Below are 231,706 nucleotides of genomic sequence, written 5' to 3'. Positions count from 1 at the left end.
GTTCTGTTTTACACATAAGTTAACTACTGACTGTTTTTTCATGTAACACACAAATATCAACTTTAAATTTCAGTGTACAAATAAGCTATCAAATATTTGTGTGTTACATGAAAAAACAGGCAGTAGTTAACTTATGTGTAAAACAGAACACTTATTTGCAGCCCTTCCATTGTAACATGGTTTTGTCCAGGAGACTGAAATGAGAATCCTCTTCATTTGAGATCCTTAATGAATCAGGCCCCAGGTTATTACTGGTGGAGAAAGTTATCTAACTGTGAAACTGCATAGGAAGGAAGATGCCATGTTGCTATTGCGCACTGTGGAGGGTATTCAATTGACTGCAAGTTTTTTCGGGTTTTTTCGGAGCGTTAACAAAAAAAAAAAATCACATAGATTTTTAAGTGCTATAGCGACCGTTTTTTGTTAACGCAGCGTTGAAACTTGTGCAATTCAATTCAAAGGGGGGTATTCAATTGTTAGCGAGTTCCGCTAAATACTTGCGCTCTAAAAATATTACCGGTAATATGCGCGTAAATACCGTTAATACGGTAATTTACTCGCTGGATTTGCGAGCTGAAATCCAGCGAGATATTACCGTATTAACGGTAATATTTTTAGAGCGCGAGTATTTAGCGGAACTCGCTAACAATTGAATACCCCCCAAAGGGGCATATTCAATTGTCACAAAGTTCGAGCGCTCAAAAAATATTACCGTTAATACGGTAATCTCTCGCTGGATTTCAGCTCGCAGCTCAGGGAGCTGAAATCCAGCGAGTAAATTACTGTAATATCGGTAATCGTGCGCGGTCCACGGTATTTTCGGCAATCCCACGGACAATTGAATATGCCCCAAAAAGAGGGAACGCTGCCCCGCACGTTAGTCATTGGTGCTTGCGAGTTTTTAGGGGAGTTTTAACACTGTCATGTTTAAGACCAAAAAAAGGATTGACATACATTAGATTGCATCACACAAACTATTTGATAATATCTACATTACAGTATTTTCTTTAGCATATTTTTTATTTCACTATTTTTACTATAGAATCATCTATACCATGTCAAAACACAATAGTACATACATATTTGTATCAAAAACATACATAAATATATTTAGTGAATTTTATTTTCATTTTCTTTTCTTTTTTCATTATTTTTTCACAAGAAAATATTTTTTTTTATTGTTATGCATTACTGATAAACATAGTTTATCCTTTTTTTTTTCATTATTACACAATTTCAAATAGTTTTCATAGGTTTTGTTTTTTTAGCACACCCCAAAGAGTTGCAAGATAAAACAGCATATTGGCCTGTTTAACATGCCGTGTTAAAAAATAATTGAATAGCTTTTAACGCGGCGACCTCTCAACCACCCTATTCTTTCAATAGACCTTCTACTGGAGTGCGAGAGGACCGTTTCATGAAAAAAACCGCTGCGTTAAAAAGGTAATTGAATTGCGGGTAAAGTTTACCTGCTCGAAAATTACAAAAAACAGCGTTAAAATTGATTAACGCGGTGTTAAAAAATATCTCGCCGTCAATTGAATTCCCCCCTGTATTTGTTATTTGTGTAATGTGCATTTTTGAAACTTGTTCCATTTCTGTACGTTTCTTGCTGTTGAAAACACTTTTAAAAACACATGGAGCATGTTTGCATTTGACATAGTATGCATGCAGCATATTTATTTAGTAGGATACATTACTGAATCATGCATGTAACCTTTCCGATTGTCATACACGTTGCAATTCTGCTGGCCAGTTTGGTCACCATAGACCTAAGTCACTGCTAATCAGTGGCAGAACCAGGAGGGGGCGATTAGCAGGTGCTTGCTGCCAGCGGCTGCACACTATGTGCAGGTCTGTTCGATAGACAGGCAGGGAGAGTGTTCTACCTTATTTTTATTTATTGTAGGACACCCTATTTTTGTGAAGGATGACAGAGACGGGATCTGGTAGTGATATTGATGAAGTGGAGTTGGAGGAGGGATTAATAGAACCAACAGTACAGCCAATTGTCAAACTCGGTTCAGGGGTTATGAAAAGATCTGCTAGCTCTGGAACTCAGAGGCAGTGTGAGGAGCTATTGTCTGAGGAATATTGTATTTGTAAGTACTGTGACTCCCTAGTTGAAGAGAAGTGCATCCAGCGATGCCAGTCCAATAGTAACCTGGACATGGGTGGGCATCCTCTGGAGGATTATCACTCCCTAGTGGGTAAGGTCTTAAACCAAACTGAGTGCTGGGTGTGCTCTCATGTACCTCAGGGACAGAATAAAATAGGATTAGTGCCGTTCCCACTAAACATCTCTGAGGTCCTCGAATTACGGACAGGAAGGTCCATAGACGGGAGGTACAATATCACTAGGTCCCCTAGTCTAAAGCTTCGCCAATACACCGTAGATCGGTCCTTGCTGTGTCTGAATATCTGAAAGGTAAATAAACTGGCGAATTGGGAAGCTGACCTTCCTGATCAGACAATGGTTCGCCACACCAGTGTTGAGGGGAGACTCAAGGTCACCAGTAAGCAGGTATAGTGATGGACATCATAGACTAGGAGGTGTCAACAGACATAAGCAAGTATCCATTGGGAAAGTCCCTATAGGTTATTGTAAAAATGTTATCCATGCTGACACTTGTCTTGAACAAATGGAGACACTAGGCATGGGTAGTTTTGTCAAAACTTTGTGTGATATCAATAATCGTACTGTACCTTATGTCCTCCCAGATGATGTGTACTATGTTTGTGGGAGAAAGGCTTATTCCTGGTTAACTCAGAGTTCCAGGGGTTTGTGCTTTTTAGGTAAACTGGTTCCCGAGGTCATGACCATTACACATGATGAAATGATTGCTAACCATAGGACTACATCCCCACCATACATACACACACAGTATGAACATCGTTGCAAAAAGAAACATGATTCCTGGTGAAGAACCCATAGCTACAAAATTGATAAGTGAAACTACTGGTTTCTAGGTTATGGTTGCATTGGATCCCACCAGGATCGCTCGGGGAACTTTAAATCTTAGGTAAATAAAGGACTTAGCTAAATTGATAGACAATATCACCGAGATATATGATGACACTTTCAGGTATACGGGTAGAGAGCTACAGGCTTATAAAAAGGAGTTGGTGCAACATAGACTGATATTGAATTATCTCACATCTATTACTGGTGGATATTGTGTGACTTTTTCCACCCAGTTCGGTGTCAAATGTTGCACGTACATAACCAATAATACTGATGACCCCAAGGAAGTCATAGACCGGAAAATGAATGTAATTCTGCAACTAAAATGGGAATTTCGTAGGAACCATAATGCTTCATTATATGAGATTGGAGATAAGGTGACAGGATGGTTCTCATGGTTGAATCCTGTAAAATGGTTCTCTGGTCTAGGAAAGTGGGTACAGGAAATGGTTGCTATCATAGGTAAGCTCATTATCCTTATACTTGGTGTCTAGGAAAGTGCGTACAGGAAATGGTTGCTATCATAGGTTAGCTCCTTATCCTTATACTTGGTGTCATATTAGTAATTGGCTTATGTGTCAGATGTGTTTCTACTGTATGGAAGTGTGGAAAGCGGTCTACTGAGGTAAACACTGAAAATGAGACTGTAATGGTGGTGAGAGATACAGGTATCATGGTCTGTGAAGAACTGCATTACAATCAGGACATCGAGAACATGATTAGGTGATAATTTCCTTACACTATCAAAGGATGGAGCTGTCGAAGTCAGATAATTGGATATGGTCATTGCAATTTAATATCTAACAATCCGATTGTCTTTGTCTGAAGTTATACGACAAGTAGGCTACGGCGTGGAGGAGCGTAACTAACCGCAACACATGGCAAACACTTATACACGCATTTACACGAACATATACACTTGTAATTAGCTCACATTAAAATTAGTTGCATAGTTATTTATACTGAAATGTAGCAGAGTTTATGGTGAAATATTCTAATGATATATACACATTAGTGAGATCTGAGGTTCAGGTCACAGAAAACATATCATGTCTGGTATCATTCTAATCCCCTATTTATTCGCAGACGTCCGGTTCAATCGCCAAATGGATCGCATCTTGCGTATGCTAGTTATGGATTATAGGGAATATATGATTAGAATGATATTGTCTGTGTAATGCAAATAGACCAGTTGGAACTTGTTCTTGGCGAGAAGATTAAGTATGCATCTTCTGGAGAGCTGACCCCACCCCTGGATGTCATTGTTTGAACTGGCCAATGACCTGCATTGCACTGGACGCTCCAGGAGCCTGAACCTATGGAAGCGAGCCACATTATCTGTATTGTTTTCACTGTATCACTGACTGTATATAAGTAGGGGCTCTGGGACCAGTGTTCAGTCTACTTGACCACAGCCTTCAGACCTGAATGACTGTACACTGGATCCAGAGCGCCTGCTATAAGTAACGGCTGTACTTATTTTTTATTCTGACTTGTTATTCTGCTACTTTTGGCTATTAAATCACATTGTGCTTTGGAACCACATCACTGCAAGTGGACAATCGTTATTGGATAGCAACTAGACGTACTTAACACTCCACAGTTATCCCATTTTGTCTCCTAAACATACAGTTTAATAATACAGTAAGGCTGGGTACGCACTACAGAACATTTCTCACAATGCGATATAGTTAATGATTTTATCAACGACTGAAAAAAAAAAGTCTGAACAGCATGCCAATTCACGTGTACACACTAAACACGTTTAACAAGATTTACCTTCAGATCTGCGCTCTTCATCTGTCATGACCATCGGCTGAAGAGATCCTGACTCTGCACACACCATAGAGATCTATGGACACTGCTGGTTGTGAGTGCATACACACTGCAGAATTGGAACGAAATCGTTCCATCATTGAATGTCATTTTTAGTTCAGTTTAAAAATGAAATCAAACGATATGATGTACCTTGGAACGATAATCTTTCATCGTTGGATCGTGGACACTAATGCAATATCGGGCCAAACAGTCGTTTATCGCGTGATTGGCCCGATAATTGTCTGCAAACCCTGTAGTGTGTTCCCAGTCTAACATAGATTACAAGTACAATACCTGAGATGGGGCAGGCATCAATGGCAGCAGAATACCATACACTTGTATAAAAAAGTCCTCCCTGACTTTATTCATCATTCTAGAATACAGTTAATATATCACACGGAACCAGAGGAGACTGAACAGATTGGAGACAAATACAGAGATCTTCCTCCTCTAACATTCCAGTTATGATGAAGAATGTTGATTGCAGAATAAATAAGAGCAGACACTCTTCTAATAAATAAACACTTTTAATATATAGTAGGAAATGAGTAAGTTGTCCCTGTGCGGAGAACACAGGAATAAAACAACCATATGTCGTCTAAGGAGCTCAGTCACAGAGGAGGATGGAGGAATATTTTTTACTCTTTGCTCTGTGGGTAGAACATAACCCATAATTCATGTCTGTAAGATAAATTGTACATTCATATTAATGATCCAATAACAAGTTCACTGCACTCAAGCCCATTAATGCTTATTCAAAATGTTGTTGTAGAAAATGAAGTCAAACCCAGCATACAGAAAAAAAAGGACCTAATTTTATAAAATAAGGGAACTGGGAACCAGGTCATCATTTGGGAGTGCTCTCTCATGTGGCTAGAGAGGCTACATGCACCATTATACCCAGGGCCCTCTTAAGAACATCTTGGGCCCCCGGGCACAGCAGTGCACCGGGGCCCCTCTATATTAAAAAAAAAATAAAAAAAAATTATTATATATATGGGCCCTGCAGCCTAGGGGGCCCGTCGGAGGCAGCAAAAAAAAAAAAAAAAAAAAAACCTGAAAAAAAAGAAGAAAATACCTTGCGGTCAGCTGGCGATTCGGCTCCCTCCATGGTCTCCTCCTTCGTCGCGCTCCGCAATGGATGTTGGGCGGGCGTGATGATGTCACGCCCACCATGCACTGCGAGCGCCGCACGGAGGAGGAGACCATGGAGGGAGCCGGATCGCCAGCTGACCGCAAGGTAAGTATTTTTTTTTTTTTTCAGGTTTGTTTTTTTTGCTGCCCCGACGGGCCCCCCTGGGCTGCAGGGACCCGGGCACCTGCCCATTGTGCCCAATGGGAAAGACGGCCCATTGGGACCAATAGAGCACCTACAAAAATACTGTAATATAAACACACTGCACACTGACACCGTGAAAAAAAGACTATTCAAAAATTGCATTATTGCTCACCTAAATCCTGGAGGGAGCCTCGTCTTTCTTCCAGCTTGAAATCTGTATGGGAAAAAATAAACCTTTTGGATGACACATGCTCCTTCCAGAGCCATGGCGCTACTGACAGGCCGGGCAGCCTGTCCAAGTCTAATCAGTGTAATGTAGCTTCACTCTAATTGGTCAGCTTGGGAAAGCTGCTGTATATTGGTTAGTATTGGTTACAGAATGCTATAACCGGCAGGAAGGCTAAGCCCTCCCTGCCTTAAATACTGAAGGGAGCCAATATTGGTTAGTATTGGTTACACCCCATGTAGGGTATACTCACAATGTTTACATTATTATATAGTAATTTGTTGAATGTATCAATCAGGAGCAGGTCAGCAACTGGTAACAGAATGCTATAACCGGCAGGAAGGCTAAGCCCTCCCTGCCTTAAATACTGAAGGGAGCCAATATTGGTTAGTATTGGTTACACCCCATGTAGGGTATACTCACAATGTTTACATTATTATATAGTAATTTGTTGAATGTATCAATCATCAGCACAGACCTTGCACACATCCTTCAGCCACAGTAGATACAGCTCCTAACAGGACTCAATAATAGAGCAAAATTTTCTGTATATGGAAAGTTATATTTGACCACTAGAGGTCCCGTTAACCCAATGTATCTGAAGTTAGCAAAGTGGACAAATCATTGAACAGTACAATGTATTTCTTGTGGAAAAGAAAAAGAGGACCTGTCAGGTTTTGATAAGTAGAGGAACAATCTGTGTATATCAAGCCATACCTGTTTTGTTTTTTGTTTTTAGATGCCTTATTTCAATTTTTTACATTTGGTAACATTGGTCCCACTTCCAGCGTTTGCTTTACTGTTCATTTTAACATTGCCTGCAGCAATCAGAAGCTTTAAATATGTGTTCAATTAATTTCTATACATCTCTTCTGAACATTTCTTTCATTGCCTCACAGATCCAGTCAACAGCTTCTGAGGAACCTAAACAATCTTCTGGACTGCTTCTCAGGGGACTGTAGAATCTTTTGAAATGTTCGGGACAGTTGTAAGCTGTATTTTAAATTAATACCTGAGCCTTTGTTTCAGAACAACAAAGGGTTGGGGTTTAATGTCCTTGCGGCAGGGTGCACCATAACCCTGGTCCTTTGGGGTTAACCCCAAGAATCCTGCCCTTTCTAACGTGGATACATTCTTTGAAACTTTATGGGTGCATTACAATAATCATGACAAAATTACTACTGTCAAGTCCCATGTTCACTGTCCCAGGAGTATAGCACTGAAAATAAGAGCTGGCAAATGACTGCACCTGGAGTGATTCAGCTATTTGGCTATTAAGGTCTATCTGGTGCATATGTCTATTATATAGGATCGCCTAAAGGAACAAAAGTCCTCTGCACAAGGATTTCCTGTTGCCACCCCACACACTAGCCTGGAAGCAACAAAACACATGCAGATCGGCATGTACTGACTGTCAGCCAAAGAGAAGGCCAAGCGACTGGCTGCTGGCTTATGCCTTTATTGTGGTGATAAAGGCCAATTTGTTTCCCCTTGTTATGGCCACCAGTGCGTCATAAACTTGTAGAACTAGCGGAAGAGGTCTTCACCTATAGCAGCCGCCTTTCCCATAGAGACTGGTTATGCTCACAGGTACTCAGATGCCCCCAGGTCTTATACTCTGTGTAGTACAAGTTTATGGTCACACAGCAGCACTCAGGAGTGGGAGGTAATACACAGAGTAGGGACAGGGCAGAGGTCTGCGGTCTAGAACAGAGATGGTAATGTCTGACTGGCCTAACAGAGCACAGGCAGAAACGTCAGATACAAGCAGGGTCAGGGCCACTGGCAATGATGCAAATCCGGGTAACAGGCAGAAGGCCAGGGCAACAAGCAGGTATCAGGATCCAGGAAACAGGCAGAGGTCATACACAAAAGTCAATCCAAAGGTTTTCACCAAACACAGCACAGGAGCAGGTCAACAAACTGGTAACAGAACGCTATAACCGGCAGGGAGGCTAAGCCCTCGCTGCCTTAAATACTGAAGGGAGCCAATCAGGGCTTAACTCTGAAACTATCCCCAGAACCTGCCTTATTAATTAGCCTGCAGGCTGTTTCTTTTATTCTGAGCGGGCATCCTGCTGTCAGAGTTGCCGGGATGCGGCACTGATTCAGAAAGCATCCCGTCTCCTTGGCAACGGTTGGGACGAGGGGAACCGGAAATGACGTCCCGGCTGTTGCCATGGCAGCTGGGATGCTGGAGGAGAAAGTGAGCCGCGGCTCTCCGCAGCTCGTGACACCCCTTGACCTAAAAAGCCAGGAAACTCCAAGTTCTAGTGTTAGGCTGCCGGTCTGATAATAGACTTGCAGAACTTGCAGAAGAGGTCTTCGCCTATAGCAGCCGCCTTTCCCATAGAGCTTCATGCGCTTTACAGGTACTCAGATGCCCCAGGACTTAACTCTAGACAAGTTTATTAACAACAACACAGCGGCAGGGACGAAGGAGGCTGTACAGGTGGTAAAGGATGGTTAGACGTAAGCAGAGGTCAGGGTCAAATAACACGCCAAAAGGTCAGGGTCACCAGCACAAAAGCAGAGTCAAGAAACAGCAAAGGGTCACAACAGGAGGTCCAATAGCAAAGGGGCAGAGTATCCACAGGAACAGTGGAACAAACAGGAACATGACAGGAGCAGGTCAGCAACAGACAGTATCCACACTATAACCGGCAGGGAGGCCAAGCCCTTAAATACTCAAGACAGCTGATCAGGGACAGACAATTTCATGACATAGTAAGACCCCCAGTTGTGGCTTAATAAATGTAATTATTCCTAATTAGCCCGCAGGCTTAACAGAAGTCCCAGCACACACGCCCAGTTGCCCTGTATTGCTGGGGCGCGATAATCTGACAGATAGGCGGTCGAGCTGAAAACCGGAAGTGACGTCCTGGTCGTCATCGAGATGGCCGAGACGCCAGGGACAGAGGGGAGCGAGGAGCGGCGGTGCCCGCAGCCCATAACCCCTATCTAATTTTATATATAAATATCCTCCTACTCCTTGTGAATATTACATATGATGTTCATATTATGTCTGTCTGGGCTTATGTAGACATCGGTAAGCAGGAAATTTCCTAGACTTTGGCCTTGTTCAGAGATTTAAGTTACCGAATATTAAGTTAGACATTGGGAAAATCATTTGTGAATTAGATGGTTCACCCATCTCAAGGGGAATCATTAATTGTAAGACTGGAACTTAGATGAGAAAATCTCATTCTTTCTCATACGGTCACCCTCATATCCCATTGTATTAGGCTACCCCTGACTGTCTAATCACACCCCTATGATTGACTAGGCTTCTGGGAAAATAACCCATTGGAGTGGATATTGTCAGAAATGTTGCTTGCTCCGTGTTATCCCTGGAGCTCGGCTACCTAAGGGTAAGCAATACCCTCTTTCTCTTCCCGAGTCCAGGACAATGGAAGATTATGTTAAAGAAAACCTAAAGAAAGGATTTATCAGACCCTCTATATCTCCAGTGAGTGCAGGCTTCTTTTTCGTCTTCAAAAAGGATGGTGAACTATGTCGGTGTATGGACTATCCAGTCCATAATAAGTTAATTATTAAAAGGTTGTATTCATTACCCTTATCTCTGAACTGTTTTACCAATTTGCCAAGATTGACCTAGGTGGAATGTACAATTTCATTAGGATCCAAGATACGAATGTGTCAAAAACCACTTTCAGCAACAACAGCAGCCATTACAAGTATCTGGTTATGCCCTTTGGGCTCTGTAGTGCTCAGCAGTCTATCAAGACTTCTTGAACGAAGCCCTCAGGGACTTCCTGGGGCAGTTTGGGGTGGTCTACTTAGATGATATTCTCATTTTTTCTTCCTTTCTCCTAGAACATCGCATATATGTTAGGATGGTACTGCAGACCCTAAGGGACAATTTACAATATGCCAAGCTGGAAAAATGTGTGTCTGAGGTTTATAATATTTCCTTCCTAGGATATATAATCTACAAGGATGGCTTGTTGATGGACCCTGCAAAAAATCAAGCAATTCCTGACCGGGAGCTCTCTACCAAATCTTAATCTGCCTTTCATTGTAGAAGTAGATTCTTCAGATGTTGGGGTGGGAGCAGTTCTCTCTCAAAACTATTGTTGCGACAATAAATTGCATCCATGGGCTTTCTTCTCCAGAAAATTCTCCCAATCATTAAGTTGGCCTTCGAAGAGTGGAGATCTTAGTTAGCAGGGGCTTGCCATCCTATCACAGTCTATAGAGACATTCAAGTATCTACAAGACTACTAGTCCAGATTTGTATGGTGGCACACCAAGTAAAAGAATGTTAGGGACATTGAGCATGATTCATTAAGGAAAGTTAAGGAAAAGTAAGTAAGGCAAAACCATGTTGCATTGGAGGGGAGGTAAATTTAAAATGTGATGCCAGATTTATAATTGGGGTAGGGCTCGTCTTAGATCAACTTTAAATTTCAGTGTACAAATAAGCTATCAAGTATGTGTGCCACATGAAAAAACAGCCAGTATTTTCCTTACGTGCAAAATAATAAATTAATTTGCACCTCTTGCATTGCAACATGGTTTTGTCCAGAAAACCTGAGTAAGAAAACTTACTCAATTTTTTGCTTAACTTTCCTTAATGAATCAAATAACAGAGCCAGAGGTTAGGGCAATCAGAGTTCAAGCAGGGTCATAAACTAGCCTAGAATCACAATGGGTCACTCAACGCTATAACCGGCAGGAAGGCCAAGTCCTCCCTGCCTTGTATACATAGTGAATCCAATCAAAAGCAGGAGGCACAGTTGATAAATTCAGCCTCAGAGGGCTGTTAATTAATTAAACTATTTGCGCACACAGCCGGCTGTCCCTCATGCCAGAACACGGCATTACATTGAAAGAGCATTCCTGCAGTTGCATTTGGTGATGGCTGGGACAAGGTGGTCATGATGTCCTGGTCATCATGGCGACGGCCGGGACACAGCCCACAAGTAAAAAGTAAGCGGCGGCGGCTTGAGGCACCGCTGCGGTTCGTAACATTAATGCTGCATGTATACCCAATAAAGGTACTCAAGGATTTACTCATACAGCCAAGTGTTAATTGTTCATTTATTCTTAAGACTATCCTTGACAAGAGTCACACTGTAGCTGAAATGTTTGAATCATTACTGTACGAGTAAATCCTTGAGTGCCTCCTTTATTGGATATGTGCGTGTGTGTAATATATATATATATATATATAATTATTTTGACGGTAAATTATATCCATATTCAATAAAACAAAAATTTAAAAAAAACTCACTTTTTTTTTCCTAAACTTGAGGGTTGTGGATGATAAACAATGAACGTAGATGTTATTTTCCACCATTTTTACGGACTGATGGTCAAAATCTTGCAATGTATACTAGGCTTGCTAGTGGGAAAATATCCCCAAACCTCTAGCACTCGATTAGTTAAATCCATTTTATGGTTGCTCTATTTTTACATCAGAGAAGAGGGCATTTACAGAAGAACATTGATTGTAGACACCAAGACTCTTACAACTCAAATATTTACGAGTCAGTGGAAACAAATTGGTAATCTTTCCACATTAACATTATTTACATTCTCCATACGTTCCCCATGACCTATTTCACCTTGGACACAATACTTTGCTCTCAATTGAACTACTTATGTTCCAATTGCAGTAAACAATTAACTAATCTATGCTACAAAAATTTTAAAACATTTGCAATTTAAAAAAACCCCACAAGAAACACTTGTTATATTGGAAAACAGTACCCTGTAAATGATAATTACTAGGTGTATAAGAATATGCTCATTTGGGTTAATCTGTTAGCCACCAATATCCAGTTTTACAGGAAAACTACTTCCTTAATCCGGTGGTGGAATAATGTACTATACACCAACATTTAAACCACTGACAATGGAAGTGAATAACATTATCTCATTACAATCAATAACACCTGTCAAGTGGTGGGATATATTAGGCAGCAATGAAGTCAGTTCTTGATGTTTGTGTGTCGGAAGCAAGAAAAATGGGCAAGTGTAAACATCTGAGCTACTTTGACAAGGGCCAAATTGTGATGGCTACACGATTGGGTCAGAACATCTCAAAAATAGGTCTTGTGAGGTGTTCCCGGCATACAGTGGTTAGTACATAGCAAAAGTGGTCCAAGGAACTACAAGCGGTGAACCGGGGTCATGGGTGCCCAAAGCAGCTCATTGATGCACGTGGGGAGCAAAGGCTAGCCCCTCTGGGTTGATGCCACATAAGAACTACTGTAGCACAAATTGCTGAAAAAGCTAATGCTGGCACTGATAGAAAGGTGTCAACACAGCTTGCTCTATATGGGTTCCATTGCTGCAGACAAGTCAGAGCCACGGAGACCCCACTTCGCAACTTACAGGAGTTAAAGGATCTGCTGGCAGATACCACAGGACACCTTCAAAGGTCTTGTGGGGTCCATGCCTCGACAGCTCAGAGTTGTTTTGGTAGCACGAGGGGGACCAACACAATATTAGGCAGCTGGTTTTAATGTTGTGGCTGATTGGTGTATATTAACAGTTAATACAGTGCCTACATATTACACAGCATTTTACAAAGAATACTTAATCATTCACATCTGTCCCTGTTCCAGTGGAACTTACAGTCGATATTCCCTACTAAAAGGACAGACACCACACACTAGGGGGGGGATTTTGTTAGAAGCTCCCCTTATCCTTACTGTGGATTACCCTCCCTTGGGACCCCCACCGTCTGCACTACATGGGTGCCTGGAAAATAAATAATCCAGACCCCACAAAGCATTGTTGCTGACCCTCTTAAACAAAAATATACAGGTGTGGGGCTCACTCCACAATGGGGTTAAAAGTACAGATGCCAATATAGGAACTTGCAAACTTAGGACTTTTAACATTGGTTTAAGAGCTGGAATAGGGCAATCAAAAAATTACCCAATATCTCACATTAAATATTGTGCTAGATAGAGATTTGTACTAACATCTGTAAGTTAAGCCACAAGCAGATTCCTGTGTTGACACTACCTTGTCAACCAGTCGTCACATTACTTTGGCCAGCAACCTTCAGAGTCCCTGCACCAATCATTATCGTGTGGATACCATTGCATCAGCAGTCAAAAAAAAAAAAAAAAAAAAAAAAGGGGGTGGGGGAATTTGGAGGTGAAATAGTGCTCTCTGTAGCCATATCCAAAAACTGCCCTCTCTTTGCAAAGTTTTCCACCAAAAAGTTTAAATTGTCCTCTAATTTTAACAAATTAGATGTATACCAAGTGCTATATTTAGGTATAGAAGTACTAATTTAGGGTATATTTGTGCACAAGGTTATAGGACAGTATATAACTTTAAAAAAACAAAAACAAAAAAAAAAACAAAACTGTAGCTTAAAAAGGCCCCATCCACTCTAGTAAAAGCTAAAACAAAAAGAAACTAAACCAGTCCCAGCTGAAAAGATTACTACAAGACTACTATAATCAAATCTGTATATATCTTATAGTTAAAACAGATTTAATGTGGCAATGTGTGATTACTTAGTCTCACTTTCTATCCTTCCATGGTTAGGATTTTTTCTGAAATAAAAATATTTTTTTAACAAGTTACAGAACATGTAAATGTTGGATGGGCATTTTGTTTTGGGCCCTTTATGCTTTTAGAGTGTAAGCTTCAAGAAGCAGTACTGCTTCAAGTCAATTGGTTCTATAAACTACAATACAAGGTCTGCAGAATAGTACAGAGTATGAACATACGAGTACATCATGAACCACCAAGATTGTTGTATATTCTAGATTTTATTACATCCGCTGACAGGAAGACACATTTACTATGCACAAAAAAAACAAAAACAAGACACCAAGACATATTATACACAAAAATAGACATGGAAATTAATATTTACAGAAGGAGACAAACAATTGGTAAAGAGAAACAAAAGAGTATTTGTATTGAGGACCAGGATTACAGCAGTTTATAAAACACACAAACAAGGAAATAGACTTTATACACTTGAGAAAGACTTTAGAATTTCAGTGCAACAAGTTTAAAAAGATACAGCATTGGCAGTTATTGGAAAACTGAATGGTAACATGAAAGGTCAGACATGTCTTATCCCAAAAACATATTCAACAAGAAAATGCTCCCATGGAAGTTTTAGTATTGTATCTAGCAAAATGTTTCTTTATTCATTCTTTTTCTCCTTTTGCTTGATAAGTTTATTTATTTCACGCTTTCCCATTCCAACAAATTTGGTGAGAATTCCATGTTTGTTGAGGCCAGGAATGAACAGCACAAAACTCACTGAAATGAAACAAAGTTCTAGTTAACACAAGGATAATATCATATTACAACAGCAATACCCACGCAATGCATCCAAGGAAGTGAAGGGATGTTCCACGCCTAGAACCATGTGTGCAGTGGTATAGCTTTGGATGGTACGAGTAAGGGGGTTCTCAAACTTGTCACCAGGCACCTATAGATCACACAGTAACAATTATGTTTATGGAGAGGTGTACTGGTTTCTGCTATGGCTCATATGCTAGCTTCCACATGGTAAAAGAACCTTGGTATCCCACCAAAGGGGAAATCCATAACAATTTCTTCAATCATTGTATTTAAGGGCTATGGGAGTCTGTTTAGATCGATTTTGTAATGCTCGCCTTACCCATTACCTCTCCTTTCGCTGGGAAGGGATGTATCCTGCCAATTTATCTCTGGAGGAGTTCTGGGTTGGATCCCCTAGGTCAGGGGTAGGCAACCTGCGGCTCGCCAGGTGTTGTGAAACTACAAGTCCCAACATGCTTTGCCAGTAGATAACCAGCAGATAGGTGGCAAGGCATGCTGGGACTTGTAGTTTCAAACACCTGGAGAGCTGCAGGTTGCCTACCCCCTGACCTAGGTTTAAGAAGTCTCTGATCTCTAAAGCCATTTACGTCCCTGGGAGTCCCCCTATACATACTAGGACCGAGGACAACCTGGGCTTTAGTTAGATCAGCATCATGCAATGATTACTTCTAAATTGTACAGTGATTTTATATATTTTCAATTTGTCCTTTCCCATGCCAGTCACTTGTGGGTTTCAAGGTCTGTTACCCAGTTATATTTTTGCTGAAGGTTTGCTATAATTCCAATCTCCTATTTGCTTACATCTTTAAATTGCTGGATTAAGCTCTCAAAATCCCTTAAAGTGGGTGCAGATTTACGAAAGGTTTTTGATTAATAATCCTTGTTTTTGTCACAACATTCCAAACCTTATTCTCCTGGTTTTCTTTATAACTGATTAGGGGACATAACACCTCCACTTTAAGAGCCTTGGCTAATGCCCCTTTAAAGCCAACCGAGTCCACCCCCAACCTCCATTTAAAGGGCACACTTACCAATTAGGTATGTCAGGAAGAGGTTATGAACCTGCTGCCCAATCCAAGCAACAACAGCCAGAGCAGAAATCATAGACATGAAATACTAGGTAGAGAAAAACAAAGTTTGGTTCATATGCCTTGTATACATATCAAATCATACTCAAAACTGGTTATATAGAGAGCTTGCAAGGAAAAAAAAGAAGAAAGTAAAGCACATACTGTATGAACAGTATCAGAACGTGTTAGCAGGTTTCTAATATTATGAAAAGTATTCTACAACAGAGCACATGGACACAAGAGTAAAGAATCCTTCTTAGCCAGCAGTCCTACCATCTTGGGCTTTTCCTCTTTCAGGACAAAGAGGCGTTTCCACCAGCCAACAATCCTTCGCCGGCTTTTCACAAGGTTGCTGCAAATCTCATGCAGTCTCTGTTGCTGTTCTGTGGTCCTAGAGTAACAGAAAAATTACATTAGGGGCTGGGAAGCTCCAACAATATATGAAACATCACACCTGGAAGAGGGTATGCCAGGACTGTCTAAATTTACCCCCCCATAAAAAAAAAAAAAAAAAAAGAGTGTTGAGATCAATCTTACAGTTTTGCATATTTGGGGCCAATTCAATTCTGCGCACTATTACCGTTCGTACAGTAAGAGCACAGTATTACTGTTAGTACCGCAATTTTAAAACTGATCTTTGCTTGCACCTCTTGGGGCACGAGTAAAAATCCAGATTAAAATGACCATTGAAGTTTGATCCTAGGACTCTGAGCGCCCATGTATTTCAGCCTCGGGAATGGAGCACTTGCACTGCCTATTGAGCTCTGGACAATATTTTGGTGTAAGTGCTAATTTCCCATTACTTGAGCACTAGAGCATTTTAAAACCCTCCCCTGCAAGACAGAAGTACCATGTTTCAATTGGCAGGGTGCAGAGGCGCTCTAAATGTAAAACGCACAGATCACCCCCCCCTGTCCTCTTACTCCACTTTCGAGCCCATCTTTAAGGCGACAAGATTAACCACTTCCTTAACAGTGGTACAAAGTAGAAATTAGTAGAAAATAAATTGTGTGTACAAATCTGTACAGTTTAGAAGACAGCTTCTAAATGTGCATCAAAATTTGAATTTTAGAGAAACATCTTAAAATTAACGGATTGTAATGGTTAATTAAAAAAGAAAGTGTTTGTAATGCCAATACATTGGTTTTAGTGTTCGATTACTACAAGAACTTACATTATTCAAAGCATATGGATACAAAATACTCTGCTCACAGGAACCACGTTTGTTAGAACTGCAATGCTGCAGTAAATCGGATCAGCCACAGATTCCTAAGTAACACTACAAAGTGGATAGATAAAGTAGTAAAGGATACTTGTGTGGCTTTACAGCGTATTCATTTTTGGTAAACTATTTCCCAATCATTAGAGTTCACCTAAATCAGCAAGATAATAATGCTAATTTATATAGCAAGAAATTCAGTGACATTCTTTAGCAAGGTCATCCCTACTCATAAGGCACATTAATTCCATATTTTTCTTTGCAATTGCCCAATTTAAACTGTTCTTATAGTCATACTCTAGAGTCTACGATCTGCTAGAATGCCATTGTGTTTTGTATGCCCCATATCTTCTCCCAAAGCCCTGCTGAAAAATCCAATTTATCATAATCTACTCACAATATAAAAGCTTTCGGAAACAGTCTAGTTTCAGAAAGATCGGAGGTCATGGCATGTATCAGTCAGGTAGCCAGTGCACAAAAATAAAATTACTGCTTTAAAAAAAAATAAAAAAAATCCTACTAGTTGGCAACAGAATTCTACATTATTTTCTCTAGCCCAAGATCAATAGAAATTTCCATGACATAGAAAGTTACAAACCATTGGTTGGAGCCAAAAATTCTGGGAGCGAGAGTAGGAACAAGGTAATCAGCCAGACAGAAACACATAACGAAACAGGATACACCAGAAAGAACTGATGGGTCCAAGTAGTAGATCATCCTGCAAGAGAAGTATATTTTAGTAAATCAGCAATCACCCCATTAATCAATTTATTTACTTCAAGATAAACTCTTGTCATCCAGAAGATAGTGTTGTAGCTTTGACTGACAAAAAACAATATTCAATTTACTATATTGCTACATTATTCATGCAATAACTATTGACTAGCTTTCTGTTCCATAGAACTACGGGGTGGAAAAAAGGACAAGACAATAGCTTGCTGCAGTAAGGGTGTGGTGTGTTGATGACAGCATTTTCCCTATGGACATAGTCTGTCAATAAACCTAGTGAAGTATATTGCATGGCACCTATCGAAGATTGGAAGGGTAAGCAGAGGACAATTTTTCAGCAAAGTAGCTGACAAATTACATACAACATTCAAGATCATACAATATAACCAGATCTCCACCATTCTTCTCCAGATCTCGGATCAAACCATCTACAGATCTAGTCAGATCAAACCACCAGTTCACTCACTGTGCGACAGACACAATTATCTATATAAAACTTAACATGTAAAACAGAAGCAAGATTAACAAATCTGGTCATCATACATTTACTTACAGAAATATAAAAGAAACTGCTCCCATTATAGCGGCTGGAAACCATGGCTTCTCCCAGCGAAGAACACGGTCGGTAAGCAGGACCACTTCACCCCATCCTTGGAAGTGTTCCTCAAGGCTAGCAGTCTCCGCAGCCTGCAATGTAAGACTTTTATTGTCAACTTGGCAAGACATTACCAAACCCACCAGATGCTTTGTATTAACAGGCTGCTCATCAACTGGATTGCAATTACAGTATTTACACACATAAATGGCTGTCAGACAGCTGTCGTACTACATTTTTTTAAAAAATGCTTTCATCCAGAGACCAAGAAACAGTTTTCTGGAGAGCCACATAGGTCATATTAACACAACTGTAGAATTCTGGGCACATGTGGTCATCGTCACAATCCCTCAGAATATTCTACTAACTGCAGATTACCAAATCTACATTTATCAGGTAGCAATACTCCAATACTCCTCAATTAGGTTTCCTGTAGTTCAGTACTTTCTGTAAGTCCTATATGGCATGTTAGGAAGCAGCTCACACATGAAACATTTTTGGCCCAAATCATCCCTGTAAATAGTAATAACATCCAATAAAAACTACTACATGTTTCTCTGTAGGCACAAAAAATATATTACCCAGGCCTATGCAGATCTGCCTTATAGGAAGGACGGGGACATGCAAAGGTACTCAAGGGGTAAAAATACATAGCCTGTATAAATTATAAAAAGATTATATTGCAACATTTTTGCAGTAAATACCAAAATTAATGAATAAATGCAAAGTACAGTCTTCTTAGATGAGCAATTTGTCAACAAAGCACCACAAAAATAACCAGATTTTAAATCAGTCAGTTCATTATCAGGAAAATTGGTAAATGTGATTGGAAGGAAATCACCTCCGCAGGCTTGTGTGTGCAGTCCAGTCATCTTCCAACAGGCCACACTAATGCTGGAGGCAATATGGCCACTTGGCACCAGTGACAGTGTCCACTATGTGCCCAGAGTGGCCAGTAATCCTGTTAAACAACACTGAATAAGTCTCAGAACAGTTTTGTGTGAGGCCAGTATTACACTCACTTCTGGGAAGTTCTCTAATTGGGCGTCCACATAAATAAGTGATCAAAGAATGAGAAAGGGAGCAGTGCTGTATACTAGCAATACACCATATGTAGAACCGCTAATGACCTTAAAACGTAGTTTTCCGCTCAGCTGGAAATTAACAATTGGTTATTTTAATACACACAAACCCAGCCTAAAGAGCTGCAGGTTAAAGGTAGCTGAGCAATAATTTCTTTGGCGCAACATCCCTACACAAAACTGCCTCAATGAAAGCAATCGTCCATCTTTTCAACAACATTTGGGGACCTTAGATGGTGGGGTCATGAGTTCGATTCCCGACCATGGCCTTATCCGTGTGGAGTTTGTATGTTCTCCGTGTGCTTGCAGGGGTTTCCTCCCACATTCCAAAAACATACTGGTAGGTTAACTGGCTGCTTACAAATTGACCCTTGTCTGCCTGTGTGTGTGTTACGGAATTTAGACTGTAAACTCCAGTGGGACTGATGTGAATGACAAATATTCTCTGTACAGCGCTGCAGAATTGGTGGTGCTATATAAATAAATGGTGGTGACGATTTCAGCCCAATGGCAATGCTTTTCATTTTCCTATATATAGTCTCCTATATAGTATTTTCGTGTTATTATGCTATGAGGTACTTCCATTGCAAGTTTCCTGGATGCAGATCCCATATTTTATCAGAGTTTAACAAATTAAGGCTGGAATTTTGCTAAGGCAACTAATACATGTGTCCCAGGGGCCAAAACATGTCCTCCTTACCCACACTTGAAGTAAGGGGTTTATGACAGCCTACACCTTAGTGCATCAATTGGGAACCATTGAACCGTTTACACGATTATCCTCCTATGCACAAAGTTCTGTAACTCTGTGCCAATACAGCAACCAAAGCAACATCTCGAAAGTTTCTCTGAACTCCAGTAATAACCGGGTTTCTGTATAGAAGTGTGGCTCCTGATGCTGTAATGCACTGTTATAGAAGGCTGTGCATGAGAGGGATGAATACCAAGAGTCGGTACCAAATGGTCCTCGACTGCTGCTGTAGTGGCTGGAGGGGCAGTGTGTTGGTGTTCATACTGTTCGGATAGATGACTGCATATGGCTAGAATAGCGTTAGGACACAAGCCTGTTACTTTAGATGTATGGACACAGACTAATACAGTACATATGACTGGTATAATTATGTGTGGGGGTACATGGTGTATACCTGATGATTTGCATAGACTTATTTCTAACTTACTCACATTTCACCTCACAAAACTGCTGGTACAAAAAAAACGGACGATTAGAAAAATAAATAAAGGAAAGTTAAGAGCATAAACAAAACTTTGTACTTTGTCCCAGCTTTAACAGAGCATTGGAAACGCTTATTAACTTCTCAGAGCTTCTATAAGCCTAGTGTAGTACATACCTAATGAGAGTTCCCTGAACACTTAAAATTAACAGCACAGATTTTTCCAGGCTTCATTAATCATCATTGGGCTGTCACAGTTCTCGAAATTCAGAAAACTGGACATTAAACATTGCAGCTCTGATGAGATGCAAAACTCCCATTCAACAACATTATGCTAAAAATCTAGCGTGACAACTAGTACCACCCAAAAATTATGTGTCACTCATCCTAGTTAAGAACCACTGCTGTAAAGCATTCCAATATACTGACCTACAAACATTAACAGTACAGCCCAGGTGAAGGCCAAATTGCAATGTATTTATCATCACCACATATAGTATCTTGATAAAAGATGGGGGAACTATGCCCATCTTTCTCCGTCTAGTACTTAGGCATATTTTGTGTGTGTCCCGAAGATCCTGTGATTCTAATTTCATGAAACCATTCAGAGCCTTGAAAGCTAAAATAGTTCCTACAGTCTGGTGACGTCACAGAAAATTTCTCAGGAGCACAGTGAATATACTCCTGCCAGTATTTTGAATATTCATGATTATCTAAAACCACAAAAAAACATGGCTGCCTTTATGCAGACTTGTAAAAAAGGTGAATGTGGCTATGCACATAGTTTAAGTTGTGATGCTGCAATTTTGGGATTAAATGCACTGATCTGATGATCGGCACATAGCACCTTATAGAGGTGTTACACTGAGCATGATGGACCAGTGGGGTTTGGTGCACATACAGTTGTGTTTTGCTTCCAGTCATGTTCCTGTAAACGGGAACTGGAGCTCTTTGTTGCAGCAGGGTTCCCCCATCCCTGGTGGTCCAGTGAAGGGGGCTTGGCAGGACAATAAATCCAGGAGATGCTTTGCCTCCAGGGAATACCAGAAGGTAAAGTGCCACACTAGAGTCCAAAAGGCTTAAACAGCGACAGCAGGGAGATCACTACTCCAGGGTCTCGCTACCATTACACCGCTGAAGATTTCTGGTTGGAGGAGGGGGTGGTAAACTCTAGAGAAGGACTCCTGGAAGATACTGTGGACAGAGGTCTTAAAAATAAATCTTCCATACTGAACGTGGAAAATAGGGCTGTTCCCCTATATGTGTAGGCATCAATTGGACAGGGGTGAAAGAACACCACCTCCACTGTGTAATGTTAAAAGTGTGAACCATGATGGGGCAGATTCGGCAAGATAAGTGAATCTTGCTAGGCTTAAAGGGACAGGAGGCTGGATTACCCACTAATCCTAACCAGTGTAAAACAAACTGGGGCAACAAGGACCATAATGTAAATTATCCAGATCATCAATACTTTTTAGTGGTGTGTAGCTGCTCTTTTCAAAGCTATATTTGACTAACAAACATTAATCTTCTATAAGATACTGTTGTTTCTGCAAAATGCCTATAACCAGCTGAATTCCTGTGACCTACATAATACTCTCCCCACAAATATGTAACATCTACAATCTGTGAAGGCAGCAGTGCGAGGGAGTTTCATCACACCGAGGACAGGGTGGTTTAGAAGTATCTACAGAATCCCATCTCATTTAAACTGCTGGACCCAGTGAGCTTAACGGTCACTGCAGTCAACTAACATTGATGTTGCCATCTCTATTCCTCCTTTGGTGACCTCCACTGGCATCTTGGTGATAGCAGTTTCCACTGAACATGAGGAACAAATGTCCTGGCTCTATTTCAGCAGCGAGCATGAACCTGGAAAAAAAACAAAAACACACCCGACTGTGTGCACTTACACCAAACTGACAGATAACCACAAAACTGCCTGTGCAGCACAAAGCAAAAGCCTTCTCTACATCCAGCAGAGGAAGGACACTCAGTTATGATACATCATTAAGGACAGGTATGGTTGCCAGCAGCTTATGGTTTTAAGATTTATACAGCAACTAACTCATGTTTCGGCCATTCTGCTCTCTCTTCTAATTCCAACTGTACCACACCATCGGTATCTGCACAAAAATGCCTGTTGCCAATGACTGCTTTATTATCATTGAAGGCGAAATATGTTGCTGCCTAACAATAGCCACCCACACTTTCTGCACCAGCAAATGCAACGGTTACCCTGCCACCATATGTATCATGATATCCCCAAACCTCTTAGACTGAACAGGGCCATCTTCACCTCCTGCTTCATGTCATTGTGATTTGTATCATGTCATGATACACACACCATTCTCATTAGGTGCCTGTACTGCAAAGGCTGCAGCATCTCTCTGTGCACTTAAATCCATTTATTCTTATTTAAGAATGTATCTATATTAAAGTAGATTTTTGCAATGTACTGTGTTGACTAATATATCAGCGTTGGTCATGCTGGTAAGAGAGTCTGGTGGTGGCAGCGACTAACCTCCTACAACTGGAGGGACCACGGTGGTGCACAATTGACACTGTTACAGTCAGCAAGATTCTGGTGGCCAAGTAACACCAGTAGGGGTCGTTAGTAACAGTAGGTTACCGACAGCAAGAGAAACCCCCAAGAGAAATCTGTAAAATACCTTCCCCCGGACAGGGTAGCAGAGTAAGACCATCATGTCTCAGCAAGTTTAGAAGAAACAATTTTACAGATGTGTTTTGTTATGTGTTGCCTTCGCATAATGGTTTAACGTGTGTACACGGGTGTATGTAAGAGGTCTACCCAAATGCAAACATGTATGAATAAAGTGTTCCAGGACAACTTACAGCCATGTTTCGCTGAACAGTACTGCGAGGGAGTTTCATCACACCAAGGACAGGGTGGTTTAGACAAATGGAAGGACTACTAGCTAAAATTATAAACTGCTGCCAATTGTGCAAAGTCATCAACCCCCCACTTCCCAGTTTCAGCTTGTCTTACAAGACCTTTAATTCACAACAGGACTGTACAAAACCGTTACCTCCCTTGTTCTGTAAAGCCTTGTGAACAATCAGATAATATCAGACACACCCTGACTTGCGGCCTGTCACAAAGCAGGCAAGTCATCCTCACAACAACAGATCTGTAGTCATTGGTGCTGCAGGACCAGATTTAAATGCTCACAAACATACAGTGCCTGTGAGCTAAACAATGTAAATACATCATGGAGGGCTTAGTCAGCTACATTACATGCTGCTTTTGTTACTGTATGTTTTATTAAAAAAGGGTTTTAGAAGCCGAATGTTTTGCAAAAAAACACATTGGAAATATACAATAATCGACCTTTAATATACATTAAATTCAGTTTTGAAGATCTGAGGTCTAACTTGTGGATGATCTCCAACTTGCATAGGACTACAAGTTCCAGCATGGCCTGACAGCATGTAGACTGTAGGGCAACCTGGGACTTGTGGTGCCACAAAAGCTAGACTGGAAACACCAAGCCTGCTAAATAACGTTGTGGCCATATGCCAGGCACTAAACCTAAACATGACGCAACTGAAATTACATAACAAAAAGAGAAATCGATGGTTACTCCACCTTGTACAATAACCTCCAGCTTACAAAGAGTGGATACAAGAGCAGGGCAGCACCGAGTACATGTCACTGTGCACCGAGGTCAGTAAGACCAATCACACAGACGAGGCCCAGTTGTGAAATGATGATGTAGAATCTCACAACGACAGCGCGGCCCCCTTAGCGCTCAGATCCATGCAGACTGTACTCACCAGCTGATTAGTGCTCTTGTTGTCCCCCTCCGCCATTGTCTGTGTCACAGCAGCCGCACAGCTCAGTCCGTCCCGACCCGAGTACACACTGGAACTACCTGACAGCTCCGTCCGAGCCGGATATAAATAGCGGCTCCCGGCATCCACCGCGGCACACTGGCTGCCTAGGAACGCAGACGCATGCGTGCTGTGATTGGGCGAGTCAAGCATAAACGGCGCCATGATAGCCAATCACCGCGTTCTGTCCAGTAGCTGGACAGTTAGTATTTGAATTACAAAGACTGCAGCTCAGCACTGTATAATAATAACAGATACTGTTATCCTCTGTGATGGGAAGAATACGGTTTACTACATTATTGTAATGTACATATTGGTCATTGTTCAAATTAATACGGTGCAACAATGAAATTCATTATGTAACGGGTTAATTATTATGTAAACACGCTTTAAAAACACTGCATAAATTATATGCAACGTAATATCTTGCAATGCCGTCACTTCTTTTCCATGAATCTTCCTTTAGTCCCAGTTTTCAAACATTTGACCCTGGAAATGTACTAATTTTCAATCTTGACCAGCACACAATTTTCACCATCTATAACTCACTATCCTGACTTTGTAGGTTATATGTTGAACGGGAATATTTAAACTGTAAATGATCAAATTGAGTTGTTCCTCTCTTTTTGATGCATTAGTGTGGATGATGTCTGTGGTATTGGAGGGTACCACCCGCACAGTGTGACAGAGTTCAAATTCATGGCCAAGTCATCACTGGCCGTGACTCAACGTCAGCCGCACACTATTACCGTTACTACGGTAATTTCAACGCTGATTTTCGCTCGCAGCTGTGAGTTCTAAAGAACAACAATGGGAATTGAATCTACCCCATTGTGTTTAGTCATTCCCGCTGTTCTTCCACGAAGCGGAAACGGTCGCTTGATGTTTCCGGACAGGGGCGTCTTGTTGCTAGGCAACAGGCATGCAGCGTCCCCGTCCGGCTTCCTGCTTTCGGGCGCAAGCGCACCTCGTCCCATTGCTAGGGAACGGGACGCTCTGTTCTTCCCGCTCCTGCAGGTCCGTCCTATCAGCTGCAACCAGTCTCTATATTAACCTCACTCTGGCACCTTTAGGGTGCGAGAGTATCTGGTCTCCATTTTGGTCTTCCCGTTTCCTCCAGCGTTCCTAGTTACCTATCCTATTGGTATTGACCCGGCTTCCCTGACCATTCTCCTGGTTCCTGCGTTCTGGTTATTGACCCCAGCTTGCTGACCACTGTCTGGATTCTCGTGACCCCTCACCTCGTACTGGTTGACGTCGCTTCTGGATCTCCCCGTTGTACTGCCTGTCTCCACTGGTTTGACCCAGACCGTCTTGACCCTTCCTCACCATGTGGGTAACTGTCTAGGTGGACCGCGACCTACGTACCCCTTGCAGCTAAGCTCAAACCTTGCGGGGGTCCTTGGTGAAAACCAGAGACCCCCGCAAGGAGGTTTGGGCTTACCTGCAAGGGGTACGTAGGTCGCGGTCCACCTAGACAGTTACCAGTATGGTGAAGAAGGGTCCGCACCTTCAAGTTCAGTGACGCAAATACCAGTTGGTGTTCTCAGTGCATTCAGCGGCTTCTCAGCCTGACAGTATACTTTGACCATATCTGACGGCAACGGCGAACCTTCTGCTTGTGACCTCCTTCTCCACCTGGCTCAACGTGTAGAACAGAAGGCTAACCAGGCCCAACTTCTCCAGTGCATCCAGGGAGTAGTATCCAGACTAGATTCCCTTCAGGGGTCCTTAAACCCAGCACAGCCACCTCCTACAGCGGCCTCTTCTGTCACTGTTAGCGCAAGTGCTACCACCAACAGAAACCTGCGCATTCCTACTATGGAGAATTATGACGGTAGCTCCAAAGGTTGTCGAGGATTTTTGAACCAGTGTTTGATCCAGTTCAAACTCACCCCGGAGAACTTCTCTTCTGCGAGAGCTAAGGTGGCCTACATCAATTCCCTCCTTTCCAGACAGGGGTTTGGCCTGGGCTTCTACCCTATGGGAGAGGGATGATGTTTCTCTTTACAACTCCGCAGTCTTTATTGAGAATTTTCGTTGAGTATTTTATGAACCTGCACGTGTATCTTCTGCTGCCTCTAGCCTTCTGGCGTTACGACAGTGGTCCCTTTTCTGCCGGACAGTACGCTGTTCAATTTCGGACCTTGGCATCAGAGCTAAAATGGAATAAATGAGGCTTTGGTGGCTACCTTTTGGCAATGACTTTCTGATCAGATCAAGGATGTATTAGCATCTCGGGATCTTCCTTCCAATCTGGACGATCTCGTTTCACTTAGTATCAAGGTGGACATTCGCCAGCAGGAACACTCCTTGGAGAGGGATCAAAGTCGCCGTCTATCCTCTCGTTTGGCTCCCCATTTTCAGTCTCCCATTTCTTTTGCGGAGGAGCCCATGCAGATCGGATGCTTTCCTCTTTCCCGGGATGAACGAGAGCGCCGCACTAAAACCCACCTTTGTCTTTATTATGGAGAGGCCAATCATTTACAATCTGCCTGTACCAAGAGACCGGGAAATGCCACCTCCTAGGCGGGAAGAGGGAGGCGTCCTAGGATCCAGTTGTCACACTCCATGCTCCCACAGCAATGCCAACTTCTTGATGCCAGTTACCCTGAAGACTTCTGCCGAATCCCTGGTATGTACCGCCTTTGTGGATTCTGGATCCACGGGGAACTTCATTTCTGCTAACCTCGTGTCAAAACTCCATATTCAATTTCATTCCTTGCCGCAACCTTTGGTTCTGACTGCAGTGGATGGCAATAGCGTCAGCAACGGTTCTATCTCCTGTATCACCAGTCCAGTGGCAGGTAGGAGCTCTTCATCACGAGTGGATTAAGTTCCTGATTATTCCGCAATCCGTTAATTCCATCATACTAGGTTTACCCTGGCTGAGGACACACTCTCCTCAATTTGATTGGCACCGTGCCCAAGTTACTTCTTGGGGGTCCGTCTGTTTCCAGAGATGACTTTCTAAAATTTCTCGTCCCGTGAGACAATTGTCCTGCTGTTCATTGTCCTCGCAAGTGATGTTTCCTGAACCTTACTTGGATTTCCTCGATGTCTTCAGTATATCTGCTTCTGAGAAACTTCCTCCACACTGTCTGTGGGACTGTCCCATTGAGCTTGTTGTTGGCAAAACCATTCCTAAGGGTAGGGTATACCCCTTATCTTTACCAGAGACTAACGCCATGTCCCAATACATTTCTGATAACCTACAGCAAGGTTTTATTCGTAAATCTTCATCTCCTGCCGGGGCTGTTTTTTTCTTCATCAAAAAAAGGACGGTTCCTTGAGACCCTGTATTGACTACCATCGCCTGAATGCCATAACCATAAAAAAAGAAAATGGCTATCCTCTTCCCCTCATTCCAGAATTGTTTGACCGCATCCGCGGTGCTCGAGTCTTCGCAAAGGGGACGAGGGGAAAACGGCATTTAACACCCGGGATGGGCACTACAAGTACCTTGTAATGCCTTTAGGGCTCTACAATGCCCCCACAGTGTTACGAAAGTTTGTTAAGGAGATTTTCAGAGACCTTCTCTACCAATCAATCATTGTCTATCTTGACGACATTCTGGTGTTTTCTCCCGATTTATCTTCTCACCGCAACCATGTTAAAATTGTCCTCTCCCGCCTCCGGGCACAATTTCTATTTTGGAAATTGGAGAAATGTCTTCTCGAATGTTCACAGGTCCCTTTCCTTGGCTACCTCATTTCTGGAACAGGTCTTCAAATGAATCCGGTAAAGATAGAATCCATTCTCAACTGGCCACAAGCTTGCGGGCTTAAAGTTACCCAGCGCTTCATTGGGTTTTCTAACGATTATCGTCAGTTCATCAAAGGATTTTCCTCCCTCATCACTCCTATTACTGCATTGACCCGTAAAAGGAGCCTGCTGTAAGATTTGGCCTCAGGAGGCCGTATCGGCCATTAAATCTCTTAAGGAAGCCTTTATTTCTGCACCCGTACTTGGGCAACCTGACCAGGAGAGACCTTTCTATCTGGAGGTAGACGCCTCTTCTGTTGGGATCGTAGCTGTTTTATCTCAAAAGATCTCTTCTTCCGGAGTCCTGGAACCCTGTGGTTTTCTCTCAAAGAAATTCTCTTCATGTGAGTAGAACTATGGGATTGGTGATAAGCAAATAAGAACACATTAGAAGAGTGGCGTTATCTCCTGCAGGAGGCTCAATGCCTTAATTCCCGCCAGGCCCGTTGGTCCCTGTTCTTTTCTCGGTTCCAGCTACTTCTTACCTACCGCCCTGGTTCCAAGAATACCCGAGCCGATGCCTTATCCAGAGCCTTCAACAATTCTGACTCCTTGGGTCCTCCTGTTACCAAACCTATCCTCAGTCCTCTTCAGGTAGTGGCTTTAACCAACTCTTCAGTGAAATATCCCCCACCAGGCCGCTCTTTCGTGAGTCCACATCACCATCCCAAACTGTTATGTTGGGCTCACGACTCTAGATTCGCTGGCCATTCGGGGTACAAGAAAACCATTGCTCTTCTATCCAGATACTACTGGTGGCCCTCTCTTGGCTCAGTTGTCCGCAAATATGTTCAGGTCTACAGAATTTGTGCTCGTCACAAGGTTCCTAGACGCTGTCCCTCGGGTCTTCTGCTTCCTCTTCACGTTCCAGAGTCCAGAGCAAATTCTAGCAAAGTAAATATGTTTTCTTGCACAATTTTATCTGTCTGCTGGTATCATCAGTCTAATGCAAAAAGTAACAACAATTCAGAGTTGGTATAATGTACTATTGGGCTGCAATTCTAGTTCATGCATATAAAAAAGGGCTATAATTAAAGTGTTAATAAAGGTAAATGTCTTTTCCTACACACTGTGTGCAATATTTTTTATCAGATATGAGTAAACAATATAGCAGCCTATTGTACTCACTGTTTCTTTACAGTGTATTAGGTATCACATCCAAAGGCTTTGCAATCACACATTCTATATAGAGATCTTGTCCATTTTATGCATCTCAACATTTATTCTTAAAACGAAACAACTCAATGTACTCACAACATGAGCCGTGTAAAACCCCCAACACATGTTTCCGAGAATTTCTTTAATCATACACAGGTGAGTAAATCTATTTGGCTGAGTAAGTATTTTTCTCACGTGTTCTCAGACAGAAAGGCACAAAACATGAGCTTTTGAGGACTGGAGTAAGGAAAGACTGGTATAGAACATAAAAATAATTCAAGAGAGGACAGAGGTGGAAAATCATCTGTAGCAGAAATGCAGAAAGAGAGAAACATCCAAGGAGACAGCACTTTAGAGGCACTGCCAACTGTCAGAGTTGCGGAGGATGCAGCTACAACAGGAACAGGGATGGGGGTGGGGGGGTCACTAGCTGTCACACATCCTGCAACAGCGTTTTTCAGCTATTTTGTACAGGTACCATGGTTACTGTATACATCTGCCTGAGATACTGGGATAATGTCAATCGTACCATTCATAATCTACATTACCTCATTATCATAAGAAGCTTACACAAGAGACATGGGGGTAATTGTATCATGCTGCGAGTTTCCGGCAGGTTTGAAAATTGGAGATGTTGTCTATAGCATCCAATCAGATTCTTACTTTCATTTTGTAGAATGTATTAAATAAATGATAACTAGAATCTGATTGGGTGATATTGACAACGTTTCCATTATTCAAACCCACCGGAAACTCGCAGCATGATACATCCCATAGATTGTAAGCTTGCGAGCAGGGTTCTCTTACCTCTCTCTCTGTATATATTACCCAGTATTGTTTTATTAATGTTTTTTCCTAATTGTAAAGCGCTAAGGAATTTGCTGGCGCTATATAAGTAAATGTTGATGATGATGATGATTTACCCCCATGTCTCTTGTGTAAGCTTCTTATGATAATGAGGTAATGTAGATTATGAATGCTACGATTGACATTATCCCAGTATCTCAGGCAGGCTGCCAGTACCCAATGGTTTTCCAGAAAGGTCATCCCCAAATATTTGGGCTGACATCAACATTAATAATCCACCAATTATGCAAGTGTATCCACCATCTCAACTTCTGGCATGTCGACTTTTAGGATTTCTATATTATTGTCATTTAAAAACTGTCCCTGAGACTGACATTCTACAAGAATAGCCTTTTAAAAGAAGGTTGACCAAGAAGGCATAACTGTTGATACCTTTTAGCCTTAAAAGTGCTAAAAGTACTATTAGTATACTGGATAAGGTACAAGGTAATATAACTAGACAAAAGTGTAATACTCAGTACTAATAATGCCTCTTTAGGACGTGGGTCAAAAGAAACTGATGATTTCTGAAGGATATGCAAGTGTAGGCAAGCATCCCTGAGGTACACATTTGCCATCCAACCTCCTGTTCTTTTACAGAATGGGTCTGAGTGACTAATGAATAATACTTTTCTCATACACAGAGGATGCCTGAGAATAAGAACAGGAGCACAAAAGACTGAATATTTTAATGCTGTGGGAGCTAACAGAGCTAGGGTCAGACAAGCCAGGAGTAGGGGGACAGTAAACAAAGAAAACCAGGAGATAGGCAAGAAGGTAAAAACCAGTTTTAGCAATCGACAATAAACAGCAAGGTACCAGTGGTAAAGAGGCAGGTAAAGTAGTCAGCACTTGATTATCCACAAGGTAAGACTGCCAGTAGCAACATAAACAGGCTGAAGACATCCAAGCAATGGATGTAAAGGAAAGGTATCTGTGTATAGCCTTAGAGCATAAACCCAAGTATAAATCTTCTGTCCGTTGTGCATCTTGTTTGCTGCCGAGTTTGAATTAATTTGTCAGATCTTCAGATGCAGCAGCTTAAGTCCACACACATGGTCGGAGCAGTGGCTTGGTCAACATGCATGCACACTAGTGCCACTTCTACCCCTTAGGAGCAGCCTCCAGCCACTGTGTTATGAACTTGCCCTTAGAATTGCTCTTATCCAAGATGGCTGGGACTGTCTCATGAAGATTCCATATTGGATCTCATTTCCTGATGGGCCTAGAAAAGGCACTTCCTGTTTTGAAGCCTTTGCTTGAGTATTGTGTTTGTATCTGAACTTGATGTTTCCACAGAACCTTGCTCCCTCTTGTGATTTGGAATACAATTGCTTGATATTTCTACCAGACCTTTATCTGTCTTGAGACTGTGGATTTCACTTGTTGGATACTTGGAGATTTATATATATATACCAAAATAAATCCTGTTTACTACAGAACTACCTGGCTATTGGGTTCCGTTTGTGATACCAGAAGTGTGACACACTGGTTAAAACTTGTTTGTGAGGAAAGCAAAGACAAAATGTATTGATGAGAATTGGAGTATGAATATTTTTGGGAAGTTACCAATACTTATGGATAATTATAATCAGACCCATAGCCATCCCCTATTAAACCAAGAGCTTAAGATGGCCGCTCAATTCTGAAATTCACAATATATTTTACTTAAAAAACCTAAATAACTTTGATCATAAGAGGAGGAATAGGAGAGGAATCACCCAGAATACCATTTGGAATAAAATGTTTCAGTACTAATATATGAAACACGGGATTATCTTATAGGGAAAATATGTATTTCAAACCTTACGAGATTTATTTGTCAATTAAAGAAAAATGCTTTTCCTTTCCTTTACCCTGTATAGAAATTACAGTGAGAAAAGATCGGACACCATTGTGCTTGCTGTTGAACAATGCATAAAATATGTGGTGTCTTTCTCTATGTTCATAATGGACATAGGCAAAATATCTAAATAAAAGTTCTTCAAGCGGGTGGACATAGAGGACATGCACAATATTGGAAGAGTTACTTGTTCCATTTGGACCCATTTTCATTTGGATATTTAACCCAAATGTAAATGCAGTCCAAAATGAATAGTGTGTGATCTGCCTTAAACACAGGAACCCTCAAGCCTCCTTGCGATTTAGAGCTTTTTCTAATGGATCTCTAAAGGATCAAGCAAGTCTTGGTGGTTTGTTCCTCCTGCTGAAGCTGTTAAAAGTCTTTTGGAAAATCTCAAGTATTCCACGTTTCTGTGGTCACTATAGATAAGAATTGAAGGTGCCACCTGTCCAAATGTCTCCATATTTCAAAGGATTCTGTGGTTCTCTGACATTGTAATTCCTTTCTTCACTTCATTTATTCATTTATTAGTTTATGGAAAAATGCAAATTCCTTATACAAATATCATAATAAAGTTTAACACAAAGTAATCCAATAAACACAACAAATCATACATCATCTAGATGTAGATTTTGTTTTAGAGGTTGTATCATAAAAAAGTGGCCATCTTTCTCATTTGCATTTGTCCTGCATTGACTTATTAAATATGGTTGCATTCATTGGGCCAGATTCATTAAGTTACTTTGGCAAGAAATTGAGTAAGTTTTCTTACTTAAGTTCGCTGGACAAAACCATGTTGCAATGCTAGGGGTGCAAATTAGTTTATTATTTTGCACATAAGGAAAATACTGGCTGTTTTTTATGTACCACACAAATACTTGATAGCTTGTTTGTACACTGAAATTTAAAGATGGCATTTGTGTGCTACATGAAAAAACAGCCAGTATTTAACTTATGTACAAAATAATAAACTAATTTGCTACCCTTGCATTGCAACATGGTTTTGTCCAGCAAACTTAAGTAAGAAAACTTACTCAATTTCTTGCCTAAGTTCCGTAATGAATCAGGCCCATTCTATCTATCTTGTAGGTATAATAACAGTTCAGTAATACTTTAATAAGAGGACAGCAGGATCAGTAACGGCAAGATTGAGTGCTGGTTTGCTTTGCTGCATTAAAAATACCACTCTACCAAGCCTAGGGTATAGGTTTGGCCACAGGCTTGTTACTGAAATAGAAAACATATTTCCAGAAAGGTTTTAATATTTAGTTCTAATTCCCATTGCTTTATGTGAACTATCTTTAGAAATTATTTCTTACTCGTATAGAAATTTGTACCTAATCCCTGCGGACACAAATACATGTTTTAGTTACTTCAAATATGATATGCAAATATCATAGATGGATACTGAACAATAGGGTTTGTCTTAATAATTTAGGATATAGTAGTGAGTATTCCAAAACCACATTTTAAGAGCTGCTTGTTCCATTTTTGCCCATTTTTGATTTGGATAAATAACCCATACATAAATCTGGTCTAAGATTACTGATATGTGAGATGCCTTAAACCGCTAGGCCTCCTTGCAGTTTAGACCATCTCGTAACATACCAGGCGATTTTTTTGGGGCTTGTTTCTCCAAATTCAGCTATTAAAAATCTTTGGGCCACACAAAAGGTTTGGTTAGGAACAGGGCCGGATTTACTATTAGGCAACCTAGGCAATTGCCTAGGGCCCACCGGTCCCCAGAGGGCCCTCCCAGGGCCGGTGGTGAGACCACCCTTTAAAAATGGGCCGCTACTTATGGGCCAGTGCTATATGCTTTCCCCCCAGGCTAAAGTCTGCCAGCCAGCCCCTGAATAGGGGTATATGTTATGCTAAAAAACTATAGTGCTATGGATTTTTTCAGAGAGGGGGCCCCAAACCAGTATCTTGCCTAGGGCCCCATGAGGTCTAAATCCGGCTCTGGTTAGGAATAGGATGGAGGTTTGATCTAAATAAGTTTAACGCTTGGAGGAGATTCATGGTCCTCAAACACATTATGCATCTTAAAAGTAAAAGTAATATTGTATTAGGCCCAGTTATTTAGTGTTTGCTGTGTGTTATTAATTAATGGAGTGTAATTTAAAGATATTACATTAGTAAAGGAACGTTGTAAGTGGATCCATAAATATTTAGGTCTTATTTCCAGTACAACAGAAATGTAGTAGTATTCAGTTTACAGTATGATATTGTGGAATATTTTGGAGGAGGATGAGTAAGGTTCTATTGAAGAGAATGGATGTGAAAGGGAAGGAATCACATCATCTGCAAATAAACAAGTTTTATTGTCAGAGTCTCCGATAATTATTCCCTGGATCAAAATGTTTTCCCTAATGGTTTGGGCTAAAAGCTCCATTGGTAAATATACTAATAAAGGGAAGAAGGAACATACATGTAAATTGCCATTAATAATGCTAAAAGGTTTACAAATTGACCATGGCTGAAAGGAACGAATATACATTCTAAATATGTTTAAAAGGGGTCAAGAAGGCCACATTTCCATAAGGTGAATTTCATATACAACCAATTTATACAAGTCTTTTTCCACATCAAGACCGATAAGCATAGCAGTGACCTTGTTGTATTGGATATATGAAAATATGTTAACTATACCAATATAGACCTTGTATTATCCGAGACATGCTTACACTTTATATGAACCTGATTGATATGGATTCTTAATGACTTTGGGAAGAAGGAAATTTAATCTATTAGCAAAAAGGAATGTATACATGTGCAAATATGTGTTAGACACAGCGAACACAAGTTGGTTTCTTTGCCCAGGTTCGGTACTGTTACAATTGTTGCCTCTGATATTTCTTTTGAAAATAAAGGTGTAGATGTAGGGTGGGTATTAAAGAGATTTATTGGTTGTTCTAGTATGTGTGTAGGACTTATAATAAAGAGTTATGAGGGGGCTTTGTTAAGATTATCAATAATCAGAAAAAATATTTCCTCTCTAGTCCATGAAGAGTTTAGAAAAACTTGTATTCTTCACAAAGGGTTTGGAGATACATAGAAGAAAATCACTTAACTGAAAATCGGTGGATGCTGTACTTAATTGTTTATTAAGTTTTAATAATGAATGTATTTTAGGTTGTAATTTCTCTATTTTTCTCATTCTTTTTTTTAAGGTAAAGGGTTATCTGTAGGAAGTGACCCAGTAATACCACGTTATCAGCACACCAAATAATAGTTAACTTTACATAAGGCAGGCACTTGATCTATATTATTCCTGTTACAAAAATCCAGGATGAGTTTATTTTATTTGTTTCTGCGGTCTGTAGTACATAATCCTGAAGTGTCTAATTGTAGGGAGAAAGAGTTCAGAGGAAGGTTATTTAGTTAAAACTGGGTCGTGGTCATACGTAGTGATGTCATGCATAGTCAATGTTAAGACTTTTTGTATAAAAACATTTATCAGTGAATATGTAATCTATGTAATCTATTAATAGTAAATAGGTAATCTATTATAAGGAGTGAAAAGTTTGTATAGTCTCAATTAGTTGTATGGTGTATTCTGTATATGCCATGTAAATCAAATTCTTTTATCAGCATAGATGAAGATCTTACTTGGTGGTTAATTTGGTTAGCTTAACTTTGGGATCTGTCTACAGAAGGATTAAGTACCATATTACAATTACAGAGAATTATTAGGTTATTCTTGTCAGGCGCCGGGACGGCGCCTGTGCTTCCCCCAGCGTGTCTGGTTGCTAGGCAACCAGACGCTTCATTTCCGGTTACGGCCACCCAGGGAATGCCAGCATGTCCCGTTGCTAGGCAACGGGACACGATGCGCCGATGATCTGGCGCTATTATGACAGTGCTGCTTCTCATTGGCCCAGAGTATCAGGTCTTCCTGCCTCCAGCGTTTCCTGTGTATTACCAGTTTCCTGCTTTGTTCCTGACCTTCCTTGTTTTGCCTGTGACCTTTCTGACCCGGACCGTTTGACCACCTCTCTTTGGATCTCCCCTTGTACTGCACTTCCTGAACGATACCGGCCCGGCTTGTCTCACCATCCTTCTGGATATCCTTGTGTACTTATTTCTACCAGAACGTTACCGACCCGGCCTGTCTGACACCTCTTGTATCTCGCTATTCGACTCGTGGGAGGACCGCGACCTGCGTGTCCCTGCAGCGGAGCCCATACCTCCTTGCGGGGGTTCCTGGTGAATACCAGGGGCACGTTAGACTCTGCACCTTCCTCTGAGTGGCGCCAACAATAGCAGGTACGCAATATAGTTGTGACAATTATCTTGTTCAACTATGTTGCATTACCTTTTTAAGAAACCAAATTTGGTGGGAGTCAGGGAGATATATTGTATATTTGACTTTTTTAATTGACAACATATGTACAAATACCTCCACTGAGATATAACAACATCACAGCCATGATATTCTAAAGTAACAACCACATTTTCTTGTCAGGCCATTGACCATAACATTTTAGAAAAGTGTTTATTGGAGACATTTGGTGAGTTGGAAGCATTGAAGAGAGTTCATTGGATTGCTGCTAGGTGAGCTTTTTGTTTGTGTAGACAATTCAGCAGTAGGGACTGTTATTAGGTTAATTTAGACCCTTGGCATCAATGGTCATAAGATTTAACAACATGGATAACATAATGCAGAAAAAAAAGACGTCATAAGCAAGGTGTAAGGTAGATAAAAGGATTGATACCTCCATAGTGCATATATTTTGATGGAAAATATATTTATAGTGTTAGTAGAATATATGTAGCATAGGTTTGTAAGGGCAACTATATACAAGTCCTGTGAGGGCCTACGGGAACTATTGTTGAATAAAAGGAAACTAAAGAAGAGTGGCTGGGTGACCAGGTAGGGCTCGAACCCACTTCAACAGCATTTAGACTTATGAATAAAAATGAACTTGTGAATAAGGGTCATATTGATACAACTAACAGTGAGTAGTTACACTCAGGCAAAAAGAAAAAAAAAATCCAGACAAACAGCGATTCCACTCCATTCCAGGAATCCTGAAAATCTCTTATCGGAAAAAAAAACAACGACATAAAATACATAGAATATAACATCATACAGTAATATTAATCCATGGGCTGAACAGTACTAAACTAAACTTAACTCAGCCCAGCTAACATCTTCCACCTATATCAACCAATATGATCTATCTCTAGTTTAAATAATAGCGGTATTCATGATTTTCATTTTCTTACTAATAATTTAAAGTAGTATGTACTAACTATCTTCAACAGAAACAATATTATTATATATGCTACATGTTCTAAATAACAATCTAATATATCTTTGCAGCGTTATATAGATCTATTGTATTAAGTAGACATGTGGGCAGTCATACCATATTTTTTTATAATAAACACACATGTAACTAATCTTTATACATTAGTGTCCATCTTGCATTGTATTTTAAACATAAATGAACGTATAAATTTAAACTACCAAGAATGAATCTGAATTGTAGCATTGTTACGCTAAACAAAAATATTAAAGCAGGAATTGCTGTTAACATAGGATGTGGGACACACAAATCATAAATGAGGTCTAAATTTCTGCCACAAGCCCACTGAGAACCCCAGAGGATTTAGTTACCCACAAATAAAGTGCTTATGTATAGATCACTACTATGCCTAGGTAAACATATCAAAATAACACAGTGATAATTAAAATAAAGACTTAAATATTAAATGCTTAGAAAAAAAGTATATACATAAATAAAGTTTAAAAAAATAGCATAACTTGAGTATGATCCTATATATTGCAGCCCAGCCGTATATCAAGGAATAAAATGCTCCTGGGCAGGAATTTTCAAAGTTCAATAAAGGCAAAATTACCAAAGCAGGAGTATTCCTTTCAGACACATTGCGTTAATACCCACCCCACATATTCTAAAAAAAAAAACTCCACCCCCCAAAATAAAATTGATCCCCCAATACACTTACCAATCTTCTAAAATTGATGGACAAAACCATATATACAGAAGGGAGGGATGGAGAAGATATGAGAGATGAGGGGAACAGGTGCACAAACTGTATTTCTATAGGGGGTGGGGGTTCCAAATGCTTGACCTTGGAACAAAGCAAAATAAAATGTTTCCAAAGTCACCAAACTCACTTTATTAAATATCCCAGTCACATGGCAGTATATTCATAAATTATTCCACATGAAATAAAACACTAACAAACATAGCAGAAAAAGCTGGTGAAGTGATCACCTGAACCGACTTAGCCACATTAAAATAATTTGCTTTTAAAATATCAGAGGACAATAATTTATTTTACCATAGCAATTATATAATCATGTTTTTTCTGGTATAACATATTATGCAAATTTACCAGGCTGTGGTTTTGCAGACTAAAAAGGAAGGGAGTGAGTCTGTGAGGAATAATTCCATCCTTCAATGTTTTAATTAAACTAAAGTTATTAACCTAAATTTAACATGACTCAAAGGCTGCTGTTTTGCATGGTGGGATCTGTTAACACTACAAATGCGCAGCCGCTGTGCTATTTACATCATGTGATCTGCCTGTGCACTTGTTGATTACATGATTAGGGGTAGAATTGATTGTCGGAACATCGCAGACACAATTTTTTTATCGTTACTATGGTAAAAAGTAACGCTCATTTTTGCTCGCACCTCTATGGGGCACGAGTAAAAATAAGAGTTACTTATGTAAAAAAAAATATACGCGTGAGGTGCGTCACTGCAATTCCGGTTTGAGAATTGAAAGCTCCCCTAAGAGTCAGGCGAGGGTTTCTCAGTAATCGGAAATCCCTCCTTAGTGTGCATCTTTGGAAGTAGAAGAAGAGAGGGGGGAGGACGGGAGACAGGAGGGGATTGGCAGGCTGGAAAATGAATGGCATTTATAGGTGTCTGGTCCTGGACGTCACAGCCTTCCCTAATATTCCAGATCTGGACCAGACTCAGCATGAGTTAGGGCCTCAGCAAAATATTAAAAAACACACAGTTTCCGACAGGCCAATCAAGGCCTCTGGAATCTAGACAGGAACATAGATAGATTTGCGAAAAAAATTGTGTTTCTGATGGTTCAGAAAATACCTTTAGTGTATTGAATGCTTTTTTTCTCAGTATTATCAGGCATATCCTGAGGCCTGGAGTTTGGAAAGGAGGATGCAACTCGTGCATCAAACCTGAGTGATATGGAAAGAGATGCAATTCTATAGAGCAAACTTGCATTTCTCACGACAGTTGCATCTCTCTGTTTTTGTTTAGTGTTATTAGTTCATAAATTCCTATAAACTATAAGAAAATGGTAAAGCTTAAGAGGACATGCTTATGTCAAAGAGGGGAGAATAGCTAAGCAAATATTTTAATGATCGTTTGATAACAAATCTCATTCATTAACCACTAACAAATGTAATTTCCATTGTAGCACCCATTTTCCTAGCACTCTGAAAGGAGTGGTGAATGTTGTCTCTTTTCGCTTCCGTGCCCCCACCTGAGTCTTTTACTTTATTGTGGGATGCAGACAGTAACTGGATCTACCATCAGTTGACTCAGGAAGTCCTTTATCTCTGACCACACTAACCCTCTGAGTAACAATGGACCACAATTTATGGTTATGAGCAATCAAATGGGTGTTTATTTTGGGGGAAATAAATGGGTAAGGCAGATTTAAAGAGGGGGAGATTCTGGACGGGGTAAGTGGAACAATGGGGAATATAATAATCAATGGCAACAGTACGGTGAACAGTAATGGAAAAAGAAACAGGACAGCCGCCACATGTGCATTCAATGGTGCCCAAACTCTCCACACTGCACTCACTCACACACAATATGAATAAATATAATTCCACAATAACTTGAAGCAATAATCACAGTCCTAACACTATTAAATAGTTTAGAATATTAACTATTTATTGTTGGTGCACTTGTGGAAATGTTGGTAACCTGGGCTACTTAACTTGTGTATCTTTAGGTGTAACTTGTATTAGATCTCTGGTTATTTCAATGTCTCTATATCGTTGACAGATGACTCAGTCTATGATATATGTACAGATTTTGAGTAGGAGATTTAGCTTCTAAACTTAAAGGTATAGTGTTTTTTCTTAATGCAGCAGTAATAGTGTCACTAATCTGTCTCTCTGGGTGGAGATGAAGGTCTCAGCAGCTCTTTCGTCATGGACTACCTGCACGCCTGATCTTGCTAACTGTCCCTCTCTTCTCACACGCAACTTACTAATAGCTGAAGACTCCCTCACAGCACATAGGCTCGTTTTTCTTTGCAATCTGCTTCAGGCGGATAGGTAGCTGATTCTCTGCAGGGATATGTCTACAAAATGTTCCTGTGCCACACTAAACCCAGCAGCTTTTGTGATAGCTCTGGTGTCTCTGTGTCTGTATGCACACACTTTATTTCCAGCACTCTGCCTTCCCCTGCTGCTGCCAGATACGTTTCCACCTTCCAGCAACTCTCACAGTTTTCTCTCTTGTCTATCCTCCCAGCCATGAGTCATTGCAGGGGTTCTGCTTCACTCTTTGTTTCCATGGCAACATGCTGTCCTGCCTGCACAGCACAGTGTAACCTTGCTACACCAGTTTACCCCAAAACACCATTCCCTTCTTGCTCTAAAAGAACTCCATGTGTTAGACATATGTATCACTATATACTGTTATACTCTACTATACCCATGCATACCATAGCAGATCCTACACATGACACTTACAATCATATACACAGTACATATTAATTGAATTCCAGCCACTTGCACGCAGATTCTACTGTGCATAAATACAGTATGAACAAAGATCCATATATGCTTAGATACATATAACACTTTATAATGACAATGTTAGTTATATCAATAAAGAATACATGCAGCTGTATCTTCATTTAAGATTTATATATATTTTTGTGAACAAAACAATTTTCAAGAGCAATCTTATGCATAATATAAACATGTAAAATAGATATTTAATACATCATAAAGTTGTTGTTTTTTTTTTTAATTCTTTGCCTGTGTTAAATATGTGTATAAAGTACCTTGTCACACACCCAGGGCCGGATTAAGGGAATGGAGGCCCCTGGGCTAAGGGGCCCTCCATTCCCCGCGAGGCCCCCAATGTGAGCCGTCCCCCGCCCCCCCACCCCCCGCGAGGACCCCCCCAAGCACTTACCTGTCAGTGCAGTCCTCCGTCCCGGCGCGCTGTAAGCTCCTTACTGAGGAGATCTCGCGAGAGTTCATGAACTCTCGCGAGATAACCTCAGTAAGCAGACTACAGCGCGCCGGGATGGAGGACTGCACTGACAGTACTCAGCAGCATCGATCGGGCCGGGGGCGCCCCCGCCCCCGACCGATCAATAATGCTGCTGAGGAGTTTGAAGGGCCCCCTGGATGCCCGAGGCCCCTGGGCTATAGCCCAGTTAGACCTCGGGTTAATCCGGCCCTGCACACACCAGGCTTTCAGGTCCTGTCCCTTACCCCTCCACTGTCTTTCCAAGCTGTCCCTACAGTCCTGAGGCTCTGCTGGTTTCAGATCTCTCTGCAAGACACTGCCCACTCCACATCATGATATGGACATTCCCATCTTGAATTCAGTCACATGATTCCTGCCAGCCAATCAGGGAAAAGCAGCCTCCACTTCAGGTTTCCAAAACCAGTTCCTGGGAGCTGCCATCTTGGATATGGTCACCTGATCCATCTCAACAACTCAGAGTGCTGCTTCTGCCCAGCTGACCATAGTCTTCAATATGGAATCATCAACTACTGTAAAAGGACTTCCTGGAGCCCTTAACTGTTGCCTGTGCAATGTTGCTATTTCAAACGCCAACCTGGATCTCAGCAGTCTGCAATCCTTTCTGTCGTTCCAGTTCAGACAGTGCAGTCTGCATCCCGGCTCCAGCCCGGTTCCAACATTTCGGTTCCATTACGGGTTCAGCAATTCAGTTCCTGTCTGGTCTTCTATTCTAGTTAATCACCACCTGTTCCTGTCCTTTCACTTACATCCAAAGGAACATAATCAGGCCACCCAGTTTTGTGTACGTAGTCACCAGCGTAACTCCAGAGACACAACCCAGCCTGGGTATGGACAGATCCTCAGGCGGGAAATACCTTAAAAGTGTGTGTGTGTGTGTGTGTGTGTGTGTGTGTGTGTGTGTGTATATGCATCCCAGATTCCATTACAATTCATAATATAACTCTCATTACCAACATCATCTCTTATTATTACTCACAGTACTACAACTACCATCCCTATATGTGTCTCACAATACAAATTCCCCAAATGTTATCTCTTGACATAAACCAAATGCTCTCACAAATGTCAGACTCTTCTGCTATATGTATCATCACAAACATCATATACTATCTCAGTGTTCTATATGTATATACGCAGTCTCCATATATCACACCACAAATCCCATTTACAGCTTAATAGCAGCATGGTTACACAGTGGTAAGCAGTGCTGGGGTCATGCGGTTAATTCTTACCAAGGACCTATCTCTGTGGCGTTTATATGTTTTCTCTAGATTTACATGGGTTTCCTCTGGGTGCTTTGATTTCTACTTACAGTCCAAAAACATAGTGGTAGACTTCTATCAAAATGGACCTTTGTGTATGTGTGGGAGTGTGTGTGGTAGGGAACTTAGATTGTAAGCTTCAACAGTGCAGGGAATGTTGTGAATTACTACGTATTATCTGTGCAGCCCTGTGTAATATGATTGGCGTTATATAAATAAATGATAAATTATACCATTCCCATTGTAGCCTATAGCACAAAATTGAATGGCGGTTAGATGAAGCGGCACATTAGCTCAGCTCTTTGCCCAAGCTTCCACTTTTCCTGAATACTGTTGGCAAATATCACAGTAGCGCTGAGGATCTACTTCACACCAAAAACAAGGCTGTTTTAGGAACGAATGACCTATCATCTCTGTTCAGCTGCTGGAGCCATTGAGCTCAACTATCATTGCAGTTTCAACATCTGTTCCACTGCCCACTGAACACAATTGTGTTTGCTGTTGCCACCTGTTTAACTGCTGGACCCTCTGCATCCAACTGTCAGCATCCTCATCCACGTCATGTCAGAGATGTAGAGAATGCATACTGTATTAACCCCCGCATCCTCCAACCCCCGCCGCCTCTTCGCCACCTTCAACACCCTCCTGTCCCCCCTCCCCCTCCTCTACCCTCCTCCCTTACCGCCGCTGACTTTGCCTCCTTCTTCTCCTCTAAAATCAAGGCCATCCGACTTGAATTCTCCTCCTCCCCTCCCCCGCCTGCCCCCCCTACTCTTCCTCCCTCTCCCCCCAGCCACCAATCCCTCTTCTCCTTCCGCCCCACTATGGGCGAAGAAGTCCACTCTCTCATTTCATCCTCCACCCCGTCTACCTGTCCCCTTGACCCCACCCCCTCCCACCTCCTTCGCTCCCTCTCCCCCACCACCTGCTCCCACCTCGCCCATCTCTTTAATCTGTCCCTCTCCACCGGTATCTTCCCCTCCTCCTTCAAACACGCTCTTGTTTCCCCCATTCTCAAGAAACCTAATCTTGACCCCACCTCTCTCTCCAACTATCGCCCCATCTCTCTTATCCCCTTTGCCTCCAAAATACTTGAGAGACTCGTCTGCAGCCGCCTCTCCACCTTCCTCTCTGAGCACTCCCTCCTTGACCCTCTCCAATCTGGCTTCCGCCCTCTCCACTCCACCGAAACTGCCCTGGCCACAGTCTCCAATGATCTCCTCTCTGCTAAGGCCAGGGGTCACTTCTCCCTTCTCATTCTCTTGGATCTCTCAGCGGCCTTTGACACCGTTGACCACCCACTCCTGCTCCACACCCTTCAATCCTTTGGCCTCTCTGGCTCCGTCCTGTCCTGGTTCCCCTCTAACCTTGCTGACCGTTCCTTCTCTGTCACCACCTCTGGATCTCTCTCCCCCCCCTCCTCCCTTCCAGTAGGGGTCCCCCAAGGCTCTGTTCTCGGACCCCTACTGTTCTCTCTTTACACCTCTTCCCTGGGCAAACTCATCAGCTCCTTTGGTCTCAAGTACCACCTTTATGCGGATGACACCCAACTCTACCTTTCCTCTCCTGATCTCTCTCCCTCCCTCCTCTCCAGGGTGTCCGCCTGCCTCTCTGCCATCTCCTCCTGGATGGCCTCTAAATTTCTCAAACGTAATCTTGCGAAAACCGAACTAATTGTCTTTCCTCCGGCTCATTCCCCCTGCCCTTCCGACCTCTCTATCACTGTACTCAACTCCTCTCTTTCCCCTGTTCCTCAACTTCGCTGCCTCGGTGTCATCCTCGACTCCTCTCTCTACTTTGCCCCTCACATTCTCTCACTTGCAAAATCTTGCCGCTTTCAGCTGCGCAACATCGCGCGCATTCGGCCCTTCCTCTCCCAAGATGCCACTAAAGCTCTTGTCCACTCTCTTATCATCTCCCGCTTAGACTACTGCAACCTCCTCCTTACTGGCATCCCCCGCTCTCATCTCGCCCCCCATCGCTCCGTTCTCAATGCTGCCGCTCGGCTTATTTTCCTTTCTCGCCTCTCCTCCTCTGTCTCCCCCCTCTACCAATCCCTTCACTGGCTCCCCTTCCCCTACAGAGTCGTGTTCAAGCTCCTTCAAGGCCCTCTCCAACTCCACTGCTCCCTACATCTCCAGCCTCATCTCCATCCATGCTCCATCCCGCCCTCTGCGTTCGGCCAATGACCGTCGCCTCTCTTCCCCCCTGGTCACCTCCTCCCACGCTCGCATCCAAGACTTCTCCCGTGCTGCCCTCCTCCACTGGAACCAGCTCCCCCGCTCCATCAGAACTTCACCCAACTTGTCCAGCTTCAAATGGGCCTTAAAAACCCACCTCTTCCTTATAGCCTTCCAGTCCCCCACTTAACTGCCCTCCTTCCTGTCTCCCACCTACCTCCCTCCTCGTCGCTCTCCTCTCTCCTCTCCCCCCCCCGTCTTTGCCTCCGCTCTCCCCCTTTCCTCCTCCTACCCTTGCGTCTCTGTCCGTCCTTCCCTCCCCTTAGATTGTACGCTCCTTCAAGCAGGGCCTCCTCTCCTCCACCACCTTAACTCTGCTCTCCAGCTCCTTGTCTCTTCTGTGAGGCCCTTCTACCCCTCTAGCTACCCCGCTGGGGCTCTCGCCTGTCATCTAGCTGTACTTTGAGCTTCCGAGTTACTGTACTTTTTGTTAACTGTTCCGTGATGTCTCACCCTGTACTGTATTTCTGTCTGTCCCTGTACGGCGCTACGGATACCTAGTGGCGCCCTATAAATAAATAATAATAATAATAACCCCAGCCAGGAGGTGGTAAAGTAGCCTTCACCTCCTCCATTTCCCTGCACAATTTGAATCGCCCTAGCTAAAACATTCATCCACATCTCTCCATTATGCACCTACACAATTTACACTGTCTTTTTATCCTATTCATTTTCACCACACTCCTATTTGTCCCTGTGTTACTATTATTTCCCCTTCCCAACTTCCCTCCTCAAACTTTTTTGTTTCCTGCACTCACCAGTCACCGACCTACGTAATCAAAAACAAATATCACACACAGAAATCATTCTCTCATGTCCTCTTTCTCACCCTGCTCCTTCTCATCACTGTTGGTGATATCTCACTTAACCTGTGCCCCATAAAATCCAAACTATCTGCTCACGCTCCTTGTGCCACCCCAAAACTGTTTATCCATCCCGCACTTCCAATTCCACCAACATAATCCACATATCTCCACTACTCTCTCTTCCCTTCTCCTGTGCATTTTAGAATTCCAGATTTGTATGTTACAAACTTGCATCCGTTCATGATCTATTTATTTCGAAATCCCTCAACCCCCTTGCCTCTGACACTATATCCCCTACAGTTCTCTTCGATAGGATACTATCCTTCAGCCACACTCCCAGACCTCGAAACAGAAAAGGTGGTGGAGTAGACGGGTGCTGTATGCCATTACGATGCTGATTACCCCAACAACTAATATGTAGACAAAATAATTCCGATTACTATGATTCCGATATAAATAAAATATAGACTTACTATTACAAAGACACAGAAGATTTCCAACCTGGCTGTAATTAAATCCGAATACAGAAAACCCCATCAGTTCACAATGACGTAAAGGTAATTATTAGTTGTTGGGGTAATCAGCATCGTAATAGCGATTACCACCCGAGTGGACAGTCTACTTTATCAAAGTTGCACCTTCCAAGTTTTATCTTCTGAACTTTTCCTCTCATTCCATTTAAGTCCACACTATCCATCTATTTTGCCCTCTCCACCTTGTTGTTGTCATTTATCACCCCCCAAGGTTCAGTTTCCCATGTCCTTGAAAACTTTGCGGCCTGGTTTGCTTATTTCCTATCCTTTGACCTGCCTAATCTCATATTAGATGATTTCAACATTATCCATTGATTATTCCACCATTTTTCCTGCCACTAAACATCTTTCACTTACGTCCTCTTCTGGTCTCTCCCAGTAGACCTCATGTCCCACCCAATGTGATGAACCACTCCCTTGACCTTGTCTTCTCCTGCTACTGCTCCATCTCTAGTTTCTCCAACTTAGCCTTCCCACTCTCCACAATCTTCTTTCCTTCAACCTCACCTTTCCTTATGCACCCAAATCCACACGTACACAGTGACACCTAAGTACTCTTAGCCCAGTCCATTTCTCATTTTCATGGTAGTTAGTATTTGTTTCTAGAGAGCAAGCCCTGTTTGGAATACATATTGAATGGACGTACTGCCCTACTTAACACAATGGTGACCTGCTGTAAGAGGCAACATCTGGTATGTGTAATAAAAGGGTGCTTGTTGTGTCACAACATCACAGAAGTCATTAAAATGTCACAAATTCCAAACATTTAAATGCACTGTTAAAAAAAATATTAACTTATTGTCACATACCTTCTTCCACTTCTTCCAAATGCTGGTCCATTGTTGGCAAATTTCTATGTGTAGTACTGTATACAAACCTCTAAACTATTGACAGTCAATTTTAAATCCATCACACTCTCATAGACACTGACCAAAGTGCAACTTTATGCTACTCCCATGTTTGAATATTTTTTGTACTTCTTTATCCTCTATCAGGGACAGACTGCTTGGAGAAAAACTTTGGTGTGGACCGAGCCATAGAGAGTCAGTCTATTTGTTGAGGCATGCACAACACTCTAACCTCTCAGTGCCAGCACTGAGCTATCACCTCAAACATCTGCCTAACTATAGAAACCAGTTTCATGACAGTTGCATTTAAATTAGGTACAATAATCAGTATGTGAATCCTGCAATGTGAGTTTGTACCAGAAGGAAGAATTTTCTGGAATGGTTATTGAAATTGTAAGCGGTCTGTAAATTCAAACAACCTTGCAAGATATGGGAACAAATGTTAAATAACATCTCTCGTTTGTGATGACAGGGAAGGTATTCACCCTGACAAGTAAAGTTCTTCTTACCAATGGGGCTCCTAGGTGTCTGTTCTTGTGTGAAAAATGTTCGAAATCCCCTGTAGAAATATCCCAATATTAAGCCACTGTGTTAAAGCAGTTATTTAGGAAATCATAAATTACTGTATATTGTGTTTGAATCATTATCTTAGATAATGCAACACTCCATGTTATAAGTTTACCTTGCTGCTAAACAAATAATATGTAATATCTCTGCAATGTAAGATCCCCTGTGGGCATGGACAGAGCTCTATCCTCTTTGAAAGCCAGGCAATAAATATGTTGGGCATGCTCATAAAGTATTTGCCCTGATTGGTGGACTCAGTGTAGTGTACCCCCTCTACAGATTGGTCACCCTGCTCAAGCATCATCTAGAGTTGGCACAGTATTTTAAGCATTTCTTTGAATTTATGGTAGGTAGAGACTGATTTTGGCTATATATAAATAACACATGTCGCTTCATTGTGTATTTACCATTTTTTACTTTGGGACAGCACGGTCTAGGGGTCACAGCTTCTGTTGGGCTGTTTTAGGATTGTGCTGGTGATTGAATCCAATGACCAAAGTCTCTGTGGCGCTTGTTAATTTGTTCATCTGCCTAAATCAGGACATTGGACTGGGTCCTTGCTGGCTGTTAGAGGAGTGAACAGTGTGACTTCATGACAGTAACAGTTCTCCAAGAGAGCAGGACATGACCCAAGTGAATGGTGATTACAACCACATTTTGGGTACTGTTATTGAGTAGCCTAAGTGGGCGTAGTCTTAGTGTTATTTGTGCTCACGATCCTATCCCTGTTGAACCTTTCCAGCTGTTTCCCTAGGTGAATCTGAACTTATAATGGCTCACTGGGTGTCCTTAGTTAGCATATGAGACTGCCCATGGTCAAACCAGCTAATCTGAGTGGCAAAAGAGCTAACCTGACCATTATATCCTGACAATTAGGCATTTGTATTTACGCAATTTTATAAAAAATTAATGAACTAAAAATGTTTTGTATTGCTGACCTGATTAAATGCTTCTATGAAGATATTTGGGTTACTGTGTCCACTGATTAGTTGCAGTTATTCCCAATATATCTGTGCAATCGCAACAGTTGAGTTGATTTTCATTAGGGAGCAGGAAGGCCAAGTTGGATGAGCTAGAGATGGCGCAGACAGAGAGCACACAAGGTCCAAGAGTATCTTTTGTGATGGGTGAGATATAGCAGCAAAGGAGGAAATAAGTGTGAGAGTGTCAGTGCGCGGGAGGTTGTTGAAGGTCATATTTAGATCCCCATTAATGAGAGTGGATAGATCAGTGTATAGGAAGTGAGTGTGCCAGGTGACACAATTCCCAAGGAATTAGGAAACTGGTAGGCAATAAATGACAGCTATGTGGGAGTGGAATGGACAGAACAGACAGTTGGTATGGACTTCAAAGGAGCAGGATGGGTTCTGTGGAACAGACATGGAAAGTGTCCAATGAATCTCAACCATCACACAAAAACAGCAGACAAGCAATGGAGAGCAGTTTCCATTCTCCCTTCAACTCATGGGCGTTGCTTTTCGCTCTACCTCAGTAACGCACTTATGATGCCTGAGTATGTGTAGGGCCCACCATCAGGTTTTGACCTCTAGGTCCTCATACTACATTTTAGTCACTGCAAAGGGGAATTGCTGCTGGAAGCAGTCATTAACATCTAGCAGATCTCTTTCATGGGTGCATCTATCATGAGGCATGCTCAGCAGCTAAGTTCAGGTGGCATTATGAGCCAAATTAATGGACTGGCAGATGCAGAAACTTACAGTAAAGGTCAAGGAGCAACAGTGAGACGCAGCATGTAAAAGTCCCCGGAAGAGTTGGCCCTATCACATCTCTTCAAAGTGACACATTCACAATGATTCGACCAAAACAGATGACCTAGTGTGTGGCATCAGCTTATAAAATAGACTATTTGAAGCATGGTGCATGCACCATTAGGTCACTGACCATCACTGCAGTAAATGGTCTTCATGAAATCATGCTAGGAAAACTTGCTTCCTTAAGTTTAGAACATAGAAGGGAAGGCACCATATACTCTCTTTATATATGCAGTTCTGAGCAGGGTTTTTTTAAGATGCCTTTTACGGTTAACACATCAATGGATGAGGAGGTGGTATTTTCTATCTTTCTAATCCAGGTACCGATTATGTATATGTTCAGTGTGGTGAATAAACAAAACACAGGAAATTGGGTTAGTTTATGAGCCAGCTGCACTAGGAATGTGTTTTTGATGTGGTGACGACTAACAGACAATATTTAGTCTTGACATCATCACATATATTAATTTTTTTTTCAGAATGAAATAGAAATAAAAAATTCTGTTTTATAGCCTCTCAAGACAGGAGATAAAAGTGTAAGTCACTTTTAAAAAGTGTTTTTCTGGAGGGATTGACTGAATCCTGCGCTTTCAGTTCTTTCCAAAAAGCCAGAACTTTCTAATAGCTAGAATTAAGGGGCATATATGTAGTGGGAGTAATGGACTGGTTCGGAATCAACAGTCAGGAGCAAAATCAAGCGGAGCCATGGGCCACAAGCAAGCGTGGGACTAAGAGCGATTACCATGTTGTAGCGAGATATACCTTTTCTTTCGGTCACAAGGCAAGAGAGCTATCCGTAACTACAGACTTCTGTTCTGCCTCCTCAGACTCGCCTGCAACACCCATGTATTGTTATGTACAGTGATACAACCAACAGGAAGTAGTTATGACAAACAGAGCTTTACCAGTGACCAGGTACTATGGAGGCACTTTCTTGGTTGGAGTCCCAAATTGCTCTCCCGTTCTATTACCTGAGGTTGCAGTGGTTCAGCTCACACATCACCCTGCTTTTGTTAAACACACACTGCAGCAAAAAAAACGCTGACATGTAGTACTTGTACCTTCCAGGTCGCAGCACTTTATTATGTTAATGCAATCCCGGCCAGTGGGAACCATAATTCTCGGCCAGTCCTTACCCCAACGACTGTCAACCAAACTCCAACTCAAGGTTGTGAGGATTAACTGGATATTGATTCAGTTGGAGGGATTCATCGCCTGAGGAGTAGTTACAGCTTGCCACCCCTTCGACCCCGAGATTGGCTCCTGTAAGTTTGACAGTGGTCTTGCGATAAACAAAGAGAACAGGGAACATTCAACCTCATTAGCTGTTGAGGGATGTCTTATCTCTAGTTTAAACCATTAGGTGTAATCTCTGTTCTCCAGTGCTGAGTCACTGCCCGCCACCTGGATTAATTTATCAGGGGGACCACATGTACAAAATATGAACCCATGTACACATTATCAAACATAAACCCTATTCAAATCTCTGCACTGCTCTACTTTTTTTGGATAGACCATTCAAGTAAATATTTTATTTACTAGGATCCATACTTAGACCTTCTAGGGAGATGATACATCAGATAAATTTGATCCTTGTCTACTCAAATTAACATTGATCTAATATAATTGATTTTTAGAGAAGAAGCTCTTACTTACTCGCTTCTGATGTTCTTGAAAATTGTCTGAATATATTGATATTAATGCATCAAAATAAGCCACCACCAACTGGTCCAAGAAATCCCTATTATAAAGTGCTGGTGTGTTGCATGGGTGTTAAATGGCATTAGTAGATATTAATAGTGCCCATATGAGGTCTGTAAAGCAGTATTCCATTCATCTCTTGCTCATGTGTACAAAGTTATATGCACCCTGAAGATCTAGTTTTGGAAAGATCTTTGCAGATAGCAGTCTTTGCTAATAATGGATATTCTCTCCCAGTAATCTGCAGGTAGTTACTTTATTACATGTCCTGTAGTCAATACAAGGACATAATGTACTATTTTTTTTTCTCTCCAGAAAAAAATTAGGTTGCTCCAGTCAGTAAGTTTTAAGGTCCGGTAAACCCCTTAGCTATATTGTACTTTAAGTATTTCTTGATTAGAGAGATAATAAATAAGACTTGAAAGGCATTGCAGGCCCTTGCAGAAGTTCAAATGGACAATGATGACGTCGAGGGTGGCAGTTTAGCATTCTTACCACAGACTTCTCAAATTCCACGATACCAAGGAGGCAATCTATCCATTTCTGCAATTGGGAGACTCTATATTCCTAGGGGCACCAGATGGTAACTTAATAATGCCACCTTAACTGTCATCTTAAGAAAAAGTAGAAAGCCCTCATCTTTAATCAATGGAGGGATTGAGCGTCATAACCAAGGCATGTTAGGGATAAGAGGGAACTGTGGGGAACAAATCAGATGAAAAACTGATTGGTTCATAATGACTGGACTTATTGACAACTGCTGTGCTTCACTCTCACTAGTAACAGGTAGGCTGTCTAGAGGTGAATCAGCCAGTTTCCATTATCAAATGATAATTTGGACCTGGAAAGAATGTGGTTGTCTCTTGCAAACTTTAAAATTGCCTCCAGCACCATAAGTTGTTCTGGAGAAGTTTTAAGTGGTAGGATAACATCACACAAAAAGCATGGTGCAGATTCAATTTCTGACCCAGAAATTATTTTGTCAATATATACATACAAAATTTGGAGTTTCAAAAATTTGAGCAAGCTCATCTTTCATGTGTTCGGATTTGCATTTCAAAATACACGTAAGCAATGATCTAGGGCATTCAGCAATGTACATGACCACTGAACCAAGATTGCTTCAGCCCTCATACTATTTGGATAATCGAAATAAGGAATTTTTACAGTTAATTGCATTTCCTTGAACACTTCCATGGCAGCAGATACTAATGGGTTAACCCACCCCTCCTCTTCATTGAAGACAGTAAAGATGGCAGACATGGAGGGTATATAAAAATACTCCTCCTTCCTTCAGGTGTCTTCTGGCTTTCCCTAAGCTGTAAATATATCTCAAAACATAGTATAATAGCACAACTTAGGGATGGGTTCAAGGAAAATAACTCCTCCTCAATTCCCACAGATACCAAGCGTGGTACCCAAGCAATTACTTCACTGGGTGGGCCTCTTACTGAACTAAAATGCAAATTAAAGCAGGAAAACATTTTTAATTTTCTCTCATTTTATATTGCCAAGTACTCTTCTACCATACCTCACATTTGTTAAGGTCTGAATATCAATACAGTAATATTTATAGAAAGGTGTGTACAGCCATGGCCAAAAGATTTGAGAATGACACAAATATTATTTTTCACAAAGTCTGCTGCCTCAATTTTTATGATGGCAATTTGCATATACTCCAGAATGTCATGAAGAGTGAGTTATCAGATGAATTCTTTTCAAAGCCCGTCTTTGCCATGACAATGAACTTTATCCCAAAAACATTTCCACTGCATTTCAGCCCTGTCGCAAAAGGACTAGCTGACATCAGGTCAGTGATTCTCTCGTTAACACAGGCGAGAGTGTTGACGAGGATAAGGCTTAGAGATTACGGTCATGCTGATTGAGTTAGAACAGCAGACTGAAAGCTCTAAAAACAAAAAACAAAAAGGTGGTGCTTGAAATCATAGTTATACTTCCTCTGTTGACCAAGGTTACCTACAAGAAAACACATGCAGTCATCATTGCTTTGCACAAAGAGTTTGACAGGCAAGGATACTACTGCTAGTAAGATTGCACCTAAATCAACCATTAGCTTCAAGGAGAGAGGTTCAATAGTTGTGAATGCTTCAGGGCGCCCAAGATGGCCTGGTGATGCTAGCGAAGAAGCCACTTCTCTCCAGGAAAAACATCAGGGACAGACTGATATTTTGCAAAAGGTACAGGAATTGGACTGCTGTGGACTGGGGTAAAGTCATTTTCTCTGATGAATCCCCTTTCAGATTGCTTGGGGCATCTGGAAAAACATTTGTCCGGAGAAGGAAAGGTGAGCGCTACCAACAGTCCTGTGTCATGCCAACAGCAAAGCATCCTGAGACCATTCATATGTGGGGTGCTTCTCAGCCAAGAGAGTGGGCTCACTCACAATTTTGCCTAGAGAACACAGCCATGAATAAAGAATGGTACCAAAGCATCCTCCACAAGCAATTTCTCCCAACCATCCAAGAACAATTTGGCGATGAACAATGCCTTTTCCAGCATGATGGAACACCTTGTCATAAGGCAAAAGTGATAACTAAATGGCTCGGGGATCAAAACATATAAATTTTGGGTCCATGACCAGGAAACTCCCTAGACCTTCATTCCATTGAGAACTTGTGGTCAATCCTCAAGAGGTAGGTGGACAAACAAAAACCCACAAATTCTGATAAACTCCAAGCATTGATTAGGCAAGATTGGGCGGCCATAAGTCAAGCATGTGGCCCAGAAGTTCATTGACAGCATGCCAGGGCGAATTGCAGGGGTCTTCAAAAAGAAGGGTCAACACTGCAAATATTGACTCTTTGAACAAACTTAATGTAATTGTCAATAAAAGTCTTTGACACTTATGAAATGCTTGTAATTTTACTTCAGTATATCATAGCAACATCTGACAAAAAGGTCTAAAAACACTGAAGCAACAAACTGTGAAAACCAATACTTGTGTCATTCTCAAAACCTTTGGCCATGACTGTACAGAGGACCACTGAAACTCTACATAATTCCTCTTTAGTGGTAGATTCTATCTTTGCCCAGAATACTAGCATTGCTATAGTATAATGTGCGTTAATAGCCTCTGGAATTTTGATTGTATTAATTACACAAGTCTCCTGAATACAAGATTTAACCTATCAAGCTATGGTGGCCCTTGAGTGTAAAAGGAAGGGGCAGTGCAACACTGTCAAAATAAAATGTTTCTTCTTCCTATGCTCTAGTTCTAGATAAATAAATGTGTATTGATTTAATTCCAGACCGTGAAACTTCTCTACCTTTGGGCACTTGATATTGGGACAAAGGAAAGGAAAACCATCTCTTAAATTTACATTAAACTCTGACAAAGCCTTGTGAAGAAAGGCAAGATTTGCTCCAAAAAACTACCATATCCTGAAAGATATTATGAAAAGCTTCTCCAGCCCAAAGTGATTAGAATGCTGATACTCTAAGTGCTGATGTGATGGCTCAAATGGAAGTTCTGCAAGCCCAGGCAAGACTAGATTCAGGTCTCATGGTGGCAAACGTTGATGGAAGATAGGTATTATCTTCTTTGCGGTCTGTATAAAATACACTACAAATGCTGTTGTAGCTAATTTGTTGCGCAGTAATGTTTATAGGGCAGAAATCTTTGTCTAAACTATCCTTTAAGAACTCCAAGATAGGACTTATAGATGGATTAGTTATAATTATATTTGTTAGAACACACCATTTACTGAAAGTATCTTAAGCAATGTAATACACCTTGGAAATAGACTGTTTGCAAACCTTTATAGGAAATCCCTCTGAGAACCCGCAATGTTTCAGGAGTGTCTGTTCAGTTCAGAAGCCAGGGTGCCAGTTTCCATGCTTCTTCGTTCTGATGGCATAATTGACCTATATAGGTTTTTACATATTGGGATGTTCCATGATTGTTCTATGGCTAATAGAACCACCTGTGTAAACCATGATCTGCATGGTCATAAAGGAAGAATCGAAAATACTTTTACTTTGTCCTTTCTTTTCAAGACTCTAAGATGGCAATTCAGTCTGTGGTATGCTTTTCCTCCAGTAGACATGCTTCTTAGAGTCCAATGCCTGCTTTCCTGTTCACAGATCGTGAAAAAAAAGGCTTTACTTTGGCATCCCTTGTTGTTGCCATGAGATCTATCTACAGAAGCTCTGATCTGTTCTCTATTCAGTGCCCATTTTCCTGCATGTAATGTATGATGGCTATTAAAATCTGCCTTGATATTGCTGAGGGGCAACTATGTGACTTGGGGATAGACTTGCCAAGGTGCTCTCTGCTCATTGTAATAAAGGATTGTACATGGATTGTGATAGGACTCCATGTGCCACCTTGGTGATTGATATATGCCTGGGAAAAACGCCTGGAGGTTCCTGCTTGAAAACATCTTCCATAACTTTTCCCAGATCTATATTGTAGTCCATGTGTGGGCTAATTCTGATCAGATGTCCTGAATAAGATATTATGCTGGGTCTGTCATGTAATAACAAGAGTGACCCACCAGCTGACAATTTTGAAATAAGGGTCTCAAGCTTCTCACCAAAAGTTACACCCCTTCAGATGGTCGTGTTACCAACCTTCCCTTGCGGTGAGTGTCTGCCATCTAGGTACAGAGCCATAAAGCTGCTACAGTTGATGCTATTGCCCTAGCTGAAAATCTAATAGAATCTACCAATGCTTCAATCTAATCATACGATCTCTGAAAGAATTTGTATCTTCTAATGGAATAGCAGTCCTGGACAGTCTAGGAAATGATCATCTATTTAATAAGTTGTATCTGAGGTTGCAGCTGTTATCCACTGTGAATACAATCGTTGCATACATTTCCGGAGCATCCCTCAGGGAGGTTTTTTATCACAATCTGTGAAGACCATCACCTGTTTTTTGCAGGTTTATCAGTTTCACAAACATCCTTTATTTAGAAGTAACAGTGGAATGAAAGAATCTAGTAAAAACAGATACTCACAGCAGGATCAAACTTCCAAATGAGGGTATTACAGCTAAACACCTCAAAGGATCTCACTGGCCACCTGACTGCAGGCTGCGGCACACAACTAGAGGTTAACAAAGGATGCTTCTCCCTAGGGAACCTCATCTCTACAAGAGGCCACAACTCCGGCTTTCACCTGTATCGAAAGGCAAGTCCATATAGCTAGAACAAGACAACTAACTGCCTCTTTTATGAAATACAGGAAAGAAGACACCTGAAGTAAGGGATTGGCCTTACATACCCTCCAGATAAGTCTTCTTTCTCCTCCTGACTCAAGTGGAAGTGTGAATTAACCGCTTGGTATCCGCTGTCATGGAGAAGGACATGTGAATTTAATCAATGAAATAATTGACATTCCTGCATTTACGGCTACCTTGTTCAGGTAAGGTGGATTCCTAAGTCATACCATCATATGTGAACAGAAGTATACAACACACCAACCTAGTTCCACTCCAAAAGAGGTAATGTGACCTGAACCCCCTGTAACGGTTTGTCTCCGCTGACCCTTGAATGTTATAAAAATGGGTTTCCAGAGTTATAGGAAGGGAGGGGGGGTTTATCCACAAAACAGAAGCTGCTGGGTTTAGAAGACTCAGTGCTTCCTTTGATTGGCTACACATTAGGAACAAGTGAAGCTCACTGAGTAATTAGAAACCAGTGAAAATAGTCTCTTTAAGAACAGCAGTTCAAAGGGAAACGGTCTCAGTGACAGGTAAGCAGCTCAACAGTGAAGTGTTGGAACCAGTCTGGTAAGTTCACAACTTGTTAGTGTGCATACTGTGCAGCAGCTGAACGACAAAATAAATTGCAACTATTCTCCCAAATCCAGTGTACGCCAATGAAATAAAACACAACATTTTATATAATATTCTGAACTCCACCCAATAGTACATTTTATGTAGCTTGCATAGATTTATACCCATCTCAGATTGTGTTGCTGAAAGAAAAACAAACCATCACAATTTAATAGGAAGTATGTAATTTTATTTAAACAAGAATTTGATTTTTCATAGACCTCTGTATTTGAAAGAAGAAATGTAATATTACAGGCGAGTTAACTGCATTAAATGTTAACATTTCATAGTAAATTAATGTAATGCAGTCTTTCCTCACTATATCTACATCTCACATAAGGATCATTGTTAACTAGAGTAAAACGGGTCAAAAAGTGTCATTCCTTCACATTAATTCTGACATACAAAGTTTTACCATCACCATAACTGTATAGCAATGTCTGTTGGTACACAACACAAACATGCATTACTCAGCATTTAAATACTCTTAGCCAGCCAATCAGAGTAACAAGACTGCCATTCTTACAAACTGAAATTATACTAATTGCAAACATTACAATTGTTTTACATTAAATTTGTTAATACTTCAGAGTTGGGTGGTAGCAATAATAAAAAATACTATGGATTCCACAACAAGTTTAATGTTCCTGTTGTCAGAGAGCCGGAACGGACTTCGCCACCATGTGCTGCAGGCCTCACTGGGAGGGAGATTAAATGATAAGCACATGAAAGGCTTACCTTCTGAAATATTGCTGGTATAACAACAATTAAACTGTTTTTCCACTGGCAGTTGCTGGTTGAAGAAAGATTTTACCTAAACAGACAGAATTGTGTGCTCTTCGTAGTATCCAATACCACACTGTAGATTAATTGGCTTGATCAATCTTAATAAGGAGTGGCATTACAATTTACAATAATGGGCCACTCTTCCACACCAGATTTCCAAATCATAAATACATATAGGTGTACAGTTACTTGTGAAAAATGTAATTCTTATGTGGATAAAATTAGAGGTTTTGAAAAATAAAGTAGAACGAAAATAATAAAAAATGGTGTCAGCAACAGAAATGTCAGTCTTAAAAGCATCTAACTTCCTAAATCAACAAGATGTCTGGGGAGAAAAACTCAACAAAAACAAAAACTATATTACATTCTACCGAAGGATAATGGAGATATTTCCTTTAAGAAAGGCCTGCAAAGCATTGTCTTTTTTCAGTCCTACAAAACTTACCAAGGGAAAAAAAAGCAAAATAAAAACTAGAAGATTCAGGATTTCTTTCGGATATACTGCTGTTTAAGAAAACCTGAGCTAGTTTTCTCTGTGCGGGTACATGTATCAATTCATATACGCAGAGAATAAAAATGAAGATCTGTACATGAATTGGAGCGGTTTAACTAAATGAGTGCCACTCCAGAAAGTTCTAAATCCCATTAACAATGTCTGGTAAGTAATCTTACTTCACGCTTCCCAGAAAATAGGATAAAACTCTAGATATGGAGGCATTAAAACCACAGGCGTTAAATAAAAATCTTACATCTTCAAAACGCAAATTAAACACCACTGCAGTCTACCTCCACCAGAACATCACTTTATTATATTAACGGTCAGCAACAGTAACAAGCTTAACTAGTTAGAGGAAGGGGGGGGGGGGGTAAAGAAAGGAAGGCCTACATGAGTTGTTTGGAAAACACCTCCAAAAAAAACAAAACTATAGAAATGAGCTGATGAGATGTGTAGGACATATGGTTTATCATTATAATGAGAACCATTTCCAGGTTCTAAATGCACAGTGCCGATTCTTTAGGAACCTGAACACAGGTACTATACAATATACTAAACTGGTGTGACTTTCTTGCATTGGGTAACAATTGTGAATAATTTTTGAAAGCTCCAAGTTTTTGAGTGTATCTTGATATATGCCCAACAAACCAACATACTGTTAGATTGTCTACAGTGTGAAAAGTACAAAGTGTTGAAATTAAACAAGTATTCCTAAACTACAAGAATTTAGGGGAAGAAAAGAATGGAGAACAAGGCTTTTTCTTCTTCTCAGAAGTCCACCAAACTTCACAATTCTGTTCTTTGGCTGCTTTTTATTCAGTTAGTTTTCAAAGGCCATGCTTCATCTCCTAGCCTCTTCTGTGCTAAACTGGTCAACTCAACCAGCAGTGTTGCCAAGCAAGCAACAAGAGTAACCCAAGAAACTGACAGCATCTTCTTCACTGCAAATCCTTGATGGCCCCAGTTTTCCCCCCTATACGAACAGGGAATAGCATTTCCTCAATTGTTGACAGGGTCACATGGAAGAGAGTTCTAGGTCACCATGCGGTCTGGAGGATACCAATTTCTTTCTGCAGCCATTTATCAGATGTACTGTCAGATCTTCAGTAGCAGAAAGACAATCACGTTAGCCAGACGGTGAGCATTATACTCTGTGCCCTGGGGATTGCTGACCATTGGTGTTTAACATTTCTCTGGGTGCAGCGTTCCTGTGGGATTCCCTTACCCACTGCACCAGGATTTCCTAGATTACCTCATATTAAGCCCCAGTATACATCGCCACCGGCCTTGGCGCGGCTGTGGATGCCTGAGACTTGATTGATTCTGGTGGATTTCTGACTGTGCTGAACCAGGCTGGTCTGCCATATTCTTGCTCACACCCAAGCTGTCCAACCTTCATACAGCTGAGCCAGGTTATCTAGATTCGTTGCCTCCTTAATCACAAAGTCAACCTAATACAAATGAACAAAACGGTTATGTAACTAAGTCCTAAATAGACAAGATAATTCCATAAAAAGGTTAACAGGCTTCTGGGAAAAACGTAGGTGTGTATGTTATGAATTTATATTCCCTAGAAAGCACTGCACAATATTGTGCAGCTCTACAAATAAACAATAATAAATAAGAATTATGGTGGGTCTCATCATGGAAATCATTAACAATTTATTGCTCGAACAAAATTACCTGCTCAGCAACAGACATCCTTCTGTTGGGATCCACGTCTCTTCCCTCCAGCTTGGCTTTCACTCGTTTCCACACACTGACTGCATAAGAATTGCGCTCTTGCACAGCTAAGACGGAAGAAAAGCAATCATGTGAAAGTTTTTCCTACTCAAAAATGCCATTTGATAATAAAAGGTCTGCCCTTAACTACAAGAATAGCAATAGTAAGCACTTGCACATATGCCTCGAAGGCCCAGCCAATTTGTAAGATCTCTGCTGTACCATGAAAAGATTAATCCATCTACAAATATGTGTAAGAGTGTGTGCATACACAGACACAATATCAGGGTGGATTTATTATAGAGGAAACCTGTTCACCTCCAAAAAGGATATGCACCTAGCAAGGGGCATTTTTGTTGTTTGGTTACTCATTTTTCAGCAGGATCAGCCTCTGTTTACCCAGCCCATATTTTAGCGACACTAAAAGCATATGGTAGGAGCCGGGAAAGGGGAAGCGTGGCGATAGAATTACAGGTGCTTGAAATGCCCTACTTCCCCTCTAGATCAGACTCACAGCTTGAAATAATGAGAAATAGACAACCATCTTCACAAGCACCAATTTCTGTTTATCAGCGTAGTGTAATATATCAGCCAGTGTAGAATACAGAATTTTCCTTTACATACTATATGTAGCATTTGCTGTTTTATACATAAAAAGCTAATATTTTGTTGAATTGCAAAGTTGGAATCTCCTTTAAAACTTCTTAACTTGCCCTTAAACTGGATGGCCTGTATTTTAATGAACACAAGAACAACCGACAAAATGTCTGCCTCTTGTGTTTAAGTGCACAAAATCTTAAGAGAAAGTTCTTCAGCAATTATTGGTTGACATGGAATATACTTGCAAAGTACAATAAACCCAATCAAACTAAGACCATCATTTCCCCATCTGCTGATTTTTCAGGCCCTTTAACCCATTGAGTATTTAGATCCACAGAGAGATATCTGATTTCTAACATTTCAATATATAAGCAATTATTTAGGACAAGGTCCATATGTGATAATTGGCCTGCTCTCCTTTTTATAGTCATGGGGAAGGTTAGTTAACCTCTTTAAAATGATACAAACATCTCCTGGACACTCCTATAGGAGATAAAACACCCACCAGGGTTTGTTACGGTGCCCACAAAAGTGTAGTGAGAAGGGAATCCTATGTCCTAAAAGTAGACATAGATTGAATACTTCTTCCCTGAAGCTCGACAAGGAATGCTTGACCCTTACTGATCGCCAACAATATTACATCTCTCAGTCTGTCAATGCGACCTGGTGGCAATCACAATCTTTTTATAATTCTGTGGTGTTTATGGAAGTCATAGTGGAGGCTACACCTCACAATGTCTATGATAACAATGTAACGGGCTTTACAAAGAGGGTCCTGTGTAATACTCTGTCAACAGTAACTTTCCAAGGGGGTGGGAGAGTCTTCCCTGAAATGGAAGCAGCCAGAACCTCCATCCTTGTGATTCAGACTTATAAAACAAGCCCCGCCTCTGCATGACGATACATATATTAATGGAGACACTTTCCGAAAGTCAATAAAGTTTGGGATATAAGGATGGAAGACCCCTGTACCTTTCCTACTTATGGGATTTAGAGAACTGTAAGCCCCCCTTCCTTGCTGTTGCTTGATCTTTAGGCCCCATACCCACATATATGTATACCACTTTCTAATCTCTATTAAGATGTTGCTCACTCCAGATCACAGAAGCTGGTCCTTGAGCTGTACTTTACATTTTAAGGTGCGTTACACTAACGTTTCTTGATTTGGCTCTATATTTGACAATATACCAGATGTTTAGATTTTTTAACTGCATATGCACAGTGACTATGTTGAGACAGTGACAGTGAAATGTGGAGCAGAATTTCAGTTGATTTAATGAATGGATTCCAAGGCAGCACATGCAAAATGTGCAGAGAGTGCATACTGGCTTTTGGTGCAGTTTCCTGCATTCATAAAGCAATTCTGATGAGCTTTTCATGCATTTCTAATGTTCAGAGCATTCACTGAACTGAATTGAGTCCTGTGATTGTATATAGAGGCATGTGTAACAAACAGGGGCATATCAAATTTGGTAAAGGCGCCCACATACCACCCGATGTTGAGTAACTCACATACACAAGGGGCTTTGACAGCTTAAGGGCTCACAGCAGCTGTCCCTCTGCACCTTACATTCTGGCAACCAACTACTATAAACATTGTAACTGTAATATCAATAATTATCCCTGTGATACACAATTTGTTACAAATAAAAGAAACCATTTCCTTTGCAGAAAAATGACGTGCTTATAAAAACTTTAGCTGCAGAATCACAATTCCTAGGTTGCTATCTTAATCTACTACTTTCTCTTTTCAGTGTACCCAACAAATGAAAATACATTAGCGTTACACATAGAAACACAAGATTGTTTACCTTTGCCAGTTTTTGGATCCCGCACTGCCTTTTTAGGACTAGAAACAGCGCTCCTGCCAAGCCCTGGAACAGTGCTGGGTGGCGTATCTGCTGAGGGTGCCAAGTTTTTCTGAACTGGCTTCTTTGCATTCTGTGACATACCCTCTGGCTGGGTCTTCTGTACCGTGTTGCTACGCACAGCTTTTTGTTTTACACAAAAGTGAAAAAAAAGAAACAAAGTTAAAAACAAAAACAGGTTTAACTGTATATATAAAGTACTATTGAGATTACTCAGTCCGTGAGACATTTGGTTGGTTGCAAAGCTAGTAGTTGAAGTAGATAATGCAGTTATGACATGAATGTGCATCAACTAATATGCACTTTCTTGCGTAGAGAATTCACTTTATACAGCTGATATAACAAACAGGGCATTGCAATGGACTTTAATACAGACGGGTAAAAAGCTATTTCTTGGCCATACAAATTCACAACTACATTCCAACCATACTGCTCTTTACTGATCCTCTAATAAGGTATAACAAACATAAAATATTCAAAGTATATATATACACACACACACACTTTATTTTTATTTTTTATGGTTAGTTCCATTTAAATTCACATACAAGACCCTTAAAGCAAAACTGAACAATAGCAGAATTATAAATAAAATAAGTATTTATATAAATGTATATTTTATTATAGAGACGTGAAAGTGAAGAGAAAGGTAGTTTATGTTAAAATGCTGTTCATGACAAAGCCTTTCTTCAGAAGACGTTGACACCTTAATTCATTAATCCCACTACTAGTACACCTCACACATGCTTATTATCCACTCATGCCCCCTTTTACATGTGATATGTCTAGGGGAATGCTCAATAGGGAGTAGAAGAAGAAAATACAGAGTACTGCAAAAACACCACATTTTTAATAACCATCACTTTCATCATGCTATAGCACAGGCAGAATATAACAAACATCCCCACTAGAGGCACAACAGATATCACTTGCAAGCAAAAGACAAAAACTACAAGCACCACAAGAAGAAACAAAATTACAGTAACAACAGATGACAAACAAAACAGATTAAACAATTGATGTTATTTTCACTTTATGAATCTTTTAAATAAGCAACAATCTGTCACAAAATGTCAACGTTTTGTATTTGATAAAGAAGAGGTGCTATGCCTGCCAAAATAAAGTGTCCAGTGCTTCTCACTAAGTAAAAAACCCATGTGTGCCTGTGAAGAAAGCTACATATGTCTTACAGCGTGCAAGTTCCAGGAAAAGGAGACTGTTCAAAGTAAACCCATGTGAACTAGTGCTCTCAGCGACCCTCATACAAGGCAGCTCTGTGTTTTTTTATGTGGAAATCATAATCCTGCTAAAAATCAAACTTGCTTTAATGCACAATAGGTAATCATGTCCATACAGTGGGGGGTTTGAGCTTTAATATAAAGCTAATTTGAACAGTTTTCTATACTGGCTTTTCACTGGATCCTGGAAGGTTAGGTTGGGCAAATACTACTACTTTACTACATAGTGCCCACATCTAGTGTTTAGTTTTACATTTTAACTGCTTTATGGCATATTCAGTTCAGAGCCCTCTTGTTGGTTTACCAACAGAAGATGAGAAAACCATCAGGAAAATGGAACAGCAGACATATGTACTGGTCTCTGTGATTGGACGTGAAGGATATCCACATGGACAGACACTGTTACGAGGAGACCACAATTGATAGACATTCTCTCGCTGTAACCTGCAGATTTCATTGCCGTCCAAATGGCAACATACATAGCAATGCATAGAGAGCAAGAGACTATTTTTTTCGTTTTGCATTTGAAACAGAAATAATGTGGAAAAGCCCATAAACAGTGATGCGTAATATAAGGGTTTCCATAATAAAATGAAGCACACATAGGTGACCTCATAAAAATAAAGATATATTATTGTGAGTTAATTAGGTTAGATCATTGTGGGAAATCATCCGTGTGAGGCCTTGTGCTATATTTACATATGGGGAAATTACTTTCTAGGTTATAATTCTTTTGGCTATTACATAAAACATACAACAAAATATTTTCCCCTAACACACAAAACAACAGGCATAAAACAAAATTACTACATACAAATAATGTGATGGGTTGCCAGGAAATTAGACCTAAATAAGGAAAGAAGACTAAGGCTCTAACAACGGTGAAAGCAATAAAAAAAAAAAAGTCAACAATTAGTAGGGATTATTTGGACAAAAAAAGCAATGCGAATAGAAATTACCTGCAGCAAAGCTGGGCAGATACGTTGACGACGTAGTTGGACTAGTGCATTCATTTGTCGCATCTGTTACCAAAGGTGATGCAAAACCCACCAGGTTGTTATAAATACTGAAGAGAGAGTGAAAGAAAGACAGGTGATGATGGGCGCTATATCAGATTTTTTTTTTTGGGGGGGGGGGGGGGGGGGAATTCAATTCATTACCGCCAGTACAGTAGTTTTAACACAGATTTTTCACAGAGCTGCGAGCAAAAATCAGCGTTGAAAATACCATACTAACGGTAATAATGCACATCTATTACCCTAATAACTTTAATAATGTACTGCATGGAATTCCCCCCTTGGAATTTCATGCAGTTGGTAGGACCAGTCCTTACCTCTGGCTTTGCTTCTTTAGCTCTTTTAGAGTCGGAGTGATTTCCTGCAGCATTTCTATGTGTTCTTGACTGCGCACCTGGCCCAGAGCCTGAACCAGTGTAAACAGAACGGTCTGGATGTTATCCTGCCATGACTTGTACTCACACAAAAACTGTCTAACACTGGTTTCATATGGTACATCTTCACCATCCGCTAAGGCTGCTTCTTCATCCTTGAAGTGAAATGGTTTCAAGTTTAGATTAAATAGAAATTAGATGTTTATAAATGGTAAAGGCATGTGACTTAAGTAAACTGGAACTTTACAGAACATATCTGTAAGTCATATTTCCAAATATATAGATTTGTAATGCTTATTATATAGTGTCACAGAGAACGCCCAGCAAGCTGCCATTACATGTACATTTCTGAACAAGTGGTCAATATATGCATATTTACAACAGTGCTATGAATAATGATAAAGAATAACTCCACTCAAAATGTAACTTACCTACAGCATGTCCAGGAATATACCTCCCAACACAGGCCTTGTTTGGAATTGGGACAAGGGGGTGTGGTCACTTAACACCAGCATCCTCAAGAACCATCCTCTAAAAACTCCCTTGAATTGCAAAGCTCACCAGAGGCAGGTGTGGTCGGCGCACACTTATCATGTTGATGTCTAATATTGTGGGGCTTTGAATCCAACTTCCCGAAAGTCAGGACAAACAAATGCTGAATATCAGGGAAGTGGGAGAGTCCCCTCAAATCTGAACAATTGGGAAGTATGCAGGCATTGTATTGGCAGCAGCTTTAGACTGCTATAGCTGCCATGAATAGAAAGTCAGGACATGCTGCAGATAGTCTTCACTGATATCTGGTTACTATAGACTAGCACTGCAGCAGAGAGGAGCTGGATGAGTATTTTCCACTTTTCAAATATAATATTACAACTTTTAGAGTAAGAACTATTTCAATTTAAATCACCTTTACCATGGTGCACACTAGCATAACATTAGGAGTTAAGAATTTATAGATTTTCATTGATGGAAAAGCTCACCTTTGCCATGGCTTTTAGTAAGTGTTTGACATCACCCAGCTGCCTGTTGTGACCAGTGAGCACAGTCTTGATGCTGTCCACCAGGTTCTGTATTGTTTCACACACAGCTTCAATCTGCTGCTCTTCCTCACTCTGAAGATTTCTCTGGTTAGACACATCGTGACTCAGCTGCTTGTGGGCTGAAACCAACCACTCTGGACTTCCTATAGCATGCTCACTGCTTGGGCCCTGTAAGAAAAGGGTCTTGTTAACTGACAAAGTCCAGAGACCTTTTGAACTATTTAACAAAGCAAATCTGTTTCCATTTAAAAAAATAAAATAAAATCTGTTTCAAATAACAGCCTCTAGAAGCAAAGATCATTATATTAAATATAAAGAATTTGTCTTGCATAAGAAAATTCAGCAACTGTCATACGTATAAGTCAACTATAATACTGACCACACGTTTCAGAAGCTGCAGCTCAAGCTCAGACACTGAACTGTTGAACTGGGAAGCAAATGAGCACATCTGCTGACAACGTTTAATGAGCTCGAATAAACTGCTGTCCAGGCTTAGGGTCTCTGCTGTCCGCGTACGTAAGCTTTCAAAGTGTATGATAGTGCTGCACAGGAAAGTGACCTGAAAATCCCCAAAGCAGGAACAAGATTATCAATGATCAATGATATATATGCAACAGTATCTTCAACAGAATTAATGAGGACTGCTCTGTATACCTGGCTTGTTCTTTGGCTTTCTGTTAACACAAAATTTCTTCTTTCTGTAATAGTTGCGTCAAAATCTTGAAGTACAGGTGCCAGTGCAGGATTTGCCCCTCCTGCCCATTTTAAGCGCTGCTCAATGCTAGCTTCTAAAGAGGCTAGTTTTTCCTATGTGGAGATCAATAAACACATGTAAAAAAAAAAATGTACAAAAATGAGTGATAAAATGTTATACTGTAATTAGGACATTTAATGTGACCCAAAACCCCTCCCCTTAGTCCAATATATACACACTGCTCTTACGAAAGGGAAATATCTTTCTGATCTCTGACTCTGAATAAGATGACGACGTTGCACTGATTTTCCCATGTAAGGTGGAACAGGATGTTTTGCAGAGGTGCAAAATTGGGACGATACAATTTTTGAATTCCACAGTAGTCTAAATTCACATTATATTTTGCACATTTTCATTTCACTGGATTTAAAGTCTTAATAGAGCTCAGACAGCAATGGCAATTAATTCTGCCCTGTGGTGTTGATTGGGGTAGAACTGGGAATTCCAGGTGGAACAAAATTTTTCAAGGGGAATTATTCACGAAACTCTTGGGGCAAAATGCAGCCAGAAAAAATGTGTTAAATTCCCCAGTCATCCGAGGAAAGCAGCAAATATTCAGAGGAAAGGTTTTGAAAAATTCACTCAGCTGTACTCCTAATGTCAAGGGCAGGGCAAATTAGATAAAACATCTATTATTGTGCAAGTGGAAAGGTGGTAACTCTACAGGAGTTATAGTTCCCAGCCAAAAAAAACAAAACATGTTCAGATGCTTAGATGAGCTTTAGCATTCAACACGCAACTGTGTCTATATGCTGCAAGAGGCATAATCTTTAAAAAAGCAGCATATTGTGTTTTCGTAACTGAAATACTTTACATTCAATGCTAAATGCCAATAAAACAAAACAAAACTGCATTTTAAACACCAGATTACTGCAAGCAAATACACAATGTAATACAATATCTAAAGTAAGAGCACCTGGACAGCTGCAACAGAGGTGTCAATTTGCCCAAGAGTATGGAGTTTCTTCTTCATGCTGGTTAAGATAGCAGAGCGTGGAGGAGAGGTGATGGGCGGAGTCTGTGGACGACTAATCAGTAAATCCTCATGTTGCCACTGAAATAAAAACACAAGACAGCTTTTTTTTTTAAACATGTATTTCAGAGAATCTTTAATGGCAAATTTTCAATGTTTCATTACCTATTCATTTCGTAAGAAGCACTTCACGTCTGGTGCAAGATCGTTACAAGAATTCCCATATTACATGACTAAGTAAAGCTTTGCATAATGTGTGCAGATTGCATCCATGTACTCACATACTGCAACTAGAGCTGTTCTAAGTATTAAGGTCTACACCAATGTTCACATTTTGCCAATACAACACTTACTCAGAATACTTAACCCTCACTCCAGGTAAGTTTTAGAATGATTTTTAGGGCATGGATAGGGTGTCTTTTCACATCATATCTGAACGGATTTATTAACATTGTTAAATCTTTTTTTAACTAAGCCAATTGGTGTCACAGAAATCAATCTGGACAAACAAGATGCAGGACACATTAAAAATAGAACGGAACTAGCTTAACCATGCTCACTGCAAAGCAAGGTCTGCTTAACTATAACAACAGACAAGAGTGGTAATAAATCTATGACCAGAAAATCCATTCAGGGGGGATCCTTATCAGTTGTTTCAAGTGATGTTAAATACTTTCGTCTCAAAAAAGTATTATAGGAGTGATATTTATTTGATAACCAAAAAAAAGAATTATATTTGATAGCTTTTCAGAGCACAGAGGCCCCTTCATCAGGCACATTTACAAATGAATGACTGAGGAAAAGGCACAACATTTAAGAGATGTTACATCAAGAAATTTGTACAGGCGGGGGTAAGCTAAAGTAATAAAACAAAGGTTTTCGTTATGGATGGAGGAGTAAAAGTCCTAGGAGTTCACACTTTGCTGTGGGTTGTGTGAAGTGTGTCCATGTAGTGGGTCATAAATCCAGGCGTTAGATTGAGCCCTTTTTGTTCTTATCAGTTTGAATTCCCATATTTTTCTCTCCCTGTTATTTTTAAAAAGACCTTTAGTATTAAGACTTTTAAATCTGTCATACTGTGTCCTGGTCTAGAGAAGTGTTTACCCATGGGGGTGTCCAGATACTTTCTTATTGTGTGTCTGTGTAGATTCATCCTGGATTACAGTTTCTGCTTGGTCTCTCCAGGGCACCTTGTAAACTGTATCATGTACACCACATTGGAGGATGTACGTGAGAATGTGTCAGTGGTTTTATAGTCCCGTTGTGTGTTGGGTATGTGGACTGTGCTTGTTGGTAGGACACGGTTGCAGGTTTTGCATTTTTTGTATTTGCAAGGAAAGGTGCCAGCCTCTGATGGTGATGAGAGGGCACTTCTAACGAGGAGATTTCTTAAGTTTGGAGGCTGTTTGTATGAAAGGAGAGGTAAATCTGGGAATATTTCCTTCAGTCTATTGTCTTTCTGAAATATGGGTTGAAGGTCAGCAGCAATTTTCCCCATGATGTTCATGTGGGGATCGTAAGTGACCACTAGGGGCACCCTGCTGTTAACCTCCTTCTGTTTGTAATCCAGGAGGCTACTTCTTGGGATCCTTGTGGCTTTGTTCATCTATATCTATTTGATGGTATCCTTGTTGTAGGAATATACTCCCAAGTGATAGCAGCTGTTGTTTTCTATCTTCACTGTCTGAACAAATCCAAATGTATGTCAGAGCTTGGCTGTAAATGATGTTGGACTTCTTTGTGTGTCCTGGGTGAAAGCTGTTCCATCTCAGATATGCTGGGCGGCCTGTAGGTTTATGATAAACTGATGTTAGTATATTATTGTTTTTATTGTATAGAGTCATGTCCAGGAAATGTATCTGAGATCATGAGTAGTTAAGAGTGAGTCTAATGGTTGGGTGAAATTTGTTGAAGTTTTTATGGAAAGTCAGCAGCTCATCTTCAGAGCCAGTCCAGATTAGTAGCAAATCATTAATATAACAGAAGTATGCTAGAGGTGTCATTGTGCAAGTTGATAAGAATTCCTCCTCTAGTTTAGCCATGAAAAGATTAGCATACTGAGGTGACATCTTACTACCCAATGGCTCTTCCCATACACTGCAGGTATATGTCTTTCACAAAAGAAAAGTAATTATGATTAAGTACGAACGTGACCAGCAGCAGTGTTGGCTCTGTGGCTAGACTGGTTATTTGAAGGTAGTACTGGCATGCGGCTATGCCATCCTTGTGGGGATATTTTAGTACAGAGATTCCACATCCATAGTTGACAATATTAAGCCTTCTGGTAGTGAACCCAGGGCTGATAGTTTGCAGAAAATGTCTGGTATCCTGGATATAGCTGGGCATTCGTCTCACTAAGGGTTTTAGAACATTCTCTATCCAGTCAGAAATATTTTCCGCTAAGGTCCCAATACCAAAAAATATTGGTCTCCCTGGATTGCCTTCTTTATGTATTTTAGGCAACATGTAGAAGGTACCCATTTTGGGATTGTCCGGTATAAGGTCCAATAGAGAGGATGATCCAGGGTTAAAACCATTTATGATCTTTATAAATTCTTCTGTGCATTGTTTGGTGGGGACTTCCATAATCAGAGTGTAGTAATTGTTTTACCCGAGAGCTGTCTGTATGCTTCCTGAATGTAATCTGATGCGTTCATAATTACTACAGCTCCTCATTCATCTGCTGATTTAATGATGATAACGTTGTTAGATTTTAAAGCATTCCTTTCCTCCACATTGAGATTGTCTGTCACTTTGTGGTGTCTGTCCAAAATATCACATTTTACTTTTTTACTGAAACAGTCTATATAGTGATCCATAGTTCGGTTGTGTCCCGGCTGTGGTGTCCAGTTTGTCCTTTTTCTTTCTAGGATTTTCTTGCTGCATATCAGTTTGTGATGGGATATCTGTTTTGTCATAAAAGAATTCCTTTAGCCGCACTCTTCTGAAGAAATTCCTCCACATCACTGCAAAACTGAGCCATGTTGATTGGTTTTGTGGGATAGAAAAGTCCTCTGGATAAAACACTCTTTTCCACTGTGCTTGGCTCATACTGTGAGAGGTTCAAAATAGATTCCGATGTATCCAAATTGTTATGTGAATTTTGCATTTTGTCTGGCACATTGAGACCAGCTTTCATCCTTAAGTCTGTTGTTTCTTTTCCTTATTGGCGATTAGGTGATGTTGTAATTTATAAAAGAAATCACTTCGTACTTTACTGGTTGCATGACACAGGTCCCTGTATTGTGGTATTTAGGGAATTAATCTCATCTTGGATGGTTTTCCTCTTGTTACAGAAAAGTAAAATAACGTGATTTCGCAGTCACTCAGATGTAGCAAAGTTTTTGTGAGAAGTGAGTATTGTAGGTGTGTCGAGTTGGATTCCTGATCATTAGGTCTTTGGGAATTAGATTCTCTTTTTTTGCATCTGGATAGGAAGAAGATGTTGCTGTTCAGTTGTGCCAGTTTCTTCAGTAGGTTTTTAGGATCCATCGGTGTTCTGTACATTGTCAAAATGTGTAGCAAAAATGTTTCATTATTATTATTATAGTACTGTGTTAGCCAGAAAAATCTATGTGATGTTAAATACTTTCATTTCAAAAAAGACAAAAAGTATTATAGGAGTGATACCTTTATTGGCTAACCAAAAAATAGGATTACATTTGCTAGCTTTCAGAGCACAGAGGCCCCTTCATCAGACAAGTTTACAAATGAATGACTGAGAAAAAGGCACAACATTTAAGAGCTGTTACATCAAGTGAGAGACATTCCATGGGAATAGACAGACAGCATGCCATTGTGAACAACTATAAAGTCAGGAGAATATCACAAGCAATTACAGGTAAGGACTCACATGTAACAGATACTGGCTACAGAGACAATGCTATCACACATGAAAAGGCAGGGTAGGTCCCTCATGTGACATTGTTACTGATATACAGACAATCTCAAATGTAACAGAGTGACAATCTAACAGTAATGAAAATGCTGGTCTTGCATGAAGTTGATATGTGGCGGTCAGTGAAAGTGAGCACTGTAGCTGATAGACTAAAGCCTGCACTGCTGAATGTCACAGAGATATACCAGTAGCAACCAGAGCTGATGCAATTACTATTTTAGACAGACTGTTTCTATAAGATACCAATGAAGGAGACCCTCCTGATAAAAGCAATCACCAGCGCCCAGGAGATCAGAGTCTCAGCCCATGTACCCTTGGTTATGTAACTGCCCTTGCCCAGAAGACCACAGGAATGCAGCATTAGAACTCTGTGCACTGTACCAAGAGGCCTAAGTTTGTGAGCACCAATACTTCCCATACCCGTGGAGTTAAGACCCAAGTACCAAGTGTGTATATAACGCTGGGTTCATGGAAGTATTTCTTATAGAGGGTATCTCCAGTTGGGGAACCCCAAAAAGATAGCAAAGATCTAGCAGTCCCCAAGCCCACAACATACTGTGTCTGAGGACACTTGTAAAACTGAACTAAATTTGCAAACAAGCTCTATTCTTACAGTTTCCTTCACCCTGTTGGTAGACCATAATCCCATAATGATGTCCCCCAGGTGGCTGAACGAGAATTCAACTTTTTTTTTTTTTACGGGGACAATTGTTTTCAGTATTCTGCTCTACTTACATGCAAACAATACAACCTCATAAATGTCATCATCAGTTATTTATATAGCACCACTAATTCCGCAGAACTGTACAGAGAACTCACTGACATCAGTCCCTGCCCCATTGGAGCTTACAGTCTAAATTCCCTAACATACACACACACATACACATACACACACACATACACGACAGACAGACAGACAGACTAGGGTCAATTTTGATAGCAGCCAATTAACCTACTAGTAGGTTTTTGGAGTGTGGGAGGAAACCCACGCAAACACAGGGAGAACATACAAACTCCACACAAATAAAGCCATGGTCGGGAATTGAACTCATGACCCCAGCGCTGTGAGGTGGAAGTGCTAACCACTAGGCCACTGTGCTGCCAAAATATAACATCCCTTGCCATTATTATTACCTGTTGTCAAACAAAAAAAAATATAAAAATTCAGTAGAGCTCTCAACAGCGTAATTTTAAAAAAGTAATCATTATTTATTTTCCTGCCACAAATACACATTTGCAGAGAATTTGAATACAAACATGTTGTGAAACCAGGCTGTGCAAATTTTGGACTTGAGCAATTGTAGCACAGAGACACTTGCGATCCACTGCCCCTTTCTGTGTACTCTAAACTGTCCTCATCTCGCTGACTTAATATTTATTGCCATTTGTTCTTCCTATGCGTTTGGTTAACATAGGTTATTGTATGCCGTGCGTATTTATGTTGTTATATAAGTTAGACAAGTTATTCTTAAATGTCGGCAGGTGGAGTGTTTTATCAGGGATGAGAGAGAACAAGATGTCCAGGTTAAACAAATATACATACATATGCAGATATAATAATCTCAAACTTTTCATGTTTATTCAAGGGTACTAGTATACAATGACCTTGTTGGCTAGACTCCTAGGCACCTTCTCCACAGGGAGCCAACGGTCCCCAACCATCATGGGGGAGGACACTATAGGTTAAGTCTTATCATTTTCCCACCTATCACAATCTGGCTACCTCCCTTAACCCCCCCCCCCCCCACCACTAACTCCACCACCGTGGGCTTATTGAAGGGGACAAACTGTGTTAGGGAGTACTGACAGGTGTTCCTGGATTGGTGACTAGGAACAGAGCTTCGATTACATGTGTATGCTGTACCTGCAAAGACATCTGTCAGGTGATTGTACATTTGCATGTCTGTATATTGCCATCTATGGAATAAACTGCGTTTTGTTTGCAGCAATTTCAAAGAACCCAGTAGGTCGTGGGGTTCTCACACATGCTAGATATATTGTGCATTATAAAGATTATTCTAAATTCACCTTTGTGTAAGCATGAAATGAACCATTGTTTGGGTAGGTATAAACATTCATGAGTATTGGTAAACAGCCAATATACTGGCAGGGGCATGCTCATTGTGATCCTGAGGAAGTTTGTCATGCTTCTGTAAGGGACAACAGAGGGCATAGTTCTATAGCTGGATTTCCCTAGAATGGTATGTAGGGTAATAATTACATAGTAAGGCTGATCTTTTGGATTTTACAAACACTTTAATAATAATCTGACTTCCCTTCTTCTGCAATGAACTGCTAGCAAGTGCTTGAACATGAGCACAAAGGCTTTTTGCTTTTCAAATAAACATTTTGCCTGATACTCATTTACACATAGGTTTATATTTACCTGAAACATCGCAATGTGTAGCTGCACACGCTGCATGCTGGTTTTGCAAGAAGCAATATTCGTTTCAAGACGACGAACTAAGTCTTGTTTCTTCCAAGCGGTGTCATAAGAACTGGCTAGGACAGTGGCTCTATTCATCGCATGCTGTGAGAATCTGGAGACCTGGATGTTGTGTTCCACTGCTTTTTTACAGAGATCATCCACAGACACTTTACTTTCTGCCCCAAAGTCCTTGGCTTCTACTTGGGCGATAACATCAACACCCAGTGCACTGATGTAGCTGCAAAGGGTCAGACCAAGAGCCTGTGTCGGAAGACCAATTAAGAGCTGTCTCACAAAGTCAGCAGTAAATGACTTGATTGGTTTGGCCATCTGGTCTTCACTCAAAGATGAGTTCCTGTACATTGTTTTAACATTGACAAGCACAGGTCCATTAACAGGAGTCTGATCCTCAACTGGGCATTTCCCTGTAGAAAAATAAACATTTCATAAATTAATGGCTTTCCAGTATCAAACCTGTATGTTAAATTCAGGTAGTACAGGAAATGGGGGGGTATATAACTGATGGGAGCAACAGTCAGAACTGTTAGCTGGTACTGTTCAAGAGAAAACCTGTGTGCTATATTATTCCTAGCTGTCATTCTCTTAAAAAAAGAATAACTCCATCCAAATGGTATCAGATAGCCATAGTCTCATCGTGAGCACCTGTATCGCTCACCCTCACCACAGCTAAATCCTCCAGGTGCTTGAGGACAGTTGCTTAATAGAGTGTAGAAAATGTCAAACATTGGTGGTTTCGGTGCAAACTACAGCTGAATGGACAGGTGCTGCGACAATCCCATAAGGTACTGCCGGCCGCGATAGTACAGCTTCAACAATGTTTGCATTTCTCCCCACTTGCTTTAGGACTCACCGGGGAGCTCAGCAGTAAGGACACATACAAGTGCTCACACAGGCAGAGCATAAAAATCAAAACAGAAATGAAGGCAAAAGTAATTATGCAAACCATAAGATCAGAATAAACAACACACAGGTTACCTCTATGATTTTACAGTCTTCCTGAAAGCAAATGTATGCACTTACCAGACAAAGTTTGAGAGAATATGCTACAAAGTCGGAAGAATTCACGGATAGTTTGTAGTCTTTTCAGGAAGAAAATCTCATCCAAAACACGCCTAAGTTCTTCATCTTCAAAGAAGTTGACTTGTGTACTGCGTGCTTCACGGATGATATCCACTTTCCTCCAAGCAGGAGGAATTTCCAGTTGTTTTAACTATAACAATGAATACAACAAATGACCATTATATTTTTATACCAAACACAGTTCTGCAGGACATCAATAAATATTCCTGTACCTTTTCAAGTAATACTCCGAAAGCGGTCTCAACTTGAGCAAACATCCCATCAAAAGCAACCAAAAGCATTTGACCAGCTGACATTTTTGGAGTTTCTTCGACAGAGCCGTTTCTTGGCTGAATTAACTCTCCATATTGAGAATTAAGTGACCTGCAAAAATAAAAGCACAATAGGCTACAATTTAGAAAAAGAATAAATTACGTTTATACTACGTCTAGCTTCGGTAACCTTTAATTTATTGGAAATTGATTAAGTTTAATGAAAACTTCCAAACACTGAAACTTTCTAGACAGAGCAGAAAAACTAAAAGCTTTAGAGAAGTAGAGAGAGTAAGTTAAGTGCAGAGAAGTGAGAGGCAAACAGAAACTGACACAAAGTGCAAAAATTGCACACCTCAGAGAGCCACTGTTAAGTCAGCCTGCTACAACCCTGTTAGTTAAGTGGATATTAATAGTGGGAGCTTGAATGTTAAAGACTGTAGTTGATTTAACCATTTATATTCTTTTGGGCTGAAAAACTAGTAACAATACCTGATACATTGACAAGAGGGGAACATATTGCTACAAGGGGAGGGTGTGGGATCTATGGTGATCACACACAGTCTGTCTTCATCCACCAGTGCTCAACAGATGTATTCAGCAGCCAGAACACAGCCTTACTGTTGTCACCCCTTGTCTGTACAGGGGAAGAGCATGTTGACTGCCTACCACATAGACGCTAAGTTTGACCCACAGGTCTGCGTTGTCTTTTGAGCTCTGGCTGCCGAACTGTAAGCAAAATTATAGTCAAGTACTTTGCTGTATTGTAATTGGTTCTTCACTTTACTATATTGATTTAACAGTGGCCAAAAGTCATGGCAGAAATGTTGTGTACACAAGAAGACGCCAAAAACCTGTAGTACGCATTATTGCCCCGGTATAACCTCTTGTCATTAGACCTGTTGAACGATACATGGAACAGTTTAAATTGATCAAGTGGACAAAGGCCTCTGCAAATAACTAACACAAGTAATAAATGTCACTTCTTGGCACATTAAAGCAAACATTTTGTTTACCCAAAATGAGATCTTCATTTAACCCATTCAATCTACAGGACAGTAGATTGTAAGCTTTTCAGAAAACTCACTGCCGTAAAGCTACGCTGTCAAACCAAGATATATTTTAAAGGAACACGAAAAAAAACAATTAAAATAGTGATTACAATTTCTTTTTCTTCCTTTAAATAGGCATTATGGTAAAGGAGAACATGTATAATACCTTGCAATGTCAATGTAGTGAGCATTTGCCTCATCTTCCAGTCCCATGGCAGCATTTCTTAGATAAGTCTGCAGTGAATCCACAATGGTCTGCAACGGAGTCCCATCCGTAGTTTGTTCTATCAGGTTATCCAGTTCTTGTAGCATGCTGTCTAAAGTCTGTTCACCCTTCATTAAGCATCTGAGAGCTTCCGGAAAAATGATCTGACAGAAGTTTGAGTTCAATTCCTTTGGAACAAAATATGCAAAGTATTAATGTGTGATATTCATAGAACAATACAATCACACTATGAATTCTTCTTTGGTCAAAATAAATTTATGTAACACTTTAATCCACAAAAGTGGGCACTACTGGGGGTTACAAAACATGGCTGTCCTCTATGGTTTCAGCTATTCTACAATGGTGGGGTTATGTTGTGGCCATTTTCAGGGCGGAACCTATAATCATGACCATTTAAACCATCAACAAACAGTGATGTCACAAAAAAATGCCACCAATCCGAATACTTTCGTGATAGCTATTCTTTAGAAGCAAATAACAAGTAGGATTCTCATTAATAGAAGTTCACTGAGCATGTTAATGCATGCTTTCCTTAATCTTGCAGACCATGTTATTGCAAAAGAGGGACCGATCTTTTCAGTTCTGCATGCTGAACAGAAGTGTCACAGGCTAAAACCCAGATGAGCACTTGCCGAATCGTTTGTAAAGACTTGATATTTGCCACAATGCTCATTGCTGTAGTAAATGCTACTCAATTTGGAATGAAACGGGAGTACAGTTTGTTAAGACTTGATGAGATTTACCTGCAAAGAGGTGTAAACTGCATTAGCCAGATGTACAGCTTCAGATGTTTCCATGGGGTTGGGTATATCTAGATCTTGAGGGATAAGTTTGCATTGCTTCAGTAATTGCACCAGACACGTGACATTGCCACTCATGCTGCAAAGCTCCTCTAAGAACCATGCTCCATCCCGGGATGTGAGATCCACAAGCTGTTCTCCAGCACTAGAGGCAGCACCTTCCATCATTAGATTGCGTCTGCAAAATGTGTGTAAGGAAAAAACTATGTTAAATGGCTACAATAGTGCCGTATATCTCAATAACAAGCAGCTTCATCAAGATCCATACCTTGTAAGAGTGCAAAGGGCAGAGATCACCACACTAGCCAGGCTCAGTGAACCCTCCTCTGCATTTTCATGTAGAAAGACTTTGATGCAACGCTCAATTTCTTTCAGCTGGTCCTCACACACTGGTAGTGATACAGCCTCCTGTTTCAGCCTTTCTACTTGCCTCAAAAGCTTGGCGTTTGTATCTGCATAATTCCGTTGCAGTGCCAACTCTGTGGCAGAAACAAATTGAGACTGAGGAGGCTGAGGTGCATACTGCATTTCATACCTGTAACAAAACAATAAAGCCACCACTATGACCCATTCTACAATTTCCATTACAGCAAACATGTACAAGGTATACTAAAAACAGTTTCACTGACGGCAATTGTTTACGTCACAATAAAACTCAATTTCACCCTGCCCCCATGGTTATGTGTATGCAAATGCTACACAAGATGCATCACCATTTATGTTTCAGGCACTCAGACCAGGTACTAAATGTTTGAAAAAAACAAAAACAAAAAACCCTCTGAAATTAGCCTGTATTCAATATTCTGAAATATTTACTTACTTCCGATATAGTTCTTGACAGTGTTCCATCGTCATGTTGCATATAAGCTCTTCCATCCAAGTCTTCCACTGTTCCATTCTGTGCTTCTGAAACACTGATTTTGGGTACAAAAGTGCAACAGTGGCATAGTTGTGAAGGTGCTCAAGGCAGCCGCGTAGCACAGACCGTCGCTGTTGTAGCAGTGTGCTCATCTCTGCCTCGTACTGTTCACACTGTGTGATGAGGTGTGCCTGCCCGGCGTTCTGCAGGAAGGCTGTTGCAGGTACATAGCTGGGAGGACCTATAGAAACAGACACAGGTTTCTAATGTAATAACAAATAAATATATTGCTTTTTGTGAGAGTCTATATTAGTAAAAATACCTACACAATCAGGTCTGGATAGTATATGTAGGTGTAAAAGTTTGTCCAAATACACACTCCTAAAAAGCGGTCAAAAATTTGGCCTATAAGAATAGTTCTCAAGCCCCATCTACTTGCCTCCACTTTCACCACTAAAATGGGATTTTTATGCATTTAAATCCTTTTTTCTGAATCCATTGAGGTACATTGAGAATACAGGGTATCGAGGCTCAAATTAGGACACCGACACATTAAAAAAACAAAACAAAAAAAGCAAAAATAAAACTTCTCCCTCCTCTATATCCCTATTCTGTATGAAACCCAGTTATTTTACTAACCAAGCCCTACAGGACAGGACCGGAAAGAAAGAAACGAAGACAAGAGAAACAATAACCCATTTGAAAAAATGTAACAAGAAAACTAGAGCGCTCAGTGTGCCCTAATAGATTCTGAGAAAACAGGATATAAAAGAAGATTTTACTCACCGTAAAATCGATTCACAAAACAGAACTATTTACAGTGCAAGGGAGGGTGTGCAGTGTCCCACAATGGAGTAAAAGAAATTGATTTTACGGCGAGTACAAATCTTCTTTTCTCTTTCCTACCATTGAGGGACACTGCGAGACATTGGGGACATACCAAAGCTGCCTCTAAGGGAGGGAATGCTCTTGAAAGGCTGCACGCAATACCTTGCGCCCAAAGCTCGCATCAGAGGATACAAAGCCCTGCAACCTGTAGAATTTAGAGAATCTATGGACCGATGACCATGGCTGCTCCGCTAAAGCCCCATGACGCGCCGCCCAAGAAGCACCAACAGCTCTGGTAGAGAGTCTTCAATGATACCGGGACAGGCAGAGATGCTCCAGCATAAGCCAGTCTACTAGTGGAAGTGATCCAGCAGGCAAGTTACTGCTTGGAAGCTGGCCAACCCCGCTTTGAGCATCGTAAAGAACAAAAAGATCCTTGGTCTTACAGACAAAGATCGTATGGTCAACAGAACACTGAAGAGCGCAAACCACATAGAGCAACACTAACGCGTCATTTGAAGAGGATGATAAAGAATCGGAAGAGAAAAGCCGGAGGACGGAAAGTCGGGACCACAATCTCTTGATTTAAGTGGAACCTGGACACAACCTTCGGAACAAAGGAGGGTTTGGTGCGAAGAACTGCTCTATCTTGTTGGAAAATCAGGAAAGGTAAAGTGCAGCAGTGCGCTGCTAATTCCGATACTCTACGAACTGACGAGATAGCTAAAAGGAATACTGTCTTCTAAGTGAGATGGCGCAAATTCACAGAATCTAGAGATTCAAACGGCATATGGATGAGCGCATTGAGCACTAGGTTGAGATCCCACGGCTCTACTGGATAAACGAAGAGGGGATGCACAGGACCCCCTGCAGGAAGGTCTGAACATCCCCGACAGCTGCCAGCTTCCACTGAAAATAAATGGAGAGCGCAGAGACCTGAACCTTAAGGGACCCCAGACGGAGCCCCTTATCTAGGCCGGCCTGCAGGAAAGCCAGCAACCTTGGAAGGCTAAATTTGGATGTATGGGAACCCTGGGCCTCACACCAAAGGATGTATGTCCTCCAGACTTGATATATGGCTGGCTTTGATCAGAGTATCAATAACCTCTCGTGAAAAACCCTTGGCCCTGATAATTAAGGTTTCAATAGGCACGCCGTCAAAGTTAGTCGATCTAAATCGTAGCAGAGAAGAGGACCTTGAACGAAAAGATACGGTCGCATCAGCAGACGGAAGGGGGGATCCGCTGCCAGTCTCAGAATTCTGAGAACCATGCTATTAGTGGCCAATGAGGGGCTACCAGAATAACTGGAACCCACACTCTCTAACCTTTTTTAGTACCCGCGAGAACATGGGTATCGGTGGAAACAGGTACACTAGCCATAAGTGCCATGGAACGGTCACGGCATCCGTGAAATGTGCTTGAGGGTCTCGAGACTTTGAGCAGTACAGGGGGACTTGATGGTTTAGTCCGGATGCCATGAGATCGATCTCCGGCATGCCCCAGCGTTCTCTAGGAGGGCAAAGACCCGCTTGTTGAGAGCCCATTTGCCTGGGTGAACCCTCTGTCTGCTGAGGAAGACGGCCTCCCAATTTTCCACGCCTGGAATGTAAGCGGCCGATAACTGGGGTACCTGGCGCTCCGCCCATACCATGATCCTGGCTGTCCCCGGCATGGCCCCTGTACTGCGAGTTCCCCCTTGGTGATTTAGATATGACGGCCGTGGCATTGTCTGACTGAATCTGAAGAGGCTTCCCTGCCAGAAACCTCTGTGCTTGCATCAACGCTCTGAGTTCTAGGGCGTTGATCGGGAGAGTGGCCTCTTGGGGGGACCAGAGGCCCTGAAATCTCAGGAACCCTGTTACCCCTTCCCAGCCAAGCAGACTTGCGTCTGTTGTAACCAAGGTCCATGGACCGGTCTGAAGGGTCTGACACTTGTCCAGATTTTGTCTGGATAAACACCAAGCCAGGGGAAAACTAGTAGGATTCCACAGACGAATGACCTGCCTGTCTAAATGCTCCTGAGATCCCGACCACTTTCGAAGAATCTCCTGTTGAAGAGGGCGAGAGTGGAATTGTGCAAAGGGCACGGCCTTGAACACTGAAACCATCGTCCCCAAGAGTTTTCATGCAGCCGAGGAGAGAAACCTCTTTCCGCACAAGAAGGGTCCTGGTTCTGCGCAAGAGAGCGTTGACCTTGTTTTCTGGTACATAAACTCTCTGGGTTACTGTGTCGAACATGAGACCCAGGAAGCGCATTCTCTGTGTCGGAATGAGAGATGATTTGGGTAAATTCAGAATCCACCCATGAGCTTCCAGAAACTGCATAGTGGTCTGGATGTGCCGAGATAAGAGCAATGCCGACGGTGTTTTCAGAAGGAGATCGTCTAGATAGGGGTCTATTGTGACTCCCTTCTGCCCCGCTATGATCTTGGTGAACACTCAGTGAGCGGTAGCTAGCCCGAAAGGTAGGGCCCTGAACTGAAAGTGGGAATTTTGTTTACCGCAAATGTAGAAGTCATGGTGCCCCCTCCATATAGGAACGTGCAGGTAGGCACCCTTAGGTCTATGGAGGCCAGAAACTCTCCCTGCTCCATTCTGGCGATGACAGTCTGAGGGGACTCCATTCTGAACTTTTGAGTTTTTACCTGTTTGTTCAGAGACTGCAGATTTAAAATTGGACGTAATGATCCGTCCTGTTTTGATACTAGGAAGAGACTGGAGTAAAACCCATGACCTCTTTCCAGTGTTGGAAAGGGAACAATAACACCGGCTGCCAGCAAATTCTGGATTGCTTCCTGAAGTGTCTTGCGCCTGAGAGGACAAGAGGGGGTTGCTGTGGTGAAGAACTTTTGTAGTGGGAACTGAACTAAGTCTATGACATAGCCCCGAGACACAATTCCTAGTGTCCAAACGTCTGTGGTGGATGCCCGCCACTGGCGCTGGAAACGAAGTAGGCATGCCCCCACCACAGATTCCCATGTGGAAAGACTGCCACAGTGCAGGCTTTTCACCCGATCTCGAGGCTCCTCGCCTAACAGCACCCCTGCCTCTGCTATACCCTCCCCTGGGGGCAGAGGATTGGCCTCTCGACGGGGTGCCCCGGCCTCGGGCAAAGGAATGAATATGTCATTGACGTGGTCTACTGGAACCCATGGGAAGAGAGTTGCTCTTTCTTCCAGTGGCCACCTGAATGACCCTCTCTAGCTCTGATCCGAAGAGAGTAACCCCATCAAAGGGCAAACCCTCTAGAGCTCACTTTGAATCAGCGTCCGCTGTCCAAGAGCGTAACCATAAGGTACGACGACTTGCAATAAAGAGAGCCGAGAATATAGAATTGATGGACACAGCATTCATGGCTGCCTGGCCTACATAATCAGACGTCTCCTGAATATGCTCAGCCAAGGAGAGAAGTTCTGCACATGGGACGTTATCCTGAATGCCTCTCACTAACTGCTCAGCACATAGCTGAATAGTCTTGTTGGCCCAGGCCACCACCATAGGCTCTTGCCTATACTTGAATTAGTTTTAGGTTCTTTATGTTTTTATTTTATTTCCTATTTAGGTGCAGCACAGGACTCGATCTGAAGACCCAGAGGAATGAATAGGACTGCAGCTCTGCTCATTCTGGGTCCCGGCACAGGTATGAGGCAGCCTAGTCTCCCTTCCCTGGCACCTCTGTTGGCAGTCTCCCCTAGAAACGAGCTAAAGGGCCATATTTTTGTAGATCTGCCACCTCCAGTACAGGAGGCAGATAATTATTTTATCGGCCATTTAGAAGGCTGCAGCCCCATTGCTTTAAGGTGGACGGGAGCAAAGCTGTATCAGCCTCTCCTTCCCGCCCGCCCGCTCTACATGCCAAAAGTTTTTTCCTGTCCCTAGACACTAGCAGCGGAGGAACGGAAAAAACTATTGTGCTCATTATGAGGTGATACCGTTGATTTATAGAGTACACACAGCCTGGGCAATCACTCTCTCACGTGGAGACTCTCAAAACAGATAGCCATATATGTCGACGGTAATTCACGCTGACTGCCAGACAAAGCCATTCATGGAGGCAGCCGTTTTTAGGGAGATCATTGGAAAGGACAGCCTCTCTACTTCCTGGCGCAGAAGCGGCCATCTTTCATTGTTAGAACACGGAGATCATCGTGCTGCATTCTACTCGTCTGCCCTGCCTCTCCTCTACTGGTATCTTTGCATTCTAAAGCTGGGTACACACTACACGGTTTTCATCCAATAATCGGCTCAATCAGCTGACATACGACCGCTCGTTCAAAAGTCGGGTCAGTGTGTGCAGTGACACGATGGTCGAAAGTCTGCCCAAATGGACGATTATCGCCTCATTTGGTTGGTCGTACCGTTTAATATTTTCGTTCCAATCTCGTTTCCGTTGTGTAGTGTGTATAAACTTCCGACCGGATGCACAACAGTGAGTACGAAATTACAGTCATTGCTCACGACAACATGGCTGTAAAAAGTCGCTAAAGGGACGTCCGCAGTCCGTGGACCGAGCTATCGGAACATCGATCGCATGTAAAATCGATCAGCATAAAAAGTTGGTGGAAAATTCTGTAGTGTGTACCTAGCTTTATTGTAATATTTAGAAACGATTGTAATACCTTCTAGGCTGTTTACACAATCAGGACTATTGTTTCAGTGCCATGAGACTGGTGTATTTGCAAAGATTTACCTGATATTGAGATCTGGTAGAATCTTTTTATTTTGTAGTCAGACTCTAGCTCTCAGACCTATCTAAACTTATAGAAACAATATTTTTCATTTTATATTGTATTTAATCTGTACACTTTTTAAATATGTCTGAGAAGGGGATGCCCAAGAATAAGGGACCCTCTGGTATGACTGTGCTGCATTATACTTGTGCCAAATGTAATGCCAAATTATCTGTTGGACAACCTAACTAGGATGCACGCTGCGCGGCTTGCGAAGCCGACATTCAGGAACAACGCACCCCAGCTCAAGGTGCAGCAGCTATGGAAGAACCACTATGGGCTAAGTCACAAACAGCAGCCATGGCGGAGTTCTCCCGGGTGATACGGTCCGCAGAGGTACGTGAGATTTTCTATTTCCCACAATTCTACACAACCACTAGTGGTCGCAGGCACATCTTCTCAGTCCGAATCAGTTCAGGAAGAGGAGTGTCTGCTTTCAGTATCCCACAGGGCCAAGAGAATAATTTCTAATGCCTTTCAGGAACGCGATCATAACTCAGACCATTCCTCAGAAGAGGGTGTATTAAACACTGATCTGCAGGAAGATGACTCACTTTCTTCTGTAGATTCTGGCCCTGCCCATAATTTGATAATCTCATATTGGGTATCGGACATACTTTAGGTTTTGCAGATCCAGATCCCACGGCCCCCTCGGGGTTCTTTGTTTAAAAAAACCAAGGCGCAGGTGGCAGCTTTCCCAACATCTCCTCAGATGATGGAGATGGTAGTGGACGCCTGGCTGAGGCCAAATAAGTTTTTTCACTCCACTGTAATTGTGACAGCCAAACTGTTTAGAATCATTGCATAGGACCAGCTGTTATGCCACCATCTAAAGTTCTTTTCACATATCTTCATGCAACAGAACAGGAGAGGATTGAGTAGTGTGTGCTCTCCCTCCTTCATCTGCAGGCTCCATCTTTAAAAGTGAGGGGAGGTGTTAGGACCCATGTGATTGGGCATGTAAGGGGAAGTCTGATTAGCATATGACTAGGTTTGAGTAGCCTCTGTGTAGGTCAAACAGGCATGTGGGAACATGCAAGCAGTTCTCAGTACCATGTTTGGAGGTATGAGTGGTATTGGGGATCTGATGACTTGTGTGGGTATGGCTGCATGTAGGTGCATTTTGTGGCAAGTGAAAGGATATGTGGTGAAATTTTGGATGACATGAGGGTCATTATGGAATGAGTGGTATGTGTGTGTGTGCCGAGCTCATTGTTTTGGCTGTTTTTCATTCTTGAAGTATATCAGGATGCCCATTACTGACCTAGAGGGAACAGGAGCTGCTGCAATATGACTAGTCTTTTCAATAAGAATCCTAAAGCCAGTCAAGGAGTAGGTACCATGCTGTGCAGAATAAATCCCTGCCCCCTCTCCTACCTCACTAGGAAACATCCAAGGCTCTTGAGATAGACAGCAGATGAACTCTCTACCCCCTCCTGGCACAAGAAGGGGAAAGACACTTACTAGGTCGCTGCAGCACATGCTGGTGCAATGACAGAGCAAGGTCACCAGACACTACCTATGGCGGTAGAGGCGGGAATCCCTACAGAGATGTCCAAGTTGGTAGCTGGTGTGGAAGTGGGAGGAGGTACAGAGATTGGTGCCTGTCTGCAGACAGCCCGATAGCAGAAAATTCAATAAATAAATAATAATAAAGAAAAGCACACTGTGGGCACTCTAAAAAGCAAATTGAGTTGCCTACAGCATATAGAGGTGGGAGGCACAAAAACATTGATAATTATTTTTTTAAGTGCCAGTGTCTAATTTGAAGACTCTATACCCCATAGACTATGTTTCCCCCAATTGGATGAATAATAAATATAGATGAGAAATAGTGTTACAGATGAAGTAATATTGTGAGGCTAAAGACGGCAAACAAGCTAGAGAGCCCAGCTAAATTATATCATGCTTTTATGCTAACGCAGCATTTTCTGTAACCTACCAAAATATAGTCTCAAGCTGCATATTTAGAACTCTAAGGGGCCTATTTATCAAAGATCTCTCCCCTCTAATTTAGAGGTAAATCCCCGAAAACAGCAGTTTTCGGGAACTTACCACTAAATTACTATGTATTATTGCAGCATCGCAGCAGATATCTCAGATATCTGCTGCTTTGCTTCTCTCATCGGTTTACTGAGCACTCCCCATAACAGTGTATGGGAAGTGCTCAGTTACGCTATGTATCAATGACTGATACTTAGTTTTCAATCATGGTAATGTACGCCATCTGAAGCTGGCGCACATTACCATAATTGAAAAGTTTCACTGAAAACAGCGCTGCTCTGACGAGCAGGGCTGCACAGCGCATGTGTGGAGGGATCATGTGATCCCTCCACACTTGCCTCAGGTTCCGTCAGACAGGGATCTTTGTGCGCATGCCCGAGTTTACTGGTCGGCGCATGCGCACAGGGATTGAAAGAGGGGCGAGCAGCACCGCAGAGGGAGGAGAAGAGAAGACTTCAGTGACAGGTAAGTGTTAATCTTCACAAGAGCAGCCGTTTTTCGGAACGGCTGTTCCTGTGTTGATTTTTTAATACATATGAGAAACTTTTCAATCAGAATCTATGCGATGAGGATTGAAAAGTTTCATTCATATTATGCGGTCATTGGTAAATAGACCCCTTAAGGAGACAAATTAATTTTAAAGTTATTACAAATATTAATGCATTATAAAAAGGACCAGTAAACATTCCACTTCACCTACACAATATACCCCTGCCCCCACTTCCCTTAATTATAAATGATTTAAAGTGAGAAGCTATGATGGAGTAACATCGTTAAACTATAAAGGCGGGCAGCAGGGAATAAGACAGCTATATTGCAAGATCTCGCAGACAGGGATCCTTCAGTGTATGATGACAGTCACATACCAAACACACTGCTCTTCACTTGCAGATTTCATTAAACACAATAAGACCATGTATGACGAGACCTTTAATATAGACAGCATTGTGACCTGGTATCCCTTCTGCCCCCCATGCCCTGCGGGACATGTTTTAACTCAACGTCTGGCGCAGTGGCGAGTGAAGGGTTAAAAATGAATGAAAGTTTTTATAGTGGGGATGTTTCAGCAGATCCCCATTATCCCTGGTGGTCCACTGTTGATCTTGCCACCGTGGGTAAAGAAACATGCACTATCTTTAGTGGGTGTTGTGTGCAACATCTCTTTTAAGAGCTGCCTTTAAATTGAATACACAACATGTGCTCTTTATGTAGAGTGAAAAGTAGTTTCTACATCTACTATAAATTCAAATACACCAATCCTAGTGGGTGATCTAATCAGGGTGGCCGATCTGGGAGTAGGGGTAGATTGCATTGAACAACCAATCAGGACTAGATTTGTCCGGGCCAATGGTCAAGGACTTTCTGCTCATGTGCAGTTCAATTATCCCCTGGATTTTCATGAGAACAAATTACTCTGCTTGCAAACAGGAGAGCGCCCAAAACAGCAATATTACATACCAATATTGGGATTTACATACAATTTGCAGTAAATTGTGATTCCATAATAACTGCATAGTTAATAACTGGAACAGTATCCCATATTAGTCTTTTCTAAAACAGGAAACCTCCCCACTGGTCACTTAGTCAAAAGAATGTGGTGGTCAAGCTAACACCATCCTCTACCTGGGCTCAGATCATATGGTTAATTAACGGATTATAACGTGTCACAAAATAACACAATCATACTGCAGGCATACGGCCACAGAAATGTCAGTACAGTAATACACTTTTTGCATTTATAATAATACAAAATGTGCATTGCGCCGATAACAGGAATACATTTACAGACTCTAGTGCCACAACGTACACTGTGAGGCAGCCATTTTGTGGACTGCCCAATATTCAGTCTATCCATTCCTTCGAAACTAGGCAACAAATACTTTAAGTGTTAGAGAGCGCAAAAAAACCAAAAACATACTTTTGTTGCCAGCATAGAGGTTAAACTAAAATGCAGATTAGGTGTATTTATGCATGCATTTTTTCACATGGTAAAAAACTAAATTGTGAAATACCCAAGTCCATTTGGCTGCTTATCTCTTGAAGAAGACCTGCCAATTTAGTTGCCTCCAAGTTTTTAAAGACCGCCTGATACTGTGTGATCCACTGTTCAAATTCATTCAGCTTCACTTGGATAGCTTCCTGGACTGCTCTTTGCTGTGTTTGTAACTGGGTGTGTTCAGAGTACCTATAAAACAATGAGCAATGTAATAACTGCATTCAAGGGATACAAAAAAAGATTTCCCTAACTCAATAACAGCAATCACATAGTCTTACAGATCACTAGCATCAAGAAGGCAAAGAATGAATCACCTAAAGTTAATAGCATATATTTTATTCCTCTACTAGCAGATCTGGTAGAATCACACCAGCAATTACTATTTCTGTTGTTCTTAAGCACAATGACCCAAAGAGCATTAACATTTACCCTAAAAAAAACAAAGCCTTCTTGTTGAATAATATGTTTTTCAGGAAGTGTATCCTGCAGACTTTGGGGTCCTCACCACCCAAGATTATTGTGTTCCCAAAGTTCTTGCCGAACGGGTAGAATGGGCAACAATACGCTTCGGCACAGGATGCTTAGTAAGGACATAAGCCTCCCCAATTGCTAGCGTAAGCCACCTAGCAATTGATTGCTTAGACGCAGGCCATCCGCGCCTAGCGAAATCAATAACACAAATAGAGAATCTGTCTTATGTATCTTTGCAGTTCTCTTAACATATATGCGCAACGCCCTAACGACATCTAAACATTTACTTCCTTTTGTTCCTGTAACCTGAGGATCCTCTCTGAATACCGGAACTACTATTTCCTGATTAATATGGAAACCTGACACCACCTTAGGGAGGAAGGATGGAATAGTCCTTAAAACTGCCCTATCCTCATGAAAGACCAAATAAGGTTCTTTATAAGATAAGGCCCCCAGCTCGGAGAACCCTCTGGCTCTCCACAGACTGGATGCAAAAGCCATGCCATTAAATTCAGCCGGTCTAGACCCTGATGTAAGAACGGTCCCTGGGCCAGCAGATCTCTTCGAAGTGGCAACCGAACCCCTTTACCTACTGCTACCAGAAGAATCTCTGGGAACCATACCCTTTGTGGCCAGGCTGGAGCTACCAGAATGACTGGTCAGTCTCCCTGCCTGACCCCTCGGAGGACCCTGGGAATCATTGATATGGGGGAGAACAGGTATCCTAACCTGAAGTCCCAAGGCATTGTTAGGACGTCCACTGCCACAGCCAGTGGGTCCCTTGTTCTTGCGCAAAACTCTGGGACTTTCCTGTTGACTCTTGACGCCATCAGGTCTTGATCCGGAAGTCCCCATTTGTCCACTAGCAACTGGAATACTTGCGGATGCAGAGCCCACTTCCCTGGTAGAACTTTGTGCCGACTTAGATAGTCTGCTTTAACGTTCTGTTTCCCTGGGATAAACACCGCTGACAGAGCAGGCACGTTTCTTTCTGCCCAGGCAAAAATCTGAAACATGACCCTCATCGCTCTTGCACTCCTGGTGCCCCCTTGTCTGTTTATGTATGACACTGCCGTGGCATTGTCGGACTGGATGCGAACCGACCTTCCCTGTAACACACCCTGAGCCCTCTGCAGTGCTTTCAGGATGGCCATAAGTTCCAGCACATTTATGGGAAGAACCGACTGTCTCTCTGACCACAGACCCTGCATCCTTAGGTGAAGGACCACTGCCCCCCAACCACTCAGACTGGCGTCTGTGGATACTAAGATCCAGGGCCACGGGGCAAAGCATCTGCCCTTTATTAGGTTGTCCTTTAACAACCACCAGCTGAGGGATTTTCTCGTCTCTAGAGATAACCTCATCCACTGGCGATCCAAACAGAGGAAGGACCCCGACCACTGGCGATCCAAACAGAGGAAGGACCCCGACCACTTCCTTAGAATGTCCCATTGAAGACATCTGGAGTGGATCCTTCCGTATGGCAGCGTCTCGAAAGATGCCACCATCTTTCCTAGCAGCTTCATACACATGAGTACCGACAGCCTCCTGTGTGACAGAACCCTGTCTGTCCACTCCATCAAGGACCTTATCTTGTCCTCTGGAAGAAAAGCTCTGCTGTCTGCAGTGTCCATTATTAGTCCCAAAAATGTCATTCTCTGACAGGGGATCATTTGTGAGTTTGTTACATTCAGGAGCCAACCGTGCTGTTCCAGCACCCTCACCATAAGGCGAAGATGTTGTTCCAACAACTGAACCGTTGACGCCTTGATTGGAAGATCGTCCAAATAAGGTACAACCTGCACCCCTTTGGAGTGAAGGAGTGCTGCCATAATCTTTGTGAATACTCTTGGGGCTGTGGCAAGCCCGAACGGAAGAGCTCTGAACTGATAGTGAGCTGAGCCTACCGTGAATCTGAGAAGCGGCTGATGCCCCTCCCAGATCAACACATGAAGATATGCATCCTTGATGTCTATTGATGCCATGAACTGGCCTGCCTCCAGGCCATCTATGACAGATTTTAGGGATTCCATCCTGAAAGAATCTACTCTCAGATGCAGATTTAGCTGCTTGAGGTTCAGCACTGGTCTGAATGAACCGTCCGGTTTATGTACCAAGAATAGGTTTGAGTAAAACCCTTCCCTTCTTTGGTACTCCGGAACCTGTACAATAACCTTCTTTAAAAGAAGCAAATCGACAGAAGAGAGCATTGCCTGTCTTTTTTGAGGAAAGCGTGGTAAACTGGTTACAAATAAAATCATGTAACCTCTTTTCATGATCCCCTGAACCCACCTGTCCGCCGAGGACTCTGTCCACTGCTGGGCAAACCCCAGCAGCCGTCCTCCCACCCCACCCTCTGTTATCAGAGGAGGGTGGTAGTCATGCTGTCGGTCTATCCGGCAGCTTGGCGGAAGAGGACCTTGCTACCGTGGAGGACAAGGATGACCTTCCTCTAAGCGACTGTCTCCTACCTCCAGCAGCCCTTGACCTGACTGTCTGGCCTCTGCCAGAGGTGCCACCGCGAAAAGGCTGTCTAAAAGAACTAAACCTTGGAACTCTGGGTCTAGGAGCATTCACAGGCAAGGACGTACTCCTACCCCCCGAGGCCTGTGAGATCCATGAGTCCAACTCTGGACCAAATAGCATCCCACTAGTATACGGAATGGATTCTAATGATCTTTTTGACTCCACATTAACCATAATGTTCTTCTTGCTGCTACTGCTGTAGCAGAAATAGAAGATGATATGGAGGCTAAATTCTGGGCCTCATACATACATACATATATATACATATATATATATATATATATATATATATATATATATATATACACACACACACACACACACATACATACATACATACATACATACATACTGCCGCCTCCTTAAGGTGCATGGCCAGGGGGAGCAGTTCCGAATCCTGTAACGCGGACTCTAGCTGCCCAGCCCAGGTTTCCATAGCCCTTGTTACCCAGGCAGAAGATAATGCCGGTCTGAAGTTTGTACCAGCAGCCGTAAAAAGACCAATTTCAAAAGAGTTTCCAACTTATGATTGGTTGAATCCTGTAGGGCTGCCGTTCCTGGTACGGATAGCGTGGTCTGGCGAACCAGTCTCGCCACAGGCGCATCTACTCTCGCCACCTGTTCCCATCTGGTGATGTCCTCCTCTTGTAAAGGATATAATGAACCAAATTTTCTAGGCACAGTGAACCTCTTGTGCGGATGCTTCCAAGAGGCCTCTGCAATATCTCTCAGCTCTGCTGAGGGAGGGACCACCTGTTTAGAAGCCTTCTTAAAGAGAGACCGGTCCAAGGACCTCGTCTCCTCTATTTCAATAAACCCCAAGGTCTGACGTACTGCTTTTACCAGATCGTCCATACCCTGGTGCCTGGAGCTTCCTTCTGATTCTATTAATGAAAGATCAGAATCCTCCACCAAGGATCCCTCTGAATCAGACAGAGACAAGAGCGTATTAGCTGATCTATGTCTTTTATAACTACGAATAGGTCTAGGATTTTCCAGCAATTGGTTTAGTCGGTCAAGACCTCTAGCCACTGCCGACCATCCCGCCTCCCCGCTGTGGGGTGACTCTTGCAGTCCCGAGAAAGGAAATTGTACAACCTCTGGAGGTAATGAACTACTCATTTCCCCTCTTAACTTCACTGGGGGTTTTAGCTCAGAGGTAGATGGAAGTCTCATAGCCACCACTGGAATCTTTTTTATTTCTGCTGGTTTAGATAACAGGTTCACAAGAGTATTAACCCGCCTGTGAAAAGGTTGCCATCCACTCTGGATGCTCTGTCCCCTGTTTTTTAATGGGGCTGTCTTTAGGCTGCAATATTACAGGTGTCACAGCACAACCAGCACAAAGCCCCTGATCCAGACGTTCACTAGTTAATTTAACATTACACTTTGAACAGATCATATGTTTGACACGTGTTGCTTTACTTTTATCAGCCATTATTGGGAGAAAAAACAAAGCCACAAACAACCAGACAAGCACAAACACTCAATAGTTATCAGAAATACTAACGAATGTCTTAACACATTACAGCATTTCTGAATCAACACAGGAGAGCCAAATTTTGTTGTTTTATACAGGCTCTACTTAATATATATGCCCATGACAATTATACTTCTCTATCCATGCAATATAGAGAAAATAAATGATACTTAGCAGGGAGATGTTTGCCAGCAGCTGTGCTGTGTCCTTCCTTCCTTTGTAATTTGTAGAAATCTTCCACCTGCTCACTCAGCCGGGGAGGGGGGAGGTTTTTTTTCTAACTTCCCCCTCCCTGGCTCTCTGTTTCTCCTGTGCAGACTGACAGCAATTTCCACACACTTCCTGTAAGTGGAATCGCTCCTCTGTTCCCCTCTGCAAAGCGCTGAATAGCGTGACCATTAGCTCAAGTTACCCCCCCTTTTTCCTTGAGGAGGGGACTTGGTATATTCCATGGCCCCGGGGACGGCAAGAGCACCGGCGCTTACTGCCTGTGGCAGCGCCTAACTCTGCTAGCAGTGTGAGAGCGCATCTCACACTGCGAGAAGTCTCATTGTTTCCAACCTGTCAGCGGGTGCCGCGGCTCCCCCGCTGTACAGTCCTTCTCTGCTCAAGAGTGCGCCCTGTCTTACAGAGCCACTCGTGCACTATGTCAACAGCTAAAAACAAAAAAGCCTAAACCCAGTGAACTCAGTTCATTGTGCAGCTCTCCAAACTTCAGCCCATACTCCTAAGGCGCCTACTTCAAACTGAGTTCTGTGGGGAAGGGGCGGGGGGATATGCCTGTCAGCAGCAAAATATTAACTATTTGGGTGCCAGACTTCCTACCCTACTCTACCCCATGGTTAGAAGTGTCCCCCACATGGATGAAAGAGAAAACAAAAATATAAAGAGAAAGGAAGCATATAGTAGATGGAGGCACCAGAATATGATATTAAATGCCAGTCTACAATAATTGGCACAGAACCACTAACCTGTGCTGCAGTGTATGAGCAGGATGATCTGGGGCTTCAGCTCCCTCCAAGTAGGTCATCTCCTCCCTAAGTCTGGTCTGCAACTTCTCCACCTCAGTCAATTCTTCATGTAAATTTAGATATTCCTCCAAACCACTGTCAAGTTTAGGAAGGACACTCAGCATCTCATCTTTATTCTTAAACCAGTTCACCTACAACGAATAAATCGGTCCATTAGTTTCCATTAACCTTATAAACAGACAGCATAAGTACTAGCAAAGTTAATACAAAACAGGCAGTGCCAAGTTTGGGATGGAAATAACCAAGGAATAGTGGTGGCTGCAGAGGTTCTAGATGGTCCAAAGCTTACCCATGGTCCATGCCCACTTACTAAAGAACAACAAGGCTGTTTGATGTAGACAATATATTTTGCATTACAAATAAGATCACAGAATACATATGACTACATGGTTACCTTTATTTCTGCTACTCTGGAGGAAAAGAGGCTCTGTGTGATCTCTCTCTCCATCTCTCGTTTGCTTTGCTTGTTTTCTGCCTGTTGGCCTCCTCCACCGTAGACTGCACCAGCAAATCCAGCCTCCCCACCAGCGGTCCAGTCCACAAGTGGGTCATAAACAAAAGCCTCAAGTAATGTCAGCAGTGTTTCCCTGCCTCTTCTCATTATGTGAAGAACCTGCAACACACCACCATGTACTATAAGAAACTAGTATCCTTTTACTTAATGAAAGAGAATACGAATATGAACACAACCAATGTTGTTTTCTGAATCATAAAAAAAGAAAAAGAAGAGTTAACATTCTAGTATATTAAACGGGTTTCAGTACAATACAAATCTGCTTTTATTGGTTAATAATGACAGAACTGCACATGACAATGAAACATTATTTAATTACTATGGATAGCACCTTTAGAACTGGTCTTGGAAGAAATTTGTAAAAACGTGCAAGTTAAATAGGTCGATTTACCTGTTCACAAGACAGACGAAAAACTCCCTCAACCCCTGTGACTCCCAAAGCACTCTCAATGTTCTGGGTCATTCGGAAAGGAACTTTTTCAGGAACACGTAGACTCTTGCCTATAAAGAAAAAGTGATCCACAAATAGAAAAATGTACTCCTTGTAGTTTTAGCAAGTTCAGGCTAGTTGTAAGCAAACAAATGCAATTTTTTAAATTGATAACCAAGCATGGACAAAAGGAAAGCAACATGGATCTCACCTTTTTCAAAGCAAACATTGTAATCAATGTGAACCACCTCTCCACTTGTCATGTCAATTAGCACATTATCCAAGTGCCTGTCACCAAGACCTATGATGTAGCCAACCATTGACATTACAGCAGTTGATCTGGCATAGGACTAAAAAGAAATAGGAACAGATACAAAGTGAATTGAGGATTATTATTATTAATGGAAGGAAGAAACATTTTCTGTTTACCAGCAGGAAAGCTTTGAAATTCTTTAAAGACAGCACTACTTTATCACTACATTATGGATTTAGCACTAAATGGTATACTTCCAACTCAAAACAATTTGACTGTAGTGAAACAACTTAACTAAGTTACTGGTTATCATGAAGCATTTTCACAAGAATCACCTGGGGCACGGTTTAGTTAGTGTCTGATTCATAGCTGTACATAAGTGTATTCACATAACATTAATATACACCTTAGTGCAAAAATTACACACTGCATAGCTTACATCTATATTTAGAGATGCACGTCTTGTCATTGTCGGCCCCCTGTACTTGAAAAGGCAGATCAAGGGCATAAACATGTAAATTTCGCACAGTAAGGCTGTGCAGATGCAAATGAAAGCCCCCTCCTCCTGCCCCCGAACATCTTACTTTGAATTACACTGAACTACATCAGATACAAGACATCCTCATTTCGCGCAAGTGCAAAATTTACAATACCGTATCTTTGCTAAGGACGCATTGATATGTTAGATAAGGTTGCACATATCTTAAGTTGTGGAAATTCAAGTGTGCTGATGCATCTATGCTCATACAAAAACAGGGCATATATTCTAACCAACTCTGAATCAGGCCTTTAAAGTTTATGGATGCGATTCCATTACACTTCATCTGAACATGAAATTTGGCAGTTTCTAATAATGTTAATAGAAGCATAACTTAATCAGTGCAGAATGATTTATGTTCAGGACACACAAAAAACCCCCCCAAAAAAACTGGGGAAATATACTAAGAATGCGCAGAATCCTGGATTTGCTTATACTTGACTTTACAGTTTCCATGGGACCTATTTAAAAGAAGAACCCCACTCACCTGTGTAACTCTCCACCATTCATCAGGAGTGGCACATGAGCACCACAACTCTTTGGCAAGCAGGTTTGGGGGAGTGGATTCCATTAATTCTTCAAGCACAGATTTCATTACATTAAGAGGCCAGTCTCGTCGGGACACATCCAAACTTAGACCGACTGCCTTCAATGCAGGACTGATTTTACTATAATAGAGCTCGCTGGGCCGTGGAACCATTGCTGGGTTCTGCGTAGTTTGATAAGAATCTTGTGCCTAGGGAGACGACAACTCTTTAAGAACATACATGGGACATTTAGAACAAACTGCCACTCACTAATAGTACAGTTTTCCACCAGTATTCTGATGTGCCAAAATACATTCTTCTCTATGGTGCAGAATTACTGTATACCTTCTGTGCTTGCAAAGATGCTTCCCTTTGTTGCCATCGCTTATAAAGACCGAACAGAGGAGTGGCTCCATCCACCCACTGTATGAGCCCAGAACGTGTGCCAAGGGGTGTGACAGAATAGTGCCTAGCCCGAAAGCGTGGGGACTCTTGACCATTGATAGTTGCAAACATGGTGTTTACAATTGACAGAAACTGCATAATTCGTTCATCAAGATGCAAGTCTTCTAAACCTGTTTAAAAAAAATAATAAATAATTATGGTTTCAATAATAATTAGACCTGAAAACCATTAAATCATACAGTGCTAGATTTTGGATTGTGCAGGAGAAAAATGGGAGACATACCTTTGAAGAGATAGGGATAGTTTTTGCCATCAGACCCCAGGAAAATGAATTTCTTAGGCTTCGTTTTTGTAGGCAGGATGGTGATATTGCTGCCTACACTATGAATTGTGATGGTGTCTCTGGCCGACACTTCACCTGGAAGGGCTATTTCAGTGTTAGACATGGAAGTCAGATAAGGGCTGATTTCTTCAAGGCGTAACAAGTAGCTTGCCCGCTTCTGTGCTCTCTGCTGCAAACTTAGCATGATCTAAAAAAAACACCATTAACCAAAAGATCAGTTTACAAATTTAGGAGATTGCACACTACATTGTGGAGAGTCGAGATTACTGTGAAAATAAAGTCTGCATTGTTAACAACTATGTATTTTGAGAGCTCTCCAAAGTATTTAATGATCCCTAAAGTTGTACTATAGATGAATGCAAAAAAACTCTTCTCTTGTCTACAGGGCCTAAAGCCTCTAAAACACCTATATCAATTATATATTAATGAAGAGTCTAAATACATATTACAGTGGAACAGGGAAACCTCGTTTTGAGTCATATAGTAGTTCACTGAACACCGGGAAAAATTAATGCTCACACACAGCCATGACAACTAAATTGGAGTCATCTTCTGAAATTTTATTATCCAAAATCTGTGGCACAATTAAGTATTTTCTAAATACCTGCTTGAACGGCATCCAGCTATTTCCAGGATTAGCAGGATTGGATGGATTTCTAAGTTTTTCCAAAGCATTTTCAATTGCCTCTCCATAGTTGTCCTGGAACCACTTTTCATGGGGTGTTTCTGCAGGTACTGAAGTTATACCACATACATGCTCCAAAGCAAAGACTATGGGCTTCATCAGTGCTGTGTGCTTTTCACGCATAATAGCAATCTTCTCTTCTCTAGGTAGAAAAATAGGGAACCATATATAAACACAATTATATGCACATAATATATATGCATATATATATATATATATATATATATATATATATATATATATATATATATATATATATATATATATATATATATATATTCCTTTAACCAAAAGGAAATATAAGAACTGAACTTGTTTAACGATTACCGTTCATAACAGTAGAGCTCAAATTGCACGTGTTATTTTTGCTTTAAGTTATCTTTAGCACACATCAGACTTTCTAGGTCATAGGACTGGGAAATATCAGAGGTAGTATGTTTATGGCAGGAGGATATCGGATCACATGTAGGGTAGTTAATTGAAAGGGTGGTAGGTGTCCTGCTAGTTACTGATATACAAGTCAATTGAAGGTACATGGTCACTGTCAATCACTCTCAAATCTTGAATGATTTCTCTGGGCATAGTCATGTATATAAATTTTTTATATAAGAGGCTGCTTATTTATGGCTATTATCAATTCCCAAAAGGACTCAACCAGTGTCTAGCTATGAGTTTTATTGTCTGAAAAAGCTAGTGTAGAGTGATGCATGTGTACTGAAAGGGATGCCTGGTCATCCAAGAACCCCAAGGAACAATTCCATGTGTTTAGGGTAACTGGAGAACCAGTAACAAAACCATTTCAGTACCTTTGTATTTGTGTGCATTTCTGTAGTAAGTAGAGTGCTCATATTAAGAGCTTACACTTTAGCTAGTCTATGGGTGGTATAATATGACATAGGAGAAACATTCAGGGTTTTAGGCACTATTTTTGGAAGCTCAACAAGGTCTTCAGCAATTACTCCTATGTGCCCCTCCAATGCGGTTTTCCTTCATAAATTCATTGCATCAGTATGGAGCAACTCACTGTCATTTATGCCCCCAAAACATTAGTAGAGAGGCTACATAACACAAGACTGAGATTTGCGTTTAAGAAAAAGCACAGTAAATTGGTTTGAGTATTATTAGGAGTAATAACTGATGCTATGAATACTCCTGAGCACATACTTGCGTAGAGTGTTGTTGTTTTGCACTCTCTTCACTTCATCTTCCAGCTGCTGTATGCGCCTGAGAACATACATGTGTTGCTGAAGCAGAACTCCCAGCCATAACTCATCCCACAGCACAGTGACTCTCCGCAACTCTGCTACCAACATCTGAACCTGTACAAGACAACCATCAGAGAAAGCAGAACAATATTCCTCTAAACTTATTTATAAACAATAGAAAACAGAAATAATTGCCACTAAGGCAGTTTCAGAGCAGTATGTATATATAAATAAATTTACAAACCTGTAGCACCATGGTGGGATTCGCTGAAGATAACTTCTCAACAATTTTGCTGTAACAGTCCTGCATCATGGCTTGGTCCTCATTCAATGCATTCTTCATTTCATCTCTATTGCTTTCTTGAGAAGCTGGTGGACTTCCATCATCACATTCCCCACCCATCAGCTCATCGTCCTGCATATTTCCCAGTAAAGTGGGAATCTCTGAGGAGAGCTTGGTTCCTGTGTTAAGGAACACAACATGACAAATTAAATTGTATTAGAAGCACGACACAAAAAATATTACCATTTGTGTACATTAACTGCCAGTTGGCTAGCTGCAGGATACACATGCTGCACACTGAAGTTTATCACCTGACCAGTCACTCGATTTCTACTCCAATTATAAACTACAGTCTCTTACATACCTTGGACTAGATAGTTTCAATGAGTGTACTTACCTGAAGACTGGGATTCATTACTGAGAGAGATACTTCCCACTATTGCGGGATAGAGGATGAGGTGAGGTGAATCATGTGCTACTCGGCACAGTAAATTGCAGATGCTCTGACGAACATAAACTTCAGGGTGATTGAGACGTGAAAAAAGTTGAGGAATTATGCCTACAAAGAAAGAATAGACAAAAACAATAAAATACAAAAGTTTGCAAACAAAAAAAAAAATAATTAAGGGCAATATACATTTTACACTAATATAACAAGTTAACTGAACAAACTGGAAAATAAATTCTCTGGTAAGATGTGTAATACTAAAAACAAAGGGTTGGAACAAAGATGGAAAATAGCAATAGAAGCTTAAAGCAGTTTCATGGCTTAGTCTGGAAAAATGTACATGATGAAAGACACAGAGCCCCAAAGTGGTGTGCAGTTAGCTTGCTACTTTCTGCTCAATATAATGGGATTATAAAACACAATTAATGCTAATATACAATATCTATAAATTCATGAAAATAATATATGTATAACAAAGTTCTGAGATCACTGTTCACATACTTCTACATTACTACAGGTACTGGAAGCGACCTTTATAAACTTGGTCACTTATAAATTACAGAAAGGGGTACATTATCCTACATATATCCCTAAATAAAGAGTCAGTTGTAATTTGCATGTGTGGACAAGGTGGTTGATTGCTGGCATTAAGTGTAGTACAACAATCAAAGGATTTTTATGAGTCTCACAAGTGGACTAACAAATATTTATGCTCATACCCAGTAAGATAAATCCATGATAGAGGCGTCATGTGCACCAATTACAACATTTATACATGGATACTGGATATCAAATGGGAGCGAGTAAAGAAGGTTTTGGTTTAGTCTCAGACTGTGATTCACAACTAATGAACGTGGTCTTGAATATCAAATATATGCTTATATTTCCCAGCAGCCCTACTAGTTATTTAAATTTGGCTTAATTGTCAGGTCAAGGCAGAACAACATTGTATTGGAAAGCCAAGCCTCCTGGTTCGTTTGAACAATTTTAACCGTTTGTATAAATGTAACACCTTGTGGGTTCTCCTACTTTACACAAAAAGTATGTTTTTAAGTTTACCTCTCCATGGAGAAGTGGGAGTAGTCTCCAGTCCTTGCTCTAAATACTGTCTGAGTTCTCCAGCGTGCTTAACCAACAGTCTGAGCAATCGTAGTGTTGCCATAACAATAACATCATCAGTGCTCTGCTTAGAAGTGTTATTTAAATGTACCCGTGGATCATCTTCATCAAAAGAAACCTATACAGGAATATGAGAATAGAAAACTTAATTTGGGATGCTGGGCTCTTTAAAACATTTTAGATTTATCAGTGCCAGGTAAAAACAGGAAAAAACACAGCTGTAACATAGCACATCTGTAGCAGTATTAATAACTCACCTGTCCAGCATTTAGCTTTAAGAAGGTGAAGTATGCACTGCAGGACAATTTGTACAGACTAAAGATCCGATCCACCACTTTCCTCCACAATTTGATGAGACCCTCTGAGGCTGTTTCATCCATGTCTGCAAGCCAAGGGCAACTGGCTAAGAGCTGCCTCCAAATCACATCTACTGTATCGTTATCATCGTTGCCCTCATTCTCTGTGATCTGAAGGGACATGTCTTCATCCTGAATAAAAAAAATATTAAATGCAGACAGGATTAAAATAGGATTTTTATACTCACGATAAATCCATTTCTCCGATTCCATCTGGGGGACACTGCTACCACGGGGTTGTGTGAGGGGAGGAGGAGTTTGGCACTTAACTAGTTAACTCTGTTAATGTATGCTGCTGACAAACCCCTCCCCTCTGCAACCCCCGTGTAGCCTTCAGTTTAAGTATTAAGCCCCAAGGAAAGGGAGTCAACCAACCAAAGACCAAACAGCAGAAGAGTAGAAGGGAGGGAACGCAGTGTCCCCAAGATGGAATCGGAGAAATGGATTTATCGTGAATATAAAAATCCTCTTTTCTCTTTCATCCTATCTGGGGGACACTGATGCCAAGGGGACTTTCTAAAGCAGCCCCTTAAGGGAGGGACCGCTCTGATAGCCCGGCACATAGAGCTCGACGCAAAGACATTGAATTGGTAAAAATTAGAAAAAAGGCATGGACCGAGCACCAGGTGGCCGCTCTGCATAACTGGTCCGCTGAGGCCCCATTTTGCACAGCCCAAGACGCCCCCACAGAACGGGTAGAATGGCCAACAGTACGATCTGGCACAGGTCGGTTAGCATTGATATAAGCCATCTAGCAATAGATTTCTTGGAGGCCTGCCAAACACGTTTTGAGAAGTCAAATAAAATAAACAAAGAATCTGTGCGACGAATCTTTGATGTCCTATGGACATAAATTCGGAGAGCTCTGACTACATCCAGAAATTCCATAGATCCTGTTCCAGACACTTGTGGATCGTCCGTGAACACCGAAATCACTATTTCTTGGTTTACATGAAAACCGGAAACTACTTTTGGCAGGAAAGAAGGAACTGTTCTGAGAACTGCCCTATCGTCGTGAAAAACCAGATAAGGTTCTCGACATGATAGCGCCCCCAGCTCGGAAACTCTACGAACTGAGGCAATTGCAAGTAGAAAAACCCACTTTCCATGTTAAGAACCGTAACTCCGCAGTCTGCAACGGTTCGAAGGGAGGTTCTTGAAGCATATTAAAGACCAGATTAAGATCCCAGGGTGCCGTGGGCGTAACATATGGAGGCTGGATATGCAGGACTCCCTGTAGTAAGGTCCTGACATCCGGTATGTCTGCCAGGCAACGGTGAGAAAACACTGAAAGTCGAAATCTGCACTTTTAAGGATCATAGGCGAAGACCTCCATCAGCCATCCTGGAGAAAAGCAAGAAACCTAGAAAGGCGGAACAAATCCGAGTGGCAGGTCCGGTTCTCACACCACCTAATGTATGTAAGCCAGATACAGTGATCGATCCGAGCAGAGACTGGTTATCTAGCTTTAAGGAGGGTATCCACTACTCGTAAAGAGAATCCTCTGGATTTCCAATGGTTTGCTTCATCAACTATGTCGTTAAATTCAGCAGTGGTAAGTCCTGATGTAGGAATGGTCCCTGAAGTAGAAGGTCTTCTCAAAGAGGTAACCGAAGACCTGGACAAACCGCCATCAACAGTATTTCTGGATACCAGACCCTCTGAGGCCAAGCTGGAGCCACCAGTATGACCGGCAGTCCGCCCTGCTTGACTCTCCGAAGGACACAGGGAATCATAGAAATGGGAGGGAATAGGAATCCTAACCTGAAGTCCCAGGGCATTGTCATTACATCTACTGCCACTTCCAAGGGATCTCTTGCCCTGTTGTGACGAGACGCCATTAGGCCTTCGGGGTCCCCCATCGGACGACAAGAGACTGAAAAACCTCCAGATGAAGAGACCATTTCCCCGGCAGAATTGCATACCGGCTTATATAGTCTGCTTGCCAGTTCTGGATGCGTGGAATAAAGACTGCGGAAATGGCGGGGACGTAGTTTTCGGCCCAGGTGAAAATCTGAGGCGTCACCTCCATTGCTCTTGCACTCCTGGTGCCTCACTGTCTGTTGACGTACGACACTGCCATGGTGTTTTCGGACCGGATGGCCCTGAAGGATGGACTGTGCACCCTGTAAGGCGTTTAACGTGGTTTTTAGTTCCAGTATGTTGATGGGGAGAGGGGTCTCCTGAGCGGACCAGAGCCCCTGAAGTCTCAGACGAAGAGCCACAGCCCCACACCCCTGAAGGCTGGCATCTATGGATACGAATATCCAAGAATATGGGGCAAAGAACCTGCCGACTAGCAAGTTGTCCAAGGCTATTCACCATCTGAGGGATTGTCCCGCTTCCGGTGACAAGCGACTTAATTTACGTTCTAACTTCTGATGGCATCCTGACCATTTTTTTTAGGAGGTCCTATTGGAAGCAACAAGAGTGGATTCGAACATAAGGGAGAGTCTCGAAAGTCAACACGATCTTTCCTAGTAGGCGCATGAATAAGAGGACCAACGGTCTGCGGCAGGACAAAACTCGAATCGTCAAGTTCCGCAGGGATCGTATTTTGTCCTCTAGAAGGAATACCTTCTGATTGTTGGTATCCGTTATTAGTCCCAGAAAAGTCATTCTCTGGCAAGGGGTTAACTGGGATTTGGGGCGATTTATAAGCCTCCCATGCCTCTTCAGGATCCTGATGGTAAGCTGAAGATGTTGCCCGAGCAGGTGAGCCAAAGCAGCCATGACTAGTAAATCGTCCAGGTAGGGCACTAATTGCACACCTCTGGAATGAAGATAAGCCGCCATCAGCGCCATAATTTTTGTAAACACCCTTGGTGCAGTTGCAAGGCCGAATGGGAGAGCCGTGAACTGGAAGTGAGAAGATCCTTCCATGAATCTGAGAAGAGCCTGATGTGCCTTCCAGATAGGAACGTGGAGGTACGCATCCGATGTCCATCAGCGCCATGAACTGCTTTGCCTTTAGTCCGTTGATAACGGACCTCAGGGATTCCATTAAAAATCTGACCACCTGCAGGTGAAGGTTCAACTGTTTTAGGTTTAAGATGGGATGGAAGGAGCAATCCGGCATTTGGACCAAAAAGAGGTTGGAGCAGAAACCCTGTCTCTTGGTCTTCCGAAACTTCTCGGATAACTCCTGCAGAAAGAAGAGAGGCAACACAGGGAAGCATTGTCTGTTTTCTTTGTGGGTGGCGGGATAAGCTGGTTGCAAAAAAACGACGAGGGGCTGGACCCATTAAGGCTGTTATGTAACCTCTTGTCATGATCCCACGAATCCAACTGTCCTCGGGGAATCTGTCCACTGATCTCTGAACAGAAGCAGACATCTCCCCACACCCGCTACCGCTAAAAGGGGGGGGAAGTCACGCTGTCTGTGTATCTGGGAGCTTAGAAGAGGGACGATTTGTGGAGGAGGAGGAAGACCTACCTCGGTGCGAGTGTCCTCTGGTGCCAGATGGTCTGGCCCTTGCCAGATGGGCCCCCTCAAAAAGGCTGTCTAAATGAGCCAAACCTGGGTGTCTTAGGCTTTGGGACATTGACTGGTAAGAAGGTACTTTTGCCTCCTGTGGCCTGGGAAATTATGCTGTCCCATACCGGGCCAAATAACACTTCACTGAAATAAGGGAGGGACTCCAAGGACTTCTTAGATTCAGTGTCCACATCCCATGACCTCAGCCATAGGGCTACTGCTGTTGCTGAAACAGAGGAAATGGAAGCTTCATTCTGGGCTGCTTCTTACATGTACCCTGAAGCCTCCTTGAGGTGAAGGGCCAGGGGAAGCAAGTCAGAATCTTGCAAAGCTGTAGCCAACTGGTCAGCCCATATTTCCATAGCTCTGGCAACCCAGGCTGATGAAAACATGGGTCTGAATGAAGTACCTGCTGCCATGTAGATGGACTTTAAGAAAGCCTCTATCTTACGGTCAGTGGAGTCCTGCAGGGATGCAGTCCCTGGAACAGGGAGTGTGGTGTGGTGAGCAAAACATGCCACTGGCATATCCACCCTTGAGACCTGTTCCAAATGGATTCGATCATCTTCCTGTAGCGGGTATAAAGCCAGGTACCTTCGTGGAATAACAAACCTACAGTCAGGTTGTTTCTAGGATGCTTCTGTGATCTCTTTCAACTCCGCAGATGGAGGAAAACGGATCGCCCGTCTTCTGACCTTTTTAAATAGACTACAATCTGAAGATCTAGTCTCCTCTATGTCTAGAAGTCCCAGCGCCTGACGCAATGCTACCACCAGGTCATCAATCCCTTGATATCGGAGACTCCTCTGGGTCCGTAACCTGTGCAGAATCGAAATCTTCTAAAACCTCACCCTCCTCTTCTGAGGATCTCTCCGAATCAGAGAGGGACAGAAGGGGGTTAGAGGATCTGCGTCTCATTTTCTTGGGTAAATGTCTTGGGGCCTGCAAAAAACGGTTTAACAGATCTAGGCCCCTGACCAATGATGTAGACCAAGACGATTCTCCCGTAAGGGGGCCTTGAGATGGTACTGCGAATGGAGCTCCCGCTTGTCCTGAGACAACGCACTCATTAGCCCCCGTGGTCTGCCCTGAACGAAGGGGGCCATCGTTCCAGAGGTTGAAGGGAGTACCGCAGCAACCGCTGAAATTTCTGTGGGTTTAGAAAGCAGTTGTACCAATGTAGTAACCCCCTGCATCAGAGCAGCCACCCACGCTGGTATTTCCGTTATAGTTAGGGTGTTAGTCTGTACCTGCGCTACCATGGGAGCCCCACTGCAGTCAATACAAAGCGACCCCGGGTCATGCTGTTCAATGGGTAATTTAACTTTACACTTGAAGCAAGTATAATAATTAGCACGAGGTGCTTTACCCTTGTCAGACATTTTAAGGTAACAGAGTACAGCAATAAAATGTAATACAGGAAATCACACAAGAAATAGACAGAAGATACTAACTAATCTATGACAGGAGTCAAAAGATAGTATCCCTGTTAAGGCTATCTGTGAAAGCAAGAGTATTTATGCAAGTAATATTCTATCTACTAATATATTTGCATGAATACGTTTTCTAATACACCTCTATCTATATTATAGTGAGCATAGAAAATGATTTTGGTACTAAACTGTCTGGAGCAGGAGAAGTCTGTCAGCAGCTCTGCTTATCACTCAGAAGGAGCTGATGTCTTTTCCCGAGCAGATCTTGGCGCCTTGGGAGAATCCAATTTTCCTCTGCAGGCGGGGGAGCTCTATTATTCTAGCTCTCCCCTTCTCCCCGTCCTGCACTTGCTCCATTTAATAGGGCAACGATTGTAAGGGCGATTTACTGCTTCTCTATAAGCAGTAATTGCCACTCAATGCATCTCCTGACCCCTGCAGATGAATACAAAGTCCCCCCCTCCTCCTTTTCTGAGGAGGGGACTTGGAATAGTCCAACATGTCAGCCTCAGACGGCGAGGGTTACCTGCGCTCTCTGCCTTCCTGGCAGCACCGGTAACCTAGTAACGATGAGTGTGATAGCGGCTTATATAAGACGCCTGTCACACAAAAATAAAAATTCTCTCTGCTGTCAGTGAGAGCCGTCCGGCTCTTATCTGACAGCTGCTTCTTTAACGAACTTCTGTAAGAAGTACAGAGCACACCACTGCATAAAAATAAAATAAAACAAAAACATAACATATCAAGTAAAGAAACTTTACTGCCTAGCTAAGTGAGCCCAACTCCCTTGGGCACTCAACTAAAACTGGCTACAAGGGGGTTGCAGAGGGGAGGGGTTTGTCTGCAGCATACATTAACAGAGTTAACTAGTTAAGTGTCAAACTCCTCATCCCCTCACACAACCCCATGGTAGCAGTGTCCCCCAGATAGGATAAAATAGAGAAAAGAGCAATAATTTCAAACTGTATGGCACCTTGTAATTTCTTTTGTCAACTGAACTTCCAATGACACACTAATGAGGTAGCAGCTTGTAGCAGCAATTGGTTTGGTTGATCAGACAAGTATTTATGGTCAAACAGTTTTAAGTCTTGCAATGGAATTTACCTTAGACTGAAAGACTGAGCGGTGAGAGCTCAGTAATGACTGGGCCAAAGATGGATACCAGGCCAGTTTTACCAGATCCATGAGCCCCCCTTCCCTACAGGTGTGCAGGACACCTGACTCTCAGCCTCGCATAAGGCATTAGCATCTGATAAACCCGTAGGTAATTTCAAGCTACATTTTGAACACTTACAAGATATACCAGACACCGCTGTTCCAGATATAACTCTGAAACTGCTCCCTTTATCACACATAACAGATAAAGTAGAGGCAGGAGGTGGCAACAAAACTATCTCCGCAACCCACTTCTGTAGTATCATGCTGTCATAAGGCAATTAATATGTTAAATCATGTATATAAAAATAAATTGAAATCCTTCACTGCCAGAAGCAGCCCTGATGAAAAGCAACTCCTAAAACACAGAGTTCCCTCCTGGAAGGGGAAGGAGTTTCAGATATGGTGAGGAAAATTGAAAGCGACAAACTTCTGCCTGGAACCTCTATACCCATTGGTCAGTGTCCCCGAAAAGATGCAAAGGAAACATTGATGTCAATCCACTGATGTAGATTTAAAAAATAAAAAAAATAAAATAGGCAACAGTGTATTAACTATAACAAAAAGGGAATGGTCATACAGCAATAGCAAGAAAAAATATCAATATAAATGTAGTATATATTTGTTCATCCAAACAAGGTTTTTAAAATAGGAGTTTAATACTTTTTAACACACCTGGATACCAGCTGGCCGACACATAGCTTGTCCCAGAATACCATAGATTTTTTCTTTATCTTCATCAGAAACATTATCTGGGAGTAGGCTTTGCACCTCTAGTTTCTCTTGCTGTAACAATTTCACACCTTCCCCTTGGCTGTACATGTAAAAGAGGAAAAAAAAAAAAAGATAAAACAAAACAGGATTTTTGGACTTGTATTAAATTCTTTTCTCTAAATCCAGTAGAGTGCGGCGACAGGAGCTTGGGAACTTTAAATTTACAGCCATAACTTAAGCTCCTCCACCTCTATTCCCTCATTGGCTGCCCTAGACCCCAGTATTTTTCTAAAAGAGCACCAAAACACATAACAATAAGGGAGAGAACATTATATAACAAGAATAATGATACGAAAAAGAGTAACCAAAGGGAATGTAGACACAGAAGTCGCAATGCGCAGTGCCGAACGTTCTAAATGGGCATGTTTGCATGCAAAAGTATTGAATTTGTAGAACTTCGCGAACATGTGCACCGAAGACCAGGTGGCCGCTGGCACAGTTGCTCAGCCATGGCCCCATGCTGCGCCACCAAAAAGGCACTGGCCTCGCATTTTCAGGGACAGGGTGACCTGCTCCACTTTAAGCAATACACCTGGCAATGGTCTGCTTAGATGCTGACCCGCTTCCTAGGGAGGCTTATCCCGGCCTAAAACCAAAATGTCTTAATTCAGAACGAACATGACCACCACATTAAGCTGAAAGGAAGATTTACATGCATTACTCCCTGCAAAAAAGTCTGCACTTCTGAAAGAAAACCAAAATGGCTAAGACTTAACATTCAAAGGTCTGAGTTTTAAACCCCCTTCCAGACCGTCCTCAAGGAACAGCAGTAACAGGCTCAATCGTAAAAAAAGAGATAGGAAACCCCTTAAATTCAAACCAGGGGATGTACATCTTTCAAACTCTGTGGTAATTCCTGGCTGAAATAGCCTTGCAAGCCCTGAGCATGGTCTGGACCACACAGGCAGAAAAATCTTTAGCTCTAAGAACCATGGCTTCAACAGCCATACTTTTAAAGTGAGCCGAAGTAAACTCTGGTGCAATAAGGGGCCCTGACTTGGATCTGGTGTGGCCTGGCCCTAGAAGTCGGCGCCACGCTGAGCTCTCCTCCATGCATAGAATATCTGTGTGTACCAAGACCTTCTGGGCCAGTCTGATGCTACCAGAATCATCCGAAAGCCCTCTTTTAGAGCACCCATTGAAGCATCACTACCGGAGGGAACAGTCAAAGCAGTTGGGAAGAAAAAAACATGGCAACTCACCAGAAATGTCTGCCGATACCTTGTTGTGAAACAGAATCACGCCATCTTGTGGTTTAACTGAGATACCATCATCTTGTTGTCTCCACCTATCAACAATCTGCTTGAAAACCTCTGGATGAATGGACCATTCCCGGGGATGAAGGGTCTCTATCTGCTGAGAACATCTGTTACCCAGTTTTCTACACCTGGAATAAAAAGTGCTGCACTGGCTGGAACGTTTTGCTGCGACCATTACATAATCCTACTAGTTTCTCTTGTTGCCCTCCCGGTGATTTAAGGTAAGCCACTGTCGCAGCACTGTCTGCTTGAATCTTAACAAGAACTGCCACACTGCGGCTAGAGCGCTGTCACCCTAAGTTTCAGCACATTTATTGTAAGAACTTGAACTGATACTGAAGCACACTATCCCCCCCCTCCTCCCTCCCCTTCCGCAAAGACTGGCATCCATTTTCACCAGTGTCCAGTCCCAAATGGCAACCACGATTGAGGTTGTCGCTTCTCAGCCACAAGTGGATTGATGAACACACCTTTGTAAAACATCTGTCTGGTCACAAAATGGTGAGAGTGGCGAATGGAACTGTGCACCTCAAAAGGTAGAAACCATTTTTCCAGGACCTTTATGCAGAGGTGAACAGACACCTGTTTGCAAACCAACAGGAAGTTCACCAGTCCCAGTAGAGAGAGGATCTTGTCCTCTGATACGAATACAGTATGCAGTGGAGCGTTGAACAGAAACACCAGCAAAATCATAGGCTGGGAATGGTTGGATTTCCTATAATTGGTGATCCAACTGTCAGCTTCTAAAACCCGAGATATCGCCTGAACATGAGTTTGAAGAAAGCTCAAGGAGTTTGCCTTGATCAGCAGGTAAGTGATGACAGTCACCCCTCTGGATCTGAAAAGGGCTACCATCACTGCCACGAACTTTGTGAACACTGTCAGCCCTGTCACCATGCCGAAGAGTAGGACCCAAAACTAATAGTGATGGAACGGAATGTGAAACTGAGAAGGCACTGACGGACACCAAGAACTCATCCTGTTCCATGTTGTTGATGACCAACTTCAAGGCCTCCATCTTGAACCTGTCTACTCGCAACTGAAAGTTTAAGGATTTCAGGGTCAGGATAGGTTGAAAGGAACCAATCCTTTCTACCATTGTAAAACAGGAATAACTACTACAGTAATAAGGTCTGAATGGCTTCCCTTATAGCAAAATATTTTATCCTTTTTCTGGGAAGGCCAGTGGTGAAAAAACACCTGGGCGAGGATTTCAGAAGATCTATGATATGCATCCCTGACTTACCACAAGTCTCACCTAGGTGTCTGTTTGGGAATTGAACCACTGGTGCCGGAAGAGAAGCAGACTGCCTTCAACCATAGGAGAACCCAGTGGACACCCTGTCCGTCATGCTGACTGCTAATCAGAGGTCTTGGGAGCTGAACATCTACCCACCCAAGCAAATCTACCTCTCTGCATTCCTCTCTAGGGAGCGGAGAACTGACCCATTGCCTTAATGTAGGTACAAAAAAAAGAAAAGAAATCTAGGGTCCATAGGCAAAGGAACATTAACAGGGGCAAAGATGATGTCGCCAGGGCAATGATCTTTTTCCAGTTCAGGATGGGACTCCACAGAGTATGGCAGAAACGACAGGGTTCTCTTGGACTTCATGTCCGCCTCCCAAGTCTGGAGCTAGAGTGCACAACATGCCAAGACTGAAATACAAGATGAGCCCCATATCAATGGCGTCTTTCCCTAGATACTCCCCCACAGTTAGCAAATCCACTTTTGATATGACAGAATCCAGACCCACTGCCAATTGCTCTGTCCACCTCCCCACTGCCTTACTGACTGAAGTTGAAGCTAATATGTGTCTAAGCGAGGCACCTGCTGCCATGTAAATAGTTATAAAAGGGGGCCTCAATTTTCCTATCCATGCTGTCAGACATGGTAGCAGAGTTCGATATCAGAATGGTGATGGTTTGGATCTGTGCGCTTTGGTAGCATCATCATTTTCGCATATCCTCACGCAGAAGACGATAAAGAATCTGCAATCTGTGCAAGACCTGAAATCTACAGTAAGATCTAGCAGACTCTTCGCAAGTCAGATCCTTCTATTGAGCTAATCAGGGAAAGAAAACAGTGTTTCATTTTTTCTTTTGTACAGCAAACTGCTCAGAATCTCTGATTCCTGCGGTCCTTAATCGCAAATGTCTGCCTGATGTCATCCACTCCCTGCTTTCTGAAGGAATCCTTGTCACGACACAACTAAACCTCAGTGACAGAACCCTCTGCCAGTTCCCCTTCATCCTGGAGAGAAAAATAAGAATTAGATCCCTCAGGGGTCAACTGGGACCCCTGAAAGATGACTTTTATGCAGTCTAGACATTGTGGCAGTTGGTAGAAACCTCTCCAAAAAGGAAGATACCTGAACTACACCCTACACAGACCTTGCAAGGTCCTGAGCCCAAGCATGTTGTGCTGTAAGTGCAGAACCTGAAGGGTCCTGGTGGAGACACATTGGGGAGAAAATTGTGCTCCTGGAGGCTGCTGTGGGAGGGGCAGAGAAGCCAACGCTGAAATAGCCTGGCCAGATCTGCCATCTCAGTGGCCGCTGGTTCTCCACCTCACATGCCATGCAGAGAGCATAGGCCCCAGACTGTCCACATGACAATTTTGAATGACATCTAGAGTAGGCAAAAATCTTTGCCACTGTCTCACCTCCAAGCCTGACCAAGGACAAACTACCCTTCCCAAGCATTTAAAAAAAAAAAAAAAAAAACAAGAAAAAGGTGAAGACAGAAGCCGTTGCACAATCCAGGAAGATGTGGAGCTGCAAAAGAGACAGGTTTTTTAATGTCTGGAAAGGGGAGTATGTCCATGGCCAGGCCTGGAGGTGACAGAAAATGGAGGAAAGCATCTAAATTTGAAGTGCCCAAGCACTTATCACTGCACTCTATACCCCAGTGTTCCCCATGAAAGAATGAGTAAAAGTATATTAACATATTTGCCAGAACAGCATTTCAGAACTTTACTAGGTGAATATACCCACAGACAGCCAATAGATCACTCAGGCCAAATTATCATAAAAATATTTCAGCATTTACATAATGTAACTTGACAACTAACAGAGGAAGGGTAGGTGCCTGCATGGGGGAGAATGGGGCATGAGAATTTTAAGTCAAACAGTTTTACGTAAAGTGGACATTACATTTAAGTGTAACGTATTCTCTTAGCTAGAACGACAAATTATTATAAGAATAAGCTAGCAATAAGCTGAGCTGGCTGAGTTTTTTTTTGCTGGAGGGCACAAGGATTTTATATTAACCAAATTTACTAAACATTAACATCTCATACATGGATCAACTGTATAGGCTGCATTTCCAGTTTTTCAACTTTACATACAGCCTTTCAGAATTCAGAAACAAAACTTGGTATTGAACCTTATGTATATTGTAAAGACAAAGCAACGCCACTTACCTAGCATTGTCTACAACCTTTCTTCCCCATCTATAAGCCCAACTAGCCAATGCTGCCCAAGACTTGGCTACTTCAGGGGCTTGCACAGAAGACAAGTGATACAGCTGGCCCAGTATGAAGTCTGGCTCACCCACGCCAATGTTCACTGATGTAAAGACAATAAATTACAAATATAAAGTCATGTTTTTGGGAATAAAACTCAAAAAATATTAACAGCTGGCAGAAGCCTGTTCCATAGAAGAATTTGTTTTAATATTTCACAGAAGCTATACAAACTTATGAACTTGCCCAAAAAAACATATGTGAGCTATTTCACCTGTAGATTCGCTTTCAATGCATGGATATTCTTCTTCCAAGGCATTAACAGGAGGCAGATCAATCAAGGTATGCACATTTTTTCCCAAAGTAGAGAGACTAGTGATGTTTGCTTGCTGCCGCGTTCTGTAAACTTGCTTCATCTGGCCTGAAATTTCTTTCCAATCTGCTTGGATCCATTTAGCTAAAGTCAGGATAGATTTTGCCACTGCATACTCCGCTTTTGCAGATTTACAGAAGGAGATGGCACATAAACTCAGCATTTCCATTGCATGAGTGGATTGACCTGTCAATGTAAACATCTGTGATCCTTAACAAATTCATATATTGCAGTCATGTAAAACTATACCCTAAAAGAGTGGTGGGTAATGCAATCCTTGCAGTGGTTGCATTACTCAATGGGTTTTAAGAGCCTGCGAAGACACAGAAGTCTACAGAAAGCTTGTCCCATTCTTGTTTTAAACTCCTCGGACAGGACAGTAATAGTTCCTGTAACATTCCAGGACACTCATCCATCCAGTAGAGCATATCCAAAAGATCCCTACAACCACATGCTGCAACAGAACATATTTTTAAAAATGTACGTGGCAAAGTTTATCTACACACATAAGCAGTTCCTGTTGTCCCTCTCTGATCAGACTGGGGAAGAAATTCTGAGATACTCCAAGTGACCATATTTGATAAGCTATGGTCCCAACTACAGACAGTTGTATTTAAGTCTTCCATCTGTGTCACCATGAAAGAGTCTCAAACTCCATTTCCCCTTTGTGTCACAGAAACTAATGTGGTGCAAGTGCCAGGAAACTAACTGCTATATTAAGTCTATCTACTACTACAACTACCTGATGTTATATATTAATCCAGATCACAAAACATTACGGAAATAGAAATCTTAATTAACCTTTGAAACAGGCAAAAATAAAGTCTAGTTGCTCCAGATGCATGGTAATCACAATCCCTACTGTCTCTAGAAACTCTTAAGCAGCAATAGAGGACATCAGAAGAACAACAATATGTTTTTTTTCTGGAATTAATGGATGTTCCCTTTGTCCAGTGACCATGAGAAATGGAGTTTTAACTTTAAAACCGAAAATTGCGAACATACAAAAAAAATGTGTTTTAGGCATATCAAACACAAATGATGGAGGGTGATAGCAAAAATTATTATTGTTGATTTATAATTGGAATGTAAAAGTGACAAATGTAGTCTAGATTATTGCAATGTGCTACTTCTGCAATGTGCTAAATCCCAGTTTAAAAATAAATTTTAATGATTTTGAAATGAAACCAATAGAGTAATGTAAGAATGGTAAAGCATTACTTTGCTTCCCTCCCTCTGTCTACTATAGTGGGGGAAACCAAGCAGTCAAAATTGCTTTTATCATGAAGCAAATATTACAAAAGGGGGAGGGAGGGGGAGGTAAATTCCATTATTACACAAAGAACCAGCAGCCTTTTCAATACTATTGTGTCTGGCATTTTTCTAGGTGGAAACGCATAGAAGAATTGTGATCCCATTATAGGAGTTTATTTCATACTGACCTGCAGCATACAGTAATTTAGCTTTTTCAATATCAAGTTCTGGTCCCCACTTCTCATCCATCTGTCCATGGAGCGAGAGCTTTTTGAAATGAGTGACTAAATCCTGGGCATTGGACACTTGTCCAAGATGGAAATTGCTGCATTGGGCAAGCAACCTAGCGGCAAGTGTGACATTTCCACGCTTTCTGGCACATTTAGCAGCTGTTAAGCCCAATTCCATCAGATGAGTTTTCACGGACACCGTTTGATCTGAAAATTATCAGAAGGCAAATAGGTTTCATACATTAAGGCAGACAAAGGAAACAGACTTCTTTAGAAAAAGTTTTTTTTCTAAACCACAATGTTTGTTCTTTAACAGCTAAATATTCATAGTAGGTTCAGCAAATAATAAAAATATATATATAAATATATATATATATATATATAAAGAGATAAAATAGGTCTACATAGGTGTTGTATGAAATGAAGCAACTCTCACTGCTGTAAGATGCTTTCAAATTACTAAATAAAAGGTTGCTATTTTTGCTTGTGTTTAACATGCAATCCTTTTCTCTGACTTTGTCTGTCCCAGATCTGGAAGTCAGGCTCCAGTTTTGCAATACTGCAGCTACCACAACCAGAGCTCTTTGAGCTCTGCTATGGTGCTTTGTTCCACTGGGACCATAGGGGGGCAAAGCACCATTCATTTAAATCCTTATAGTGCTTCAAAAAAAGAGGTCTGGCGCTGTTGCTCTCTTATTCCCAAGTGGACAATCAGGTTAAAGCAGCCTTACTACAAATTGTTCCCTTCTCACACTATAGCTCCTGCAGGGTTCATGCGGACCTTGCACCATCTTCTGTTGGGCTCTCAGCGATGCCTTCTCTCATTCTCAGCACTTGGAAGCATGGACAGCAGCCCAAACACTACAAGATTCATAATGGTCTGTGCCAAGAGTTCCACTATTTAACTTTATTCATATAACTATTTAATTTAAGATACGATTAAAAAAAATACACTTCTGCACATTTGCACTGTCGGAGCCGTAGTGTGTGCGAGGTGAGCATGCGTAGTACCTACAGTGCACCCACCGATGCCACACTGCGAAGGCTCATGTGCAGTTACATAGCAGGACCCCACTGTGCGCGCTGACTCAACTCGGCACGTACACAGTGAGGAGAAACGCCAGGAGTGATGACATCACCACCCCTGGACACACACACACACACACACACACACACACACACACAACATCCACATGTATGTGGTGAATCACCAGACACACGTTGCCACTGGGAGTTTTTGGGTGTGGACTATAAAACCCAGACCTGAGACTGCCCCTCTGTCTGCCTACTACTCCTGGACAACGAGCACTACCCTACCCGAACACTACACTAGGAACACACTACACTACAAAAAATATATATTATACTACAGAAAATATATATTATATAGGGATACACTACACTCCAAAAATATACACTGCACTACACAAAATGAACTACACTACAGAAAAGACTAGGCATACACTATACTATTGAAAACCTACACTAAGCTACAGGAAAGGATTCTATACTACAGGAACGTTCCCTACATTGCAGATAACGAATTGGATCCTGGATTTGATAAGTATCATTGATAATATATATCTATAAAGCTATATGTGTTTGTAATGTAGGATTTAACTAATTACACATTTAACTGTGTAGCTATTGTCTGATATCTCTGAAAGTTAAATCAATATTATAAATAGTAATTCTTATTAAGGAAACATATGTAAAGCAAGGATAGTGTTAGGAATAAAGATGGTGAACCTAGGGTTCATTTTATATTGATATACTATGTTATGTTGTCCACTTCGTGGACAATAAAATAGACTGACGCGTTTCGCGGCCAGATACACAGTCGTTTCATCAGAGGTAAATCATACAATGCGATAGTTTTGGGCTTCTTTATAGTATAATGCCGGGATCACGTGACTTGAGCCCTCCAATAGTATTTCAACTAGTCACGTAGAACACGGCTCCCAATGAAAAAAGATCTCCATTCATAAAATCAGCAAGAGAAGCCCCCTTGGGGGCGTATTCTCATCGTTGTTGTCACAGTTGCTCAATAAATAACTGCAAGAACTACCAAAAGTTTGTAAAGACAAAAAACTTTTTTTGGGAGATAGATATTACTTCCAATAAGGGGAGGAAATCCGCTCTAATATAGCAAATAATAAAAGCTACATATATCAGCTAGTCAACAAACAACGAATAACACTAAACATTAAATGTAAAATACATAAAGGACTCAAAATCCCCATCAAAATGAGTTATATAATAAAATATTAAAATAAACAAATCCTACAGAAAATATTATTAATATGAATAATTATTCCTACAGTATTAATATTGGATACCGAATTACCTGAAAAGGAAATCTAAAAATGTCAAAGGCTATTAAAGAACCTAAAAATAAGCTACAAATACTGGAACTTGTAAGCTCATAGGCTAATGAAAACTTATATGCCAATGTAATAATGTGTGAAAATAATCATGTCTCACATCTCGGGATGATAATATTTGGAGCCACTGAACAATATAGGAAACACATTCGCAAATTGTTATCAAACAATTTACTAACCCTTACATCTAGGTCATTCACTGAAAAAGACACCGTGAAAAAGATCACCATATATAAATCTTTATTGTCTCAAATCACTAATAGTAGGCAACATCTACTGGTGTCAAACTTCACACAAACACAGGCCCAAACATTGGCCTAATATGTAAAAGAATAGGATGCTGGAGAAAGCATACATGAGGAAAAATTTGAAGGTTATTTAACTCTATAGTATCGTTCAAGGTAGTAAGATCCAGTAAGCTTCACGTTTACACAGCAAAGTAAACCTGTCTCTACCTCTATTGGTAGTGCCAATCTGTTCTATGGCCCTCACTTTTAAGTTTATTCACTTGACAAGAGTTCACATGTGCTCATAAAGTATGTATTCTGACGTTCTTCAGTATATTTCACTGATGTTCCTGGAATCGTACACATACAGATCATATTGTACAAACCACATACTGAATTCCACATTTACAATTGATCAAATGGATGACAAAAGTGGATTGGCAAACCAATACTTTATCAATTGAAAATTTTGCACCTGAAGTAAAAGTAAATTCAGTTGTCTTGTGATCAGCAAACAGGAAATGCATCTTAATTTCCCACATCTAAAGAAACCATTGGGTCTTCCCAACCATCTTTCTCCAGCAGGTTCCTTAGTGGGGAAAATTGGTATGACATTGTTCTTAAAAAAAAAATGTGCTAGTTTTTTCTTTAAATTCCCAAGTCTTCTGAACACTGTTAAACTATCTTTGGTCACCAATGGACCAATGTATTCATCTAATTCTAACAGGGAGGCATTTTTCCTCAAGATATGCTTAATCTCATCATCATCACCATTTATTTATATAGCGTCACTAATTCCGCAGCGCTGTACAGAGAACTCACTCACATCAGTCCCTGCCCCACTGGGGCTTACAGTATAAATTCCCTAACACACACACAGAATGAGGTCAATTTGTTAGCAGCCAATTAACATACTAGTATGTTTTTTGGAGTGGGGAGGAAACCGGAGCAACCGGAGGAAACCCATGCAAACACGGAGAGAACATACAAACTCCACACAGATAAGGCCATGGTCGTGAATTGAACTCATGACCCCAGCGCTGTGAGGCAGAAGTGCTAACCACTAAGCCACGGTGCTACATAACTATTAAACTGGGTCAAAAAGACCATAGATTTATCTTGCTGTCTCTGCTTAGAAGAGTGGTTGAGTAAATAAAATCTATCCAACCCTTTCACTTCATTATAGGCCCTATCCAAAATATATTTAGGATATCCTTGCTCCTGAAATAATTTGTATAGCCTGGCAGAATGTGTCTTAAAATCGTCAAATTGAGAACAATTCCTCTTGATAGGGAGGAATTGACCCATTGGGATATTGTCCCTCCAAGGTCTATAGTGACTACTCTTGTAATGCAAAAAAAAGAGTATCAATTTCCTTGGAATCATTTTCCGCAACTATAACTCCTTGACAGATCTTCAAAGTAATATCCAAATAATTGCTAGTTGATCGATGGTAGCTGCTAGTAAACAATAGACCACATTTCTAGGAATTTAAGTGCAAAAGAAACTGGAAAATAGAATCAGAATCACCATCCCAAACAAAAAAAAGGTCATCAATATATCTGCCGTTGAGGACCAGGTTCGCCCAATAACTGGAATCCCATATGTATTGCTCCTTGAAGAGCCCCATAAAAAGATTTGCATAGCTTGGGGCAAACCTGGTCCCCATGGTCGTACCCAACACCTGTAAATAATACTGGGAGTCAAATAAAAACTTACAATGCAGAATAAACTGTATGACAACAGGAAATCACATGGCAATGAGTTCTTAAAATCTTATCTATCCAAAAAATACTTGATTGATTCTATACCTAATTGATGTGGAATATTTGAATACAATGATTCAACATCGCAAGTGAGGAAATTATAAGATGACTTCCAGTCAATAACTTGTATCAAAGTTAAAAAAAACAGTAGTGTCCTTGATATGCAATTTCAAAGTAGAAACAATAAGCTGGAGATAGGAATCAACAAAAAAAGAAAGATTGCTCGTTAAAGACCCCGCACTAAAGATAATATGTCTCCCAGGAAGTGAAGAGAGGTATTTATGGATCTTTGGTAAGCGGTAATAAGTAGGGACCACAGGAAATTTGGCATACAGAAACCGAAAGGTTTCTTTAGTAATCAGCCTATTGGAAAGGGCAGCATCTAATGAGGATCTGAGTTCCCACTGATAGGTGGGCGTAGGATCTCTAACAAGTTTCGTATAAAAACGTGCATCGTCTAGTTGCCACATTGCTTCCTTATAGTAATCTGCCGTCTTGTACCACTACTCCCCCACCCTTATTGGCTGGTTTTATTATAACAGTAGCATCACTAATTAAGATAGTTAACGCCTTCCTCTCCTGGGAAGTTAAATTATCTCTAAAGGGTTCTCTCATTGCCTTCTCGCACATCTTTCTGAAGTCTTACATAGTGCATTTATAAAAGCTCTCTATGTATGGACCCTTAAACTGTAAGGGATAAAAATTTGATTTGTTCTTAAACTTCCCAACTGTTGAAGAGGAGTTTAAATCAAATACATTCATTAATGAAGGGGTTCCTGAACTCCATGTTCTGCCCTTAAAGATTACAAATGTGTTAAGAGCCAACTTCTCATCATCTAAAATGATGGGGAAAAACGTCATGCTTCGACTTCTTGATAGCCTTACATGCAAAATAGCACGTACGGCTCAAAGTTCTCATATACTTCTTAAGGTCCACAAACAAATTAAATAAATTTGGTTTGGTTGCTGGAGCAAATTTCAATTCCTTTTGTAGAAGTTTTAATTCAGTCTCAGACAATACCTTCAAAGATACGTTAAAAACTCTCTTACCAGTTAATGCATGTGCATATTTTTTAGCTGATTTGAGGATCCCTCCCCTGGATCCTCTAATTGATTTCTCTTAATCTTTTGGGTGTATATGAATTTGGTCCTTGTACTCTCTGATGGTGTAAATGAGGGCAATGGCCTCTCCCTAAAAAAAGAGGAACCAATGGGGGCAGATGGAGCCATATCTTTAGTCAAAGAAACGGAATCAACACAAAAGTCAAGCACTCAAAACCTGGACCCTTTCATGGTATCCTCATTCTGCCCATACTGATATGACAAAGATATTGTCTTATGTCTCCATCTAATATCTGGTCCAAAAAAACCAGCCCCAATTGTCCATTTCTCTAACTCTTGGGGCAGGATGACTATCCGTCTGATTTATAAGATGGGAAACTCGCCTATGAGAAGCAGATACAGAGTTTTTTCTGTTCGAGAAGTATCTTGATTTACGTCCCGATTCGTATCTAGTAGTTATAAAGTTAGATCTATGTATTTTACATTTAATGTTTAGTGTTATTTGTTAGTTGTTTGTTGAATAGCTGATATATGTAGCTTTAATTATTTGCTATATTAGGGCGGTTTTCCTCTCCTTATTGGAATTAATATCCATCTCCCCCAAAAAGTTTTTTGTCTTTACAAACTTTTATTAGTTCTTTCGGTTATTTATCGAGCAACTGTGACAAAGACTATGACGATATGCCCCCAAAGGTGCTGCTCTTGCCGATTTTATGAATGCAGATCTTTTTTGATTGGGAGTGATTGATATCGCATTGTACGATTTACTTCTGTTGAAACGGCTGTGTATCTGGCAGAGAAGAGAGTCAGGCTATTTTATTATCCACGAGGTGGTTATCGATATCTACAAACCCTGGCGTTACATCGATCCAGCATTGGCAGCGGTTCCTAGTATATTTCACAGGTTGGACTAGAGGACCGATGATCATTCTCTCCTTCTCCACAGACTGGAGCACGGGCTAAGTACTGCAATTGTTATGGAGCTATTTATCATTCTTGCTTCTGCATAAATACTTTCGCTACACTTCAAAAATTTTCACATGCAGTTGTGCTAAAGAGAGACTCTAGCCCAGGAATTTATAAGGATCCATCGTCCCGTATTTTGTGACAACTACTGGAACTCTGCTTAAGGCTTAATTATCTTATAGGATGATTATATACATATATGTTCTGCAGTCAATTGTTTTGATTGTGCCATACCCCTGGATTGTTAAATCAGATTCCATCTCTTTGGTTTTATGTTTTTACTTTACAATAAAAGTATGTTTTGGTGTGATACTTAGTGCTCTATTCTGTGCCATATTTAACAACGGTGACCTGTAAAATAGTTCTAGAACTAAACACCAAGCTTGCTTCACTACATTCCATGAGTTCATTATTGTATTTTATTTAAAATGTGCCAACAATAATAATAGAAACAAATGATAAACAATGACGTAAAAAAAGAATATATAGATAGCGCAGCCTAAATGAGCTTATAATATAAAAGGTCCGGGGAACAGCTGAACCATGAGGTAGTGGGATAACAATTGCAGCTGGTGGTAGGGAGAGTATGTGGCTGCGACAAGGCGGAAGCATCATCAGCCACCTTTATTTTACCCACCAATTTAATCAGTTCATGTGTAATACCATCAAAAAGATCAAGTTTCATCTCACTGCATAACATGTGATACAGTTACTGAACTAGACAATAAAATCTTGTCCCCTGTATCAGATTCAAAAATTCCCTACAACATGAATTTATGAAACCACTTCAACTAAGAGTTTAAAAATGTAAAATGATAACGCACATAAACCCTACCTTTGAATTTGTCAGAAAGTTGGTTTTGGAAGGCAGTGTATCTCAAAGCATGCATCCACGGTCTCACATCATGTTGTTTGCATGACCGCAAAGCTTCACTGAAGAGAGGTATTAGACAGTCCTGTGGGAGATGGCGTTGAAAGGGGAGAAAAAAAAATCAAAAAAAAAAAAATCAAAAAAAAAAAAAATCAGGCAAATGTGCAAAACTTAATTATGAAAAGCTTTTATGAATGCAGTCCTCTATGAAACTGGTAAGATTAAATCACATTTTTACATCTAATGTAATAACAATTTAGATTTCAATTGTGGATTGTTGTTGATACTTGGGAAAAAATATATACATATATAGACATACATATGCACACACATAATATATAATAAAAGGACTAAAAGCAGATTTACCTCAGAAGAGAGTTTGCTGGACACTGTACTCTCCAGAGATGATGAGCAGTATAACTGCAATGTTCCCAAAACTGGAAGTGACTGGCATACAGTCAACGTAGAGAGTCTCAGTGGTCCCATCGCTATACGTGCTGTTTGCTTCAAATGTTTTGTGAGATTTCTGCATTTAAATAAAAAGTGGCAGGAGATCAGAAACAACATATACAACAACTTGTGACATGAGGCAAGGAGGGTGGAGGCTATGAAAGGAGTTTTACAGGCATCTACAAAGAAAAGTTGGTGTTTCCCAACCAATCATTTCCTATACCGCACTAGAAACATTACACTCTGGTTACTATGAACAAAATCTTTTGTTCACAGTTTAAAAGCAGAAAAGTTTTTGTAACTATATCTCAAGTGGTCTAGTGTGAATTGATAAGCTGCATTCCCATTAACAGTGGATCAGTCCACAGTAGACTGTCCAGTGAGTATTGCAGAAGAGCTCACACCATTATCATAGAGATTAGAATGTAGTGCTAAATAACTCCAATTAACTGGGACTCCACAAACATGAATTTGAAAATGAATCTATTGGGGGATATTTCCATAATATTGTTCAACAGGCAACATTACAAATAGCATCCAGTTGTTTTCAGTTTTGGGCCTGTACTAACAAAAATGACCGTAGAAAAGGAGGAGCTTCCAATAGCAACAAGTCAGTTTTTGTTACCTTTGTAGCAGTTTCCATAAACATCCGCCACTGCATTGTGAAGATGTGATCAGTAAAAGGTTATGTTATTCAAATAGCCATGATGTTCCTCAGAACATCGCGGCTGCGCATTTTTACCGTTACTACGACAATATCTCCGCTCATTTTTCTTTGCACCTCTATGGAGATTTCTGTAAAAATATTGCGGCTGCAATGGTCTAAGGAACATAGTGGCTAATTAAATTGCCCCCTAAGTTAAGGAATGTAGAGGAGTGCCATTTATGAGTTAGTTGTTACAGGTAAGGGAATAGAGAAGACAGCAAAACATTATATCTAATAAAATAGTGTTGGGTACTGGGAGCTAAAGGAGATGTAGGGATATGTCCAACTAGGAAAGGGATTGAAAAGGAGTGAGTTAATGACCTTATGGCTATCGTTTGTCATGAGTAAGCTGAAGAGATAAAATTGCTTTGGTTTCTTTTGATGCACATGTGGTTGCCTTGAGAGACACATACAAATACCCCCCTTAATGGTTGCAATTTTGGCGGCCTACATGAAGTCCCGATATTTTAGCAAATGCTGTTGAACAGTGAATGTTCACGAGTATAATACTTGCACATGCACTTCAAAAACATACTGGTAGGTTAATTGGCGGCTCACAAATTGGCCCTAGTCTGTCTGTGTGTGTGTATATTAGGGAATTTAGACTGTAAGCTCCAATGGGGCAGGGACCGATGTGAATGAGTTCTCTGTACAGCGCTGCGGAATTAGTGGTGCTATATAAATAAATGGTGGTGATGATGATGAATGAACAATGCTGGCACAACTCAGCATGCTTGTTTACTTTTAAAGTATGCAGATAAGCCAAAGTAAGAGGTGGAAAAGGGTTACTCAAACAAACTGCAAAGTGAGCTCTAGTACAAAATTTAGACGTAAAGCAAATTGGACCAATTACAGGGAAATTAATAATCTCTGTTCTAAGATGTTTTATTTCAAAGTTCATAGTCAGGTATCACATGTGCGCAAACCTAGACCTCAACAGGAGGCTCTCCACAACAGTGTACCACAATGCAGGAAACAAAATGACCAAATTGAATGCTCACTCAGATATTGTCTGCCACTTCTGTTCGTATTCCGCGTCATCCATAAGTAATCTTAAACACACAGAGCTTCTCATTAGCTGAACCTCAATACACTTCTGAAGCTCCCTGGGATCAGGACTAAGCATGTTGGTAAGAAGTTTCTTCATGTCTAGAAAAAAAAAAAACAATCACTTCCAGTACAATGTCAAAAATTTATACTGCTAAAAAAACCTTAGAAATATTATGCCCGATATTAAACCAGGTGTACCAATAAAGTGAGAGAATCAGCCAGTTGCAAGTCCAATAAATTACATAGTGTATTTTTACACTTTATGTAACACAACAGATGGCAGCACAAACTGTCCACTTTATTTTGTCACACACCTCACAGCATTGCTCCTGCCAACATCAGACTGAATAATAATAATAATAATAATAATAAAAAAGCAGTAAGAAAGTTTAACAGAAATAAAACGGTTTTACCTATTTTGTCCTTGGAACCAGTTACAAGATTTAGATTTTCCCCAGGCAGCAATTCCAGCTGTTCTGTACATTCAAGGAACTCTCCGTATTCAAAACTGCTTAAAGCCCTGTTAAAATTCATAAACAATTATATTTTATATACTAAAATATTAAAGATCAAGAATTGTGTAAGTTATTACAGTGTAATTACATAATAAAGGCTTATTTTGTCACCAATTTATTTATTCCCTCACTCTTGTTAAAGTTTACCAGTCACAATATTTGTATAGTATATCACAATATTAACAGTAACTTTCAATAAGGGGTGTACTGAGGAGTTATCAAGAATAAAATGAGCAAGTGTGGCTCCCCAGTTTCCTGTTATAATCCAGACACTAGGTTATAAAACCTTATAATGTTGTACTATGAGGAGCCCATATTACTCCTAAAGGCCAACATTACTAAAAACTAAATAGGTGACCTAAAATAAAATACGTTTCTTTAGGGATGGGCTTTGCCAACCCCAAGCGAGGCTTCCCGAGACTCATTCATCCTACTTGCACCATCCGTTGGATGATGGGGCTTGACAACCATTATCAGTTTTATCATGCCACTATATAGCCTTTCAACGTCTATTCAAGCTCATGGTGGTCAAAAGGCCGATTTGTAAAAAGTCGGGTGTGACATTTACTATGCCAGTTTCACTATCTGATAAACTCCGGACAGTCTGGCATCTCCAGGAATGTATTTCTACTTTCCATTACAAGCCCACTGTCAAGTTTTGCATATCTTGAAGTTTATATGAAACGTCTATGCCAAAACTGTACACATTTTCTTGTTAGTGTGACATATTGTGCCAAGTCTCCCCAGTAAAGAGTTTTCAAATTTAAAGAAGGGAATAAACACTGTACAGCTCATAATGGATATACCAGAGTACTCACTTTATATAGTTGAGGTCTGTTTTTAGGTTAATGCAGCTTCCCAATGGCCCTTTCTTCAGGTCGTGCATGCTATTCTGCCATTCCTGGACTGCAGTCCAGTCAGCCACTGAAATGTAGCACTCAGTGGCCTTGTTACCCAAGTAGTTGATGACGTCAGGCAAAGGGTCACTGGGCTTTGTCAGAACAGTTTTACGGGCATCCCCTACACAGCACAAAACACAGACAAATGAGTCCACAGTGTTTCCAATCAGTCTAGTGTTTATCATTAACAAGACTTCTAAGCAAACACAATGACATAATTCTACAACTAATATGGCACACTATCTACATAATGGAGGTTTTACAATCCAATGAACATATTTCAATACATACCATTTGAATGCTTGGGGCTAGCAGATGTGCTGCTGGAATTGGCCAATTTCAGAACAGACTTATCAAATCCTGAGGTGCTGCAGTCTACCCCAGTCATGGCGCATAAATGTTCCTGGTATTCTACTGCTGCTTTCTCAAACCTACCAAACAAAACAGAGAATGAACTACTAAGAGTAACTAAACTAGGTTAAATAGAATTAAAAATTTAATGTGGTTCCACCAGTTGCCATGTGAAACCATCAAAATCAAAGGAATGCAGTGTAGAGATATTAGCCTTGAGCTCCAGCCCTGCAACACCATCCTGTCCGATTGACAGTACCAATACTATTACTTATGCCAGCAGAAGCCTGCACGCCAACTCAAATCAACCATAGCTACTTTCCCCTGGCCTGGCTAGGCTAAACTGCAATTACCTGCACAGTAACAATACAGAGGAAGTAGGGCAAGTGATTTTATTAACAAAAATATATACAGCACCCATGCCAGTCATGTGGTAGAAATAAAAGAATGGTGGACGTTCCATGAAAACTTGAAAAGTCCAGAGAGCAGTCATTTTGTTTTGATTAATGATCTTAGCGGACGTTTCATATAAAACAACGAATTTAATATCACTAAGCAGGTTAACATACCGTCCATCTGCTTGCAGAGCTACAGAATTGATCCAAGAAAGGCTTTTTCCAGCAACGGCTGAAGACCACACAGCTAACCCCTGAATAGCTTCTGGGCACTGAAGTTCACAAAGTGCCTCGACCACCATCATCACTGTCAATTCAAGTTCAGTTCCCTAAAAGATTTCAAAATAATATATATTACACCAATTAAGCCATATGCACACCTTAACTGATTTTGTTTTTAAGGTGTATTTGTGTATTTTATGTTTTGCTTGCCACTCATGATATTTAGTTATTTACTTTGTTATATGCATTAAGAACACATTTTTGAGCACATGTGCGTTTTTTGTGATAATCTTGCTTTAATAATTATTTGCTTTCATCTATTTTTAGAGTTTGCCTTGATATATGAGGGAATGTTTGCATTTACCATACGCAAAGAAATATTTAACGCTCTTATGCCCCCCAACCCCACACAAATGTTAATTCTGAAGCAATTACCTGAGGTCCACGGTTCTTCATTTCTGAGAGCAAGTCAAAGCCATGTCTGACTGTTACAGCTGGTTGACCGGCTAATAATCCCACCCTCATGATGGCAATTCGGATTCGAGTGAGCCAGTCTTGGCACGTTTGTCGGTTAGTATAAAAGAATGTTCTGATGACCTTTGAATAACAAAAGTTACAAATTTAAATAGGCAAGGAAGAGACTTAAGTTGCAAAAGCAAACTGAATGAGATACCACCTCTGCCCCTGAAGTAAATATGTAATAAGTAATGGAGTAGAACACAGCACTTTACCTTTCCATAAACTGAGAAAATCACTCAGAAGTGGCTAGCTGAACACTTACGCATGTATGTGAAAGGCCATTCCCATATCCAACTTACTGACTTGAATCTGTAAATAAGCTGTCCCTTTTTTTTAAAAAAAAAAACCTCTAATAAACAGACTGAGCTAAACACTTTCATTAATAGAATTTTCTTTGCACGCAGAATATACAGAACTTCTGTTATTACAAAATATGGCAAGCAGATACTAGGATTGTAATGTTATACTACAATATTTAAAACAGAATTGATCACTTTCATATACAAGAGGAATGCTTCTTGTAGTTTACATTAAATCCCGCTTCAAGTTGTTCCTTCAGAAAAAAAATATCCAGAAACGGAATGCACAACCCAAACTTTACAGTAAATGGTCTGACTAGCAAAGTGTACGAACCTTGGGAGGTGAAGTTAGCGCATTGGCACATCCTTCATAGGCATTGTACATTAACTTGTCCAGGTTCTCCAAGTACTGAAGGAGAAGCACTAAGCGTAACTGATTATTGGCATGTCCTTCGTCGTTGTCTGCAGTTGTCCACTGACTAACGTCCTGGTCTGGATTCAGAGTGTGAGCAGCCAGGCTTCGAATAATCCCTCCAGACAAAAGCAAGATAAAATAAAAGTACATTTCAGGCAAGTAAAAAAGTTAGGGGGAAGTCAGAAAAAAAAAAAAAAAAAAAAAAAACACAAAATCACAGCTAAAAACATATGTAGCCTCTTCAGCAATACAGTAAAAACAAAAGCACAATATGGAAGACAACAAACCAAAAGGTGTATATATAAGCTGCATGCAATATCATACATACAGTCACTGGAGGAATGGAATACCTTCAATAGTTTGGAACGTATCTTGTGCTCTTCCTAAAGGCGTCCGTAACTTGGATAGGACAGTGAACTGAGCAGCTTCCCACACAGCCCACTGCCACAGAACAGCCTCTGTCTTCAGCAGGTTTCGTGGAATGAGTGAAGAGTCTCGTTTATCCAATCTCTGGCAGCTGTAGAACAACCTTTCCAGCCAATTATCCTTCCTAGGGGTAAATATAAAATCATGCTTAAACACACATATTTATGGATATAAAACAAAGATGTGCCAAACCAACAAGAAGATATCCCATTGTGTGCCGAGGCATAAGTGGCAGGATATTCGAGACCTTCTTGGTCCTTGAGAACGGAAAACTTAGGCTTTTCTTTGGCTGTGCTTAGGATAGGTTGGCACTAGTCATCTATACAATCTGCCTACAGTCCCAACTTTCACAATTTCCAGCAATAAAATAAAAGAGAAGAAAAGGCCCACGGTGAAAGAGGTGCGATTTTGTAGCAAATGCGTGGATCAAGGATGTGATTAGTTTTGTTGCATTTTTGCAAAATTGTCAATGTTGCCAGGTATGATTTTATTGTCAAATGCTAATGCTTCCATTAATTACATATTTTTCTTCCCCAGAGGGAAGTTGGAGCATGGAAAGTTTGGAACTCTATACACATATATATGCCTCAGAAGGGATTCGCAATTAATTATTACACACATAAATACGTTTTATATTTGATTTGAAAACACTTAATACATATACACGTCAGTCTCCATAGTCTCACTAGTGTGGGATTAAAGTGAGAAAACAATGCTCCTCCATGTCACAACAAAGTTCTGCATGTTGCTTGCTCTGATGCGAGAGAAAAAGAGCACACACTTTACACTATGGAGTGTCTCACCTCTTCACAGCATTGAAACATATAGCATTATAACATAGTTTGGTTTAACTTCAGATTTAACCCATTTGCTTTTATTTGAAAACATTGTGATTTCCACAAACAATCTTACCCTGATCTGTGAGAGTTCCCGTATAATATAAAACTGATGACATCAGAAAAGTCCTGTGGGTGGAATGTGTTGCTGGGAGATTTGCCCATGTGGTTTCGTATTGCAGAGGAGATTTCCTGCATTTCTGTGTGATTGGTGTTGCTGTAATAAAAAACCTTAATTACTTGCAATTCTTCATAATACAGCTGAATTACCTCTTTTCTACTGTACAAAGACCTGACATCATACTGCTTAGTAAAAAGATGTTGTCCACTCAGTTATTTTCAAATTCATATATTTCATCTGATGAGTGGATTTTTTGCCTTTACCATTGAAAACCATTTCTTCAATGCTTTAGGGACACACATAAAAGAGTTCTATTCGATCACAAGAAAATAAAGCAGCTGAGAGCACATATTCCTTGGTGGGTTGGCCTACAGTATTAAGAAATTAATTTAACAAAAACAAAAAATATAAAATAGGGTTTTTATACTTATGTAAAATCAGTTTCTCTTAGTCCATTGGGGGACACCGGGGACATTGGGATATAGAGTAATAGAGTAGTAGCGACAGGCAATGAGCACTTTAAGAGATTTTTTCACTAGCCCTAGTTCCTCTCTCTCTATACCCCACTTCCTGTTTAGGCGGTAGTTTATGATTAACCAAGCCCCACAGAATAGGAGACACTAGAGAGGAAAAAAAACAAAAAACCCAGAAAGAGTAAAAGAATAACATTCTTTCGAACAAAAAAAGACAACGTCATACAAAAGGAGAAACCAGAGCATTAAGCGTGGATGCCTGGTGTATCCCAATGGAGTAGGAGAAACAGATTTTTTTTTAAAAAAAAAAATATTTTCTCTACCCTCCTTTTGGGTACACTGTGGACATCCCAAAGCCGCAATTACGGATGGGAACGCTCAGAAATGGCATGGAGCACCTTTTCCCAAAACTTACATGCCCTGATGCACACACATTAAACCTGTAAAACAGAGTAAACGTGTGTGAACATGGACTAAGTGGCATCTCAACACAGATGCTCAGTCGAGGCGCCGCGCAGTAAGCATTCACTGACCTCTTGGAGTAAGCATGAAGATTATCTGGAATAAGCTTTCCAGCCCCATTATAAGCCCGACAAATTACAGCCGCATTCCACCAAGCAATAGATACCTTAGAGGATGGCCAGCCCCTCTTGTGTACATCACGGAGGACTAAAAGATCCTCCTTCTTGAGCACATACGTATGCAAAGCTCGGACTACATCTAGAGAATGAAGAGACACTTCATCCTCCGAAGACCGACAGTTGATCAGGGAAGAGCAGGGTATTGTGTCCGGAGGCCAGAACACCCACTGTTGTTGGGTGTGGAATAAAAGTTCCAGAAAGATCATCCGTTGGGTCGGAGTTAATTTGGACCTCTTGAAATTGAGGGTCCAACCGTAGGACTCCAGAGTCTGGGTCCCTACCTGGATATAGGACAAGAGTACCACCGGGTACTCCACCTTCAGAAGATGATCATGCAGGTAAGGGATGATCGTAATCCCCTTGGACCACAATAGCCAACCACGAACGCCATGATCTTGGTCCGCAGCCAGACCAAAGAGGAGTGACTGGAATCAGTACTCATTCGACTGCACTGCAAACCTGAGAAGGAACTGATAACCCTCCCAGATTAGAACATGCACATTGGCATCAGTGTTGTCTAGACACTATGAACTCTCCGTGTTCCATACTTTGAAACACTAACCACAAGAACTCCATCTTGAATCTGGGCATTCTGACCTGGGTGTTTAAAGATTTTAGACTCAAAATCAGCTTGAACGAACAGTCTTTTGGAAAAAGATACAGGTTGGAATAAAACCCCAAATGTTTTTGTGATCCGGAAAAACAACTTCGGAAGAAATTCAGAGAGTGGCTGGCCTGACGCAGACCCAGACACTTTATCGGACATGTGGGAAGCCTCCTGGAAAAGAAGCGCCTTGGAGAATACCAAAAGACATTGATCATGTACCCCTGAAAACACGACACCGCCGTGCTTGTCTGTTGACTTAGCAGAAGGACATCGAGCAGCCAAACACTAGGGGCAGACGACTGACCTCCGGCGTATACTGACCCAGACACACCTGCCTGAAGATCGAAAGGACCGGAACCTGGATATCTTTGGATTTGGAGCATGTACAGCAAGAAAAGTACTTTTATCTCCCATTGCTTTACTGAATATGGCGTCAAGCTGAGGCCCAAACAAAAACACCCCCAGAAAAGGGAATTGTTTCGAGAGCCTTTTTAGACTCATCAGCCTGCCAGGACTTAAGCCAGAGAATCGGATGAGCAGAGACAGAGATCCATCGATCAGTTGCGTGTCCAGGGCCACCTCTCCTACGAAATCTGTAGTTCTCTGAATCTGTTCCACCAAAGGAAGCAGTTCAGAAGACGTCTCCAAGCCAAGAAATCCTCAGACAGCTATGACCAGTGTTCTACAGCTTTGTTACCCACACAGACGCCAAAGCGGGCTACAAGGATGCACCTGCTGCCACCAAAATGGACTAAGGATGCTCTCAATCTTACGGTCTTCGCCATCCGTAAGAGTTGCTGCGTTGTGAAAAGGGATGGTAGTGACCTTCGTCATCCTTGCAACTGGAGTGTCCAGTCATGGAGGCGCCTCCCATTTTGCAAGAACCTCAGGGGACAAGGGATAACCAGACTGAAGCCGACCAGACATCTGAGACTTGCGATCTGGTGTAGACCAAGGCTTACGTAAAAATCTTTTTCTCTAAACACAGCTGGGGGACACTGCTGACCATGGAGCATAGAGTGTGCTGTGGGCCTAGGAAATTAACTTATCCAAGGCTGGGCCAAATAAACCTGAGCCCTCATAAGGCACAGCCTGCATAGCTTTCTTGGATTCAACATCCACTTCCCAAGATCAGAGCTAGAGGGTGCGTCTCGCTGCCACAGCAAATGAGGAAGTCCTGGAAAGACTCTGACTTGCATCCAAAACCGCATCCTCTGAAAATTCAGCAGCATCCTTAATTTGAGCGGTCAGTGGGAATAATTCAGACTTAGTCACGCCAGATTGGATCCAATGACCCAATGTGAGAGCCCACTTTTCCACGGCTTTTATCACCCAAGGCATAGACAAAATGTGGTGGAGTGAGGCACCGGACACTAAATAGATTTTAATATCCGCTCACATCTCCTGTCTGTGCTGTCTCTCAGATACGCAGCACTGGAAAGAGGAACAACGGTAGTCTTGGCCAAATGCGCAATGGGAGCAATCACACTCAGGTGCGTCTCCCATGAAGCAACCTCTTGTTCTGGAAAGGAATATATAAACAATACCTTCTTGGAATCTGAAGCCGGTTATCTGGTACGAGTCTGGCCTGCGGCCAGATTTCAGACTGTTGTGGGGATGATGGAATGTAAGTGGATAAAGAAAAGGCAAACCTGTGGTGCTGGCTGATAAACACCAGTGATATTAAGAGTCTGTCTGACTGCTAAAATCAGGTCTTTCACCCCCTGCCTGCTGAAGGAATCCTCCTCCAAGACTGAACATATCTTCCAGAAAGTCACTATCCTCCCAAAGGGACGGATCTGTATCACAGTCCCCTGAGTTCGGGACTGGACTAAACAGTCCAATATAAAGAAAGCGTGATCTACAGTAAACACAAGCTATATGTGCTTCATGAGGTAACACCACTAATCAGTAAACTTGTCCCTGCTACCTACATGTCCAGTCGCTGTCCTCTAAAGCACCAGTGGAACAGGTGCGGGTGTGTACCGACGGCACCACAGTCCCCATTGCTCAAGGGAGGGGAGACTGGTGCTGCAGCCCACACTCATACTGCCCTGGACAGGAGCTGGGTTCCTGTACACCAACAATATGGTGTTAGATAACCCTTTCACCGGGACCACATAAAAACCACAGGGGAGAAGGGGGAGTTTTGGCAGTACTAAAGCCCTGTTGGTGCTCTCCCTGATTACTGGCAGCGGCGTTCACAGCAAGTATGAGAACAAAAAAAAATCTATTTAAAATAAAAAAAACTAAAAACATGCCCTACTTGTAGACCCTAAATAAAAAAATAGATATTTCCAGCCAGAGGGGGCATAGAAGGAAGGGGAGTAGACTAGACAAGACTTTTAGTACCATACTCCCACAGCACCCTCTATACCCTATGGTCAGCAGTGTCCCCCAACTGTATGTGTTATAGAAAGAGGAATTCTCCACATCAGAATCAGTCACCACTTAGCTCCCCTCCTGGGAAGAGCAGACAGAATCTGACTCATTTCCCTGCAGGGGCGCCACCACCCACTTGCAAATACGAGAGAAGTATGGTATAGCGGATTGCAACATCCTCTCTAAAGAGGAAGAAATGGAAACTAAACCCTGCGATAGATTTTTTTATTTCTAAAATGTGCAACACGTGTGTAAAATGTGCAACACAATGCCAGGTAAGACCCATGTGCCTTCAACTGCATCTTATTTTTGAATAGAAAGAGCATTTTTATAAATGTACATTTTAAAGGTTTTTTGGTAAAATATATATATATTAATTCATTTTTTAAAGTGTTCATCGCCTATCCCCACTACTCTATACCCCAATGTCCCCGCTGTGCCCCAATAGGATAGAGTAAAAGCGCCAACAATAATATTTTACTAATGCATTTCATCTGTTGACAGCATTAAAAGTTAAACCCTCAGTCAGAATACTGCTGAATGGCTTCAAAAGAATCTTTGGGGTTTATTTCACATATCAGTGACTAACTTATGGAAAATGCAATTGACAATAAAAATTGGAGATTAGGAATATTATTAACCACACACTCCCATGGCTCTCTGCATTTTGATACAATGATGAACAAAAAATAAATTGACCACGGCACATCCTAATGGCATAAATAAAATTGCGGTAAGGGAAAAATACCTTAATACAACGTCTAAAGGCATGGATTTCAAAAGTTTCCCAAAAGCTTGTCTGACCCGTGTTCCACTTGACACAAGTTGCACGCGGCACACATCGACACACCTGAAGCAAAGAAAGTAAGTGTTATTTATGTAAAAGCAAAGCACATATATTAGCTGGCAGACCCATTACGAACATCATACAGTTTTATAATGTGCAGCATATATATATAATGAATGAATAAAAAAATAATGATCTCCATGTCATCCGCAAAGATCCCGTCTACCATGGCTGAGCAGTGTCAGTTACCCCAGCCACTCAGAAGGTGGGGTAGTTACATCGGACTTCTATTGCGTAGGTATTAAATTTGTCAATTGTAGAAGGATGGATGACACAGTCTTTTTTGAATGCAGACACTTGCCCTGAAGCCCCTGAAGTAATTGCAATTTAAATAGCCATTCTTTTTTTTATTTGTCCTCATCACTTTACATCAATAGTGGCATACCCATAGACACCAAACCCATGTATGGGTCATTAAACCATCTACACCAAAGCAACATAACCTATTATCAGCATCATCATTAATTTATTTATATAGCGCAAGCAAATTTCCTATGAATTGATGGATGCATTTCATGAAGCAGCCAAGGACAGCTTAGGGCACTTGTACCATCTTGTGTATTATCTCGTCATAAGATGAAGGGGCCCTACTTGGATCAACTTTCTTGGAAATGTCTTAATAAAAACGCAACCATTGTTAAAATTTCAGGTGAATCATGCCAGCGCATTGGAGCCCTAGTTCCAGACCTTACAGTGACTTAACAGCGCTCATACTTTATTTCCCATTGTATACTCAACTCTCACCAAAGTTACTGCTCTATGGTAAAGTAATAGTTCAGGAAGCCCTAACCCTCCTTCAGATTTGGGTGGTAGCCTGCCATATTCAATCCTTGCTACCCTGTTAGCATAAACAAACTTAATGAATAAAGATTTTGATGAAGCAAAAAGACCTACAGTAAATTAACTGGTATTGTATGAAAATGATAAAGCAGTCAGAGAATCACATTAGCACTTCTGCCTCACAGCACTGTGGTCATGAGTACGATTCCCAACCATGGCCTTATTTGTGTGGAGTTTGTTTGTGCTCTCTGTGTTTGCATGGGTTTCCTCCGGGTGCTCTGGTTTCCTCACACTCCAAAAACATAGTAGGTTAATTGGCTGCTATCAAAATTGACCCTAGTCTCTCTCTCTATGTATGTTGGGGAATTTAGACAGCTCCAATGGGGCAGAGAATGATGTGAGCGAGTTCTCTGTATAGCGCTGCAGAATTAGTGGCGCTATATAAATAGCTGATAATGATGAGGATTCACGTTAACGGATCATGTTCAGTCAAGTGAGTCTTGAGTACAACCACTTGGATAAGGCTGCTTAATTGAATGTATCATGGCATGAAAATATTACTCTATAAAAACAGCTGGGTAGGCAGGCATTTTTAAGTCCCAAATACGAAATGAAATCGGTCTTAAAAAGAGGATTTATGTACTTACGTTAAATCCGTTTTTCTAATTCCGTCTGGGGTACACTGCTTACCATGGGTTGTGGAGGGAGCTTGAGGGAGTTGGCACCTAACTAGGTAACTTTTAGTACTGCCGACAGACCCCTCCCCTCTACAATCCCCCTACCCTCTTGTTCAGTTAATTAAAAAGCCCAAGGAGAAAAGGCCAGTCAAACAAGAGCACGAAGAAGAAAAGCAGAAGGGAGGGATCGCAGTGTCCCCCAGACGGACACATAGGGAGGCTGAATATGCAAGACTCCCTGAAGAAAAGTCCTAATATCTGGCAAATCTGCTAATTTCATATGAAAAAATACTGAAAGAGCCGATACCTGAACTTTTAGGGAACCTAACCCAAGACCTGCTTCCAAGCCATCCTGAAGGAAAGCCAACAAGCGAGGGAGGCGAAAAGAGGACGAGTGGCATGTCCTATTTTCGCACCATCTAATGTAGGCTCTCCAATTCCGGTGATAGATGCGAGCTGAAACTGGCTTCCTAGCTCGCATCATAGTGTTCACCACGCTGGAGGAAAAACCTCTAGCCCTCCAGAGGCTGGCTTCAACAGCCATGCCGTTAAACTGAGCGGAGGTAAATTCTGGTGACGGAAGGGACCCTGCAGGAGAAGGTCGTCTCGAGACGGAAGACAGAACCCCTGTCCTTCCGCCATAGAGATTATGTCCACGTACCAGACTCGGCGCGGCCATGAGCGAGCTATTAGAATTACTGGCAGACCGCCCTGCCTTACCTGTCTGAGAACGCGAGGAAGCATGGGAATGGGAGGAAACAGGTATCCCATACTGAACTCCCATGACATCGTCATGACGTCCACTGCCACCGCTAAGGGATCTCTTGCCCTTGCGCAAAACCTGAGAACCTTCCTGTTGTGTCTGGAGGCCATGAGATCTATGTCCGGAAGACCCCACCTCTGAACCAGAGACTAAAAGACTTCCGGATAGAGTGACCACTCCCCCGGCATTATCTGGTTTCGACTTAGATAGTCCGCCTCCAAATTTTTTATTCCTGGAATGTAAACTGCCGATATTGCCGGAACATATAGCTCTGCCCAAACCAATATTTGTGCTGAAATATTCATTGCAGCTGCACTCCTGGTTCCTCCCTGCCTGTTGACATATGCCACGGCCGTGGCATTGTCGGACTGAACTTTGACAGTGTGGCCCTGGAGGAGGGATTGGGCCCCCCGGAGGGCCAAAAGAATAGCCTTCAATTCTAACACATTTATTGATAGGACCGATTCCTGAACCGACCAAAGTCCCTGGAGTCGGAGATGCAGGATTACCCCGCCCTCAACCCTTCAGGCTGGCGTCTGTCGTGGCTATCATCCATGACCATGGAGCGAAGGATCTGCCCACTGTCATGTGATCCTGAATCAGCCACCACTGGAGCAATTCTCTCGCCTTAGGAGATAGAGAGATCTTCTGAAGCTCCAAGCGTAGGTGTGATCAGGACCATTTCGACAATAGATCCCACTGGAAACATCGAGAAAGGGCTCGACCGAAGGGCATGGTCTCGAAGGAGGCAACTATCTTTCCCAGCAGCCGCATGCACAAGTGCATTGAGGGGCTGGGAGAAGACAAGACCTGAGCAGTTATACTCTGAATAGAACTGATCTTCTCTACAGGAAGAAACACCCTTTGCTTGCTGGTGTCCATAATGAGTCCTAGGAAAACCATGCGCTGACATGGAACCATCTGGGATTTCTTTAAATTTATTAGCCATCCGTGGCCATCGAGAACCGCAGAGGTGAGGGATAAGTGATGACGTAGGCAATCTTCTCTGGAAGCCCTGATGAGCAGGTCGTCCAAATAAGGCACGACCTGAACTCCCTGCAGGTGAAGACATGCTGCCATTACTGACATGATCTTCGTGAAAACCTTTGGCACTGTTGAGAGGCCGAAGGGGAGGGCCCGAAACTGATAGTGGAAAGATCCCACCGAGAATCTTAGGAGGAACTGATGGTGGATCCAAATGGGAATGTGGAGGTATGCGTCTTTGATGTCTATGGACGCCATAAACTGATCCTTCTCTAGGCCGTTTATCACCGACCTTAGAGATTCCATCCGAAATTTGTCCACCCGTAAGTGCACATTGAGGCCCTTTAAGTTTAGGATGGGACGAAAGGAGCCGTCCGGCTTCCTGACTAGAAACAGGTTTGAATAAAACCCCTGTCCTTTTTGGTAATCTGGAACCCTGCAGATAACTTTCTGAGAAAGAAGAGAGGCGACACAATCCTGTATAGCCTGCCTCTAAAGGACTATCCTTTAGAAAAGGAGGTCCCCCGAAAGGGCTGACGAAAGGAGCTGACCCGAGGGTTCCGGCTCCTGCTAGGGAATACTGGCAAGGAAGTGCTTTTGCCCCCCCCCCCGTTGCCTGTGAGATCAGGGTATTTAATTCCGGCCCGAACAAACCTGCTGCTGAAAAAGGAATGGTTTCTACGGACTTTTATGATTCCGCATCACCTTCCCAGTATTTCAGCCATAACGTTCTTTTTGCTAAGATATAGGCAGCCTGAATAGAAGAGGATACAGCCGCTGTGTTCTGGGCCGCCTCATAAAGGTACCCCGACGCCTCCTTTAAATGCAAGGCTAGGGGAAGTAATTCAGAGTCGTGTACGGCCTCTGCCAGCTGGTCTGCCCATGCTTCCATGGCTCTAGCAACCCAAGCTGAAGCAAATGAGGGCCTAAAGGAAGAACCCGCAGCCGCGAATATGGATTTCAGCTGGGATTCCACTCTGCGGTCATTGACATCCTGCAGAGATGCAGAACCTGGGGCTGGGAGTAAAAGTATGCTTGGCCAATCGGGCTATTGGAATATCCACTTTGGGAATACTCTCCCAGCGAGCCACATCCTCTTCCTGCAATGGATACAGGGAAGAGAACCTTTTGGGAACAGAGAACCTTTTATCAGGCTGTTTCCAGGCTTCTTCTGCAATGTCCTTAAGTTCTACGGAAGAGGGAAAACGGACAGCATTCTTTTTGGCCTTCTTAAAGAGACTTCTGTTTCTAGGAGTAGGATCCTCCGGTTCTGGGAGGTCCAACGCTTGTCTGACTGCTAAATCCAAATCGTTAATAAATTGGCTTTTAGCGCTTTCTTCCTGTCCCAAATGTTGAACCTGGTCAGGATCAGAATTAATTTCCCCCTCTTCCTCAGAAAACTCCTCAGAGTCTGAAAGGACCATAAGGGAACTATCAGATCTAGGCCTCCGTCTTTTAGCAGGGGGAATGTTTGGGGACTCAAGCAACTGGTTTAGTTTATCCAAACCTTTGATAAATGCTGTAGACCATGCCGGTTCTGTGGGAGCAGGGGCTTGGTCTGAATGTAAAGAGAAAGGTCCTGGTATTGACGTTCCAATAGAACCTGTGTTAACAGGGAGGCCCGACTGTGTACTGGAACTATTAGCTACTGAAGTTGCCACAGTAGATAGTAATTGATTGTATTGAAAAACCATCTGTGCTAGAGAGGAAACCGACTGTGTCAGTGAGGTTACCCAGGCTGGTTCCTCTGTCAGTGGGGCTACAATAAGCTGGGTTTGTGCAGGGGGGGGCCCCTGCCTCGCAGACAGAGCATAGCGCCAACGGGTCCTTCTGCCCACTAGGTAATTTAACATGACATTTAGAAAATGTAAAATTTAGCGGAGAGGAGAGGGAGATAAATGTGTGGAGAGAATAGTGTAAAACGACAAGTAATCAACTAGTCTTTGGATATAAAAGTTGTACTTGTAATTATTTTAAACACAAAATAATACTTAGGCAATTAGGAGAACTATAATATAATCCCCACTAGCCCACTTGTACACAGCAATACAGAATATGTGTGTAAATAAATCAGATACTTAGCCCATAGGCCAAATAGGGGAGAAGTCCAACAGCAGTATCCTGGTGCCTGCTCCCTCAGATCTGTTCTCTGTTCCCAGGCTTCTCCTTGGCGCCAGAAGACTGGGACAAACCATCTCTCTCTCAGGAAGGAGGGGGAGCTCTATGTGTTAACTCCCCCCCTTCAGTAATGCTGCTTCTGCAGCGATTCTGTGGCCGAGTAAAAACTAAAAAGTATTTCTGTAGCAGAGTAGTGGAGACCACCAGGGGAGGATAATAACTGATGCCCCCTCCTATGCATGAGGGGGGATCCAGGTATAGCCCCCCTTCTCCTTAGGATCTCCTTCCCGAAATCAAAGATGGCCGCCGCCAACTGAAACATCCGATAACCGGCGCTCTATGCCTGCAGTGGCAGCGCCGGTTATCAGGGAGGCTTCAGGAGTGACAGCGGTCCTTGAGACCGCTTGTCACTCCCAATTCAGACACCCGTTCCTCCTGTCCCTGTCAGTGAGAGCCGCTGGCTCTCATCTGACAGGGGAGTGCCTGCGCTGCTCAGCTGTGAGTGTGTTCTCTATAGTAGAACACACTCCAGCACTGCCGCCTGTAACAAAGCGATAAAATAAGAGAATAAAATAAAAGTATATAAATTTACACTAAGTACTAAAAAACACTGCCCAACTCCGCGGGCACCTAAAAAAAACTGAACAAGAGAGGGCAGGGGGATTGTAGAGGGGAGGGGTCTGTCGGCAGTACTAAAAGTTAACTAGTTAGGTGCCAACTCCCCCAAGCTCCCTCCACAACCCATGGTAAACCGTGTCCCCCAGATTGGATGAAAGAGAAAGTAAAGCTTCAAGGTGTTCCAAGAATATTATGGTAACATCAAGCGCATCTGATTTAATGTAATTTTTCAAAATATTACTAAGTGACCCAAAACTATCATTGTGTTGGTTAGGAATGTTAAAGGTTCGGTAACAAAGATATTGCAAACAAATATTGAATTGTTTTGTTTCCCTCCTACCAACAACCAAAGCTAAAAATAGAGGAATTATTGCGATAGCCACTACTAAATGCTTTACACTCAGGATATACAAGAGTGTGGGACAGCCCTGTCTGGCCCACTGTTAATATCATTCGCCTATATCCGTGCTGTGGGGTTTATCATTGTTTTTTATTTGTATTTACCTAATCTTTTAGATCCCAGCCTGCATGGTAACAATTTGACAGGGCTGCAGATCTGCATACACATGCAAGTCCTCCAACTCTCTATAAAAAACTCTAATCTACTATATTTGATAGAATTGGAACCTAGCAGTATAATGTGCTACGACATACAGAATAGTCAGAGGATGAAGAACTGCAAGAAATACAGGTCTGCAGACCAGTTATATCTATTAATATGCATGCACAAAAAAAAAAAAAAAAAAAAAGGATGAAGAATGGGTAGTTGCCCGATTGTTGGCTAGGTAAGCAGAAATAAAATGTACCATTTTGGAGCACATATGTGAGTGAAACCAGCAATAAAATTTTATACAGACTTTATTTTAAAAAAAAAACCTAAATATACAGCAAATTAAATAAAGACACTGGTGTAAATCAACAAAAGGCATTGCAGAAGCATTTCTGTGCATTTAAGCTTAAATGAGAAAAACAGAAGAAACAAAACCCAACCAAAATATATATGGTTCACCCAAGGAGAGAACACATTTTCATGGCTGCTCCTTAAAGCTCGTCATTGCTACCATTTTCCATTGTGACTTGTAAAAATATCCACTATATCACAAGTACTCTGGGCGTTTCTTGGCCGCATACCCCCAAACTCTTTTGTTCTATGTTTGGAACTTTTTGCCCTATATTCCAGATAACACCAGTCCTGACCTATTTAGTGGATTAAGAGAGTTACCCTATGGTTGGACTCTTATCTTTTTGGGACATTACCATCTTAGACCTAGTGTGATATTTGGGAGATTTATACCTTTGCTCCGATTTTTGTTGTAATGCATTGCAATTTTGTTTTAATTTATGTTTTGACATTATTGATGTATTTTGTTTTTCAACCATATTTTGCTTGTTCTAGCAAGAGCAATATGAAGTAACATATTTTATTTTAAGAGCATCAGTATATACAGTTTATGTTCATACTTTACTGTCTTTTAGCGCTTGATACCAATTATCTTAGTACCAAATACTAAATATAACCTGTGGAGGAATGGAGGCAAGATGTTGTACACTACTACTACTAGAGCTATTGATCCTAACATACCTCTGCAATAGGTCTTCTGGTAATGATGATGATATAGTATGGAGACTGTTACAAGCTTGGAGGCTGATGTTCACATCTTCAAAGAGAGCTGGTAGAGAGAGAGAAAAAAATTATATCCATGGAACTGCAACATATTATTTAGAAATGTGCTGCAGTGACAATGAATCCAGAATTTATTTGGCAGCATAATGGAAGAAATATTGTGATTTATGGGCTTTATATATGGGGGAAAGATAAGAAAATTCACATTCCAGAATTCTTCCCAAAGCTACCTTTAGATTAGTGGAACCCCAAAAATGTATCCCAAAATTGTACCCATTGGGTATAGTGACTAGTTACCAAATATGTTTAATTTGTTGTACAAGGTTTGACAGAGTTATAGGACCCAGAGACAAAGGGTATACATTTCAGTTTAGAATGGTTTTTCCCCTTTGCCATTTAATAATTAGTGTGATGGAATTTCCTATTTATTATAGGATCATATGCATTTTGTGTGACAAAAGTTTTTCAGTTTTGTATTTCAGCAAGCCCATGCTAGACTTGATCCATGTCCCCTATATTTCTACAATAAATCACATGTAACAATTGATCTAAATTCTAGCATGGTATGTGTGATCTACTATTGCAGAGTTATACGAGTGAGCTGTGACATCACAGTGTTTCTGTTCATACTGAACAAAGTAACATTAATTGTTTCTGGGTACAGCGCTTTAATTAAAGGCCTGGTTTTAGCACTAGATGGAGGGCAGCTCCTCGGCTGGTGCCCTTTTTATGCACCATCTAAAAGGCAGTTCACACTTCATTAAATCATTCTGCTAGTAGTAAAGAAAACTAATAAAAAGCCGAGCAGCCAAAACGGAAATCTGCCGACATGTAATTGAATGAAAAAAACAAAACAAAAACAAAAAAAACAAAACAATAAAAAACACACACAACCAAGCCTTACTATTTGCAAGGAGTCCTTTGCAAAAATTGTGAAAAGATGGCAAGGAGAATAATGGCGTATATGTTTCGGATTTCTTCATGAGAACCACCACTTCCATAGCCCAGACCATCAAAAGTTTCCTAGAGGAAGAGAGACAGAAGCAGTCATGACCATAAACAAAACAAAAAAAATTAGCTTTTTTTTTTCATTTGGATGACACTGCTACCTTGAGTTATAGAGGGCTTCTGTTGGAGTAGGCCGTTTAAACTGAATCTCTTCAAAGTTCGGAAGCCACTACCCTTCTATACCCATCCACTCCAATGAAAAAGTCTGTTATTAACTAATAAATAGGACAGGATAGAATAGAAGCAACCCAACCAGTCTAACATTTGCCCTTCTGGAACATATTCAAACATTCAAAAACTTAACAGAACAATGAGAGTGTAAGGGTGGAAACACAGTGTCCCCAAATGCAATCAGAGAAATCTATTTTCTCCTCCTTCCTATTTGGGGACTCTGCTACCTCTGGGATGTTACAAAGCTGCCCCTAGTGGGAGGGTATGCTTAGACACAGCTGTGTGCAAAACTCTCTCCACAAAAGATAACTTCTTTGAAGGTAAACACATTGACAGAGTTCTACCATTTCAAAGTATGGACAAAGTACCAGGCGGCCGCCCAACACATCTGCTCAGCTGAGGCTCCATGCCACACCATTCTGGAAGTGCTTACCGATCTGGCAGAGAGGGCTGCAATATTCTAGAAACCCGTTTCCTTACGCTGATGTGAGTCTGCTGAATCACAACCTTATCCATCTGCCAATGGTCTGCCATGTCGCCAACACCTCTTCTCTCCTGGATTAGAAGGCTATCTGTCCTATGCAAAGAGGAAGATCTATTGAGATGGATGTGGCCAGAGCTCTGAAGATCTAACAATTTAAGAAACACTTCCCCTTCCAAGGACATAGTCCGTCCTAGAGCAATTATAAAAATGTCCTGGTTCAAGTGAATCTTTGACACCACCTTGGGCTGGAATGATTGTTTGGTAGCAGGGCAGCCCTGTCATCATGAACAACTAGAAACTGCAAAACAGAGTTCCAATTGTGAAAGCCTTCTTGCCGAGCATATAGCTAGAAGGAATACCATATTCCACATGGGGAATTTAAGATGTATGGACTATACATGGCTCAAGGTTAATTCAGCAAGAACGAGAGAACCAAATTTAGGTCCCAAATCGCTATTGGAGGAACATAAAGCAGCTGTACGTGCAATGATCCCTGTAGGGGAATAAGAGCGAATTTCATCTGAAAGTAAACGGACAGGGTAGATAACCGGACATTCAGTGAACCAAGTCTTGCACGATTAACTAGACCTTACTGTAAAAATGAAAAAAGGCACCAAAATCAAAAAAAGAATTATGGGCATCCCTCCTTTCATACAAAGAAATACAAGACTTCCCCACAATGTGGTAATTTTTCATGGAGACTAGCTTTCTGGCCTTAATCATGGTTTGAATGACTTTCCTCAGAAAGATGCTTAGCTCTTTTAATAATGGCTTCAACAACCATGTCGTTAAAGCCAGCCGAACTAAGTCTTGGTGCAGAATAGGAGCCTGACTTAACAGATCATTTCATAGAGAAAACCTACACAATGGTCCTGCCTCCATCTTTAGAAAGTTGGCATACCAGGATCTTCTCGGCCAATCTGGCACTACCAGAGTTACCGCAAGCCCCTCCATTTTGGCCTTTTTCACTGCCCACGGTAGCATGGCCATCGGCAAAAAATTTTTAAATATACAAGTCGAAAATTAGAAGGGAAAGTCGCGGCGTCCACCAGGAACATTTTGGATCCCTGGTTCTCAAACAAAAACACCATGTGGTTTAGCCATCTTATCGGCCACTAATTGTCCCCACTGTTCCATGATCTGAAGGAAGGCTGCCTAGTGGAGAAACCATACCCTGAGATAAATGGCATATGTGCCTAGGAAGTCCGACCTCACAATTTTCCCCTCTCAGGATGAATACAGCAGAAATTGCTGAGACAAACCATTCCCTTCTCAGCAACCCAAAGAGGGACTGACGTCAACAATGTACATATGCATTGGACTACTTCTCTAAAATTTAATTCTGAAAAGTCATTGAGTGTACCGCTTTGAAAGTGGACACCATTTTCCTTATTAGTTTAATGCATAGGAGAATTGATACCCGTTTGAGCGCCAAGATTGATCTCACTCGCTTCTGAATTGCGAGAATCTTTTATCCAGTAGAGATCCTCTGAAATTTTGTGTCGAAGAGGAGCCAAGACCAAGTTCGACTTCTTTTCATTCACCCATAGAATTCAGCAACAGAGCCATGATCCATAGGTGGGTCAGAAGAATGGAAGAAGATCACGCTTTCATCAGAAGTTCATTTAGGTAAGGTACCGCAATGATCTCTTCTGATATTCTGAGAGCAGCCATCACTGCCATAACTTTTGTGAACACCTTCGGTACAGCTGTTGCCAGACCGAATGGAATAGCTCGGAATTAAAAGTTGATGTCTCCGATGTTGAACCTGAAAGCAATCTCAAAGATTGAAACATGAAGGTATAAGTCTTATGTCCATGGATGTAAAAAGTTAGTCTTGCTCTATGCCATTTGACAGACCTTAAAGCCAGCATTTAAACCAGCCCACCCAAAGACAAGCGTTTAATGATTTTAGGTTCAAAATTGGTCAAAAGGTTAACCTTTCGTTCTTTCCTAACCCCCGAGGTACCTTAGAGCTTCTCTCCAGGTCCCATCCCATGGTCATTTGCCTGACCTATCTGTTCTACCCATGCAGAGGCTGCCAGAAATAATCTGGTCTAATTCTGGAAAAAAGAGGACATTTCCCTGAAACGGGAGAGACTCATGAGTCCTCTTTAGCTCTGAACCTGGTAAGCTTATGCAGAGTCTGAGTATACACCTGTTGGCAACTACTAGGGCCAAAATTCTGAATTGTAACACACCAGCATTCAGGGCCACTTCCGCAAAATATGGAGATTCATTGCTCACATGATCCAAGAAGGGCAACAATACTGATCTTGGCTTACCCGATTGTAAGCACTCTCCAATATGCTCAGTCCATTTCTCAATGGGCTTTGTTTATCCAAGCAAATATCATAAAGAGCCCCAGCTGCTACGAAAAGGAGACCTTAGAAGTACTTCACATTTCCAGAATTGGAGTATATTTTGAAAGGAGGCACATCCACCCTTGGAGTGAACTCCCATTTTCAGTATCCTCACTGGAAAGGGAATAAATTAAACAGAACCTGCCCAAAACATGAAAATGTCTGAAGTTTAAGCAAGGCCTAATTCAAATGTTCTGAAAATTACACAAAGGAAGGAAAAGGATTTATAATTTTATTCAAGATGAAAACAAATAAATCAGAAAGCACCAGTTCCTCTGGATACTGAATATTAAGGACCTGTAGAATGACCAACACAAGGTCGTTGACCAAGTCTAAGAAGAGGACTCCTCCTTAAAAACTGGAAGTTTACCTTCCTCCTGTGAGAAAATCTTGGTTTAAGAGTGTTCAAAGGACTGAATCTGGCATTTACGAGGCTTCTGAACTGAAGTAGATTCTAGTAATCTCTCAAGGGAGGAAATCACTATGGACTTTATCAAGTTCCTAGCCTAAGCTAGGAACTTGAAAACTGTGCTATGGCATGGGCTCTGACAACACTCCTGAGAAAGAGGGTCCACCCCTGGAATCCTAACTGGAGGAACGGAGTGTGAATGGAGAAAATAAAACTAACACTGACAGGAAAGGTATCCCCTGATGTTCAGTGCAATCTGAGTTAAACTGTAGAGTTCCTTAAATAGTGGAGGAGATTGTGTGAAGTGCATAGAATTTTTTTTTATTATGTAACAATCACATACAAATCTCCTAACAATCAAACGGAGATTTCCCCACAGACTTTCCCCGAGTGAGGGATAGAAGAGAGGAGCCTATGTACCACAAAGGAGAGGATGTGCGAGACAATTCTGGCAGGATTTCACAGTGTATATTGGCAATAACCAATGTTGGGGAACTGCATCTGCCCTCGTGGTCCAGTTCAGACATGACACTGCCCCATAGGTCAGGTGTCCGTCACTATGTAAGCCCCTTTTGTTGGGCCTCAGCTGTAGTAGCCACCACTTGACTACTGTCCCAGCCACTGGAGATCCCGCATCTCCATTGTGCCTTGTCTCTCAAATTAAGTAGAGGAGACTGGGGGATTTTGTAAAATACAAGTATGACTCAGTACCTGGAACACGGGCAAACGGCAATGAAATACAATGGAGATTGCTCGCCGACACTGTGTTAATAGCCCCTAATTTGTGTCAGTGACCAAAAAACCCCACTGGGAGCCATTTCATGAAGGGGGTGGGAGTTGGTAAGCAGGGGCGCAGGGGATCGTTGCCCTTTGAAACCCAATCCATCCTCCGCAGGGCCAATGCTGTGAAGCACCTCTGCGCAATGTAAAAGTAGAGAAATATAAGGTAAATAAAATTAAACAAAATAATTTTTTGCTGCCTGAAGCAGCCCAGCAGAAAAAGCATGCATGCAAAAGCACTCCATGGCACTTAAATAAAAACAGTTTCCATTGGAGAAAGGGGTGTAGAAGGGGGGAGCTTCAGAACTTTAAAGGGGTTCAAATGAATGTGCCAACTTCAGCACAAGCCCTATATACCCCATGGTAGCAGTGCCCCCCCCCACCCCCAAACCAAAAGAGAAATTTGGGCATGGCATATTTTATCTACACTATTTTGTAAGTTACACAAGATAAGGAAGAGCTTATTTCTCTGCATATTTCTTTTTAAATTAGAGGGAGGTGCAATAAAACTTATGTTATGGAGAGATCCCATGCAAAAATGACAATGCTAAACACCAAGTGATACCCTTATAATGGAGCACCTCTTACACTCAGCAAAACAGTTCCAAAAAGTGATCCTACAACATATTTGCCATTAAATATACTTTTTTTTCTTTTTAGATAAGTACATAAATGTTCATGTGTATTGCCAACAATGCAAGAGTGACAATTTATTTTAAAATAACTTGTAACAAATAACAGCTTTTCAATAACTAAAATCCCTACGCTCTTGGTGACAGGTCCACTTAAATCCTTTGTATTGCAGTTCAGTGTTTACTTTATTTCACTGAGGTTTAAAGTGCCAAACTCCAAGTCTATGTCTCTATAATATCCCATGGATGCAGTGTGCCCCAATTGGATGAAAGAGATAAGAAATTGCTGCCTTAAGATGGCCACACATCACAACCTGTCAACCAATCATTTGATAGGAAAAAAAACCAAACAGAACGAAAACAAAACAAAAACTGAATAGATCCAATACAATCAAACACAGATCATAAAACCCAACAATCATCTGACGGTATTCAATGTGATAATTTCATTCAATCCAATGATACTGAAACTGAATAAAGTGAAGTCTACAGTAACCGAAGTGTACAGATCCAGCAACTGTCCTACAACTTGCATGCCCTGGTCTTTCTGCTAAGTTAGATGAACATTTAAGATGGACACAAAAGCATCAACTTCACTTGTTCCCAAAGTAAAGACTACATTTCTGTCCAAACACATTAATTTCCAATGTAAGCACACAATATAATTAGACTGCCTTTAAACAAATAGTAAAATTAAAAAAAAAAAATTGTGATTGCTTCACACATTATAAATTTTCACCTAACAGTGTTGAATCATCCTTTCAGTGCATGGTCTTTGTAGGACACATGTAGAAGAGTAGGACGTTATTCATACAATTACATTACTCGCCACTTTAATACAATCGCCTTTAATTAAAATTTTCCATCTAATCCAACCAGATTATCAAATCAATTTTATCATCTACATTTGATTTTATTGTCATCAACACGCCGATTGCTTGTTTTTTTGCAAAGTTGTACTTTGGGACAACGGAAATTTTACATTGTAATATAATAAAGCCAAACTTATTTACATTAAAAGGGCCATTTCACCTTTTCCCCCATTGATTTTCAAGACTCACAATTATCATAACCAAATAAACAAATATACAACACAAGTGGTGTATGGACTTACCTAGCATCTTGGTTAAGATTGTCTTTCTTGAGCAGCATTCCCAGAAGATTTAGAATGACTGAGAAATGTTTCTTTGTGGCAGTAGTCACCGTGCTGATTACAGCTACATCAAATAACGAGGGAGATGAGGAACTGAGACTGCTGGAAACAAAATGGTCATGTCTAGAAAGAAGGGAAAGAATGGTTTTGAACATCAGGTATCAAATTAAGAAAAACCTCTTTGTAGCCTGGTCACCTTCATTCCTACAAGCACATGCTTCGGAAACTGCTCTGCTTGTTGTCCCACCATGAAATGCTTTTATTACTTGTCTGATGCATGCCTGGTATAGATTATAATAAACGTAATGTAACATTTGATCTGTATGTAAAAAATATAGAAATTAACTACTTTGATGGTCTGGTAGGCATGAGGGAAGAGGTACTGGTGGGTCCTGACAGTGTATGGGCTGCCTTCTTCAGTGACAAGTGCTGAGAGCCCCAGAGTAGCTACACCCAGGAGAAGTGAATGTGAGAGAATTGACCTCCGGTATTGGTCTGCTGCAGCCCAACTGCCAGGATCAGAAAGTAGATATTAACAAAAGGAAAAGAAAGAACGCATGGAATGTACATAGGGGCACTCTTGGGGGCAAATTCAATTGTCGCAGGTTTCCGCAGCGTTAAAACTGGTAGTAGTTAGCTGGATTTCAGCTCGCGGCTCAGGGAGCTGCGAGCTAAAATCCAGCGAGAAAACTACCGTAATAACGGTAGCCAGATTTTCGGCGTTTCCACCAACAATTGAATATGCCCCTTGGAGTGATAAAGTAATATTTAAGAATAAATAATTTTAGTTAAAGAGAGTATGTGAAATATTTAAACACTTCGCTACTGGTGGCTCATTGGCCATTTAGGGATCATTTTAATATATATCCAATAAAGTATTTATTTTTTTAAATATTACTCTATCACTCCAAGAGTGCCCCTATTTACATTCCATGTTTTCTTTCGTTTCATTTTGTTAATATCTATGAGCTATACATGGTAGGGGAGCACCACCCAAGCAATTGTTGGAAATTTACAATTTAATTATATATTATATATAACATACAGGGTGAGTGATTTGAACTTTTCCAAAGTGGTTTCAATTCTGCCATAGTTAAATATTAAACACCAAATCAAACTATTTCCTCATTTAGGTCAGCACTGTTTTTTGTACTATTTTACCTCATGGAACATTGTGCATTGCAAAATAGATATATAGCACCTTTGCAATACCAACAATGTTTATTCCCCCCCCCCCCCCAAGTAAAATTAGACAACTACTCCTTAGAATACACACAGACACCATGCTGATATAATAAGGGAGCAAAAAACAAGCAATTGTAAAAAGACAGCACATTCTGTAACAAGCTACACAACTATACAAAGCCTTAATTGTTAACAACAAAAAAAAAAAAATCACTTTTCTGAGTATTATTAGTATAAAGAGAAGATTACTAAATGTTGCTCCATACCTGGTACAATGAGAATATAAAGTGCTGAGTACAGAGTACTGCACTGCAGGATAGTGAACAGCTATTTCCTCATGTACGATCATTAAATTCTTACTCAGCAATGCAAACACTGTAGGAGACAGAGCCCACATCTGAAAAACAATAGATTAATATGGGTTACATGTCACTGGCTCAAAATATAAATATGAATACATTTTGGTATTTATTATTGTTAAATGTATAGCACAACCATACAATCGCCACACAGATGGTGCCTTGGTTGTAATTGAACACACTGGCCTAGCAGTGTGAGGCAGCAATGCTAACCACTGTGCCACCCTATGTCATTGTTGTTTTTATATTCAGTCCATCTTTGGATTTCTTAACGCTTTCTGTAGTTTAAGGTGTTATTGTCCGGTGATAGCCAGACAATAACTAATAAGGGGGTATACAATATGAAAGAGTGCACTATCCTCTTCCAAATGAGAGGTTGCCATAGTTTATTGGAGCCAGGATGAGTGGTACAAAATTTCTCCCACATCTTGGGATCCTTAATGTTTTCTGCAGTGTAGGGGGGGTTATCTTGCAATCACATGTGATCACCACATAATAAATAACGGCCACATAATTTAATCTGTCTAGGACAAAAGGCGCATTCATTTTAGGTTTTTTTTTTTCTAGACAAGATATCCCACAGTTGTAAGAGCCAGTTCATAAAAACACCAACATTTTGGTTAAATAAAGAAAAAACATGATTTTTATACTTCTGTTAAATCCATCTCCAGGATTTCATTTGGGCGACGCTGCTACTTTTGGTATAGAGGGCTCAGAATAAGCACTTTGTTTGATTCTTGTTCAAATTTGTAGCTCTTCCCCTTCTATACACCTCTCTCAATAGACAATCAGTTTGGGTTTTTTTTTTGTATTTTTTTACCAACAAGAGGAGAGGATAGAAAGAATCAACCGAACAATAAGTATCCCACAAGGAACACAACATTCAACCAGAGCGTAAAAAGACGTGGAAATGCATTGTCTACCAAATGGGATCAGATAAATGGATTCTCTAAATGAACTAAATAAAAAAAACAAAAACAAAAACAGGATTTTTATAAACTCTTTCATCCAATTTGGGGGGGGGACATGGCTACCTTAGGAATGTTCCAAAGCTGCCACTCGAGCAGGGTACACAGTTGTGCTCAAAACCTTCCGTTCAAAAATAAGATTATTTACTTACCGTAAATTCGATTTCTTTTACTCCATTGGGAGACACTGCGAGACAATGGGATATAGTAGGTGGGACTAGACGTTTAGGCACTTAGACTTGTTTGATCCACTCGCTCCTCCCCTACTATGCCCCTACTCTCCTGTAGATACCTCAGTTTTTGTTTTTTTAAGTGCCTAGGAGATAGGTCACGTTGGTGTAGACTCCTGCCTACACTTAGTTTAGTTTTAGGTTTACACTTTTTTTAAAAATTGTATTTTTCCTTTCAGATGCAGTGCGGGGATCGATCCTAAGACCCAGAGGGGAGAATAACCTGTCGGCTATATTCACCTTGGGTCCATGCGAAGGTAAGCAGAGTGCCTAAACTCCTAGTCCCACCTACTATACCCCAATGTCTCGCAGTGTCCCCCAATGGTAGGAAAGAGAAAGCTACTTTGGAGGCAAAATTGTGTGAAGGTATGGAAGGAGGACCAGGTAGCCGCCTAACAACCATTCGGCCAATACTTCATACCCTCTGCCTAAGAAGCGATCACCGTTCTGGTAGCTGTGCTGTGATATTTAACGAACCGCCTTATCAGCGGTGATATAACCTGGTGGAATTACAGCTCTCATTCATCTGGCCAGCCTCTTTTCTGAGCATTATAAAAAAAACAGAAGACTATCGGCACTGCACAAGAATGAAGTTCTATCTACATAGATTGCCAAGGAAGAAACGCCAGAATCAGGCATTATGCACCTCCCTCCATGGCCCAATCCAGATATAGCACAGTCTTAAAGACAAGTCCCCATTGCCAATATATGTCCCCATTGAGGGGCTACTGCTGTAGGAGCCCCCATATGACCTCTCCTGGTAAACAGCTGTTCTGCACTACTTCCCTGATCAGGTTCTGGTAACCGGGGGTTGACCGTTGCAAGTTCTGTCTATCTACCATTAGACAGAGACAGAGGCTGCACACCAAAGGTGTCGTTGCTCTGATGTGCGGTCAACATATACAGTGGCGTGGCCAAGTTTCTTGCTAGTGTTGGGTTTCCAGGTCACAATTCTGGAGGAAGTGATCAGACATCCTCTCTGAGAGCTATCCTACAAATGGAGCAGGGGGAGGCGGCAGCTGGGCCGCCCAATTTAGCACCTGTCATCCCACTTCTACTATCAGCACTGCTTTACCACTGACACAATCATTTAAAGATACTTCTTGGCAGCACAGTGTTTACGTGCTCTACTCCATAGGCACTTGTTTAAAAACTGAAGAGGGGAATAGAAGGGGAGGGGTTTCAGATTAGAACATTCAAACTAAATGCGAGATGCAATTCAGCGCGATGTGTCTCCCAAACAGTCAGAAGAGACAAATTGACGCAATGTTGAATATGGAATCTATGCTTATTTTTCCCTCCCAACGTCCCATAGAGGTGCGCAGAAAAAGCAGCAGGGATTCCTTAACATAATGGGTGGAAGCACACAGAAATCGAGGCAATGTTCTGTGGCATCTCACTCCTAACTGAATCTCCCCCAAAGGGCCTGCTACAGCACAAACCCTCTATACCCAAGGTAGCAGTGTCCCCCAAATTGGTTGAAAGATAAACAATAATGTTTAAAACGCTAAAGTTTTGTATGTCAGCAAATCTACCAGCAGGTTATGGTCTCTAACACACATGTAGTCAAAAAAAAGCTTCTGGTTAAGGAATCTTCAAGAGTAACTGGACATTTTTGGTTACTGTATACCACAGACTTACTTACCCCAATAAGCGAATTCTTTGCATTTCCAATTGTCGTCAAAACACTTAAGTCAAAAAGGACAACAAACTTTGCATTATGCACACTGAAAGAATGGTTCTTGAAAGCTTCGTGCTGGATTTCAGCACAGGCTTCAGGTAACTGCAGACAGCTCAAAAGGCTGTTTATAGCGCACGTCATTTCGCCCAAAATCAATTTGTATGCAGTCTCCAAAACAGGAATGTTCTTCAGGGTCAATACTGCCTGGTACAGAGCATGTGCTGCATCTATTACCTGAAAAATAAAGAGCATTATGTTAATGCCAGTAAGATACACTTCCGCAAAGAAGGAAAAAGATGATTTTAGTATTAACACCCTTTAGGTTGGGGTTCTTCAAGTTCATAAATATGGCGGGGGACATTTTTTGGGAACTATGTTGTGGAAGACATCATAGCACAGAGGGCACATTAAGGCGAAAAACTAAAGTGTGTGTGGCATGTAAGTGTGAATATATGACATGCAGAGTGCATTGCATTATGTTGTATAGTAAAATTAAATACTTAACATGTGAGGTGCGATCAAAGACCTTGGGGTAAATGTATCAAGCTGAGTTTTCTGGCGGGTTTGAAAAACCAATCAGATTCTAGCTATCATTTATTTAGTACAGTCTACAAAATGAAAGCTAGAATCTGATTGGTTGCTATAGGTAACATCTCCATTTTTCAAACTCGCCGGAAAACTCTCAGCTTGATACATTTACCCCCTTGTGTCAGCAAACCAACCTCATGTCCACCAAACAGTGTCAAGCTCCCCAGTCGTGTTATTAGAACAGCCTCATGCCAACCATATACTACTTTGTGTCAAGATTAACAGCATATGCCCTACATATCACTCCTACTCCAGTGTCATGCCCACCACATATAGCCATGTGCCAATAATAAAACTCGCAACCTTACAAAGTCGGTTATTCAGTTCCGTTAGTCACTCTCTGCCCGTTGAAACCATTTAGCAACCCAAAATTTGTATATGCCGTCAGGGTGGCAAAACTCTAGTCAGAAATTATAGTCCTTATTGTGTCTATTCTGGCTGTAGAACAAACCATACAACTGCTAGGCTTGGTGAAAGACTTGGTCCAATCAAGCACTGGTTACACACGATTGAATAATATATATATATATATATATATATACATACATGCGTGTGTATGTGTATGTGTATATATATATATATATATATATATATATATATATATATATATATATATATATATATACACACACACACATATATATACACATATATATACATACACATATATATACATACACACACACCCCTTAAGGGTGGGACCGCTCTGACAGCCCAGCACGTAGATCATTACCGCCAAAACTGGCGTCTGGCGACGCAAATACATTATATTGATGACATTTTGTGACGGTATGGACCAAGGACCAAGTGGCTGCTCTGCATAACTGGTCCGTTGAGGCCCCATTTCGCGCAGCCCAAGACGCGCCCACCGAACGGGTAGAATGGGCAACAATATGATCTGGCACAGGTCGGTTAGCATTGATATAAGCCTGCTTTATAGTTGATGTAAGCCATCTAACAATTGATTGCTTGGAGGCCGACCATCCTCATTTTGAGACGTCAAATAAATAAAGAACCTGTGCGGCGAATCTTGTTCTATGGACAGATTCGGAGAGCTCTGACCACATCCACAAATGCCATGAGCCTGGTCCAGATGCCTGTGGCTACTTTGTGAACACTGGAACCACTATTTCCTTGTTAACATGAAACCCAGAAACAACTTTTGGTAGGACGTTGGAACTGTTCTGAAAACCGCCCTATCATCGTGAAACACCAGATATGGTTCGCGACATAAAAGTAGCAAGTTGTCCTGGGCTATCCACCAACTGAGGGATTATCCCGGCTCTGGTAACAAGCAAATCAATTGGCGTTCTAACTTCTGATGGGATCCTGATCATTTTTTTTTTCTTTTAAGAGGTCCCATTGGCAGCAAAAAGAATGAATTAGACCATAAGGAAGAGTCTCTAAAGTCGACACCATCTTTCCCAGTATGCGCACGCATAAGAGGACTGACGGTCTGCGGCAGGACAAAACTCGAATTGCCGAGTCCCCAAGGATCGCGATTTGTCCTCTGGTAGGAATACCTTCTGTTTGCTGAATTCCATTATCAGTCCCAGAAAAGTTATTCTCAGGCAAGGGCTTAACTCTTCCCAACTTAAGAGTCACCCATGCATCTCCAGGATCCTGATGGTGATCTGTAGATGTTGGTCGAGCAGGTGAACAGAGGCAGCCTTGATTAGTAGATTGTCTACATAGGGCACTATTTGCACACCCCTGGAATGAAAACAGGCCGTAATTATTTTTGTAAACACCCTTGGTGCTGTTGCAAGGCCAAACAGTAGCTCTGAATTGGTAGTGAGCAGGTCCCACTGTGAATCTGAGAAGAGCCTGATGTGCCTCCCAGATAGGAACATGAAGATAGGCGTCTTTAAAGGTCTATAGACGCCATGAACCGATTTGCCTCCAGTCCATTGATTACCAATCGGAGGGATTCCATCCGAAATCTGTCAACCTTCAGGTGCGAGTTCAATTGTTTTAGGTTTAAGATAGGGCGGAAGGAGCCATCCGACTTTTGGACCAAAAAGAGGTTGGAGTAGAAACCCTGTCTCTTTTGATGTTCCTGAACTTCCCGGAGGACTCCTGCGGAAAGAAGAGAGGCAACACAGAGAAGCATAGCCTGTGTTCATTGTGGGTCACGGGGCAAGCTGGTTGCAAAAGAATCAACGAGGAGTTATTATGTAACCTCTCATCATAATCCCATGAATCCAACTGTCCTCTGAGGAATCTGTCCACTGATCTTTGAACAGAAGGGGGGGGTGATGTCATGCTGCCAGTTTATCCGGGACCTTGGAAGAAGGAAGGTTGTGGAGGAGGAAGAAAACCTACCACGGTGTGAGTGTCCTCTAGTGCCAGCTGGTCTGGATCTGTGAGTCTGGACCCAACCAGATAAGCCCACTCGAAAGAACTGTTTAAATGAGTGAAACCTGGGTGTCCTAGGATTTGGGACATTGACTGGTAGGAGAATGCTTTTGCCTCCTGTGGCCTGAGAAATCATGCTGTCCAATTCAGGGCCAAATAGCACTCCACCTGAATAAGGGGGAGACTCCAAAGATTTCTTTGATTCCGTGTCTGCATCCCAGGACCTCAACCATAGGGTCCTGCTGGCTGCAACTGCCGTTGCAGAAACAGAGGAGGAAATAGAAGCTGCGTTTTGGGCAGCGTCATACACGTATCCTGAAGCCTCCTTGAGATGAAGGGGAAGTAGGTCTGAATCCTGCGGACCCATTGCCAACTGGTCAGCCCATGTTTCCATAGCCCTGGCAACCCATGCTGATGAAAACATGGGTCTAAATGAAGTACCTGCTGCACTATAGATGGACTTTAAAAAAGCCTCTTTCTTACGGTCAGTGGCACCCTGCAGGAAGGCTGTCCCTGAAACAGGGAGAGTAGTGTGGTGAGCTAAACGAGCCACTGACGTATCAACCCTTGGAACCTGCTCCCAACAGTTTAGATCATCTTCCTGCAAGGAGTATAAAAGCAAGGTACCTCCGTGGAATAACAAACCTGCAATCAGGTTGTTTCCAGGAGGCTTCTGCAATCAGTTTTCCTCCATCTCTGGAGATGAAAGAGATCGCCCGCCTTCTGACCTTTTTAAAAAGACTATGATCTGTAGCTCTAGTCTCCTCTAGGTCTAGAAGTACAAGTGCCTGCCACACTGTTACCACCAGGTCGTTAATCCCGATTCCTTGGAAATTCCTCTGGTTCCGTAACCTGTGCGGAATCAGAATCCTTTAAAACTTCTTCCTCCTCTTCTGAGGATCTTTCAGAATCAGAGGGGGACAGAAGGGGATTAGAGGATCTTTGTCACTTTTTCTTGTGTAAGTGTCTTGGTGGCTCCAAGAAATGGTTAAAGCAATCTAGGCCCCTGACTAATGATGTAGACCAAGCCAGTTCTTCAGTAGAAGAGGCCTGAGACGATAGTACGGATGGATCCCCCGTCTGTCCTACGACAACGGACTCTGATCTTCGTGGTCCTCCCTGAATTAAGGGGGGCTATTGCTCCAGAGGTTGAAGGGGGTACCACAGCAACCACTGGGATTTCTGCCAGCTTAGAAAACAGTTGAACCAATGTGTTAAACCCCTGCGTCAGGGCAGCCGCCCATGCTGGAGTTTCCACCATTGGCGGAGCGTTAGTCTGTGCCTGCGCTACTATGGGAACCCCACCGCAGTCAGTAGAAAGCGCCCCCGGGTCCTGTGGTTTGATGGGTAATTTAACTTTATACTTGAAGCAAGTATAATATTTTGCACAAGGTGCTATATCATTGTCAGACATTTTGTATGGAACAGAGTCACAACAATAAAAAGTAATCCCATCTATTAATCTATTTGCATAAAATATTTCTAGTTCTAATACACCCCTATCTAAATATAGAGAGTATAGAATAAAAACTGTGAAGTTACTTAGCCTTCCATAAGGCTAAAACGACTGGAAGTTTGTCAGCAGCTCTGCATTTTCCTCAGGGGTAGCTGCTGTCTTTCCCGGGTAGATTCTTTGGCGCCTAATAGGAGAGTCTAACTGATCTGTACAGGCGGGGGAGCTCTTTTACTAGCTGTCTCAGTCCTGCACCCTGCTCCATTACTTTGTATACTGTCGTTCGTGGATATTTACTACTTCAACAGGTAGTAATCGCCAAATACTTTGTGTGGTTGTTGAGTGTCTTGACCAAGGACACCCCTCCTATTTCTTGGTATCGTCCTTGAATGGCAGCCTCAGACGCTGATCACCGGCGCTCTCTACCACTCATGGTAGCGCCGGTAATCTAGTAAAGATCAGTGTGACAGCGACTTAAAAGCCACCTGTCACTCTGAGAGAAAGGGGCGAAAGTACAAGTTTATTGCTGTCAGCGAGAGCCGTTCGGCTCTCACTGTCTGACAGCTGCCCCCTCTCCTTAAACCAGTGTGTTCTGTTTGAGACCGAACACACCCCTGTTACATAAAAATAAAATCCTCCACTGTACTGTCAACCGGCAAAGATGAACACAAATAAAATAGCAGAACAACAGAATACAACCTAAATACAATATTCTAAACATCCACATCACAGAAATGTCAGATTTCTGAAATTGCTTACTTCCTTTTCCTTATGGTACCGTAGCGCAAGCAGTTTTGAATCTGGTACAAACAGTTTTTCCACAAAAGTTGAGGGCAGTTTTGTATTAATTTGTTCCACAATCTGAAATTAAAAGACAAAAAAAAAACAAAAAAACAAATACAGATTAACTACTGCAATAAGTTCTACATTAAACCTTTATAGCTGGCTTTAAGTTAGTTTGTAAATTGTCATTTCTTTAGTAAAAGATTTGCTATGATGCCAAATGCTTTTCAATTAATATTACAATGGACAAAACAAATATTAAAACATGCTGATAGTCTCCAGGAAAGACTACTTAGAATGAGGGCACTGTGGACAGAGATACTGTTTGATATGCGCTTCAGGCATACATGCAGGGAAATAGATCATCTCCAGCAAGCCTAAGTAAACATATTTCAGACCAAGAGGAGGCTACATTAACAGCTGCTGCACAATCTGTGGAAGTTACATCAACATACCCCAACCATACCCTTCTCTCTTAAGCAACAGACATATTCTACTTCCTTATTTGACCATCAATTGACTTGCATTCTTAATATTTACCATTGATCTTAAGCCCTGTATTACCCCACAATTCTATTTACCTAGTCCTCAAAATCATAACCTAAGAGGTGGAGACAATTCTTACAGGTAAGGTAGTGTGATAATAATCATAGCTGGTGAGGGGAGTGTGTGGGGAAGAATCATTAGCCACCAATATTAAAGCTGCCACTGGCACATCAGTGCAGCTAACAGTGGTCTGGTACACTTGGCATGAGGATAGACAGTAGAAGGTGGGGACATGAAAGATGAACTAGTCTTTGTAGAAATTTTAAGAAAGTCATCTGCTCTTCAAACAGAGCTGCCCTTTACCATTTATATTAACAGCACCTCTTTTCTCTTCTGGTTCTGGAGAAAACTTTTGCGCTGCATGCGCCGTTTTCCCCCAGCTTGGAGCTTGGTATTATGCTCACTGCTGAACACAGAGCCAAAACACTTGTCCCCATGTTTGCAAGCGTAGTGAGCTAAGCAGCCAACCAAGAAGGTCACAGATACAAAAAGGTGGAACATAGATGGCAACAAAGACATCTGAACTTTCTAGGACCAATTCAATATGAGGCAATATAGGAGCCTTGTGCGATGTGCCGTTGTGCACACTACCAGTTATTATAGTAGAGAAATCTATGAGGTGTGAGCAAAAGTGAGTGGAGATTTCATCCCAAACAGTTGTGCAGAGTGTCACTGTGCAATCTCCTATGGGACCTTCTGAATCGGCCCCTCTGGGTTCAGCTGCTGAACTGAGATACTATTCCTGTAGATGCTCAAAACAACTCTAGTTTTGATGTAAAGAAATTGTGTCCTACCTCCCACTTTGTGGAAGGTAGGACACAGAACTGATCAAACCTGCAGTGATCTCTAACTACCATCTCCATGTCACAATGATTTCCTAGACAGCCATAGATAGAAGTCCATCGTCCTCATGAATTTATACAGCGCCACCAATTCTGCAGTGCTGTCCAGAGAATATGCAGCATGAATATATTGGAGGTAAAAGTAGTGTTGACATTGGAATAAGGGCTCATATACTTGCGCGCTGAAAACTAAGATAAAATACTTCATACATTCAAATTAATTTTCATCCCCCACAATGGTCAGGATAGAATACTGTGCAATTATTTCCCATGAAATGCTTCTGTTTTAAATCTCTTTTCTGTGAAAAATCTTAAACAAAACAAAAAAATTATATCCAAAAACTTTACTTACCAGCGTGAGTAGATGCAGGACAGAAATGATGTAATCAGTACCAGACGTCTGGCAGTTCTCCAGTTGGTCTAATCCATATGTGATTACCATCTCACAGTGTATTGCCATGCTGGGATCCATGCTACCGAGCAGAACTCCAACACATTCGTTGGCAGCCGTCAGCACAGCCTCTGAAGAGAACACCTGATTGGCTGCGGTAACACACCTCATTACTCGATATAGGATCTAGGAATTAAAGAGTGACCTTAAAATGTAAATTTCCTCGGTGATAAATGCTTATTTTACCATTATACTAAATACAGATTCCAAGGGTGCAGAATGTGTGGTATGTTTAGTTGGTTGCAGTGTTTTAAACCAAACAAATTGGTTAAGATAGATAATGTCACATACCAGAATACATGGTGTTCAGAGAAAATATGCATAATAAATCACAAATTGCATTTATTTGACATTTGAGATTGTTCTGGCCAGAACTGGAATAATGATGATTATTTTACCATTATGACTGTTCCTGATAAAACAGTCATAAAAAACAGTAAGTAAAAAATGAACCCAACATAAAAGAACACAAGGTCATAGACCAATGTCCCCATATATTGTTATATAGTATAACCAACCGAATGTAACTGATAAGGGAATTAGTTAACATGCAATTTTCGCCTAGTCGACATCTGAATTTATAAGTCTCCTTGCTTTGTTCTGAGTATTGGAGTAGGTAATGTGAGGCCCTGAGCTGCCCATACATGGGTATATTTGGGTGATTGTCTCCCAGTTAAATGCAGACAGCCACTAACACACACACTGACAGACCACGCTCAGGCAGAATGATGTGATATCAGTGAGAACAGTCAGATACTGAATAGGATCACCATATGTTTTAGGCGCAAATACACAGTGGCCCAAATTTGGTCAACAATTAAGCAAGAGACCATCCAAATTGTTGAAGGTAGCTCAAATGCAATAAAATAAAATCACCTTTTGAGGCTCCAAACATATTTCTGTAATTCCACAGGGAAAAATTAATGTAAAAAAAAACAAATCACTTTACATTATGTGCAAATGAAATTTTTGTCAAGAATCTCCAAAAATTCCACTTGTAGTGCACTTCATAATAAACATACCCCCGATGTACAACAAATGGGACGGTCAGTACCTGACCCTCTATGCTAGTAACACGAAACCAGCTTAGTCCTGTAGCTTAGTTTTGGAGTGATAAATTCATTCAAAGCTTTACAACAGAGCTTTATGGGTGCTGTTCTTTAGCTCTATTTAGGATAACTTTCCGAACACATTTTAAAAAAAAAAAAAAAAAAAAAAAAAAAAAGCACAATTTCAAGCAAATCTCTATGTTTAAAGGAACAGGGGAATTACCAGAGAGGGGACCACTTCAATTTGTCATTACCGGGGACATATTTAACAAAAGGTAATTTCAATGATAAGAACAAAGTAAGCTTACATCTGTGACATATGCTTCAGTGATGGGAGGCCCTCTGATTGGACTGAATCGCTCCCCAATACTTCGTACCACAGTACTAAACACTCTTAGAAGAGCAGCAAGTTTAGGTAAGGAAACTGATGGAGGAGGAATGTCTTCATCAACCGATTCACCAGATGCAATATTGCCAAGGTCCTAAGTGGGGGGAAAAAAATAAATGAAAATTGAATAAAGGTGAACTTGATTTTAAGCAAGACAAACCAAAAGGATTTTTTGTACCTTTTCTCAGAATCCTTCTGGGGGACATTGCAACCATGGGGTCTAGTGGACAACATTGGAGCTGGGCACTTAGGAGTTAACCTATCAAAAGGTAAAGATCCTCCCCTCTATACCCCCCCCCACCCCCCACCGAGGGGTACACCAGTTTATAACAATGCCAAAGAACAGGGCGAATAAGAAAGTAAGTCAGTCATTCTTCACAAACAAACTTGAAACAAAATAACTGAACCAATGAGCATAAAGGGATGGAACACAGTGTCCCCCAGATCATATCAGAGAAACGGATTTATTTTAAGTATAAAAATCCTCTTTTCTCTTTCATCTAATCTGGTGGACACTGCTACTGTGGTACATTCTAACGCAGTACCCTAAGGGAGGAAACACTCTGTACACCCGGCACGCAAAACCTTATGGTCAAAACTTGCGCCAGGAGACGTGAAATCATTAAAAAGATTTTTTTAAAAATGGGTAAAAAACAAAAAGTGTGGCCTGAGGACCACGGACGCCCCGTTACATGCAGCCCAAGAGGCTACCGCAGAGCAGGTGGAATGCGTGGCAACACAACAAGGCACAGGCCGATTGGAACATAAGCCTGGCTGATGGTGCATTTTATCCACCTAGCCATGGTGTTTTGTAGCTAGTCAGTCCCTCGTTAGCCTCGCACAAAACAAAAGAATCTGTCCGCATGTAAATCCATAGAGCATGGACAACATCCAATAGAGCAGCTGCCTCCTGAAAAATATGGGACCAATATCTCCCGATTCTGGTTTTCACCTCAAGCAACCTTGGCCTGGAAAGAGGGAACCGTGCACAACACAGCCCAGTCATCATAGAACACTAGAGACTCTCCTTGTGGAAATAGTGGAGAGGAGAAAGACCACTTTCCAAGTCAGGTACCGGAGCTTCATTGACACAAGCAGTAATAAAAACAGAAAGACCCCAAAAACCAAGTTCAGGTCCCAAGGTACCCTGGGCGATATGTAATGAGACTTGGTTTGCAGAATCCTTTGGAGGAAGGTCAGCACCCCCAAGATTGCATGCCAGCAGCTTCTGGAAATAGATTGAAAGGGCCGACACCTGCACCTTTAAGGAGCCAAGTCGAAGGCCCGCAGCCAAAAGACCATCGTATGACTGGTCCATCACTTGCACCAACAGATGTAAGTTCGCTATCCCCTGATAAATGCAAATGGATACCAGCTTTCTGGCCTTCAACATGACATTGACTACTCTGGAAAATAACCCCCTGATCTCCAGAAGATTGCTTAAAACAGCCACACAATTAAAGCCTGCAGAGGAAGGTCTTTGTGCCAAAAGGGACCTCTGTAGCAGGAGCCCATCGCAAGGAAGTAGACAACACCCCAAAACCCCCATCATGCGTAGAACAAGTCCTGAAGGGGCCAGTCGCAGGCTTTCAGGATCACCAGAAGCCCTCCCTGCATCTCGTCACAACTGTCAATGCCCAGGTTCTGTTCCAGGACCCAGGGACCCATTAGCATGTGTTGTGGGTGCGTGGGATTTCTGCTTGGACTACCTAACACCCCCAACCACCACATCCGTGCAGACAGGCATCCATAGTGGCTATTATCCAAGCTGACGGAAGGATGCAATCCTGGGTCCTTGTGGTTTGAGAGCATTAAGAGGGAGAAAGGTCCTCATCAGTATCCCAGAACACCATGGCGTCGTCCTGGCTGCAACGGCTGATGCAGAGACAGAAGGAAAAATGTCTGATAGAGGAACCCTGAGGCTTCCTTCAGATGCAGCGCCAGAGGAAGCAAGTCAGAATCCTGCAGACAGTCTGTGAGCTGGTCTGACCAGGTCTCCAACGCTCTTGCCACCAGGTACAGAGAGAGTGGTGTGCTGGTCCAACCGAGCAACTGGTGTATCCACCACCCTAGGTACCAGTTACCACTAGGCCATCTCATCCGCCTGTAAAGGATAGAGGCAAGGAAAACAATGTGGTATCACAAGTTTTTTGTCTGGCTGCTTCCATGCTGACTCATCAAGATCAGTCAGCTCAGTGGAAGGAGGGAAGCAAACTACCCCTTCCTTTGATGCTTGAACAGTCCGAGTTCAGACACTTTAGTGACACTCAAGTGTAATAAATCCAATGCCTAACTGACTGCTAGAAAAAAAAAAATCTTCTCCCTGACCACTGGAGGCAGAGTCCTCAAATATCTCTCCTCCTTCAGATGACCCTTCAGAGACAAATAATGAAGGATGAGCGCACCTATGCCGCTTACGGGAAGCTTGAGGCTTAAGGGCATCAAGAAACTTAGGTAACATTTCTAGACCCTGTACCAAGGAAATGGACCATGAAGGGTCCCCCTGATAATGCTCCTGGGACCCAGGAGAAGCTTACGACGGGATGGGAACCACTAAAGGAGGAGCCATCGTTACAGGAGTTGGGGTAATAACTGCATCCAACGTAGGTATCTCTACAGGACGGGCAAAATGCTGGACTAAGGCTGCATCAGCCTGCTCCCTTAGTGCACTACTTGAGGTCTGCTCACCGCGGGGATCAGCAACACTCGCTCTCTCTGTGCGAAAGCACAGTACACACAAACTGCCCCTTGTGCTTTTGTAAAAACATGAAACCCCCTAGAATAATAATAATAAAAAAAAATAAAAAAAAAAAGTACAAAATAAAAAGTAAGAATATTAACAGAATAGAATAGCTCCTGGGGCACTTTAACACGCCCCCCCCCCCCCCCCCCCCCCACTGAGGAGCTACAGGGGAGCCAGAGAACAGGAGTTCTGTCAATAGTTACATTAAACAATTAGTTAACTATTTAAGTGCCAACTCCTGTGTCATCTCATGCAACACATGATAGAGTTCCCCAGACTGGACGAAAGAGAAATGAATTTAACATAAGTGCGAAAAACATTTTTTTTTTCTCCAACATGCATAGTGGGGGAAACAGGAACCATGAGGTTGTACAAAAGCTGCACCTAGGGGGGGGGGTACTCTTACACAGCTGTGCGCAAAACCGTCAGACCAAAGCTAGCATCCTTGAACCGAAAAATATTAAAACAGTATAATTTTGTAAATGTATGGACAGATGACCGGGTGGCCCCTGGGCAATGCTGCACGGCCGAGACTACTTGTCACACCACTCAAGAAACAGATCTGGTCGAATGAGCAGAGATATTTTCTGGCATCAGTTTACCCGACTCATGTGAGCCTGATGCATAACCACTTTGATCTACCTTGCAACTGTTTACTTAGTCAATGGTCAACCACTTTTCTGCGCGTCATAAAGACAAGAAGACTTCCATGAACTGAAATCCTGTCCAACTAGATCCTTAGCGATCTGACCGCATTATGCAAGAAAAGAAGATCCTTGGCATCCAAAGGTCCTATATGTTGTAAAGAAGGCATGACATTCTGGTTAAGGTGGAAAGTCGACACCAACTTAGGCTGAAATAATGGCTCTGCGCTTAGCATAGCCTTATTTTTCTGGAAAATCTGTAACGACAACTTAGAAAGGCCCTCAGACTCTCGTGGCCTTAGATATTGCAAGGGACAGTCTTCCAAGTAAGAAATTTGACTCCAAAGTAAATAGACAGGGCATAGAACGGAACTTTAAGGAACTACGTCACAGATCACAGTCCAGATAATCCCCTGGAGAAAGAAAATGCAGTGCAACAGCCTGAAATCAGAAGTATGCCAGCCTCTTCATTCACACCAGAGAAAATAGGTCTTCCTAGCTCTGTTTTGTTTTTTTATTTGCAAAGACAGGTTTACTAGACCACTATTATGGAAAGACCCTTGGCTCTCAGAATTCACGGCTTAACAACCATGTCATTAAAGCCAGACGAGTTAGGTCCTTCTATACAAAAGGACTTTGAGAGAAGATAACTTAGTGGAAATTGCCATCCTTGTTCCGCTGCCAACTTTGGTAGGTCAGCATACCAGGCTCTTTTTGACCAATCAGACGCTACCAAGATCACTGGAGCTCCTTCCCTCTTGGCCTTTTTTAGGAGACGAGGAAGCATGGATATTTGGGGGAAAATGTAGGCTATATTAGGCAAAAGATTTGCGGTACAGTCAAGGTATCCACCAAGAACACCAGAGGATCCCTGTTTTGGAACAGAAGTGTTCCTCCTTGTGGTTCAGCTCGGAGGCCACCTTGTCAACCTCAGTCTGACCCCACATTTCCATGAACTGGGTGGAGAGATCATTCACCTGGGAGAACAGTATTTCTGTTGAGGAAATTAACCTCCAAATTTTCCAACCCCTAGGGTCTGAACTGCTGGTATGTTGTTCCACTCATGCCAAGAACTTTTCTGACTCCTCCAGTGCTAGGGTGTATCTTGTGCCCTCCTGATTGATGTATGCCACTGCCTTGGGAGTGTTTGAAATGCTTTCTCCCCTCTTTCTGATACACTACAATGCAAGTCAGCTCAGCAAAGATTGCCCCAGCAATCTTGTCCAAGTCTGTCCCGTCTCGCAACGCTAACCCCAAACATGCATAGATTGCGGCACATTTCACAAGCAGATCAGGCATATGGTTTCAATCCTCCGTTTGGAAATTTTGGAACAGGTACAGTAAAAAACAGATCCCCACCCCTGTGAACATAGCCTTGGTTACTTTATCAGACATGTTAACAGGGTAAGAAACAACTGTAGCCCAGATCAAAATCGAGTCTGTTACAAAATGAGGAGACAGTCTAAACAAAATTGCATGACAATATATGAAAATATAAGTGCAACAAATCACTCTAGCTGCCACACAAATACACACTCAACAGGGAGGCATTAGCCCCAAATGCTGCTAAATTTACTCAATTGTTGATGAACTCCCGCCAGAAAGTGAAAGGAGCCTTCCTGACGGGGAGACAAGGAGAGGAGTTTTTTTGCAAGCTGCATCCACCATATGCTGTGCGTACAAGTCTACCAGCTTCTGGCAGACTTTCCACAGTGAGGTAAAGCGAGCCACGGAGGAGCCTGTCACTGGGGATTGCACTGCCCACCAGGTCCTGTTCAGAAATGTCTTCTGTATTCCTACAGCTCCCCAGCGCCATTCTGTCCCTAGTGATAAAACACCATTATTAACGGTCGCCACCTGACCTGCCCCTATTCAGTCCAAAGGTGCCCGTCTCTTACCGTGCCTCACTGGGACTGTGGGTGACCACTGATGGCTGCCACCATATTCTTAAGGGGGCAGGAGGAGCCACTAAGTTCCAGAGTGCAGTCCCTTAATGAAATAATGTAAGTAACCATTGGTAACGGGGACCTCTTTAGAGCCTTTCACTGCCCAGGAAAAGGGAGACTGAGGCCCCAGTTACTAAATCTATGGCTTCCCGAAAAGGATGTCGGGACTGCCGCACAGGAGATCTGGGTGGGGTACAAAATTTAGGAGGTGGTGTCACAGACAGTGACTAGCACGAAGGGAAAAAAACAAAAATGACTTCCCCGACTTAGATGAAATGATGACTGACCTTAACAATGACAGAAGTTGTTCCTGGCAGTGCGAGAACAAATCACGATCCTTAGTAAGAACAGCATCTCGTTTCTACGTAATTTTCAATTGCGACCTTTGTATCACTATTTTTAAAGCGGCAATACCGCTTCTCATCCGGACTGTTACACTTAAGCATAAGTGTAATACTTAGGTCGAATAGGAAGCCGCATTGCCGCTTTATAAATAGTGATACAAAGGTATCTATCAATTTTTATGTTTACATACATTTAATTTATAATAAATTCTCTCTCTATATTTCTATATCCTCCTGTCCGCATAATATATCTTTATCTTTCACACAAATTACTTGCTCCAGGATCGAAAGTCTCTTCCATCAGTTGCAGAGGGATGGTAGCCAACCACCAGGCAGAAGTCCTCCATACTATGGTTTCTGAAGCCCTCAGGGCTCCCAGAGTGGCGCTTTATGTACTTGGACTGCCAGGAGGCAAAGAGTCTCCTGGATCAATATGAATCTATGATGTGCCATTAGAAGCCCCACTGATGCCGAAATCTTGCAGCTTTGCTTATGGGCTACTGTCATTGCCCCTCCACTGGAGGTGGTGGTGGGGGTAGTCACCCAGGAACCACAATGTTCAGGAACCAGAGTTGCAGCACACCAACAGCAGATTCATCCCAATCATCACTGGACCACCAGGGTAAGAGACAAATCTACTTTTTAAACATTAAATTTTTACTATATACTTTACACACAAGGCAGGATTGTGTACACATGACCCAAAGCACATGCATTATGTGGGGAAGGGATGTGGGTCAACCTCCTATGAAGGGCACTGGGAAAAGAATCAAGAAAGAAACAGGGAGCTTTATCGCGGAGTAAATTCTTGTTTATTCTGTGCCTTGGCTCCCAAGGGTAAACCAAATCCAATGTGTTCCCTTAATGCTCAAGAGAAATATTAATTATCAATAAATTAAAACCCTGATCATCTTCTTCATCATCATATTGGCATTAGAATTGAAAAATAATATTAAAAGCAGCATAGGCATTGCGATCAACTTCACACAATATTCTACTTAACAAAGTAGTGAACAGTTCCTTACTTCAGCATAGGCTTCCATGTCTTCTAGAAACTGGCCCAACAGAGTAGTGGAAAATGCTAGATCCGCTACCCAAAATGGCTCCAAACTTTGTAACCACCCTGCAACAGCAAGCCAAAAATAAAACTTATAAGTGACTAAACTCAACACATAGTCCACACTGTAAAAATATAACAGTTAGAAAACTAAGCTAGTGGATATAAGTTATTTCCTAGATGAACAATTCACTACTTATATCGGGGCCGTCTTGCTGGTTTTAGCAGTAATGCTACTATTAAAATGTTTGTCATGATTCTCGTTTGCCTAAGAACTTTAGTATCTCACATTGCATGCATTTTTCTTTTAATCATTAACTAATCAAATAATTGTATGTTGACAAGCAGCTCTTAATGACAGCAAAAGATTTATTCCACTATGTAAACAAAACAATGCTAAGAAAAATACTATATAACAAGAAAATTCAACTGACCATGGCGGTGCAAACCACCTCCAGGTATAAAGTGGTAAATCTGGCAACCACATTTCTGGGAATAAATTCCTAATGTATGAAAAAAAAAAATGGATGTACGATAGCAATGCATATGATAACAGGTGCCAATCTTGGCGCTTCTCTGGGTGTGAGGAAATGGGGGGGGGAAAAAAAAAAAGAAAGAAAAAAAAGTCATCTTACCCGACACCTGTTGCGTGAGAGAATGTTTCTGTGTGTGATCTATGTGCCATCCAACCAAAATATCAACAGTATCCTGTAAATGGGGAAAAAAAATAATTGTACATGTAAACATATATATAATATGCTATTTTCCCAAATGCTAATAAAAGGATGTCTAGTATGCAGTGCATTGTTTAACAAGTCAGCGTAGGTTCATTTAAAAGGGGTTAACCCAGTCCAGAGATCTTGATGTCAGCCTTCTACGATATACTCGATCAATATAGTAAAACCTCTCTCTGCAAACTGAATGCTACTAAACTGGAAGCACACACTATTAATATTTCCCAAGCTACCCTAACCAAACTACAAAAGAAAAGAAATACACCATTACTCCTACAACTTTGCAAATTAACCAAGAACTGGATTAAACACGAGGTCTCCTGGCGCTGGGCCTTATAGCGGCTTTTAATATAATGTTATTACCAAAGTTAATGTACATCTTCCGCACAATCCCATATATATTATTCCTAAGCGGTTTATGCATCAATTCTATAACATTATGGTCACATACGTCTGGAAGCAAAAACAGCCCGTCTTCAATTATAAATGCAAGACTTTACTTATACACAGAGGTGTATTGATACAATACCAGGAAGCTTGTATTTGGCCGCAACTTGACTGGTCCTTCCCTCCTTCCTCTAAACCGTGGTTTGACCTAGAAAAGCCCTTACACCCAGAGTACCCTTTAGTAGGCCTCATATGGACACCCAAATGTTTGAGACCCTTACCTAAATGTGAGCTCACTCTTCTCTTAGATACCCTGAAAGTGTGAGATAGAATGGTAGCGTTGAAAAAAAGATCTAGTGCTGCCCACCAAAAACTTGTCTCAAAGCTCTGACAAAGCTGATCCCAGATTTGACTCTTACGAACTGGTACCAACTGGGGATGTCTTCCCTTAGTAATCTGTTTCTCCAGGACTTCCCTCTCTCCTTCAACCATTATCAGGCCAATTTAATGTACCGCCTAGACACGTGTACAAATGTTTAATAAATAGGCACTGGATAACAGACATCTCTAATACTCAGCATTCTCCAAGTTTGCTCCCTGCTCAGATACTAGATAGACCAACAAAGAGAGGTAGCAAAGGAGGAAAAAAATTCTGGTATCAGTATATACAACAGATTTGTCGACCAAGTCTCCTTCACAGTTGCAATGTGAGACAGACCGCCACACCTCACCTCGTATCGCATGTCCAACCAACTTACTCGCACAGAAATGCAAGTCAAACGGATTAATAGGTTATATCTTCCATCCGCTAGACTGCACAAAACATGGCCTTTTCAAGTAAAAATTTTGTTGATAGTGTACTCAAGTATGAGATATTATGCATGTCTTTTGGGACTGCCCAATCATTCAGCCACTTTGGAGAGAAGTGGTTTAATATCTACAGTGCTTGGGAAACTCATTGCTCCAGACCCCACAATGGCACTTGTATACCCTACAGCAGTCCTGACACAGGGTAGATAGCCACTAGAGCCACAATAGCTCAGAATTGGAAAAATCCATCACCACCCATTTTGGCTAAAATAATCTCTGAAATTCAATTCAGCTTTGCCATGGAGTCGGTGGACATGCCTTACTTACTCCTCCTCTGCATCTCCCCCATTATTAAATGGTTTAAATGGGGTCTACAAACCTGGAGATTTTGACCAGATCTGGCCAGCTTTACTTTACTTTATGATAGACAATTTGACATTTTGAAGCAGTTTGCTATCTTGTTTGCAGTCAATGAAAGGAGACCAACTAAAACTGGCCAGATTTAAGCAGATTGCAGCAAATTATTTTAGTTAACCATCATGCTGTGAAGTGTTGTTCAATAAGTTCAAATGGCCAAATACCATATTAATGGGCACTATGTTTCTTTAAGCTTTCTTTTTTCATATATTCTAAGAATATTTCACCATACATACACAGATAAACAACTTGCACTCTGAATAATAAAACAAACAAAAATACAATTCCAAAACACATGAACATAAATGAGCTTACTCTGAAGTTTGTACTGAAAATATGGGGGTAGCACCGGGACACAAGTAAGATGCATTTCACACATTTACACAGTAATTCTGCAGTATCCACATTCTCCAAGATTGATTGCAGGCTGGTCATTACCAACTGTAATATAAGGAAAATAAACAGAATTTTTACAGCGGATATCTTCTAAATCAAACCAACAGGTTAAAGGACAAGTGCACCTCTAGCAGAGGTTTCATTAAATTAAACATGCCTCCCACATATAGCTAATAGGAGGGGGATCCAGTGTTACCTGAAGCCACCTTGTACCTCAGCTCTCCACACAGAAGGGCCAAGAACAACTACAGCGGTACAATAGAGCGTTTTGGAAGCTGTCCCAGAGGCAAATGTAATGAATGAAAACTACAGTAAAGCTAGAGATGTCCTTTAATAAAACAAAGGATTGGGGCACAAAGCAATAAGCCTGTATAAACAAGCACAAATATTTGTCAATCCAGAGATGTTAAAAATGCCCACCTACATTATACATTTTTTTCTCCTGGAGAAGCACAATTTCCAAAGAATGAACATGTTTAAAAATACCTGTCCCTACTAATGCCATATTATCCTGGAACAAGCAGAACTAGTACCAAGTCTGAATAGGTTGTGTGCCTGTATAGTTCAATCCCAATTCACCATATATGTATGTATGTATGTATGTATGTATGTGGGTTGATATATTAAATAGTGTTTATACTTGACTAATGTCTAATGTATCCATCATACTCCCTTACAGCAGGATGTCATATTAGAAGAGAGGAGCTCTGAGCAGGCAAAGTTTGAGTAACAGCTTGTCAATCTTGCAGGGATCTCCCAACAACTCAAATGACTGTAACCTCAGCTTTGTGACATGCACCAGATCCCGCCAAGACACTGTCTTATATAGCTGTTTGTAATGGCGTAAGGCAAGCGGTTTTAACGTTGTGGCTGATCGAAGATTAGATATAGATCAATAGAGATTGTTTGATCGATAGAGATAGTTATCCATGTCATACAGTTCACATTTATGCATTACAAAATAAACTGTGCTATAATTGGATTTTTGTACTTACGTAAAATCTGTTTCTCTTAGTCCATTGGGGGACACCAGGCGCCCACCCTTAATGCTCTGGTTTCTCTTACTGTTTGACATGCGGTCTTGTTGTTAAGAGAATGTTGTTGTTTTGTTAACAACGAGACAACATGTCAAACAGTAACATGTCTATCCTCCTTTGGGGGACACCGAGTACATCCCAAAGCTGCCTCACGGGAGGGAACGCTCAGAAGAAACGGCACAAGGCATCTTCCTTCCAAAACTTGCATCCTTGGATGCAAATACATTAAACTTGTAAAACTTAGTGAATGTGTGTACCGAAGACCACGTGGCCGCTTTACACAGCTGTTCACTGGAGGCACCATAGCGGGCCACCCAGGATGCACTTACAGACCTTGTAGAGTGCGCCCGGAGATTATCTGGGACAGGCTCCCTGGCGGATAAAAGCTGTAATCCACCTAGCAATACCTTAGAAGCTGGCCAGCCTCTCGTGATCAACATAGAGAATCAAAAGATCCTCAGTTCTGCGCACCTTCTGAAACCTTTGCACATAAATGCGCAAGGCTCGGACAACATCGAGATATCTAATAGAATTATCGTTATCCAGACACATAGAATTAGTCAGGGCAGGAATGACAATGTCCTGATTTAAATGAAATCTAGACACAACTTTAGGAAGGAAAGAGGGCTTTGTTCGAAGAGCAGCCCTGTCTTCATGTAAAACAAGAGGAGATTTGCAAGATAAAGCAGCAAGCTCTGAAACTCTTCTTGCTGTAGATATGGCCAAAAAGGAAAACCGTCTTTCAAGTCAGAAATTTAAATTCCAAGGGTTCAAAAGGCTGATGTTGTAAAGCATTCAACACCAAATTCAAATCCCATGGTGCTACCGAAGGAACATATGGAGGTTGTACATGGAGCACGTCCTGAATGAAAGTTTGGACATCATGTATGACAGCAAGTCGTCTTTGAAAGAAGACCGAAAGGGCAGACACCTGACCCTTAAGAAAACTAAGGCGCAAACCTGCATCCAACCCGTCCTGCAAGAACCTGAGTAACCTGGCCAAGCGAAAAGAAGTAGGAAATCCCTTCTCTTCACACCAGCTAATGTGTCTTCCAGACTCGATGATAGATCTTTGCAGAACCCGGTTTACGATCCCGAAGCATGATCTGCACCATACGTTCGGTAAAACCCTTAGCTTGCAGAATCTTAGCTTCAACAGCCACGCCGTTAAAGCCAGACGTTGTAAACCTAGATGACAAAAGGGACCTAGAGTTAATAGGTCTGGGCATAGCAGCAAACGCCACGACCGAGCTCCTGCCATGGAGCGCACGTCGGTATACCAGGCCCTTCGCGCCCAATCCGGCGCTACTAGAAGGACTGGAACACCCTCCCTCTTTACCTTTTTTAACACCCTTGGAAGCATGGCTACCGGTGGGATAAGGTACACTAAGCGGTACCCTCCAAGGGACAGACATGGCATCTACCGCAGCAGCGGTAGATGCCATGGTAGGATCTCTGGCTCGAGACATCCGGCTGACCCCACCATTCCACCAACTGACGAAACACCGCCGAATGGAGGGACCATTCGCCACGGATGCAGAGACTGTCTGCTTAGGAAATCTGCTTCCCAATTTTCTATTCCGGGAATAAAGATGACCATGAGCGCCGGAACGTGAACCTTGGCCCACTAAAAAAAATTGTGTCTCTCCCGCATGGCCAAGGGACTCTTGGTGCCGCCCTGATGTTTGAGGTATGCCACCGCTGTGGCTTTGTCCAACTGAATCTTCACTGGCCTTCCCTGCAACAAGCATTAAGCGCTCATAAGAGCATGAAACACTGCTCGCAGTTCCAAGAGATTGATTAGAAGCTTGGAAAACGAGACCCTGAAAACGAGCGTGATGACAGACAGACTCTCAACCTCAAAGGCCGACATCCGTTGTGATCAAGATCCAATTCCAAACTGAGAATTGGCGTCCCCTGCAGATATCTTGTTTGTTCAACCACCAAAGAAGCTACAGACGTATTTGCAGAAACAGGCAGAATACCTGGGCCACCAGATTCAGATGAGATTTGTTCCATTGAGACAGAAGTTCCAACTGGAACTGCCGTGCATGAAACTGAGCAAACTGGCTTGCCTCGAAAGTCAAAACCATCTTGCCCAGAACTCTCATGCCGAAATGCACAGAGGGCTGTTTTGCCACCAAGAGAGTTTTCAATATCTTCTGCAAGGCAATCTTGTCCCGAGGTAAGAACACCAGTCATTGTTGGATGTCGAATAAAAGACCCAAAAACATCATCCGCTGGGATGGGATCAACTTGGACTTTTTGAAGTGGAGAATCCAACCGTGCGATTCTAGAGTCTGGATGACTACTGAAGCACCTCTGGAGAATCTGCCTTTAAAAGAAGATCGTCCAGGTAAGTGATGATTGTAATCCCCTTGGACCTTAGCAGAGCAGCCATGACCGCCATGATCTTGGTGAAGACATGCGGGGCTGTGGCCAGCCCAAAGGGAAGAGCCTGAAATTGGAAGCACTCTGATCGGACTGCAAACCTCAAGAGGGACTGATGACCCTTCTAGATAGGCATCATTGATGTCTAGAGCCACCATGAATTCTCCCTCCCAGGACTTAAGCCAGAGAGTCAGACGAGCCGAAACTGCAGAGGCAGAAATACGTGCCCCAATCAGTTCCGCGTCCATAGCTGTCTCATAAATAATCTGTCGTCGTCTGAATTTGCTCCACTAATGGAAGCAGTTCAGAGGACGGCCTGCCTACCAACAAACCTTCAGACAGCTGTTCTGACCAGCTTTCTACAGCCTTGTTAACCCAAGCAGATGCCAAGGCAGGCCTCAAAGAGGCATCTGCTGCCACGAAAATGGACTTAAGGACGGCCTCAACCTTACGGTCTGCAGCATCCTTAAGAGTAGCTGCGTTAGGAAGAGGAATAGTAGTTACTTTGGCTAACTTTGCAACAGCAGCATCCACACATGGAGGCGTCTCCCATTTCGCAAGAACTTCAGGAGGAAAAGGATAAAAAGCCTGCGGTCGCCGATATACTTGGAACTTCCTATCTGGGGAAGCCCAAGGCTCAGACAACAAATCATCCAATTGGTAAGAAGCGGGGAAAGAGAGAGATTTCTTTTCCAGGCGCGCAAATAGAGAAGCCTCTGCAGCATCAAGAACCTCTTCCTCAGAAAAATCAAGTACCCGACACACAGCCTGTATTAACTCCTCAACACTGACGATCAGAATGAACCTCCTCCATCACCGAAGGAGCATCCACGTCAGAATCCACCGCTAATTCACACTCCTCCTGGGAACAACAGTCAGAATCTGACTCATTTCCCTGAAGAGGTGCCGCCACCCACTTACGCTTACGTGATGCAGAAAAATGCAACATCCTCTCTCAAGAGTAAGAAACCGAAACCAAACCCTGTACAGAGGATGCAAGTCCCTGTACCCAAGCTGCTTCTACAGACTCCGCCGGGGTAGAAACAGTTAAACCCTGACTCAGTGAACCAGAACCCATGTCATTCACTACAGTGGTAGCGGAATTGAAAGATGGAGCAGCCACAGCCTGTGACCGCACCAACTGAGCAAGTTCAGCCACTGTATTGGAAAGAGACCGAGCCCAGGCAGGTTCTGCCATATCTGAACTAGCAGCTGCTGTTTCACACTGTATGCTCTCTGAAGACTGACAGGCTGCGCACAGAGCCTGGGCGCCTGACTGTCCACATGCTAGCTTAACTTTACAGGCAGCACAGGTGAAACTCAACATAGATGTAACACCAGCCTTAACACGCATTGATTTTCCCTTAAATGACATGTTACCAGATGGGACAAAACACACTCAAAACAGTGTAATAAACAGTGAACAAATCACAGTATAGATGACAAGCAGCACAAAAATCTGAACAGAAAGTGAGCCTGCAATACAGCCAAATAGCCCCACGGAGTAAGAGACAAAACCCGGGAAAGCAACAACCCCCAACCCTTTATCTTACAGGATTCAGGACAGAAAAGGGGAGAAGCTGGAGCTATAAAATGGCTGGCTATTCTGGTGTCTGCACACAAAGGAGTGAGAGACCACCAAGATGGAAGTGCAATAGAGAAACACCTCTCCCCCCCAGTGCCCAGCACTGGATTGGCAAGCAGGACAACCCCCTCAACCAATCCAGTGACCCTAGCCTGACCCAGTCCCCCGAGCTAAAAATAGATTTATTTTTTTGAAATGACTGCCCCTAATAAGAGGCAGCCTGACACAGGGGACATACTGCGTCTTACTACGCCCTCTCTCCCAGCACTGTATTTGGAGAGGGTTCACTTACCTTGTGCCATCCCTCCTCACGCAGTGTCGCAGTCTTTTGCCTGTCAGAACAGGAGGACGGACACAGCTGACGGCAACTGTGCCCGGCTCCTAGGAGGGCACGAGAACGTTGGGAAAGGGGGCTGGCAAAAGAGGCACCTCTTATGCCCCTCCAGACAGTGCACAGCCGTCCATGCTGTGCACTGTATACTGCAATTCCGCGCTGTACCTTTCACTCTCCCGACTTGTTGTCACGCTGTCGGTTCGGCAGAGTGTTTTTAAACAACTGCCAGACAAAGACAAGGAGGAAGGGGAAGCCAGGTTACTTAAGACCGGACCCTCCATAACCGAAGCCAGGGAGTGCTACAAGCGGTGACCGACAGCCACCTACGCGGCTCAGTGAGCCGTCGGCTGTCAGGGACAAGAGACACAAGTCTCTGATTAACATACAAACAATAAAATAAACAGATTAGGGCTGCTAATCAGCCCAGACGCAGCCCGTTCGCCGGGCACTTAAACTAGACTGAGGCTTACAGGAAGTGGGGTATAGAGGGGGAGGAGCTAAGTTTTAGTAAACAGAAGTTTAAAGTGCTAGTTCGCCCTGTCCCTACTCTATACCCCAATGTCCCCGGTGTCCCCCAAAGGAGGATAGAGAAATTACATTTTCCTATATGACAAGACCTCTAATAAGCAAGCCTCTATCACAACTCCCAAACTGGCTAGTATTTTCTTGATAACCGCATATAGCCCTAAATATACTAAACTAGTGAACAGATTATTTTTTTCATGATTCTAATGATTGTTTCCCAAGACAAAGTTAAAAAACGACCCAAAAAAATGTAAAGCATGTTTCAGTGCTCAACAGACAGTAGAAGTAGAATGAACTTCACAAACTTTTCTATCCAGTTGGGAATAGGTATAAGAAGAGAAACACAATGACAGGAGGGATACAATTAAAAAGACATTTGCGGTCTCATTTGCAGCATAATTGCTTACAGTCTGCTTAGTTGCTTACTGTCTTGGAATGTCCTCGAGACTCCTGAATTTCAGGGAGTCTGGGAGATGTCTCAGGAGAGTAGGGTACTCTCCCGAATCCCACTTTTTTAGTGAGGTGGGCAGGCGACATTCCGATTCGAATCAGGTCCCGCCTCCATCAGGACGCAAAACACAATGGTGGGCGAAGCCTGATGACGAAAACTGTCATTGTGCCTCCCACACTTGCAGCAGGACCTACCCTAGAATCTGTGTGTGACTAGTTAGAGAAGTCAGAAGACTTGAAGAATGCATTCAACCCATAAAGACTAGATTTGAGAAACACGATTGTAGTTCATTACTCACCTGCATTACTGATGAAAAGGCCTTCTTTTCTCCAACAGTTTCCAGAGCTTTGTAGGTGGCACACAGGAAAAGAAGTTTGACTTCGTCTTTAGAAGATGAGCTAAATTTACTAAAAATCCACTTAAAGATCTTCTCTGCCTCATAGCTCAGAGCAGCACAGAGCAAGCCCAAGCACTGTGCCCCCTCCTGCCGCAGTTCTTGGAGTAGTTTACTACTGGAGGAACAGAACAAGACAAAACTCTAAGTATGTATTCATATTACACATGTAATAATTACTAGCCAATCTTAATTACAAACAGAAGTTCCAGCAAGTCTGCTGTACTCTAATTTTTCTTGCTACACAACTGCCAATTTTAAAGACTCAACAACTTACAGCATTGGCAAAATCAATAGGCAATTTTAATGGAAATAATACTCTAAAAAGAAAATTAAATTAATTGAAAATCTACTTCCTAGTGCAGCAAAACAAAAAGCCCCAGACTTGTGAAGCTCCTTATGGATCGTCAATGGGTTCAATGAGAGAAATGGGTTAACTGCCCAACACTAGCTCATAAGGTCATATTAATTCTGGTAGCATTTTGAAGATGGTTATCACTACAGGAGCTCTGTAAAGCATGAGTGGTAGGATTGGCACTTGGATAAAGTGAGGTTAGAATATTAACCACTAATGTTCCAATGCATATTTTCAGTTCTAGAATATGTAGTAAGGTACTTCCAACACTTGAATATGCCACATTTACTCAAAAGATACACAGTATTTCACTTAACAGTATACGAATGTACCTGGCACTAAAGAATGTATATTATAATGTAATTACATACATACACACGTCGGCCAGCACCTACTTATTCAATATAAGAGGAATGACAAACAAATCCTTTGTGGTCATGTCCCAGGTTAACAAATACTTCAGGAATAACAAAATATGTTTTACCAGGGGTATAATCACAAATCTATTTTAACTCTATAAACATTTGACAGTGATAAACCACTAGGAGAATTTATCCAGGGAGACATACCTTTCATTTAACACGTCGTGTATAGCGGTCAGGATATTGTCAAGTTGTTTAACCAGCACCTATATAAAAGTATAAACATATTGCATTACTCTTAAAAATCAAAGTTAAGGGGAGACAATGGCCAATTGATAGGACAGTACAACTGGAGTGGAATATTCTCTGGGCTTATTGCCATTATATTTGTCCATATAAGCTAATCTTTATAAGAAACCTAATGCCCCCTGCAAAAGGTACATAACATGTTGCATGCTGGGCCATGATGCTATCCGACACAAATCTCCTTATTTTATTTAGGAAGAAATGCTTCACTTGTTTTCTAAATAAAACATGTTCCAGTATAATTTCCTTTCAAAACAGGGTGAAATGAAGAATGATGTTGACTGCACGGCAGCATGATTGGTGGAATGATGGTGATCGGTTACTTGTAAACTTGAGTCAGGGTGGCTGTACATGATGAGACATGCATTTTAAATCATGCGATATGACAGATTTAAAAACTGCGAAGACCATATATAAAATAATTTATGCTTTATTAATAAAGCAAGATTGATTAAAAGTAAGAAACAATAAATAAGTAAAAAGTTCCTCACCATTTTGTTTTCTGGCTGCTGAATAAATTCTTTCAGCTGCTTAACAGTAGCCAGTCTTCGGTCCCTGTCGTCCTCCCGGGTGATCCTCCGAAGAAGATTCGACAGCCGAGACTCGTCAGAGTAGGACAGCGATCGCTCTACAAAATTATTATAATTCACATTTTAAGCCGAATGCGAAATAGTAAAAAAATACACAAACTCTCTGTGCCTGCAACAGTTTGAAAGAGACATAAGTAACGCTTATTGTTTATATTAACCAAATTATTACGGCTGCCTCTCACAGATTCTTCAGGAGTATCAGCCACAACACTGTAAAGGCATCTTTATCAAACACCAGTAAAACACAAACACAATATGTCTTGTGCTACAGGGCCATTATACCATACATACTTGACAGTCAGCAATCTTATCAAATGGCATCCCAACAATTCTGCATAAAAAGTATGAAAGAAATTAAACATTTGCTAATAGCAGAGACCTTCAAAGTGTTGTGATACCACAGTAGCTTAATTTTGAAAACGGCAATTGAACACACACACACTCAAACCCCCCCTCCCACAAAAAAATAAAATAAAACAAAAACCCCTATGCTCATTGGTAAAAGTAAAAGTTAGTGAGTTTCAACATCACTTTGCATAATTTTAAATAGACCATTATGGGCGGAGATCTTTAGCAGTGTTATAAATTACTTTGAAACAATTAAAAAAAGTTTAGTCGATTAAACACACACACTTGGGTGTGAGAGGAGCAATTTGTCCACCTTCATATTTTGAGTCATAAATGGTTCACTTTAATCTAATTTGTCTACATTATGTTCCATACACTGCTGAACTAACTTGGTCTTGCTACACTAGTAGTTGTACAACACAAAGGACTGAGTAAATTTATCATGCTGCAGGTTTGAAAAAGTGGAGATGTTGCCTATAGCCATCGGATTCTAGTTATTTATTTAGTACATTTTACAAAAAGAAGATTTTACTCAGCGTAAAATCAATTTCTCTTACTCCATTGGGGGACACTGCGAGACATTAGGGTATAGTAGGTGGGACTAGAAGTTTAGGCACTTATCAACTTCTTTGTTCCTTACACTCCTCCCCTACTATGCCCCTCCTATCCAGCTCAGACCTCAGTTTTGTATAACCAAGCCAGGAAGAAAGGAGAAGCAATACAGAAAATAGCACCAAAAACAGCACTACTTTCAATGCAAGGGAGGGTGCGCAGTGTCCCCCAATAGAGTAAGAGAAATAGAATTTACGGCAAGTCTTTTCTCTTTCATGTCCCAAGTTCTCACGAGTGCTGAAAAGTGTTTAAATGGGGCGGCTTCCAGCTAACCTGGTGGATCCTCGTTTGCCTCGCAGAACATGGTTCTCATACATTCGGCGGCTGGTGCTGATGCCACCCTTTCAATGCCGGAAGATCTTATAGTTCAGGGGCCTTCCCTGCCACTTTTTTCATCTCGTCTAGCTTGGTGTCATGGCGTTGGAAACCTGGGTCTTAGGCAAGAGATTCTTCGCAGGAGACTGCTGGGTACCTTGACTACAGCCTGTGTAGCATCTTCCACACCCGTTTTCATTGGTCTGGGAATTGTGCAGCGTTTGGTGCGAATCACAATGCTTTCACACGTCCCTGTGCTGGCTCTCTAAATTGTTTTCTTTCGCTACCTGGCTCCAATATGAGACTCCACTTTGGTTCTCTCAAAGTACAGCCTCTGGTGCTCTCCATCTAGCACTGGTTTACAGGATCATGGGAGGTTGTCTTTTCTTCAGATTCAGCCCCCCTTTGGTTGGTCAGCCATGGCCATGAAGCCATGGAATCTAGATTTCGTCATCAGAGCGCTTCCTTTGGCCTCCCTTGACCCTCCGATTTTGGGAAATTATGTCACCCAGGGTAGGGGTGACCCCTTAGATATCGCCTTGGTTCGCTGGGGTTCGGTGTTGGGAGTGTGGACTGCACTCCCACATTTTACTTCTCCAAGAGGATAGAGCAGTGCGTTGCACCGGGCAGTATTAATTCAGAGGATAGTGTTTGGATCTCACTTGACGCAGGGGTTTGTGCTTAAGAATTCTCTTATTCTTTCCCCTTTTCGCGTGACACTCCTCGTCTGCTGGACGTGGTTTGTGCTCTTGACCGCATCGTCTCTGACAGTGAGACTAATGCCCTCTTCGTCGTTTCAGACGCTCAATAGCGGGATTGGCCAGTTTCCAAATAGTCTCTTATCCTCTACATCTCTTCCACCATTCTGTTGGATTCTGTTCGTGACCTTCATCCTGTCCAAGTGACTTTTAAAGCTCACTCTCCGGGGGTGTTGGTGCTTCTGAGACAGCACGTCGGGGTGCTTCACAGGAGCAATTGTGCACAGTGGCAACGTCCACAACTTCTGCACAGTTCTTAGTGGCATGGCTTTGCATCCGAGCGAGCTTTGGCTGCAGGATGTTGTGTGCAGCTGTTCCAGAGCAATTCCTCCCTTAGAGGCAGCTTTGGTATGTCCCAATGTCTCGCAGTGTGCCCCAATGGTAGGAAAGAAAGAAGACTCACCGTAAATTCTATTTCTCTTACTTTATTGGGGACACTGCGCACCCTCCCTTGCATTGAAAGTAGTGCTGTTTTTGGTGCTATTTTCTGTATTGCTTCTCCTTTCTTCCTGGCTTGGTTATACAAAACTGAGGTCTGAGCTGGATAGGAGGGGCATAGTAGGGTAGGAGTCTAAGGAACAAATAAGTTGATAAGTGCCTAAACTTCTAGTCCCACCTACTATACCCTAATGTCACGCAGTGTCCCCCAATGGTAGGAAAGAGAAATCACAGTTTTTGACACAGCTTGATAAATTTATCCCTAAATGTGACAGTTTTAAATTACAGTTAGCTTTGTTAAGCCATATATATTAGAGGCACAGTGATCGTGGTGAGTCTGCAGGAGGAAAGCCTGCAACCAACATAAAATACATTTCAACCCAATTTCTGAAAATATGCATAAGTGTCAAACCAGATCACCAAAAAACTCTCTTGTCCTCTAAATGGTGAGGAAGAGCCATGGTGCTCTATAGAAAATTCAAGGAACGATTCTCAATGTAGACATGGATCACTCAAATGGAAAGCACATGATCACCACACACGTCTACAAGCCTGTGCACTTACAGCGCATCCATAACATACCTTACTGTGTGTAGGCGACAGATGCATCTTAAAAGTGGTACAATAGTGATTACAGTTACCAACAACTAGAATGAAAGTTTATCCAAGGGGCTTAAAAAAAATATGTTAAATTAGTTTGTACAACACTATGAAAGATACCAGACATAACCTACCCTGGGATTTCCTCATATCTTTTGTAGATAAAGCACGGTTTCCATGCTGGACAGTGAAATCAGGGCTCACATTGTTAACCCTCAGCTCTTGCCCCAACGACTTCCGACCAAAAGCACTTTCTCCAGATCCACCATTGACGCTGTAGCTATCTAGAGAACAAAAGAGCAAACATTTCTTATAGATGAAATAAACTCTGAAATGCTAAAATATATGAAGTGATTGGTAAATATTGTGTAGTGGGAAACTCCCAATATCCAACTGCACGATGAAGAAACATTACATTTCAGGCATGGTTGGTATAACTAAGTATACACAGAATTGATACGAATAAGGTTGGGACTATTGGGCACGTCAACAAATGCTGCAACACTGATTAAGCAGTTCCTCAAACGATTAAAAGTTTAAGAAAACTTTGATATAAAATGCATTTAGCGTAACTAGTGATAACCACAGTACAACTCTTCTAGTAAAATTAACACTTTCCTTTATTGGATAAAAAAATTCAAGCTACAAACACCAGAATTAGAGCACAGTAAGAACCAATTTCCACTTTCAGGCATCTTCATCTAATGTCAATCGAGTTAAAACCCCACCCTCATAATTGGTATGGTAGAGACTCCAAATCCGTGTCTATTTCTACTCCATAGAGACTCCACTATGACAATCCAAGATGTTAGGTAATCCAGTAGCAGAGCAAATTGTTGGTCTCACCTGCATCATTCTGCCAATGGCCTACATTTGTAAATTTGAATAGTTTAACACACTTAGATTTTCAAATGGTAAGACTTTTCTTAGATTATGTTGGGGCATGCACCTCTGATTTATAGATGGAGTACCATCCCTACTGTAGTCATGAGGATAAAACATCATCAACATTTATATTTCACAACAGTGTAAAAACATTTGTGCATTAGCAATACAATAAACAGTCAGCACACCGTTTCTATACCTTGCTCTTCATTATGTTCAGTATGAACCCTGATATCATCATGCTTTTGTCGAGAAAACCCAGCTGAATTCGGAGTGTGTGATCCATAGGAGGCAGAATTGCCTCGTTCTCTGGAAGTAGAGTATTTTAAATTGTCGTGGTCGGCTGAAGCACTGTCAGATCTACAAACAGAAATGAAAAAAAACAAAACACATACATAAAATGATCATTCAAATATACTCTGTAATTTCACCACAAACATTCAAGATTTATCATTCTGATGTTGGCAAGAGCACAAAAAGGAGTGAACAGTGCTGAGAAGAGTCTATAAATCATGCAAACTATATATACACACAATCAATCTGGTGAGGGCCAAGCACGACATAGAAAGAGATCTGAGAAATTTAAAAGATAAAAAGGTAGTGTTCTACCTAGAAAATTTTGCCAGCTGGGTGGCATTAAGAGACAGCCGGGTGAGGGCAGTTGTAATACTTTGCAATAATAATGAAAAATGTTGGAGGTTATTGCCCACACCTGCTAGGACAGATTAGATTGGTGGTCTAACACACACTGCTGTAGTGCTTGTTATAATAGGAGAAACAATGGTTTATTCTATTATAATATGACCCTGTTGGGCTCCAAGAGCAAGTAAATACAGCCGGCTGGAGCACCTGAGAAATAGGTGCTGGGACAAAAGGTAATAGGTCACTTATTGCTGCCTCCTTTGCAACAGCTTCTTTGTACTACTAACATTTTGTATTATACGAATATATTCATTTAGAGAACCGAAAATATTGTAAGATATTTATCCTATAGATTGTAAGCTTGCGAGCAGGGTTCTCTTACCTCTCTGTCTGCATGTACTACCCAGTATTTATTGTCTTATTAATGTTTGTTTCCAATTGTAAAGCGCTACGGAATTTGCTGGCGCTATATAAATGTTGATGATGATGATATTCTGGTATTATGTGTCTGTTTTCTGCTAGATGTACAAATATTTTAAAATCATTTTATTACAACGATACATTTCTTATTAAGGTTTATAGGTGGCTATTAGGTCTGACAGATGTGCTAACTATGGAAGTTGTAACCTAGAAAACACTCCCACTGCCCTATATAAAAGGTGGTTACGAAGAGATTTAACATTTGGCTTTGAAAAAGTCTACACTAGTAAAAGTAGATGAAACGTGCCGCATAGATACACTTACTGACTGAAGGACCGTAATACAGTGGAGGACAGTGGAGGGCAGACTTTACTTTAGACTTGGAAGTCTTCTGATCAGCTATTTGTCTCTGCGTGGACTGCTTCTTTCGCGTACAGCAGAAGACCAGAGTGATTTCTGGATTCAGCGTTGAGCCGGAACGAACAAAAAAACACGGAGTGCAAGTATTTAACTGAATTACTTTCAGTTCGCTCCCCCTGCTGTCAGGAATTGCTATCTATGTTCCCTACAAACGGAAACACGCTACCTACATTAATTTAGGTTTATGGAAAATTCTTCTACTGGCTGCTAATTAAAACTCTGATGTGAACCACTCTATTGTGGATCAATGTCCTCCTTAGGAGGTCTTACTAAGATCCAGGAATACTTGCCATTTACAACTTTTTAAAGCAGTTTACCACGTTTTTACACAGGACTAATGCTATTTCAACACATCAGGTGGGGACGCTTGTGTCTCAAAAAAAAGGACTTAAATTTTCAAGTGGGAAATACAGTGGTTAGATTTTGAGAGTCCATTTTTATCCTGCTGCATTGTATTTTGTGCCATGTGTCCAGCATGGAGTGCTATTCCACTGTTGTAATCAATCTTTTTATAGTATTTCATTGTAATGTATTTATTCTATAAGTACACATTGGGTTTAATTTATTTTAGTAAATGTTTCTTCTTTTCAATTTATCAGTTCTGTGACACTGTGGGTGTGATAGTTTTTTGGTTTTTTTTGCATGATTTCTTGACTCCCCTATGCTCTTCACTCCTTTCTGTGTTATTTTAGGTTATCATTAGGGATTGTCACTTCCCTTAGAAAACAACTGCGATTAGTCTAGAGAGTATATTTACTAAACTGTGGGTTTGAAAAAGTGGAGATGTTGCCTATAGCAACCAATCACATTTTAATTGTCATTTTGAGGAATGCAGTAAATTAATGACAGCTAGAATCTGACTGGTTTTCAAAGCAGTAGTTCAGTAAATATACCCCTAGTTGTTTTGATTTAATTCAGTTTACTAATTGGTTATTGTTCATTCTAGTGCTTAATATACTTTTTCTCTTTGAAAAAAATAAATAAAAAAAGATATACATCTCCACTCTAGTGCCACACGGCTGTCCTCCAACATATAGTTTTACATTTAGAGATGTGTGTGCCGTTTGTAGAAGGCAAATAGTTCCATGAGATTAAATATATATATATATATATATATATATATATATATATATATATATATATATATATATATATATATATATATATATATATTTCCATTTAAAATACGTTTTCCAACTGTTCTGAGGAGGCCACTAGATATTATATTGTAACCGATCTCTTATTTCACATATTGAATAATCTATACAAAGATATAGAAAAATTACCATATATTACAACCAAGTCTAACATGATCATGTGCAATTAAGAGTGATTTTTTCTCTCTTACAATTCATTTGAATATAAAATATTTTATCATGTGGCTTTATGTGCAATATGGAGTTTTAAATGAAAATGGTTATGCAATAGGTCAATATTAAATCCAAATATATCCGTATTTAGGAAGACACATACGGACAGTGGGTTTCGTATAATCGAATAGGAAGCAGGCACATAGTCATAAATCCCCCCCCCCTATAATCCCTTACAGTCTCAGGCCCTTCCCAATTTACCAATATCCAAACAAGGGTAGAAGAAGAAAGAACAAACTGAGCCAGAACAAGGCAGATATATCAAGGTGAGAGGATATGTGTCCCCAACATGCTATAAGAGAGAATTAACAGTTGAAATGAGAGGGTATAGCACTTACAAAAAAAATACAAACTAAATAAACCAAGCATACATGAGAACATTGCAAGCTTTCAAAGCAATAAGGCCCCTTCATCTAGCAAATTACAATAAGTAAAGGAAATTTCCTTTTCTCCATCAGCAGTAGAGAGAGACAGAAAGACAAAACAATGGGATAGCCCAAAGGAACCATGTGCAGATGCCATCAATATAACCTGATAAAACTTAGAGAACATGTGGTCTGAGGACTATGTCTTCACCCTGCTCCACATACGTGCACTTCCCCGGAGGAACAGACTACACCAATCGATTGTGCCATCGGACCAGTTTTAACTGGCTCTCTGGTAGCAAACAGGATTATAAGGGGCTGTCAACAATTGAAATTCTACGCCATAAAGCTATAGATATGAATATAGGATACCACATCCAAGGTTTGCAGGGCTTCCTCATCTCATGAAGTGGGTTGAGGACAGTTGGAAGGCAGAACAAATCTCAGGTTAATGTGAAAGAAAGCCACTTTTGGCTGGAAATAAGAAACTGTGCTTTTTTTAATGTCAAGAAGGGTTAGGAGCACACTGTACTATGTGCAATGTCTTAACGGTGGCATCTACAGGGTCCATAGTACTATATTGACAGTCTACAGAATATACAGAATACGAATAAGTGGCTTGATATTGCAGACTGCTTTAAAGGAAGAACTTTGCCTCAGTGATGAGCAGCAGTTGATGTTGGAAAAATTCAGTGAGCCGACACCTGAATCCTCAAGGGTAAAAATTTCACCAATGTAGACTAGAGAAGTGGGAGACGAGCAAAAGAAAACATTTCTGGTGTCCTCAACAGAGGGGCACACAATGGGACACAGCTATCCTATGAAATGTAAATAAGTTTGGATAAAGAGGACTTCCATGCATCCAAAATAGCTTTGTGAAGCAACTCAAAACCTTTCATTTTAACTATTGTGGCTTCAAAAGTCCTGCTGTCAAAGCCTGAGCCTAAATCCCCTCGTGCAAAAAAAGGGCCATGCAACAGTAGATCATATCTCAGTGGTAGGAATAACTTCTCTCTCTATCAGGCAAGCCTAATACAATCAGAAGAGCTTGCACATCTTCAAAGTAAACCTTATAAATTACCGAGTAAAGGAGAGAAATTCTAAAGAAGCTGTATACAACATGGAAACCCAAGGACACGAATAGCATGTCACACACCCTGGATCAATACAGATATGGACAGAGTTTGCCTCTAAAGTTTCCACCCCTTGGATGAAGATAGCTTCTGGTGCTGGAAGTTCTTTTCTACATATTACAGGGGCTGCACGTTTACTTAACGGTCATTCAGACAAGTCCCTGTCATGACATTTTCTGACTGGACACTGAAAGATAAATCCACACAGCAGTGGAGTCCACTTACAAATGAATAGAATAATTGTGCAGAATTCCAAGAGGATTATTGAAAGTTTGAACCCCAGTGTATATTGTAATGTAGAGACTGCCACCACTTATTCTCTAGGAGGACCAAGACCCATCAATTCTTCATGGTCTTGGGACACCCAGCAGCTCCAAAAGTGGACTGTATGAAGGACCATAAGGCGCTCACTGAGTTTTCCCCAAGACATTTTGGTTTGCCATCTCCCCCCACACACATCTACAGGCCTTTACTGAATAACTCCTCTTCTCTGGAATGTTCTCCTTTATTCAACTAGACCATCCCAATCCTATTAACTTTTAAAAAGTCACTAAATCACATCTTTACCAAGATCACCCCCACACTTTCTATATGCTTTTGTTTTAGTACATATTGTCTGTGTACCTCTTACCAACCGTACAGTTTTATGAAAACAGCTCTTTGCAAGATTATCAAATAATTATAAAGTCCCTCAAATAAAATCAGTTATGTCGAGGAACGCACAGCACAGCTCACAAAATGACCACAGGGAAGTAGGTGTCAATTGGACAACTTTCAGCTCTAAAATTCTCATTCATGGTTGTGGAAAATGAAGACGTTAAACACACTTTAAAAATCAAAGATTATAGTTTTGACAACTTTGTGCGATATAATGTGAAACCTTGAGGTTTACAAGGAATTACAAGATAAATAACCTTGAGGAAGTGGATATTGGTTTATGTCTCTTTCCATGTATTGTACATAAAAAAATAAAATCACATTTTAGTAATTACCAAGCTAAGACAGTCTTTACTTCCCATTTATTTTTAGGTTTCTTTGATTGTGGTGCATTTTGGGTGAGGCTTGTTAAGCGTTCCAGTGGTAGTTTGTAGTAAGAAATATTGTGGTGTTGATACAGGCAAACAAAAATTAGTATGCAAACGGTAAGAACACTCAGTTAAGGTAAGTGATTATACACACACCCTTCCCATCACCCTACATTCACTCTTGTTGCTTATATAATGTGTACTTCAAACTTAGACTTTACCTAATGTCTTCTTTCAATTACAAACAGTAAAGGAAAGAAAAAGTGTTCTTTTAAGAATACTGTCAGGCTATTTAAAAAAAAAAAACAAACACACACACTACTATCACACCAGAGATCCATTTGCATATTAATTTTCATTTATATGGTGGTACAACTACACAAAGTTTCCTACCACCGGTTGATTCAAAAAGCCTCACCTGAATGTGCCCTGGCACCCTCAAAATATCAAACAAGGACCGGTACCCCTGTCAACCCCAAAACGCAGCAACTGAGGACTAAAACAGTTAAAACATCAGCATCCATGAAACATCGATACTTACTTTACGCCCCCGAGTTTGCACAGAGGGATTATATATATTTTCTAAGACGGTTTCTAGCACTTCACTTATGCTTAGCACAATTCAGCAAATAAATTTGAGGTTGCAGACTCTAAGACCCCAGGCATTTCTTACAATTGAAGCTTAGGACACAGGGTTTCTACTGGAATAGGGTAGAAAATAACACTTGAAACCTCTATGAAATCACAAGGCACATTATATACAGTGTACTCTCTTTATACTACCTACTTTTATAGCGTCACTCTCTCTTACCAGCAGATAGACAATCAAAAGACAATTTATAAATTTCCATTACATGTCTCCCTCACTGAAACTTCAGATTTCATCTGTTGTGATCTGACAGCATAAACATGGAACACTGTATTATTAAAAGGACAATTACAAGTCTCCAATAAAGTTTAACCAAGATCGTTCTTCTTATTGAGCTGCGAAAACCCATACTACTTGCCACTGCTCACACTGATGCCAATCCCTCAGAACCTACGATACATTCCATATGATCAGGGCTGACTCTTTGTGTTGGTTGTCAGCTAAGTGCAAGACGATACCTTATACACACACACTATATGTCAGGATTCCATTAATTAGAAAAGCCATAATCAGAGATCTAACACACAGGATAGCCACACACCAAGTGGATAGTCTCTAGGCTACGAGAATACACCAAGCACAAAATGTGTAGAGAAATGGCAGGTGTGGTCGGGGAAAGTCCTGTGGAGTTAAACTAGTTACTGTTGGGGAGTCCAGATAACATTTTATTGGAGATTAAACTTCCCTTTAATGTTAATGCATGTGATGGTAATGTTGACCTGAATAAAGGTGGCCAAGATGATTTTTTACCTCATGAGATCTGCAGAAATAAAATGAACTAAGTTGGGCGAGGGGTCCAGTTTTTACTTATGTACCAGTAATAATTCTGACAACAGCTTAACTAAATTTTGTTCTGTGGTAAATAAAGATTAGAACAAGTTTATAAAATAAGTTCAAAAGAGTAGATGACACATTGCATTAAGTCCAAGTATTTCTTTCAACCAATAATCAAACAAATACAGGTTGCTATATACACAAATAATTCTGTTTTTGTTTGCTTCATAACAACAGAGTGTGCAACCAGACAGTCAAGTGCATAAACACCGTGAAGTGTCGACATCAATCCCGATACGCAGTTAATTGTACAAACAAGATATCCGACATGTCGGTTTTTGTTTTGTTGTGTACAGAGCCAAATATAATATTATAATACTATACGCCAGCTTTGCAAGTGTACTCATTACTGGGAAATATGCGTACCAAAATAAGCATTACAATGGATACAACCTATATTCAGATCTGTGTTGCCATACAACAGGCTGACAGCTTACTTAATACAACAGAAAATTTAGCAGTGATCACCTGCAATGTTCTTTAAAAATATGGAAATAAATCCTGAACTTATCAGATATCATTAAGGGATTTTCTGGTGCAATGTTATTAATATTTTAACAATAAAATAGTATAAATGAGTTAGAAAACTTCTTCATAAAATGTATTGAGCCTACCAAGTGGAAAAAAAGGAAACATTTTAGTATCCTTATCCAGTAGAATGATTATCTTACTACATACGCTATTTAATATTTAAAGTGCAACTCACTGACTAGAACACTATCTTACTTGTGAAGTCAGGGTAGAAAACAGCATGCGGTCACCTCTCAGCATTAGACCAATTACTTTAGTCCCGTCTAGGAATGTCCAGACAAACTTCACCCCTTACGCCTATACTTGGGCCGCCACTGCCATCACTGATTGGCTGTGAGCAGAACACTCCAGTAATGTCATCACAGCACTTCGAGTGTTCACAACCTATCAATGACCCAGGTACATTTCCTCCTCTACTAGCCTCTCATTTATGAGGCAAGAAGTACAAGGGCAACGAAAAGTATTTTAAAATTTAACTTGAACACTTTTTTTTCTTTTTTTTTTTTTTAACCCATCTTAAATTTGAGAAATTTAAACAATTTTCCAAAGGTTTGAAATTATTTATCACACTGGTTTAAGCATCAAAATGCAGCCGGGTCAACCAACTCTACATGTGACCATGTGCTTCACCTCCTGTTACCAGTATGTGAAGTGACTCCCTCCGCTCTATCATTAATCAGGAAAAGTCAAACTCCCTGCTCCAAGTGCTGTAGAAAATTAAGGAACACAGGGGCTACATGAGGGAGAAGGGGGAGGGAAATACAGAGGATGCATGACCGATAGGCAGTGTAACACAGGTGAGAAGCAAAGAGACATGGAAGAAGCGTGGACCACAGAGGGGATAACCTTGTATGAGGCAGCACGCTGGCTCAGTAGTTAGCACTTCTGCCTCACAGCACTGGGGCTCATGAGTTCAATTCCTGACCATGGCCTTATCTGTGTGGAGTTTGTATGTCCTCCCCGTGTTTGCGTGGGTTTCCTCTGGATGCTCCAGTTTCCGCTCACCCTTCAGAAACATACTAGTAGGTTAATTGGCTGCTGATAAAATTAACACTAGTCTGTTGTGTGTGTGTGTGTGTGTGTCAGGGACTTTTTGTCATTCACATCAGTTCCTGCCCCAAGAGGGGCAGGGACTGATGTGGATGACAAATATTCTTTGTACAGAGCTGCGTGGAATTGGTTGCGCTATATAAATAAATGGTGATTATTTAATATCTTTGTATCTCACTACATAGTGTTAAAAGCATACATACATACACTGTGTATATCTATAATAAAACTTATTGATTGGAATTAAAATAGATAGTGAGATGCTGATCATATTTTCCATTAATTCGTTAATCTAAACTTTAAAGTTCACATTTTGGTAGACTGAAAAAATTGTTTGCCAGACCAAAAATGTAAACTTGCCTTGACATAACTGGGAGGCTATCTAAATGCCCGATATACAATGTACACACTGGGCAAGTTCTAAGACACGCTTTCATATTGGATTAACTATTTTAGGTGAATGGTCCTTTAAACTTTAGTTTAATATTAAGGCTGTCTTTCGGTGTTATTGTTTTCATTTGGCAATAACATCAGAAATGATTTTCTAAGGCAGTACAATCAGTGACGTTTAGAAGAAACCGCTTTGTTTTCTGACCAGTGCTTAGTATAGTGCTTGTGTCCTATGCACCTGACTACACAAGAAACATCTAATATGTGATGGAATGCATGAATTACAGTGTGGGTTACGTAAACATTTTCTAAACCCAGTAAGTATATAATCGATGAACATTCCTATTAAAAAAAGAAAACTACATTTTGCCAAGTCGTTTAAAACGGCTATTTATTTCATTGGAAAACAGGTGACAATTACAATTCATGTTTTGTTAAAGATTCTAACTTCTAGCTATTGACTTCATTCATTCATGTACATTATCAAACGGACATCACAATAGAGCCGCAGAAGCTTTAAAAAGGGAGGAGCATGTGAGTTAGTTCCTATCGTTTGTATTTTTCCGAGACTGAAAGTTTAGAGTACATGTCTCCCTCTAATTTATATACAGTAGACATTTTTGCAGCCTAGACCCTTAAAAACAACATTTCCATGTGGAACAATGCAATGTCATGCTGCAAAAAGGCAAGGCTTGCTTGTTGAGTAAAGTATACTTTAAAGATAGGTTAAGCAAGATCAATGTGCATTTCAGGTCTTTAACATATGTGAATCCTGTCACTAGTTTTTATTATGCAATCTTATAATAACCCTGTTTAACTTGTATGTAATATGCTATATTAATAGTGTGGTCAGCTAACTCAGCGTCTATGAAAGTAGTCGTTCCACTGGCAAAAAGTGCACAGGTTGTTGCAAAGTCATTTTTATAATAGAAATATACACTCTAACAACAAAGTATGTTTCACTGATGGTATTCCAGAGAGAAGGCGACTCTCAGCTCTTGCCTTGGGGCACTTAATACCAGATTCTTCTATAGAAACTCTTGCAATCAGTATTGACATTTGATAAGGAATATGCGCAAGACAAAAAAAATAGAAAAAACTTGCAACTGATTTTAAACACCATTGTGTATTACATAGAAACAAATACAGCAACAAAACAATTAAATAGTCTAAGTACTAAGAAAAGCAACCAACAATGCTTGTGTTATACACAATATAACAGTGGTACCCAAATTGCGGTGCGCCACGGTGATCTCATAGGGGCACAGTGGTAAGGGTCGGTGGTAAGCAAGACTATTTAGTAATAATTTTAGCTTAGAGGTGCCTCGAACTGAGAAAGTTCGGGGTTCACTGCAATAGAACGAAAAAGGATATTTGTACAAAAGTAAATACTGGTATTGGTAATGTCTGAACAGTGGTAAAGCTAGGTACACCCTACAACATAAATAAACGATGAGCGATTTTCCAAGGACATGAAAAAAATAAATCAATCCCGATTTATGTGTACACACTATACATGATTACCTCCAGATGTCTGTTCTTCCTCTGTCATAACAATCCTCTGAATGGTGACAGCAATTCCTGTCTTGAATGACAGGTTGTAAAACAGGCTGCACAAGGAGAGAGAAGAGGAGGAGAGGTAGGGGGGAGGGAAGCTCCTGCATTCATGTTATCTGGGCAGAGTAACACTTTTAACTACAGTGCTTAGAAACTCTCCTTCAAGGCAGACAGGCAATATTTCAGTGAGAGGTTTCCCTGCACATGTCTCTGCCCACTCCCTCCTCCCTCTCTGCCGATGGGCTGAACCATTGTGCTGCAGTAAAGTTTAGCTTAGACCCCCCCCCCCCCTGAAAAGTGGCGCTACCCATACAGTACAGACCAGCACACAGGGCAGCATTAACCCTACCTGCAACTCACAAAGCATGGACAGACTCTGGACCCTGGACACCAGCTGTCAAAAGTCAGGTAAATAGCGCTACGGAATATGTTGGGGCTATATAAATAAATGATGATGATGGCTAAATTATCGTTCCACTTCTGCAGAGTGCATATCCACTACAGAATTAGACAGACGTTATTTATAACTGAAAGACATTTTTTAAACAATAGAACCAATCATTTCAAACAATGGTCGTTCATCGTTCCAGGGTACACACTACTGTGATATCGGGCCAATTAGTCGTTTATTGTTTGATTGGCCCAATAATTGGCTGAAAACAGTGTAGTGTGTACCTAGCCTAAAGCGGTATACACTAGAGTTTTTGTCCAATAATCGTCTCAACCAGCCGACATACGACCGCTCGTTCAAAAGTCAGGTCAGTGTGTGTAGTGACACGATGGTCGAAAGTCTGCCCAAATGGACGATTTGCGCCTTATTTGGTTGGTCGTACCGGTAGAATATTTTTGTTACAATCTCGTTTCCGTTGTGTAGTGTGTATAAGTTTCCGACCGATCCACAACAGTGAGTACGAAATTACAGTCGTTGCTCACGACAACATTGCTGTAAAAAGTTGCTAACGGGACAGCTGCTCTTCCCTTTATCATCTAAAACAAGGCTAGTGTGTATGCAGTCCATGGACCGAGCGATCGGACCATCAATCGGATGTAAAATCGATCGGCATAAAAAGTTGGTGAAAAATTCTGTAGTGTGTACCCAGCTTAAGATTTAGGATGGCTTAATTGATATTAGTTTACAATTTGGCCACAGATGTAAGTGACCACACAGGACAATAGCCGGTAATTTATCTCTTGGGCTGGGCATCAGGATCACTTGCCGACCACATTAGACTATCTTCTGATCTTTTGCAACACACCTGATAGTGTCTCTGATCGGAATATTAAACAGCAATTATTAATTAATTTTTAGTCAACATACAATGCAATATCGGCACAGCTGGCCAATAACAGTGTATGTGGCCAGCCAAGTGCAGAGTACTGTATACGGAATCTGAATAAATCTTGCATAGTAACAATATAGGCATTCGTCCAATTTTTCAACTAAACAATGAAATGGTGACAATCAGAACTGTAAAATGGTCAGTAGAAAAAAAAGTATCCACCACTGAAGACAGAAATATAATTTTACAAGCTCAGAAAAGGGTGCACATAGGGCACTATAAAACAGTTCAAAACTTGCACACCTCAAGCTACCACTATTTAGTAAAGCTTACACTTACACATAGTGGGTATAGTCACTCTGCAGAGTAAAACAATAGTCAGCCTATCAAGTCACTAAGAACATCAGATGAGATTAGTTCCTACAATATTGATAGGCTATATTGTCAATTTTAGTTCATATTCCGTGATGTCACTGGTTGATTGTCAGACTGCATTCTTAATGGTTCAGGCAACAAAATAACAAACCCACTGTCTGGAGGGCAGTTCCACTTTAACATCAGTCAAAAGATGCAGATTTAGTGAGACATATCACTTGATTTTTTTCCCCCCTAATTAGCCAGATTCATGCATAGGCCCAAAGTAGTATTCCGCCCTGGAATATTTGATTTTGATAGTAGATCTTCAAATGTGGTCACACGATGACTGCATTCAACATGTGGTTGGTCATAAGCTTGCATGCACTACTGTGATACTGCCAAACAAACAGATCTGTGCAGTTTGTGTAAATTGGACAGAGATCTAGTTGTGCATTGATGACCAGGTTTTTCATAGTGTGAGCAGAAACAAGTGTTCCTGCATTGGTAGTAGACCCAAGTAGGACCCCCTCCTTTGTGTGTGTACTTGTAACATTATCAATATTTGTATTCCTTTGACTTCCTAATACACATGGCTGTGGAATAGGTTGGAATTTGTATCATTTCTGTACTTGTTTGAGAACTCAGCATTGGACCCATTACAGATTGCCAGGATCCCAAGAGTAAATTTTAAAAAACTAAACGCATACATACTAACATAGTAATATGGCTTCTACACATGGGCATCAAAACAAAAACACACTAATAAAAGGTATAGCAAACGTCAAAGTAAAAATCCTTGTGCCCTGTCTTTGTTTTTAACATAGCATTGAAATTCCATTCATTAAAGAGTCTCAAAGCTTCCCTGGCAGCATAGTGTATAATGTAATTAGTAATGTTTCCCCCATAGAACTCCACTGCATTTTACAGGCAGGGTTCACTTGTCTGTAAGGGCGAGTATCTGTACAGGTCCATTCAGTTACATAATAATACTTATGTATATTTTCAAAACATACTTTAAGATAGAGGTACAGGAGTATTATGGGGGTTTTTTCTTCACACAAAAGTTTACAAACTATTTCAGAAACATTTTACTTGTCAGTTTATTGTTAAAGTCAGAAAGTATCAGATAACTGTAAAACCAAAATTTTACTATAGATATTTTTATAGGAATGGATGCTGTATCCTATGCCTAGCTGTATCTGTATGTCCTCATCTGCAATTTCTCTTTCCTATGCTGTACTAATATATATATATATATATATATATATATATATATATATATATATATATATATATACACACACACTCACAAACTACAGTAGTAACAAATCTTTGAGCAGTCTACAATCCAGAATAGCAACTGTGTACAATAAGACAGACATTCTACATATAGAGTGGAGTACATGTTTTACGGTCAATGGAAAAAACTCAGTGATAGAATGAGAACACAGTGACAAGAGACCATACCAGCAGGGTAAAGGGTTTGGGGGCAGACCTGGTGCTCTGGTAAGATTAAGGGACAGGGGGGGACTCGGTGCTCTGGTAAGGTTAAGGGACAGGGGGGGACTCGGTGCTCTGATAAAATTGGGGGACAGAGACTCGGTGACTTGGTAAGATTGGGGGACTTGGTGCTCTGGTAAGAGTGAGGAACAGGGAGACTCTGTGCTCTGGTAAGATTAAGGGACAGGGGGACTCGGTGCTCTGGTTAGATTGGGGGACTTGGTGCTCTGATAAGAGTGAGGAACAGGGAGACTCGGTGCTCTGATAAGATTGGGGGACTTGGTGGTCTGATAAGAGTGAGGAACAGGGAGACTCTGTGCTCTGGTAAGATTAAGGGACAGGGGGACTCGGTGCTCTTGTTAGATTGGGGGACTTGGTGCTCTGATAAGAGTGAGGAACAGGGAGACTCGGTGCTCTGATAAGATTGGGGGACTTGGTGGTCTGATAAGAGTGAGGGACAGGGAGACTCGGTGCTCTGGTAAGATTGGGGGACTTGGTGGTCTGATAAGAGTGAGGGACAGAGAGACTCGGTGCTCTGATAAGATTAGGGGCGGAGGCTTGGTGTTCAGATGGTGGTTCTGTACCCATGTGGGGTCAGACCAGACTCTCCTCGCCTCAGCACAGAGACCTGGTGTCTGGGACAAGAAATCCTAATTCCCGAGCAGTCCCGTGTTGAACTCCCGCTGCCCCACGAGCAGAGCGAGGCCTAGGCCGCCAACTGACCTGGTTTGCCAGTCATTCCAGCTCCGCTGGTACTGCTTGGTGCTGCTGCTCAGCCGAGTCCCCGGGGCTCTGCGGCTCATTACCTTCCCCTCGCCGGCATGGCCAGCAGCGGAGGACAAGGCCACAAGGAGCGCTGAGTAGGCCGATGCGGGAGTAGTTGTTTCGGTTCCTGCTTCCTGAGGAGGCGGCTCCGGGTCGCTGTGTGGATGGTGGTGGCTAGATCCCCTTCAGCTAAGGTACCTTCAGACGTCACTGTGACATCACCAGGTCATGTGGCTGCAGCGGTCACATGGTGCAGTGTGTTGGAGACTGCTGCATATCTGTGTGTTCCTGTGTACCTGGAAGTCACTGCTGGAGGAAAAGGTAAGAAGAAGAAGAAGAAGAAGGGGTGATGTGATGGGGGAGGGGGCATGTGTGTGTAAAGGTGCTTGGTAGAGGGGGCATGTGTGAATAAAGCTTGCGGGTATATGGGGCATATGTAAATAAAGCTTGTTGGTAGAAGGAGCATGTGTGAGTAAAGTATTTTGATAGAAGAGGCATGTGTGAGTAAAGCGTGTTTGCAGAGGGGGCATGTGGGAATAAATTATGCTGGCGGAGAGAGAATGTGTAAATAAAACATGGGGCATGTATGTGTAAATAAAACATGGGGCATGTATGTGTAAATGTGCTTGGCAAAGGGGGCAGGTGTGAGTAAAACATGTGGGTAGAGGGGTGCAGGGGTGAGAGAAGCCTCTTCCTCATACAGCCTATCCTCAACTGCCAATACCCTGACACTCGCCAGCCTTTCTCTGACATTTGCTATGACTCATGCTCACTATGTTTTCCCTCACAGGCTTCCTTGCTGGCAATCCTCTGTCTCGTATGCCATCACTGTACACTGGCTTTTCCCTCACTTGCCCACACTGCCACAATGCTGACCCCTCTCTTACTTCAAAATGAAAAGAGGCACCCTATGTGTGAAAGAGGAGACAAGCCTTAACATTAAATGGGATAATAATAACAGAGACCATTATTGCTAAAATTGTTGTGGTTTAGTCAGATGTTATTACCATTACATGCCATGGGTATATTTCAGTTTGTCAAAACACAGTACATAAAAAAATTATCTCGCTTATCTCACAAAAATAAAACCCTTTTCTATCTTCAGAAAAATTACATCCAGTTTTGTTATTTCTCAAGCATCCATTGGGGGATACAGGGAAACTCTGGGGTACCAGTCGTGAGGGCACTTTTAGACATTTTAGAAGTTCACTGATGCTCCTCCCCCTCTATTGTTAGGCCTTCAGTTTAGATTAAGCTCTCAACGTGGCAGGGTATGGTTTTTATTATTGGGGCTGCTTTAAAGCCTGTTTTTCTTAATTTAGTTTCTTCTTTATTTTATTCATTATTTGTTTATTCCTTCCGTAGTCTGCAACTGCAGTGTCACAGCACGGATGGCTGTGTGCTGCTCGCAGTGAGGGATCGGAGGTACTGAGTGGGTGCTTCCGCTGCCACCCCCCAATTCCAACACTGGATTACTCTGCAGGAGCCGGCCGTAGTCACAGCAGACTGTGCCCATGGTTCCCAGAGAGTGACTGCAGGAGTGGCAGTCACTGCTTTACGGCGCTCCGAAGGATGGCTGGCGTTGCATGTTAACCTCTCCTAGCACAGTTCAGTGGTCCCCAGGAATGGCTGCCTCTTTAGTATAGAGGCAGGCTTCATGTTTCCTTAAGGGACCTGGGTCAGGTGGGGTTTACTAGGCACTGGATTAGTGGAGGGGGCTGTCCTTCTGATAGCTACCAATCCAGTTTTGGGCCCTGTGGGGTTGTGCTTCTTCCCTTTCTCTGCACTTTCTCCCGGATGGTCTCTCACTCCTTGTGTGCAGACACCAGAACAGAATCCATGTTGGAGCTCCAGCACTCTCCTTCTTGGTTCTTCCACCTGTAAGGTACCAGGTTTTGGGGTTCGTTTTCCAAGTGGTTAGTCCCTCAGATTTATTAGGCTCATTGGCCATCTTTCAGGCTTACTTTCTTTTTTTTCTGATTGTGTGCTGCTTCTGTCTTTTTATGTATTTTTTCTTCTATTTGTGTTTATCATGTCAGATAGGGGTAGATCTTCGTAGGCTAAGGCTGGTGTAACTTCTATGATGACGTTTACCTGTGCCAGCTGCAACGCTAAATTCCCTTTGCCACAGCCAGGCGTGGACGCAGTTGCCATTCTGAAGCTCGGGTGCCGTGTGTGTCTGTTGGCTCTGATTCTGACATGGCAGAACCTGCCAGAACTAGCCACCTCTATGGCTGATATTGCTCAACTAGTCCATTCTCAATTGGGGAGCTGTCTTTCCCAGATTCCCTTTTGCTCTTCAGGCAATCTGGCTGGTTCGGGGCCTTTATTTCCAGGCCAAGGTCCTTTGGCAGCAGTCTCAGAGCAACTGGCTTGGGTCAGAGTTCTAGAGACTTCAGTACATGGGTCTGGTTTTAGTTTCCTCTTTTTTGGAGTTGATTTTGGAATCTGCTACACCATCTATCTCGCGTAAACGCAGGAGGGTGACGGCGGTCCAACTTGGGATTGAGTCAGATTCTCACTGTTCCTTCCGAGAGGCGGACGAAGTGCTTGTTGGGTCAGATATGGAGGACTTATCCTTTAGGTAGGAAGTCACCTCTGACCGACAGGAGGTGGAGGAGCTAATAGAGGTTGTGCGCTAGGTGTTAGACATGCCAAAGATAGTAGTTCCTCTTCTAGGATCGTGGTTTCAGTCCACCACGGGAGCTTGGGTGAGGGAATACATAATAGACCTCTCATTAATACCCGAAAATGGTTCTTTACCACAGGGCTTTCTGCAAGTTGCACAAAGCGTCTTGCTCTGGTACAGCCACCCCTGGTTTCTTCAGGGGTGGTTGTACTAGCTCTGGACCATCTAAGAGGTTTGGGGTTTAATTCTTTCCTGTTCCTGGTTCAAAAACTTGACGTTCATTCAGACTGATCTTGAACCTCTCAAATCTTTGAACACCCAGCTGTAGGTGCCAAAGTTGAAGATGGAGTCTGTGATGGCAGTGATTCACAGTGTGGAACAGGACGAGTTCTTGGTGTCTTTAGAAGGTCCTTCTTCAGGTTTGCTGTTAAGTGAAAACACTACCAGTTCAGGGCACTTCTTTTTGGTCTCACCATGGCCCCATAGGTATTCACCATTATCATGGAGGTCATGGCGGTTATGTTGAGGTCCAAGTGTTGGTGATCACTCCTTATCTGGATGATCTCATAAAGGCAGAGTCGGAAGTGGTGCTTCTGTCCCATGTTTAGGTGACAGCACAGACTCTGGAATCCCAGAGCTGAATTCTGAATTTCAAGAAGTCCAAACTGGTTCATTCTCAGCAGATGATCTTTAGGGTCTTCTCTTAAACACCCACAAACAGAGGATGTTCTTACCACTGGACAAGATTCAGACCTATGGTAAGATCTCTGTTGGCTGTCAGACCTTTGACCTTGCAGGAATCCAAGCTTGTGTTGGCATACCTCAATCACCAGGGCTGCAAAAGTAGTCATCTTACCATGAGAAAAATAATCAGAATCTTTCAGTGGGCCGAAAGACATGCTTGGGACATCATGGCGTTTTTCATCCCAGGGGTGTACAATTGGGAGGCCAGCTTTCTGAGCAGGCAGACTCTTCACCCGAGTAAATGGTCTCTGCATCCAGAGGTGTTTTGCAAGATCGTGGACAGGTGGGGTCAACTGACATCTTGGTTGATCCACAAGGTGAAGCTATTCAGTTCCAGTGCAAGAGATCCTCAGGTGGTCTTGGTAGACCCCATGTCCGTTCCCTGGCGGTTCCACTTGGCATATCTGTCCCTCCAAGAAGGTGGGCATCCCAGTCAATCTGGTAATGCCAGATTGGTGTCGAAGGGCCCTGTACACCGACATTCTCTTCATGGTGGTGGGTTAGTTGTGGTTTTTGCTGCTCAGACCAGACCTGCTAATTCAAGTGCTGTTTATACATCACGGTTTAGAAAGTCTGGCATGGCTGCTGAAGCCATGATCCTTTTAAGCGAATGGTTTGTCTAAGTGTGTGGTGCAAACCATGCTTTGGGCTCAGAAGCCAGGTGCGGCCAAGAATTATCATAGGATCTGGAGAGAGTATATTGTCTGCTGTGAAAGGAAGGCTTTCCCTATCTCTTCTTTTTGGTTGTTTAGGTTACTTATGTTCTTAAGATATGACCTGGACACTAGCTTTCTTAAGGTTCAGGTGTCAACTCTTTTGGTCTTCTTTCAGTGAAGACTAGCTCTAATGCCTGATGTGCAGACGTTCTTCCAGGGTTTACTTCATGTACATCCTCCGTATGTAGCTCCAATGGCTCCTTGGCATTTAAATTTGGTATTGAATCCTTTGCAATATTCCCCTTTTGAGTCCTTGCACTGTGAAAATAAAATTCCTTACCTGAAAGACTGTCTTCCATTTGGTAATTTCTATGGCTAGGAGAGTTTCAGAGCTTGCAGCCTTGTCCTGCAAGTCTCCTCCTCTTGCTTTCCATGAGGATAGGTTTGCTCTGAAGAAATGCCCCTTCTATTCCATATTTATTAGGACATTGTCATCCCGACTCTGGTCAAGAGTAGGTCCTCTGAGGACTAGAGCACTCTTCGTTCTTTAAATGTGGTCAGAGCTTTGCACACTTATGTATGTAGGGCTCAAGGGGATAAATGTATTAACCAGCGGATTCTGCAAGTCAGCGATGTCCGGCGACTTTGCAGGGAAAATTTAAAACGGCAATGGCTTTCAAGGCAAAACTTACCTTGAAAGTCATTGCCATTTTAAATTTCCCCTGCAAGTCGCTGGATATAATCGACTTGTAGAATCCGCTGGTTAATGCATTTACCCCAAGATGTCCATAGGACTGATGATCTTTTGGTCCTCTATGTTATGCATAAGACGGGCAGGCCAGCCTCTAAGGTTACTATTGCTGGATGGCTTACGTCTGTGATCCATCAGGCTTATTGCAGAGCAGGACAGCCTGTTCCAGAGAATCTTTGAGCTCGCTCCATCCTTTGATTGAGCCTCTGTGTCGGGTGGCTACCTGGTTCTCTGTTCACACTTTTGACCAATTTTATAAGTTCAATGTGTTTGCATAAGGGGTTTCAAGTTTTGGGAGAAAGGTGCTTTGCACTGTTTCTTATCAGCGTTCCCACCCGTGATGGCAGCTTTAGGACATCTCAAATGTTTCCCAGTGTCCCCCAATGGATGCGTGAGAAAATAGCATTTTTATACTTACGATAAGTCCTTTTTGCTTATTCCACTGGGGGACACTGGGCGCCCACCCTTTATGCTCTGAGTTCTCCTTTTGTGTGACATGCTTGGGAGGATGTTGTTCCCTCCTTTCTCTTTATTTCTTTATTTTCTCTTTATCTGTGGGGCTTGGTTCAACATAATATTATTTATTATACCCCAATGTTTCCTGGTGTCCCCCAGTGGACAAGGAGAAAAGGATTTATCGGAAGTATAAAAATCCTATTATTTCTGCTGCATTTTCTTTCCCTGATTACTCTTTCAGAAATAAAATAATATTTCTTGGAATTAATAAATAGACTGACATCTGTTTTGGGTTTTTTACATTTTTTTGGTGTTTGCTTGTTATGTTTCAGTTTCTCTTAAGCACCTAGCAACCTATGTAATCAAAATGCAGACTGACATTTTTTATTCAATTTTTTTTTTTATTCAATTTTATCTTGTTTATTCTCATAATTGCCCAGTCGCATTTCTATTTTATTCCCACTACTCTGCTAATATCAACCTCTCCTATATATTTTTTTATGCCGTGGTGTAAAGTTTCATTTAACCTTATTAACAAACAAAATCATTAATCTTGGTTAATTAATTTTTTTTATGCTGATCTTTACATGTATTCTAAATATTTTTTGTTTGTTTTTTTTCAGCATTATTACACAGTCATCACAAGATCCTTTGTACTAGGGGACTCCAAAGAAGCCAAGAGTCGAGGAAAAAGATTTGGGCATCCATTTTGGAAGCGGTTACAGCAGTACATGGAACTCATAGAAATGTGGAAACTTGCAAGAAGTGATTCCATAATGACAGGAAGAGCACTATGAAAAATATAGCCAAATCTGCAACATTGTCCAACCGGAAGAAATGACACCCCATCCAATTAAAGGAATGGCAGGAGTAGATGAGGGCTCATCTCAACACATCGGAACATCGGATGAAGATACGCCACCTGTCAAAAGATTAAAAGGACCTGCCAAGTCTCCTGGTAAGACTTGTAATTAGTTATGTGTTTTTACAATACACTACAATACAATTTTACAAATACCAACCTCTTAAACTGAAGTAATACATAAAATCTCACTAAAGACTGTCCTTATCTATAGCATATTTTGTGAACTCCGGTCCTCAGGTTGCAAAAACAGCTCAATTTTTAATGGTCTGTGTTCATGTGAACAGCATGATAAATCATGACTTGGCCAAATACATTAACACACCTGTGCATGAAAAAGGAAATCCTGAAAACACAACCTGTTTGTGGTACTGGAAAGCTAGAGTTGAGAATCCCTGATCTAGAGTATTTTTTTCTAATATATATCCTTTTTTTTCTGCACCCAAAGAAGCCAAGAAAACTGAAATCTGTCTCCCTATAGTTATCTAATTAAATATATTTAATATTTTTAGAGACACCAAGAGCCAGACAGTACATGAGGAATCCTCAACATCCGCTATATCATCCGTACGAGGTACTAAAATGTTTCAAGAGTAAGCATAATCTTAATATTAATTCTTCCCAAGGTGACAATTATCACTGTATTGTTTAATGTTACAACTAAATTTTAAAAAGTTAAAAATGTTTTTTTTATTTTCTTTTTCATGTAGATTCCCCCCTTAATTTGCCAAAGGACACCCAGCATTCTTCAAAACTGCAATCCGAAAACCTGCAGAGTACACAAGCTCCACAGGCAGATTTTTCTACTGAAGGAACTCATGAGCAAGAATATAATCCTGAGCATCAAACTGACCAGGAGCTAGACCCAGAAGATACCCTCATTTCCACTTTGCTTCAAAATCAAAGACAAATTCTGTATAAACAAGAAGTATTGAAAAAATCTATGTTGGCGCATTGACTCATCAACAAAAGGAAGATTCTAGAGCACTTCAGAGTATACATGTCACACAGCAGCAAATGTCATCCACTTTAAATCAAATATTGGTGATGCAACAACAGGCGGCATCAGCAAGTATTGCTATCTCTTCATCATTACAGTGTTTACACCATGAAATCGACAGAAGAAATTTTGACCAGAGTTTTTCCGTGCCAGCACAATAAGCTCCTGTTGAAAGATCTGCATCTACATCACAAGCTGATACATTAACACCTGGCCACACAACAGCATCAACACAGACTGCAGAACAAGTAATTAATTCGATGCTGCCTGGTCCAAGAAAAGAATAAAGTATAATCTCTGCCTGTGGATTGAAGGCCCAGCTTCATTGCCAGACAGGACAGGTATGTGCCTCACTGGCATCACCTAACACAACTGCTCCCCTTGCTCTTTCCAATGTGTCATGTTAATCTGTTTGCTTTCCTCATTCTATTTTGCACACCTGCAGGGTCTGAGCCGATGTTGATGGCCGCCAGAGTGTCACACCTTTTTGCTGTCAAGTGCATCTTCTGAGAGTCAACACAAGTCTTCTTCTCACCACCTGTGGATTGATTGTCCATCCCCATTGGCAGACAAGCCAAGTATGTTCCTTCGTCAAACCTGTCCAACTCTCATTGGACCCGGGAAAAGAGACAACAGAACTGTCATGTATGGATTCTGAATATAGGTCCATGACCAGTACTTGTCCCAAGTCTTGCCCAAGGAGACAAAAGGAGCAGTTGATGCAATTATTTGCTGGATAAACTGTCGTGGAAATTTTGGTGCCACCAGAGGAATCTGAAGACTAGCCCCTAATTCCAAGGCTCATCTCAGACTTTGCATTTAAAACTGGTGTTGAAGTCAATGGTGTAGTGAAATCTGCCAGGCTGGCAGAAGGTGCACCTTATTTTTTTAAAGAGGATTTATTGTATAGAGATGGGATTGTTCAGGAGAAAAATGTTTATCAACTGTTAATACTGCAGGTACATGTACCTTTAGTTTTGAAAGCTGCACACACATCTATTTGGAGGTCATTCGGGAGAAGATAAGACTCAGGAAAGAGTGTTACTATTGTACTGGTCGGGAATACATATGGCAGTAATAAGGTACTGCCTATCCTTCCCAGTTTGTCCGAAAACCTCTCCAAAACCTGATTACAGGACCCCATTTATTTCTATTTTGATCGTTGAAGTCCCCTTAAAACGAATAGGAATTGACAAATTGGCTCCGATGGAAAATTGGTTCGCAGGCACCAGTATGTCTTAGTGATTCTGGATTATGCCACGTGCTGTCTGGAAGCCATTCCATAATGTCAAGTCAATTACTTTAGCCAAGGAGCTATTACCTCTTTATATGAGGTTAGAGATTCCGAAAGCAATCCTGACCAGGGGCCTGATTCATTAAGGATCTTAACTTAAGAAACTACTTATTTCAGTCTCCTGGACAAAACCATGTTACAATGCAAGGGGTGCAAATTAGAATTCTGTTTTGCACATAAGTTAAATACTGACTGTTTTTTCATGCAGCACACAAATATCAACGTTAAATTTCAGTGTACAAATAAGCTATCAAGTATTTGTGTGCTGCATGAAAAAACAGCCAGTATTTAACTTATGTGCAAAAAGGAATACCAATTTGCACCCCTTGCATTGTAACATGGTTTTGTCCAGATGACTGAAATAGGAAGTTTCTTAAGTTAAGATCCTTAATGAATCAGGCCCCAGGGCACTATATTCATGTCAAAATTAATGAAAGAATTAAGTCATTTACTTGGAGTAAAATCCCTCCTCACCTCAGTCTATCACCCGCAAATAGATGGGCTGGTGGAGCGCTTTAACCGTACTCTAAAACAGATGATTAGAAGGGCAGTGGCACAAGAAAGTAAATATTGGTATACTCTACTCCCTTTTCTAATGGTTGCAGTACAGGAAATACAACAAGCCTCAACAAGGTTTGAGCTCTTGCACGAATGACAACCTAGGAGCATTTTGGACATCCTCAAGGAAGGTTGGGAACAAGGAGCCAAATATAGTATGCTGCACAATTGTATTGAAGGATGCGACAAATAGGTCCTTTGGTGAGACAACACTTAGAGGATGCCCGGGAGCATCAGAAAAGGCATTATGACACTCGGGCAGTAGTCTGTTCTCTCAACCCAGGCAACAAAGTTTTAGTTTTTGTCCCCACCCATGAAGTAAGATCTTTGCACACTGGCAGGGACCTTGTGAGGTCATAGAGAAGGTTGGCCCAGTGAACTATAAAGTCCACCAGTTGGTATAAGGCGGGAAGAACAAATTAATCATGTCAATTTACTAAAACTTTCACAAGAGGTTGAGAACATGGTTCAACGGGGCGTTGTGGAAGAATCCACTAGCGAGTGGAATAGTCTTTGTTGGTCCCGAAGCCCAATGCGACAATATGCTTTTGTAATGACTTTGAACGGTTAAATAAGGTCTCCCAGCTTGACATTTATCCAATGCCACAAATAGATAAACTGGTAGAGAAAATAGCCGGGAGTTAGTATCTGACTACTTTAGACCTCGAAAAGGGTTATTGGCGATAACCGTAACAGTCTTAGCCAAGGCCAAAACTGCATTCTCTACGCCTGAGGGTTTATTCCAATATAAAGTATTGCCTTTTGGGCTACATAGAGCACATGCCACATTCCAGAGGGCTATGAATAAGCTCTAAAAGCCACATATAGCATATGCTACTGCTTATCTGGATGGCATAGTCATCTATACCCAGGTTTGGGAGTCACATCTCCCCAAAGTGCAGGCTGTATTTGAATAATTGAGGGCACATGGCCTTACTGCCAATCCAGAGAAATGTGCCTTGGCCATACCAGAGGCAAAATACCTGGGATATGTAGTTGAATGGGGGAAGGTCAAATCCCAGGTCGATAAAGTGGAGGCTGTAAAGAACTGGCCCAAGCCAGAGAGAAAAACACAATTAAGGACTGTAATAGAATAAATTATGGTACAAATTTATAAGTTGGATAAAATATTATTAATGTATTATATGTGTTCAGATAGAATAGTTGAACTGTCTGTATTTCTCTTTCATTAAGTCTGGGGGACACTGCTTACCATGGGTTGTGGAGGGAGCTTGGGGAGTTGGCACCTAACTAGTTAACTTTAGTACTACCGACAGACCCCTCCCCTCTACAATCCCCCTGCCCCCTCTTGTTCAGTTCATGGAGTTGGGCTGTGTTTTAGTACTGTAGGTTATTTTATTACTTTTATTTATTTTCTTTTATTCTTTTTTTATAGGTGGCAGAGCTGGAGTGTGTTCTAATATAGAGAACACACAGCAGGACAGCGCAGGCACTACCCTGTCAGATGAGAGCCAGCGGTTCTCACTGACAGGGACAGGAAGACAAGAAGAATAGGTGCCTGCATTGGGAGTGACAAGCGGTCTCACGGACCGCTGTCACTCCTGGAGCCTCCCCGATAACTGGCGCTGCCACTGCAGGCATAGAGGTCTCCACTACTCTGCCACTTCACTCTTTTTTTATTTTTTCATATGGACCACAGAATCGCTGCAGAGACAGCACTACTGAAGGGGGGTAGCTAAGAAATAGAGCTCCCGCTCCTTCCAGAGAGAGAGATGGTTTATCCCAGTCTTCTGGCGCCAGGGAGAAGCCCGGGAACAGGGAACAGATCTGAGGGAGCAGGCACCAGGATACTGCTGTTGGACTTCTCCCCTGTTTGGCCTATGGGCTAAGTATTTGATTTATTTAAACACATATACTGTATTGCTGTATACAAGTGAGCTAGTAGGGGTTATGTTATAGTTCTCCTACTTGCTTAAGTATTATTTTGTGTTTAAGATATTACAAGTACAACTTTTATATCTAGATTAGTTGATTACTTGTAGTTTTACACTATTCTCTCCACACATTTATCTCTCTCTCTCTACTCAGCTAAATTTAACAATTTAAGTCTGTGTGTTTGGTGTGCCTTCCTTTATTAAGAAATGTCAGATAAGGGAAAGGGCCCTATTGCAAAATATTTTACATGTTCTGAATGTAATGTAAAATTACCTTGTGGGCAGAAGGACCCGTTGGCGCTCAGCTCTGTCTGCGAGGCAGGGTTTCCCCTGCGCAAACCCAGCATATTTCAGCCCCACTGACGGAGGAACCGGCCTGGGTGACCTCACTGACACAGTCGGTTTCCTCTTTAGCACAGATGGTTTTTCAATCTAATCAATTGCTATCTACTGTGGCTACTTCGGTGGCTAATAATACTAGTACTCAGTTGGGCCTCCCTGTTACCACAGGTTCTATTGGAACGTCTATACCAGGACCTTCCTCTTATCATACAGACCTAGCCCCTGTTCCCACAGAACCTGCATGGTCTGCAGCATTTATAAAGGGTTTGGCTAAACTTAACCAGTTACTTAAATCCCCAAACATTCCGCCTGCTAAAAGAAGGAGGCCTAGATCTGATAATACCCTTATGGTCCTTTCAGACTCTGAGGAGTTTTCAGAGGAAGAGGGGGAAATTAATTCTGATCCTGACCAGGTTCAACCTTTGGGACAGGAAGAAAGCTCTAAAAGCCAATTTATTAATGATTTGGTTTTAGCAGTGAGACAAGTGTTGGACCTCCCAGAACCGGAGGATACTACTACTAGAGACAGAAGTCTCTTTAAGAAGGCCAAAAGAAAGGTTATCCGTTTTGGATACCATTTGCATACCATGAAGTCTGTGGAAACCATTCCTTTTTCTGCAGCAGGTTTGTTCGGCCCAGAAATGGATACCCTGATCTCCCAGGCAACGGGGGGCAAAAGCACTTCCTTGCCGGTATTCCCTAGCAGGAGCCGAAACCCTCGGGTCAGCTCCTTTCGTCAGCCCTTTCGGGGGACCTCCTTGCCTAGAAGACAGTCCTTTAGAGGCAGACAGCCCAATTCTCGAGGCTCCTCTGCCAGGGGGAGATCCTCATTTGCAGCTAGACGCCAGACCTCCAAGACCCAGGAAAAGCCTGCGTCCTGACGACCACTCTGTTCACCTAGAGGGGGCGCCAGTGGGGGGACGTCTGTCTTTGTTTCAGGAACAGTGGGCAGCGTCCTCCCAAGATCCTTGGATTCGGGGCATTATAGCAGAGGGGTACAGGATAGACCTGCTGGGCCAGGTTTCACATCGTTTCTTCATGACCCCCTCCCCCGAGATCCATCAAGAAGGCAGGCAATACAGGATTGTGTCGCCTCTCTTCTTTCTCAAAGAGTTATCTGCAGGGTCCCAGATTACCAGAAGGGACAGGGGTTTTACTCAAACCTGTTTCTGGTCAAGAAGCCGGACAGCTCCTTTCGTCCCATCCTAAACTTAAAGGGCCTCAATGTGCACTTACGGGTGGACAAATTTCGGATGGAATCCCTAAGGTCAGTGATAAACGGCTTAGAGAAGAATCAGTTTATGGCGTCCATAGACATAAAAGATGCATACCTCCACATTCCCATTTGGATCCACCATCAGTCTCCTAAGATTCTCGTTGGGATCCTTCCACTATCAGTTTCGGGCCCTTCCCTTCGGCCTCTCAACAGCACCGAGGGTTTTCACGAAGATCATGTCAGTAATGGCAGCATGTCTTCACCTTCAAGGAGTTCAGGTCGTGCCCTATTTAGACGACCTGCTCATCAAATCCTCCACGGAGAATTGCTTACGTCATCACTTATCCCTCAGCTTGGCGGTTCTCGAGGGCCATGGATGGCTAATAAATTTAAGGAAATCCCAGATGGTTCTGTGTCAACGCATGGTTTTCCTAGGGCTCATTATGGACACCAGCCAGCAAAAGGTGTTCCTGCCTGTCGAGAAGATCAGTTCATTTCAGAGTATAACAACTCAGGTCTTGTCTTCTCCCAGCCCCTCAATGCACTTGTGCATGCGGCTGCTGGGAAAGATGGTTGCCTCCTTCGAGACCATTGCCTTCGGTCGAGCCCATTCTCGATGTTTTCAGTGGGATCTGTTGACGAAATGGTCAGGATCCCACCTACGTTTGGATCTCCAGAGGATCTCTCTATCTCCAGGGGCGAGAGAATCACTTCAGTGGTGGCTGATTCAGGATCACATGACAGTGGGCAGGTCGCTCGGTCTTGGATCATAGCTACGACGGACGCCAGCCTAAAAGGTTGGGGGCGGTAATCCTGCACCTCAGGCTCCAGGGACTTTGGTCGGTTCAGGAATCGGCCCTATCCATAAACGTGCTGGAGTTGAAGGCAATTCTACTGGCCCTCCGGGGGGCCTAGTCCCTCCTCCAGGGCCATCCTGTCAGAGTTCAGTCAGACAATGCCACGGCCGTGGCGTATGTCAACAGGCAGGGAGGAACCAGGAGTGCATTGCAGCTCAAATTTTAGTTTGGGCAGAACAACACGTTCCAGCAATATCGGCAGTATACATTCCAGGAATAAGAAATTGGAAGGCCGACTACCTAAGTCGAAACCAGATGATGCTGGGGGAGTGGTCACTCCATCCGGAAGTTTTCCAGTTCCTGGTTCAGAGGTGGGGTCTTCCGAACATAGATCTCATGGCCTCCAGACACAACAGAAAGATTCACAGGTTCTGCGCAAGGGCAAGAGACCCCTTAGCGGTGGCAGTGGACGTCATGACGATGTCATGGGAGTTCAGGTTGGGATAACCGTTTCCTCCGATCCCCATGCTTCCTCGCGTACTCAGACGAGTTAGCAGGGAGGTCTGCCAGTAATTCTAATAGCTCCCTCATGGCCGCGCCGAGTCTGGTACGCGGACATAATCTCTATGGCAATATTTAACAAAACAAAACAATAGTCACATACATTGGGCGCTTTCTTTAACACTCAATCCGTAATATAAATTTTCACCTTGTATGGGGAAACGTATAAATCCATACGATGTATATTTTTTCTTCAGTATATCTCAAACAGGTACCTTGATAAAGACCCCCGTTTAAGGGTCGAAACGCGTTTGCTATATTGGAAGAAACCGGAGCGTGATCACACAGTCACAGGTGACGGATGTTGTGTAAACTTTTGATGTATCATCTTTATCAAAAGAACCTGTTATGTGATTGTGGGAGCTCAGTCTCTGGTACGAGTTTTTATTTGTTTCAACCATTCTTGGTTGAGGAATGAAATTTTATTACTTTGTTGCAATAAATTTTAAATTGTATCACACGAGATGTCCTTTTTGGTTTCAACTCTTCATTACATGTGCTGAGGGAACGTAAAAGGTGGTTATCGTGTCTGGAAAGTGATCAATTGGATTTAAGACAGCTGTTTGAAGTGCATGTTCGAGTTTTGTCTCGTAAGCATATACCCCTAAGGGGTGTTTCTCTGAAGAGTTATGTTATGACACCTATTGGATTTTTATTATAAATACTCACCACCGTGTGCATTTTATTTATCGTGGGTGACGGTTGAAAATTGTACATTTTGTGTCTACCATCCGCACGATGTTTGTCTGTATGTTTTCTTTACATGTTTGAGATATACTGAAGAAAGAATATACATCGTATGGATTTATACGTTTCCCCATACAAGGTGAAAATTTATATTACAGATTGAGTGTTAAAGAAAGCGCCCAATGTATGTGACTATTGTTTTGTTAAATATTGCCATATTGTGAATTTTTAGTGGGGTTCACAGTCACATATTTAGGCTGCATATCTTAGTGGAGCGCCCAGGTATACTCTTATCTCTGTGATAATCTCTATGGCGGAAGGACAGGGTTTCCGTCTTCCGTTTCGAGACGACCTTCTTCTACAAGGTCCCTTCCGTCACCAGAATTTACCTCAGCTCAGTTTAACGGCATGGCTGTTGAAGCCAGCCTCTGGAGGGCTAGAGGTTTTTGCTCCAGCGTAGTGAACACTATGATGCGAGATAGAAAGCCAGTTTCAGCTCGCATCTATCACCGAATTTGGAGAGCCTACATCAGATGGTGCGAAAATAGGACATGTCACACGTCCTCCTTTCGTCTCCCTCACTTATTGGCTTTCCTTCAGCATGGTCTGGAAGCAGGGCTTAGGTTAGGTTCTCTAAAGGTCCAGGTTTCGGCACTTTCAGTATTTTTTCACCTGAAATTAGCGGATTTACCAGATATTAGGACTTTCCCCCAGGGAGTCTTGCATGTTCAGCCTCCCTATGTTCCGCCTACGGCGCCTTGGGATCTCAACCTGGTACTGGATATGCTTAAAAAGCCTCCTTTTGAGCCATTACTTGTGGCAGGTTTGAAGTGGTTGACCTGGAAGGTCCTCTTTCTTTTGGCTATTGCATCTGCACGTAGGGTTTCGGAATTAGGGGCTCTGTCTTGTCGGGAACCATATCTGGTTTTCCACGAGGACAGAGCAGTGTTAAGAACCCTCCCTTCCTTCGTTCCAAAAGTTGTTTCGGCTTTCCATCTGAACCAGGAAATTGTAGTTCCGGTCTTCTCATCTTCTTCCCATTTGGATCAACAGTTTATGGAAAAGTTAGATGTGGTTAGGGCTCTCCGCATTTATGTCAAAAGAACTTCTCAGATTAGGCGTACTGATTCTCTGTTTGTTCTTTATGATGCTAATAAGAGAGGCTGGCCAGCCTCAAAACAGTCCATTGCAAGATGGATTACGGCAACCATTAAGCAAGCTTACATAAAGGCTAACCGTCCTGTGCCGGAGAGACTTTCGGCCCATTCCACCAGATCGGTAGGGGTGTCGTGGGCAGCGAGAAATGGGGCTTCTGCGGATCAGCTTTGCAGGGCAGCCACCTGGTCCCCTGTCCACACCTTTACAAAATTTTATCAGTTTAATGTAGCAGTGTCCCCCAGACTGGATGAAAGAGAAAAGAGGATTTATGTACTTACGTTAAATCCGTTTCTCTGATTCTGTCTGGGGGACACTGCGATCCCTCCCTTATGCTTCTCTTCTGTGTGCTCTTGTTTGACTGGCCTTTTCTACTTGGGCTTTTTAACTGAACAAAAGGGGGCAGGGGGATTGTAGAGGGGAGGGGTCTGTCGGCAGTACTAAAGTTAACTAGTTAGGTGCCAACTCCCCAAGCTCCCTCCACAACCCATGGTAAGCAGTGTCCCCCAGACGGAATCAGAGAAACGGATTTAACGTAAGTACATAAATCCTCTTTTCTATGTATTCTGTGCAAGGGTTAAATTATTTCTATATGTCTTAGAATGAATAGGGGGGCTCATTGTATACAGGATGTTTGAATAGATACCAGATGTTTTAGGTAGGCATAAGCCTTAGGAATGTAAAAGGTCTCATATGCCCCTTGACTTAAGTATATAGGTTTTCTGTTTGATGAAATATCTGTCAAAAGCATTTATAATTGATTTCTTTACTTTTGTAGTGTATTATTTGATATGATTAGTGATGTCTGTTAGGAGCGGTGAATTTTTATGTATATAATCTGTGTACATTGAATAAAGAGGCAGTCTTGCTCTGTCCTAGAACTAAGAATCATGCATTGCATTACGGAGGAATAAAATAACTTTGCCATTTCCACACTTACTTCTTTTTGAGCGCTTCATCATTTTTGGAGGTCACACCGAGATTATATGTAAATAATGATCAGCCAACACATCGGGAGACGAACTATATATTCAACAATGGCCACAAAGGTAATGTTTTTTATCTTTCTCACTATATACTTCTGTCTCCTACTCTCTGGGTTTGCGGAAAAGGAATTTATAGTTGTCTCTGTAAGTGAAATTACAAATGTATTTTTGAACTGTTTATATGTTTGTATAGCTGTATAAGTATAGATTTGGAACCAATTAGAATTTCCAGTTGCGGTTTATGCTCAGAGACTGTTTAACCTTGTTAACCATAGTATGAAAGGTTGCATGTATGTGAGTGTGAAAGGGTTTCCTTGACGGGGCCTGTGTCCGGTTAGTTACTGAATTCAAGTATTACTTCTGTTTAACGCTTGAAGGAGGTAAAGATAGTTCCACGCCACGTGACAGTACTGTAAAACACATTCAAAAAGTACACTATAAGGCGTTAGATAGTAGTGTATGTAAAATGTGTGCGTGACAACACCAGGATTTATCTGACGAGATAAAGTGTGGTTTCCCTAATAACGGTTCATCCCGATAAAAGTGGTAATACATATTAATAGTGGTTGTAGCCCTATTACCATAGCGCAGATGCTGAATAAGTCGGACTATAAAAGAAAAGAATAAGCTGCACTGTGGGGCAATATGTAGATGCATGGGAAAAGCCTAAATGGTTGGAAATTTCCCCTGGGAGTCCGGCAGCAATTATGTTCCATAAATATAGAAAAAAGTCTGTTCAATACGTGCGTAAATGGTTACCAAGGTGTCCTGAATTTACAGCAAAAGGAAATTTTGATTTAAATGTTTTAGGAGAAATAGGAAAGGGTGTTTCTAAAAGTAAAGAAGTGCAAGTCTTGCAATTATGGTTAAATGAGGCTACAATCCCGCCTCCGTATATATTGATCAATAAATGGCAGTCAAAACTCCTAGTGCATCAGGAGAGCAAGACGACCCAATATCTGATTTATTACCTATTGTAATGGGGGCACAAAGAAGGCTGTATTCACAGGTACCTCTCCAAGTGGATCATCAAATACATATGCTACTGGGAGACGGAATTTTGGAAGACACAAAAATGGATGATGAAATTCCTGTAAGGTCTGATGAGCCCCAGATATCTGATGAGGACAGTGAGGGAGAAGGGGAGCAGTAGGTGGTTCTGTTACAGAAATTATAAAACCCCTTATGGTTAAAGATTATGCAAATATATCTGCAAGTAACATTACCAGTGCTCCAAGATGGTCTGGAAAATCTGATGTCCACATGCTTCCCTTCAGAACTATAATTACAGACTAAGGTGCACAGTGGGTAGTTCATGTCCCTTGGACATGAATTGAATTTAATTGTTACTGAATGTAAAGATTATAGAACTAAACCTGTCGAGGTAATGATTACATTGCAAAGATTATACAAAACACATAGTCCCACATTTTCAGATATATTGCAATTGTTTCATGCTCTGTTAACCTCAGATGAACTTACTACTTTAAATATTCAGTGTAAGTGGAATGAGGCTAATTTTCAAACCCCTAGAAATAATGCAAGGGCTGATATTGATACACAGTGGGAACTTAATTTAAAGAAATGTTTCCCCTGAAAGTGTATTGATCCAACGTTTTTATGATTAAACAGGGTGCAGCTGAAGGAGTTAGTGAATATAATGCTAGATTCAGAAGAGACGTTGTAAATTATTCAGGCGTTTCTGATGTGTTTGCAAAAGCTGATATTAAAAGTATTTTAACTAGTGCTCTTGTTGAGCGGTTAAAGCAAAATTTAAAGACTAGAATTCCAATTCACGACCCCCTGTGGGCTTTAAAAGATATTGGTGCCTTAGCCACAGTTGCTGCACATCATGAAGATAATATGGTAATTAAAAAAGTTCAAGCAGAAACAAAATTGATGAAGCTGCAAAAGCAACCATACATGGTGTTAGACCCAAAGTGAGGGTAAATGCATATCCTGACAGGAGTAACAGATCACAAGTGATTTGTTATAACTGCCAGGAGAGGGGGCATTTTGCTAAGTATTGCAGGAAACCTAGGAAACAAAGGGATAGGGTGAGGCCAGATCAAATAAACACTTCACATGATAATATTGATTGGCGGTCTCCAGCAGCTCCTGTGCCCATATGTCCAGTATTAAGAACAGATGGAAAGGACCCCACTGTAAAATAGACAATTAATGGTAATAACCATGAATTTCTGATTGATACAGGAGCTGCAAGATCAGTGTTAAAACAATGAAGTTGCATTACCAACTACTAGCAGAATTGTAAATGCAGTAGGAGTCGCTGGACAAGTTATTTCTTTAAAAGAAACAGAGCCAGTTACAGTCCCTTTAGGTCCTATCACAGATAAACATTCTTTTTATTGGCAGCAAATGCTCCTAATTTATTGGGTAGAAATTTGTTGTGAAAATTAGGGTGTTCAATATTTTGTACCTCTGATGGAATGTTTTTAGACATCCCTGAGAAAAATAGACATGAAGGCAGCTAGCTCTTGACATGAATATGCCTTATCGTGACATGTATGAGATTCAGCCTCTATGGTGCTACCAACCAGGGCTAAACAAAACGGTAGATCAAATGCTAGAACGTATACCTAGTCAGTTGTGGACTATAGATGCAAACAAAAAGGGAAAATGAAAGTTAGCTCAATTTCTGTTAAATTGAAACCAAATGTAAGACTTCCTTCATTGCCTCAGTATCCTTTAAGGCCAGAAGCTGAGCAAGGTATTTTCCCTGTAATACAATCATTACAGCAAGGAGTTTTGATTAAAACCCAAAATCCATGTAACAGTCCAATCTACCCGATAAAGAAGAATGGTGGGCGGGGTTTTAGGATGGTCCAAGACCTAAGGGTTATTAATGTGGTAGTTGAACCCTTACTGCCAGTTGTTCCAAATCCTGTAACAATTCTTATGCAAATACCACCAGAAGCCCAGGTTTCTCAGTCATTGATTTATGTTCTAATTTTCTATTCCTATATGTTGTAAACATAGAGAGCTTGCAGTTATTTATAAGTGATAATTCATAACTGCAGTATAAATAGGTTATATCAAATGAATCCATTGATCAGTTTAAAGTGTAAAATTTTAAGTCAGAGAGTCTGATGTAAATGTGTTTGATTACTTTGCACATCCCAGTGTGAGAAGATAGGCATGCCACCTTTAGCAGCTTCAAAGATCTCTTACTGTTAGTTTTAGACACTTGAATAGACTTTGTGGGGCCGATCACAGCTGGAGATCCTGGTAGGCAGCAGGTGAAAGCCTATACAGGTATACAGAAATATGACTTTCAAAGGAAGATGTTGTCATAGTTCATATTTTGTGAAATCTGGGAGTGACTCCATACTGAGGAGCAGAAATCACACCAGGGTTGTGAATGACAGGAACCGGTGGTATCCATGAACAGCCAAAATCACATATCTTTGGAAAAGGTATGTCACATTGTCATAAATCCATCATGTTTGGTATTTAAATGTGCGGGAGATCATGACCGGTTTATTGAAGGGGGAGTTATTTCTCTGGGATATATCTGTGAAGAATTACCAACAGGTCAAGACTTTGTGAATATTTGTGAGCAAAGTATAGTGACACCCAGGGGACATCCCTACCCCCAATTTGCATTAAATGCTGCCCCTGTGAAGACCATCCCATTTCATTTTGCTTAAAAACCTGTGTTTTGAAAGGACAAGCGGTCAGCTTCTTGGGGAATTAATCCAATTGAAGGACTGTCCATCTTTTCTGCCTACCCCCAGGCATACAGATTATAAGTAAGTTATGCTCTGTACGTTTATCTCTTTTATTTTAAACAGTTTTGCTTGTTATGTCAATCTATTAATTGTTATTCATTATTTTTTTATCTGTATGCCCTGTATTTTTGTATATTAAATCTATAATTGAATAAGTTGTGTCCTTGATACTCTAACGAATCCATTAGCCTGTTTAGAAGAGGCAGATTGCTCGACCAAGTTAACCCTTGGAATGTCATTGTGTGATTTGTTGATACATTTGATTAACAAGCTGTGTGTGCTTGTATTTACATTTGTGTAACAGTCTGGAGGTGTGAAGAGTTAACCTTGCGCATGCTGGTGTGGGTCTTGCTAGTCTGTGGATAGTTAGAAGCCTGTGTGCCAGTGTGGGACAGTAAATTGGGGTCCTATTGCCCGCAACCAATAGGTGGTGGCAAACCTGAAGTGTCTGGGGGTGTGAGAGCACTGTGTTGGGGGAGATTCCGTAGGTCTATAACCTGTGTGATAGGTAGTGAGAGACTGCGGGCTGATATCGTGTGTGACCTATATACATGAGGATAGTCAATATCTGTTTGCAATTACCTATCAGGGTGAACAGTACACCTGGACTAGGATTCCCCAGGGTTTTGTAAACAGTGGTACTATATTCAGCTAAGCCTTAGCAGCTGATTTAAAGATCTTGAGATTTTCACAAGGAAGTACACTCATCCAATATGTAGATGATTTCGTTTTATGCTCTGATTCTTTTGATGCATCACTTTCAAACACTGGCGAGTTAAGATAAGGTGTCAAAGGATAAAGTGCAGTTGTGCAGTCCACAGGTCTTATACATAGGACACTGCTTAACTAAAGGGAAAATACATTTATCCCCAGATCACATACAAGCCATTCATGATTTAACTTTTCTATTGAATAAAAGAAAATTACGTGTTTTCCTTAGTTTTCCCGGTTTCTGTAGGCATTTTATATCAAACTATACAAGTTTAACTGCCCCTTTGTATGAACTTACAGCTGATGCTGTTAAAGAACCTCTCATTCACACTGATATTACCAAAAGTCATTTTGAGCAGCTTAAACAAGAACTCTTGATGGCCCCTGCATATACCAAATTATGAGTTATCATTCACTTTGCTTTGTCATGAACATTAAGGTCATGTTGCTGGCGTTTTAACACAGCCCCATGGGAATATCCCCAGACCTGTTACAAATTACAGTAAACAACTTGATCCGGGGGCTAGAGGGCTCCCAAATAGTTTAAAATCTTTTTTTAAGCCACTGCCTAGTTAGTAGACAAATGTGCTGATATAGTTTTGGGAAATCCACTTACAGTACAAGTCTCACATGCAGTAGCTGCACTTTTAAATTGCCATATGACTGAACATGTTACAAATGCCAGACTAACAAAATGGGAATTGATTCTCCTTATGGCTCCAAATATTACACTTGTCAGATGCAATGTTTTAAACCCTGCAACCCTGTTGCCTATTGCTTCTAATATTGAATCTTGTAAGATTCAAAGGGAGGGGGAGGTATATTTGGATACAGATGATAATGATTTAGCATTAAGTGAATCAGATGAGGAGAATACACGTAAGAGTGAACGTCAGAATTTTACACATTTTGCTCATGAGCCACATGATTGTGTTGTGTACATGCAGCAAACTACTGCATCACGACCAGATTTAAAAGAAATGCCATTGCAGAATCCTGATTTGATTTTTTATGTAGATGGGAGTTGTCATAGGAAAAATGACACAGGATCATTACAGACAGGATTTGAAATAGTGGATGTATATACTGAAAGTTTTTCATCTCCACATTCTGCTCAGATCGCCGAATTAAAAGCATTAATTAAAACTTGTCAATTGGCAGAGGGTAAAACAGGAAATATTTACACAGATAGTAAATATGGGTTCGGTGTCGTTCATGATTATGCTGAAATATGGCGACAAAGAAATTTCATCACAGCTAACAGTACACCTGTTGTTCATCATGAAATTGTAAATGAATTACTGCATGCTATTCAGTTACCCAAACAGGTAGCAGTTATTAAATGCCAAGCGCATATGACAGGACATGATGACAAAAGGAAATTATAGAGCTCACTTAGCTGCTAAGAAAGTAGCAGAAACAGACATTGCACAGATTGTTTAAAGTACTGAAATCCTAAATATTGTAATACCTGATCAAACTGAACTAATTGAGATGTAAAAAGCTTGTGTTTCACAGGAAAGGCCCGATGGGAAATGGCAAGATGCCAAATTTATAAAGATGGACTGTGGCTTGGGAAGGGAGGTAAGCCTGTAGCACCAAAAGCACTCTTGCCAGCATTGGCACAAATGAGTCATGGATTAACCCATGCAGGTAAGACTGCTATTAAGAATATAGTCTAAATATATTGGTATGCACCTGGATTTTCAGCCATAGCTGCCAGGTACTGTGCTTCATGTATTATCTGTCTACAGAGTAATGCAGGGAAGGCAGTAAAAACTATATCTAATCACCTGCCACCAAGTGACGTTCAAATAATTCAAACTTGATTTTATCCAACCTCCTAAGTGTAGGAAGTTAGAATATGCATTAGTATGTGTATATTTTCCGTTTGCGTTGAAGGTTACGCAGTTGCGAAAGCCACCGCTAATGTTACAGCTAAAAAGATTGTACAAGAATTTGTATGTAGATAATGCATACCACAGGTAATTTCTTCTGATCGAGGTCCTCATTTTATTGGTTTTGTTTTTAAGCAAATGTGTGAATTGCTAGGTATAAAGCAACAACTTCATGTACCGTACCACCCACACCGTAGTGGGAAAGTTGAAAGATACAATGGAATTATTAAAAATAAACTGCCTAAGATATTCAAGGAAACAGGAATGCAATGGCCTGAAGCATTACCAATAGTTTTACATGCTATCAGATTAACCCCTCGAGGTCCTCTCAATTTATCACCATATGAAATTCTGTTTGCAAAAATTCCTAAATTGACTCTGAATTGCAATACCAGTCAAAGCTAAGTTAATTATGTGACTTAACTACATTCTATCGTTTACTAAACAGTTGAGACAGATTCAAGTTGTTGTGATAGGCACACAAGCAATTCCGATTGACAGAGCCTGTCATAATATGCATTCTGGACATTGGGTGATTATAAGAAGTTTCTTGAGATCTGGTTCGTTGACTGACGGTGGGAGGGTCCAAAGGTCAAAGAGAAAAGCACTTGGATACATGCTTCCCATTGTAAAAAGGCAAGCGATCCTGATGAAGTATGAAGATAATTATCACCTTTATTCTACAAGTAGGGGATATTTCTGAGACCATAATAATCTCAGACCTTACAAAGGCAAGATGTTCTCCTCTAGATGAAGTCAGGGGATGAGAATTTTGTGAAGAGGAAAAGACAAGAGACAGAAAGAAACTGGTTTTCAAAGTTGATAGGTCCTCAACCAAATTTGAAATTATGGTCATTACTAATTGTTATAACACTAATGACATTTGAAATTGGTATTTTTCTTGAACTGTATGTTTACAGCCCTGTTAATGGACAACAGAACAGTAATGCAACAGCTTCGGAAAAGAGAGGTAAAAGGGAGACTACATCACATGAGCATTGCAAAGATTTATCTCCAATACAAGCATGTATTTGTAAATATTGTGAGCGTCATTCAGAAAGACATTGTGTACAATGGTGCTCAGATCCAAATTATTTCCATGATCAACATCCTATAGATGTGTTTCATCAATTGATAAGAAACTTAATACCAGTGAGTGTTGGGTTTGTAGTCAAGTACGGCGTAGACATCATAATGTTGGTCTTATACCGTTTCCCATAAATGAAAGTAAATTAGGTGAGAAGAAATGTGGTAACAAGACAAAGGGAGAGTATAGTACTACCATGCCACCACATATAAAGTTGATAAAATATTATAATGTGATACATGAAAATATAACTGTCACGGAAGCTGGTGAATATTTATTGAATCCCTTGTAGCTGCCAACTAGTGAGGCTCATTCTGGGGCGCGGAGTCTAACGGTAGGTGGTGTTCACTAGTACCCTCGCAAGAGGGCATGGAATTTGCTGCACCTATTCCGCAGGTCACGGTTAGTAGAAAGAGTAGTGGCAGAGCCTGATACAGAGGAGGAGTAACGGTAGGTCAGATAAATACTGAAGGTATAAGCAGGAAGCTGGCCTAATCGTAATGCTGAGCTGAGATGAGTAACAAGGCTGAATAGAGAAAAACTGGCAAATACATGGATGGAAACTCAGGACATCACACGTGAATACTGGTACAGTGGTAGTACAATAGAGTTAATAGCAGAGTGGAACTATAGCTGAACCGTAGATGGTAACCCAGAGCGCCAGCAGGTGAATTACTGGTACAGCAGCAGTTCACATAGAGGCAGTAGCAGAGTAGTACTTAGCTGATCTGTAGATGGTAACTCAGCAACAGCAGGTGAATTACTGGTACAGCGGTAGTTCAAGTAGAGGCAGTAGCGGAGTAGAACTTAGCTGATCCGTAGGTGGTAACTCAGAGCAACAGCAGGTGAATTACTGGTACATCGGTAGTTCAAGTAGAGGCAACGGAGAGAAGCTACAGGTGATCCAATGGTGATAATGCAAAGCCACAGCAGGTCAAACCAAAGGAAGCCAAATCCTTACTGAGAGTGAGTAAATCGAAGAACAGGCACCGGACAGCAGGAAATGGGAGGTTTAAATAGCGCTCTAAAGTGCCAGGACCAATGGGAACAGGTAGGAGGTCATAAGAGGGAGTGGTAGGTAACACATGCGCAGAACAGGAGACCCGATAGTGGCTGTTGAACCAGGACTGTAATTCAAGATACCGTGATCACCGCTTATGGGAGAGAGGTAAAAACGGTGGTGCCTGTCCGCCAGGCGGACGCGTGACAGTACCCCCCCTTTTTGAAGGGGCCACTGGACACTTAGCTGTGATTTTGCATGGAAATCTGGCGTGAAACTTTCGTAGGAACGCAGGGGCGTTGATATCAGTGGCGTTTACCCAGGAGCGCTTCTCAGGACCAAAACCCCTCCAATACACTAAATATTTCACCACTCCTCTGGAGACTTTGGAATCCAAAATTTGGGTAATCTCAAATTCCTCCTGCTGAGAAAATCTGGGCGTTGTAGAGGAAGGCATGGTTGAAGAGAACCTATTGATAATCAACGGTTTCAGAAGAGATATTTGGAAGGAGTTGGAGATGTGGAGCGAGGAAGGAAGCTTCAATTTGAAGGAAACTGGATTGATGACCTGTAGTGTTTTATATGGACCAATAAACCGAGGATCAAATTTCATTGAAGGTACTCTAAGACGGATGTTCCGGGTGGATAACCACACTTTGTCTCCGACTTTGAGGGTGGGTACAGCCCGACGTTTCTTATCTGCTGCAGTCTTGTAAAGAATGGATGCTTTTTTGAGCTGAGTCGCAACCTGAGACCAGGTAGAAGAGAAATTTCATAGAAGTTCTGCTGCAGCAGGAACATTCAGAAAACCTGGGAAGGATAGGATGCAGGCCGTAGAGAATAAAGAATGTAGTGGAGGAGGTAGACTCGTGGAATAAATTATTATGGGCGAATTCTGCCCACGGTAAGAGATTCATCCAGTTATCTTGATTAGCGGAGGAGAATATTCAAATAAAGGTTTCAAGCTCTCCGTCTGACCTTTGGATTGGGGATGGTAAGCAGAAGAAAAATGATGTTATGTGTTCTACATGAAAAAACAGTCAGTATTTAACTTATGTGCAAAACAGAAAACTAGTTTGCACCCCTTGCATTGTAATATGGTTTTGTCCAGGAGACTGAAATAAGAAGTTTCTCAAGTTAAGATCCTTAATGAATCAGGCCCCAGATCCTGAAATGATGTATCCCAAGAAGGGCATGGAGGAGGCTTCAAAGGAGCATTTCTCGAACTTGCAATATAGATGTTTTTTGCAGTCTGGAAAGTACCTCAGCCACATGTCCTCTGAGTATTGAGAGTCTTGGAAAATATGAGAATATCATCTAGATAAATAACCACATAGGAATAGAGAAGATCCCGGAAAATCTAATTGATAAAACTTTGAAATACCGTGGGGGCATTACAGAGGCCGAAGGGCATTACTAGATATTCATAATGACCATCGCTGGTATTGAAGGCAGTTTTCCATTAATCTCTGGACCGGATGCGAATAAGATTATAGGCGCCTCGAAGATCTAGTTTCGTGAATATTGTGGCTCCCTTTAATCCGGTTGAATAATTCCGTAATGAGAGGAATAGGATAATGTTTTTTATGATGATTGTGTTAAGCCGGCGATAGTCAATACAGGAACGTAATGAACCATCCTTCTTCACGAAAAAGATACCTACCCCGGCAGGAGAGACTGATGGTCTAATAAAACCCCTTTGGAGAATTTCCTTTACATAAAGCGACATAGCTTGGGTCTCGGGTTGAGAGAGAGGGTAGACTCGACCCATGGGTGGCATCTTCCCTGAGAGTAATTCTATGGGACAATCCCATGGATGGTGTGGTGGAAGAATTTCAGCACAAGCCTTGTCAAAGACATCAGCGAATGCCTGGTATTGAGGTGGTAGAGTAGATGGGCTGGAAGGTGTTGATGTTGATGGGGGAAATTAAGGGAAACGGACCGTGGTAGGAAATGTCGGAAATGTGACTGATTGTAGCAAGGTGGTTGGGTTGATACCCCACCTCTTATTTATCATACCGGTGTCTTTCTATTTAATACATTAAGGGTTAGTCTGCAAGATGCACCCCTGATGAGAAAGTCACATAAATCTAAAATGGCAATTTGGCAGTGGGGCGTTTTGTCACATTGGAGGCACTCACACTACTTCAGCTGTATGCCCGGTGGCATTGGCCAAGGCTTACTCGCAGCTTAGACACCTAGGGGGGCGGGTGTGGTTACTTCATCTTGACGGTGCGTCCCCCCAACAAATAGATATTTAATTTTATATTCAGGATATGTGTTATCAGCTGGTTTGAACCAGGCTGATTTCAGAATCTCTTTCAGTCAGAAGTGGTGCAGCCACCTCTGCAACAGTAGCGGGGTCCTCCACATGGGGCACAAAGAGGCTGGGAGGCCACAAATCCACCGCCTTCAAGAGATATTAGACCCACTAAATTGTGATCTTCTATTCCTGTTTGAAACCCAGGAGTTGTTCCGCTCCTCACTTTTGGGGCATCAAGGGATTTCCTTAATTTTTCCTCTGATGAAGGACCTCATAGCATGGAGCACCTTCGAGGTTTTTTACAGTTTTTATCTTGATATGGGTTGCCTCTATCTCACCTTTCCCTCTCCTTCCCTGTGCACAGCATTTTCAGGCTGGTACATTCCGCTTGTTTGCAGGGCTGCATCTTATCTATTTAGTTATATCTGACTGGTGTATGTGTACTCTGAATAGTGTGCCTATGCATTTATTGTAACATATATATGTGTAATGGACCCTTGGGATGTTGTTCTTGTTACCAGAACATTTCCCAAGCCCCTTTGAGAGGGTTTTTGAACCCTTTCCCATCATCGGGGCTGCTACACTCTCTTCTGCTCTGGATGCATTCACCTGTAATGGTCCGGTGAACTTTCGGTGGCTTTGGTAGGATGGGGAGGCATTGGCATAGATTTTGGAAGCGTTTTCTAGCCAGATATCTAGACATGAGGCTTCTGTCACCCTCATAATGCACTTCAGGGCTTCTGTGATTTAAGACATTACAGTCTGCTTGACAATAGAAGAATTGGATTTGTGGACTAAGCATTTGTCAATCCTGAGACTAGACCAGAAACTTCCACAACAAACTTAACCTCAGTCCATATAGTACTACCAAAATCACTCCCAGCTGTAAACCTTGACAACAAGAATACACAGGCCTGGACTCTGACTGTAACCAAAATATGGAATAACCATTAACCCCCCACACACACACAAGAGGCTGTGATTAACTGCTAACACATATGAATTAAGTGACATTTTTTTACTATCACTATCTCGGATACTTGAAATGGGAAAAGATAAAAAAGGATCAAAAAGGAACCCACAATACCGAAAGTGACATCACCAAAATTTGATATGGGCCATTACCTTACTACGTCAACTACTGATACAATGGACAACATATCATCTGCAATATCTATTCCACCTTTGCAGCAGATTGAAGACCCCCAAACCACCCCAGTGTTAAATTAAAGGTCCCATCACACCATCTTAAATTAATAGGTCCCACTATTAAATTGTCTTATCACCCCACAAATAAAATAGGACCCATATACTATTAAGACCCTCTGTCACACGCCGGTCCCATAGCTAGGTGCTAGCGTGTGACTTGCCCTTTAAAGAACTATGTTGGTGCTTGTCTCTTGTTTCAGAGTCTCTACTTTTTCATGGGTGTTTTATGTTATCCTAATTGGGACCTCCTTCTGAAGCTTATTGGTTCCTGAAGACTATTTCAACCTCCTGTGATCAGGGACTCATTGCCTGATCTTCATGTTACTCACACTGCCGTGGGTTCTGGCTGCATACCTGACTCTTTGACTATCTCCTGGATGTTATCGGTTGCTGAGATTGCTTGTCATCACTGCTCTCATCGGCTCCGCTGTATACCAGTTCGTGGTCATCTACAAGCTGAAACTATCCGTTGATTTCTATCTGCACACTAAACTGTCTCGTGAGTTGCCTATTACATCTGCGCTCATATTTGGCTCAACTACCTCTCTGCTCGGCTGCCTATATTCTTTATTGAACTACAATCAAGTTATCTTGTCATCTGTGGTGCTATGTCTGGCACGGCTATATTACTACTCTGCTGGACTGTTCTCAAGAATATATTGCCGAGCTAGTAGCCAGTTCCGTTATTCAAGTTGTGTGCGTTATCAGCTGTATCCTATTAGTGATGAACTCACGCCTCTTGGTGAAGTTGGATTATATGTGACTCCTAGTGCTACGCACAGTTGGACTGTTATTTCCACGCTGTACTTCTAAGCAACACTCCATTGCATGTTTCCAAATTACCCAAGTTCTTGAACTGCATTATCTCCTGTTCTGCTGTTTGAACCATTATGTTACCTGTAAACCATCTGCTAAAGTGAATCATATTCCATTTGGATCAGCCAAGTCTATCTACTATTCATATTGGACTTTTAGCTGTGTCAGTGATTCTCCTTTATTACTGTGTGTGTTGTGAAGGTTTCAAGTGTTCTATATCACCATCACAGTGTTGAACTGTTACTGCCAATCTTCATGCCGTTGCTAATGGTTACCATCTGAAGTACTTCTGTGATTGTATTGTTTTTATGAACTGCCGTGTACTCAGCCCAGCTGAGTTATATATATATATATATATATATATATATATATATATATATATATATATATATATATATATATATATATATATATATATATATATATGTTATCTACTGTTGCTGCATCATCAAATTAATATACTTAATTGCAACACTATGTCATCATCTGTGTATTCTTCCTTGTGCTGCTCCCAAGTTGAACTATCAACCCCAGTGGGTTCTGTCTCCACCATCCTCTGCTTTTATCATCCTGGTAGAGGTTGGGGATCCATAAAATATCCATAGCCGTGACACCCTCCTTAATTCCCACATGTTATATTAAGACCCCCCTCTCTCTCTTGCTGCCTGCTGTCCCTAGACAAAGAGCACTACACTACACTAGAGGAAACACACTACATTAGAGAAAATATATATATTACACTATACTATTCTATAGGATTACACTACACTACAGAAAAGATACATTACAGAAAATATATATACATTATACTACAGAAAACCTACACTAAGCTACAAGAAAGGATTCTATGCTACAGGAACGTTTCCTACACTGCAGATAAAGAATTGGATCCAGGATACAAGGACTTTATAATTATCATTAATATATATATATATATCCATAGAGCTATATGTGTATTTGTAATGTGGATTTAACTATTTATATACTGTATAGCTATTGTCTGATATCTGTGATAGCTAAATCAATATTATAAATACTGCGGGAGGGGGCAGGGCGACTTGAATCGCATAATTTTGGCCCCGCCCACTCGCGTAAATGCCGATTTTTTTTTTTTTTATTTTTTTTATTTATTTATTTATTTATTTATTTATTTTTTTATTATTTTTTTTTTTTGCAGGGGCGGGGAGAAAATGACGCCATTCCCGGTGAATCGCGTCATTTTAGCAAGTTAATTTCGGGATGCGGGAGAAATGCCAGCTCTCCCGGGAGCCTGGGAGACTGAGCCGAATTTCGGGAGTTTCCCGGACTTTCCGGGAGAGTTGGCAAATATGTGTTATGTTGAACAACGTTATGATATATGTGTGAACTGTGAATACAAGCTTTTCTGTGTTAACAGTAAAATATTTTGATTTAAATACATACATATGTTGTGAGTATTGGTTATTTATAACGCATATATACTGTGAAGTACTGCTGCGATACAGTGATTATTGGATAAATAGTTCTGTAAAACTTGTGTTATTTAATGTGGTCAAAAGACTGAGTAAGGCAACACTGTGTAAGGAAAAGTGCATAAAAGTGTGAGTTTTATAGCGAGTGTATCGAAGAACAGAATAAGAGGACAGTGTGCGCATGTAAGGCGCGACCACAGGTCCTTTAACAACGTCAAATAAAAAAACTAACCATACATTAGAATCCACGTGCATTCACGAGAAAACCTTGCACACACTAGTAGAACTTTTTTGTCCTAGTATTTGTTTTTAAGCTAATAACATGTGATGCACAAAACATTGAAACATGTAAAGGTTGTTGGGGCCACTTTAATGAGCAAATAATGGCTGCAAGGTCATGGCATGTGTATAACAGCATTGTGATGTCATGCTGCATAATATTACTTATTAGTCCCTTCAAGCTGTAATAAGTCAGTAGATCACCAGACAAAACTGCTGATAGTGGATTCAATGGTAAGTAACACTATGCAGAAATTGATAGCAGTATAATATTTATTAGAATAAACTTGTAGCAACTGTACTGAGCAGCAACAGAGCAAATTTAAGTTGTGAAGCTGCCCTCGTTCACTGTGTAAATTTTTTGCCAACACGAATATGATTAATGTACTGTTAAGTAGAATGTTGTTATTGGTACCGTGATGAAACAGGGAGTCAGAAGCAGCTTGTGGTCCTTAATTAAAAACATTATTACTGCCAGGGATAAATGTATTATAGTAAAATGCATGGATCTATTGCAATGCCCAGTTATATTAATATGTATAATTTTACTATTTTTAGGACTACATAGACATCATTTGGTTTGACGCGCCTCCACAGGAGGAATATGGTAAGTAAAGTTGTTATAACTCTGAAATTATACTAACTTCTTCTTTAATGTCCTGGCTCTGCCTGATTAAGTGGGAGAGCAATGGACACCCTTGTCTAATACCATTAAAGTGTAATTAGATGAAGGGTTAGTGTATATAGCTCTAATCAAGCAAATCATTGAGTGACTTCAATAACAAATAACATATTAGTAAAACATTATATGCTTCTGAGGAACATAAAAGTATAAGAGAAATCCAACACCAAAACTCTCCTGAACCGATGCAAATAACAGGACCCCCTCAGAAGTGAGTATTATGTTAATCTTTTTAATATTGCATATGCCCTATCTGATTAAGCCAGGGATGAAGAAAAGGAATAATATTAGGATACTTACCAGGAATGTATTAAAATTGAACTAGAAGAAATGTATCATTAATTAATATTTCAGATTCTAGATAGCGAGTTCCCCAAAAGAGACATCAGTACAGAAAAGTCAGAATATCCAGGAAAAACTCAAAACATTTCAATAATAATTCACATAGTAGCAATAATCAAGAGTTCAGTTGTTTCTTCTTAAAATGAGTTCATGTGAAGCCCCTGATTCCTTCACCTTTGGCATTTAAACAAAATCTAAATGGACTGGGACACACTTGTGCAGAAAAGAAGAAAGATTCTCAAGGAATGTGTTAAATCTCCCCATCTAGGACAGCAGCTGCAGCCCTGGGAGGCACCTGTACTGTACCCCTCAGACAGACATATTCCTATATATTAGTCTAGTTGTGGGAGAAGCTTTACATTGGAAGATCGGTCAATCATAGCACTGGGCCAGTATAAAGCATTTACACTCGAGTGTTCCGGACTCCAAGGAGGGAATTAAATTTCCGGGTTACTGCGCACTATTACCGTTACCATGGTAATAGTGCGCATCTTACCATTAGTAGTGTCATTTTTAAAGCTACTTTTTGCTTGCGGCTCCCTGAGCCGCAAGCAGAAACCTGGGTTATAATTACAGTATTAACGGTAATAGAGCGCAGGCCGCGTTACTTTTGCCGGTAGCTCGGCCAATTGAATTCTGCCCCAAGAGTCTTATATTACAAGTGCTTAGTATATGATAAACACTAACCCACATATGTGTGTATAGTATATAGAAATATTCTACGAGCCACAATGCCAACACACAGGCAATTGGAGAGTTCATGACACCAGTATGACTGTTATTTTGCATTTTATCTACAGAACAACAGAGATCCTGGTGGAGGCGCGTCTTTAAGAGGAAGGTGAGTCAATAAACATCTGTACATTAGTTTTACACCTAGAACTATCCATTCACTGCAAAACATGTTCCAAATGTTGTGGAACTACATCACACAAAACCATTACACAATTACCAGCTGACTGAGGGCTGGATGAGAATTGTTAGAGTGTGTCTGTCTCTATCTACCTACCTACTCTGGCTGAGCGATAGGTCTGTAGTAATAGGATAGTGTTTGGGTTCCCGCTACAACATCCACCATCTATACCCCACACCTCTGCTTACCCTACTCCACTGATTGCACTGCACCTTTATAGACATATTTTATCCTCTCAATTAAATGTCCCATAAAAAGTTTATGTTGTTGGTTAGATTGTTTTCTTCTGTTTAAAATGTTTGTTATTCTCTTACCTGCACCACAGGACTCTCCAGAAAAGGAGAAACAAAAGGAAGAGAAACAAAACAAGTAGGTGACTTTCATAGCTCTAGAAAACTGTACTTTTTTAAATTCACATGTGAATCTGCATAGTATGCAAAATGAATATATATTAGTAAGATACGCATAAAGCTTATCATATATTAAAAGTGTGTGATACGCTTTAAGCGGACCATGTCACACGCTATGGGCTGTAAACCCAAAAAATAAATGTAAAAAAAAAAAGGCAAAGAGGCCCCTCCCCCTCAAAAACCAAACTAACTGCAGTGCTGCGGGCCAAGGCTGGTACTGACAAAATCAGTGGCACTATAGCAGGGAAACCTGCAGAGTGGGGTCCCTTTGCCAAATATAAACCACAGTTCTGAATTCCATATGGAGATCAGGCCCAGATTAAGAAGTCAGCCCCCCCCCCCCTCCCTTCCTTGTGCTAATTGCACTAGGGCTCTTCCTGCACCCCTGGTGCGGTGGATGTGAGGTAATAAGTGATAAAATAGTTCATTTTTTCCTGTGGTGCACAACAGGCCACAACATTCCCAGCATACTTGCCACTTTCTGACTTTGTCCTCCTGCAGTACAGGTCACATGTGATAGGGGTAGGAGGGGGTGTGGTGACGTATTTGCGGCACCATAGCTCCGCCCGCACTATAAAATGCAGAAGAAATTCACAACATTGAATAACGGGGGCGGGGCTTAACAATATAATTATGCCCCGCCCCTGATATCCAATGTTGTGAACATTTTTTAGGATCCAGGCGGTCTGCCTACTTCCCTGAAATTCGGGAGCCTCCTGGAAATTCAAGGATAGTCGGCAAGTATGATTCCCAGTCAGTGTTTGGGCTGTCACTTGTAGTACTATAAGTGCCATATGGCTGCCAAGGTACGCTGGCACTTGAGGAACCACAAGTGCCACCATGCCCTGGCATCCAGGGCACACTGGGACCATTATTGCACCAGAGAAAAATGTAGACACAATTTTAAAATACAGTACTAGCTCTGTTAAGAGCTTTGCCGCAAATGAGCTCTTAGCGTCTGTGCAGTAATATTTATAACCTGGGAATGTTCCACAACCTGACCACAGAGCATGGGAAATTCCCCAGTAAAACATCAAGTGCAGGCCTGAAAATGTGAAGTGCCTAATTTCTCACACTTCTGTACACAGCAGTATGACAAAAACATCTGATATGGATAAAAGAAGTAAAGAACCCACCAATTTGGACTTAGCCTATCACAAAATAATACACAAGATGGACACTATAATTTAGAATTTAGCTGATATACAGACACTTTTAAAGGCCAACCAAGAAGCTCATACATACAAATTTATATCAGAATAAGATCAGTGTTAAAGGAAAGACAGCAGGGCCGTAACTAGCGCTGTTCTAGAGGTGCGACAGTCCAGGGTACAACGCTGAAGGGAGGCGCAGTTTAGGAATATTTTAGGTTAATTTGGTTAAAATTGAAGTCTAGGGGGGCGGCAAATTTCCTTCTCGCCCCGGGCACTAAAATATTAGATTACAGCTTTGACACAGATATGAGTGGGTGGGGTACGTTATTCCGACCAGGCTATTACCGAAACCGAGTATACAGATAAAAAAAGTCTGATGATTATAACAGTGACATGAATTAAATTACATTAAAACAGACAGAGGACATA

The 231,706-nt window shown here is 41.6% G+C and overlaps 2 protein-coding genes and 1 long non-coding RNA gene across 3 annotated transcripts in view; 1 reads left to right on the top strand and 2 right to left on the bottom strand.

Annotated features, from left to right (window-relative positions):
- Positions 1-14,031: 14,031 nt before the first annotated feature.
- On the bottom strand, positions 14,032-24,417 carry ARL6IP1 (ARL6 interacting reticulophagy regulator 1). Its single transcript, XM_075179749.1, has 6 exons — positions 24,267-24,417; positions 18,173-18,306; positions 17,489-17,608; positions 15,945-16,062; positions 15,633-15,717; positions 14,032-14,556 (listed from the first exon to the last, which is right to left on the bottom strand). Exons 1-6 carry the CDS (start codon positions 24,300-24,302, stop codon positions 14,438-14,440), a joined length of 612 nt encoding a protein of 203 aa, XP_075035850.1. The 5' UTR covers positions 24,303-24,417; the 3' UTR covers positions 14,032-14,437.
- Positions 24,418-56,886: 32,469 nt separating this feature from the next.
- On the bottom strand, positions 56,887-196,896 carry SMG1 (SMG1 nonsense mediated mRNA decay associated PI3K related kinase). The gene is made up of 63 exons (XM_075179748.1): positions 196,680-196,896; positions 182,633-182,793; positions 181,683-181,832; positions 178,379-178,515; positions 177,789-177,847; positions 176,769-176,982; positions 170,067-170,192; positions 168,039-168,111; positions 167,372-167,469; positions 160,590-160,763; positions 159,134-159,358; positions 157,370-157,471; positions 152,176-152,445; positions 149,240-149,370; positions 147,750-147,911; positions 141,693-141,811; positions 140,747-140,834; positions 133,126-133,227; positions 128,230-128,370; positions 127,242-127,441; positions 126,811-127,007; positions 126,094-126,255; positions 125,611-125,765; positions 124,982-125,121; positions 124,610-124,811; positions 123,690-123,796; positions 123,228-123,375; positions 121,437-121,596; positions 121,035-121,155; positions 113,753-114,001; positions 112,212-112,496; positions 111,896-112,040; positions 107,116-107,254; positions 100,276-100,506; positions 99,959-100,136; positions 98,849-99,010; positions 98,413-98,630; positions 98,128-98,282; positions 96,883-97,105; positions 96,219-96,465; positions 95,876-96,105; positions 95,491-95,739; positions 94,424-94,562; positions 94,174-94,283; positions 93,663-93,881; positions 93,209-93,399; positions 87,777-87,949; positions 78,162-78,441; positions 77,610-77,876; positions 77,285-77,519; positions 76,482-76,708; positions 75,225-75,375; positions 74,953-75,142; positions 73,870-74,336; positions 67,529-67,666; positions 66,513-66,665; positions 66,238-66,417; positions 65,799-66,026; positions 64,762-64,973; positions 64,388-64,494; positions 62,134-62,313; positions 59,684-59,790; positions 56,887-59,451 (listed from the first exon to the last, which is right to left on the bottom strand). The coding sequence occupies exons 1-63, from the start codon at positions 196,757-196,759 to the stop codon at positions 59,374-59,376; spliced, it is 10,947 nt and encodes a 3,648-aa protein (XP_075035849.1). The 5' UTR covers positions 196,760-196,896; the 3' UTR covers positions 56,887-59,373.
- A 31,090-nt stretch (positions 196,897-227,986) lies between these two features.
- LOC142098685 (uncharacterized) overlaps positions 227,987-231,706 on the top strand; it is a 4,893-nt gene continuing 1,173 nt past the window's right edge. Inside the window, exons 1-4 of the long non-coding RNA XR_012678390.1 lie at positions 227,987-228,010; positions 228,335-228,383; positions 229,601-229,641; positions 230,039-230,082. This is a non-coding gene — a long non-coding RNA (uncharacterized LOC142098685). The remainder of the gene's footprint in view (positions 228,011-228,334; positions 228,384-229,600; positions 229,642-230,038; positions 230,083-231,706) is intronic.

This window comes from Mixophyes fleayi, chromosome 7 (genome assembly GCF_038048845.1).
Source record: "Mixophyes fleayi isolate aMixFle1 chromosome 7, aMixFle1.hap1, whole genome shotgun sequence".
Lineage (NCBI taxonomy): Eukaryota > Metazoa > Chordata > Amphibia > Anura > Limnodynastidae > Mixophyes > Mixophyes fleayi.
The sequence above is the reverse complement of the archived record's forward strand: the minus strand, read 5'-3'. Positions and strand labels throughout refer to the sequence as shown.

Bases quoted from the DNA above. Each gene is read 5' to 3' on its own strand.
- ARL6IP1 (XM_075179749.1), bottom strand. From the start codon at position 24,302: ATGGCGGAGGGGGACAACAAGAGCACTAATCAGCTG. The intron at 17,609-18,172 runs GTAAGTAAATGT...CTTCTCTTGCAG, and splicing joins GCAGTTTCTTTTATATTTCT to GATGATCTACTACTTGGACC. The intron at 16,063-17,488 runs GTTTGTAACTTT...CTGTTACTCTAG, and splicing joins ATTTTTGGCTCCAACCAATG to GACCACAGAACAGCAACAGA.
- SMG1 (XM_075179748.1), bottom strand. From the start codon at position 196,759: ATGAGCCGCAGAGCCCCGGGGACTCGGCTGAGCAGCAGCACCAAGCAG. The intron at 149,371-152,175 runs GTAAGTAAGTCT...ATTGTTTTTCAG, and splicing joins CAAAGAATTCGCTTATTGGG to ATGTGGGCTCTGTCTCCTAC. The intron at 121,156-121,436 runs GTAAATCTGCTT...CATCTCCCACAG, and splicing joins CCAGCAAACTCTCTTCTGAG to GACTGTCTAATACCTCTCTT.